Source organism: Falco punctatus (genome assembly GCF_963210335.1).
Source record: "Falco punctatus genome assembly, chromosome: 4".
Classification (NCBI taxonomy): Eukaryota; Metazoa; Chordata; class Aves; order Falconiformes; family Falconidae; genus Falco; species Falco punctatus.
In genome coordinates this window covers 32,108,434-32,396,791 of record NC_137583.1, presented here as the reverse complement: position 1 = coordinate 32,396,791, position 288,358 = coordinate 32,108,434, and the positions used below count along the sequence as shown (strand labels likewise).

General features: G+C 43.4%; 2 protein-coding genes across 2 annotated transcripts; both read left to right on the top strand.

Annotated features, from left to right (window-relative positions):
* Positions 1-46,242: 46,242 nt before the first annotated feature.
* FAM20C (FAM20C golgi associated secretory pathway kinase) lies at positions 46,243-119,528 on the top strand. The gene is made up of 10 exons (XM_080382427.1): positions 46,243-60,577; positions 62,300-62,472; positions 71,856-71,934; positions 104,773-104,865; positions 106,631-106,746; positions 114,818-114,998; positions 115,618-115,727; positions 117,308-117,389; positions 117,483-117,542; positions 118,363-119,528. The coding sequence occupies exons 1-10, from the start codon at positions 60,072-60,074 to the stop codon at positions 118,613-118,615; spliced, it is 1,653 nt and encodes a 550-aa protein (XP_080238553.1). The 5' UTR covers positions 46,243-60,071; the 3' UTR covers positions 118,616-119,528.
* A 110-nt stretch (positions 119,529-119,638) lies between these two features.
* FOXL3 (forkhead box L3) lies at positions 119,639-157,536 on the top strand. The gene is made up of 3 exons (XM_080382466.1): positions 119,639-151,833; positions 152,610-152,778; positions 153,129-157,536. The coding sequence occupies exons 1-3, from the start codon at positions 151,727-151,729 to the stop codon at positions 153,606-153,608; spliced, it is 756 nt and encodes a 251-aa protein (XP_080238592.1). The 5' UTR covers positions 119,639-151,726; the 3' UTR covers positions 153,609-157,536.
* The last annotated feature ends 130,822 nt before the right edge of the window (positions 157,537-288,358 follow it).

Here is a 288,358-nt window from a genome sequence, read left to right as displayed (position 1 = left end):
GCTCTATTTAAAAACAGTATTTTCATTTAGGACACACCATTGGAGAGGTCTGACATTTATTCCCCATCGTTTTAGCATTAACCTAATGTGTAGCCTGACCCAAACGTCACCCACGGGGATGTGAATATCTGCAAGAGAGCAGCCCCATTATCCCATGCATTTTATACAAGTGCATTATCATTGCAGGTGTGCTTCTGAGCGCCATTACCATCAGACTATCCCACTCTGGGCTATAACACTTGTGGCGGAGCTGGTGGCAGCCTTTAAGGACCCCTTGAGAGGAAAGGTATATACAGATGGACCAAGTCCACACAGTAGATTTTTCAAAATTGCAGACTGAAATATGTATGTAGGTAAAACAATCTTTTTTTGCTAGGGATCTTTTGAAAAAGTTCAAAGATGGCTTTAAATTACTAATTGGCAAATATCGAAGCACACTGCCATAGGACTCCAAAAGTTTATAAAAACACTCATAGTAGATAAATGCATGCTCTGCTGAGTTCAGATATAATTATCTTATATTTGTATGGCACCGTTCAGCAAAGCAAGCAGCAGGCTGTAAAATCATAGCTGTATGCATTAACTCTCAGGCTGTGCACAAGCAAAAGAGGATCCCATCACACCTGCAAGTTACTGAGTTATGGAAAGCTCTTCATTCAAGTCCAAGCAGGACAGGGAATTAGTGAAACCGGTTTTTACCTCTCGAGTTTGAACTTGTGTTTGACCACTCATCCAAGGAAGGTGTGAGTCACACAGTCTCACCCTTGCGAATGTAATAAACCCTGCGAATGTTACAAAACAGCGAAGCACACCTTGATGTAATGATCTGCCTTTGCTTAAAATTTCAAAGGAAGCTTTTGGTGAAAGAATAAGATGGCGTGCTGACTACGTCTCTGAGAGCTCAGTATGTCTCGGAGTCCACGGTAGCTTTGCAGCAAGTCTGAGGCTGTGATCTTCCAAGGGTATGGGCAGGGGTTACTGCAGGATTACCCTCAGCATGAACTTGGGGGCATTCAGTTATTTCACAGTAATTGCCTATTTCTAGCTGCTGCAGCATTTCCTGCATATAAGAAAGTTCACTTCCTAAAGAAGGTATTGGGCATTTGCTGGCTAGCTGGTAAGCAGCTCTTAGGGGTAGTCAAAGGGCTGCAACTTCAGTGCCTCATTTTCACTGCAGTGACTTGCTAAGCTACTGGTTCTGTATGAAAGTTACAGCTCCACCAACAATTTTTAATGGTAATGGTGCTCCTCTGAAATTCATAGCCAAAATGGGCATCTTCTTTGGCTATCAACTATTCTTTTCACTTACAACATAAGCCCAAAGGATGGAAACACTAAGAAAAGTCACTCCACTAGATTTTGGTGGGTTTTTTCCCCCAGTAAAATACTACATCTGTGCCTGCAGAGGTTCATTTCAGAGTTGTGACACCTGGCAAGCCCCCAGAAGTCCCAAGTGTTCGCTAACAGCACAAGCCCAATGCTCAGCAAGGACTAACAGTGTGACTCTAAACCCACCTCTTCAGGCTCATCTTTGCAAAGAGAGAAAAATGTGATAGCTCAGAAAAGATGCAGATAGAAACTCCATGCTCATTCTGCCCACTTAACTGAATATCTGCCTCTGGCCCTATTTCGACTCTTCTCCAGTTAATAGTTGCTTTTTAATGAATATTGTCTCTTAGGATGGGAAGTACTGTCAGCATGGAGTAAAGGTTGTGATTAAGCACACAGATTTGTTTCCAAATTATCTGTAAAAAATACTGGAGCATCATTACAACCCCCCAAGGGCTTTAAGTGATTCAATCGCCAACACCACTTATAGATGGTTTTGCTACAGCTACCCAAAGGGTGACAGTGACAGCAAGATGCGACGGCAAATTTTGCTTTGTGGATGCTCACGATGGGATTCTTTACCTCTACCTTTCACCTTCTAAGGAAGGTGAAATTATTGCTGCTGTGAATTCTATACAGTTGAGGGTGTAGCAGAAAGACTGAGTGAATCCAGCTTTGAAGGCAGAGAGAGAAGTTCGGGCCCGGGCACAATAAGGACTTGTTATCAGACACTTTGGAGTGGCAATTGGTGCGTGAAACCAACCTCTGCCGTGAGGCACAGCAACAGCTCTGTTGCCTTACAGGTACGTCTATTATTAACGCAATGCATATCTGTGATTCCAAAGAGTCACATGAATCGGAATTGTGTACGTTTTAGTGTTTTCCGTGTTCTACTTCCCTCTAAGAGAGTAATTATGGTCTTACTTCCTCTCATTCATTAAATCAAACCTTGTTCTCAGCACAATGAAGAATATTCCCCACTGGATACACTTGCTTTTGCGCTGAGACCTTGTCAGCTCAGTTTCAGCCTAAAGCAAAATTTTCTGGCTGGGTATATAAGCTCTTCAATATAAAGGGATTATAATGGAATTTTTTTTGCAATTTTGCCTCAACTCTTGAGAGCCTGCCTGCCCTGCAACGAGACATTCAGTACCCTACCAGACTAGCGCACATGCCCCCGGGCAGGATGAAATGACCGCTTTCCTGTGTGACAGCCAAACCTCATGACTCCATACAACCTTGCGGTACATTGCTCCACTGATTTGCCTTTATAGGAGAATAATTAATTCACAGTGAGTGACATTGTTTTATTTCCATCCCATCACTGACATCTTGTCTGAGTTACATCATATCCCACAAATTGCCTATCTTTTTTGGCTGCTGATGCTCTCTATTCCCTCTTCTTTAGTATGATACTCATTATAATCTGCTCTCTTATACTAAGGCCAAGACTCCTGCTGTGTTTCCAGGTAATGTATTCTTTCACTGAGTGATTCATTGGAAAGGAGGAAAAAGAAGGAAAAACCTTGAGAGGAAAAATATCCAAGTTTCTTGATTTCTGAGTCTCTGAATCAGCTCCAAAATTCCTTGGTGTTCTGGAGGTCTTTCCCTGCACGATGAAAGCACTGGGCTTTTGTATTGTTTGCTTTATTTTGCAATATTTTATGATTCTCATATATTCGGAGTTGTGTTGATTTGTGACTAGTTTTTCATTATTACCCTGGGAGGAATTTTCTCTGGAAACACAGGAAAGAAACAACGCCCTGAAGTGAGACACTGCAAATGAGCAACTGCCATCAGACAATGGATTCCGTTATTTACCCAGTTCTTGCAGAATACTTCAGCATCTGATCACCTCCCAGGATGATAAAGAGAAAATAAAACCATCTTTCTCCACACCCCCTCCCCTTCCCATTTACCTCCTGCATCAGCTCTGCAGGCTATTGCACAGTGAGGAAGAGCCACAGTCTTCCCCATCCAGGGACATAGGCTCTGTGATTAAAGAGGTAACCATGGATGCAAAACATGTCAGCTCTGTTCCACCCTCCAACACATATTTTCTGGATCAGACTACCTAGTACAGAGCATCTAAAGTCCCCATATTTGTAATGAAACCAATAGCAATTATAGATTTAAATCTTGTTAGGAAACAAGACTCTAGTCTCTCTCTCTGTCTCAGATGCAATCTGTAAAATGAGGATATTAGCATCTCCCCAGCTCACAGGCAATAATTGATCCATGTAGATATAGAAAACACTCGCTTTCTGAGGCCATGGGAGCAGTTGAAATATCTAAGAATGACGACTCCATCTCCTTGCTCTGAGGTTATTCCTGATTTATAGAAATATAAATAAGACCAATTTCTCATCATTCATATTTGAGAACACCTCCACAAAAACGGTGATTCCTTGAGCAGTAGAATTCAGGGGCTAATTTCCTATGGATTTGCATCGCTATGCTAGAAGTCCCTCTGGATCCTATAATAAGTACTGAATTCATGATACAGCCATTCTTTTAACTGGGCACTAATAGGATTTCTCTTCTTTACCCAGCTGCCTACATTCATGAAATGTGTTGAGCTTATTCTCCCTACCTGTCTATCTAACTGGCCACCAAGGCTCGTTTCCACTAAGAAATTGCCTTCACTAATTTAAAACATTCATATCCTCAGCTGCTGTAGCAGAAAGGGTATAAAGCTTAATACAATTAGTTTCAAGCCAGCTTTACTCACGTCGGGGGGGGGGGGGGGGGGGAGGCGGGGGGGGAATTACACTTTGCTTTCAGTTCTGATCTCCCAAAAGACTTTCATCATTTCAAATTCTGTGTGTATATCCCCTCAAACTATACTGACATCAATTCAGCATAAGTGAGAATCAGTTAATGGAAATTTAATCAATATCACTTAAAATTTTGTTTACCAAAATCTTGGTTTCAGTATACAGCATAAGAGGTAGATACAGAGCATTCTCACTAGTAGAAATACTCCCATGTGCTAGTGTAACTAAAAGCAAATCTGCAGATGTATCCATATCTAGGAAAAGTGGTTAAAATCCTGTTTTCCACTTTGTAGTTGAGTGTATAGGGCAATAATTTCACCATGACTTTTCTCTGGAGCAAGAAAGAGTGATTCTACCAACATAGAAGGGTGTTTTCATGTCCCATATTGTTCCACAAAGGAAAATAAAAGCAGCAAAAGCTGATTTTCAGTGGAATTGGCTTGACAGGGTTTATAAAGGCTTGTAATAAAGAAGCACCAACTTTGAAACACATATGCAAGGCCAGTTCTGAACAAGAAGCTTCTGGTGCAGTCTGCATTTTTTCCCCATTCTTTTGCTTCAAAAGAAAATGGACCTTTTTTGGAGTATATATAGAACAATGTCTTTTGGACAACTTTCACGTTAGGTGTCATTTTATGGAGCTGAGTTTCTTATTCTTGGCTATTCACACTAAAGCTGCAGTTCTTACGAGCGCATTTTAATGTACCAATTTATATTCAGAACAAAGAATCTAGGGTTATCCCATCATCAGAAATCCTTATGAGCCTGAGTTTTTACTGTTTCCATCATGTAGGATTACAGCTTCCATAGAAAAATAAAACAAGGTTTTCCTTTCTTTACTTTTTTTCTCCTCCTTTTCTTTCCTCCCACAGTTTATTTTTGGAACAGCAAATACTTGGTTTTGTTGTTTTTGTTTTTTTGTTTAAAAAAAAGAAAAACCAACAAGCATTTGTTAGATATTATAAATCTGAATGGAATGTGCCTTTTCCCACAAATGTGTTAACCTGCTAGCCAGATGTGTACTTTGGCACAGTGACTGAATGCTGGTTCTCTCATGTAAAGACCCACAAGACAGTCTGGGTCTGATCTGCGTTATCTAGTAGAGCAAAATTCTTGCAATATCAACCAGTACCAGATAAGGGATCCTTTCCTCTATGTTTTTCTCAAAGCATTGAGAAAACCCTATAAACTCTAAATGATTTATGTGGAAGTATTGAAGCACCAATTAAAGATGCTCAAGCAGGGAAATTTTCACTAGCATGAAGTAGCCAAAAAAGAATCATCTATTTCTTCTCACTGATATTCAGAGATCTGCTGCTTATTCACAAGACGATGACATGTCATGTCAGTATCATACCCTTTGCCAGAATGGATGTGTGTGTTTACCAAGTTAGCATGAATTTATAACTCTGAAGGCAATTTTTTTCCCAATTAAAACCTGAAAAAAGGCATCAATTCCACCACCTTCAGAGATTATATTTTCTTTTGAAAAAACATGTTTATGGAAAATCCCTACTCAGGTCTCCTTTGCCTGAATTCTTATAGGAGTAGGAAGAATAGTGTGAATTCTCTCATGTTTTTTGGTGGGTGACAGCATCCTTGAGGGCAGAACCTCCTTGTAGTATTTCTTGTACAGAGCTACACTGACCTCCAGGGACTGCGCACCAGCATATAGCTCCATGTGCATCATGATGCTTGCAGGATCAAGGTCTTACCTGGTGTTTTGGAGTTTTCATTTACCTAAGCATCTGTGAAGGACTATGCTCTAAGTATTTTGCTCCATTTAGGTCCATAACCACAACTGAATAAAGGAGACCAGAGGCAGAATTTACACCAAGATAGAAAGGAGCTGTGTTTTATAAATGTCTCTGTCCATCACCTTAAATTTGTTTGGCGTTTTGTTGCCTCCTATTCTGTAATCACTTTGCACAGCAAACTCCTTAGGCAACACCTCCAGATAATTAGCTATTTGGGTGTAGTGAGCACTCTACATTTTTAAAGGGTGCTCCACCTCTTTCCTGGAGTCTTGCCATGGCATTGCAAGTCAAAAGAGATGAGAATGGACCTGGGAATCAGTCCAGCTGTGTATTTTACATCAGATAATGCTGGAAAGATTTCACCCTGAGACTATGCGCCTCACTCACTATGCTCAGGGAAAGAGAATATAATGCTGTATCTATGGGGAGAAAATGCATTATACAGAAAGCTGGACACCAGAAAAAGATTCCTAAACCCCACCCATGACCATTTTAAGAGAAATAGCACTCCAGCTCTTAAAAAAAAATCCAAAACAACTACTCAAAAGCACCAAAGATCTTCAGTCTGCCAGAAGATATTTGTTTTGGTTGCTTTCAAATCCTAGGGCTTGCTTGCCCTGCTATGTCTCACTCTGGTACTCCTGTAGTCACTTAAATTGAAATAGAGTTTGTAAGAAGCTTCTTGAACGATGCCACCTAGAAAAATCCATGTGCTGTCTTGACGCAGTTCATTAGGAATTTATCCATCACTGGTAGCAGAAATAGATACTCGGCACTCAATCCAAACATATGACACGGCAGGAGAGATCAATGCACATTGAGTATTTGTATTTATGAGGAAATTAAAATGGAGAAAAGCTGGGGTTTTGGCTCCTGTCCACTTTCCTTCACTTTAAACGTTTGCCTAGGCTTCACTGTATCTCTGCATATTGTATTAGCCCTACACGTACATAGCTCTGTTTTCATTATTAACCTCCAGAGGAATTGCTAGAACTCTGGAGTGTTGTGTCACATAAACCCTCCCAGGGCTGCTATGGCAATAGGCTGGACACCAGCATTCATTTTTTAATGCTCTGGGGAATGGACTGATACTTCAGAGAGACTAAATAAGTTGTCCCAAACTAAGTTACTTAGAGCTCAATATAATTACGTTTTTCCCTGCAGAGGTGGTAACAAGAGACTAAACTGTATTTTGGGCTTCACATTCAGTAACATCCACTTTTCTGCAAAAAACAAGTCAACTTCATTGTTTATCCTCATTTAAGATTACAAAAGATGTTCAAGGTCCTGTGCAAGATGATTAATGCCTTCAGCTGCCAGTGAGGCAAACGGGAGTTGAAGATGCTCAGATTCTCACTGTAGTTAAATGGATTTCTGCCTGGACACAGCCGCTGGACTGCAATATCCACTCCTACGGGAGCACCAGTGGCTGTGGTTGCTTTGCAATAAGGAACAGGTCCTGAAAACAGCCAGGCTGCACCAGAACCACGTACCAGGGCTACCTGTTTTCAGCAACGCTCATCAGAAGATGCTCAGGAAAAGTGTCTAAAACTGAGGATCCGTATGGATCCACCTTTCCCAGGTCCACCCTCCCAGCTGCTCTCCAAAGCTTTATTTTTTCTTTGTAAAGGTGAGGCTGTTCCCTCAAAATTTCCAGTCCGTTCCATGTTCATAGGACAGTGGCACCTCCCTGATGACTAAGGACAAAATTCTCCATTTCAGTTTGACTCTCTAGCCTGCACTGCGCATTTGAATCTTGTCCCATGCACTCAAAAATCTGTCCCTGGCACCAACAGCACAGATAAATAATACTTTCAGCCTTCCAAGAAGAGAAAGGGAATGAAGGACAAAAATGTCCCTTCATTTGTCTTTTGCATGCTGGGTTTTACTGCAGATTTATTAACGTCTGGACAAAATCATTAGCATTCTTTAAAGTCTAACTCTCCAGCCAAAACTAAAATTAATTTGATAGATTCTCCTTGACTCTCAGTTATTAGGTGAGTGCAGAAAATGTTCATAAACATGAAGGACCTTGACACTCCAATCTGAAAATTGCCCTCATAATAAATTAAAGATTTTTTTATAATATAATTTCTCATTGCATGTTTTGCCCTGCTTCTTCTTCCAAAGAAGGTTTTTGTATATATTTCAAGCTCCTTCACTTTCTCGCAGTTGTGAGAACTTCTATGCGACTAAGCTGTGCATTTTGAAATATTACCTTTGCCAAATAGTTTGAACAGCCGACGTGAAATAAAAATATGAGCAGTACTGTTCAGCATCACTTCAAGACTTCATAGTGTACTACAGCTTGGTTCAGATGTTCACAATGATATTGTAATTAAAAATCCCAGTGGATTTGCTTTCTAAGAAAACTATCATTTACATGACAATGTTTTATGTCTCAGAGAGAAACTGCAAATAGGCACTGAAAAGCAAAAGAAAGAAAAAATGCCTGTGCTGCAAGGACATTTGTATATGAAAACTGGGTCAGAAATCAGTTACAAAGATTATAGCTATCAGAAATACTGTGTTTTCAGCTGGAAAATTGGGTTTATCAAACGGCTTTTTTAATTTTGATGATCTGGTTGGAAATATGACATGGTAACCTGTGTACAATATCCTTCAGTCCTCCCATTTCTGTGTAAATGAGAAGAGAATTTAGCCCAACAACTGTGGTGGGAGTTTGCCTTAGTAAGCAACGGAAGTTTGGGTCCAACACGAGACAGATCTGAGGGGAGAAAAGTAGTATCTTGCTGGGCATGGGTATGAGGTATTGTCACTAACAATTCTAAGATATATTTTTGTGAATTTAAAACTGTAGAATTAAGTTGTACTGTGTAGCTGCATACATTTTATTAGATTATTCCAAAGTCCCTGTAAGTGGAGTTTAATTCTTTTTCTCTTTCTCTTTATATTATCCTTGGTGATAGTATTCATATGTCTCAAATGCAAGATAATTTTGCAGACTCTATTTTGTCTTTTAATAAATATTTACATTTTCTTATAGTGCTGTTTCTTTTTATAAGCCATGCTGTCTCTGTCTCACTGTTGGTCACACACTTTCATTGCTTGTAAAATTGTACAACATTTTCACACATAGGGTGAAAGCGATAAAATTCCTCTTTTGCTGATGTCAAAAGCACATCAGATTAATTTACTTCAAGTTTTTAAAATTTTTTTTCCCAGATTCTAACAGTTAAATAATTGCTATTTTGCTTTAGAGAAACTAAACATTTCGCTTTCTCTGGCAGAGTGCTGGAGGCTCAGTGCCACACTTAATTACCACAAACCATCAGAGATCTATTGACTTAGGTGGAGCTACATCAATCTGTAACAACTGAAGACCTGGTCTTTAATGTGCTGTGAAAATCAAGTTTTCCTGGAAACACAGCACAATGAACTTACAAGCTAAGTAGGGAAAATGTGATCCTTCACCGCCTTTTTTACTGCACAGCCAATAAGGCACCCAGCATTACGGCAACCCACAGTCTTCATGTGGCTGGTTTAGAAGCTGAAAAAGATGCTCCAAGTATAGGCTTAAACTTTCAACTTGGTCATCTCTCAACCAGTTTCTCTACATTTTCAAGATATTTCCCCCCACCCCCCCCCCCACCCCAGCGAGGACTCATACTATGATGATTTTGTCTTGTGGCGTTGTAGCACAACCACTCTAAAACAAAACTGAAAAACCTGTATAGACAGAAGTTCAACCCGTGCATATAAATATATATATAGGTATGGGAAAGTTATTCTTTCTCCAAGCTCTGCAGTCTTCAAAGTGGCTGAACTAGTTTGGTTCAAGTTGCCAGAAATAGCCTTTTCAGGCACAGAGGATGCTCATTAAATGGTGGGTGACGTTTTGAGCGATGGCAGCAGGGGACTGGGACAAAAAGCTGTTAAAGCCACCTTGGCTGGTTTCTGTGCTCGTGGTCCCACTGTGATTAACCAGCCAGCTGTACCGAGCTGGGATCCCAAACCCCACATCATCTCGTTCGCTCCAGTAGTTCTTTTAAATCTGTGGAAGAACTCAGAAAAAAATGGGAAAGTGAGTCTGGTGACTCATTGTAGGTGGATGATTAATTGTTCTGAGATTGCAGTCATGATTACAGAGCTTTCATCTCAGGTGACGCTAATTAGGTTTTTCATTCTTCTGCACGCATACGTGATATCAGAGCAAATTCACTGCAATAGCACTGGGGAGGCCACATGCAAAGCCCCTCTGTTTATCATCACCAGCCAACCAGCCTTAAAAACTACTAATCAAATACCTGGTTCACTGAAATAAACCACTGTCTCAGTTTATGCAGTACCTAAAGCCCAAGGCCTCTGCTCAGAACAGTTTGTTTGCTACTTGGGTTCAGGAATATCGTTTTACCAATCACCTATGGTAAAGCTACGCCCGGGTATGCCAGCCCACCCTGCAGCCTCTCCTCCAGCTGCAGAGCAGGCAGGCAGGAGATAAACCCGGCATGCGTGCAGCCCAGACAGAGCACACACGAGCACTGTTCTTATCAGTATTTGGGTGAAGCTCAGGCAAAGCCAGAAACGCTGGAAGACATCCACTTGTCCCTGCTCCCACCGAAAGCTGAAGAGGACGCAGGGTAGGTTTGCAAGGGTTCCCGAGGAGCAGGCAGTTGATGCCATGCGAGCTGGGATCCACCAGCCTCAAAATGCCTGGCAGCGGGTGAGCGCGCAGTCCCTGCTCCGACTTGCAAATTCCAGTACAGTGAGAGGGAGCTGCCCAGGAGCCGCATGCTCTAATGGGGACTGGGATGGGGTTGCTCTCTGCTTGCACGCCCAGAGGTCTGGAGAGCACAGGGAGTTGAACTGGTTACGCCACTGATGTGGAATCAGGCTGCTAAGGCAGGAAAACAGGGAGGGAGGAGGGCAAAGCAAAGCATGGGAAAGCACGTGGGAAATCTGGGAGGAAAAAAAAATAAAACAGACTATAACTGCTTAGCAAACAATTTTTTCTCACCCTGGGAGAACCCTGTTTTTCTGAATGTATCCTACATCATAATGGCACATGGAACAAATTAACTTGCAGCCATGACCTACATTTGGATTAGAAAAAGACTGTTCTAGCTAAAGCAAAGTTGTGAGCTGATGTTGTCAAAATACTAGCTGTTGTTTTCTTACAGCCTTTAGGATGATCCCCTGCAGCAAAAGGCTTCAATGTATTCAACAGCAAAGCATGTCTGCTAATAGCTTTCAAGCATTGAAGTCCTCAAATCCCTGGGAAGCTGACTATCCCTCAGTCATTAGCCTCATTTGATCTAATGGGACAAGCACAAACAAGAACAAAAACAAAGAACTGCAAGGGTAGAAACAACATTTCCCAGAAATATCCAGTAGGTGTGAAATATCTGGAGTCCCCAGCACAACCACATCAAACCAGTGAGATATATATGTACTTGGCACATCTCTACTAGTTTTGAAATTACTTTAGCCCTTTTGGATCATATCCCAAGTAGGAGAAAGCCCATACAGTCTCCCCTTCTGCAGTAGCGGCAAAGCAATATTTGTTTGTTCAAGTGGCCCATGCACATCAACTAGTGATGCACACAAGACTAGCTAGCAGATTTTTGAAGCTATACTTTTTGCAACCTGAAGACACAAACCTAAGGCGGCAGAGATGGGTCTGGACCATGACCTTGAGTCTCAAGCCCAGAACGTTCCCCTTCCCTCGGGCTGGTTTTAGTCTCGGTATGTTTTCAGCAGTCTGGCTCCTGCGTTCATTTACACTCCCCACGTCCCAAAATCAGCCTACATCCTGTATGCGGAAATTATTGGAAAGGATTTGCAGCACTCTGCCCTAACAAAAAGCTCCAGCGTGCTCTCCTTGCCCTTCTGTTCTCTGTTGGAGTGGCTATACTAACCTATAAGCAAACAACCTTTGCCAACGAACTTAAATATCAAGTCGCAATTAGAAGGCTGAAGTTGACGCGTAACAGCAAACTATGACAAGACTGAAGGAGTGCCACAAAACTTCATCAGACATTCTCAGCCACCGCTGGGCCTGGAGCTTTCCTGGGGAAGCCTGCCAAGGAGGCAAGAGAGTATGATGCCTGCGACTCGGTGGCAAGTAGCCTCAGACAGCATAAGAGACCCAGAGTTGTCATACATATATATATAATATCTCTGAAGGCTGGTAAAAAACAACTAGTGAAAGCAAATGAAGCAGCAGGGAGAGAACTCTGGAGGCAAATGTTAGACCATCACCGAACCATATGCAACCCTGCAAAGATAATGGCCCTAAATTACCTCTCACTTGCACTGGTTCATTAAGAATTTGATAGAGCTCTACTGGTGCTACTGGAAGCCTGTTCAGAGAGCTAAGTGGACTCTGGATCAGGCCTTGGGACTGGAAAATATATTAGGTCATAAAGTACACTATTACATATTTTATAAGGGAACAGCTATCAATGTCTGCTCCACCCGGAGAACATACAAAAAACAGCTGGAAATAAGAACAGCTGTGCATATCCCAGCCTCTCTTTAGCTGCGGCTTCTTCCAGCTACTCCTGAGCTCATGCTAGAAAGATATTTCTATGGCTCCCTATCTGTAGGAGGAATCTTAAAACACTGAAAAAACAATTATGTTCAGTGACATATGTGAGTAAAATAATTATAGCATAAATAAGACACGCCTGACATTATTGTCAATTATTTGAGCTAACCTCTGGGTATGCAAATGTGGACAACGAGATATGTGTTTGCAGGCATCTGCAGTAAGTGCTTCTTACATCACAGCTTTTCAGCCAAGATTTTGGTATCTGCTAGCCAGATTTACAACTATGCTATGAATACAGTCCAAATTAGACCATTCATCGCTTACACATAGGATACTTCTGTTTAGGTCTTCACAGCAACAAGTAACTGGGATACATAGTGGTTAGAGGTATTGCTAATGAGACTATTACTTATTCCCAAAGCACAGATTTTTAGACCTGTAGTAAATTACCTGCCTCTTGGGCAAAATTCTCCACTCTGACTCACACAGCTGATGCTGGTCACACATTCTGTGCTAGACCCATTTGCCAGCCTACCAAAATGTCATCTGCCCTTCCACAGACGGGAAAATAGATACATTAATCTGTAGATGGATGGATCCGTGGTGCAATCTGGACAACTTTGCATCTAATTTCTCTTCCATCATGTCTGGGAGTTGGACCCAAATGGTGTTCTTTCATTGTGATTTTCCTTCTCCTTTAGTCATATAAACTGGAGTATGTGTTGCATTGAAATGGCTGCTTGATCATTGAATCTAAATATTCAACAATTGATACAGAAATTGGTTTACTTTTCTGGCATATAACCCTGGTTTCCTGGGAATAACAGGCAGGTATTTAATTGTTATAAGGTCTTCTATTTATTTTCCTAAAGAAAAATGATAAAAAATATAGAACGCTGTACTTCGCAGAGTGCCCTTATAAAATACTATGTATCTGAGTGGAAAACTTGCCCGGTTTAACATCACATGATGAATTAAATACAAGCTCTGTTTGGAAAAGACTTGCAGTGTGCCTAAGGCTGTTTTTAGTACTGCTCACATGGAAACGTCACACCATGCAAGTCTCCATTGTAACCCACGCAAAACTGATACTGCTCCCCAGGAATACAGTCTCACCGTCTCTGCTGGTGGAGTAATGGATGTCAGTCTGCACAGATAATTGGGAGATTCCTGGGTTTTTAGTTCTCTGTAGTAATGCCAGCCTCAAGCTGCACATAGGACAGATTCTAGTAATTCGCTGTCTCTTTGACTGCGGCAGAACTACAGAAGTCTATACACAAGAGATGACTTGGAGACCAGTGTTGCTAATGCATGTCTCTCACACACATCTGTCCTGAAGTTTTCAGTGAAATGGCTCAACCATCTGATTTCATCCATACAATAAGAACTAGAACTAAGCCAATTGCTCAATGATGACAGAAAAGCCCAAAGGTGGTAATATCTGACAATTGAACATGGAAGCTGCTATGATATAGAGGAATTCCTGGGTGACGTGACACGAGTTCCCCCTCCCAACACTTAATAGGAAAGCTATTGCCACTGAAGAGGAAGGGCACAGAGAATACGGTGATGTTAAGTGTCCCAGCCATGAAGATTGAGCCAGTTGAAATTAGTTTTTGACAAATACATTAACACAAAGGAAATTCCTGAACTCTGGATAACGGCTAGTATGGTGCCAAGAGTCAAAAGTGGATCTGAAATGTGAGCCAGCTGGCCAGCATTGATGCCAGGCAAGGCAATGAAAAGCTGATAAAGACTTAAATTAATAAAGAAAATTAATTAACATAAAGTATAGAAATATAATTAATGCCAGTAATCATGGTTTTATGGAAAACAGGCCTCATCGTATAAATCTGATGTCATTCTTTGATGAGATTACAAGTTTGGCTGATAAAGATAACTGCATGGATGCAATACACTTAGAGTTTGGTGAGTCATAGAACTCAGCAGAACACAACACGCTGATTATAAAAACATTATGAGACATCTGTAGAAGACAGTTGGTTTGTGGCACGATAGGGTTGCAGGTAAACCACAGTCCATGGTTGCAAAGCCTCAGCAATGTGACAGACAGGAGTCGACATCAGGTTAATCATGGAGAGCAATGTGCACCATGTAGCAATTTGGGGCGCTTAAAACAAGATGCATTTTAATCCAGCCAAATGCTAACTTTTACAGCTATCCGTGAGGAATGTAGGCCATACTTGCAGCAAGGACTACATGGGAAGCGGTGAGCTGGGAAAGAGTTAAGCAACTGAATATGAGCCCTCATTCTAGGAAAAGAAAAAAAAAAAAAACAAAAAAACCCAAAAAAACAAGCAAGCAAATTTGACCTTTGGATACAGTAAAAAAAAAGAATCGAAGAGTGAATTTTTACCTCTGCAAGCAGCACCAGCAAAACTACCCTGTTGTAATACTTGCAGGTTTTAAGGCTACTGAAAATTGGAGTAAAGAAGGAGTCTAAAATAATTAAAATCTTTTGCATATTATTTATGGAATTCAGTTTAATTAACCAGCAAGACAATGGAAAGGTGACTTGATTGCAGTGTGTTTGTACACACGAAAGAAGAAAACACTGGGTATCAAAGTACCCTTTCATCTAAAGGAGCAAAGCATAACAAGAAGAAAGGTCTGAAATGTGAAGACATGCAATTTTAAGTGAGCAATTAAGAACACAGTTTAATAGGGAAAGTTATAAATTGCTTATAGAAAATACTGACGAAACGGTGGATTCTGCAGTTCTCAGCATATACAAGTCAAAACTAGATGCTAGCTGCTTTTCTGGAAAAAATAAGCCAAATAGAAGTTTTTCTGGCTAAATATAGAGGTAACTAGCCTTCATTACACAAAATACCAAAGTAAACGATCTCATGGTCCTTTCTGGCCTTAAACTAAATCAATCTCTGAAGAAACAGAGAATGCTTTTTCTTTAAAAAAAATAATCACGTGATGACTTCTAGTTTTCAGCTAGTTTTAAACATGCTTTACATTTTTCAGAGTTTTGACTGGTTTTCCCCTTCTGCCTTGAGTATTTCAAGCAGATCAGCGTAAATATTGATAAAACATATTTCCACCAAAAAGGAGATTGTTCAGTCGATACTTTCCATTGGCATTCATATATTTTTATATGTTTATGACTGGCTTTACAAAGTGCTGGATTCCTCAGCATTTCCTGGTGAAAACCAGAACACTTTGTCATTGAAACATCCATACAATTTTGTTCTGTATTTTTTTCTTACCTGTATTTAACATTCTGTGAATAATCAATGAAGTGAATGAACTTGATGCATGAAGTTGTTGTTTATGCCTATCTTTGCAGCCAGAAAGAGTTACATTAGTGCCATCTGCTAAATTTTTTGATTTCTGTAGCACAAGACAGGATCATATGAATGTGGAGCAGTTTCTCACTGCAGCACTGTATGTGGTGCCACAATTTTGCATACCTCCGTTCCTATAGGATACAAGAACTCAACAGACAACTATCTGGATTTGCAGCACATGAAAGAAAATGGAGAAATTTAATTGACCTAATGGGATGGGACCTCCAGGACCAATTTTTCCCAGCATTGTTTATGGCATGTCTTAGTCCTTCCCATCATTTTCCCAACACGATGGGAAGGCTCTGCGCTGCTGGACCGCGTGGCTCTGATTCACGTGGCCTAAACCGCTGGACATAGCTCACATCTGCATAGCAAAGCCCTGAAGAAACAACACCCTTTGTCTCGCCAGCAAGGTCAAGGCTGGGTTTTTTTTTTCAGCAACGCAGCCAAATACGAGTTGGTTTATTTCACTAGGGAATTCCACTTTGGGAAAACAAAAGGATGAAGTGGTGTTTCTTAATGAAAAGCAGACACTGCTGCAACCTACAGGCCACGGCTGGTATCCGTCTGCCAAGAAATGATCTTGGGTTTGGGGTTTTTTTGGTGCTTGTCTTGGTTTTATTTGGTAAAAGAATTTTTCAGTCGGTTTTCCTCTCAGTGCTTTACCGATTGCAATAGTTATCGCTGAATTGTTTAGTATCAATGAAAGGAGAATTTTCCAATTCTGTTTCCAAAATTCTTCCCTAACTAGTACCAATATGTTGTCCTCCATGCATCTCCCACCCACACCAGGCATTTACAGCTATTGCCTTTATCCTTCTAGCACTATATTCACAAATTAAATAATAATAATAATAATCCTGCTCCATACATTTGCTTAAGGTATATTTGAAACAAGTACAGCTTAAGGTATATTTGAAACAATTGGCCAGTCAGAGCTGCACACCTCATACCAACCTTCCTCCAAATGAAGGACTCAGGGGGCCAAATCACATCCAAGGTGTTAGTTTGGAGTAACCTTGGGCACCTTCACTAGATTTTTCCCTGTCTACCACCTTTGAGAAGATAATCTGTCAAACAGCCAAGTCTGTATTTCAACTCCTTTACTACAGACATGTGAAGAAGCGCTTATAATGCTTGGAAAAATCTCCTCCTCCACCCACAGGGAGCTCACCGCCCCTTGATTTTGCTGATAACAGTCAAAACTCATTCCACATTCCTGGTCAAAGCATCAGTCATAATTACGAGAAAAATCAATCTGGGACCCCAAGGAGCAAGCCACAGGCTTTGCCTGGCTGGTAGCGGCCTGACTCACCATCTGTTCTTCCCTTCGCATCATTTCCCTGTTGGGGGATGGTTGCAACCATCAAATTACAAAGTAAAAAAAAAACATGTGGCTGATTAATGTCCACTAATAATAAATAACTAATCACCTAGAAGATGGCACATGTAGGACACAGAAGCTGGGCTTTTCTGGTCTTTCAATGTTTGTTTGGTGCTCCTTGTGCTTTTAAACCTCTCCCTTCGTACATGAACACTTCATATGCTGTCAATGATTTGCCCGAATCATACACATTTCCAAATAACTACATGGCCCAGCACCTAATGGTAAGCTCAGAAACCACAAGCAGTTTGTAAATCATTCACAGATCAACCAGAGAACAGAGTCTTGAAAAGTACTATTTGAACAGCTATAATATACTTAATATTGCAATAAAATGTTGATACTTGGAAATCAATAGGGTCTGACAGACTAAGTATAACTCTGTGGTCACAAACATGGGTTTAACGAACTTCAGAAATATTACCTAAGCTGGATGAAGATGAAAATTGCCCTTTTCCTTTATTGAGGGAGGAAAACAAGCATTTCCTGCACTGTGGTCATGTAGAGATTTGACCTCCCTGCTGCCGCCGCACTGCTCTCCTGATAAGAAACTGTTTAATCTCCCTGACCCAGGGAACACCGATTCTGCTGATTCTCCAGAGGAAGTCAGGACATGCAACATGCCTTCATCTCAGACGTGTCCAGAGCCCTGAACAAAGCAGCATGACAGGACGTGCACCAGAGCTGCAACGAGGCATGAGTCATCCTCCTCCGGCCGTAAATCTAAGTCATTGCTAAACTCCCTTCCATTTATTCCATCTGATCCTCTCCCCTGATTAATTTTGCAATGGTGTAATTTTAAAAGCACAGTTACGCTCTCTGAAGGCAGTACAGGATCTCTCAGGGAGTCTTGGAACAGTGTTGCCAACTCACATGATTTTTATCTCGAGTCTTATGATTTTTGAGTGTTTTTCAGCTTTCGCTGCCAGAAGCGTGCAATGACATGAGAAATTCAGCTAGCTCCTCTCTTAATTTTTATTAATAGCAATTTTCTAGACTTTATGCTTGTACCCTAAAGACCCAGAAATCAGAATGCAAAGGAAAAAGGGGCCAATTTAGCCATTTCAACTGTGATTTTTAAGATTACCGTGTAATTCATGAAAACCTGACTCAAGATATTTTTCTATTGAAGTTGGCAGCACCATTTCCTTTTCATCCTCACTAAACTGCCCCTTAATATTATTCTAATTTAACTGTCTAGGTTATTAAAGAAACAGGGAATACAAACTCTCTGTATCTGGAGGCAGAACAGCTATCTGAGTAATTTTTTTCAGGTGCTTGCAAAGGGCTTGTCAGTACTAGATGAGGAACAGGGCCATCGGGATGGTGGGGAGGAGAAGGAAAGGAGCAAGGTTCTAACTGGGAAGGCAGAGAAAGAGAAGAGGAGTTTGCCCTCCCTCAAGGAAATGCCCCTCCACAGAACCTCCTGGGGGCAGGACAGCCTCTTTGCCTGCTTCCTCCAGGATGGGGTGGGATGGTGAGCAGCAAAGGCACCGGCACCCTCTGCAAAGCAGGTGCCCCCTGCCCATGGCTGAGTCTGGTTTTCTTCTGGCTTCCAAGAAGTGCACAGGAGCCAGCTCAGAGTCAAGGAAATATTCCTGGAGCAAAGAGCAGTCCATATTTAACCCGCTCTGAATCCAGGGGGGCACAGTATACATATCCTTGCAGTTACCAAGCTTCCAAGCTGGGTTTCTCCTTTGTCTCTCCAGATGCCAGGGGCTGCGCACACAGAGGGTGCATCCAAAGTGGCACTGCTTTTCAAAACATAAAGGCTTGCAAATAAACGGGGGTGGGGGTGGGGTTAGTTCTCTTCTTGGGCATTCAGAAAGGGTTTTGCTGAAGTCTGTTGTGGCCAAACCCACGATGTTGACAGGGCCAGAATCTCTATGTCATTAACAGAGCAGCCAAGCTCCCATAAAGGGGAGCTTTGTTAAGGACAACCAGTTTTGACCCTGAAGAGACAAATGGCCATCAGAGACGCTGTGTTTTTCAAGGGTAGGCAGGAGGTTGTGCACAAAGTCACCTTTTCCTCTTTAAGAAGAGCTGCTTTGACACCAGTTAGGCAATGGGGATAGTTGCTCATAGAGGAAATGCCTCTGCCCAAAAACATCGTGGAAGAATATTCAGTGGGTGTATGTTCCCTTGCTGAGCTGTGGCAGTCACTAGCTAGTGGTCACAACACGACTCCTGTTATACTTGGCATCTCTCTGAAAGTGTTACCTACCAAAAGCAGTTAATTAACTGATAATTTTAACCTTCAGAACAAATAAAACAAAATGCAACTGTTTAGCTCTGATTAATTTGGCAAAAACCTCAAAAACATAACCTGGGCATCCCCTGTAGGCACCAAAGGCAAGGGAAAGATTGCCAGACTTTGTATTTTTGCTTTCAGATACTGTAGTCGTAAAGTCAACCTCCTACTTTTAGAGGACCTGACATAATTTTTGCATGGGAGGAGTTATTAACAGCTTATCTGGGCATTATCTTTGAGAGAAAAATCATTTAGCAGATATTAGCTATCTCTGGATAGTAATGGGCCAGTGAAGAAAAATGTGTTTTGCTGAAGTGTTCATTACCATTGCAAGTTTCACTTGCTTTAAAACAACTTGCATATTAAGTAGCTATAATGTAAGCCTCATTAGGGGCTGCCCATATGTCTGGCAGTGAAAGGATACATAGCTCTAGTACTGTGCAAAAAATAAAGACTTGTGATGGTAAGCTGTTCCCAACCTTTTCCACTGGCAATCCCACCCTGTCAAGCTCCTCATCCGGGTGGAGGCTCCCACTTCTGCTACTGGGTTGACCTGCAGTCATTCCTCCTATCCTCCATGAATAACTACTCTCATATCTTTCCGTCTGTCAAGTAGTATATTACTCTGTAAGTGCAAAATAGATTACTGGTATGTCCATTACTAGATTGGACTACTAGCGAAATAAAGTGATATTCAAGGAAGATGAGTAAATGTGTCAAAATGCAACACTAAGGAAGCATTCATCCCAGTACAAATGGAGAATTTGTACTCAGCCGTACTGAACTTTGCCCCAGCAAGGAGGAAGACCCAGAGAGCTAAGTCTTTAGCTGGATAATATATATAATGTTATTGGGAGAAGGGGTTTGACAAACTGAACATTTAAATATGCATATTTGCATTTGTAAATTTGCAAATTAAATGTGCACACAAAGACATAGACTTCTAAGTGTACTGAATATTCTGGGAATGTGAAGATTTGGCTCCAAGTGAAAAAAGTCAAGATTTAGTGTATTAATAGCCAGACCCAAATCAATAATGGAGGAATTTCACCCAAAAAAACTGTACTGTTTTGTATTTTTCATGCTTCAAAGCAATGAATATTATTATTTCCTGCAATCTATAATACAAAATAGCTTTAATTTCTTCCAAGCATGCATGTTTATGAAGTAAGAGGAATAAAAATTCTGACCTTGAAACACAGTCATACTAATAGTAATAAACTACGAAATATGTACGATGCAGTTTATCATTATGCCTCAGTTAGATGAGATTAGCTAATCATGCAGTTTATTTTCCAAACATCTATACGCTCCCACTGTTTGTTTGTTTGTAGTTCTGGCAGACAAGCCTCAAAAGGATGAAAAACATGATTAAGAATTTATTTACATTTTCTTTAAGTATCACCATCATTATATCATGAACTAATCACCTACCCAATTTTGTGTTTATAATGTTGCCCATAAATTCTGAGCAGTGATTTATTTTTTGACAGAGCATTGCTGGTTTTATGCGCAAACCTACAGAGCCCCATCTAACCTGCTTTAGAGTCAAGAATCAACAGCTCTTAGAATGATGAAATCATTTAGGTTGGAAAAGACCTTTGACATCATCAAGTCCAATCCTTAACCCAGCACCGCCAAGCCCACCGCTGAACCACGGCCTTGAGCACCGCATTTAAATGTATTTTAAACACTTTCAGTGACTGTGACTCCACCACCTCCCCGGGCAGCCCGTTCCAGTGCTTGACAGCTCCTTTGGGGAAGAAGTTTTTCCCAATTTCCAACCTAAACCTCCCCTGGCGCAGCCCGAGGCCGTTTGCTCTTGCCCTGTCGCTTGTTCCCTGGGCGCAGAGACCGACCCCCCCTGCCCACAGCCCCTGTCAGGCAGCTGGAGGGAGCGATCAGGTCCCCCCCGAGCCCCCTGCTCTCCAGGCTGACCCCCCCCAGCTCCCCCAGCCGCTCCACACAGGGCTTGTGCCCCAGCCCCTTCCCCAGCCCCTGCCCGGCTCTGGACACGCTCCAGCCCCTCCACGTCCCCCTGGCAGTGAGGGGCCACAGCTGAGCCCAGGGTTCGAGGGGCGGCCGCACCAGTGCCCAGTGCAGGGGGACGGGCACTGCCCTGGCCCTGCTGGCCACGCTGGTTCGGGCACCAGCCAGGATGCTGCTGGCCACCTTGGCCACCCAGGCACACGGCTCCTGCCCAGCGGCTGTTGGCCAGCCCCCCCAGGCCCTTTCCCTCTGGGCAGTTCCCAGCCCCCTGCCCCAGCCCACAGCGCTGCGGGGGCTGCTGTGACCCACGGGCAGGGCCCGGCACGGAGCCTGGTTGAACCTCATCCACTTGGCCTCAGCCCATCGGTCCAGCCTGCCCAGATCCCTCTGCAGAGCCCCTGCCCTCCAGCACATCAACACTCCCACCCAGCTTGGTGGTGTCTGCAACTTACTGAGGGTGCACTTGATCCCCTCATAAATATCATCAATAAAGGTATTAAACAGACATCTTACAGACATCTGGGCATTCAACCAGGTCCTGTTGGTATCTTTTCAATCACTAGCAACCACATAAGAGCAACAGAAAACTTGCAGCTTTGTGTCAAAATCTGTCATGTTAAATCTATAGTTATAAAGCCAGTCCTTGGAGAGGCAGTGGTGGATGCACTTGCTTTTACAAAGAGCAGACCTACTCTTGAGGGTGGCTTTTTAGGAGTAGCTCTGAAATCAGTGGGCAGAGGAAGCATCTTTATCCCTAAATTTCAGATAGGGAAACTAAGCATGAAGCTAGATGGCACACCTGAGCAGATCCATCAGTTTACGATTGCTGAATGTGGGAAATCCTGTTCCCTCTGCTCCTTCCTCCCCTCAGCCCCTGCTCTTGCCTCCAAGCCTCCTGTGCATCTCCAGCCTCCTTGCGCAGCAAGCCCCTTGTGGGACACCCCACTGAGCCAGTTCAACCCACTGATCTGGCAGAAAACTATCCACTTTTTCCACCTAGTCAGCACGTTTGCAGCAGTTACCTTAAATCCACGCTTTAGCACCTCCAAAGCCAACCTTTTGCAGAGGACAGACATGATATTATCACAACAGTATGTGAAATCATCAGCATCAAAAGCCTTGAGCCTGATTTTACCTCCACTCACACAAACCAAGAGGAACGACACTAGCACATAAAAGAGCCACAAGGGAGGGGACACTGAAGGCTTCAGGAACCCTGGGTACCTCAAACTGCTCCTGCCTTTATGGGCTGCACACAGGCTGCCCGCTCAGCACCTTGGATGCTGCCTCAGAGGGGAGGGGGAAAAAAATCAAAGGCTGAGAACAAAGAAGGTCATTCAGCAGCTGTTTCAATCCTATCTTTATTTTAACCATAGCCCCCAAGAACTAAGAGCTGAAAAGACTTATTAGGTCATCCTAGTCAACTGCCTGCCAAAGCACGAATATGCTCTGTAGTATTTTCTTGAGGGCTTTTATCCAGCTTATATTTAAATGATTCAAGTAATGGGGATTCCACGACTAACCAGACTTTGCTGTTTGGAAAAACACACTGACAGCCAGCTTACATTTCCTCCTGCTCATTTTCGTGCCATTCCTACTCGCCGTGCCTCCTTCTACCAACCAACACAATTTTTGCTGTGGTTTTGCAGCAGCTTTCCTGTCCCTGCCACGCTGCACTCGGGATGGAGTGAGGGGGAAGGCTGACTCATGTGAAATGCAGCCTTAAGCACATATTTATCACCAAGATCTTGGGAATATTTGCTCCTTGGCCGCTGGCATAAAGCACAGCAGTCTTGGGAATGTCCTGAGAGGTTTAAAGCACAAACCGGTGTTCTATAACAAACTAGATACCCTGCCCTGCTGGGTGTCTCCAATGTCACTATTGACAGCTGAATTATACCCCTCCCTCCAGCTTTTATTTAAGCATCCCTCCATTTACAGCCCTCCCACCCTAACTGACATCCTTCCAATCTGTCCAAGGGAGTCTTTGTTCCCCCGACCCACTCCAGAGAAACGAGGCCCTTTGCAAATTGCAGACCATCCTTTCAATTATATTTCTATAGTAATGCTGGCACATTAGTTCCACTTATCCTTGGTTAATAGTTCAGCTTATATTCAAACAGCCATTAACATAAAATCAACACAGCAATTTTGTATGAATTCTCATATCATTAATCCATTTAAAGTGGATACACAGTTCACACTCCAAATTCACTTAATTATTGACTTAATAACATTTAAAGAGGCCATGGTCTTTGGCTCCATTGGAATGCAATCTTTTTTTCCCCCCTCTCCCGACTTTTATAGGTTTTCTGCAGAAGTTAATTTTGCAAGGTTTGGGCAATGGTTGGAGGTATGTCACCTCTGTGAGAAACCTCCACATAATTATAGGTTCAATCTCACCAGGAGTAACCTTACAGAGCCCGTTGGCTGGTTGGTTGGCTCAGTTTGGAGAAAGAAGGGAAATATCCATGAGGAACTGCATAAAGCAGACCTTGTTTGCCCAAACCCCTCTGTGGGAGGCAGCCCCGAGCATCCCAGCCTGGAACATCCCTGGGGGGCTCCTTTCAGCCTCCTCCATTGCCGTGGGCTGCAAGAGGCCCTCACTGTGTCCTGCTCCGGTGGCAGCCACAAGCCCTGCCGAGGAAGGGGAGATAATTACATCTTCCTCTGTATCTGATATAATTAGCTCTCTAGCTCTGGCACGGACAGTGATAATTTCTAAGCACTACACACAAAATTAATAGTTTCATCAAAACTGTCTATAGAGAAGCTTGTTTCCTCCATAATGCCATGCAATACTTCTCTTTTCTCGCTCCTTCCCCATCCCTCTCTCCTTGTCATCATCCATAGCGAATGATGTTTGTGCTTCAGCTGCTCTTACAGGGCAAAAGCAATCAGCAAGCAGTAGGTCTTGCATTTCACTTTGAAAAATGTCAGGTTAGGACTTGTCTGAATCCTCGCATAATTTGTGCCGCTGTTGGAGGCCTTTTCTGGCGACTTGTCTTCCTCCAGTGGCTCCGGTGGGATTTGGGAGCATGAACAAAGATCTGGGGAGGATCAGGAAAACATCTGAGGGCTGTGGGGAAATGTGTCAGTGGCTGACTGACCGTTGTCCTTTCCAGCCTCCCCGTGTGGTCTGGACACTTCCCTGAGGGCCCGTGGCGACAGCAGAGGAGGGTGCCCAGCACCACGCAGAGCCCCAGGCTGGATTGCGCCTCATGTCATGTAAGGCACAGCTATCAGACTGAAGCAACAGGCAGGTCCATGCTGTTCACCAAAAGTCCTCCAAAACTACTTTGGGCCATCCCTGGGATGGTATGTTGTGGTAGCTCATTTCATTACCTTAAAGCCGCTTCTGTTCGCCCTGGCTGCATGGCAAGCTGCATCTCACAGTACAGACATAGGCCAAACACCCTTCCCCCTCTCCAGGGCAAGCCAGGCATCCTTGCTGACCATAGTACATTTGTAGCATGATATTAGCAGGAAAACGTCACTGTAATAGACATGAGTGGAGACTAATTGCATTAGGCTTTCTGCTGGAGCAGGGTCATTGGAGCCTTTGAGGCTACTCTGCTTTTCCCGTCTTTCGCAGAGAAGTAAATGCTTGGAGGATCTTATCAATGGAGAGGAGCCAAATTCTATTAATGCACTTTTGCCACAGACATCAGCAAAAGCAGAATCAGATGCACAGTGCTGCAGGTTATAAGCAAAGGTATTAATTCAGACTGTAGTAAAGAAAAGAGCAGAGCATTCCAGGACAGGCGATAAATGTAGTGTGCGGTTTCTTCTTCTCAATTGGGCCTTAGGGTGCTTCCCACAACTGCACTGCACTTAACACTGCTCCCACTTAATTCAGACACATGGAAATTCCCAGGTAGTGTTTCCTTGGGACTGCCTCTAAAAGAACAGGTAGGCATTTGATAAAACCAATTGTAACTTTCCACCCATTTTATTGCTTGCTTGCTTACTGCTTTGAGAATAAGTATTGTTTCCTATTTGAGACTTATCCGCACCAGTAAAAGCGGTCCCTTTTCATGTAATGCCTACTGATGCATCTACTTATTTTATAAGGTAACACTGTAAAATCCTGCTTTTACTATAAAACACAATAAAAACATTGAAAGGAGTCGTAAAACTGCCCCCAAACTCTGTGACATTTCACAAACACTGGCAAACATCTCCGTGTTCTTCCTAAATTTGCCAGAGATTTTCTAAACATTGTGTTTAGAAAACAGAATCCTCATAAAGAACAGCTGCTCTAAACAAGGTCCAGAGCCTGGTTTCAGGCATTATGCACATCAGCACTCTCACTGCAGGCATTTACATCTTCTTTGGGACCACGGCCCCTCTTGCAGTCGCTGAGGAAATGAAGCAGTTGAGCACTTGCCTGCCCCGACCTGTGCGTGCAGCAGCAATCACGAGTCGGTGATTTGAAGGGTACGACAGGACAGGAGAAAGTCTACTGGAAGGCATAGACTGCTCCTAAAGAGCCAGATTCACGTCAGGATATTCGCTGTATTGCCTAGGCAGCGCAGAGCACGCAGCACCCAGGGCAGTGTGGCTGCAGCAAGGGCTGGAGCCCGGGCAGCCCCACGGCTCAGCCCTGCCGCTGAGTTCATGGCCCCACAGCACGAGCATCGCAGGGGAGATGGAGGCAGCACATGGGAGACAGAGAACAACAGGCTTTGTAACCAAAGCACCTACATTTTCTGCTAGCCTGTTAGGAGGAAAATAAAACCCAACTCAGACCATTTGGGTACAGCACAGGAGCAGGTCGGGGTGCTGAGCACACCCGCGGTCTGCCCAGCGAAGCTGCACCAGCAGCACCCCCCGCAGCGACTCGGGCAACGTGCCCCCCGAGCTGCAGGCCCATGCATGCACCGCTGGCACAGCGTGCCCCCCGAGCTGCGGGCCAGCGCATGCACTGCTGGCACAGGCGAGCTTCCTGGGCAGGCAGCCCTGCCAGCCCCAAGGGTCTCACTGCACTGCTGCTCATCCTCAAACACCCAGCCTGGGATGTGTCTGGACAAACAGGGCTGCTGAGCTCTAGCCTCGAGCCAGAATGGACTCTGCAGCAGGAGTGGAAAAATCCCACGTGTATCCATTCACTCCTGCCGGCTGCTGCTCCTGCCTCCCCATTCCTCTCCACACTATACACAAGTTAATATAAACTAATTTGGAGGGCTGCCCTGCTTTGGAGATCCACATCATACTTCCTGTTGGACCCCTCGCCATCCTCATAAATATGTACTAAAATTACAGTTGCTGTTCCCAGAATAGATCACATCGTAATCAAATCTGCAACAACATGGTTAAATATTTTCTGCATCTTGCTGGGTCCAGGTATTTGCTGTGAAGAAACACCATTAGAGGGAATAACATAAGGTTAAGAGATCCCAAATTTAATACATACAGCTTTTCACGAAGACACTTAAAAGAAAGGAACTGAGTCACTGTTGGGTTCCCCTGGAGCATCTGCCAGCGACACTCATCTGGAGGGGTGTACCTGAGGATGCCCCAGCTCTAGTCAGCTCCTGCACACAGCTTCCCTGTTCCAAGGTGCTGCCCAAGAGGAGCACTGAGATTCTCAGAAATACCAGTCTCGGAAATAAAGATAACTTCCAGCAAGCCAGCTGTCTGCATTCCCAACAGCTTTGGTGGGATGAAGATCAGTCTAGCTGTAGGCCTGGAGACCACAAGAAGGTCCAGTGATGCACAGCTGCAAATCAGAGAACAAACATCAAGAACTCCCTTTATCTCTGGAAGGTGGAAGTTATGCAGACACTTTCATACACACCCTGATGGCATCTGGACGGAGCCAGTACCACAAGGAGGACACCACAGCACAATCTGCTTTGTCTGTCTTGCAGAAACAGAACGAAGAATAGCAACACTGTTTAATTTCCATGTTTGTATGAAAACAACATAATCCTGATTACTGTATACGCTTCGTGAAAGGTAGAAGGAACGCTTACTTTTTTTTTCAAAAAAGATGAAAGAGGAAAATGAGAAAACATGTTCATACCAATCAACAAGACAGATTAGGATTTCATCGTGTATGTTTTAGACAGATGGGCCTTTCTTAATGCCTTGGATTCTTCCTCTCCCCGCTTTACTGCAGTTAAGATAAAGATGCCCAGCCAGCTATTGAGTCTTTTTCTATCTGTGCTGAACCATGCCCACTCCCCAGAAAAAAACCACACACCTAAACCCCTATGTCCAGCCTTGTTTCCCAGAACTGAGAACTCACCCTACATTTACAGAATGATGTCTCTTAGGTAATACAGCTGCTTTACCCGAAATCTTTAGATCCTCTCAAGATTTTCATCTAGAGCTCTATGATCTATGTAGTCCTGATCATTTCTGCATAGATATGTGAGGTACAGAAAGATAGAACTACTTGAATATAATGTAAGAAAGTCTGTGTTGATGAAAAGACTTAAAGCCATATCCACAGAATCCTTGATGATGCTCAGACCACTGGAATTTTATCTACAAGAGCATACTATTGCAGCCCTGGGTCACAACTGAACACCTTGGTTCATGGAGGATACCTTCATATGAATTTCTCTTCCACATCAGAACAAAACACAAAATATTACCACCTTGCAATAGACATTTTTGAGGAAATAGTTGCTCTGGAATTACCAAAACATTGGTTTCTGCATGAATGAATTATTTTTTATTTTTGACAGTATCTATGATAGTAGGGAAAAGATAATCTGAAATTCCCCAAGGGGAAACTGAAGTTTGTTTTACTACTGCAGACATGGACCATCCTAATGATGCTATAATTTTCTTGTCTCTTATTTTTTTCCCTCCTCTACAACAAAAACAATTGGACTAAACAACAAATAATTGGACTAAACATTATTTCACAAACAGTTTTGATTCTGGTGGAATTCAGACCCTGACGGAAAGATCTCAATGACCAACCTGATGAACAGCTCTGTCTTGTTGTCAGAGGTACCAACCAACTGAACCTCTGCAGCTGAACAAGCAGATTTTGCTCTGCCTTTTTTACTTGCAAATGTGCATGTACTGCCCCAGCACAGGGTTGCTCTAGCCCACTGCCTCTCTCCCACAATATTTTAATTTTTTTCCTCTTCCTTTGCTCTACCAACACAGGTTTTCTGCAGTGGAATGGGATGTAAGGCTTGGGTCAGTCAAGCTGCAGTTCACAGCAGGATCCTAGGAGTGCTGGGGTTCCCAGACTGTGAACAAAGATTTCAGACAAGAGGCATTTGCTCTAACTTGAAGCAGATATAATTTAAATTGACTTTTTGGAGATGAGCAGGAATCTCAGCTGCTCTTTAGGAAGAGAGGCCCATCTAAGTCATTAAATCAGTTCTGCAACAGGGTTTTGCAGTGCTCATGAACTACCTTGAGGGTTTGAGTGGATTTTTTCCCCCCCACTGTGCATCATTGCTGTCCATGTGGGGTTCTGCTGTAGGCTGCCACATACTTTGCTATTGTTCTTCCTTCGCCCAAAGCCATTGAAAATTCCTCCGCCTCGTGTTGTATTTACAAGTTGTTGTGGTTTTATGTATTATCAGTTTGGGTGGGTGGGGGAAACTCAGTTTTATGGATATTTTTTTTTTTCTCCCCCTAGAAAAGTAGAGAAGAGCTTCCCTCAATCTCACAGTAATGGTTTGAAATTTGTCAGGGACTATCCTGCTTTCTGGAAAGTAGAATATACATTCCTCTGGTTTGGGTCCTGAACTGAAACCAACTTTCCCCTAAGCAGGCTGCAATGCCTAGTGCTCAAATCTGAACACCAGAGACAGAAGCCAGCGCTGCAGTTCCAGTCATGCAGTGATCTGTGACTGGCAGCTTGTTTTCCACAGCTGTTTTTGCTGCACTTACTGAATTAGGATAAAGTGCCTCCTGTGTTACTCAGGAGTCAAAGATGGGAGGCAGATTTCTGCCCTCAGAGTATCAGGATCCAAGGAAACAGCAAATGGAAAAAGACACCACCTACATAAAAAAATAAAATTTGTATATGAAGAGCTTAGAAAATAGCATTGTGCAGCACTGTTTCCTCCTTCTTGGGTGCAGATTATACCATGATTATTTCCTTTCCTGGTCCAATCTGTTTCAGCAGAGAGCACAGCTCCACCTCAGCAACTGGCACATCGGGTGGCAGGTTCTATCAACCCATCTCCGAGTGATTGTTCCAAGATCCACACATTGCACAGGCCTCCCCAGCCAACACGCAGGATAAAACAGCTGTCTGACCCCGCAGGGGCTGGGTACGAAATCAGAAAAACTCAGGACCAGAAAGGTTCACCTCTTGAAGCTAACAAAGGGAAGTCGCCTGCATGAAGCATTCTGTTTGTGCAGGTGAAAAGCAGCCTTGCTTTAGCTGAGAAGCCACCCATATTTTTATAGCTGCATACAGTACGATTTTATATTTGCATTTAAAACAGCACCCTTGGAACAGGGTGGAGTCCAGGTTTGAAAGCCAAGAGTCATTGAAAAACATCTTTGTGAGCCAAACTTCTCTTATTTGGTATGGTCAGAAAGATGGGAAGTGCTTTAATGGGGCCTTTGAGAGATGCTTACTGTGAAGCATCCTTGAAGCCTGCATTCAAACAACAGATATGTACTACTCACAGCACCCACTGACTGGTGTGGGTACCCTTACACCTAGTAGAAGAATGTCTGTCCCAGCACAGCTGACTCCTCCAAGCCTAGGACTGGCTTGCATTAGAAAGGATGTGCTGGTACAACTTGACCATGCACACCCTTAAGGGAAATACAGCTCACACCCATAAAAGAATTCATTTGTCTTGATAGCTTCAGCTGGTTTCTCTAAGCAAACAAGCTATTACAGCAAAAGGATGTTTTTGCTGTATAAGTATGTCTCCTTTAAGACTTTTCTCCAAAACTAAAACAAAGAAAATGTAGGAAAAATCATACTTCTGTGAAGCAGTCAAGTGAGAGTCAGCATCTGAGAATTTTATTTAATTTTTTTAAAAAAAGGAAATCATATATAAAGCTGATAGATTTTCACTTCTTTGAAAGAAATCATGGGTGGATACTGTTATGAAACAGTTTTGAAGAGAGGTCACAAAAAAGGTGGTTGAAATTGGCTATTTAGAATTAGAGAGAAAAATTCATGTTTAAGTACCGGACAATTTTACTCAAGCAGCTAAGAAAGATTGGTGGTAAACCTTAAATAACTCATAATACTATTATTTTATTTATAATACTTACTACAAACATGGGACGGATTTGAAATAGGAAATCGAGCCAATTTTTTAATTACTAGTGATAAAATGCTTTAAGCTCTGCATTAGCAGCAACCAATACAGTGCCTTTGATTCCACTGATCGATCTTAATTGATTAAATGAATGCACTCCGTCTTCAGATTTTATTGCCAGAACTTTCTGCCACTTTCTATTACAATCCATTTTGGAAGATACCTGATGATCATACCTGAATACATTTCATTCTCACTTTCATCCTTCCGTTAATTATCTGCTTTCAGCAAACCTGGAGTGCACTGTCCCATTTCTCCTGAAAAGATGGCCCTGCTGGCTGCCAGCCAGTTGCTGACAACCCAGCTTTCATGCAGCCAGGGACTCCAGCACACAGACACATCTAAAACGTGGCACATCCAGCCTGACCAAGAGTAAACACCTCTTCTGCTCGATTCTCTGCCTTGGCCAAGTGTTGCGCTGCATGGAAGACCCCTTCGGTTCATGTATTCCTTCCCATTAGAGGATCTTTGGGCATTTTTTAATGAGGTCTCGGTATACAGCCTTTTAATGAAGAGTTTTGTATGTGTTTCAATATTCCTAATATTAACTAGATTTAAACAGGTGTTTTTTCCTCTGAAGATTACTCTGTTTCAGGGTGCAATTCTTGTTCTCTAGAGAATCGGCACAGTGCTTGTATGAAGGGGCGGGTTGTGAAGAAAAGCCCAAGAATTTGGATAATGTGAAAATTGGAACTGCATTGTTCAAGTTAGAGACAAAAGAATTTATTCATCTAGAAAGGAAATATTCCTGAGATAGCAGACAGCGGAACACCCAAATTATATTTTGCATAACATTAATCATGAAAGTGCAGGTACCCAAGCACTCACATAGTGAGCAGTGCATTACAACCAAGTTACTAGAGGAATACAGCCCTGCATTTGGGTTATTTGTCCCTAGGAGACTTCAGTCAGAGCTCATCATGCAAGCTCGGAATACAATCTGACCCATATATGCTATTAGAGTATTGCACATTACACCGCCTGGATTTCTGAACGCAAGGGAAAATGTGTTAGCACAATCCCTAGAATCAATATTCATGAGAGCAAGCGAGGTAGATAATACACGGAGCCCAGCAGTGCAGGTAATTAAGAGGAAAAGAAAAAGAAGTTCTGCAAGGCAGAAAAATGGACAAACTCTCTTTGTCACTGTTTTGATGAGGGAGTGTTCCAGGAAAAGAAAACCCTCCTGCTTGGTTTTGAGTTATCCTAATGACTGGGGATGCTGTCATGACAGTAATTAGGTAAGGGTGAAGAATGATAAACCTGCAAAAGGTCTTTTTGTCCTTACCACAAGACAGAAAGTCAAGAAATACTCATCCGTATAAGACACAAGCTTCACAGCCTGCTAAGGTCAGCAGTTTTTGCAAATGATTGCCATGCATGTTAACATGGCATGAAGGCAATCTCAGAGCAAACAACTCCTCTTCCCTGGCCTCCAAAAGCTCTAGAGGGGAGAATTACAACGTGCAGATGATGCCTTTGTTACAATCCAGTGTCTCCGACAAAAAGTACATCTGGAGCCAACAACTGGGATTTGCTTTTACTACCAGAAACATAATTTCTCACATAATTTCTCTATAACACAGTGTAAATCAATGTCTATTTTCTTTTTCAAACTGATGCCTGCTAAGTTTTTTCTCCTAGAAAATGGCTCTTCCAAGTTCCTGCTGCACTTAAGTTTTTATCTTATACATAGATCTTTATCTTATCTACTGCATGAGTCAAGTAGGGGAGGAGGCTTTCTTATCTTTCTTAGCCAACAGGGAAGAGCTTAATGAAAAAAAAATCCTATTGTTCTTCTGTAAGAATCTGCTTGCAGCTCCCAGGAGGCTGTGATACCCGACCAAGATACACTGATACCCATCACACTGCTACAAACGTTTCTCCAGATTCCAATCACACATGTGAGCTATTCTACAAGAGCCTGGACAGCATTTCACTATATTTTCCCTGCATCTTCTGGACTTCTGAGCAGGCAGGCATTACTACATTGTAATCCATAGCTGAAAAGTTTCATTAATATTGAAGATTGTTAAGTGTGATAAAGTTAACCACGTTTACACATGAAAGCTGATTCAGATTAAAGGCAGCAGTCTTCCTACTGGCATGGCTGTTTCTCAATAACTCCTTGTGCAGACGGCTGCAATTTAAAAACACCCTCTCCAGAGCAGACCTTTATCTGGGCACTCGTTGAATTCAGAAGTTAGTGTCTGCTGCCATAGTTTCAGGAGAACTTGCAGACAATTTAATCTTTCTAAAGAAATGCATTAATAAGTTTAACACCTAAAGGAGAACCACCAAAAGACTATTTATTCCTGCTGAAGTGCTAGGAAGTATTTTGACTTTGCTAATTTATTCCTGCAAGAAAAGGCAAATAAGCTATCCCAGCATATGTTAGCTTTTATGTTTTTAAAAGTTTCACACAGGGATTCGTGAAGATGTAAATTTTTCTTGCTCTTTCTGAATTAGGGACACCAGAGAATCATCTCATCAGCTATATCAAGGGCCACAGCCCTGACTGGCTTTGTTTTCCTTTATCAAAATGCAATTAAAACACAAATTCCATCTTCTCCTTGCATCAAATTTGTGAAAAGGAGCCATTTTCTTGCAGTAAATTCCTAAAGATTTCATGACATGAGTAGCAGAGCGTAGTAGAAATGCATAATAAATCACTCCAAATTCTAGCTGTGTCTAAAGGGTTTATAGAAAGCTCTCTATCCGTTTTTCACACTCCAAAATCTGAATTATAATTAATTTCAGGAATCAACCAACCTACCCTTACTTTAAAAATGTCAAGCTGAGGAGTGCATTATGTGAGATTACAATTAATCAGAAGTGCAGGCGCATGCACACACGTCTTCCCACTTAAATTCTTTGGCCAAAAAAATATTACACCAGCCTTGACAGATACTAAATGATCTTTTGAAATAATACTCACTGGTGATAAATGTTACACTTTTGCTGCCTCCTGCCAACACAGAGCTTTTCGGCAGCAAACAGGCATCATTTGACAACTCCTGCGTTAACTCTAACGACATGCTGATGGCCGTGACAGCTTTCTTTCTCTCCCATTTGCTATCCCATCTGGAAAGAACTCCGGGGATGGAAGAGCCCAGCATGCTAAATTATATAAAAAGAATTATCAATATTCACAAAACATTAATGAAACATTAAACATAACTGTTTGAGACAATATTGTTATTTACTCATTTTCTCGCACAGATCAGATGAGTTATTGGTAACTGCTGCTGTCCTTGGCCCCAGCAGTGTCTTCTAGTCTTATATTGCCCTGATGAAAGGCAATAGGGCTTCCTCTGCCTGGGTCTAATGCTCTTTAAAATGTGACTGCAACCCAAGCTACCCAAATGTCCTCACAGAAAGCAACTCCACATTTTGAGCAGAGCACCCATTTGCTTTTACATACAGGACAGAAGCAAACACAAGGGACAGGGCTGTGCGGGCACCCGGCAGGCATTGCCCCTCTCTGGGCAGAGTCCTTTCCATGCCCTGTCTGCTCCCTGTCGCTGTCCTTCTGTGGCTAACCAGCCCTACATGCCAGGAGATCCAGGTCACAAACATCACCCATAGTTAAAGCAAACCAAAAATATTGGCGTTCATGAGCTTTCCCTCTCCTCTGCAGCAAAACCCGACCTTCCCTCTCCTCCTGCTCGGGCATCTCACCCAGATCTCCCTGCCTGGCAATCACTGCAAGGGAAGGCATCTCCTTTCCCCTGCCTCAGCTCCTGAGGTGCTAATGAAAAGGCTGGACACAGTCTGTACAAGGCAATAGTCCCATAAATATAATTTTGCTTAGCTGTCACCTGCAAGGGGCGAGGAACAAAAATAACTGCTCTCTAATTTAATACGGGCTTCAAATAAAAGCACCTTCTCTTCCATTTATCTACCCGTGGAGCTATTTTTGTTCTGTTCACTGGGAGAATTGTTACATTCTCTTGTGCCTAAAATATTTTGCTTCTTTAATCACTGCACAGAGCTCCTACCTGCAGTAAATGAACAGAGCCAACAAGAGAAATTTATTACAGCCACAAGCCAGAGATCAAATTCTTCTCTCATCGATTATTTGGGCCACTATTGTTTCTAGCAGTTTCTCCTCTTAATAAAAGTGATCACAGCTGAATGTTTGGCTGCTTCTGTAGGAAATGCCAAGACTTGTTATTTCATTATACATGTATTCTCCTTACTTGTATATTCTCTGGAAGGATTTTATATGTAAGTGATGAGCATTGTCTGGTTGACAAAGTATGACTAAAGTACAAGCTGAAGAGCTGGAAGATAAATTTGTCCTCACAGTGCTGCCACTTATTTTCTATGCAACAATTAATAAAAAGCACTTCTCTTTTGCCCCTCTATCAGAGGCAGAGTTGGCAGTTTGTTCTTTTGCTGGAGAGGAAAAAGAGTAAAGAAGAAAAAGTCTGGGCAAAGCCCATCCCCCTAGTCCAGCATTGAAAGGAGGACATGACTTCTGTCCAACCTCCAGGGAAGAGCTGAGAGGGGACAGGATGGTCTTGTCCCTAAAGAAGGAATTCCATGCACCAGGAACCAAATGTACGGATCAAGTGATACAGGCTTAGAATCTACATTACTTTTTCCCCTTTTCTTGTAAGGCACAGTTAGGATGCTCTTTAAAAAAAAAAAAAAATCCCTTTGCAATTCCCACTCTACCTCTAGAGCATCTCCAAGAGCCTGTGGATGTGAAAGCAGAGCCAGCCATAGCAGAGGCTCAGAGAAAACAGGGGGAGAGCCAAGAGTGATGCTGGCCTGGCAGGGAAGGTGCTACAGCACTAACCTGGGAAGGACTGGAGAGGAAACATGGGGGGAGCTTCTCTCGACCCAGGAGGGGTGGAAAACCACATCAGTGTCCCAGCTCCACAGCGAGGTGACCCCTGTGAGCTGGGGAACAGGAGGCTGAGGCAAGTGCACCCCCAGCCCCCGCGCAGGGCGCTCTGGCACAGGATGTTATGCGGAGAGGGACTCTGTCATGTCAAGGACCAGCCAGCTTGTTTTCGAGACCTGTCATTTGCTGGAAGGTGAAGCTGGATCACAGGATTTATCACTGGAAACACAGATGGTTCGCTGGGAGGAGCCATTTTGACAGCTCCACAGAAGCAGGAGATCACAGCGGCATGCGGGGAGATGAGCGAGGTCTCCCCGCCACTGCGAACTTGGCACCGGTGGAAAGGCAGCAGCGAGGGAGCTGCTGGGAACAGGCCTATTTCCATATGTTTCTTTTTGAGCACGGCATTGCCTCAGGAGGGATTAGAGTGAGAAGTCAGGGCTTTTCCCCAGGCTAACAGGAGCTCAGCATTTCATAAAAGGGATGCTGGCAGCTTTGGGGACCCTCGGCATGCCAGTCCGAGGCAACGTGCCGCAGGAAAGACACTCACTTGTCCTTGAATAAAGGGCTTTAGTACATTGTGTGCTGCGCATGCAGGCGGGATGCTCCTGTTGGAGGACTAAAAACCTTGCTCTCACCTCCCCAGAATGAGAAAAGAAGCCAATGAGAAGGAACTGAGAGCCCACAAAAGCTGAAATACAGAGCACGTTCCTAAGGGCTATAAGCCTTCGCTTGGCAGAGGTACCATGACATCCTTGCCAGGGATGGGCACAGAGCAAGCTAAAGTAGCACAGAAGTAGAAAGACCTGGTTTTATGTCCAGTACTTTCCTCATTCAGCTTAAAAGCTGTTATTACAGCAGTTTTCCTAACGGAATTAAGGCAAACATCAAGCAAGCTCACCTTGCCTGGCTGAGCACCTGCATGTACATGAGCAGTGTGAAGAGCAGCCAGATTAAGCCAGAGAGAAGGGCTTGTACACATCCTCCACACACACTGAAGATACATCCATGGAGTCTCATTTGACTTTATCACTTTGGAGAGCGAGAAGTATTCCTCTACTTGACTGAATTACCTTTGAGATCTCCCAGTTCACCTTTGAGGTCTCCCAGTGGAAATTGCCAATCTGTGTTATTACAGTTATATCAGTCTAAGATGAGCAATGGTAAAGCACGTCAGAAGACCTCAACCTTGGAGGTCTAATTAGAACTCCAGGTTCTAGGGGGAACAGAGTGCTTAACCTAGAATATGAAGAAATTGTCTTGAATCTACTATATAAGTTGATGTAAGAGATAGATGAAAAATTAAATGGTATAATTAAAGGTTAACAAACTCAAGGGAGTCATTAGACAAACTGTGAAAAGATCATCGGTTTTTAAAAAAGAGCAGAATAAAGGATAATGGAATTCAACCATTTCAACTCAGTTTTCCCTCATTTTCCACAGCTGAGAAAACATTGTAAGCCCATGTCAAACAAAAGCATTAAATGGTAATTTCTACGTTTATATTTGAGTATTAGGTTTAAATGAAGCTTTGTAAGGTAAAGGCTGGTGACTATTCAACCTGCTTTAGTGAAGAAGTATTTAAGATATTAAACATGATCTAAAATTATTGCTATAACCTATCATTTCCTAATCCCTTAACTCTTAGGGAGGATTTTAAATCGGTTAAATAAGCCTTAGTAAACAAATAAATATACCATATAGGAAACTAAAAATGAAGCAGACTACCTGAGAAGGAAACGTACATATTGCAAGTGAGGTTTAAGGGAGTTTTCCAAACTACCTCAATGAATTAAGAACCTAATTCCCATTTATGGGAACACTTAGGAGCTATGATAAAGGAAGTATTTTCTCTAAGAAAATTTTTAACTAAAATTACATGACAGAAGTACTTATTTTATGATTTTTATGACAACAAAAATACACAGTGCAAAAAGGCTCCTGGAGCTCCTGATTGCTTTCATTTCATTTCTCACCACAAAAGTGAAATGAGAATGAAGGGAGGATTATATTGCCAGGTTTCTCATTATTAATGGTAAAGGAAATAGTTGCCTTAATGCATTTGATTACATCTTAATAATCACAGTCCTTTTTAAACACGCCAAATTCTGTAACAGAAAAATATCTTTACACCGACTGCGAACTGTTCGGTCCTGACCACTGACAAGTTGTGACAACTGCACCGAGCCTTCTGGGAGAGTGTAAATATAACCGGCTTTGCACCCACGTGAGTATCATCTGTCAACACGAGAGCATTATCAAAGCTGCAAGGAAGGCAGGGCTGTGTGTTGCAGAAGTTTCCTGAGGTGCTTCAGGAATAACAAAAAGAGCAGTGCACATGCATATGTAGGAAAGGGTTGCTCAGCAAACACATGCAAGGCAGGAGCTGCCTTCTGAATTCCTGATGTTCCCAGGCTGTCCTCAGGGATAATCCTGGAAAAAAGTTTTTTTTAATACTGGTAGAGACGGTTGAGGAAAACTTTGCACCTAAAGTGTGCCCAAATGCTGAGATGGGGCTATCAAGTGTGCCAAGCTGTTAAAAAAATGATCTTTAACAGAAAAATAAAATCAATCACTGGAATGTAACTGGAACACCCCAAGCCTGAAAGAGGCTTTCCTGAATTTGAGCTAAAGCAGTTCAGAGGACTTTCAGGAGCTGCTTCCCTTCTCCTTTTCTGCTTTATACCTCTCCCAAGCTTTCGGGTCTCTGCTGAAGGGCTGACCAGCCAAAGGTCACAGAATCTGCAGCATGGCTTGTAAACTGCATCGGTCTTAGCCTTTTGTCTGCTGCCCGACAGAACCAAAATTCAGCACCAGAACTGAGACTCCTTTGTGAGGAGCAAGTCAGCAGTCACACGGAAAGAGCAAGAATGCAAATCCACCACCCGGTTTTCAGGAGAAAACACAGACCTTTCAGCAACAGCTGCGTCTGACCACAGCTTTGTCTCCTCTATCAGTTAGTGCCGAGTAAAAGAAAGCAGAAGGTTGAGAATTCGATGTTTCTTTAATAAAAAAGCCACACCAATAGTCGCATGCACAGTCTTATGCACTGGGACTTGGCACTCTGGTACCCCCTGATGAGATATGGCAAGGCAGAGATGCAGAATTTTCCTTCCCACCAGACTTTCTTGTTGCCTAACCCCCTAGGAGCATAGCCACAGCTCCCCTCACAGTCCCTTACAGGTGGCTGTCCAGAGCAAGATGCTAGAGGGATGGAAATGAGGGAAGTGTGAAAATTCACAAAAAATATACAGCAAGGGAGAGACACATGGCGAAAGAGTAGCTCAGGGCTGTCCTGAGGCTGCTGTGAAAGGATGCTGCAGATGGAAGGGAATAATCTATTCTTCATGTGCGTGGTAGGTTAGAGAAATAATGAGATAAAATTACAGCAAAGGAAATTCAATTCAGACATCAGGAAATACTTTCTAATGGTAAAGACTGTTATGCCCTGGAATAGATAGCTTAGGGAGACTGGGGAATATATGGTGCTGGTGGGTTAAAGAGACAGATGAACTAAATGATCTCCTGAGGTCCCTTCCAAGTCTATTTTCTTTAATTTAGGGTAAATCGTTTCAAATTCCTCAGTAGACTCTTGCACCTGTATGACCTCTAACTTTCCAGACTTGGTGGATGTGCTTACTTCTGAATTAACAGTACCTTTGGGTCTTAAGAACTGTATATAAACCAAGTAATACTAATTATAGTATTTTATGATATAGTTTCACCACAATTATACACAGCCTATAGGTCCATTTAATCTAAGAATGCCATTAGGCATCTGGCTATGCGGCCTTCATTCAGTCAAGAACACCAGCCATTTCAAATAATATTCTTCAGCTGCTCCCAAACAACATACCCAGGTTACAAGGCATCAGTTTCTGTATCTAACTGCCTCAAATACATTAGGGTTGTTGACTGGAATGGCTCGGTTTGGCATTACTCTGCCTGAACAGTTTCTGATAGCGCCCGTTGTAAAAATTCTGTGAGAGAAGCACTTTTTGGGGGTGATTTATTTAGTGTCATCACTTATTTTTATCAAAATCACAACTTGACGAGTGAGCCTAAAGAGGCAATAAGTGAAACGATACAGACCTCCTGCATGCAAAACCCAAAGCTACGAATCTGATCTTGCCACCCATTGCACAGACTGGCATCAACCCAGCAAAGCACTTCAGTGCCTGCTTAATTTTAAGCATACAGGTAGTGCCATTTAAGCTAATGGAGTCACTTAAGTGCTTTGTTGGATCAGGGCCAGTCTCCTCAGCATCTTGCAGTGTCAAGTATGCAGAGCAAGGGCTTCATCTAATTGCATCAGACTTTAATTGACAAAAATCAAAGTAATGCAGCATTCAGACTGAACCCATCTCTCTACGACAGCTATTATAATCACAGTGAGTAGGACAGGGTTTGCTTGTGTTGTCCCAGTGCCTGAAATGTCCTGTTGGATTTGATCCACCATGCCTCATCTCTGGTATAAGCCCTTTCTCAGCAACTCTTATCTAAGTTTCCCATCCAACACGCTCTCATCGAAACAATTGATTTGCTCACTCGCCCCAGATGATTACACTAGCTTCTCAGATAATTATGTTATCTTTCATACTGAGTATGTTCTATCATTTGCTGTTATCTCCTCTTGATGTACCCTCATGCTTAGGCTGTGGACTCTTTTAAGAAAGTGTTTTTACTTGTGCCTTGAAACTCTTTATGCACCTGTGGAACTAGAAAAAAAATTCATCAGGAGAAATGCTATTGATGCTGCAGCACCTGAAGAGAGCAGAACATGTAACGAACAAGCCCAACATCTCCATAACCTGAAGAACAGTAGTCCCTATATATATAACTTATTATTCAACTTCCAAGTCATTAGCTTAGGTAGTCTCACCTCTATGTCAGCTCCTACAACAGCAACATTGTAGTTCTGAAAGTCCATTCCATGGGGGGGGGACAATAATAAAAAAAGATAATTAATTCAGCATGGATGCAGAATAAACTTCTTACCACGGTGTATTCCTATAAACACAGTTATGAAAGGGAAAGAAAGGAGATAGTCTGACAAATTCCCAGACATGTAGTCTAGTTAATGCCATTACTGAAAAAGTGTTGCTGAGAGCTTTGTTGGTGGTGCCGTTAGAGCACAGTGACAGCAAAGCACAAGCGTTCCTGCAGCTGTACAACCCCACTCACAGGAGCAAGCCCTCTGCTTTAATTGCCTTTATCCAACCATGAAACAAGCGCAGGGCTGAGCCACAAGCCAGAATCAAGATATGGCAACCAAAACAGTAATTGGGGAAGAGGGGAAGAAGTTTCCAGAAATGCAAGGGGAGTTTGTAATACTTTTGGACATCGCATTTTCTCATGGTCAAGTTAGGAAAAAAAAATAATCGTATTTCATCTATAGCTGCCAAACAGAACTATGTCTGAAAGGCACATTTCCCTATCAAACAGGTAAATAATAAGAATGAGGTGGGGTGGGTCTTGTGTTTAGACCTTGCGATGGCAGTGTTCCTGTAGCAGCACTCTGAAATGTAACTATGCCTTCAGAAATGCAACCACATTGTCTTGTGCCTTCTGCAGGAAGCGAATTTCTGCAGTTAAGAGCTCAGGAAGCAGTTTTTCGCAACACCTAGAAATGAAATGCCACTGAACATTGACTGTCCCCACAGCAGCCGAGGGAAGTGAAATCCCCCAGATCTGTAACGTCTCCGCTCTTTGTGCTCGGGTAGAAACTGTGCTGCAACATCCCACAATACAGGCAGGGAGGCAGGAATACTTCAAATACAAAGGTAATATTTAACATAACACAGTTACGTCCGCATGCTTGCACACAGGATTCATCTTGCACAGTCTGAAGAAAAATAAGTGTCCTCTGTACTGGAGAATTTCTGTTGAATATCTAAGTTCTTACCCGCTGCAGACCCCTGTGAAACTAAGTGTCACGTGCAGCAACTTGGAAGACGTGAAATTTCAAAACCAACTTGAATCAGCACTTTCTGAAGAAAGACTTCACTTGTTATGAACTTTGTATAGAGCTTTAGTCTTTCCTAATGACCTTTCAGAACCTGAGCCCTTGTGAGCATTTATAAAGCAGGTAAAGATTAGTGATCATCAACGGACACACAAATGCACATGAATTTGGACACAGGAGCAATTTTGAAACTCCAGACTTCAGGTACACCTTCCCTGATGGTCTCACTGATGATACAAAAAGTCATCAGGACCCCTCTGCAACTTAGTCATGGGTTCAGACCCTGAATGAACGCATGAGCTTTCTGGGCACCCTTTGCAACTACCTTATATGCAAGGATCACTATCTAAAATTCATGGACAAGACAAATAAGAGGATACAAAAATAAAAATCAATTCAAGGAAAAACTAATTTTAAAACACCAACAAGACTAACTTTCAGCATTTACTCAGATCTCGTATCAAGTCTTACAACTCTACAGTGCCTCTCTCTCTGCCAGGGTGTTCTCAAAAAAAAAAAGTAAACCAAAACAAAACACAAAACCCCAAACCACATTCTAGCTGCAAAAACAATCCAAACTTTTTTTCTCTTTTGTGCCTGTCCCATAAAAAAGGGCTTTTAATTATTAACTCAAAATTTAGCTTTTAATCATATCTGCTCAGACCAGGGTTGAAGCTGTGATGCAATGCACAGATTTCCTGCAAAGCATATGGTATTTGAAAAGCAACTAGAAGGGAAAAATGACAGACAGGAAAAGGTTCAGACTTCTGTAGCCTTGGTTTTGCACTGCGTGGTAATTATACTGAAGAATTCATGACTCACTTTGGTGCACTACTGTGCGCTGCTAAATTAGAAGTTTGGCAAGGACACCAGACAAATGATGAAAGATATAATATTGGTTTCTCCAGCATAACTCATCACTATAGTCTCATGGCATTTCAAAGGTCTTTTTTTAGCACTCTAAGAAAACAAGTTCTTTTTTAAACAAGAGCAACATATTGAATCAAAAATGTACTGTATGAAAGTTGGCAGAAATAGGTAAAATTCCTATTAAAAAAAAAAATAAAATCAGCCTTTCAGGTAGTTCAGTTAAGTGTTCCCTAAAACTTATTTCTGAGTCCACACGGAGTATATTACACACAGACCATTTAAAACCGTTGTGCATTAAAGCATAAGTGTGAAATGGAGATGAAGCTCTTCCACTATGTAACATTCATAAAGGAAGAAAATGTTTTCTTTACACCAACTTAGAAATGTGTATTGTCAAAATGATTTACAGAAAGGCTCCCTAGTCATTTGACAGCTGCAATGAGGCCAAACACATTGGAAGATGCACACATTGGAACAGCACTTAAATTAACTCTTAAAAGAAAAATCCTTCTCTCACAAGGATTGCAGTCAGCCTGAAGTTATGCAGCACGTTGGAATTAATCCAGTCTTGCCAGATGCAGCCAATCCTCCATATAATGCTGAACCAGTTATTCTGGTTTGTAATGAGCAAGGATTGGTACCAGTCGCAAGAAAGAGGTACCAGCATTAAAAAAAAAAATTGCTGGGTGACCCAGAAATAACTTCTTGATTTACCCAGATACAAACCAAATAAAAATAGCGTGCTTCCCAGTGGGGCAGGGATGGGAACTAACTTCTGTTAGGCCATTGCACATCTTCTCACAAAAGTCACTGTAACATCCAAGTGGTCATAGAGACTTTCACAGCTCAGAGTAGTCAGGCAGTTTGAACATGGGGAGAGTGCTTAAAATGTTAGCAGAAATCCCATCTATGAAACTTGTAATCAGCTTCAAGGCCTCCCTGCACAAAACTTGCAAACTCCCAGAAACGGTGCAAGCAATTATTAATGTTAAAGTCTCCATATGCTAAACAACCGCTCCTCTGTGTATCATGCATTTTGTTTAAAGGCAAGCATAGAGATCACAAACAGTTATTTTTAACTCTTTTCAGTATACATCTGTTGCATTTTTGATTTCCATTAAAAAAAAAAAATCAGAGTAATTTACTGATCTGGCTGTCATCCAGATTTCTACATGAAACACATGGGCTAAGCACAGAATAATGCTTGTTTTTTGTGCATGGGTGCATACATTGCATTTATTATCTGTTACGATAATTGAAACACAGTTAAAAATGCTGGGGCGGGGGGGTGGGGTGTCAAGGAACAGACTATCATACTTATTTTCTCATTTCCTCAAAGTCCCTGAGCTTAAAAACATTAACAGCAAGGCCATGAAACCTTTCTTTATGTTTACATGCTGCTGCTGTGACATACCATCCGATAGGCTTCTCTTACTTGAGAAGGGAATCCTGAAGCCGGCTGCAAAAGGGACACAGATCAGGCTGTACCAGATACCTTGCACACAGCTTTAAAGAGCACACATTGAGAAAAGCCTCCAACAATAACGAGCTACCAAAATATCTGCCAACATGGACCTCAGCCAGTAAGTCAAGCAAATCAAAAGCTGCAATCAACTTCTCTGACAATTCTCTGGCAAAACTTGTCCTGAGTGTTGCTTCCCTGGTGAAAACCAAAAGATGCTCAGCGTACCCAAGACCAACATAGGGAGGAAATCAAAATACTGCAAGGGCACTGCAGAGTGCCTTACCAGAAGCCTTTCACAAGCTCTCTCTAAAGCTTGCTGAAGGACACTGGACCCTTTTTGTAGATGCCACCAGCTTCAGGTGCCATCCTGGCTCATTGCAGGGCTCCAGAGCCCTCCTCTCTGCCAATCTCAAAGGTGGCAACGCAGCATTGGAGAAAAGAGGGACCCTCAAATGAGCGCTGAATTAGAGCCAGAGAGGTCAGCACACCGTAGCACCACTCTTACTAAAACTCTGAGCCATGTAGAGAAAATATATTCACTTCAATTTGAAAATTAATTCCAAGGTCATTGTCTTGGCAAGCTTCCAGAATTTATTTTCCATGCCTGCATGTGCAAAGACCTATTTCTAACCGGGATCCTTGCAAAATCAGCAGGCCTAAACCACAAACAGCCAGATGTTCAGAAAAGGTGAAATCCAAATTGAATATTTGATTTCTGATGCGATTACATAACCTGTCCAGGAGAAGACAAGCCAATACCCCGCAGCTTATACAAGCAACCCAGATGGAGCTTTGCTCACAAGGCAATTCTTGTTATTATTAGCAAAGGCACATCTGGCTGCCCCTGCCACCCCAGCCACAGCCAGCCCCTAGCACACGTAGGTCCCAGCCCACTGCCATGAGGGGACAGTCCTCAACAGGGTGAGCTGGGAGGGTCACCTACTGCCTGTGGGAGGTCATGACACACAGATGCCATCAGGTTCCCTCACCCCAAGCAGGGCAAGTGCTCACCATGTGCCCACTCACCCACTGGGCAGATGAGAAAGTACAGTTGTTTCAGATGCACAGTCTCAGATTTTTCCCTCTTTAAGGACAATGTGATCTTCTCTCACTATGATTTATTCCCCTGGCCTTTATATGCTGGCTGCATATGGTATTAATTTCACACCCATTTTCCGATGATGCAATGCAATTAAATGACATGGCCATAGTCACACAGGAATGGCAGCATTAATGCAGACTCTGGGAAGAGCTCCTTGTCTTTTTTGCTCTAAATACGGGCGTACTGCTTCTTTCATATTGTGTTACCACTCTATGGCTATCAGGCTTGCCGGACTGACAATACCATCTTATGTTACAAAACCTACAGCTCCATTTAACTCTGGTGTCCTTCAGAGGTTAAACTTCCATGGGAAATTATTGTTGGAGAAATATGGCTTGCATATGTTTGTGCCAGAAAGCTGATTCTCTTGCTTTTCCCCACAACTGTGATTCCTGCATTTATTTATTTATTTGTAATCATGACTCAGAAAGGCCAAATAAAAGTTCAGCTTTGGTTTCAAGAATGCAAATGTGCATATTCAGCACCCAGGGCAACTTCTCCCACTACTGGTGTTAGCCTGCCCAAGTCAAAAGAATAGCGCTTCTGGAGGATCCAGCTGGCAGCAATCGGAGTCACCGCCTGCCCTTTGAACACTGGGGTCTGGAGAGCAAAGAAAAGGAGAAAATAATTTTCCACAGACCTTTCTATTAAAAGACTTCAGAAGCGATTGCCGCTTCTGTGTCTCTCACCTCTCTAAGCCTCAGTCCTTTTTTCCTCATTGCTCTCCTTTTCTGCCGTTTGTTTCTCAACCCTTCTGGCTGTCAGGTGCCAGTAAGTGAAGAACTGAATTACTTCAGATGGCACTAACTGTGCGGCACAAACAGGAAGGCGCTTGCAGCCTTCACCCCTTCCTTGCTGCCACAGCAATGAAATAGCAGATGAGCAGCTGCACCAGAACACAGCATCTATAAGTTTAATGGCACAAGAGGGGCTACAGGGGCATACAAACAGCCACTGTTTCCCTGTGGAGCAAGGTTATATATTGGGTTTGCATTACAAGGTTTTGCTAATGGGGGGTGGGGGCTACAGGGTCTTCTGTGAGAAGCTGCTGGAGGCTTCCCCTAAATCTGATGGAGCCAGTGCCATCCAGCTCCAAGGTAGACCCACCACTGGCCAAGGCCATCAGTAACTGCAGCAGCACCTCTGGGTTAATGTATTAAGAAGCGGGGAAAGAAACCTGCGCAGCAGCAACTGCAGCCAGAAGAGAATGTGTGAAAGCAGCGGCCCTGCGGCCCCCAGGGCAGCGCAGGAGGAGGCAGAGGGGCTCCAGGTGCCGGAGCAGGGACTCCCTGGCAGCCCGAGGGAAGCCCATGGAGAGGCAGGCTGTGCCTCCAGCCCATGGAGGTTAACGGGGGGGGGGGGGGGGGGGGGGGGCAGATCCCCACCTGCAGCCCATGGAGGACCCCATGCCGGAGCAGGTGGGTGCCCGAAGGAGGCTGTGACCCCATGGGAAGCCCACGCTGGAGCAGCTCCCGGCAGGACCCGTGGGCTCATGGAGAGAGGGGCCCAGGCTGGAGCAGGTTTGCTGGCCGGGCTTGTGACCCCGCGGGGGCCCAGGCTGGAGCAGCCTGTTCCTGAAGGGCTGCACCCCACGGATGGGACCCAGGCTGGGGCAGTGTGATGAGCTGACCACAACCCCCATTCCCCATCCCCTTGCACCACTGCCTGGGAGGAGGGAGAGAAAATGGGGAGTGAAGTTGAGCCAGAGAAGGAAGGGGTGGGAGGAAGATATTTTTAAGATTTGGTTTTATTTTTCATTATCCTACTCTGATTTGACTGGTAATAAACTGAACCAATTTCCCCAAGCTGAGTACGTTTTGCCCATGACAGTAATTAGCAAGTGATCTCTCCCTCTCCTTACTGACCCACAAGCTTTTTGTTAGATTTTCTCTACCCCATCCGCCAAGGAGGGGAGCGATAGAGCAGCTTTGGTGAGTTCCTGGCATCCAGCCAGGGTCAACCCACCCCAGGCTATTGGTACCTCAGTGACTTCCAGTGTCCTCACCCCTCCTGAACTGTTTTGCAGCAATACCAACACCTCCCTTCTGAGACTAAACCAAAATGCCAGACCAAGCGTGGAGTAGGAGGTTCAGCTGGCTTCTTTGAAGTCCTTTACAAAGAAAACAGTTTGGGTCTGGCTGGACTCATGAGATCCATTGGCCATTTCACTCCCATTTTGCCACAGGTTTATAACACAAAACCAGGTGGAAAACAGAGTGATTAAGCTCTGTGATTTCTGTGCTGCCTTTGGAATAGTCTCACCCTAGAGCGTGCTTGGGCATCTGTTACACACCATCCACCCGCCACAAGCCTCACCCCTTACCCCAGTGCTGCCATCACCATGCCCTGAGTATTGGTGCAGGGGGAGCACATCTGGAGCAGATGCACAGCAGGACTGTTTGGCCCAGATTTACACACTGACCTCCACATGAAGTTTAAGTAACAGCTACATGCCAAGAGTATGGGGAAGAGCATCTTCCTTAGGGCATATGTAACCCTTTGGACTTTATTGGCAGTGGTACTTCATGTGTTCTTCTGCACCAATCTGTACACAGCAGATGGGAGAAGTTGCACGTTGTCAGACCTCCACTGAAGACTCCCTAGGGAAAGCAGCCTCCTACCCATCCTCTCGCAGCCTTCACCCTACAGTTACACACACCCAAGTCCTACTCAAACTCAAGCACATACCAGTCCTCTGCCCTTTGCCATCTGCAACCCCCTGCCCGCTTCTGCCACAAAACAAAGCCTCCAAGCAGTTCTTGACAACCCATAGTGCTATTTCTGTGTTATTCCTAGAGACTAGAGGTGGAAGCCATACCCTACCTGTAATTATTATTAGAAAGAAACTATAATTATCTTCTGTGTTAAGGAACAATAAAGTAAATGAAATAAAATAGGAAGTACAACTTGTTCATATTGGACTGTTAGCACCTATGCAAATGATACTTAAAGCTGCATCTCATACTCTTTGTTAGTTATTCCCTTGTTTCATTATTTCTTCATGTCCTTCGTTTTCAGTCCTTCTGTATAAGACATTTGGTTCTTTTGCTTCATAATTTTGTTCTTCAATTTATTTGTCCTTAATTCCTTTTGTTCTTCCTTTGATGTTTATCCTTTTAATGTTTCTTTCCAAAAGCTTTTTTATTTTAAAAAAAAACACCCTACCAGTTTCAACATGCTGTCTTTGAAGCATTTTTGGATTTGCTGTTACTTTGCTCTTCATGCAATTTTTATTTTTCTTGCTGGCTTATTTGTTATCTGTGGCACAGAAGCAATCAGATACCAGAAACCTTATTTCATCACTCCACATCTTAACTAAATACAAATATTAGTTTAATTTTCACTTTATTACCCCTAGCACTTGACTTACCTACCTCATTTCCATTTGTAGACTGGAATTCTAAAGTGGACCTTATTGTTAACATGCACAAAAATCTTTGTGGACTTCCATTATATGAATGTCTCTAATACTAATGTGGGTCTTGCAGAACTTAGTCCAGCAAAGTGTTGACCAGGACCTCTGCTCACAATGATGGTGCTATGTAAAGGTCTCAGCCACAAGCTGAGCAGGACCTCTACTCCTGGTGATGGCATTACGTGGAAGGGCTTCACCAGCCTTTCAGTTCAATCTGTTCAGTCCTTGAATATCAGACTGCCAAGCTAGAAGATCCATATCACAGCTTCTGTTGACTTCAGCAAGCAAACAAGGAGGTCAGCCAGGTTTTACTGCCACCTTGGCCTAAGGGGAACTGATCCAGCTGCAACAGCCTCTTCCCCATCACATCAAGGCAAGGAGCTCCAGGAGCATGGCACACTGGGGATCTCAAGCATTAGCAATTTTCAGAGATTTCTGGCTACATCAGTGCTGAAAGGAGTAACACCTATGCAAAAAGCACAGAGAAGCCCAGTCCCTCTGCCCTGACCATCCTGCCAGAAGGGTACAACCTGTATTTGCAGACAGCTGGAAAGGAGAGGCATAACTTCACACAGCAAAATGTGAGCATAGCAGAGCTTTGCAGCCACTGTTACTACAAACTCCTTGTTCTCTTGAAACTATTAGCTCCAGGAGAAATAGCAGATAGGCCATTTGAAGAAGTATTCATATTTATGAGTCACCGTATTAGCATTTGCATGTATGGCAGTCATGTCTAAAGGGCCCCATCTGAAATCTGGGCCACACTAGCCCTGCTCTAGCTGGCTTTAGTTCAGGTTCTCAAATATTTTACAATACAACAGCCACTGTGCTGGCTTGTACCTATTCTGCATGTTTTCCTATGAGAAAGGACAGCAATCTGAGCAGCCAGCCACATAATAGGAAGAGCTTCACAAGGAGAGAATTCAATTCACTTTCTACCAAGAAAATGTTCATTTCTCAGCGAGACCCAGAATGGTCAATGCTTGGTTCCTGCAGGCTCAGCTCTGCATACAAAGGTCATGACATTTTGCCAGCAAAGAAAAAGGTGCTGAGATGGGCTAGTCAATAATTGATTGAGCCTTGTTACTCACTGCAATCTCTATCTTGTCACCATGACCCTGTCGCAAAGTTTCAGTTAAAACTAGTGAATCACTTCACTGAAAGACACTACTTACCTTTTTTTTTAAAAAAAAACAGAAATCACCACCACTACTGACAACAACAACAAAGGCTTCCTATCTGGTTTTGTTAAAGGTCACTCAGCAGTTCGGTCCGTTTACACTGTGACTTCTATCAGCTGTAGAAGAACACAGAACAAAGCACACACTAATGTTCGTTCCTTTGGTTTCAAAAATTTCCATGGAAACCTTTTTTTTTCTCCTTTTTAAAGTTACCTCAGCCTTCAAAGAACCAGAGAAGGAAAAAGCCTGCACTTGAAACTCCTTCCACTTCGCATGTCTGACATCCATGTTTGCAGCCCACCCGAGAGTTATAACCTTGACACATTTTTTGGCAACTGCCCAAAGTTTTTATCTTCCAGCAGAGAAGGCAAGTGAGCAACTGCTTTCACTACTGGATTAGAGGCACTGTGCATATATATTATCTCCATCCTTTTTCTAACCTGTATTCCACCCGAGGACACTGCTCTCTTGCTGTAGGCACTGTACAAACAGAGAATAAAGGATAGCCCCTGCCTCAAAGCATTCCCTCTCTGAAGAGATGGAGCAGATAAATCAAGTCTTATTACTCCAACTTATGCACGGAAACCTACAGTTGGTCTCTCTCCACTAAATGACAACCCCAAAGGCAATTAGGGCTGAGTAACAAGGGAGTCTATGGCAATTATGTTTCCAGCTCAGACACCTAAGCTGTCTCAGGTGTTCGAGCCCATCCCTTGGAGAAGCCCAAAACCTAACAAGAAATAAGAGCACCAGAAAACTAACCTGCCCCCAGCACCCCGACACACTCCCATACTCATAGATCATCCCTCCCTCATAACAGCACTGCTGCTTCACTGCGAGGGCTACACATATCCTCCCACCTCCAATGGCATATGCAAAATAACCGTATTTAATCCCTGGAGTTTACTACTGCAGCATATCAATAGAACAACCCAAGGAAGTTAGTGTGAAAAAACCCTTAGGGAAAGAAAGACAAATTTAGGACCAAAAGAGTGAAAAACACTTCAGAGTGGTTCCAGGAACCCCCATCCTGCTGATGGGGTGGAGGGAGGCAAACAGAGACCCTCACCACCTCCTTCAGCAAGCCAACAGCAGGCTCCCTGCACCTTCATCAAGGGAAAGGCCAAGCCAGTCCTGGGACCACCTTAAGTCAGGCTGGAATGGTTTAATTCAGATCTCAGGGTAGGAACTGTTCGGGCTGGGATCAGAGCTGCTGCCTCAGCAGGACCCAGACACCCCAGCAGAGCCAGGCAAGGAGAAGCCCGACCCACAGGGCGATTCTTTGGAAAGGAACCTCACACCAAGCTAATTAGACTTTAAAAAAAAAAAATTTTTAGGGACTAGGAACACTGAGAAGTTAGTTTCACACTTTTTTTTTTTTTTTTTACAAAATTATGTTTTCACTATCACCTAAGCAACCATTCATGAGGTGGGAAAGAAAAAGGGCTGTTGGAAACTCCAGCACCCTTTGCAGACACCTGCCTTTCACATGCCTTTCCCTAAGCTTGCAGAAAGTTTTATGGCAAGGCTCAATTAGACAACAAAAATATCATCAGCTGCTGGAGGAAAAAAAAGACAGATTTATTTTTAAGTGACAACTATTGCACAGGAATCCTCCATGGTCAATGTTTTCAGCATCTTTAATATCAAATCACCAGAGGCAGATCTGTGATTGTGTCTGAACAGTGTTTGGAAAAACATTTTAAGGACAGTACGCAACAAAACCACAGGAGAGTAGGGGAGAGTGAGGAAGAGTCGGTGCAAGGGTGCTCTCACAAACCCTGCTCAGAGACTGACTGTGCTTTGCATGTGCAGTCGCATCACGCTGTCCTTGGGGATACACGACTGCTCATATACATAAGGACACCACTGAGTTCAAGGCGTTTTCATGACTCAAGGACTCACCTGAAATCCTGATGTTTCAGACCCTCCTCTACAGAATATTCTTAAGAGTTATAGTTTCTTGTGGGATTGAAGTCAGGAGTATGCACTATTCTCCAAAGAACTGAGACCTAAAAGATCATCACTGTCTCTGTCCTGTGCTGGCTTTTATTAATAGATCTGAAATGCTCTAGGGTATCCCTCCCCATTGGATGAGGAAAGAGCACTGAAGCAACTTTTCAGCATCACATAGTCAGGGAACATCCAGGTTGGGAAGAGTCCTGGTGTCTCCTGGGGCAGCGTAATTCGCAGCCTGTTAGGTTACACTGCCTACTTGTAAGACTCTCCCACGAGGTTTTTTTTTTATTAGTATTTTAATTTCTATTTCAGGCTGTGGCATGCTTAAAATGTCTTTGTGGTTTGCTCTTACTTCCTCATTTTTTTTTTAAATTATCTGATTGAAAATTTAGCCAGTCAAGAGGAAAAAAGCTCAAGCTAAGTCGTCAAAACATCCATACAAATCAAAATTAGACAGCAACAAAAAAAGAATTCCCAGAAGAGCTTCTTCAGTGTACAATTAAACTGTTCATGTGTGCATGCGTTTATGTCTTTGTATGCAGTCAAATGGGTCCGTGTGTGACTGCACGCTGCAGCATGCAGAAGCTTCCTGTGTGTATGTGTAACTACATCTTGTTTTAGCACCAGGACACATTTTCTCCAGGCATAAATTGTGTAGCTCCATCAGTTTCAATGAATCTGCAAAAGGATTTTATGTGTAATTTAGCAAGCCGTGTTTTATACACTTGAAAAGGATTCATGTGCTATTACCTGAACTCAAAGTCCACAAGGAATACAGGTTATTTGATCACAGTTCTTTTTGAAGGAATCAGTTGTTATAGGGTGATGAAATTACGATAACTGAAGTAGTACATGCTCGCATGTCATGCACATCAAGATAATTTGTTTTGACTTAGTTTAAATAATCACTTTTATATAAGAACACAGCCTCCTAACAGCTAGTTTTCTTCATGACACCCTACTGCTTAATTTTCCAGCCCCTCTAATGTAGCTACATGCAAGATCACTACCTCACTTGAACAACTAGAGCAAATGCAGTCCCTCCCCAGGCAATCACATTGCTTTAGCAACAACAGTAACAGGTTTTGTCCTTGCATTGCCAGGCAGCTCTTTGTTCCAGCCAATGGAAGAATTAAGCATTGTAGACCAGATCCTCAGCTGATATAATTAGATGGCATTTCATTGAAATCAAGACCAGCTGAGGAACTAACCCTTGATCTGCAGCAGCAACAGCTGAGGAGCAATAAACAGGCAGGGAAAAGCCTTCTGTTTCATTGCCTTAATATAATGAGGAGTTCTCTGCTTTCAACAGGTTTATCAAGCAATCCCTGGATTTTGGGATCATCCAGAATACCATATCCCAAGTGAAAGAATGAGAATACTCAAAGCAAGAGGCTGGAGCTGGAAGCTTTGGCTTTCTGAAATCAGTTGAGGCTGGGGATACATTTCCAGGACAAGCTGCTCCTTTGCCCAGCTGTGTTGATTTGACAGTACCAGCCCGCTCTGCTGGTAACGGGGAAAGCCAATTACATGTCCCTCCTTTCATCACTACTTAGATCAAGCTTGTAGCTCAATGCCCCTCCAGTCAACCTCAGCAAAACCATTACAGGAAGGAATGGCTGGCCACACTGCCTGTTTCATTTGGAGGAGACTTGGTAAAAAAATTTCACATAGCTAACAAAATCCTGGGCTGACAGGCAACCAAGACAACATTAGCTTGCTTTATTTGTTCAAAAAAATATATTAGCACATCACCACAAACAGGTATCACTGATCCTTCACCCACCAACAAGAAGTTGACTCTGAAATAAAGCTTATGGAATTGCCTTCTGTTCAGTATCAAGCACAACCCTTAGCAATAAAGGGGATTTTCACAGTGTGGGAGGTTAATATGCAGTACCCATTAGACTGCCAGTGTGATCTGAGTTCATAAGGCAAAGCACCAATAAATTGGGTCAGCACATGAATCTTCAGAGGGAGGAAAGAGGGAGAGCAGAAAGAGCACCCTAGGCAGCAACACCACAGGGGCCAGGCAAGGCATGCGATGCCCTCAGGACTTCCAGCATCATAGACAGAGGTTTCCAGAAAGGAAAAATCCATTTTTCCACTAGAAGTAACAATAAAAATATTATGTTGATTGAAAATGTGCAATCAGGCCTGACTTACAGTTTTCCCAGCTACATTCAGGCTTTACATCAGAAGGCTGTAAACCGTTACACAGAAAAATAGCGGGGGATGTTTACTCACCCAAAACCATGCTTCATTTATTTACCTGAGTACATTAACACGTACACTGACCATTGTCGCTGCTCAGTGAGGCAGGCAGACAAAAATGGGGAAAATAAACATCTATACAGATTTCACCAGTAGATAAGCTATTAATTCATGCACAGAACAATGAAGAAATGCCAGGGTATACGACAATAACCACTCCTGAATTCTTAATTGTATTATTAAATAAAAGCAAAGGTAGAACATGCAAAAAAAGCACTTTGTGTTAATTTGTAATATCAAATTAAAAAGCCTGTTAGATCCAAAGCAATCTTGGCTTATGATTGCAGTAATTCAACATGAAGTTTCAGTTAACATTCAAATACTTCCAAGGAAACAGAGGAAAGATATTTTATATTCAATGGCCAAAAAAAATAAAAATAATAAAGAGTTGATGTAAGGGACTTGATTTCATTGAAATTACTGAAGTGAGCTCTATGCAATAACTTAATGTCATAATATTCCATTAACAACTTATTATTTCCTTGTTTACATAATACCAGCAATTATAGGGGTAATGCTGGTCCAACACATAGCACAGCAGAAATGAAAACCCTTTCTCATATACTGGAATTCCATATGAAGACACAGAAGTTTAGATAGGGAGAAATATTTACATTTTGCTTACTGAGCCCAAGGCCTTAGGAAGTAAAACAACAAGCAACTAACATCTGAGACTACAGAAATCAGGCATTATTACACAGACCCTCTGGCTCCACGCACACAAGTTCTGTGGTTAAAAGTTTGTTTGAAGAAAAGGTTGAACAACAGTCAGCAGTTACCAAGAGGTTTGGTTTCCCTACCAACTCCAAGTCTTGAAGACAAATGTTTGAAACCAGAGTAAGCTAACTGGCATGCAAATGCTGCGCTTGTGCTGGAAGAAAAGGGGCCAAATCATCAAGGTACACAGACAGGGAGGTAGAGCTGAACTCCAGCTGGCTGGATGCAAATCCCCATTTCTTCCCTAGCTGCAGGAAAAGGGAACCATTCCGTACTGGGGGTGGGTCACACACACTCCAGATGCCAGCACAAACACAAAAGCTCTCCTGTACCTAGATCACACTTGCCCAGAGTCAGCCATGGGGCTGTCCTGGAAAGCTGCACCCAGCTTGGTAGTCCTCAGACCTGGTCCCCGAGCCTCCCTGCTCCTTACCTCGTACCTGCTTCCCACTTTCCAAGCTATCCTGACTTGTAGCCCAGCTCCTGACTTATCTCAGTGGCTTCACGCATCTATAGTGTGTCACTTCCTGACCACAAGCCACCTCAGCCCTCCCAAGCCCGCAGACATTCAGGTTCCCATCTCCAGCCTGGCCCAAACACCAGGCTCCCTGCCAGATCCACAGGGCCACCACAGGAATGCGAACATGAGATTGTCACTTACTTGTGTTCCTAAACAGATGGTGGGAGGAGCCCCTTCACTCACACTGAAGGCACAGTGTCTCCAAAACAAGAACAGGGTTTATTCTTGCACCTCTTCATGGGAAAGATCAACGGGAAAGGAGGGAGGCTGGTATCCTCCTTGTGTGGAGATGTGCCAGAGATGGAGCCCACACAGGAGAGGGAAAAGCTAGATGTGTCTTGGCTTCATTCCCTTGCTTTACCAATCAGCACAGCTTGGAGACACAGAGGGGCTGTAACATACTACTGGTGCTGATCATTAACAGACAATCTCCAGGATGGAGGAAGGAAAGCTCAGGAAACAGAATTACACATTACTCCTTACTCCGAAGCAAAGCCACAAGCTCACTCCCTGCCAGTGTTTGCCAACTAGCCAGTACATCTTAGCTCACATATGACCACATCGATAGGTAAAGGTGTTTATAGATACTGAAGTTGAGAAACAAATAATTATCTGATGATATTTTCCTTTAAGGCTTGCTTTATGGCATTGACGAAGACAACAACAACAAAAAAAATCTGATTCAGGTAATAGCATCTGCTCAGCCCTGCTGGGAAAGACTGAAGCCTGAAAGGTATCAGGCAATTTAAGGAAAAAATATACCTGCAGACTGCCAACAGGAACAGAGGACTTCACACTGAAGGCAGCCCAAGTTAACCAATTGGTAAGACATTTCCCAAGACTTTGAGGAGGCTGGGACCAGAGCTGAGAGCCACCCCCTTGTCAACATAAGAGTTGCACCAGCCCAAGTGACCACAGGAGGTACAAGGGAGGATCACATCAGGAGCTGCCCACATCTTGGTTACCAGCACTTTCCATCCTAAATCACCAGAGGATGAGGGATAGCTGAGAACAATGCATTGAAAGACCCCGTTGGCCTTTTTAATCAGTCTTGTTAAAAGCAGGTGTTACTGCTTATCCAGTGGACAGGTGTGAGGTGGCCATTGGTGGGCAGGTCAAAACCATCAGCTGCAGGCCATTAGAGCCATAACGCCATTGCACGTCATCACAGATTTTTCCACCAGGCAACACTTGCTGTTTCAACATTTTCACTTTGGTAGCACATGGGTGCTACTTACACTATAAAAAAGCTCCCCCCAGAAGTAGTAAATAAAATCTTTCAGAAGTGGGACTCAGTTCTTCTGAATCCCACAAAATGGAGGAATGTGAGAGAAAGTGCAGAGAGATGAGACAGCTCTCCTTTAGCAGTACTCTAGGGAACTTTGGTCCTGGCAAAACTTGTCCACACTGGTACCTTATAGAGGGGAATAGGGTACATCCAATCTCCCATCTTCTAATGAAAAACTCAAATGTTTGAGAGGTTCAAGGAACAAAAAGCTTATGGAAGACAGGCAGATTCAGTTCACAGGCAGACACAATTTAGATGAAATCATACTTAACTAGATAGCCAATATGCCCCAGAGATCATACTGATAGGAACAAATACGCAGTTTCAAGGAATCAGTTATTTGTTCACAGTGCTGTTATTTCACCTTTTGAAAACCATGTAATTAATTACACTTAGTTGCTTACATTTCAAAGCTAATCTCACTTTTATAAGTCTTGCATGTGGAATTACAATGTTTGATACAATGTTCCGTTACCACAAAGTCATAGATGCATTCAAACAACTTTAATTTACACAACTCATCTAAGTAATTTACAGCTTTCTCTTCATCATACCTGTTAAGGCTCACTCCCCATGTAATACCATAGCCTTAAGCTTTGGTAGGCCAAATACTAAGGAAAAAAAAAATCCATGCAGCTACAACCTGTAACCCACAAACCCTACCATACCATGCTAAAGCAGATAATGTGCTCTTACCTATCCTTACACAAAATGCTACAAGCAACTCACACAGAACTCCTTAAAAAGCCACAGCAAAGGGAATACAAGTGATACACAGGGAACTGTGTACCCTGCACTCCTGGAACACCGGCTTTGACTGCTGCCCTCCACAGCTCCACCTCCCACCTGCCTCCTTTTGTCTCCTCGGGCTTGATTGATAATTCAGTTCACCTGACATCCCTAAGCAACAGCACCAGAAGCTCAGCAGGGTAAAGGTTGCAGCCACAGGCAGGCAAAAGGAAAAAAAAACCAGCAAACCAAACCCGACCAGATAGTCTTCCACATGCCATTCATGCTGTACCCCCATCACATATTGTACCCCTTTCCAGCAACAGCAGGCTTCCCCAGCGAACCAAAACTGCAGGGCTCTTCCTGAGGGACCAAAACCGCCAACTTGATAAACTAGGTTAAAACAAGCTGAACTTTAGCTCACTCCATAGAGTCATAGTTAACTTGTGAATCAAACTTGGTTTCCCAAGCAGAACCATACAGACTTGCTATTGAGGTGTGGTGGGAGGCAGTGGCACACAGGGAGACAGTGTTACTGTCCTCATAGTCAACTGATGAGATGCCCTTGGACTGAGGTATCTTGGTGAAACAGTGGGAAAAGATGGAAGGCTTTGCTCCTGGCTCCATAGCAAAATGTTTTGCTATGATTAAGTACACCGGTACTTGAAGGAGCCAGGGTGACATAATGGCTTCCATGGGAATCAAAGCGCTTGTGTCGACAGTGAGCTGTATGTCTGAACCCTGGTACTAAGAGGTCCCCCTAGAACAGCAAGTCTTGTTCCTCCATAAAGGTACAGAGCAGTCCACAGGATCATGGCCATGTCAGCTCTTTTTTTACCCCAATCTTCTTTTCCCATTGGAGAAAAGCAGTGACTCCCCTTGTGCAAAACATGGTGACACTGGAACAGTGCACAGGTGTGCTTCAAGGGAGTGCAAAGCACAAGGCTTTACCCAGTGAGGGAACAGTGCTGGATGGGGCCTGGGAGTGGGTGTATGTGGGGGGAGTATATAGGTTTTTTTGGGAAAAAAAAAAAACCTTCAGTGTCGCTTAATGCAGGGAAAAATGGGCCAGCGAGATCAGTGTTGAGATGATTTTGTGGAAAGGTGGTGGTGGGCAGGCAGAAGCACATTACCTTGCTCAGTCCTGCTGCAGCCCTGCTCGATAACTGAGCCCTGCTGAGGACTGTAACACCCAGGGGACCCTCCCACTTAAAAGCTGATTTTATCAGCAGCCCAGAGCGTCCCTGCCTGACCACCTGAAGACCATCACAGTGGCTTTCCCCTCCTCCAGACTGCCCTCAACCTCAGACAACCATCGACAGCGCTCCCTGGGCACCGGTGGCTGCCCTGGCCCTGCGACCACCAGCTCCATTAGCCACGAGGCCACCCAGCTACAGAGCTGATTGCGCAGCCAAGCGCAGCAGGGGAGAGGGCAGATTACCCCGCAGCATGCTCACGGATTATCTCAGCCCACAGGATCAGGGATTAAAAATAAAGGCTGTTCCTCCTCCAGAGGAAGCAGAGCACGCAGCTTTCCGAGTTGACCTTGCTCCGGCGAGGGTCTGGGGGCAAGGGGGACCGAGCGGCCGCCGCTCTCCAGCCCAGGCAATGACAGAGCAGAATCGCTGCTCCCAGCCTGGGCACACAGACCGCGCTTATACTTGGCAATGCTGTTAGTGCAGATTCCTCTCTCTGCTAGCACTACTTTTTTTTTTTTTTTTGGTTTGTATTTCTTTTTTTTTTTTTTTTTTTTTTTTGCAAACCTTTGTGTAACAGACGCCCTCTCCTTGCCCCAGTTGGAGCTGCAGTAGAATGAAAAGAGGGGTGGGAAGGAGGGAGGAGAGGAAGGGAAAAATCCCCCCCCCCCGCTTTTGGTTGAGGTTTTCCTGTTACTATCACTGTAGCGTTTATTTAGCCAATCTCCTAACTATGACGTGAGGAAGGCAGGAATCATGGCTCACTCATAATATTTAACACACCCACTGAAAGCTGGAGCTGCAGAGCTACTAGTCCAACCAGTCTCCAGAATTCAGTGTAGCTGAAAGAGGTTTTCACTCTGCACCTGCCAAAGATCTCTCCCCCCTCTTCCCTTCTCTCCCCCTTTCTCTCTTCCTTTCTCTCTCTCTCTAAAAGGCAGATCTGTAAGACCCAGCAGAGATCAAAGACACGACCTCTTTACTGAAAAGAACCTCTGCCGATTTATATTAGTTTCTTTCCTCTAATACTCCCCCCCCCTTTTTTTTTTTCTCTGTGCCATATTTAACCTTTATGTTGCAGTTGTGCCATCAGACAGTTTTGCAGCCAAAAAAAACCAAGCAAAGCCAAAGCAAAAGCCCAGCTCGGATACAGCAGCCACCCAGACTCGATCTCAGTTGAACGTATTAATCTCTCCCAAGCACTGGACGCGATGGATGAAGAAACTGGAACCACTCTAAGAAAATTATTTTCCAGCCAATGTTCTTAAACAGTCTCAGAGAAGAGAGGGAGCGAGAGCGAGTGGGAGAGCGCTTCTGCTGCATCACTGGTCAAATTCAAAGGAAGGGAGTCAGCGTTTCCAGCACAGCCAAATATTATGGATGATTTTTTTTCTTCTGTCGCCTTTCCGTACAGGTTTTCTTAATATTATTCTTCCCCCTTCCTCCTTCCCATCCTTTTGTTTTGCTTTGTTTTAAAATTTTATTTAACCAAAGCTAGTGTCTCATGCTGGTTTCTCTCCAAGAACCAGTTCTATTTGTTGTGATCCCTGTAATAAAAAAAGAGAGAAATCGTGAACAGATGGCTTTATATATCGCGATGCCGCTGGCATTGTTTTCCTATTGATTTTAAAGGCTCGGTCTGGTGCTTTTTTCTTTCGATATATTTTTTTTTTCCTTTTTTTTTTTTTCCCTCCCCCTCCTAAGTTCTTGATGATACTGAGAAATGAGGACCTATTGTTTTTAGCCTGTTTATTCCTCGGCGCCTATGGAGATAACTTTATTGACTTGATCGCTCGCTTCCCGATCCGAAAGGAGAAAGCTAAAGCCCCGGGGGGGGGCTGGAAGACCCGCGCCCGCCCGGGCTCTTTCCGCGAAAGCGCTCCCGACCGACCCCGCCGCCTCCCCTCCCTCCCCCTCCCCCGGTAATTTATTAGCCGCCCCGGCCATGAAAATGCTCCTGGTCCGCAAGTTCCGGGTGCTGATCCTCATGGTGTTCCTCGTCGCCTGCACCATGCACATCATGATCGACCTGCTGCCGCGGCTGGAGCGGCGGGGGACCGAGGGCCGCCCCGGCTGCTCCTGCCCGCCGCCCGCCGCCGCGCCGCCCCGCGCCGCGCCGCGCTGGCCCAGCAAGCACACGCTGCGGATCCTGCAGGACTTCAGCGCCGAGCCCGGCTCCAACCTCTCCTCGCAGTCGCGGGAAGCGGCGGAGCGGGCGGCGGGCGGCGGCGCGGGAGGCGGGGGAGCGGCGGCGGCGCGGACGCGGCGGCTGATCGCCCCCGGGGCTCCGCGCCCGCCGCCCCCCGCCGCCGCCGCCGCCGCCCCGCTGGCCGCCCTCTTCCAGCACCCGCTCTACCGCGCCGCCCTGCCCCCGCTCGCCGACGGCGACCTCCTCTTCAATGTCAACAGCGACATCAGGTTCAACCCGCGGGCGGCCGAGCAGCCCGAGTGGTGAGTACCGGCGGGGGGGCGCGGGGGGCCGGCGGCCGGCGCGGAGCGGGGCGCGGTGCCGGCGCGGAGCGGAGGCGGCGCGGGGGAGCAGCCGGGCCGCCGGGGCTGGGGCAGGCGGCGGGCAGCGCCGTGTCACCGGGGGAAGGGGAGGGCGTCCGCGGGCAAGACCGGCCGCGCTCCCTCCAAAAAGCCCGAAAAAGCCACGGAATAGGGGATGCAGCCAGGAGCGCGAGGAGGCCGGGGTGCCGAGGCCGAGGGGGCACCCCGACCCCCACCCCAGCTGCAGCCAGCCGGGAGAAGGGTGCGAGAGGGCGAGCGCCCGCCAGGCTCCCTCTCCACGCGGTCCTGGCCTCCCACCCCCAGGCGTGGTGGCCAAGCAGTGAGGCCAAGCAGCGATGCACTAACTTTTCCCAGAAAGCGAGGTCTAGTGTCACAAAGGCATTCATCTTAGCAGGTATTGCTGCCTTCGGGATCTGATCTGTGCGACAGTTTTCATCCTCAATTAATTCTTTGTGCCCTAGCACCTCTGCTGCTCTCCAGCCTTCAAAGCAGTTCATTGCCTCCGTGCATCGTATGCCCTGTTGGCTTGTAGGAAATGCTGAGAAATTTCAATGACTGAAAAATCAAAAGGCTTGTCTAATACAACAGCACCCTCTTCCAAACACACTGACATTGTCATGTTTAAACAGCTGCATTGTACCGTGCAAAAGCTCTGTCAAGCCTCAGAGCAGCCAGCATGATCTAAACCTTTAGAAAGAGAGGATAAATATTTCTGATTTCTGCCCCACAAGCATGTGGATTGTCCAGGCCCCTTCCATCTAATAATCAAAACTGACTGTGAAGTGAAATAACCTGGAAAAGTTCTGGTTACTCTGGGAGGGGGTGAAGGGGGGGTGGGGGGAAGAGTCACAAATGTGTGAACGTCTGGACGTGACTAAATCCACAAAAGACTTAAGGATCAAAGATATGTGATAGCATGTTCAGTAGGTGAAGAGTGAAATTATCACTGACATCCACAATGCAACTGCCTGTTGTACATATTTTCCTTAGTGGCTGCAGCCAAAGTTCGCAGGACTAACAAGAAATTGGGGAGTTAAAAGTAAGTTTAACAATTCTTTTCTGTAATAGTCTCCTCCTGCTAGGGAAGGGGCAAAATCTTCCAGTTATTCTTCAGCAACCAGTTCAGAATGATCCAGTTTCTTCTTATTCTCTCTTTTTAAAAAAGAGAAGAATTGTGAGTGGGAGCATTTGGTACGACAGGTCAGGTCACTGCTGCACTCATTCCCAGACCCAGGTCCCTGCTACGTAAAGGTGCAGGACGGTGCTGTCCTTGGGGTCAAACTTGGAAAAGATGTGTGCAGCATCATACCACCTGAACGCAATGCACAACCTGCAGCTCTCTGTTCCTGCTATGTAAGGGCCTCTGCTAACGCTCAGTGATGTCACCCTGAGTTTCGCTCCTGACTTTCATGGGCTTTAAATCAGGCATGGTGAGTGGAGGGGAAAATCCATCTCCTCCTTGACCCCAGGTGGGAGCAGGCTCCTGGCGTGCAGCCGGCGCAGGGGTGAGCTGGGGGCTTCTCCCACCTCTGTGGTGCTTTGCCTTTCCGAGTTGTCACATTTTGAAAGCCCTGTTTCTTGATGCCTGTTACAAACTGTAACATTATTTCTTTCTCCTCATTTTTGGGTTTTTGTTGTGTTGTTCTTTTTTTTTGGTGGTAGGCAAAATGAAGATAATGAAGAATTTTTGCCAACTGGAGAAACCTCCATAGACTCCTACCCAAACTGGTTAAAATTCCACATTGGCATTAATCGGTACGAGTTGTATTCCAGACATAATCCTGCAATTGAGGCTTTACTACAAGACCTGGTCTCCCAAAAGATAACCAGTGTTGGTATGTTTGGATATATATAATTTTTTATCATTATTGCTCATTGTTCAGGATCTCATTGCTGTTTGACTATTAATATTTTGCATGGCTTCCTCTGGCGTGCCTACAACATTGCTTCCCGACTTCTGTGCTCATTTTCCCTGTTAAACGTAAAGAGATATTGCCAGCTCTGTATTACCCAAATAATTGCAAAGTCTGCCAGCAAGGCGAACCTCATTCATTTCAGAGATCTTTTAGTCGTGATCAGGCTGAAAGTGCCCTATTTGGTTATTTAAAATAAATACGATGGCAAAAAGCAGATAGCATCTTGCATGAGCTAGATTTGTATTATAAGCTGATTATTTTTTAAAGGCTGTGTCTGGCAGTGCATCTTCCCAAGGAAGGAGAGAGGCGGCTGCCCTGCCTCCCTGCAGCCGCGGCTGTGGGAGCATCCAGCGCCGTGGGGCTCGGCAGAGCTGCAGCTTCCCTGGGCATTGCACAGGGAGCTCCAGGCGAGCCAGCTTCACACTGAGCAGAGTTCAGCTCTTTTTATTTGGCTTGTAAATCTACAATGGGGATGTGCCTATGTCAACCTTTTGCTCTGGTTAAACAAGGTGACACAGTTCAGGGCTTTTCTCCAGGGCTGTTTAATGACAACGTGTGTTTCCTTGAATTTAGCTGCATAGCTGCGCAGGGGAAAAAAGCCACAACCCCAAATGAAAGCCCAGGGATACTAAACAAATGCACACCCCTTGGTTTCCAGAGGTAGGTGCAGCACAACCCTCAGTTTCCGTCGGCCGTGCAGAAAATGAAGTTACTTGCGCTGACGACAAAGTTGCCAAGTCCGTTTCAGAGGGATGAAATAGCAGGAGCTCTGTAAAAGTGCTGATGGTGTGCTGGCACCCGGGATGAGGTCAGCAGGTCCTTAACTCTGCAAGGCAAAAATTCCCCTGGCTTCAGCAGGAAATGGCCGGGGCAAGCACAGCACAGCAGCCCTAGGGTTTACATTTTCCATTGTGTGAATCACAGTGGCTGCTGAGCAGCAAGAAGGGAGATCCTTGGTCATCAAGAGTGAGCTTATTTAGCTGATCCAGATGGAGTAGGTGTAAAATGCAGGAAGCCACAGGAGAGCTTCGCCCCCATGAGTCGAGGTGTGTGGTGGCTGTACCCAGCACCCAGCTCTGCTCTGAGCTCTGCTGGGGCAGGGTTTTGAATAAAGCAGTTTGGGGTATCCAGCTGCCATCCCACATGTTGAATTCAAGGGTCCAGTGGACACCTAGCTCATGAAAGGTGACAAACACAGGCTCATTTATTAACCTGTGATGGATTTTCTGTCCCCAAAACTCTGGCTCGGCATGATTCATCAAGGAGCTCAGGTTTGACAATTAAGCCATGTATTTTCCCTTCTCTAGCTCAGATGTGACCCTGCAGGCAGCAGCAGCAGACCCTGCCCATGCCTCTCTGGTCTGTGCTGGAGGGGGGCGAGGGCACGGCATGGACATGGCCTGGGTGTTTTCCCTCCTTGACACAGCTGTTGCCTTCCCTGACCTCTCTCCTCCGTACCAACTGATTTCTGGAATATTAGTGGCACGTACGAATGGGGGTTGAGCCATCACTTTATAACACATGTTAACGTTGTTCTTTGAGCACATCCACCAAGGAGGACAAGGCGCAGGCTGTGCTCTGCCCTGTCCCCGACCGAGAGCAGCAGTGCCCCCCGTCCTGCCCAGCTGCCCAAACCATCTCCTGGCTTGTCTCTTGAGGTTTACACAAAATGCATTGGCTGTAGCAGTGTTTTGTGCTGCATGGCTGCTGAGTGTATCAATCACTATTTACCTCTTCAACACTTTAGAGCTCAGCCGTGTTGCCTGTGCAGGAGGAGAGCAGTGTCTGCAGCAAACTCAGCAGCATTCAAGCCTTGGAGCCTGTCACTTCTGCAGAGCAGTGGGGTGGTTAAGGTTGATGTAGGGATGTACAAGCTGCTGGGAGAAAAAGGAATGTAGGAAGGAGAAGTAATAGTTTAGTACCCGCTCTTCACTTGATCTTCTGGGCATGTTGCTTAACCTCTCTATGCTTCAGTTACCCTAGCAGCAAAATGGTTATCGTAAAAAATAGGAGTGAAATCCTGATCTTGGTGACGTAAGTGGAAGTTTTGCCATTTACTTCCCTGGGGCCATGATTTCACCTAATGTGTCATATAGATGTGTTGTGAGGTTTTCCATTAATTATGCTCTTGATAGAGCTTTCAGATCAGTGGGGGGAAAGGGCCACGGGACCACAGAGGAAGATTTATGGTAGTTATTAGCAATTTCCTATGGGACTGTCTCTCTGTTAATGTTTGAACAAGGTTCTTGAGGGCACGGTAGGGCCTCATGCCCTTAACGAAAGCACAGAGCCATAGTTTCTGTCAATGATTCAGTATCATTTCTGTAAACTAAAAGATGAACTACATTTGGTATTTGTATCGGCTGCTGTGGGAACTGACAGGGAATGAGTCCTACGCATAAATCCCAGTCTAAAATCAAGCATATGGAAATGGAAGGGGCCTTTGCCAATGTAGGGATGCCAGGATCTGAATTTTGCTGGTAGCATCCACTGCCTGCCTCTGGGGATTCAGGAGCTTTGTCAGGTTGCAAAGAAAGAAAGAAAGAGCATATTGTTAATGTGCTTGCTTTTTTTTTCTTATTACACAGTGCAGCATCTCTTACTTTATGTTGCAAATTCTTTGGGAGCTTTAAAATGTATGTTTTAAAATAATACCTGCCAGCTTTGTGCTTTACTGCAGAGCAGCAGCAGGGATTCAGAAGCATGTAAGCTGATTAATAAAGAGTAATATATTTGACCAAAGGACATTTATAGGGCAGCTATATTCTTTTGCATATTCCAGCATAACTTCTAATTTGCCTGGGGTTTTTTCCTTATGGTCAGTTTTTGTTGGTTTGCTTTTTGTTTTCTTTTTTTTTTTTTAAGGAAGCTGCAAAGATGCCAGGTTAGAAGTATAAAATAAATGGAAACCTTCATAATGCACAATCTCCAGGCTTCTTTTTGCAAGCAGGACAATTAAATATACAGACTTACATGCATTAGATGAAATGGGATATTGCTTTATCCAGTTTCTTCCCAGTGTTCAGATTTGCTTTGGCTCTAATAGAATTAGGTAATTTGCTGTGTGAGTTCTTGATACCTACAGTAATTAGATCCAAATTGCAGCTTTCTTAGCCACACTGTAATTTCTCTGCTCAGCTTGCATTATTTATGGAGGCGAGTGGTGACCAGATTGATCCCCCACCATCTATCAGAACCGCTCACACGACTCTGTAATGTGCGGTGTTATTTTAAAATGAAAACGGTGACAGAAGCAATTCCCAAGAGCAGGGAGCACCAAGGTGACATTTTCTTGATGTTAAAGTTTAAATGGAACAAATCCGTGGATGGGAAGGAGCAGCACATTCACTCCCACAGTGACACCTACAGCTGGCCTCGGAAAGGACAGGGTTACCCGCAGCTTTCAAGCTGAGCAACTATTCTGTGCCCTGCATCAGTACATCTCTTTCCTATTCGTTTTGTTCAGCATGAAGGGATAGCTCTTAATTTGATTTAATTCACTGAAAATTTCCTCTTGCCATAAATAGGAGCCTAGAGAGAATTGTTTTTCCACTGAGCACTGAAACCCAGTTTTCAGAAGCAGCACATGCACAGGCAATTGCACATTTCCTTTGCCTTTCAAAACTGTTTATTGCATGCATAAATAACCATAGTTAGCTATTTTCTTGCATATTTACAAGATGTCTGTGCATAATTGTGGCAGCACTGTCAGCAGTTTAACAACAAATATGGCTTGGTGCATTGTAGAGGCAGTGTGGCCTTGATCTTGCTCGTACTGCTGTCTGGAGGAGCCGTGCTGTGGGATCCTGTGAGCAGAACAGGCTTTTTTGTATTTCCTGTGTTTACTTGGGGTTTATTTTTTGATTCTTTAAATTCTCTCGTTGGAAAGGTTTGGAAACATTACCTGATCGAGTTCATTTCTGAACCCGCAATGCCTTCAGTTTGTACAGGCAGTAATTAGAAAGCAAGCATGCAAGATTACTCACGCAGTGAATAGATGCTGCAATTAACTAAGGTGGACTCTGCTTCAAGTCAGGGGGAAAAAAAAAGAAAAAGACAAGACGCTAATTATTGAATATAAATTCTGGTGCTAAAGGAAATTATAAAACTCTCATCCAAAGGAAGGGAAAAAATGCTGTTGAGAATATGTGAAAAACATAATGAAATGTAGCACCATTGGTTTAGTGTATAAGAAAACAATGAATCTGCCAAGAGTCAACAGATTGATTTAATGTACAATTCCAGATGAAAGGAGGGGACTTAAAATGTACAACAAAGCCTCTGAATGATTTTACAGATCTTTTCCCCTCCAGAAGTCTTTTACCCTCTTGATTAAACCAAGAAAGGCCTTTAAAAACAAGTTAGCAGAATTGGCTGAACAAGAACAAATTAAGAGATGATGAGGGCTTGAATTTGTTTTGAAATATGTTCTTTACAGCTTTTACAGGGCCATGTCTCTAGCCTGGGGCAGAGTATTACTTGTTAAAACCAATCAACATGTTTATGTTAAATTTAAGCTTGATCTATTAATAGGAATCCAAAATGGATCTGAATGTCCTCTGTTTCAGATGTTAACTGCTTCCCAGGCTTTAACTGGATCTCACTTCTCAGACATTAGCGTTGCATATTGAATACATTTTAAAATGTTTGTTGGATTCTGACCAAAAGGCGGGTTCAGAGGTCCTGTTGGGACTCTCACTTTCCGTCGAATGACCATATGGTCTAGACAGGCCAGTAGGATGAGGGCTGTCATGCAGCAAAACAGAGGATTTGGAAAGTCAGACCAGTTCCAATTCCAAATCCTTTTGGGTCAGATCCTTTTGGGTGACATTGTGCCTCTACTAAGAGTTAGTACCAGATGCTAGCCAGAAACCCTGTAGCGTGCGGCTACAAAAAGATGATTGAGAGATGATAGATAGTGCATCTTTTGTGTTGGATGGTGTCTGTGGAGCAGAAAGGGAATTCAGGTTTTGTGTTGGTGAGGGGACAAGGTGGGGAAGTAGCAGACATGGCATGTGGCTGTGACAACAGGCTCATAGATGTAAATGGGGTGAGGACTTTTGGAGGCTTGATTCAAGTTCTATCAGAGAAAACAGAAGGAATCCCACCAGTTTCACTAGTTTTTGGACAAGACTCTAGTCCTACAGGCTCTCAAGCAGAGCCCTCTAAAGTCGGGAAGATTTCTGATCACACCTGAAGCCCTTGCACTGGGTTAACAGGAGAGGTTAATGCCGCGTTCCATTTCCTGCTACTTTGGGGGAAAAAGAGAGGCTTGGAGTCACCTGAAGACAAAAAGTAATGATGGTATTGGGATTTGTTTTTAACACTGTGCCAATACGTCCAGGAGCTGTATGAGACTTGATTGAAGGTACCTGCTGGGAGCTAGCAGGTTTATAAAGTCTTTTACAGAGCTGTTCATGACCTGTGATGTTACAGTATGTTCAGAAACCTTGAAAAAGAAAAGGTGAATTCAAGAGTGTGACTAGTGTTTCCCTCGCAGTCAGTACAGCCTGATGTCGCTAGGCCGCCCTAACAATACTAGGCCTGCTGATCGTAGACATGACAGCTTGCAATGGTATTGCATCCTCCGGTTTCTTGGAAAATTGTATGTGCTGCTTCTGGGTATTGTAAATTCTTTGCAAACGTTCCCGTGGGCAGTAGGTGAAGGCACAAGGGCATCTCCAGATAAGCAAGGGGTGTTTGTCTGGGGTAAGCTCCCGGAAGGTGACAGGGCTCCCGCTGTTGGGCCATAATGGCCAGAGGGACACATTTATCGGAGGGATGAGCAGGAGGGGGGCTTCCTGCAGGAATACTGCTCAGAAAATGAGGGGGAAGCCAGTACGCAGATGTAATGCTAGGTTAGGACAAGGAGAGTAATCTGTAGAGGAATTGTAGAGGAATGAAGGCAGGTTAATTAACATTGATAATATACAGCTGTGGGCTGTCTTCAGGGGCGGTGGGTTGGCTGACGTGGATAATGCACAGCTGTGGCTGGGTCCTGCTAAGTAGTTAAATAGCTTTAAGGACAATATGAAGAGGAATCCTGGATGAAGAGAGACATGGAAGAAGTAGGGAGAGGAGAGAAAGTACCCCAGATGTAGAGGAGACAAGGAGAGGCCCAGGAAGAAGCAGGGGCCTGGCTTAGGAGAGGCTGGCTGGAAGAGGAGCCTGGAGAAGGAAGACTCTGGATGCAGCAGAGGCAAGAAGCAGGGTGGACTGTCCTGAAGAGGATGAAGAAACAGCCCAGACAATAGATGAACTTTTGAAACCTCATGGGGGATTGGTGGCTATGCTGACGCAAGGTGCAGGAACTACTTCTTGAAGTTAACTTGGTATGTGATTGTAAAAGCCTTGTTGCAGCAGCCTAGTATAGATAGTGCTGTGACAGTAATCTTACCTAGAGATCTGACTGAATCATTTCCAATGAGATCTGCTCTTTTCTGGCATTGCCACCCCCAGGATTTGGGCACCCTGGAATGCCTCCAAGTCTGCTTAGAGTGCATGAAGAGTCTTGTTGAGGTCAAAAGGACAGTCTAAGCTCAGATGTTTCCCTTTCTGCAGGGTTTACAATGTTAGACTATAACTAGTCTGGACTTGGAAGGTGGCTTTGGATCACCTCCAGCCTGAATGAGCGGCAGAAGTTTAAGCATCTGCGTGCAAGTCAGGGTGATGTGGGGAGAAGCCAACACGGAGCTCGGTGTGGGTGGTTGTCCACATGCCCTGCCACAAGGCATGATAGGACACTGTTCCCACCAGTGTCACCCTCTGTTTTGGGGAGGTCCAAATTTTCCTCTGAGCAGCACATGCCTGAAAAACTTGTGTTCAGTCTAGGCTACTGTGGCAGCCGATTAAGGCTATACAGTGAGATGGATCTAAAAAGACCAGGGAGGTTCTTTTGTCTTACTTCAGCTCAATTCTTTCTGACAGGAAACCAGGCCTCTGTGTCTCGTGGAAGAATTATTCTGAATTGTTAATCTTCTTCATGCATTTCCTTGCTTGGTGATGACACGCCTGTTGTTGAGCTCGGCTGCTAACAAAATCATTATCTGTCAAGTGGCTTCAATTTGCTGAGAAACCAGTCATCTTGGTGCATCTGAGACTTTGTGCTTAGAAGAGGGCATGCTGGAGCATCCTTTTTATTTCTTCTTGGTGTTGCTGTGATCTCCCAAACACTTGGCTTCCCAGCGGTACCCCAGAACAGGCTCTACCCTTCCCTTTGCTCTGATGGGCTTACAGGATTTCTGGTATATTTTGGACATACCTGTCTCACAGAGGAGAGGGAGCCAATCTGTAAGCCCAGAGCTCCTCAGAACTGAATGAAAAAGCATAAATTACATCAATTTCGGAGAAAAAGCCACCCAGTTTTAGGTTGGTGGGAGCAGTCTGCAGGCAGCCGTGTTGAGACGGGCTGGGGAGAGTTGTTGGGTAGGCAGGATGCGCTTCTGCCCTTTGGTGCTGACCGGTATGAAGACAGCCCACACAGAGGGGTGCAAGTACAGGCTGCCCCTTAAAAAGTGGGGCAACCCCCATGCTCTCAGCAACGGCTGGGCAGGGATGGTGGTGGGGGCTGATCCGGGGTGTCCCTGTGGCAGGAGCCACGGGCAGCTCTAGCTGTCCAGACTAACTGGGAGTGTTTCCAGAGTGTATGGCTGGGCTGTGGTGGTCCTAGGGCAGCACATGTAGGTGTTTGGCTGGAGGGCTACTGCCTTCAGGCTCCAGGCTGGGTATGAAAAGGCCTGCTGCTCCTTCTCCCCTCAGGTGTGGCTCAACTGACCTGCTGCTTTCCTTGTTCAGTGCAAATTCTTTAATGCCCTTTAATTTCTAATTATTTATTTATTCCTTTGGGATAAACTGGAAATGTGAGAGAAGGCTGGGATCAGCAAAACAGCAAGGTGGGAGGGATTTTATTTGAGGAGAAGTATAATTACACTGACCAGGTCTGCACAGCATTTTGTTGCAAAAATACAGATTACAAGTGCTGAAAGAGAGCCGATGACCTATCGGTAATAAGGCACAGATGAGTAATTAAAAAGATGTGTAGCTAATGGCATTGATTAGAGAAAAAAAGAAATGTACAAGCTGTACAGGTGGAACAAGGGCAGCTCTAAGCCAAAATTTACAGAGCAAGGTAACTTGACATTTATGTAGTTCTACAGTTGACATGGGTTTTGTCAAAACTGTAAAGAAAGGGATTGATTATCTGATCATTCGTAGCAATCATTTTTAAATAACTGACTCATCCACACAAATATGACTGCCATGGCCTGCCTCTCCAAACAGAGGAGTGAATTAAAGAATCAGAGTATAGGTCATTTCATTTATTCAGAGCAGTTTTGATTGAGATGGTGAAAAAACAGCTGGTTTGCCAAAGTATGTATTTATCTTTTTTTAAGTAGCATTATCATCAAGTAAAATGCATTTTTATGAATTCATAAATTAAAAAAATACTGCTCTGACTCTAGAAACACTATAATCTGGCTGTTAATGTGATATCGTCCAAATTGTTCAGACTGGTGTGACTAAATGTCAGTCTTCAATTCCCATTAGCTCTCAGTTGGAAAGTGAGTCCATTTCATGTTTGAGCAAAGATGGCCCTCGGTGTGCAGTGCAGACCGCAGCCTTGGCTGCTCTGTGTGCCCTCTCCTACCCTCCCCGCAAAGCCAGCGACCCGCTCTGTGCAGCTTTGCTCTCGTGTACAAGCCGTCTTGGGATCCCTTGAAGTTAATGGATGGGCTTGGATACATATCCATTGTGCATAGAGAAGATTAATTTACATATCTGTACTGCTCAGCAACAATTATTAAAATCGCAGCAGAGATCAGAGATTGCTATAATATCTGTTCATACTTTTAATTAAGGAGATGTCTGCTGTGCATTGGACTGTACATCCTAGCGGCAGCTGTCTTTGAAGGCACCCCATCTCCTTTCCCAGAGTGTGTCACTTGCTAAAAGGAGCTCCAAAAGCAATTGAAGATGGAGGAAACAAGACTCCAATGGTCTGTTCCTATACATGCCATTCAGTTAGGGTGCTTATGGAGCCCATATTGACCATTTGGAGAAGACAAAGGCATGTCAGGGAGTACAACCCATTTTTAGTCCCAATCAGCAGCTCAAAGCCCTTCCCTATACTCTGCAACTGCTGAATAATCTGTTATCCAGTTAGGATTGCCCTGCTTGGTGCTCGGATACTGCAGTGCTGAACCTAGTACAGAGCAAAAGAGATATGATTTTGTTTCAAGGAAGCTGAATGTAAGTAGATCCATATGTAGTGTTTTAAAGTGGTTTTGTTTTTTTTCCCGCAGCGATGAAATCAGGAGGCACCCAGCTGAAGCTTATCATGACGTTCCAGAACTATGGACAAGCATTGTTTAAACCAATGAAGTAAGTAAAAAAAGTCTGTGAAATTGTGGTTGAATATCCCGTTGCTATGTTCTAAGCCTTTAAAAATTTGCTGTAGTGTCTCTCAAGGTTAATGTGTCTGGTTTCCTAGGCTTGCTGCTGACTATAGAGCTTCAGGTCTGTTGAAACCTTGCCCTGCTAGACTGGTCTTTGGAAGAGATAGTGAGGAGGCTTCAGATACATTACAGTCTTCTCGGGAATGCTATTCACTCTGATCTCTGTGAAATACCCCATCATAAATACAGGATGTTTGCAGCATCTCCTTCCTATGGAAACTTACTCCATAGGTCTGAGCTCTGTCTAGTGTCAGTGCTCCTCTGGAATATGGCCAGACAAGGGAGCTGGTTCAGAACATCTTTGGGAAGAGCTAAATAGTATTTGTCTGATAGATTATAATTTAATCCACTGATTTACTGTTGTTTGTATTAAAGAGTTCTATTAGTCATTTAGCTATGACTATGCTGACTCTGTGAAAATTTGAGAGTGGTGCAGCAAGGTAATGAATCTAGACAGAAAAGGAAGGAGTAGGATGATGCAGCCTTGATTTGTGCCTGTCCAGATCCCATTGAGATGAGGGAAGTTGTTCAGATGCAAAGCAGATGTAGATGAGTTCTGAATCCTGACCTGTGTGTTTGTATTGTAATAAGGAAAATGACTCTGTGCTTATTGTAGAGGGTTTAGCCAAGACACTTGGTGCTGCAACATGTGTAATGAAGCCACTCAGTATCTGTGTCAAAGGTACCACTGCAATAATAAATCCATTTTCTTCTTTTGTTCCCACTGTAGGGAAGTTCAGTTAATTTCCTCTAAGACGGTCCATAAAAGACTAAAGTACCGAGAACGAGTGTCTTGGAGTGTGTGTTGGCGTTGTGTTACAGCTGTAGCAGGGAGCACAGCTCAGGGCACAAAGACTGAGCTGGAGACTGACAAATTCCCTGTTTTGGTATAGATTTTGCTGTAGATTGACTTCAAACAGGTACAGATTTGGCTTGATCTTATTTGTCTGCCAGAAGGGCCAAATAATTGGCCCCACTTTCCTTCAACCCAAGTTTGAATAGGAACCCTCCTTATGTGCGTTCATCCTGGGAATTACAAGGAAATCCTGTGAACTTCCAGGCAGCACAAGGCATTTGAGAAGGCCAAATGCCTCTGTGTCACTGCCCAAATTGCACACAAATTTCTCTGTGTTTCTGGTGGATCAGTGGTTGCCTGGGAGAGGTCAGAGGAAGCACAGGTAATACTGCCAAGTTAGAGGCAAGGCAGAGTGTCAGAGAGCATCTACTGCAACATCATCCCTTCCTCTCCCTGAATGCTGGGATCATCAGATCAGCAATGCATGGGTCTGTCCCCTATATCTGCAAGTTTGATGCATATAGGCACAATTCTTAATTGTGTCTTGTCCAAATCAAGCTTTGAGCAGCCTGTAAGTATTTGGCAGAACTGTGGTTGTGCTGTTGGCTTTTTATGTAGTGTGTGATCTGTTTCTTCTCCATTTGCTCAGATGTAGATAATCTCAGTCTTTATCATTGTATGACATTGTAATTCTGGGAATGCTAATGAGATCGAATTGAAAGTTTACAGTTTCTACTGTACTGTATGCAGCCTCAGCAAGATGATGGATGACAATAGAGGTACAGCCACGTTCCTGTGTAGAAGCAATTACTACCATACACTAGAACAATAACAGAAAATTATATCTTAATCATTCAGTTTGCTTGATTTGAAGGGCAGCAACACCCTATTTTCTCACTGCTCTTTGCATTACATACACCACTGGAAAAAGCAGCGTTAGAGCATTCAGCAGCTGTGTTCCCAGGCACCACACCTTACAGCAGCAATGCTGCTGTGTTTGTGCTGAGCATCACTGAACACGTTAGTGATTTTGAATAAGGTTGTTTGCAAGCATTTGTCTTCATTCTGATAACAGTGAACAGGGAGCTAGATGCTCAGCTAGCGTAAATCTTGCTAGCTCCTTTGGCATCTGGTCCCATTGGCCTCTTTCACCAGCTTATGGACTGTTGTTGATGAAGTTCTTGGAGAGGTTTGCAGCATCATTTTTTATACAGAAATAAGCAGCCTAGAACAACAAAAAATAAAAATGAAAATCAGGCTTTGAAGCTATGAGACTCCTTCTTGTAGGACCCTCTTCAGGCCCTAGATGCTTTCCAGGCTGTTTCTGGTGTTCTTTCTTTTCTGCAGGGTGCCCTTCTGATCCAGGCTTCACAAAGCTGGCTTTGCCTTCCCAGGACAGAGGGCTATAGATCAGGGCCAGACATCTGTGGTGATCAGAACTGGCAATGTAAAGGATGTTTTTTTTCTAAATGGTTTCATCAGAGAGCTGCAAGATATTGTCCTGGTGGCTGCTTCTTAGATCAGCTCCTTGGAAGGAAGCCCTTGGTGGCTAGTCAGGCCATCTCCACGTGGTGCATCCCATGAGTTTCAGTAGTTACTGTGTTACTGGCTCCACAGCTTTTCAGAGCAGCAGAAATTAGGCTTTCCTTTCTCCCAAGCTGGTAAGCGTCTTCATACAAGCAACCTTCTTCATGAACTCCAGGTAACCCAACCATTAAATAGTACCGAGTGTCCAGCTGCAAATGAAAACTGGGGCCTCAGTTTATCGCTTACCGCTGGAGGGGGCAATATGAGTTGCATGTCTATGTTAAACTGAACCGAGCCACTGTTTTTTGGAGAAGAGTTTACATCAGTAGGATTTCAGGCCTGATCCCAAGGAAAATTGATAATACTGAGTGTCTTGCCCTGTCTGGGATCTGAAGTACTGAAAGCTGAATGGTGTGAGGCACATATAGGGTAATATGTACACATGAGGCCAGTCTCTACCTGGATTTGATTCATTTGAAGTACCTGGAAAGCTGGTTTTGCTATACGTAGCTGTATCAGTACCTTCCACATTGAATTGATACCTGTCTGAGCAGGATTGCAGCAGACGGGAGAGCATACAAACCCTTCCCAGACACGGCTGGGCATCTGCTAGCCAAAGGAGAGGTCTCCAAACCTTTGGCAGTGACTTCTGCAGGGGAGTCATAGCAAAATGCACTCCTGGCAGATTGCTTGAAACCCTGCAGAACACATCTGACTTGCTGTGCCCTTTCCCAGCCTCCCAGTTCCATGATGAATTTATCCAGGGAGCAAGCCAGCTCTAGAAAGGCCCAGGCAGGATTTAGAAATGGGGAAAACAGAATCTGCCTTTGCCACCTTTTGTGTGCAGTGTTTGATATTAACTGACAACTTTTCATTTGGTCATTGATTCAAGCTAGTGGAGCAAATGAGAGGAGGGAAGCTTAACAGTCAGGGAAATGTGATAGTGGTAAATAAAGCCTGATCATCTGCAATTATTTTATTTATTTGTGGCTCTGCATCTTTATTTCTGAAATAATTGCTCATAAAGTATTGCAGAGGAAGCCAAATCTATTTATAAATCCTATGGCCCAGTGTAGATTCCTTTGCTAATTCCAAATGCATCATAGAAAAAGCAAGTATTTGCTAAAACTCCAGGGAAGATTTAATGTATTTGCAATGTATCTTACAGTTAATGTGTAGTTTTATTTAGCTCCTAACAGTTCAATCATACAAAATTATTACCATATGGGACAGGAAAGAAATAGCAGCCTCCCCTTCTCCCATGATTAGTGTGTCTAACTTTACTAGTATTGTACAGCATCATATTTATTTACATGATCACTGATCTCTGCAGCTGCAGCCTTCTGTATGACTTATCAGGTAGGGGTGGTGTAGAGCCATAAATTTCAAAGGATTTTGGCTTATTTGTCCAAAAGGAACATGTACTTCATAGTTTTATTTGGTTTCCCTTTGTTTCTGCTAGCTGGTGGAGTTAAATAGCTGGCTCAGCAGCAAAACCAACACACTGTTTGATTTTTTTTCTCCCAAGGCTTTATTCTGGAAGTGGGAGATTCTCCTCCAGTGGAGTCAGTGTTAGGATTCCTGTTGCATACACTGGTGCTGGGATCTTGAGAGAGATTTTCACAGTTCCTTATGGAAAAGCCAAGTAGGAATGAATAGAAAATGACACCTTGTTACTGGAGTTGTGAGAAAAGTGTCCTGTGGTATGTGTTTAAGAATGACATCTCTCACTCCCAGTTTTATAGACTGCTTTGTAGAAATGTGTAGAAAGGGTATTCATTATAAAATCTTTGTGGTTTGTTTGTTCCATTCAAAGAAATACTACTGTATCTAGTGAACTCTCTTTTGACTGAAACAGATAAAAACCAGTTCTGTTCCAACTTCAGATTTTGCTTGATATTTTTAACATCCTTTTTCTTCTGTTTTTACACATCAGTGCAGGATTGGTAAGAGCCATGTGCCTTTCTCTCAGTAGCTGAAGCTTGCAGTTAAAGTCTTTAGTACAGTAGAATCAATTAGCATCAGAGTGGTATCAGGCCAGAAGAGACTTTTGGGGTTGTGAAACCGGTCTCCTTGAATCATAGGTGTTCATCTCATGAAGTCCCATTCACTAACTGACCAAACACTGTTAACCATGTTGTTTGTAACTCTTGCCCTCACTATCCCTCCTGAAACTCATCACTGTAGAAATAATGCCACCCACTGGTTCCTGCAACCTTCAGTCGTGCTCCATCCTAGTGCCAGCCACAGAATAAGCTGGTAGCCACTGTCTAGTGCAAAGCTAGTGCTCTACAGAAATAAACCAAGTGCACTCACCTTTCAGCTTCTGTAATGTTCTTCTAGCATATCTTTTGGCTCAAAGATGTAGGCACTGTTAGCTGGGCTGAAATCTAGCAGCAAAGGTCATGGGGAAGATAATATTTTTGTTTCGATTGGCAAAGCACAGCTTTATACTGGCATTTAGATGTCATAGGGACAAAGGATTAGCAACGTTCTTTAAGATTCTCTTTGATTTCCTTTTAGGATTGCTCAGCAAATAATGCATCTTTTGATAGGGATATTAAATAGGCCAAACAATCCCCACAATACAAACAACTAGTAATCGCTTTCATTTCCTACAGATATATTCCCTTTCCGAAGCTGCAGCATGACTGTTGTACCTGTGAAATGCAGCCTCCAGGCCTGATTATCATATCAATTAGGCTGGTGTAATTCTTCCAAATTGGTAGCATTGCTTCCAAGTCAGAGGAGTTGAAATGAACTTCAGAATCGGGGCCACTGAAAGATTGCTTTCCTTATTACATTGCATATCATGCTGTTTTGAGGAAATACATTTTGCAAACCTGTTGCATTTCAGCTGGCAGGCATCCAGTATAAACATACTGTTATAAGTCAACATAGCAATTAAATCAAATTGCAATGTTTTCTCTGAGCAGCTAGAGAAGTGAGATATGCATCCAGTAGCTGCTATGCTAGAAGCCTTCCAGGATTAACACTTCAGCACACTGGAATGTGCTGTGTGAAACCTGACTGAGCAGTCGCTGGTCAAAGTACAAACCCAGCCACTGTGTTTTCATCCCTTGACTGAAGCCATATTACTGTTCCAGTCACTGGAGAATGCTGGTGTTGCGCAAGGTTTGTTAGTGGAGACCTAAGGTTGAATAAACTGGTTGGAAAGCTTGAAGCTGGTTATCCCAGGATTCAGTTTATTTAGGTGTATTTCAAAATTGTGTCTCATTACATCATGAAGAAGAAATGTTTTCTTTGCTGCTGGCAGTAATAAACAGTAATCAGATATTCTGTGGACCTCATCCATGAGACTTTGGGCTTTTTAAGGGCATTCAAATCCTTACCTACCAAATCCCTGCTGAAATGTTTACTTGAGTGAGACTGACAGGCAGATTTACATCAGGAATAAACCTGGAGTAAATGGATGAATTAGATCACTTGATATTTAAAGTACACAAGATCTGAATGTGGTCCTCAATAAGGACAGTAATGGTTGCTGTGCAGTATTTTAGTTCTTTATCTTTTGGTATATTATGTGTGACCTGTTTTCTCTTTTATAACTAATCCTGTTCATCAGATCAGACTTCTTCTGTATTTCAATGCAAATTGTGTTCCAGCACTCAGCAGTGCCTCTGGTCCAAATCTCATTTATGCAGATTGGAAAATCTGCGGTAACTTCAAGGGGAGCTGGACCAGGATTGAGGCTGACTGATGGCCCTGGACAGCAATGAAATCCAGCCTTCTGTCTGTCACTGTGCACTGCATTTCCTCTTGCTAGAGCTCAGCAACGGCTGGCTGAAAGATTGATCAATCCCATCCAGACCAGGAGCAATTTGTTCTCAAATTTTGCAAGCATGTTTATGAAATGACCCCAGAGTCAACGTCCAGGTAGCTCAAAGGTTGTCTGTTCAGGTTAGGATCTGTAGGGATCTGAGACAGCAGCGTTTCACCATGCTGGCAGCCAGGAAGGGGAAAACAAACCTCTTTCCCTCTCTTTCGGCACCAGCTCTGTTGTGCTGTCCCAAGCCAAGCTGCCCTGGGTAATCCCCTCCTGGAGCCAGGCAGGAGCTGCTCTGAGCCAGGATGGGACAATGTGAGTCCCAATGGTGGGGGGGAGCAGACCCTCCTCCCACAGACCAGGGCTGTTTTGCTAGATATCATCGTGTCCATGGGGTTCAGCTCTATCCCACTTCCTGGCACTGGGCACTGCCATCCACCACTGCTGGTGGCTTCTCCCCAAAATCCCTCTCCCCTGACTGCCCCATGGCATCTTCAGCTCCTGACAGGAGAAGACTTCACTCTGCAGCTCGCAGAAATGTCAGCCCCATGGTCTCTGTGACTGGGGCTTTTTGCACAAATAATTCAAGCCTTGCATTTTAGTTCATTTAGTTGACTCGTTTGTTGGGGTTTCTCCACGGTGCTTAACATCTATTTGTGTTCTTGTCTTACGCAGACACAAATGGCCGCAGGTACTGACTGTACCTGCAACTTATTGTGGTTTTAAGGGAGTGCTGAGTGGGCAGTCCTGTTTTACAGTAGTGAAGTGTCTCTGCCTGATTAGCTGCCATCTATCTAAGTGCTTCTAGAATCTTGCTAATTAGTCTTTAGGAACAAAGATACACTGGTGTTTATTTTTTCTTTAAAAGCCAGCCACTGCAGCAGCTAACTTTTTTTTTACCATAGTGTATTAGGGAAGAAGCATCTTCACTGACTGATCTTAATCAAGCTGCTACTTCATTTTAATTTTCTACATCCCAAGAAATGCAGTCCTGTGGCTTTGCCTTTTAATAGGAGACCTGCTTTCAGTTCCTCAGTTTCTTATTCCACACCTTTTACCCTGTATCAGCTGTGCAGAAAAGCAGCAAATGTTATTGAGGGAAGAGCTAGTGTGGAATGCATAACCTGTAATTTACTGCTAAGTAACAGGGCTTGGTACGCAGGGGACTCGTCAGTATAGCAGTGAGGTAAGATGTCCTTAGTAAATCTAAGCAAAAAAATGTGTCCAAAATGTTTTCAGTGGGATATGCAGATATCACTACCCTGAAATATTTCATGGGAATTTGTCTCCATTTCTTTACAGTTTATAACCCTTAAACCAGGCTCAAGAGACTGAAATTCAGGGAAGGAAAATGATTTGTGCAAGACTTGTGGTGTAAACCAGAGGCTGAAGCTGTTTTCTGTCTGGAGCAGCGTGTATGCTTTATCCTGGAGATGAGTTGCACTGTGCTCATCTCCCCCTTTGAAAGGAGTTATTTTTGGATTTTTATGGAGCTAAATTCCTGCCCTTCTGCCGCTGACCCTTATCTCACACAGGGATAGATAGCTCTGGGGATCCCCACCACTTTGAAGGATGCAGATGGGCATTTGGCCACTTGCACCGAGATTTGTTTCAAACTTGTTTGCTTTTCTAACAACCATCTCATTGAAGTCCCCAACATTTCTGTAGGGTTCTTGAGTTTGGGCTGCTGGCTGTCAGAAGGGGCAGGAGATAAGCAGCAGTGAAATGCATATGATGAAACAGCGTGTCTGGTAGCTGAGGACCTGCATCCAACTTTGCCAGAGGTCACCGGTTCAGGCAAGACAGTCCTGCACTCAGTGGTGATGAAAAAACTGGGTGGCATTTGGGAGAGACCCACAACCGAAGTAAGTGTCTTGCAGGTCGAGACAGGAAAGTTTGGGCAAAGCTGAGAGGCTTAGAGTGCACAACGCATGTCCAAATTACGCCCTTGGTGTGGTGCAGTTGGTGACTCACGGCTGTAAACAAACACGCTGGACACTTTTTTGTTTTTTCATTTTCAGTGTCTGGTTCATCAGTGTTAGTGCTTTTCTTGTTAACTTACAATTTCCACCCTGCTGTAACATTCTGCATGTGTGTAAATAAGTGAGAAATCCTGGAAGACTCATTTGCATGTGAAGAAGTAGCAGAAACCCAGAGTAAGTAGCATCTGCAAATGTGTGGGAGCTGGAGAGTAGGGGGGGGACAGGAAAACTGTTGTAAATAGAAGCAGTTTAAAGTGCTGGATTATGTGCTACGGATAATAAAATACCCCAAGCCAGCATGTAAACCAGATACTGTTCTCAGCAGCAGCATCCAACTGATCCTGTTAGCACTTCAAGCCCCTTTTGTAAACCTTGCTAATCGGTGGTCCAAATTCTTTAGGCAGGGGTGGTCACCCAGCCAGAGGACGAATAACGCCATAGCTGTGCGTGGAGACCTGCAGTAGCTGGCAGAAATATTGCACGCAGACTTCAGATACACACAGTCTGCATATGGATTTTTAAACAGCTTTGGTTAGCTGGCATAAAGCAGGAAAAAAAAAGAAGATTCTGTAGACTTAAGGGGAAATCTAGCAAAGATTGCTATTATTTTCTTTAATTTTTAGTAGGACTGATTGATGTTGGTTGATTCTATCTCATGGTATGCAAGAAGAGAATCTTGACCCAGCGTATTTGTGCTTCCCTGTATTTTGTGCTTGTTTGAATCACTGAAACAAGATAATCTGGCCAAAACTTTCAAACAAACATTTTGCATCTGATTCTTTAGGGGTTTATTAAGCAGAAAATCTGATTCCTGGGGCATAAAACCCAGAGGTTTTTCAGCCTTTCATGCTGCAAGCCCAGGTTTTGTGTCAGGGCTCTGAGTGAGCCTCAGGGAGGAGGAGGGGAGAGCGATGCTGTGCTGCGAATGCCAGCTCTGCCTCCTGGGGCTGATGATGGCAGCGACAACTTAAAGCAAAATCCTGTTTTTCTCCATAAGATTGAGATGTGGGGCTGGGGGTTGTTGACAGCAGAAGGATGGGGGTGCAGTGAGGAGGGTTCATGCCAGCCCTGGGCAATGTGGGGATGGCAGCTGTCCCCTTTGGCATGGACCTAGTGCCACTGTGAGCCTCCGTGTCTCCCCCCAGTCACAGCAGCAGCCAACCTGACGTCTCAGGGCTCTGACACCAGCAAAACAGGGTGCCCAAGGAGGGCACAGGCTGCTTTCCTCATTGCCTGCCTCATTTTCCTATTCCCAGAGCCAGCTCAGAGTTAAACCATCTTTTTTTTTTTTTTTTTCAGCCTTTTGACCCTAGGTACAAGAGCCGGGTAGCTGGGAATTTAGCCCAAAACATGCCCTTTTTTTTCTCTGCCTGACCTAGTTTGTTGCTGCCCGTGGGGAGCCGCAGGGGTTTCTGCTCCTCTTGTGCTTTTGCTTTGGAGAGTCGGGCTTTTGTGCTGCCGATTGTATCACGGTGCCTTGAAGTTATCTCGGCGTGCACTGGATATTTTGGTACAGAAGCTGCTTTTCATGTGCTTTTGTAGCACTCGGGGCACTAATGCTTTGCCTGAAGCAGCAGTGAAGCCTCCGCTTTCGTGCTGGGGTATCATGGGGCAGTGCCAGTCCTCAGTGAGTCGGTGGCTCGGGGCGGTGTGAGGCACAGCCTGGTCCTGCTCTGTTAGCAGCCGGCGAGGCCGTGCGGAAGAGATGGGGTTTGCAGCATATCCAGGCCACCTATTCAAATCCAGGCTCTTTTGGCACCTGTGAAATTGTCTGACAACTTGTGAGCGGGCATTGTGCCATGTGAGCAGATGGGCATGAATGTCCTGGCAGCCAAGAGCCTGGGATGCTCATCTGGCAGAGAGGAGCGAGAGCAGAGCTCCTCCATGCTCATGCCCAAATGCCCGTCCCTCCTGAAGTTACCATGGGAAGGGTGGGCACAGTGATGGGGTGTCTGGTTTGGGCATGGGGTGTTTCACAACAGAGGTGATACCCCCCACGTTCTTCTCCCTGGTTCCTGCTGCTCCATCGCCCAGGACAAGGTGGTTTCTGAGGTGCTTTCAGCCTGAGTTCAGCTGGGGACAGCCAGCACCTGGCACTGTCCTGCCACCTCCAGAGCCTCACCTTGAAGGCAACAGCACAGCAATTTTTAACTACCTCTGCTAGGTGGTTTCCTGTGGGAGGCTGGCTCTTGCCAGGAGTGAATCCTGAGATAAAAGGATTAAAAAGTCCTTTTCAAGGCTTCACAGAAATTGTCACAGGGGCTTTCTTTAAAACATAACTGCGGGGCCTTAATGCTTACTGCCCTGAGGGGCAGCTTTTCTCACACAGGCATGCATTTCATGATGATTGACACATCATTAATTAACTGTTATTAATTAACCCCATAATCTGAAGGGATGGGAGGAAGAATTCCTTGCAGGCCTGGATCCTGTCATTTCTTTGAACGCGCAAGTCCCCTGTTCTGCTGTACTCCCAAACCCATCTGTCTTTGGGACTGAAGAAGCTCATAAAGAAGGCAGGGCTAATGAACAACCTTTTATAGCCCCCCCCTTCAACCACCTTCATTTCCTGCCAGCCGCAGTTCAAACATGATTTGCAGGAGCAAGGCTATTTGTATCTATTACTCTGAGTTTAAAGGAAGAGAAATGTGGAGAAAAAAAAATCTGTTGTTTGCCTTTCAAGCTCCCCTTGTTCCCTGCTGTGTAGGATATGATGCTGTAAAGGATGCAGGATTCGTCTGTAATATAACACTAGCTCTGCGTGTGGATGGTCACATACCTTCTTTTAGGCTGGCTGTGCTATGAAAGCCCCAAGTTAAGACAGAAAACCCTTCTTGCTTCTCCATTTTGGCCCCGGCGTGATGACCTCTCTGTTGCACTCCATAGCCCGAGCTGTGCTGAAGTGCCCGGCTGCACCCAGAGCAGTAGCAGAAGGGACAAATTCTTCCCATGCTGACTTCAGCTGGGCTTTGCTGGTGTCCTTGAAGACTTAATTTTGCTCCAATTGTTTTGAGCCAGCCCATATCTTCTGCCAGTTCTGCCTGGTGGCCTCTAATGATCTTGTATGTCAGACAGCAGCATGATTATAGCTTTATTTAACTTACTTTGTCTACATTTGCCTTTCAAGGAGCAACAATGCAGCAATTCTGTAGACTAAATGTGGCCTAAGAAAAGAAATTGTCCTGTTTATCCACAAACAACAGTTTCTTGGGGTGATGCCAATCTCAATAAGACATCCGCGGTGCCGAGAAGCCAATAGTCATAATCACTGATCAGTGTTTTGCTGGTGTTTTGGCAAGGTTTTGCATCCAGTGTTGTTGACTCTGTGCTTTTTCTATTATGTGCTGCATCCTTTGGCAGGAGAAGGACCTTCTTGGGGATTAGAATGGTACCTATATTGCAGGAGGTGCCTAAAGCTCTTTGGCACAGCTTGTCCCTTTTATTCAGGGCTGCATATCAGGGTTCATCCCTCCCATGCAATTTCAGGCGCAACAGTGTTAATCCTGCCATTTTGCATCTCTGCAACTGGGAATGGCCTCACATTGCTGACATCTGAATTACATTTTTAACAACAATTTCCTTTGTTATATAAAACGAAGCCAAAACAAACACTGGTATTGGAGGCTCACTTTCTGGCTTAATTAACACAGACCTTTAAATGGATGAGGACTATGAATCATTTTTGTGTAGATACTGGTTTTGGATTTTTTACTTGCTCGCTTGTGAAGGATTTTGTGTGTGTGTGTGTGTGTGTCCCCCGCAACGTAAGTCTATGACTTCTGATGCAGTAGGACAATTTGGAAAAGCTTTCTGGTCCCTCTTACCTAACTGTACCATTATTAGATAATTGGATTCTCTTTTCTCCCTTCCCCTAAAAATTCACACTAAAAGGGTGAAATTGCAGTGTATTGAATTGCCTGATACTGCACTGATTCTTTATTGCAGTATCTTCTGGATTTTAATAGCAACAGGCCTTGAAACTATTTTGGTGTTACCAAAGGCATTTAATATCTGTGAACATAGGGAAGGTATTTTCTGGCACTCCGCAATGACATCGAAGCCCCAAAGAATTACACTCAGCAGCCCTGAATTTCAAAGCCTGACATCACTGCAAGCAAGGAATACAAATCCATCAACAGTAGCAGGATTTTAATTGCTTTTGAATGATTCTATAGAAATCTAAAATTGCTTTGTAGGATGAAAAAAAAAATCCCCACTTTTATCTGTGAAGAGGTTTTAATTCTGGTGAATAAAATAAGTGGCTGCTGTAATAATACAAGATTTTTTCCCACTGACTGTGTAGCTGTTCCTTCAGCCCCTGCCTGCTGGGATTTTATCCTTGAGCAGTGAGACATCAGAGTTCATCAGATATTATACGTGGCAATTGCCAAACCAGGAGAGGCTCTTTGGTGACTGGAAGATTTGTGCTTCTGTTGCGTTAGCTGTTAAAAAAGGAGACCACCTGCTTTCTTCTGCAATGTGACCTTCTCTAGCTGGTCATATGCTGTGTTTTCTCTGTGATCGGATCTGATTTTAAGGGTAATCAAATGACCAACATTGCTTGAAAACCCAGTAGTACCTTGACTCTTGCTTTACAGTTTTCTTGTCGTCTTTTTTTTTTTTTCTTCTTTCTTCTCCCTTTTTATGAAAGGAACAAAAACCTCTGCAGACGTTTCTACATCTGGCTTAGCTTCTGGTTAAATGCATCCTCAGGGAGTGCTGGAAAATATTACTTCTCCTGTTTAGAAGAGAAGTAAATGAGTCATATTTTCCAAAATAGTTTTCAAGGAAAGGAATATCAGAAGTTGTTTGTATTTTCCTGTTTAATAGATCTGGTGAATACTTACAAATGATCAGCATCACAAGAGAAGCACTACCAGAATGTGAATATTTCTATCATCTTGGCAAATGCCTTTACGGCTGGCACGAGCCAAGGAAGAGTATGTGGCTGAGCCTGCCCAGGTCCCTTCCCTGTCCCAGCCCTCTGTTATGGGGGGGTCACTTGACTCTGCCTTGGACTGATGTGGGGATGGAGTCAGCATCCTCCTGGTGTGAAGGGTGGTAGAGAGCAGCGTGTCCCCTGCCCTTGCAAGTTTGCAGGCAGAGCAGAAAGCTTTCCCCCAGTTGTTCACACCCTGGGTGGACTGTAAGAGGGATCACATTGATCTTTGGGGGTCTGGGGCTGTCAGATCTCTGCGGGTGCAGTGGAAGGACTCTCCTTGGTTTCAGGGGGAACCAGATCTCACCTCTCGTCTTACCTCAGCATTTCTGTTTGTGAATCAGCTGGACCTAAAATATTGAGGATGCCCAAGGCAGGAATCACAGAAAAGACATTCAGGGCTTCTAAACTGGAGACCACAGTGGAGATGGGGAGCCTGTCCCATCTTCTGCCTCTCCACATGGCTCCTCGATGGACAAAACCTTTCTGAAACCTGAAAAAAACTCAGGCCAGGGCATGAAAAAGTCCCTGTATCCCCCATCTCTACCCAAACCAACGTTACTGATGTGGCTAAACCTTTCCAAGGCTCTCAAGGACATTACCAGACATCTCTCAAGTGGAGCCATAATAGCATTTAATACTGGTCAGTAACGACGTTTATTTAACCAGGTATTAAAATTATTGTTGAGCTTGTTTTAGGGAGGAAAAAAAAGGCAATATAGAATTTTATATTTCACTTAGCATTAAACTTGCAAAAAGATGGCTGGTTGCAGCATCTGAAATTCTGCACTGGTATTTTTCCTCTCATTTCAAGCATGTTGATACTAACATGTATTAAAGTAGAGAAACCCTTCCTATTGAAGGCTTTAAAATATTTTTAATTGTTTCCAGAAATAAGCCTAGCCATTGTATTTTTGAAGGACAATTATTTTATCCTTTCTTGCATAGCTACACATTTTAAAATATACTTTAAAATAATTAACTTTAGATGGTTTTTCTTCAAATTGACCATAACATACCGGACAAATCTCTTCAGGATTAATTTTCCACCTAGCTGAAGAAATTAGCTATTGCTTTCTCCCTCCCACCTCAAATCCATGCTAGAATGGTTACCTGGATACCCTGCCTGTAAAGGATGTATGTGCTGAAGCAATTTAAATAGCCTGATTTGTCATCTAACTGCAGACATCATTATCAAAGCATTATTTGGCTGGAACATTGTAGGCTGAACATGGGTAATTCCTCTGTGTTAGGAGAGATTTAGTTTAACCACCTTGTGACCAAATATTGCCTGTCTCGAGTGTGGAGCCGCAGCGGGTCTAGTGTGAGGAATAGGAGCTGTATCTGGGTAGGACGTTATTTTCCTGTGGTGCATAGCTAGTGGAAATGTATTCTGCATCAGGTTGAAAACAGGCTCTTTCAAATATGTTGCTTCAGAATCTACTGATTCATTTATTTTGGGGCAAGGAGATAATTTTCCTATGATGGGGAAGAGGGAAAGGAAGGAAAAACAAGCCTGGTTTTTGCTTTTTTTTCTGTGTAGCTTTTCTCCTTGTTGCAGTTCCAGTTTCAATTTCTTCCTCTGGTTACCATCTCTGTTTTTTAAATGGCAATTCCATCAGGATGGAAAGACCCTTATAAACAGTTTTTTAAAAACAAGCTGGTGACATTACAATGATGACTTAGAATAAATTTTACTGCATGTGATCGTGTGTAAAGCAGAAAATAGCGGCTGCCTCTGATAAATCCTGCATGTCAGAAGGCAGAAATAGTTGTTTCCCTGGAGTCCAGCTGTTGAGTGTGGTCAGGGAGGTAGTCTGTGCATAACAGTAAGGAACACGTGAAAACAAATCTGAGCTTTACTAAGAGGATTCTGTTAGTTTTCAGATCGCTTTTTCGTTCCGGATTGAACCTAACACACCATTTTAAGGCTTTAACCAAAATCAAGGGGCGTTTATTATTGATAACAATACGATTTGGAAAACTTAGCCTGAGTCTGGAGATTTGTCAGGTAGGTTCAATAGACTCGCATCCTCCCATCTAAGCTAATTCTGCAGCTGAATTGCAGGAGCACAACAGTTGCATAGCTGCCAATTACATATTCCTGAACATCCTTCTTGGCAAATCAACTTCCAAATCATGTTCAGGAATCATAGTCTTAAATGAAGCACGGCTGCAAAATATTGTGCTGATCTATGGTGCAAGTCCTCTTCCTTTAGTTGTAATTGATGTTACAAAATATTTTATGGCTTTTGTCATTAGTATTCCCAATTGGCTCAATCTACAATTTATTTCATGCTGTAAAAATGCTAAGAATTTTTTACTGATTAGCAGCAACAGTAGGGCACGTTTCTAGATCTATCAACAGAATATTTTTGGGTGGGAAAGGAGTCTTTTGTCTTTGAATTAAAATGTGCCTAGACAGTCTTTTTTGTTACAAATCTAGCAAAATAAAGATACTTTTGAGGTAGTAATTAAATTCTTTTGGTGACATACAGTCTACTCTGCACAAGGCTTCAGTATAAAGAATATATTTATTTCCAGGAAATCTACAGTATTTTCCTTGCCATTTGTAGGATTCAGCATATAAATAATGCAGGCCATGCTGTGCTGCTTTTCAGTTCATCCCAGGAAATTATGCCATTAAAAATGCCACGGTTCTATCAGGCACACAGAAACACAGCAGGTAAAGAGAATATTCATGTGATGAATGGTGACAAGAAGCAGCATCAGATAATACATAACCCTGCAAAGCACACCTCAGATGATGAAATTGTTTGCAGTAATTACAGTGTGGAATAAGACTGTTTAACATCGTGGCAGTCAAACTATGATCCATCAAAGTGGGCTCTGAATTTGTAACCCACAGTTAGGATTTGGTGGTGCCAAATAAAGTGAAGTGAAATGAAGAGTTCTGGCGCATCCCCTGCCATCCCAAATTCGCAGTCGATAAGTGTAACAAAAATGAAACTTCGTTTGAGCAGTTTTGGAAGTAAAAGGTCCCTGTAACTTCCCACAGACTTGCTTTTGTATGTGAGCACATTTTGCTATTTGAAATCTGTGATTCAGATGTTAAAATATCTCCTCTGCAAAAACAGCAATCACTTTTGCGGTGTTCAGACAGCAAAAAAATCATCCGGTGTCTGAACTCACTGTGTCCCTTTGCTCAGTAAGGTAAGACTATTCTGTATGTTTAAGATAGAAAATTTACCATTTACTATTTGTAGGCATTACTTATGCACAAGCAGAGCTTTAGTACGTGTTGCAAATGAAAATTAAGTACATGATGTGCGTGGAAGGAGTTTTTCTAACTATTTATGGGCTGATCATATTTTGAGCTAGAACTCACTTGGTTATTTTTAGTTGATTTCTTGCTTTTTTATAAACATAACTACTACTGTAATGGTAAATTCTCCTGCAGTTCACAGACCTTTCTTGCTGGGTCTTTGCCTTTCTTGCAGAGTTGCAGTTCAGAGAGACTTGCAACTCCCCCAAAGCAGCTTTGTGTGTCTTTGTGCCTTTCCTTCCAGCCTCCCAGCTGCGTGCAGAGCACTCAAGTGGGTTCTGCCAACTTGGAGCCACCTGCTCTGGTTTGGAAGTGGACCATGTCTGCTCTTTGGCAACCCAGGTTAGGTTTTCCCATCCCTCAAAGGCGGTACCCACGTGGAGTGCATGTGTTTGCCTGGTAAGCTTGGAAGAGATTAGTTTTCGGAGTTAGAGTTAGGTGTTACTGGTACAAAGGGACTTTGTGCAGGACTGAATTCAGCTGAGCATGAGGCTCGTGTGTGAAAAGTTTTTGCTGGATCTCTCAGAATAGTTCAAAAAGTCAAAAAATCTCAGTCTTTGAAGAAAAAGCCTCAATCCAATTTCTTGTCTTTATTTTCATGATAGACATCAACAATTTCTGGCATTTGCTCTTTGATATGCCTTTGGAAAGAAGTTCCAATAACTTTAAAAGTGCAGATGTAAAACATAGCTACAGCACATCATTAGCATGAGTGACTGTTCCTTCTTTCTAATAAAAAAGTAATGGAAAACTATTAAAACTCATGAAATAATAAGGCAAAAGCATATGATTTAATGTGGTCGTCTATCTGGAAATGCACATCGTGCATAAATAATCAGATGTATCAGCAGGGAATCTGCAGCCATGTAACAAGTAAGTTGTTTTGCAATTGCCATCTGACCTGTAGATAAGTGGAAACAATGTCTTCATTAAACTTAGAAAACTGAATATTAATCATTAGCAAAACCAGACTGCAAAATGCAAGGGAAGCTTTGCTATGTCCCCAGGAGCTGTGTGCATGTACCTAATAGCAGGATTTAACTATTAAGGTCATATCAAAAATAGATCTGCTATTTGGCAACAGTGCTTACTGGCCAGCTACAAGGGCAATCTGATTTAGGATGCAGTTTAAAGACTTATTGTATGTTGGCGGAGGAAAAGGTGTATCTGGAAATACTTCCTAAAAGACTTGACTTCGCAGGCAGTATCAAATAAAGAGACTTTAGTGGGGATGAACTGGGTTTTTAGTGAGGATGAATGTTGTACTGAATGCACTTTCTTAGAGACTGACTCGCTCCATCGCTCCCCCATCCTTTCCAGCAAGCTATGAAGCAACTTGTACCAGTGCAGAGCTTTTTCCAGCCCTGCCTGAGACAGCTTTAGCCAGGTCTACTCTGTACAGGTTTTTCCAGTGCCTTCCAATAACACTGAGCCAGGAGGCTTACCTGCCAGGTGTGGCTTGTTCTCTTTTCCTCTTATTTTCTCCTCTGGGTACAAAAGATTAAGAACGATTGAGTGCTTAATTTTTACAGGACTTTACGGAAGGGGGTTTTGTTTGGTTTTTGATGTTTACACTGCTCTGTTCTCTGCTCCCTGTTAGCAGAGCTGGAACAGAGGTGGGAGGTGGTGATACCCCCAGATCCCTGAGGCATCACCACCTCACGCTCTCGGACTGTGCAGTAGTTATGTAGGTGAAATCCCTAATTTAAGGAATGCGATTGATGTGATGGCGTTGCAGCAGTGTATGCAATGCTGGAAATCAAAAGGTGAAGCTGGTATTTTAAAAGGTGTGACTAAAAAGATCTAAATATGTGTAGAAAATAGAATGGCAAATTTAATCCTGCTTAGCATCTTTGGGTCATTTTGCAGGTATTCCTGCAGGCAAGCAATGAACTCACTATTTTGTTTCATTTGTTTTCCTCTTCTACCTGTTCCAACCAATAAGCTGACTGAGTCAGAAAGTAGTCTGCCTGTCTGTAACTAAGCCTGTAATACTTTCTTGACGTTCATATTGCTGTTGAGCACTTGTGTCAATACAATCATTGCCTGTGAGCTGCATGGAAAACAGTGGATGGGGGAAGGGGCGGGGGGGGAGGGAGGGGGTGCAGAAAGCAACCAACAAACAAAACAGGTTTCATCTTATCAATATTTGTGATAAAATGAAGATCTTCGCTCAGCTTTGTTGGACTTTACTCAGACATTTGATCATAGCAGCCTACTGGTGATTGCTAAGGAGGGAACTCGAAGGACCAGTAATAAAACACAAGATGTCTTGTGTGTTCTTTTTCATCCAACATCTTAGTTCTGAAAGTGTGAGGCAGACAATGTGCTTGGACAGAGCTGGAATTCCAATGTTAATTTACGACTCTTCTACTCTTGATACTAGCAAGAGCTGTGGAAGATGTCATGGGCATATTCAAACTAAACACTAAAAACAGAGGTCATGTCTCCTGTCCCCCACATACAGGTGTGGACAAGAATGGGGTGTTTGCTGGCACAGACAGCTTGTCTAGCTATTCATGTTAATCAGCATCTGCTCTGCGCTCCACTGAAGTCACTGGGAGGCTTTTCCCATGACTTTGCTGGCCTTTACATTCAAGTATGGGCACATCGGGTCCCAGTCTGTGAACTGGTTCTGCCCATCCTGATCCAGTTCACCTTGAACGCAGTGGGAGACCTTTCACTGAGTCAAAGGAAAGTTGGATGAGACCCAGAAACAAACAGTAAGTGCTAAAGGAATGAGATGGTGAAGTCAAATGATTAAACCATGCAATCGCTTTGCTTATACTTATCCTCACAGTTCATATTAAAAGGTAGGAAAACTGAAACACAAGCATCCTTGGCTTTAGGAAAAACATAGGCCTTTCTTTGAAACCAGACTCTCACAAAACTCCCGTGGGCTAAGCACACATGTATCTATTGTGCTATACGGTAGATAAGCTTCATATTTTGTAGACATTTAAATGCAGTTAAAAATTCAAGGAGAGGTAACCAGACATGCACTGTTAGAGAAAAGCAGCTGCATGTCATAAATCAGCTCCATAAAAAAAATAATTTGGCAACAATGTCATTTCACTAAAGGTTTTACTGCACATCTTTTGCACATTTTTCCTCTTTTGTCCTCTACTCTCGTCTCTTTTTTTTTTTCTTGTGCTGTTTTTTTGAAGCTCTGCTTTTATTATCAGCCCTCTCACGCTTTGTTGTAATCTCCCCTTATCTTACCAAGCAACCTCAACATAGACAGGCTTTTAAGTTTAAATTAGCCAAAACTAATTCCTGTTTTGTGAAGAGGAGCCCACTGTTTCACATTGAACACTAACTCAGCTGAATCTTGCTGGTGGAAAGCGTTCCCCTCTGTTTGCCTAAATGCACACACACATGCAAAAACACACACATACACACACCCTTCTTTCTCTCCCCCACACGTTTGAGTGGATGCGCTTTTATGATCCACCAAGCGTGAATATTTCTCTGCACCTTGAGCATGGGAGTTCACTGAATGCATTGCTCTTGATGGGAGATGTCTCTGTAAAACAGTAATTGCCCTGAGCAGCCATGCCAGCGAGAGTTTCTTCCCTTGTAGTGCTGCGGAGCAGCTCCCCTAACACCCTTCTGCTCTTTGGTTTTTCATTTGGGGCATATTTCAGTAGGTCTTTTTTTTTACTTAAGATGGAGTGGGTTAGGCCAATGCTGAGCCCTTCTCTACTGGTCTTTTAAGTGACGCTCCTCAAAGCCTCCAGATCAGTTTTCTTCCTAAAATGCTGTGTCTCTGACGAGGATTAAAGGCGGAGAGGGATAATGCTGTGTGGAGAGTGGGGACTGCGCTTGCAGCCCCAGCAGCAGGGCTCACGTGGATACTGCGAGGTTAGAATCCTCCTCTCGGTGGAGATGCAGAAGAAGGAGGAGATGCTAATATGGCTTGATTTTCTCCTGGGAGTAACCAAAGTGACTCCCTGTGGGCTGCGGAGCGTTAACCCACCCTTTATCCAGCCGACTGCAAGCTAAAAGGACCCTGATGTGTAATTCCCAATGTAATTTGTGACTCATGTGGTGCCCTTAATATAAAGCGCAGATTATCAGTGGGGGTTTCCAGTCTGGAAGAGAAGTTTAGAGAGAAAGTAAAGGTTTTTATAGGATTGTAAAGCCGCACAATTAATCTGTGAAATGGCTACAGAAAAGGGCTCCGAGCCCAGTGCACTGTTACTCATGCAATAAATGAAAAAGAAAGAAAATGGATAAATAGATAAAAACTGTTGAGAAAGATACAGCGAGTTAATTCAAACTGAGCCAAGGAGTGAAACATGTGGGTTAATACTAAGATGGTCCGTGGATTCTTTTTTCCTGAAAAGTTGGGGCATCCTCTGACCAAGGCTGAGAAACGCTGTTCCTGAGCACTCATGAGGTTTAGGAGCACCCTGGAGTATTTGTACTTGTAGATCATCTTGGCAGCCACAGGTCAGAAAGTGACTACCTCAGAAATGCTCACAGTGGCAAAGAGGTGATGTCAGCATGTTCCCAAACAGGTAGCAAATAACCCAGGTGGGACACGTGTCTGTCAGCGGAGATCAGCCTCTGAGGTGTGTTGATCAGCTGCTGGTTTTTGCAGTGGGATGGGGCCAGTGCCTGTGCACAGCTGGGGAATGGCAAGAGCAAATGCTGTTTGGTGTTCCTTGCTTAGGCAAAATTCTGATTGGGAAGTAAACACATTAAAAAAAGGAAGTTTACCGACAAACTCCAGAACCAGCTTAGGGCAAAGAGTAAGTTAGACACATTCAGGGAGATCGTGTTTGCTGACAGGAGGAGTAGTAACAAGATAGGAGTAAAAATAAAATAAATTAAAAAAGAGCGAAGCTGCATAGTTCACGTTATTAGAGCCATGAAATACCACAGCATATCAAAGCAATCCCCATTTCTTTTGTAACCACAAAGTAGTCTGAAACAGGCAATTACACCTTCTTTCCAGCTCAGAGAGGCACGTAACCCTTTGCCACACATTAAGGAATGTTAATAGCAGCGGTAAGGCGAGTTCAGGGGTGCGTGCGCTTTGCTGGGAAATCACACCTCCGAGGAATTAGAAACACTCGGCCCTGGGGAGCGATTATCTTGCAGTAACCACATGCCTGCTGTCCTCAGTGGCATAATTATGGAAGAGTCTCAGGATTTGGGATCGAAACAAGCTTGAAAAGCCAAACTTGCCGTTCTCCTGGCGAATGCCCTCCCGTGACCAGCAGGACTGGGCACCAGCACATCCTCTGGACCCTTACGCAGGGCACTCCCTGGGGGGACTGATGTGTACTGGCTTGAGCTGAGCTCCGCTGGCACTCGGTGGATCTCGGGTTTGCTGGAGGAAATGGCACAAGATGCTTTGCTGTTCTGGTCCCCTGTTTCTTATTTTATACTGGATGTGGGTACAGTATCCAGACTTAGAGATCCATAACTGGTACAAACAGCTTACTGCACAAATGAGAATTTCATGCTCTTTTTTTATGTATTGGTCTGCACATGCACACCATGTAGGCTCTGTGCCATTAATGCTTTTGACAGTAATTATCTATCTGCAAAATCTTGGGCACTTAACTCAGTGCAATTCAGTATCCAGTAGCTCTTGAATAGTGAACTGTAAATAGAAAGCCAAAAGTGTTTGACTTCTGCATGGTTAGGTGGGAAGGGAGAAGGAAGCAAGCCATAAGTTTGCGTTGTTACTCCTTTGGGGTCCTTGGGAAAGTGGAGCTCCCCTATACAAGTGCAGATGTATGGGTCACCCATGTGACACAAAACAGTGAAATTTCAAAGGATTTTTCACTTTTTTTAGCTGGAGCCTGAGCATAAGCCACAATAAAATGACAATCTCATTGTATGGGCAATAGAGAGGTGTGATTGCATTAGGTTTTATCCCTATTATACAATCTTAAGATCTGCAAACGTGTTATTTGAGAGCAAGAGAGAGGAGAAATTCAAACCCTGAACTACAGACTGAGAGAAGGAGCCTGTTACCAAATGGGCTGAAGGCAGAGTGCAAACACCGTGGTTCTTCTATTTGTGTCAATATTCAGTTGAAGCGACTTGTGCCACTTGGGCTGGAGAGGAAAACCTTGGGCCTGCATTGCTCACACATAGTGTCTGTGGCCTTCCAGCCCGTTCCTGTGCTTGCACAGCTCAAACTTTGCTGAACATGAGAGCTCATAGAAGTTGTCTGAGCTTTTCTAAATCCATTTGTATTTCCCTGTGCGGGGCAGGAGACACATTGAAAGCCAATATTTGAGTTTTATTTCTGGTTAGCCTGGCAATATAAGTAAGAAAAGTAATTTTTTTTTTTGTTGTTTAGAGCTGCAGTGCTTTGCGTGGTGCAGCTACTGGGGTACAAGGAGTCCTGAGCACATCTAGGAGGTGCAAACCTCAGAGTCGACCTGAAAGGTGACATCTGGGTTTGGTGACACCAAAGCCCATGGGCAAACTGACTTGTACTTTTGGCAGAATTACACATTTTTTCCCAAAGTGGTTGCTGTCGAGGGTGGAAGAAGAAAAAAAAAAACAACTGCGAGTCTGGAAGTGGATGGGGTGAGTGGCCAGAGCTGCTGTGGGGATCTGGTGCTTATCACTGGCTTGTTCTTGCCAAGTGCTGAGCACAAAAGAGCTCCAAGGAAGTACTAAGTCTCTGCTTGACTGTCAAGGACACACATAGTTCACTGGCTATATGTGTGCCCAAAGTTAAGCATGTGCTTAATGAGGCTAGAGTGCTTCGCTTAGGGCAGAGCTGAATCCTTAATAGCTCCATGTTTTGCAGCTTTTGCTGAAAAACGGGGCTAATATTTTCCTGCTTCCTCGGAGATTTTTGAGGACAAGCTTACTAGTGTGCATGGTTCTTGCAATGATGGCAAGGAAACTCATGAATAAAAAGGAAGAAGTGATGTATCAATATATCAGATTCACAGTAATTACTGTTTCCAACCTATTTTGAACCGGAGCCTATTGTGAACCCTAGAATTTCAATAGCACATACATCACGTACAGTGAAAAGAAAAAATCCAACAAGCTGGAAGAAATTTGAGCCCTGCTAGGCTTCTAATATGTTTAATGTTATTGTTCCGTTAAATCCCTACCCTTAATGACCCCAGACATATTAAATAACATTCTCAGGGCTGAAGAAATGCTTCAGACTTCTAATTTTACACATACTTTTCCTCTCATGCTCTCAGAGCTCTATATATTGAAAAACCGCTGTAGAAAATACTCTGCAGCCTTTTTCCCGAAGAAAGGCTGAAGGTACCTGGGCTCACATGGAGCTCTGTTTGCACTGCCTGTTTTTCAAAAATAGTGTTTGCAGCTGTATCATTTTTCATGTTTGCAATTTATGGCTAGCAGACAACGTACAACAGAGCCTCAAAGGGATAAATCAAGGGGAAAGATGACAGATATCACGGGCTTGGCATAGCAAAAATGCTTACACCATTTAAGAGCACAAAGGAATCCAAGCAATACACAGGGGCAGAAAATATTGATAGTGATACAATTTCTTAATGAAGATACCTTAAAGAAAGGCACAAAATATCATTGTAGCACCTCATTAATGTTGTCTCCTGCTTATTTAATTGCTGTGAGGCTTTTTTCTCCCTGCTGTGGCACGGCATTGACCATGTTAACATTGGCACTGGGAACTTTTTTGTTGTGCTGTCAAGTACTTAATCTTTCAATTCCTGTATGTCAGGTCAGGTTTCTATCTCAGAGATGAACCAAACCTTATTTCTGAGTTAAGAATTTTTTTATCTGCCAAGTAAATTAGTGACAGGAGCTTCCCAGAGTTTGCCTTTCTCTTCATACTGTGACTCATTTGTTTTTCTGTACAAGCCCTGCTTTTTTCTGGATGATAGAAAAACATAGCTAGCCAACAGGCACTGCCATTTAGCCACCACAGCATCAGTGCTCATCTATTCTCTGTCCAACATCCCACCAGCATCCCAAAAGAGGGAGATGAAGATTAATTTGCAGCAAGACCCACACCTCTGCACACTTGCAATTTCTGCATGCGTGTGCCACCTCTTGTGCAATCACCACAGCAGTATGGGTTATATAGCTCCCACTGAGCAGCCTGCGCAGAGGGTAGGCTTCTTTCAATCAAGTTATGAAGACCTGAGCTTCTAATTTTGGGAATACACACTTCAATCCCCGCTACTGGCCAAAAAGCAGCCATGCGTGTCATTACAACAGAAGCAGCCCTGTACACAGCTCACAAAAGCGGTCGTGAAAAGCATATTTATTTCACTTGCCCCAGCATTCAGTGGTGCTGCTCTTCAGTAACAACTGAGATCTGCCACTATTCCATAATGTTGGAAAACCTCATCTTACCTCAAGTATTTTAAACTTGCATGCTTTCTAACGCTGTGCCTGCCTCTTAAATTTGAGATGTTTGCGGGGTGCAGGGGAAATACAGGCATATATTTAAAGAATGATCGTACTTGTCTGGTCATAACATGTTCAGTACCACAGCAGGCAGCGTTAGATGTTGTGTGTGTTGGATTATACATCAGGTGCAGCTGCGTACAGCCATCCAGAGTTGGGTAGCTCTGGAGCTTACCCCTCTGGTTTTGTATAGCTTACCTGCTTTGGAACAGCATTGCGTTTTGCTTTCTTTTCAGCCATCTTCTAAACAATAACAACAACAACGTAGCAATGATAATAATAAAACCAACAGTAACAATAATAACAATAATAAAAAACAACCTGTGAATCTGAGATCTGACCAGGCTGGGAGTGCAGCCCCCAGCACAGGGACCCTCTCTCTTTAGCCGCGTTCCCTGCGAGCAGGAAGAGGACCGCTGCCTGTCACCCAAAAAGTGCAAGTGGGCAAAGCATCCTGACAAATGTGCTTACGCTGATATTTTTTTTCCACTTGCTTTTCGCATGGTGACAGGCAGCTACTTACTGGGCAGAGCTGGAAGTAATATTCTGAATTGCTGAAGGAAATTTTCCCAGTTGATCAAACTCGTTTGTGTTCTGTGCTGATCAAAGATTCTCTTCTTCTCTTATGTATCTGAAAGCACAAAAGAATGAATGAAAAAAAAAAATATTCTTATTTGCTGGTAGACAATGAAATGATGATTGGTGAGAATATGCCTTGACTTTACTGTCAGCACAATGTCAGTGAAGGCACCAGTACAGGGAGGGTACGTTTTGAGATAGATACCAAATCCAGATTACTAGAAGGAACAGAAAAGCCCCAAAGAAGAGGAAAATGTCTGGATTAATTATTATTTTTATATTTTAGTGGAAAATAAAGTGAGTCTTTCATATTCTCGGGTCATATTACTTACCCTGATTATTCATCCCTTCATATCACATCTACTTGTGTAGTCAGGAGGGGTAACTCCTGTTTTGCTCAGGTGAAAATCTGCTTTATCTATGTATGTATGTATCTGTCTATATGTCTGTCTATCTATCTATCTATCGATCTATATCTCGTACATGGAACAGCACTGGTGCTGGGGAGCAGGGCACTCGTTTTGCACAATTTTTTCACAAACACGCTGATCTACGTAGAGGAATCAGAGGTTGCTTCATTGTCTTCTAGAAACAGTGCTGGTTTTAATGGGAAGGCCTAAAGTAGGCTTTCAAGGCTTTGGGTGTGTTGGGTTTTTAATGAAATAAAAATCAATTAATTGTGCTTGGTAAAGAAGGGGCCTCTGCGCTGAGGGATCTGCAATCTAAAGGCGTTAAGGCTTAATTCCCAGGTCTTGCCTTGGGAATGCTCTTTTCAGGAATGGGAGCCAGTTGTTCTGGCACATCTAACACACGTATTCCTTCCTTAGCAAGGCACTCAGGTTAGCTGCAGCAAGTTGTACTGTGATGGTTTTGCCTTGATCATGGAGCGAGGGGGAAAAGCAAGACTGGAAATTAGCAGAAGAGAAAGGACAAGGAGGAGCGGGCTGTAGCCATGGGATTGTGAAAGGACATTTTGAAGATCACGTTATAGCGACGTCTGTCAAGAATGGTTTAGGTCTAGCTGATCCCGCCCTGGGGCCAGGAGATAGCTTAGGTGACCTCCTGAGCCTTTTTTTCTTTGACTCTGCAACTGGAAATGGAAAGAAAACCCACTTTTAATATACTGTTGCCCTGTGGATTTTCTCCCCCTCTTTCCCCCACCATCCTTCTGTGCCAGGTAACAAGATATTTATATATACAAATGCTCTTTGGGAAGCTTATTGTGATTCTCTGCATCAGAAGTTTATGATTTATATTAAGCTAGCTGGTCCTTGAGCATGTGCTGTTGTCAAGCTCTTTTCATCTGCTCGGGAGAAAAGCACTCCGGGGCTGGCATGCAATAGCATGATCTCGGTATTTATCCTTTTGGCAGTTTGCTAATTATTCCTATTTCTATCACACCCCTGTGCGAATTTCTGTCTTTCTGCCACAGTAAATATTCTCTCATTTTTTCTAGCTGCAGAACTGCTACTTAAACGGGAGAAGCCTGAATATCCTGCAGAGGCCCATATTGTTATTTGGATGATAGTGATGAAATGGGCCAAACATCCTTTCTGTACCACTTAAATTGCATGTCTTTGCATTCCTGGATTGGCTGCTCATTTTCTGGACAGTATTCTGCTCTTGTAAACAGCTCGTATCATTCCTGGGAGTGCTTTTTGTAGCAGAATGCTTCAATAAAGCCAAAGCCATCAGCTGCCAAGACTCCATAAGGAGTCAGAAATAAGCACCAGATATCTTCACTACTGTAGGTGTAGCTGCATTAGCAATATCATTTGTCTTCCTAAGGACTTCCTAAACCACTAAAATGTATTATAAAATTAAGTGACATTTTTTCCACCTGTTCGAACTGGTGCCAAATACACAGAAAGCCCTCTCGGATGATATGACTTGGTATGCAAAATCTAAGTACCCTCTTAAGGACTGCAGCTGCCTCAGAGACATCATTTTTTTTCCACGGGCTGCCTCCTTCACTTAGAATAATAAGCTTTAGATTATCTCAGGGCACTCTAGATCCCCCTGCTGCACAATCCAATTTGACATAAGTGTTGCAGGGGTGGTGGTGGGGGAAATCTTTCAAGCAGGCACCGGACTTTCAGTCTGAGTTTTCCACTAGTACAAAGAAGAAGATCACAGGCAAGGGTTGGGGAGATTTCATGCCTGCCTCTGTTGGAAGAAAGGCTCTCCAGACCTGATGGAGCATCTGTGTTTCGGTTGCATGCTGGAGCAAGGGGCTGCCTGCAAAGCCCTGCCATGGTGCTTCCAAATGCAAGAAGTCCCCAAGTCCCTCCCAGGCTACAGAGTAATTGAAACAGCACCGACCTACTAAGTGGCAGCCTTTTAGTCTTGTATCAACTATATTTTGTCATTTTGGTAACACTGTGTATTAACTACTGAGCCTGCAAGTGGGCTCCAGGACAGGTATTAAACACCTTAAATACTCCACAGGAAGAGAGGAAAGCTGCTTTCCAAAGGAGAATGGTGACCTATAGCATTGGGTAGACCCAGATAATCTCCAGTTATCTGTTCCAATAGCCAAATTATGCTCTTAGCAATGTTCGTCATGTCCCTGCCAATGCAATTACCATGCCTTGTTGGCCTGTTACATGTCTTTGTGATTTTGCTGCTGCCAAATTTCCCTGGCCGGAGAGGGTCAGGGTCTTTGTCTGCAGAATGGTCTAACCTAAGCAAACCCGCTCCCTGCTGCGGCAAAGCTCGTTGTGATCTGTAATCATCCCTAATCCCTGTGGCTGATTCTCCTGATTATGTGTCAGAACAGCAGTGCAACCTATTTAAAAGGAGCTCTTTTCAAATCAGTGCCACGTCCTTTCATTAGTTAAGGTACGTGGGTTTGACACAAAAGGTGTCTCTGAAATGTCTCTGGACTGCAGCATAGGAAGACAGCATGTGTCTGTCAGGATAACACTTGACTCAGATTGGGCTGTTTGCCCCATTTTCTAGCTTTTTGGCTGCGGTACAGATAATAGGACCCCTCCAGAGCAGAGGAAGTCTGGCACCGAGGCAGGATTCTTTCGAGTAATACACAGCCCTGGTGGGTATTAATCCTGGTAATTTAGGCAGGTGAATGTGAGTGATCCTGGAAACTAAATACACATTTCTATGTTAAAGTTTTAGTTTCTCTAACGGTGTTTTCTGAAATGCCAGAGAGTCTGCAGAGCTTGCAGTCTCACTGTGGTGATGATGTTCACGAACGACAGGAAAAAACCCCCAAGAGATTACAAATGTTGGGTTTGGGGCATCAAGTAATTGGCCAAAAATATTTACAGAAACATTTAAGAAAAGCTTGAGGCTTTGCAATTATTTCTGCGCACAAATCAGTATGTTGGTTTATCCAAATACCACTGAACACCAAAACAGGTCCCAACCGTAGCTAGAATGGAGCTGACTCACCAGATTTATTCATGACTGTTCATTTATTAGAGTAGCTTTATTGCTGCTATTTGTAGGCATGGCTCACTTTCTAGCTACAAGGTCAGATGACAGTTGCATCTCATCTTGTGTCAACACAAACAAGTCCCTGTCCTGTTTAAAATCATTCTTTACAGCCCATGTTTGCTCTGAGTTACGCCATGGTGGGGAAATTTTCATGGGCTTTGACTTCCTTTAGTTCTTATTTCTCCTCTACTAGTGTTACCATGCTGATTTGGCTTTTTCTCATGCTGTAATTGGTCTGGTGCCACCGTGTAATTTTTAACTGTGTGCAGTATCAACAGACCTCCATCTGTCTCTCCTCCAGAGCTTCCCAGCCTGCTGTTATAAATATCTGCCAAATCCTTCTTCAAAGAGAGGATCACTAGATTCCAACTGTTTGCAAAATAAGAGCCGCCACCAGAAGTCCTCTTCCATCATCTGCAACCTGTGCAGAACCTGTGTCCTGCACGTTATGAGATGGTGCTGCTGGCACTGAGGAGCTCCAACCACTGCTTTAATTTATTGCCCCTAGGAAGTGTACACTTCTGCAGAGGGTTCAGCATATTGCTCTGTTTGCTCAAATATCTCATTGCGTGTGTCGTGTTATTAGAAAATAACCTTCAATAGCCAGCAGGTAATAAAACCAAAATAACTTGTGGGTTGGGTTTTTTTTTCCCCTTTAAAATGCAATTCTGATTTAAAACATGCTGTGGGATGGATAGGTTCCAGTGTTGATTTATAAGATACTTGACTTGACCTGGAGGTGACTCAGAGTGCATGCCCCTTTCCCAGCCCATCACTTGGAGGTGGAGGGCCAGTTACCACGATCTGAAGCTGGAGTAACTGCTGACTGTGCATCCACGTTGCTGAGAGCAGAGTTTCGTCTTCCGCCTCTTTATACATGTACATCAGAATAGATCATCAGAGGAATTAGCACCAAACCCAGAAATGCATTGATTAGATTGTGCGCACTGAAAAAATAGCAACTTTTTTAACATGGATAAAATAAAATGTGTATAAACACGTTTGGGTAAAGTAGAAAATATAGATTATGATGCAGGAGTCCTTTTAACAATGTTAAAGCCATTCTTATAACAGCCCATTGATTCCATTGATTCAAACCTGTGTTCGGCTCATGTGGCTTTTTAAATTGTTGCGTACCTTAGGCTATGATCATCACACATATTAGCATTTGCTGGTGGTACAGCAGCTTACTGTGTCAGAGAAATTGCCAGCAAATCTCTTCAGGTGCTGCTGCAGACATCAAATTAACAATAAATGTATGTTTGAATAAAATCTTGCCAACTGAAGTCAGGTCTGAGGAACCAGATTCCTGTTCTATCTATGGGATATCGGAATAAGTCAGCAGGAAGGATTTTTCAAGGTCATGTTGGGAGAGGGTTTCACATTTGAATCTGCTACACCTTGGTTCTGCAGAACTTTGCAAAGGAACATAACTGTAAAGCAGCTTGGGAGTGTGATGAATACTCCTTCCAGTCTACATTCAAAAGAACCCAGTATCTCCAAGAGACAGGAAAGTGGGCACCAAACGCTTGTTTGACGTGGGGACTGTGGCTGGAGAGTGGTTGTCTGTGGATAAGTACGAAGCACCTGAAGCACCAAAGGAACTTGGGAGTTTGTTTCATGATGTATAGTCAGGTTCAAGAAATATCGGTATTTCCATTGTCTGGATTGCACTGTAGATATGGTGTCTGAAGGTTTTAGGACAATCAAGTTCATGATTTTCTAGGAGGGTGTGCTACCACTTAATAATACATTATGACAGGAGAGAAATATGTACAAAACAAGCTTAAGCCTGCAGGACAGCTGTACTTACTCCCAAATGAATAATATCCCCAGCCGTTGCCGGGGGTGGCAGGGAGCAACTAGACAAGTGAAATTAGAGAGACCAGACTGTCCCGGCGGTGACGGACTGACTGCCCGGCGTGTCAGGCAGGCAGCGCAAGGGAGCAGGGCCAGGGGTAGTGCTGTGCTTGCAAGATTGTGATCTAGCTCTTGTTTAACTCTGATTTTCTGGAGCAAGATTTTCTTGTAAAGGAACAGCCGTGATTTGTTTAAAGTCTTTGGGAGATAAAAAGCAGATGGCATTGATTAGCTAATTAGTAACATTTTTTGCAACTTATCAGCTGTGCTGATATGTGTAAAGTTTGCAAAAGCTTGGGATGAATCTTCCTGTCTTTGATTTGTTGAAGAAATTGACTATTTTAAAGTCTGGAGGGGAGGGAAAGTTATATACAAATGTCTAATTTTCTGCCCAACAGAAATATGTTAATCTTTTCTTTTTAATTTATATTCAGGGCTCATTTCCTCATTTTTGAGGGGAACGTGCACAGCAGGGTTGCAGCTCTCCTGGCCCTTGCCTGGATAGCATGCTGTATTGAGTGACATGCCATAGGTTCTGGCTGTCCTGTGTTCCTCTTTGTGGGCATGCTCCCTCCCCTTTTGCGCATTGATTATGGAGACAAAACAAACTATTAATTTTATTTTATGCCAGGCTCACTTTTAGCTTGTCTCCATGTGAACCCTTTGCAACCACAGCAGCACCCTAGCAGGACTCCTGCAAAGTGTTGGCCGCCTTTGTGACCACCACTGTGACAGTGGTCAGTGCTGTTTTGGCCAGAGCATCACTGGGATGTTGGAGGCCCCTCTGACCTTGAGTTATATTGGACACAAGTCAAATATCGTGATGCTGTCTCTATGATGGCAATTGTTTGTCATGTAGGGCGAGATAGAGTACCTTACCAACATATTCGTATGAACAAGAATGTTGGAGAAAGGATATCAGCTTTTCAAACCCTGCTGGTTGCATAGCAAAGTCTTCGTATAGCCCAAACCCATGAGACTCAGCTGGTTTCTCCAGCAATGGAGATACAGGAGGGCTTGTGGGCAGATACCAGTCCCAGTAGTCATGGTGGTGGGTGGACACAGCTTCAGGCTCCCAGCAAGCCCGCTAATTAGGACTTACCGCAAATTCTCTGGAGGTTTGAGCTCTGCACCAGCACCACCCAAAGCCTTTCATGTGACAAGGTGCTGGTGCAGAAGCTGTACTTTAATTGCCAGTGTGTAGCATGGGTGACGCACGAGCTGTCAGCTGGCCACCTGTGACAGCAGGGAATGAGGAAAAGCTTTGTTTTCCTCTTCTGGGGAAGTGTCCTCCCTTGCAGATGCTCTGAAGAACAACAGCTTTGTAGTGCTTATCTCTTATTTAAGACTTCAAAATAGGACATGATGCAGGTTGAGGTGGGGCCCAGACATCGCACTGTTCAACTGCTTGAGTTGTGCTCCACTCAAAAGCCATCGGGACTGGAAATGGCCTAAAGCCAGACAGAGATTTGCTCCTGTGTTATATTGAGCTTTGTATTTTCCGTGGAGTTCAGTGTTGAAGCTTTAGCCTTTCTATTTCCATCAGAATGACATTTTTTATTGGTTCTTAAACCGAAGAGAAAACAAATTCTGCATCCTCTCAGGAGCACGGTCTTGTTAATGTTCTTTGAAACGTGACATGTGTCGTGGCCGTCAAACTGCAATGATCCCATTTCTTCTGAAGTGAGAAAAACATGTCACTTTTGGCTCTAAGTAATACAAAGGGAGAGTCATATTTTAGATAGGAGCTGCATGGCTGCCAAAGATGAAAGAAAAATGTTATTACTTTTGGAAATTTCATAATTATAGTTAATGATAATTTAATGAAATGACATTGTCTTCACTGCTATCACTAATGAAATGTTTGAGAGTGATAAAACAGATCTTGTTAAATAGAACAAGAGTCTTGAGTGGAATAGCTTTCTGACAGCAGCCTGCATGCACAAGTCTTGAATTCCTATTTTTTGTTACAGTAGTTTAAAAAAGAAGATAAAATGAAGGCTACATGGCAAATAATGCACATGTAAAGTGTCTAAAGGCCTTCCATTAAGCAAACAATACCGAACTCCTGAATAAGGTGCTGATGGCTGAGTACTTACTGCGCCTTAGAAATGTTAACCCTTCATTAAAACATTCTCCTTGTTTTTCTTTGCAGGCAAACCAGAGAACAAGAAACCCCACCTGATTTTTTTTATTTCTCAGACTATGAAAGACATAATGCAGAAATAGCAGCATTTCATTTGGACAGGCAAGTAAAATGGATTTACATTAAAAAAGTGGAAATATTGTGATAGGTTTCTTCACTTGGCCAGCTCCGTAACTGAATTACTTTTTTAAAAGAGGGAAACGGAACAAAGGTGGGCAAACCCCATGAATAAATGAAATGGCAGGTGATGAAAGGGTAGATTAATAATTAGGAAATACAACCTGCTCTGGGAATGAGAAACTTGGCAATAAGTAATTCTCAAAAAGAAAGAGGCATTATATTGAAGAGATGCTGAGAAATGAATTTCCCCTGTGATCTTGAAGTCCAGGTGGAGAGGACCCATCTCCTGGGGAATATGTTGTGTAAGTGTGACAGGAGCCTGGCTCACCCCAGCAAGCTCCAGGGCACGTGGGCAGCAGTGCGAGGATGCAGAGAGGAACAGTGGAGATGGGCAGGGAGTTCTGGTTTCTCAGCAAAAATCTGGGGCGCTCCCACATCAGGAGCGGATTTAGGCCCCAAGTTGGTGGGAGGGAGAAGGCAGTGGTGGTCCTGCTGTGCGCCGGTTAGCTGAAAACGTCCCCCTGGGCAGAGTAAGTGCAAGGTACTGTGGATACCTGAGACTGGCAAGGGACTGCAGCCCTTTCAGCCTGCCCAGATGAGGAGTGGGAATTAATAATCAGTGACAAATTATACACAGTATGGTTAGAAACATTTCACAGGCTGTTAGAACTGAAGCATCTTTTGCACCCCAAAGTGCCAGGAAACATCCTTCCAAAAGCCTGAAGCTTTGGGACCGCACATTTTCTGGGGATACATGTAGTATTGCTGCCTCCTGGTCTGATGGTTAGGAGAAGGGAACCGATCAGCGAATGGCACAGGGTGGATTTGCCATGAAGAGCCATCTTGCTCAGATCCTTCAAGGATCTCCTATATTTTATTGTTGTTGACCTAGGTGTTGGTCCCTTCTGCTTTATATTTTATATTGCCGTTTTAAGCAGATGATGCTGTAGGAAAAAAACATGAATGGAGTTCCTACAGGGAGGTATGTTACATATCACACACTAAGCAGAAAAAGCAATTACTACCCAGTGTAGACAATCTTACCAGCAGACAGTGGACATAAAAATCCCACCTATGGCGAGGCTTTGTATGGGGACTTTGCTCTTTTACTGCACCTAATAGCCATACTTTGTATGGAATTTTTAATGATCTAGTAAAGTGGGGGAGTTCTAGGTAGAGACAGGCTCTTCACCCAGCCGTTGCCCATGGGAAAATTTTTAGTCTCAGGGAGATTGCTTAGGTTGGTATAAGGGTATCAAAGCAGAGAGGAGCAGAAGCAAATAAATCAAACAAGTACTTGGGCTGTCAGAAAAAAAATTACTATTAGATGGTGTTTATGGAAGAAAGAGGCTGAAATCCCATTCCTCAAGTCACTTCTTAAAAAACTTGTGAGCTACATGCATATTTTAACAATCCTGAAGTAGCACAAAGTAAAAAATTGGTTTCTACTGTTTCTTATTTCTTGAATTCTACATATCTTAATTTTTTCTTGGAACAATTTATCCCCATACTCTTCTGTACTTTATATCTGCTTCATACGATGTAGGCAAGACAGAGCTGATCATATTCGGGACATACTTTGTGATGTGTTACATGAAGGACTATCCAGTTTAAAGTTTCTGGTCTTTTTACTCCTTAAAGACCACAGATAGATGTGCCTTCAGAGCAGAATGAACCTTCCTAAAACCTATCACTATCATTATATTTTAATCCTTTACATAAACTATCTGTTTTCATTCTCTTCCAGGATCCTGGATTTCCGTCGTGTGCCACCGGTTGCAGGTAGACTGGTTAACATGACAAGAGAAATACGAGATGTTACTCGTGACAAAAAGCTGTGGAGAACGTTTTTCATCTCACCAGGTAGTCTTGGAAATAACACTATACTCTTTCTATCCCGCCGAACACGTACTTAAGGGAACAATGTGTAGATTGCTTAATTGCTCAGATATTTCTAATAGAACTGTCTTCTAGACCTTTGAATAAAAATAAATGTGGAGACACAGCCTACAAAGAAGACTTTATTGTTTTGAATTGAGTGCCTTTTCCCCTTGACAAATTATCTGCAGAGACAGGCTTTTATGTTAACAAAAGCAATGTATTCAACAAATGCTTTATGTAGAGCAATTTCAAAAGCAATTTCTTCTGTTGCTCTCAGTTTACCCAAAACCTTATTACTTAGCCCATTAGTTATTTAGACTTTTTTTTTCCTACTGCAATGGGATCCATCACTTCTGTTGGTCTCTCCATTTGTTTCTTGGTTTTGACTGGAGGACCAAAACCTAATTTTCTCAGAGTCATGTACTTCAGTTTTTATTACAACAGGAGTTTGAAAAAAATCAAGCAAATAGATGTGTAACGTATCCTGCTTCCAGCTCAAATTCTCCGCTGGGCAGAGGCCAGAGTAGAAGTGACCTGAATTGTTCCCAGTCCTCGTTCTTGCTTTGAGGGCTGACCCTAGGAACAGATACCACTCTCTATTACTCTTCACTCTTTCACATCTGGTGGCCTCAGCCAAAGATTGAGTTCCACAGGGTGGGAATTTTACAAACACAGGGTAAAGCCATGCCCTGCTCACCAGAATGTATAGCTGGGATAGGTAAAGATGGGCAAAGGGTGGAAGAAAGTGGTATCATCTATGTTTAGTATCTGGGATGCAGAGATGGAGAAATTAAGGCTCTGATTTAAGGCACAAAAATACCTGCATAACCACGTTCTTAGAGAAATAATATATAGGGAAACGTTCAATCCAAAACATGTAGCTACGTTCCAGTGAGCTTAACTCGTATTATTTCAGCTGCATGCAAATGTGCTTTGCTCAACTCAGGCTGTGACTTGTGTAACAGGCAATCTGGAGCAGAAATCTGCAGAGATCTCTCCCTTGCTCAGTGTGTGATTGGCCAGAAGCTGTGTATCCCAGATCCCCAAAGCCAAGATCCAAAGACTTAATTACAGTTTCTCCTGCTGGAACCGTAATTTGTTGCTGTTAGCTAAAAACCAGAACCCTGTCATTGCCAAGCTTTCTGTCTTAAAATGTTTATCACACTTTCATGATCACCAATGAAGTCATTGTTACGGCTGTTACTTTGAGCTTCATATTTATGTTCAGCTCTGCAGGACACAGTTGAGCAGACACTTATTTATTCCAGTAACTTCACTTGTAAAATACATTACATAATTACAAAAGGTTTCATCCTACCCTGTGTTATGAGCGCTCCAATTCTACATGTACAATCACAGTGACAGTGGTGACAGTGCATGGTGACAGTACATGGCCACAGTGTTCACCAAACCTGATGTGCAGACACTTCTGTATGCTCCAGCTAGGCACTTGTGCCTCAGTCGCTTTCTCTCCCCCTTCCTTGTCTGTCTTTCCTGGTCTACTTTTCTTTTTTTTTTTTTTTTTTTTTTTTTGCTTGAGTTTATGTGGGCAAACAATCACAAAAGACGGCAAAAAAATCTTGTGACTGTTTATGTTCACAAGGTTCTTTGGCTCATTTGAAATATAAACCATTCTATTCCCATTTTAGCAAGTAAGACACGGATTAGTAGGTTTGCTTGCTTTTTAGCTTCCCAGTTTATGTATCAAGGCTTAGGGGTGAACTTGAGTGATTTCTGAGAATTACCAAACTGTACTCAAGTACCGAGCAGCTTACAGCAGCCACAGCACGGCAATGCAGAGTTAAAGCTGCCGGTTTGGATGAAGATCTTTATCTTGTCATTATGAAATTCTAGACATCCAAGGGATGATCCAAACGTAATCCTTTATTCAAATTTATTTAGAGGCCACTGATAAATTCAATTAAAATATTTGATTAACTATGAATCAGGCTTTTCTGGAGAATAAAACGCTTAAGCAATTAATTTTTCTTTCAATTTTACATTCATAAATCAATATACTTTGCTTAAATCATGTTGGTTACTTGTCAGAGTTCTTCCCTACAAGTCCCCAGTTTAATTAGTCAGATTCTCATTAACATATGCCCAACCTCCGTCTTGTATTTCATACTGACCTTAAAAGGCAGGCATTAATTAATGCTTAATGAAAAAGTAATAAAGGTCCTAAATTAAGCATTTAGAAACAAATTCAGAAACCTAGCAGGCAGCTCAAGCAGCAGATTGAGGGCAGAGAAGGGAAAAGAGAAGGGTGCTGAGATGAACCCCGTGGCCTGGGGAGGTGAGGATGGAGAGGGAATGGGAAGCCTGGGGAAGGCTGGAAGAGGCTGACTTGGCCACTCTGGCAGATGAGGTGTGGCAAAGTCGGTTGGTTTTGAGGGAGAACTGGTCACAAACCCAAGAAATTGGGGCATTACGCATAGATACTTGCAAGAAGCAGCCTGTGCAGCCACACTGAGCTATTGAGGCCTCTCTGGGACAGCATTTCAGGTGGCTGTGTCTCTGCATCTCCATCCCTACGGGTGCTCAGAGATAATTAGTGGTCATGGGGACATGTGCTGTCTGCTGGCAATGTATCCCTCTCCATGCACCCACATACATCTCTTAAAATGAAATGAGTGCTAAATGTAATTGATTTTATGGAAAGCTCTTCCCCTCTGGCTAGGAGACCACTGTTTGCAGTGGAAACGCTCAGAGGGTAAATATTGATGACGCTCATCAGTATACTGTGTTATTCCCTGGACCAGTGCAGAGATGTTTTGGAAGAAACCTCACTGCATTTCCACGCCTGGGCCATCTCACTTGTCCCATCAGGCATGGAAATCAGGGCCAGGAAGCTGCAGGCAGTTGTAGTTTTGGAGCGCGCTGCGGAGCAGCATCCCTTCTTCCATCGGAAAGTGGAAATGGCTGCGAGCAGACAGGTCAGTCGATGCATTAGGCTGCATTCAGAGAGAAAGCAGATTGCGGAAAAGTGCACTTCCAGGCAGTTTGGACTAAACATGTGAAATGGAATTAGGTCAGTAATTATTTAAATTAATTTTACATCCTTTGCAGTAGGGTAGACTGCAGTAGCCTGCTAGTCTTACAAATGAATGGTAATTTGCTAGGAAAAAAGAGGCATATTAATGATGTCAGCCTTCGTTTTGGAAGTAATTGAGGCAGCAGCTTAAAGAAATCAATGTTACACAGCTAGTAAGCACTATGGTTTTGTTCATATTAACCAATTCCAAGGGATTATGGATTTTTTTTCTCCCTCTCAGCAAACAATAGAAATTCTGAATTACTTATTATTTTGAGCAGGTGAAAGAAAGATCTTTTCATGCATTGCTTTAGTAAATATTCAGAATTCTTTCCAGTACTCCAATTGCACGGGCTTGCTAAATGTCCTCTATTAATGGTCATGCAAATCTCAATAAAAGAATTGCTCTGCCAAACAATTTGCTTCAAGGTATCTCCACTTGTTCCTTTTCTTCCTGAGAAAAATCATTGTCCGGCTATCAGGATGACACACAGGAAATGTGCAGATGAGTACACAGACACTCTGGTTCTTAATTGTTATAATTAGCTGGAGTTTCGGTCACCAGACAATGATTTGTGCGTGGATTTCATTATGTATTGTATCCATTCCTCCTCAGATAATGAAAGTCAGACATTTGTGGCGCTGCTTGAGATTCTTTTGCCTCTCTAGTGCTTTGGGGAAACAATTTTGGTTTTTTAACAAAGGAGTTTGCATGTAGCAAATTCTTAGCATTTTAACATTTCAGCATGTATAAGCATCCCTTCCTTTCTGGTTTGCCAGTGCTGCTGCTGTTGCCATTTCTACCCACTCTGCAGGAGCATAAATTCCTGGTGGTTTTTTACCTGTGACAGGGGTTTGTACAGAAACACCTGTATGGAATGACTGAGGAACGTATGGGCTGGGCGAATTTAATGGGAGGAGGACTGCAATCCAATAGACCTCATCTCCCCTTCCCTCTTAGCCTTGGCCTTCGAAAGGCCAAACCCTGCTCTTAGCACGGGATTGCTGGTGAACACTGGGCTTGTGTCTCTAGCTGGAATTTTACCCTCAGTCTGCTGTGCAGAATGTGGGTCACCTACTTAGGTTTCAAAGAGGCTTGCTACTGCACCTTGAAGTCTTAAATGAGAACTGCGCTTTTCTATATTTGGTACCTCTTTTTTTCCCTACATTTTTAAGAAACCTTAAAAATTAATGTTTCCCTAGATAATTCAGGCTGCTTCATCTCGCCGCTTGTATATAAGAACTAGGGTAGACATTCCAAGATGTCTATTCTGTATCAATCAAAGCACTTAATTTCATTAATAGTAACTTGAGATACAGCATCTTTTCACCTCCACTACCCCCAGAAATCAGACAGGAGCTGTGGAGAGTAAGTACCACTGGTCTGAGCCAACAGGGAGAGTAACAGCTGGCAAAAAAAAAGCTTTGCCATCGAAAGTAACATCTCACCAAGAAGTACTTATGTAGTTTTACTGCAAGTTTGGTGTCTTAATGACCGGACACATCCTTTGCTGGGAGGACTGGACTCCCATTGCAGGTGGTGGGGGTCTATGGGAAGATCGATAGCTGAAGGAGCCCAGCCAGTGTGGGGATGGGCAGACCAGCACAGCACAGGCAGCACACGTGCTAGCTGTGTCACTCTGCAGCAGTGAATGCCATTGCTGCCGTAGCCCCCAAGCTTTCCTGAAGATTTATCTGGATACGAATGTGTGATTACTGTCAAATGATTAGTCCCGGTTGCTTTCGTTGACAATACGGAGCAGGGTTTCATTGTTCCCAAAGTTAAAGTCAGAAGCAAACTATTAAACACAGCATTTATCTTCCCACTGTGCAAAATGCTGTGTTTAATATAATTCCTTCTTTGAAAGGTCAGATTTACATAGTGAGCAGCAGAGGCTGCAATAGCACGGGAGGGGCATTGCTGGGCCTTTTGCTCTTTACAAAACAGTTACGGCAGCAGATAACTGAGCATCGGCTTCCCGCTTCCAGGTGGAAGTCAGGTCATAGAAACCCTGGAAGGTAAATTGTCTCAGGCGATCAAGATAAATCTGCATGGGATCCCTCCCTCCATAGACAAGCAGGTGATGCTGACACAGCTGAACTGAAGCACAAGCCCTGCTGCAGCTTCAGATCGGTACAAACGTAAACCTTCGCTGCAGCGCAGCCGAGAGCCACCATCCCACCGAGGCAGCAGGTGCCCAGGAATGAGGGATCGCTTTCTATCTCCTAGCTCTTCTGTGCTGGCCTGCAGAGAGCAGCATCTGTCTGTGATTTCTTGCAAATCATCCCTTGTGGCGGCCTGGAACCCCTTGAAATGTTTTGTCTGCAATAATTTCTTTTAAGGGTATAAATCACAGATGTTTTTCCCTGGTTTTTCTTGGCTGAGCATATCCCACCCTTCCTAAGGGCCCAGCATGATCCTGCTGTTTGCAGGCCATCTGCAGCTGGCAGTGCTGCCCACAGGTGCTTGGACAACTGTTGACTTCCATCCTGAATTATGGACGAGGTTCGCAGGGAGGCATGAAGCCCTCCTGGTTTTGCCAGGATGATCAAAGGCAAAGTTGAGGCACCTGCGTCAACCGTGTAAAAGCTACGCCAAGTCCATGATGCCACAGCATTTTTGAGAAGGAAACCCATGAGAGGTTAGAGACTGCAGGGCAGCACGCCCCGGGCTGCATTCGGTTGGTCTTGGCTAGATGTTGACTTTACACTTAATTTAGACTAATGAAGAGAGTGAGTCTGAAGGAGATGGTGCTGGAGACCACTGAGATGGTCCTGGAGCTGGTGCATCTGGTGTACAAGGAGAAGCTGAGGGTTTCGGAGGGTTTTAACCTGGAGAAGCTGGTTCAAAGCTGTAGCTTGGCCCAGAGGCCTCCGGAGTCCGTTCCAACCCAAGTTTCCCTAACTGCGACCGCTCTTTTCCCATACATTTTGTAAAAAGGTTTTCAAAACTTCACTCTCAGAGATAGGAGTTATGATAGTGACTTGCTTACAAGGAAAAATAGGCGTATTGTGTGATGAGCAGCACCGAGACTTGTGCTGTGGTTTATAGCAAATAGCAGAGTGGCCTGTTGGCCAGGGACACGGGCACTTCATAGCCCATTGGAAGTCCCAAACTACTGTTCCTTTAACTAAAATGTTAAGGGACTAAGTATGACTTAGGTGTAAGGAAAAATTCTTAGAATAATTTTTAAGAAAGGATATTCTACATGGTAAAACACTTTAAGTTACTAAATTCAAAGTATAGACATGTTGAGTGCTCCCTTGCTTCCTTTTTTAATTTCTGTTCTTCATTTTCCTTTCCCTGAAGTACTTCTCTTTTAGTAATTGTCAACAAGGTTTTTGACCACAGGGTAAATATTTCTGGACTCAGTCAGGATATATTTAACTGGTATGAGCCAACCCTGTGAAAGTAAATACACAGGTTTGGGTTGGAGTTGTTCCTGAGCACAGGTAGATGAGTGGTCCTTAGGCATCAGTCACAACAGAGGGATGCGAAAAGGCTGTCTCCAGAGTAAAGCACTTACAACTTAACAGACAAATCTGATGGCCATGCACAGAGACCTGGAAATGAAGAGCTGAGACACTGTCAAATAGTAACACATCAGCCTTATCATCCAATTATTTGGTGTCATTCCATGGTTAGCAGTCAGTCCCAGGTAATGCAGCTAATTAATACAATGGAAAACATCACGAGACCTTATTGTTCTTCCATGTTCTCCTACTGATTCTTCCCCAACTGCAGCTCCTTGCTCTGTTTGTCCCTCCTCCTTCTCTCTCCATAGCAGTGGGGTGAGTATTGCTGCCTGTCTGCTTGGCTCATTGTCTCCCTGGCACTGCCCACCGGCGGTGTACCATCTCTGCCAGGCTCTTTGCCGGCCATGGGTTATGTCTGGACCAGGGGGACATCACGGTGATGTGTGAGACGGTGTGCTGCAGGGCATCGCTGCGATGAAACCCCACCAGCTTACCTTTCCGAGCCACGGGGTCTTCTGTGGCAAGCAGAAAACCACCTCCCTCTGTTGACCAGCTCTTCCTGCTGCCTTTATACCGAGCTTGGCCAAAGGGAGAGTAGCTCAGAAGTCATATTTGAATTTAGAGACCTTGTGGGGAATTAGGAAGCAATGTGACTTCTCAGCTTCATGCATTACCATAAGGAAAGGGCACAGTCTTCCTCTAATGTCATTTTATGTGCATAAGGCATCGTCAGAAGAGTTGTAGCACACCGACAAGATCAGCAGTGTTCTGTTCATAGTCCGATGTTGGTGCAGTTTGGGGGTGAGCAGCTCTCTCCCACCTCCAGTGAGTTCATGTGGGAAGGGAGTTTTTGTAAACAGGTGGGTGTTCCTGTTGTACAGAAATATGTGGTGGCAGCTTCGGGGACGTTTTAAGATAACACATGCTCCAAAAGCTGCTGCAGGTTCTTTTTCTGTGGTTGTTGGAGTAACATGATGTGTGGAGGAAGACATTTGTGTTTGGGATGTGTGCTGGCAGAGTTACATCTGTGCTATCTCCACCTTCCATACACACCCCCACATGAGTCTTCGTGGTAAATAATTCTCCTTAGTAAAACTGCCAGTTCTTCTCCTACCAGCAAGTAAATGAATGAGACAGTGATGTCTGTTCTTAAACGAGCCAAGATTTTGAAAGGTGACTTAATTTTGGACATGTGCTACTTGTTCAGCTCTGGGATTTCAGGTTCCAGCCTGGGGTAACAAATATATCCCAAAGGATGTATCAGTCTGCGAAAATGAAAGGAGAAGGGAAAGGATTAAAATATATATATTTTATTTTTTTAAATATAAATAGACTGGAAATATTCACAGAGAGCTCAGCATAGGGCGTGATCCCAGTCACTGAAATGAATGTCTTTCTGGTGGTTTCAGTAGAAGAAAACTGTGTGGTAACGGGGTTTTGGGTCTGAGGTTTATTTCCGCTCATACATGCATCAGTGCTTTTTTGAATTCTTGAATGCTAATTGAAGGGTAGGTTTTAAAACTCTTTTCCTTTATTTGCCAGCCAACAACATCTGCTTCTATGGGGAATGCTCCTACTACTGCTCAACAGAGCACGCCCTGTGTGGAAAACCAGATCAGATTGAAGGTTCTCTGGCTGCTTTCCTACCAGATTTGTCTTTAGCGAAAAGGAAAACCTGGAGAAACCCTTGGAGACGTTCCTACCACAAGCGAAAGAAAGCAGAGTGAGTAGTGGTGAGCAAAGGGTTTGCCAGCTGCCAAGGGCAATAGGAAAATAAAACGGTACTGCAATTACTGCCCTCGGCTGATCTAAAGCATTAAGGCTTAGGAGAACACCTGCATTTCTCCAGTGGGTCCAGCTCCTGGGAAGGGACAGAGTTCTTACACTTGCAAGGAGCTCCAGCTTATGGTCCTGAACCTTAAAGGACCTTCAATGGCGTAATTCCCTCGTGGGACAGATACCTCCAGTGGCTTTGACAGGCTGCAACAGGACCTGTCTTAAGTCCTATCAGAGGGAGAAAGATTCACTGCTATCAGCAGCCCTGAACGAGTCTCAGATGTTTTCATCATATGACTGATGGTGCAGCTGGTCTCCTAAATCGTGAAGTTATTAACCAGATAGTTTTCAGTCTTGTGGTCTTCTTCCTTTTTCCTCATTCACAATCTTTATCAGTTGCCTGCATTACTGGAAGCAGCCTGAAGAATTTGCTGTCTCTGCCTGACCCTGCCCTCAGTTGAACGTGATGCAACTAGAGATCTTTGCAAAATAACTTTTTTTTTTTTTTTGCAATACTCAGTAAGTTTTGTATGTCACATAAAATATCAAAATGTTGGCTTTTCCAGATGGGAAGTTGATCCAGATTATTGTGAAGAGGTTAAACAAACACCCCCGTATGACAGTGGGACCAGAATTCTGGATGTAATGGATATGACAGTTTTTGATTTCCTAATGGGTATGTTTCATCTTTTTCAAAAATTAAATGCAACATTTAATTAGAATAAGAACCATTTCTTTCTACACTGCTATGCATAGCTCAGCAGTTTGCTAAAGCATGGTTGAAGCTGCATTTACTGTATGTGCAGTGCTAGATGATGATGAGAAAATGCAGATTTAAATGGTTGTGTATTCCCATCAGTGCAGATTAAAGGAACAAAGATGTTCAAAAATGCAGAGTGAAGATGAACACAGGTCAGGCTAGTCTCCTTCACAACAGTTAAGGGCTTCACACTTTGCTTTAGTGAGTGCTTTAGCATTGTAACATACGGCTCCTGGATGCACATGCAAAGACGATTCATTATTGGCACATTGTTTTCAGCCTGCAGTAGTATTCACTGCTGCTTGCTCTATAAACTGCCAGAGAGGGGGAAAAAAAAAAAAGAAAAGTTGCTTTGTCACAAAGACAACTGTGATATGTATCAGGAAGGGGTTTTTTTCTGTTCATGTAACCTTATTGGAATAAAACAGTTATTAACAAGCAGGTAACAGCAACCTATTCCAAGTGTACTCAGTGGTTAACACTGAGACATTCTCATGTCAAACCTGTTCTGCTGCAGCTAATGTACCTGTAAGGTGCCAACATACATGCTTGATCCTTGGACACAAGCCAGCATGGAAATATCCTCTGCCATTGCCACTGCTGAGATTTCTGCAATGGGCTGCAGCAGGAGAGGCCAAATCACAGCTCTGGGGCCATATGTGGCATCTATAAGTGGCTCAAGACCCCTGCCATGAAGACAAAATTCATAGCTTGACACCGGTACTCTGCACCTTGACCTTAAAAAGCAGAACATGCGTCTGCCTGCCATGGGTGCCCAAAGAGATCTGCTCAGCTGTACCACTGCAGGAGCATCCTGCTCTATATGTTAGAGCCATAATATTGTTTTTGTTTCCAGGCATCTAGAAATTTAGACAAAGTTCTTATTAGAGGAAAACCAGGATGTTTGGTCATGGTTCACAAAGTTTAATACAATATTAGCAAAGTTAGATGGATTAACTTCCCTGCTTGACGGATGCATTTTCCCCTCCCTTAACTAAGCCTCACACCTGGCACATGTGCCCATGGCTGCTTTACATACGGTAGTGACCCAGGGTAGAGCAGCCAGGCTCATTTTCATTGATGGAGCTCTGCTGGCTTAAGACATAGCTACCTCACAGGTGACAAGGCTCCCCAAACAGCTGAGATGTCATCATACTTGAGAGGTATTTCCTTGGTGTACCCCAGGAGGGGTTGCTGGAGGGTGGGAAGGTTGGCTTTGTCTCCTGCTGAGTCTGCTAGAGCTTAAGTATAAAAGTTACACAGAGCTTGAAAACTGCCCTGAGGCATAACAGTCCATTTTCCAGTATGGCACACTGGGGTTTCCAGCAGTAGAAGCAAATGAGTTCAGTAGGCCCACTGGTTTCTCTGCCCTACACAGCTGTCGTGTTTGGGGAGCACTGGGCTTCTCACTGAACCATGGATTTTGTACTGCCCTGACCTGCAGGCTCAGCAGCAGCCAGAGCAAGAACAGTCTTTTTTTCTTCCTTATCCTGTAGGTAACATGGATCGACATCACTACGAGACCTTTGAGAAGTTCGGAAATGAAACATTTATTATCCACTTAGATAATGGAAGAGGGTAAATACCTTTAATAATCTTTCTAGGGAAAAAAAAGAAAAAAGTTAGTCCTCAAAACAGCCTTTGTGATGTTGTTGCTCTATCTTTAAATAGGTTTGGAAAATATTCCCATGATGAACTTTCCATATTGGTGCCTTTAAACCAGTGCTGCAGGTATGTTTCACTTCTGGAGCTGTTTCCCATTTTATACAGTTGTTTCCACTAACAGGACTGAAATGTTCAAGTGAATCTTTTATTGCATACCACGGAGGGGAGGAGATGTTACGATCCTGCCGAGGGAGCCTGTCCTGAGCTAGCCCTGAGCGTTGGCACGAACGCATTAAGTGCTTTGTTGAGATCAGGACCTTGCAGGCACGTGACTGCAAGCTGTTGTGGGAGGCTTTATTAAGACAAAATACATGTCCCATGGAACTCAAGTGGCAAAACATAGCCCAGCTTGTTAAAGAGCTTCTCAACGGCTTTCCTCGGCGCCCGTGGCCAGGATTGTCAGAGAGGGCAGGTGACATTTAGAGTTTCAGCTTCGCATGGCTGGGACGCAGGGTGAGCTGTGTGTCTGTGGTGGTGCTGGGTGTCCCTGCAGGGTGAGCTGCCAGGAGCCCCCACTGCCATTGCCCATGCCCAGCTCAGTGCCACGTGCGTCACGCTTGTCATTGCCAAGATGGACATGACCCTAGGAATGCTGCACCAGATCCAGCTGGTGCCTTACCCAGCCGAAGAGCACGAAGGCTGTCTGCACTTGACTGCAGAGCTGTGCTCCAAAACCTCTCCATGTCTAAGGGCTCCCAGAGATCGCTGGCCAGGGGACCATGCCAGCGGCTCGTTAGGACTGTGGCACTGCCTCGTTCTCATCGTTTCACATCACATCAGGTTTTGACACTATTATTGCTATGCTGACTATAAGCCTTTTAGCCCTCTCAGGATCAATAGTGATGAAAACACTGATTTGCATTTTTTTCTCTCCTTTTTCTTTTAGAATAAGGAAGTCTACCTATCTGCGATTACAGCTGTTAGCCAAGGAGGAGTACAAACTCAGTCTCTTGATGAAGGAATCTTTACTAAAAGATAAAATAGCTCCCATTCTTTACCAGCCTCACTTGGAGGCGATGGACAGGCGGCTGCGGATTGTCCTCAAGGCTGTTAGTGACTGTATAGAAAAGGATGGTTATGACAATGTGGTTGAAAATGACTTTAACACTGATGTTAACACTGTTACGACCGAGAGGTAGTGAAATCGCAAGACTACGTTTTTACCAGCCAAGTAAAGAAGATTCAAAGAGGAAAAAGAAAAAAAAAAAAAAAAAAGTCTTGCAAAAGACTGTGTATGCCACTTTGTGAATTCAGTGAATTCAGAAATGAGATATAATTGTTCCCAAAGTAGGTAAAGTGTAGACTCTGCAAAGGATTAGTTCATTAAGAATTAAGAAAAATAAGCCTAATGTGATGCTTTTCATTAGTTCCTAAAGAGAGATTATGAAAAGATTCAGAAAATACTCAGATCATTGACAGACAACAGTCTGATAGCAAAACACCTCCTGTCCTTTTTGTATAGAAAGGAGGCCTTTACTTAATATTTTGTATTTATATATGGTATATCTATGAAACCCCAGACCTACCTACCAAATTTAACTAAGAGGGGCGACATAGTTTTGTGACTCACACTTTATTTGTGGTGACAGTCCACTTAGTATTGTGTTAACCCTTTAAGTGCTCTAATCCACTGTATCTTATTTAAATTGAATGCTTTTTTTCCCCTGGCTACTCAGCATTTAAAGGGTTAAGGCATTATGAACTTTTAAAGGCAAAAATAATAATAATAATAATAATAATAATAAATACAGTGGTTACCAGAAGGGAATTTCACTAATTGTGCATTGACAGGAATACTTGAATGTTGGTTTTACAAAGTGATGTAAAATGACAAGTTGTACTATTTGTCCATAAGGAGGTGGCAGCTCTTATCTTTCTAGACTATCATAGCTGAGCTGCTACTTTTCAACTTCGCTTTTGATAGTTTTGTGTAAATATATACATATATGGGTAAAAAGCTGCTTTCAGCAGCTCTAGGCTTACTTTTGCAGCATTTTTGTGGAATTGTTTGCAACGTGGTAAAAGTGCAATAAAGATATGGCAAAATGTGTAGCCATCGTGTCTAAATGGATTCGTTTTTCACTGGAAGTCTCGTTCAGTGCAGAGCTGTACACAGCAGCTGAGTATTCCAGAAGTAGGTGTTTTAGTTGTCATCCCTATTGTAGCAACTGCAAATTGAGTTTAAGTAGGGAACTGATGATTAATATACATTACAACTCGATAAGGACCATGGTGTTGAAAATGGCTAATCTTTATATGGAAGCATTGACTAGTATTTCAGCATCCCTTCCTCTTGCAGTTACAGCTGTAGAAACAAGCTGTAGAGCAACACCTCTAAAAGATTATGGCTTGACACACTGCTCAGAGGATTTAGGTACAGCCGTGCCTCTGATGTAGGTAGCATAACCCCTTGCACAACCCCTAAAATCTCACCCTACATTACCTAGAAGCATGGTTTTCTTAACCAAATAGTTTTGAATCACATTCAGCCGAGTTCACGTAATAGGTGTGCAGACTTTCAGCCCAAAAGCAAGCTATTGTACAAGTGGCTGTATTTGACTTGTGAAAACATGGTGTGGTACAGAAGGAATCCCTCATTGCTCTTTTGGATGAGGAAAGAATTTATTATGACAATGTTCATCGCAACTATAATTCAAAGCTGTCATTTATTTTATGTCTTTCTTCTCAGGGATTTGTAAGCATGTACTTTAAAAGGTTGTAGCCAGATACACAAAAATGTAGGCATTTCAGCATATTAAAATTATGAATGCAAGAAAGAGCTACAATATAGTCTCATTCACTTCTTAGGTTGGTATATTATCAGTAAGAAAAAAAAAAAGTATTTTACTATATTACTGCCCATTTCAAATTCTCATGACCCTCACATACATAGCATACAAAGAGAACAGAACATCTCAGATTATATAACTGTCTACAAACTTAGAAAATTTCTCTTACTCCATAGCTTTTTTTTTTCCACTTTCCAAAACCCACCTACAGTAGCAAAGATGTTCTCTGTAGCATAGCACTTGCACTACAATCTCACTGTCCCCATTAGCCAAAAAGACCCCAGACATAGGTTTATCAAAAAGACAAAACAAGGGATATTATCCTTCCTTTATCCTCAATGCCTGGCTGTGGTTTTCATGCAGGTGCAGCTTTTTATCACTGTGAGATTGTGCCAGGACAGCAGACGGGGATGTAAAATTGCCTTCCCATTCCAGCCCTGCTTTCTGCTTCTAGGGTCAGGTCAGCCAAGGGCTCTGGGGCTGCAGACCTGGTCTTCTTTTGGGAAGCAGTACTTGGCAGCCTCTTAGCTCAGAGAAGAGCAGATGTAGCAAAGGTCTTTGTTCTTTAGAAGCTGGGTTGTAGGTCAGGTGCTCCTGGCTGGGTGGTTCAAGCTGAAGGTCTTTGCAGAAGACTGCCTGGTGCTGTCAGGGATATAAATGTACTGTTATGAACCTGGTTCTGAATTTCTATAAGCAGAATTAGTAATGTTTCTGTAGAATAGTTAACTAAAGGTCACTCATCCTTGCTGTATTGTAACCGGCTCTGTAGAGCCTCCAGTTTCTTTCTTTTCCTGCACTTTGATGCTTCCCCTTGCAAGCTCTGTGCTAAAGCTTTCTAGTCCTCTAAAGGTTCTTCTTGTTTCCACTCCTAAATTAGACATACAGAAAAGCTGAAGGGGAGGCTTTTCTTTGGCATGACATATGTAAGCATCTTGGAAGAAGGGAGATAAATAACTAAGGTACAGGGAGAGTTTTCCTTTCCTCTGTGCCTCCAATGGGAAATTGGGGTGAATTAACCACACCTGAGCCGTGCAAGCCTAAATACACTGCAGGGTGCTCAGGCAGTGAGTAGCAAGAGCTGAGTTCAGGCCCTTTGTGTGGCCAGGGAGCTGAGCACATGAGACTGATCTGGAGGATATTGCAAGAAGTAGAAGGGCTGATTAATTAAAACAAGCTGTGGAGTTGCTTCTCAGTATCTACCAGGAAGCTCTGGAGTGTTTGCATTCATGCTGCCAGGTAACGAGAGTTTTGACTCATATTAATTCTTCAGGTATTTGGGAAGGGAAAAGAATTATTGCCTTGTTCTGTTATTTCTTTCCTGCGTGGGCAGGGGTGAGTGGGCATGAGAGATGGGAAACTGGATCCGGGGAGTGACCTTGTGGCTCTGCCTTTGAGCTCTCAGCTCTTGGGGCTAATGCAGGCTGGAGAATAGCTCTGTACAGCCCAGGGAGGGGCAAACCACTCTTTTGGGGTGCATCTCCACTGCCCCAAGGCAGAGCTAGCAGCTGGCCTGAATTTCTTCTCCTGAAAGCCTCCTGGGGTTTTGAGAGCCTTTAAGCAAAGGGATTTGCTCTCCTGTCCTGGGGTGAAACGCATCCCTCTACGGGCGGTGATAGCTCTCCCAGCTCTCTCAGCAGTGGGTACAATCTGAGGTACCTTTGCACAGGGACAGCTCGTTCTTGGGGGTTCCCATGCGGAGGGGTCAGTGGGTTTGGTGCGCAGGGGTTGTGCGCTTCAGCAGGCACGTGTGACAGCAGATTACTGCGGTGCAAGACAGTGGCTCTGAAAGGGCTGTCATTGTGCATTAGGTCAGTAATCCATGAACTAAGCAGGATTAGCCTGACGTGGTGTAACGTCTCTTTAGGAGTCCTACATATTTACCAGAAAAAAAGATTCACTCTGAGAAGATAAATAAATGTCAGAATCCAATTGGTTTGTCTCCAGATCTCAAAAACTGGTGTAGCAACAGCACTTAGACAATAATGTACCAAGAAGGGCTCAGTAAATATAGTATGCACAATAAATAACAGCTAAAAATAGATAATGTACTTCTAAATGCACCTAATTACAACTGTATCTGACAGCCTAGAATAGCTTACTGTATTCTCCTGAGTAATTCGATGAGAGCCTCGTTTTGTTTTGCTGTTTTTCTGTTATTTCAGCATCAAAGGAAATTCACACAAACCAAAGAAAAAAGCTCTCATTATTTGAATAAGATACCACTGTTGTGATCAGCAGTACCAGGCAGAGCCCGTGAGGTATAGGCAGGCTGAAAGCCTGAAGGAGAAGGCAATGTAAGCCACAGCAAGGAGCGTTATGTAGGAGGAGAGAACCTGGAATTTCAGCCTGACTGTTGCCTGTGCGTGCTGAACTGAAAATGAACTTGTCCTATGTGGGCGAGAAAGGGGGGAGTGTCCAAGGAGTATTCTAGTTCCTGAGAGTGGGTCTGTGTGTGGTACCTGTCCGAGGGGGAATTCCTGCTCTATTCCATTGCAGCTACAGCACTGTCCCGTTAACACATCCAAAGCCCACCTGACGGCTGCCCCTGCCCCAAGGCTTTAGTGGCCCCAGCCTACAAGTGCTGAGTTTCCAGCTTGGAGCTGGGCATATAGGAAAGCCTTGATAATCGGTACCCTGATGGAACAAACTTTCATCTAGTACTGAATGTATGACCGCAAAATTAATTTTCCAGAAATTATTCCAGATATTGGTTGTTTCTATGGTCTTTCTTGCCAGTAGTTGTTTATTAAAGTATTTGGGCTCAACATACAGAAATCAGCATGCACAAGGAAGTTTCTTTGTAAATGGAGTGTTTAAGGGAAACACTGAGTTGCCTGGGACAAGTTTTCACATGGAATTTCAAGTTATTACCAGTTAGAAGCTGCTGGATTTCTTAAGAATACATTTTTTTATGTTAAAAGTGATTCATAGGTAGCCTCGAGCCATAACTCAGTCTGTGACCAGATCAAACTGAATTATCTGCTAGCTTCTACATTTGCATCAGTAAAGTACTAATCCAATGCTTTTGGGGGCTGTCTAGGAAAAAAATTGAAAGCAATTCAATTTGGTGGGGCAAAAGACCTGAGAACTGAGGTCATACCAGCTTTGGTCATGGGTAAAAATGAAGCATAAGCAAGAAGGAGGCTATCGATTTGGCAGTACCAGTACCTCTGCCTCTAATGCAAGGTCAGAGCAAAAGTGTGTGTCTAGAGATCGTCTTCCAGGGCTGCTGGAATACGTGCTGTCTGCTGCTCTATATTTTTAGAGATATTAAACACTTTCTGAGGTTTTCCATTTATGCAACTTTGATGTAGTTAACATGAAATAAGGGGATTTTGAGCAGGACAGGAGGACTGCCACTATATAAAGACTTACTTATTTGCTGGGAGATCAGCTCCTCTCTTTCAAATGACCTTCATACACCATCAGCCCCTTTCCCCTGTCACAGGTAGCATGTGTTATGCCTTGAATCTTGCTCAGATACAGGCCAAACCCAGCAGCTTGCAGATGGAATTGGCAGCTTGAACTAAAGCAGACTATCTCAGAGTTGGAGGTGTCAGATCAGAGTACTCTCCACTTCTATGAATATGGGAATCTGGGTCACATCGTGCCTTGGCCACAGTAATGAATGGCGTTGGGATCCCTGCTGTGGTGGGTTGAGGTTGGCTGGACGCCAGGTGCCCACCAAGCTGCTCTGTCACTCCCCTTCTCGGCAAGGTGGGGGGTGGGGGGAATAAGATGAAAAAACTTGGAGGTCAAGATAAAGGCAGTTTAATGAAGCAAAAGTAAAAGTTGGATGTGTGGAAGGATGTTATTCCCTACTTCCCATCAGCAGGCGATGTTTGGCCATTTCCCGGGCAGCCGGGCTTCAGTGTGCGTAGCAGTTGCTTCAGAAGGCAAATGTCATAAATAACGAACACCCCTCCCTCCTCCTTTCTCTTAGTTTTTATATCTGAGACATATGCCATGGAATATCCCTTTGGTCAGTGTGGGTCAGCTGTCCCGGCTGTGTCCCCTCACCAGATCTTGCCCACCCCCAGCCTGCTGGCGAGGCGGAATGTGGCAGAGCCAGCCCTGGTGCTGTGCCAGCCCTGGTGCTGTGCCAGCCCTGGTCAGCAGGAGCCGGAGCACCGGTGTGTTATCAGCACCTCTCTGGCTGTGGGTACGGAGCACAGCACCGTGAGGGCTGCCACGGGGCTCAGCCAGACCCACTGTGCCTCCCTAAATTCCTTGCCACTTCTTCTAGAAAGGTGCTGACCGATTGATAGACATATGTACAAAGCTACCTACGTGCTTTAGTTGACCATGTCATAACTTCAAAATACATCCCAGGGCGACTTAAGATAGATCCTACCCAGAAGACAGACAATTTAAAATCTCATCCCTCCTGCTGCTGGTGCTGTTCTTGTGCCAGCCATGTGTCACTCCAGAGGTGGTTGTTGGAGTCTGCTGAAATATAGTGATCCCTGTACGTCCGCGTTGCTCACTGGAGCACCTGGATGCTTGCAGAAGGTGCCATAAATCAAGTGAGGAGTACAATCTGCATGCATCTTCTGAATCCTCATGCACAGCTAAATGACAAATGAAAGTTAAAGCTGTCAGCAAAATGTAAGCAATGCAGCGGAGGAAGCCCAGGGAGGAGGGGACAGGACACGAACAGACGACGGGGTGACAAACCCCAAATGACAAAGGCAAGTTGACAGTCAAATCCTTTCTTGCAGACACTGATACATAAGCCAGGAGCAACACTTACTGCTCTGCTCTCAGGCTGAGCTTTGGAAATGGAGGACAAATCCTCTTCTGACTTGTAAACTAAGCAAATCAGGCTGTCCAAAATTGCAAGCAGCTTTCCTTCTAGCATATCCTCCTTAGTCCTTCACCATAAGAATTCGTGCAACCTCTTAGAGCAGCACCAGGAATCTTTGCCACAGGCAGCACTTTATAAATAGTGACGATAAAAGGCTTTTCTGGTTAGTCCATTGAGCGAAGTTCACATTGTTTTCCAGATGAAATCAGAACCCTTTCTCCTGATTTTTAAGCAACTCCTTCTTAATCAGTGAAGTCAGTGAGAGCTTTGCAGCAGCAGAATTTAGGCCCGTTATCTTCTTCCACTGCTCCATTTACAGATGAATAGTCTCTCTGACTTTCTCATGGCTTTCTTAGCGATAAGCTTAAATAATTTATTATTATTACTTATCTTTTTTTGTATTTCTAGCTGTCTGCTTCACTGATTTGCACTGGATTTCCATTTTTAATGGATGCTTTTTTAGCCTGAGTAAACTCCAAAATTCATTATTTATAAATAGAAGCATCTATAGCCAAGTCTTTGCATTGTAATTGGAGCTTCATTTTAATGCTGGCAGTGGTCTTCAGACTCAACAGTTTGCAGTAGGGTTCCTTATGTTGGTCTTGCCTACAGAGCCCTCTCTTTGTGATGCATCCAGTAGGCTTCTATAGGAGCTTGTGTGATCATTCCTGTGAAATTCTTTATTCCTCCAGACCCCATTCATAAGAGCCTGACCAAGTGCTTTACCCTCATTGTCCATCTGAGGGCTATCTTTGAGGACATCTTCTGCACTATCTGTACCTGTGCAGATGAAGACCCTGCCTCTGTAGGTGTAGAAAAGCCTGGCTGAACTTTGCTCCTGAAGTTCAGTACAGCAAACCCCTTCTTTTCTTCATCAGGAGGGACTGCAAGTGGTGTTGGCTCAAGCAACCCACTTGTCTGATGTAAGAAAAAAACAATTATTGATTCAGTACCTACAGATCCTCCTGGCTCCAGCTGTTACCCTAAAGCTGCACTGAAACTGGTGTTTTGGTCCTTCAGCATTGCTCTAACACTGAAGTGTTTGGAGGGGGTGGTTCTGCCACGTTAGCTCTTATGCCCTTTTTCCTCTGTGTGTTGGCGGCAAACAAAGTAAAAAAAACAAAACCAAAATAATTAGAAGTTCAGCTGTCTGACTCCCCCCAGTTCCTTGCTGCCCTAAAGGCTCTTAACAGCTGTTAAGAGCCAGGTAAGCAAAAGGACCACAGTGGCTATCTTCAGGTTTGGTGGGGGAAGTAGAACGAAGCTCTTCCCTAAAGAAGCCCAGATAAGGTAAGAAAACCTGTGTCATGACTCATATTGGAATGATAACTCCAGCAGAAAAATGGGGTTTGTCATGTTCAGGATGTGTGCTCCTCACAGCTGATTTTTTTTAACCTTTGAAATAGGCAGCAGTAGAGCCATCCCACGGAGCCTGAAATGACAAGTATTTTCCTGCCAGAGGATCTAACCTAGCGAAGTTAATGGAAACCTTCCCAGTGGTTTCGCGTTCCTTTGGATGCAGCCCAAGCTGCTGCAGAGGGCCAGCGGTACAGAGCTGCCTGCCTGAGCTTCTGAGAGGCACCCTGGAAATAAGGATGTTAAAAATTAAAAGAGCTTAATGGTTTTGCCAGTGTTTTATTTGACCTGGCGGTGGTGTACGTGGTTCCTGGTTAAAGAGTAACCCCTTAGCTGCTTACATGGGACTCAGTTTTGCAACAGATGAAAGTAAATGTTACCTACCAAGGGGGCAGGCTAAGAAATCAGAAGAAATAGATATAAACTATACAGTCCTGTGCAGTCTGCAAAGAGGGGACAAACCAGCTGGCAGACTGCTGCATATTTATGAGAACATCTCACGCATCCTCACCTTTATTAGAGCATCCTACCTCAAGCCTGCCGTGCTTGATTAGCATGTTGACAGTTTCAGACACTTACTTACCCGGTCCCCACACTTTGCACCCGAGACTCAGATTCAGGTGTTGAGTGCCAGTGACTTGCAGGTATGTTGCCTGTCTAAGAGCATCCCACAGCAGCCTGAGAGCCCATTCCTCCTGCATTCCCTTGTGTCGCTGGGAATTGTGGTGAACTGGCTGCTTAGGCACTGCTTTGGCCAGGCATCAAGCTGCTGCTTCATTCGTCAGCCTTCAAACCCCTTTGTAGCGATTCACCTGAACCAGCGCAACACAGGGTTGTGGGTTGTCCATGCTCTTTGGTTTCTTTGCTCTGACAACTCATTGCTCAGTTTTCAGCCTTCGGTGCAAAGCTGCAGAGATACCAGGAGCAGCATTTTCTCACTGCAACAGAAACCACTGCAGTTGTCCAGATTGAGTCAGAACCCAAGTAAATTTAAAAAGCTATCTAAAACAAGGAAACATGGCTAAATAGGACCACTATTTAAACACAGTAAAGGCGTTAAGAGGTCAGCAATGCACCAATTCCAGTTAGTTTTCAAGAAACAGCTACTTCCACAGCTCTTGTGCTGCATGGGCACAACCTGCACACCCTGGTCCCCTGCTACCAGGTGCACGTGGGTATCTGGTTTTTGCTGCAAATGAAGTCATTAAGAGGACTACAACAATCACTCTGGTTATGAATCACATTTGCTTACAAACATCACCTGAAGGATGGGAAGAAGAGGATGCTCACTGGGGATCTTGCTGCTCCCTGCACCTACCTGACAGGGGGCTGTAGGCAGGGGGGTCGGTCTCTTCTCCCAGACGAATGACATGACAAGAAGGAATAGCCTCAAGTTGTGCCAGGGAGGTTTAGACTGAGTATTAGGAAACCTTTCTTCACTGAAAGGGTTGTCAAGCATTGGAAGAGGCTTCCCAGGGCAGTGGTAGAGTTGTCATACCTGGAGGTGTTTGAAAAACATGTAGATGTGCTGCTTAGGGACATGGTTTAGTGGTGGGTTTGGCAGTGTCAGTTTAACGGTTGGACTTGGTGATCTTAAGGGTCTTTTCCAGCCTAAATCATTCTATGAAAATACTGGCTATATCAATCTGTTAGCAACTGGGGAGTCTTCATTGCAGTGTTCAGGGATGTTGGTGCACATCGTGCAGTTTTGGAGCCAGTTTTGGCAGCCTGTGGAAGTGATGCATGTCACTTGCAACAGATCTAAGTCATTCTGCAGGGATACACCCTATAGATGCTCTCCTGATGGCTTTCTGGCATGTGAATTACTTTGGAAAATAATGTATTATTTTAGATCATATTTATTTTTAAAACTATCCTCTGAGTCATTGAGGGGGAAAATAAAAGCCCATGATTTGGTTCGCTCAAGCAAGAAAAGTTGCTTTCCTTTCACAGAAGGATCATGTCTGAGTTCCAGATACTTGAGTCAAGGCTGATGCGTGTTGTCCACGTTTATTGCTGCTGCTTTGGACTTTGCTCAGTGTATGAAACCATGATGTGGCAAAACGTATTTGGAAGTACAGCTAGCAGCCCCTTTCCTCCTGCAGCATGGATCTGGGGGAGGCTGGAAAATCTCCCTTCCCTGCATTTCTCAAGGCAACTGTCCAAAAGCATTTTTTTCTCTCTCTCTTTCAGGGAATGTACGATGGGGAGCTGCATTTTCTTCTTTCTCTGCAACATGTTCTAATTTATAGAATGAAATTTGTTATAATTGAGTTCAGAGCTGAATGCTGAGCCTTCTCCATATCCCCCGGGGTTTTCCTGGGAACAAGATGGATTGCCCAGTATGCTTCAGGCAAAAAAATAATGAATGAATAAATAAATACATGAATAACAGCATGCCTCATTTTGCCTATCTCTTAGAGAGAGAGGAAACTAATTCTTTAAGTATCAGGAATGTGCTCATTATGCAAAAATGGCAGAGCAGATGCACATATTCATAATAAGTATATTAAAAATCTCATTTTAGCTCCTAGAGGACAAGTGCAAGTGCAAAATTGGGTGCAATTATATTTATCTTCCCACCTATGGTGCACTCTCATTTTAATATGTATTTGTTCGAGCTGGTTGTATCTAGAATCATGGAGTTTCCTGTGATTGAAAAAGCAAATTATTATGACTACCAGCCTATGATACTTTGTGTCAGAGACTGGATCCAAGGTTCCCTGAAGTCATTAAAAAGGTCTTTTTTGAGTCCAGCTGGCTTTGCATTCAGGCAAGGGCTGGTTTCTTGCATAGCCTGTGTTAATAGCAACACAAAAGTGCAGAGGACACAATGCAAGTGGGGCTGTCCATCATAACTATCATTTAATCAAACTAAAATGCTGAACTGGTAATTGGATGTCCTTGCAACGACTGCACAGAGCCAGAGCCCTGGGTAGAGTACCCTCCACATGCAGAAATAAAGCAGACAAGAAGTCTGCAGTGGGCAAAGAAATTAATCTTTGGCATGAGCATGAACAATAGTGGAAATAATTGTTGCGCATGAGACCATCATTTGGTGCCTGACTGCAGTAATATGCTTGGTGCTTGTGAATGAAAGAAGCTGCTCTTTCCTACCCTTAGAGTAACACTAAAGAGTGTTGGAGCTCTGCATGCCAGGTTTATTAAAAGGCTGTGATGATGAAAACCTGACTAGGTCTCAGGAAACTACTTCAATAGAGGATTTATATGCTTTCACTTTAGCACATAAGATAGAGGTGGAGATAGAAGACTAAACCCAAACAAGGACAGGGACATTGGGAAGAGACCTGGAGAATGGTCCCACCCGGGCAAAGAAGGTGGACAAAGTCTTGCACTGGAAATTCAGCAGCAACAGTATCCTACAATATATTCAAAACTATTTAATTTTTTTTTAATTAACAGGAAGAGTAGGATTTGTGTTCTCCCAAAATCCCATTCCCTGCACCATCTGGGAAAGCGCAACCATTTTTTGAAAAATTAAACAAAGTAGTTATGAGAAACAGCACTCCAAAGACCAAAAGTCAAATGAATAGTAAGGAAAAGAGTTTTCTTTCACAGGGGAAAAATTAACAAGAAGAAAATGACAAAAATATTCATAAATACAATTATTTCCTAAAAAGCGGCCTTGCAACATTTTAACCGAAGACCGTTATTCATCAGTTCTTGTGTATTCCTGCTCAGCAGTGAGGCTGTAGTAGTGATACTACTACCACTGGTAGGGGACCTGGGTGCTCCGCAGCACTGCCCTGCACGGCTGACGCTTGCACGGGCGGCTTGGCTCAGCCGATGCAGCACACACATGGCAAACTGCGTATTTTGTCTGGGGATTATTTTTCCCATCTTCTAACTGATCCTGTTACTCTGATTCCACAGGTGAAGGCAAAGCAGTTCCACTTCAGGATCCAAGCAGCCAGCGGCCACGTTTCTCCAGCGCCTGCCTCCTGCAGGAGCATGGTGCATCACCTCGAACGCTCCGGCTCTGGCCAATTCTTCTCTTACAGCCATTGTGCCAGAGGATTGGAGCCGCTGCCTGCCTGTTCCAGAGTGCTATGTAATATATATCAGCTGCAAATCTGCTTTTCAAGCTTTGGTGAGCTGGGATTAATTGCAGTTTGGCACTGCAGGTTCCCACTTGGCTCTTTTTTTTTTCAATCACGCATTACACGTAAACCTGAAGCCAGCACTTTTTCCATATTTCTTCTGCAGTACTAACAATAATTTTTTTACTTTTTTCCTCTCTTTCAAGCAAACAAGTTCATAACTACATTTTCTGTTCCATTATCCCTAAGATAAGTGCAACTCCATAATTTGAGAGTTAAAATGTCTTTACTTTTATAAGAAGGGTAAAGGTAAATGATAAAAGCAGACAAAACAAAATTTAGCATTGTGAATAATGCAAAAATCAGCATCTGTCTCTCTAATTTTATTTCTGAAATGAGTGTTAAAACCAGGGTGATGGGTACCAATAAGTCACTGCAGCAGGCATGGCAGTTAATTATACGAAGAGAAGAATCTCTGTGAAATTATTCTGGGTTTATTGTAAATATATCCAGAAATAACATAAGACAATATTAGGGGCAATTGTTAGCAGAGTAACTTGTGTGAAATTGGAAAGAAAAACTCACTGTCTTCTGGGACTATTTTTATTCCTATAAAGACGACTTTTGCAAGTGCTTTTATCCTCTCCAACATACAAGAGGAAAGGTTGTCTGCTTTCCAAGATTTAATGAGCAGCACTTTTGAATATGGCTGTGGACTTAGAGGCAGTTTAATGAATATGGTGCCAGTGGAAAGTTGCTGTCATCCAAACTGAAAGAAAATATGGCTTAAATAGCAGAAAATCTAATCTTCACGATTGTGACTGAGGAATGCAAGAGCAGAGTCTTGTCACAGGACTACGAGGCTGACCCAGAATGGCACCTTCAAGGTTTTTAATTGGGTCTGGTTCTGCCCCATAAGGTGCCTAATGATTTGAGTCAAGCCCTCTGTACGGTTCCTGTTGGGTCTGCTGGGTCAAATCCTGATCCCCCTCGATTTGCACACTGGCATAAACCCAGGTGGGATTTGTCAGAAGGGAGAGGCTATGGTGGCAGACATCTGAAGCAGTCTGCCATCCTTTGCACAAGGTGAAAGGAGGAGAGGAGAGTGGCTCTGAAAGCAGTTTTCTAAAAGAAAATGAAATAAGATACATTTATTTCTGCAATCTATTCTTGGTTTCCCTACTTGGATGGAAAAAAAAGGCAACACCACAAACAGAGCGTGTGACATTTAGCTGAACAAAAAGCAAGATGAACTAAACCCCTAATTACACCTCCTATATGAAGACAAAAGACATTTTCCAAAACTAAATGTTGTACATTTATCCATAATTAGGCCAGAATATTGCCAAAGAGGAACATGAAGGTAAGGAGACAAAGACAGGGAGAAAGGGTTTTTTATAGCTGGGTTTTTTGGTTTTTGTTTTTTTTTTTAAATCGTTAAAATTGCCGCCAGAAATATGCTGGAAAAGAGATGTTTGTGGGCAGAAGCACCACAGAATGAGGAAGAAAGGCTACAGGAAGGAAGAAGGGTAATTCTAGGAGTAAACACCTACTTTTAGAAAATACCACCTGTCCTGAATATGAGTTTGCCATACATTGTGACTTAAAAGTCTTTTTCCACTGAATTCCTGGCTCGGGCTTTGTTAAAAGTCAAAACCCTTAACCTGACCCAGATAAGGTCACATCCTGTGATTAATGTGTACCGTCATCTGAAGCCAAAAGTTACCGGGTAGGAGAATCTCCAGTTCCAGAATTAATCTCTATTCCTCCTGTGATCTCATGACATCCCTGCATTTTATTTTTTTTTTGCCTCAGTTTGTCCATCTATGGAAATTTGCAGGACCTGCCTTGGGAAGCGTGTGGGTTAATCTGCTCTCACTTGCTAATGCATGCGGATGATCAAGTAGTATGTAAACACCAGGAGTCATCATTGCAGTAGATGCTAAAAATTTGATATTGCTTAAATCAGAGTTGGCAGGACAAGGACAACAGGCATAGAGGTGGTCATCTCTGTCTTTTGCATGGAAAACAGCCTGGGATGTTTAAAATACACAGAGAAATTAACTATTTTAGGTAATGGAAGGAAAAAATTAATAAACAGCTTTGCAAGCCATTTATATTCTATGTTCTAATTATCCACAAATATTGGAGATGGGAAGTTGTCTTCTGAAACATGTTATTCTCCATCAAACATTGTTTTCCTCAGGGCTTTCCATGATATCAGTAGGAAATCAGAAAACAAGAGGGGGAACAATTAATACATATAAACATCAATCGGGCTGGAAAACAGGCCAAATGGATTTGATCCTTTGAGGGAATGAGGCAGGCTTTCTTCGCTAAGTCCTAGGCAACTCCTAAAGGACGAAGAACTGAGCAGCAAAGGGGAAAAAAGCCAGATCCAGTTGAGGATTACATGGGAATAAGCTTAGGCAGAGACAGAGGGAGGCTTTTTTGCTTACTTTTTCCCCAGCAAGACTTCCCTTTGGATAAACTGTGCTGGGAACAGAGCCAAGCAGGAACACCCCACACAAAGACTTGTCTTGGGTCCAACCAGCAACGATTCCCTACCCCCACCCCCCAAGACACATCGTGGGGGACTGCCACTGTCCCACCACCTTTGGCCAAGGGAGCCCCAACTGCTGCTGCCTCTCTTCACCCACCTGAGCCCACAGCAGAGAGGAAGGACAGGAGCACCTAAGGTGGCTATGCCATGTCAGAAGTCTCTCACAGTTAATTGCAATTTAGTGCACTTTTTAATAGCACCCGTTGCGCATCATCATGATGGGAAAAAAAGCATCTATTGGCAGAAAATTAAAGTGAGGATGAAAATGCTGATTTTGGCTAGAAAATAAAGCAGCAGGTGCTGATTTGCAGTGTTCAAGGTAGCAGCGACCTTGTCCGGAGGTTGCTGAGTGTGATGTAGCACATCTGGGATATGGAGCCTCACTGATTCTTTTTATGCTGGTTTCACTGTCCTGCAACTCCAGTATTTTCCATTAATTTACCACCTGATTTACCCAGCCATACATGAGATAACAATTTTTTCTTAATTTCTCTAGTCCTTCATTTCACAGCTAGTCCTGCTCTGGAGCTCTGCTGGTGGGTGGCACTTTCACCCACAAGTCGCTTTCTGGCTTTAAGAGGATTACTACTGCAAGGAAAGTCTTCCTTATGTTGAAGTGCTGGATATTGCAACACAATCTTGCATTAAGAGAATGAGCATGCTGAATTTTCCAACACCAGCTGGAAACACTCTACATACTGGTGCTGCTTTGGTGAGCTGGTGACCACTGATTTGGACATTCAAAATCAGATGTCCATGGAAATTCTCCAGTTGCTTCCTACCAGCCACCTACTCTTACCTATTCCCGCAGAACTGGAATATGAACTCACAGCATCCCCACGATTGCCGAGATGCGGACAGAGGCATGCAGCACACACACACTTTATTGCTGTATAAACACAGCTTATCCCTTCCTCCAGTCCCCAGCACAGCAGAAGAGTAAAACCACAACCTGCCACAACCTGCTCTTGAACACCAGCGTACAGAACAAATTATATATTTCAGCATGAGTAGAAAGAGGGAGGGAAGCTTCAGGGAGTCAGACTACTCTCAATTAGCAGTTATCTCCAGCAGCTTGTCTGATTAATGGCTACACCTCACACTGTGCCTATATAATAGGTGCAGAGAAGGTGCTTTAAAAGTGCTTTGCTCCTAATTATTGTGGAGACTGAAACGCTGGGTATCTCTTGTTAGAGTAAACATCTTCTCCATCCTTCCTCCAGCTCACATCTATGCAAGTGCCAGCACTGGGCCTGGGCGAGCAGACCGCATCCAGGTGGGAGCAGAGCACGTACCAGTTGGCTGCTGCCAGCAGGAGCCTGAGCATGCTGGACTTGAGTAAAGTTATGTGCTTCTATCAGCACTAAGCATCCCTACTTCAGGGGACTTCACGCCCTGCACCAGTCTTTCTGCCTTCATGGACCAGAGTCCAGCTCTTCTGGAGCTGATCCTCAAGGTACAACAGCTTTGACCTGTCATGCCAGCACAAACCTTCCCAGAGACAGAGCTGCTACGTGTGGGTGCTTAGGCATCAGCACTTACAACATAGTAACACACCAGACCCAGCTTGTGGCTGAACTGTAGTCCCATTCTCTTTTCTGCCACAGACAGTGACTTTGGACAAATTAATTTATAGTGCCTTTGCAACAGCTAAATCAAGTATGTACATACCTGTGTCTTGGGGTAGCTTAGCTGAGTGTGAACAGCACAACTGTTGCACAACTGGACCTAAACTGCTGCACCTTGACGTCTGCCCCGACTTCTCAAAAGGTTGTCCCCTGAACTTCTGGCTTACCTGCAATGTGCTATAACTCTTCCCCAGGGAGTAATAGGAAGACCTTGTCTCTCCTTCCAAGGGAACGTATTGGAAGATCATTGAAATCTTGAACAACTTCAGCCTGCATCCTTGCTCCATGGGAGGAACGCGAGTGACACAAGTGAACCTCTCATAGCCTGCAAGAATCAGCAAGCTCAGGCTCAGCACACCACCAGGGCTGAGCAAAGTGCGACCTGGTGGTTGTGGGCAGGAGGCAGGGACCTGGAGTCACCTTTTTGTTTGGTCTGCTGAGAAAATTGTCTTCTGTTCAGTGGACAATTTGCTCCATGCCAAGTCTAGTTTAACATCTACAGAGCTGTCTGTTGTACCTACATATCAAGAGGTCTTTAGGGTTGGTTTAGGTATTAGGACATGCTGATGCAACTTCCAGGCCAGAACCAGTCTGCTGAACTGGTTTCAGCAATGACTCTGGCACGTCAGGGAGAGATGAGAATGAGGTCCTCTCCACCAAGCAGCTTCTTTGCTTCAGGCATAAAGGTGCAGAAAATAATAGTCACCAGCCAAGAATCTGGAGAACCTTTCAGAAAAGTTGCTCTACCAGCACCAAACCCATGGCTGTGCTATGAACAGGAATGCAACAACATTTCCCAATCACAGCTGAATTACACGAATATTACAATCAATTCAAGGCAATGTGGGCAACCCTATTCTAAACCTTGCTTCCTTCCCTCTCCTCCTTTTCAGTAAGTTCACTTAATCACACATTCACTGCAAAGAAAAGAAAGGTTTTAAAGTACATTTACCTTGTAAAAATATCAAATCTTCTTTAGAAATGAGCGCTGGTGAATTATGAATGAAGGCATGCAGTGCTGAAAGTCCCTGCTTATACATTTTTAAATGTAGCCTTTCACTTCTGACAATACTTTTAAAAACCCACTGGACTAGAGCTTACAGTCTGTTGCAAAAACCAGCCATATTCTTTGCCACCACGTTCCCTGATCTGAAGAAGTCCCAGCTGCTCCAGTCCTACTGTCTGCCTTGCAACCTGGAGAAGAGGCCAGCAGGTCTGAGCAAAGGTCACTTCAAAGGGCAGGAGAGGAAGAATTCATTGTAAATAGCAATTACACACTGCAAAAAAAAAAAAAAAAAAAGTAAAAATTAAAGAATAAAATAATAAAACCCCAGAACAATTCACTCAGACAAATTCCCAGCAGAGGAGCTCTTGTTTTGATGTTCTGCTGGGCAGGATGATCGCTGGTGTGGAGGTGTCCCAGCCCCACTATGGGACACCCACAGGCAGTTGGTTTCTCCAGCTCTCCAGATCTGACGGCTCCATCCCCAGCAGCAGCACACTGACCTGCTAGGTGTTGCAGGGGACATGTTACCTTGGAGGACACAATGAGTTGCTAAAACATGTGTGAACCAGCCCTCCAGCATGGCCACTGAGCTCAGGTGTAAGGCTGTATCCACCCGCATGGCAGCTGGGGCAGAGCCACGCTGGGTGTCCTCAAACACTCACAGGTGCTGAGTGTCCTTAAAACCCTCTCAAGGCTCTCCTTTGCCAACATTATTTTCTTCTGCAGAGTGAGAGGCCTACCAGGCTTGAGAGAAGCAGCAACTAAATTCAAGTTACACGAGCAAGGCAGGGAGAACAAAATCCCCAGCTTATCCCCTCTTCTCACACATTGTCTCTATCCATCTTTCTTCAGAGACAGTTTTCATTACTGTGGAGTTAGAGGCCAGGAGGGGACCTCAGACCTGATCTAAACCTGATCTTCCTTACATCAGCATTTCACCAGGTATCCCCAGACCAAGCCCAGAATTATCTGACCAAAGCAGTTACCTGAAAGGCACCTACAGCTGTTTTGAAGCCACAAGGGAACAGCAAAGGGACTTGCTTCCCTTGGCAGCTTCTGACACCCTCCGTTCAACATAGGTGCCTTCTCTCCAGTCTGAGTGTGTCATCTTTTTGCTATGTGCTTTTTCCATTATATATATCCAGCAGTCACGTTCCCTTGCAACCTTCCTTTCAGCTAAGCTTTTAATTTGACAGTGCCAGTCTCTTCTGAGCTCCTATTAGCACTCCCCAAACCCTTCAACACTTAACAGTCCCATCACTGTTTTCACAGGTGCTTGGTCAGAAGCAAAATGACCCCTACCTATCTACCTACTCTCCAGTCCAGCAATCAGACCACATCTAGGCAATTACCAACTCTGTGAACTTATGCCTTATCTAGAAAAATCTGTTTTCTCTTTGTTTAGCATTGATTATAGTCCTGTCCATGGATTTTATCGTCATGTGATTCACTATCAACCTCTTGGATGACAAGATGCCCTACCAGTGGGAATGACTGGCCCCATTCAAGTACTGATGTAGCAGTAACATCCTTCTTGTCCCGGACGTTACTGCATTCAAGCTACCCAAAAATGAATTCTCATGTGGCAGAGACTTCCTTGGCCAATTCCTCTAAGTTTAGTAGCAACAATAATAAAGTCTGATTTTTTCACTAGTAGATGATGCCTAACATTTTCCTAGCTGGATGGACCAGGAAGTACCAGCCAAGATCATGTGGGAAGAGAGCTGCTTTCCAAATACAGAAGGTATCCGTTGGATACCTCACCCTTTCCCATGGCTGTGTCAGCTTCAGTACCTCCACCTAATATTAGGACTGTGATGTTGCTAAGATATGCTTTTGCTGAAAAACAAACCTCTCTTTTATTTTCCTTAACCTTTCCTGGTCTGAATTTTTGGATGTCTGTCTCCCCTTCGCATTCATTGTCCGGACCAGATGATCTCCGGTTTGTCTGGGCTGCTGCCCATTCATACACACACTCTTTCTCATATGGTGTATGCTGCTTTTTTCACTCTAGCTGGTGCATTTATTTCATCAGCAAATTGAAAGCGAGCCTTCACCTCAAATTGCTGTCTCCTGTCTCAAGTGGATTTTTTGCATGAGTTTTTTCATTTGAAGAATTTACTCTGTTTTATTCCCATTTTCTTTCCTTCTTTTTTTTTTCAATCAGTTCCACTTGATAGTGATCAGCTTTTTGAAATACCCCCTTTGCAGCACAGCATATACACTACTGGATTTGTTCACTAAAAATTTGCAGTCAGCAACCTGTGGTTCTGAGCTATAAATACCTAAAACCATTAAACCAGGTCACTTACTCTAGCTCTGTATTTCCCAGTCTGACGTCTGAAACACTGTATTTCATGACACAGACTCCCCGATTAAAAGAAAAATAATAACAAATAAAATAGAATGTTCAGGTAGAAACAATGTGCAAAATATATCGATACAATCCAGCACCAGCAGGTTTTAGGCGATACGCAGATACCATATGGATCTGGCTCTCATCTCAACACTTAAGGGAGTTACCAGCAGTGCAGCGTTCCAGTTCCCAGTCATTGGCAGTATGCCCTCCTGTAAATGCAATTAAAAAAATCTCTGCCCAGAAAAAGAGGGAGAGACCCCAACCAAAGCAAATTAGTCTTTTCTCAAATTTTTTATCAGACTGCACCATCTAGAGGGCGGCGGCAGCAGCATCACTCGGCTCCAGCTCAGACCTGGGGGGGCACCAGGGCTGCAAAGGTATTGCTCTATCCCCCTGTACAGAAAATACTTTTGTATCCCCACGGCCTCCTTGCCGCGGTCGGTGCAGCTCTGCAGGAACGGATGCTATTGAAAAGATTTTCCTGGCTCTGTGGGAATTGCTGTCAAGGTGTGCGAAGTCAGGGGGCTGTGTGTACCTGACCCTGGCCCACCTCGCCACCATCAGGCTCTTCCTTTGACCCTTTCTGCTTATGGTCAGCCTCTAACCAGTAAGAAGCCTTTATACAATGTGATGTACACAGACCTCTTTCACTTCTTCTCCTTACATCTTTTAAATACCCATTGTCACCATCTCAGCTCGAAAGTCCGGTGTGCTCGAGCATGCCCTGCAGACAAAGGCCACCACCCAGAGCCACCAGCTGTATGTGTGCTCTTATTAAAATCACACTAAGCTTGATAGTCACCTCTTCTTTGGCAAGAGAAGTATTACCATTAATCAGCTGATTATTAGGTTATTAGCACATACTACTACAGCCAAGTACCAGCTCCTGCCCGTGGGTCACAGCAGCCCCCGCAGCGCTGCGGGCTGGGGCAGGGGGCTGGGAACTGCCCAGAGGGAAAGGGCCTGGGGGGGCTGGCCAACAGCCGCTGGGCAGGAGCCATGTGCCCGGGTGGCCAAGGTGGCCAGCAGCATCCTGGCTGGTACCCGAACCAGCGTGGCCAGCAGGGCCAGGGCAGTGCCCGTCCCCCTGCACTGGGCACTGGTGCGGCCGCCCCTCGAACCCTGGGCTCAGCTGTGGCCCCTCACTGCCAGGGGGACGTGGAGGGGCTGGAGCGTGTCCAGAGCCGGGCAGGGGCTGGGGAAGGGGCTGGGGCACAAGCCCTGTGTGGAGCGGCTGGGGGAGCTGGGGGGGGTCAGCCTGGAGAGCAGGGGGCTGGGGGGGGACCTGATCGCTCCCTCCAGCTGCCTGACAGGGGCTGTGGGCAGGGGGGGTCGGTCTCTGCGCCCAGAGAACAAGCGACAGGGCAAGAGCAAACGGCCTCGGGCTGCGCCAGGGGAGTTTTAGGTTGGAAATTGGGAAAAACTTCTTCCCCAAAGGAGCTGTCAAGCACTGGAACAGGCTGCCCGGGGAGGTGGTGGAGTCACCGTCCCTGGAGGATTTAAAAGAACTGTAGATGTGACACTGTTCAGAGGAGGGTGAATGTTTTTGCCAGGTTACATAGCCATACATGGAATCTTAGCTAGAACCGAGGTCATCTGTGAAGCAAAAAACGCACTCTTGACCGCTAGAGAATATCTGTCTTTGAAAGAGGAAAAACCTGTTTCCAGTACCTGGACCACTTAGCTAGAAAGGTGGGCATCTAGTGGTGCAGAAGGAAAATATTTTTCTTATTGCTTGTTGCATTATCAGTCAATGGCCTTTAGATGCTACACAGCCGGGGGAGGATTGGAACACTGCTACAAATGGCAGGGATGATTCAGGGAGCAGCAAAGCTTGGTGGAGCCACCAGTTTCTGCCTCCAGAGTGCAAGTCCACAGGACGTCTCAGGCATCCAGCAAGAGATGTCTCCAGGCTCAGCTTCCCCACCAGATGATAAATAAATCATTAATAAAATTAACTAAAAAAATTTCCGAACTACTACAAAAGCTGTTTGAAATAGACCTAGAGACTGACGCAAGAAACCACCTGATCCACAAATCAAATTGTACATAGACAATACCTTCACATAATTCTCATTTCCAATGCAACCAGCCTAACAGCAAGAGTTTGGTGGAATAGGAAAAAAATGTACAAACTAAATGGCCAGGACAGTGATGGTCACCCTCATTTTGCACTTTAACAATTTTTAGCCTCACCCTGATTTCTGCAGGACCTTGACCTTCCTCCTCTCCTCAGGGAGCACAGCACAAAAGCTGAGTTAAATCTTTACACGAGTTTTGCACAAAAAGTCCTTGCTGCTCGCCTGCCTGGGGGGGGAAAGGCATGAAAACGCACCATGAAGTTTTTTAGGCAGCTGTGTTTGGACATGGTCTCTCTAATGGTTTCAGCTCTGCCCCTGTGTAATGAAACCAAGCAGGCAGCATCTGGGGTCTTTCCCTCCAACGGATTAAGGGGGATTTGATCCTGAGCAGTGAACAGCAGCTGACCCTGAAGAAATATACAGCGAGGGAGCCTCCGCTCTTGCTCAGCCTGGACTACCCTGTGCTCTACCCTTAGTCAAACCCACAGAAGCCTGGTTGGGTCACCCAGATAGGCACCGAGTGTCCAAGCTGGTGGGCAGCCCTGCCCTGCATGGGGGGCAGCAGGCTCTGCGCTCCCTTGTTGGGTCCCCACATCCTGCCAGATCCTGGTGCTCCACTGAGAGCATCCTGATGCCATGGGCCAGGGCACTGCTGAACATTTTCTGGGGACGTTTTTGTGGTGACAATCTGCTCCAGCATCACCATACTGCCGGTTTCTGAATGCACTTTGACAACTTGAAGCCAAACTGCTGTTGACAACCTATGTAATGCAGGTCCTACCATGATTTCACTATGATCTATTTCACTTAATTAGTTTCTCAGAATGGATAAGTTAGTTATTTATCCTGAATAGCGAGCATTTTCAGCAGTTCAGCCCCTTTGAATCATGTCTAATAAGCCCTGAAAGGATAATCACTCAGACGTCACATTTTGCCTTCTGCGGGATCTGTGGATTGCCCTTCTCATTGCAGATGGAGGGGAGCAGGAGCTTCTTGATGTGGAGCTGCTGGATCTGTCCCCACGATCCCTGGTTCCTATTCCAACAGGTCACCATTTCCCCTTCCATCACTTCTCCCACCATAGCACAGCTGATGCTGTTGACCACCATCGCCCGAGGGAGCCAATGCCAGGGTGGGGCAATGGGATGAGAAAATTTTTAAGCCAAGTACCTCTATACAAAGGCGTCCTTTCCTTAAACACCCCAAGGGCATTCAGAGGTTTCTCAATCTGCCCCTCGCCTGGTAACAACATACACTGACAAGCTGCGAGATGGATGCTTTCCTAAGACTCACGTTGCTCCAACAGCTTTATGCCGTCCTAAGGAAAACTAGGGACATCCCTTGAAATCTGTGAACAGTTGCTCTTCATTGCTTCCAAATGAAGATTAAGTTTGAAATTGCCCAGATCAGATATGAATGCATTGGGGTTGGGGCCAGGCAACAAGCTTCAGATCCAGGCTCCAGCAACCAAAAATAACCTTGGGAAACAATCTTCTAAACTCCAAGTTTTAATTAAGAACATGTCCATCCCCACCCGTATGCCAGGGGTATGAATCTAAATACATCTCTGGCTCTCTGCTTGATGCTGTTCAACCCCATACCAAACAAACAAACATAAATACTTGTGATGCCTTTTTTTAGAAGTTTTCCCCACAAAAGCTAGCAAGAGATATATAGGCCATTAACCACTAAAAGACTGAGATGAATTGTGTGAGCTCCAAATTTGGAGTTACTGGGATCCGTGATTTCTGTTTAGTTCTATTTCAAAATGCAAATAACAGCGCATGATTCAGACAGTCTTTCTACGACCTTCTCATCCTGGTGTCTGATTTTTACTTAGCAAAAATAATGAACAAAAGTGTTCTCTCCCAAGTTTAGTTCTTGCAGGGTAGCTCAAAAGTGCGTTGCATGACCTGTAAAACTTGTCTGCTCCAGTTTTCTCAACCGCCAGTGCACAGTGATGCACTGCCAGCAGATAGCTCTGCAGTATGTGCCAGAATAGGATTCTCTGATTATTTTAAGCAATAATTTGGCTGCTTTGCATCTGGTTTCCTAGAAATCCTAATTCTACCCCAATGTCCTTTGTCAATACCAATGCATCTCTCCACATCTGAGCAATTTGCACCATTGTTTGTGCATAAACTGCTTCTGCAAGTATAAATCACCTTTAGCAGCCCACAGCCCCACATCAGGTAAGAGGTTGCTTCAAGTCCTTCCCAAATGTGCTGAATAACTAACACCGAGCTCCACCGAGCCCAGCTAAGTCAGCAAAGAGCCACACTTACTCTCCTGCTGTCAGACACCGAAAGGCAGCTCACATAGAGGGGTGACTTCTACCACAGATCATTGCTGCTTATTTTAGCACCATCGCAGTGCTGTTTGGTTGGGATAAAACTAGAGACATGAAGCAAAACATCCAGGATTGTCTTGTATCATTGCTTCCTTACAGACCAACGCTGTGTGCTGGGCAGTGGCAGGACGTGTTTTGAAGGGTCAGCTCATTCCTCATTAGTCTCAGAACATTTAAACTTCCTTTTTGTGATTATGCCTATCTTTTTTTCCAAATTGACTGGTGTTGAAGAAAAAATAAAAGAAAAAAAGAAAAGCCATTTGTCAAGACTCCCAGGCAGCTATAAAGACAGAATGGCCAAAGTCATCCCTGCATGCCACCTCCACCCACCGATCACCCCTTGATGGATCAGTCTACAAACAATAACACTGAAGTTCCTACTTAAGGCTATCATTAACGACGGGATCTGCAATTAAATATAGACACATTCCTTGTTGTTTCCTGGGTCATGTCACTACCTTTGTCACCACCCACATAACTCCTTCTCTGCTCCCATTCACCCCAAGCAGCTGCTGTGGTGTCAATTGATCCAAGTCCTTTGCTTGTGGCTCTGTTTCACAAGTACAATGCTGGGTTATTTGGGCGCCCTTGGAGTTGCAGACTGTTGTGTGGGCAGCAAACAGAGCTCAAGCCTAGCTCTGTTGCTTGGGAAGCTTCAAGCTGCACAATACCTTGTACAATACCATTTTCACTGTACGGCTCGGTTGCAGCTCTAAGGAGAGATGTGCTTTGTTCGCTTTAGGGACTCTTCACCAGTATTAGAGCAGATGAGTACATAGACAGTTGGATTTAGAAATAGCCTATGCACAGTTAAAGCACTGCCTTTGCTCCCCTGTGATTTTCAAGATCCTATTTGTTAGCTTTTGAGCAAATACAGAGTCCCTGAATCCTTGAAGTTTCATAAATTGCTGTTTGCCTAGGAAGTCACACCAGTAGTTAAATACATGTAAGGTATCTTCTAGTATTTCCCTAAAAGTGTTCTATCCAGAGCTCAAGAATTAGGACCAATATTACTAAATTCTGAAGTCCTGAAAATTATTTGCAGGACTTTATGACCAGCTTGGAAACCGAGGAAGATACATAGAAAATAAACTACTCTCAGAAATGCTCATTAACTGAGATGTATGCTTGTAAATATCCACCCCTTGGCTTACACACCCAGTCTAACAAGCCACTGCAAAAATCATTTAGCTGAAAAATACACAGAATTTGATTCTCAAACAAGGGAATCTTCAATTCTTAATCAAGATACATGGTTTACTGAGAACTTACCTCTATATACGTGAAAGCACCGCATACCAGATGAATGGAAAGAAGCAGAGCTTCCATTAGAATACTCAGCTTCTGAAACGTTTCATTTTATTAAATTCAGCTGTCTAAAGGCAGGCAGCTACATGCTGAGCATAAGGACAGTGAAAAACTTTTAGCACTACAAGTTGGTTTCAGATACTTCTAAATCCCAAAGATATTTCAAACTGATCAAACTGAAATGCTAACAAAGAAAAGTAATCTAAGGTCAAAACTTAATGAGAAGAAGCAGAAGCAAAGCTGGTTCGTATTTACATATATATTCTTTTTATCACACTTACCCAGTTCAAACATAAAGTGTGACTTCACAGAGACATGCAGCAAAGCTCCCAGCCTTCGTGAAAACAGCAAAACCGAGGACTAACGTTATGCTACAAATACTTTCACCTGAAACTACTAATGGTGAGAATGCACTTCAGGTGGCAGAGATCAAAGCTGATTTCACTTTAGACTCAGCTGTGTGCGCTGGAAAGCCTCTCTTAAGATGAAAAGGAAGGAAAAGCAAGAAGGGAGCTTACACCTCTTTAAGGAGCTATCAGCAGAAACCTCAAAACACAATGTTAGCTGACAAGTTGTCTGCTGAGAGTTGCTTTCATGTGATAGATAGCCAAATACTTGAAAGATGATAAATAATGAATTGTGAATGATTATTCTAATTCAGAAGAAGAGAAGAAGGCTTATGTCTGGCATTGAGGAAAATGTAATCAGATGTCCCTGGCGCGTTAACCATCAAGTGTTTATCCTGGGATGAAGTCAGGTAGTTTAACTGGTATTATCAAAACATGAATTTTTTTTTTCAGAATCAAGAAAAGCCTTGACAATTGAACTTAGTTATGGGGAGAAATTCATCAGATCAGACCTATGAGTCAGAAGAGGTGGGTTATATAAAAAAGAAACCATAGTGGTAATGGGGAAATATTATTACCACTTGGTAACTAAGAGGTGAGAAATATTTTACAGAGTGTGATCCTATTTAAAAAATGGGTATTGTGGAAAACTGGAATATCTTAGGAGGTTTATGCAGCCACAAGTTGCACCTTACTGATAAATCAGAAGGTATTATGTCTGAAGGGAAACTGGTAGATAGAAAACCCAGAGAGAGGTAATCTTGCAGCTCAGTTACGAATGAGGTTGGAGTCCCTGCTACCATCGCCTTCTTCAGTAACAGCCCTGGCGTAGGGGCCAGCTTCCAGTCCCCTCTGTCCTGCCGGGTTCATCTGCGTTGGTCTGGAATTGTTCAGGCGGCTTTCAGAAATCTTCTGTGTGGGTGAGAGTTATGAGTAAGTGAACTGGAATGAATTACTACTTTCAAATGAAAATAAAATCAGCAAAACATAACAGCACTGCCTCTCCCTATCCCTTCTGTTCCCCAGCGTGCAGGATTTGTAATGCTAAAGGTGCCAATGGTGCAGAAAGAGGCAGTAAATGACCATGAGCTGCTCAGCCTGCCTGTGCCCTACAGCTAAGGGTCCTGGCTCAAAACACCCCACCAATCCTCCCAGCCTTGTCCAAGGGAGGCATCAGGAGTTGGGATTCTTGATTCAAATGGCCCCTGGATTCAGACTTGATTCCAACAGTCCCTGGATGGTCACAGCTTTTCACAGTGACCACCTCTAGCAGCTGGAAACACAGACAAGCCGTGCACGTGCTCCCACAGCTCAGAATCCTCCCCATCCATCAAGCAGCTGGTGACCTGCATCGCCATGGGACAGTTACCTTTGCACTTACTTGACCACGTGCCTTCAGTCACCTTGGGGAAAGCTCGCCTGCACCTTGTATCTGCTTGCCTTGTGTTGGTCCATTTTGCAATATCAGATAATAAAATGTCCCTTGATTCACTAGCATTGAGCTGTGTGCAAGGCAGATGGGAGAGACAGGTTTGGATTAGTTCACATCTGCTGCGTTGTGGATCTGTCAAGTGCTTGTGTGACCCCCTCCCCCCGCACCACCACCCTCCCCCCAGAAATATCTCTTAAACCAAGGAACGTGTGGTAGAGAGCAGACAAAGCACCACAGGCGCTGGCCAGGCCCTCCAGCCCCCGAGTACCTACCAAACTCCTTAAACATCACAATTTGTGACTGGGTGACATGAGGCTGCTCTGTCATTAGCTCTGTGGCAGCGGAGGAGCCACATTGCCTATGGGATATTTGATAGGCATCTCTGAGGCCTGCTGGTGCCACAACAGTAGGACTTAGCCTGGCTGGGAATTAGCTTCTTTGCTTCAGCCTTGCTCCTCCATGCCGGGCTGACTGTTGTCCTTCCTCCTCTGGAATAATAATGACAGCTGAAAATAAATGTGTGGGATGACTTGTGCCAGTTTCCACAATTTAACAGCACACGGACATTTGTGTGAAAGTGTGAGCCAGGATGTTTGTGTTCATTCTCCTAATCCTCTTGACAAAACGGTTTTATAAATAATCAGGCCTTAATTGTGTGATTCCAGTTAATGCAGAGGGAGTTAATTAACATCTGGAACAAGTTTTCTGGCTGGAGTTATTAGCTGTCTGGTGCAGAATTCAGACAATGTATGAAGTGAGGCCTATAGCCAAATGATTTTTTACATAGCTGAAATGAGAAATGACCAAAGATGGATGAGGCATGGCAGCTGCGCCAAGATAATGTCCGTTTTTGGTAAACAAGTGTAGACTGAGTCAAGGCATGATTGTTGTGTTCGTCCAAGAGGTGCACTACGTGGCAAAGAATAGGCATCACCTCTTGATTTACCCTCTCTTCAAATCCTCCAACCCTTCCCACTTGTCTCCAAAAGCCTCACAGATCAGTGGTTCTGGTGACTTTCACAGCTGGGGGAGGAACAATCCCACCAACATAAAGGACAGGTCTCCTGTGCAACCTTGCACATCCCTGCTGTGTTTTATCCCATCTATCTGCGATGTCCAAGAGGAGGTTTTAATTTTGTGCCACTGAGAAGACGAAGAATACCAAACCACAATAAGGCAAACTCTGAACCTCTGCCTCATGCATCCATATTAAATAACGAAACGGGGATGTGTCCTTCCAACCACCAGTATCCTTCTGGTAGAAAGGTGCTGTGCAAACCAGAGACACAATGTGAAAATTTGAAAATGCTTTTAGGTGAACCCAAGCCATTTTGTCCAACCTGAACTGATATTTTTTTTTTCTTAATTCTTTGTAAAGCTTCCAAAATCTTTTTCCATCACTTTTGGTTTTATAGCAAAAGAGTAAAAACAAATTCAAAAATTTCACTTAATAAATGGCTAAAAGCTAGAGATCTATCCATGTTCTCCTTCCACTGCCTTTGAAGCCATGACCTCACGGGAACAAAGGAGAAATAATATATCAGAGTGATAATTTGGGTGATATTACTCGCAGTCAAACCTGAAACCAGCTTGAACATTTCCACCAGCAAACCCAGCACTGCCCAGAGCTGGTCCTACAGACCTGCAAGATCTCTCCACGGCTTTTAGCTTCTTGCCCACTCAGTGGTTGTCACCTCACTTGTTTGAGAGCTTCTCACTAGAAAAGGATTTGCTTTTCTCTTGGAAAGGTAGATAATGTTAGAAAAAGAACAGTCCATTGCATTGAGGAGTGATGGAGTGGAGTACCGGGTGTGCACACCAAGCAGGTAAGAAAGTGCCATCTAAACTCCCTGGCCCAAAGGGCGATACAGTCCTTCCTGGTGACAGCGTGGTCACAGGGCTTTACAAGACTGTGGAAAACCCTCAGCTTGGCCTGCTGGAATTTCTGAAAAAAGTTTCCCTTGACCGATAGTCACAACCCAAGAGTAGGTAGGAGAAATGGCTTTTAACACTGAAAACCCTTTTTCCTGTTTTTCACTAACAAAGCACACTGAACACCTCCAGAAATGGATTGTCACATATGCCTTGTGACTCTACGTATCTAGCTAGGGCAGGGAGAATATGTTGGAGCTAGTTTATATAGTTGCTTTATTATTTACCACCTCTAATGTGATGAACTGTTATTGAAGTTTTCTTATCCATGTTCCTGCTTTGTAGAAACCCATGCTGTGTTTTATGCATGAGTTTTACACTGCTACAGCTAGAAGGCATGCAGATGAGGAAAGCCTCTCCAAATTACCCCCTACCTAGGAAATATAAACAATGCTCACTAAGCTCCAGCAGAAAACCACAAATTGTGGTACAAATTGTGTTTCTATGAAGTTCTACATATAAACACACAAAAAAAAGAAGCAAAAGGGGAAGAAATTCAACCGATGGACATGGGTGATGCAGAGACTCATCACTCTCCTGCAACTGAGGGTCACTGAGTTGAATGTCAGAAGATCCGTGATACAGGGTCTCGGGTGCCACCACCGCCACGTACCCATCCAAGTCTGGGGAACTCTCCTTCTTATCCCATAGCAAAGCAACTAGGAAAGTAAGTACCACCACCTCCATTTCCCCACTCCTTTGTCTGCCAGAGCTACAGACTTTGTACTACAAAGCAAGCAGTTTACTGGTGGTATAGACTACTGCTGAGTGATCCAATGCCTGCTGAAGGCCACCACTTGTTTCCACTGATTTAAGCCAGAAGAGGGTAGATTTAGGTTGAATATAAGGAAGGAATTTTTTACTGTGAAGGTGGTGAGGTACTGGGACAGGTTGCCCAGAAGCTCTGGATGCCCGGTCACTGGAAATGTTCAAGGCCAGGTTGGATGCGGCTGTGAGCAGCCTGATCTAGTGAAACATGTCCCTGTCTGTGGCAGGGGCTTGGACTACATGGTCTTTAAGAGGTCCCCTCCAACTCAAATAATTCTATGATTCTATGATAAATTTTCAAGGTTTGGGTTAAAGTCCTATACCACAACCAGCTCCTGCTCCCAGTCAGTGGAGAGCAGGAGAAGCCATGCTGCTGAGACACCTGTCTGCACCAGTAAGATGGACTGGGGTGTCAGCATGCAGTCCCAGACAGCAATATTCACTGTTATTCCAAGGAGCTATAATGATCAGTAATTCAGCCCTGTTTGGATTTATGACCAGTCTGAATTTCATGTACAATTTTCATAATCTGTGTCATAATTACAAAAATCGCAAATAAGTTTTTAATATCAATGTTAAAAAAGATAGGCAGATCCTTCACAGCATTTTTATTGCCTATTTACAATCTCAAATCAAATGGTTTACAACTTTGTGTTCTGAAAATATACAGCGTAAGAAAACACTAGCCTGGCAAAATTATGCTTTTATGATAATGACAGGGATGAGTTATAGTTACTCTAGTTAAACTATAATGGCTGCACAGATGCTAGGAAAAAGCTATTGTACAACATGTTTTGCTACCATAAGCATGGCACCTGCTAGCTCCACCATGGTACATATAGAGCACGATAACATTTCTCTATGAATATTATCCTCAAAGAATATAATCGGACCATAAACATTCACCTGGGGATAAAATATGGGTATTCAGGCTTTAAAAAATACCTTGAGCAATACTCATCCAGTTTTGCATACCTGGATTTCAGAAGCAAGTTTATGAGAGGTAATACGTAATGTGTTTCTGATCTTGCAGGACTTAGGAATGGTCTGTGTTCTTATTATAGTTTATATGAATTTGCCGGAGGTGAATTTATTGATATTTACAGAGCCAGAAACCAAATCCTCCAGCCCACTGCTGGCTATGAGGAAATAATATTTATCCACAGATTATGTGTTACACAAACAGGGACGGCAGGGGTTTGCTACGTGTCATGCCAAGCTGCCCCAGCACCCACCTATGGTCCCACTCACTCCTGAGATGCTGCTCAAGGACACCAGCACTGGGTATTACGACCTACCTCCCTTTGCTGAATTTAGTCTCACAAACTAGCCACTGAGGCAGAAATTTAATCTCAGCGTTATTTTCCAATGACATGGGTGAGGAGAACAGTGACCATGAGCTCTTGCACCGATAGTAGACCCAGCCACCAGTGGTAATGCACATCACAGATATGCTGGACATGGGTGAGCTGATTGCACTCACCACAGCAAGAAAATACAGGAATTGAGGTAAATAACGTTGCTAAATGGTATTTTACATTTACAATCATTTGTTCTAATTCCCGTTACAGAAAACTTTACCTATCATGTACTGTCAGTAAATATGTGAGGATTTTGGTGAAAGTGTATCGTCTGACTTCCTTAGCAGGGCAATTTTCATAAATAGAATATGAAAAACTGAAAAAAGGGCACCAACAGGTGGTGTAAAATCAGAGTCAACTAACGCAGGTCTGCTTTTAAAAATTTGTTATAAAGCAGAAGCGAGACTGTTTGAACTATTGGAATTTCAGTGAGGTCAAACACCTCCAAAGGGAAGGACCACTGCTAAAAGCCAAAGTGGACATTTAGTTGTGCCTCAAGGATCGTGGGTTTAGCAAGGGAAAATCTTCCCAAGTCTGCAGCCCAGCTTCTCCTTTGCTTTCAACCTTCTAGTCCAGCTGGACAGAGTATGAAGATCAGACATTACATATTTCATTCTCCACCACTGAATCTGCTCTATCTTACCCAGTATTAAAGCCCTGCTAATGCCTTAGGCAGCAGTAGCTGACCCTTTGTATTAAGACCTCCTCTGCAGTGGATTCCTCATATATATGTCTATTGATGTATTTTAGAGTGGAGATAATTTTTATTTTGGGTACTGGCTTTGGCTTCATATTTTCAAGAAAACACCTCTTATATCTATCTCTTCATGACGTATATTTCCCCCTACTCCTTACTATAATGTACTGTTATATTCCACAGAAAAATCTCTCTTCTGTCCATCTTTGTTAAAACTCCAGAACCACTTAAGCATCACTTTAAAGGGCTCTTTATCACTTGGATGCATTTTCCCTTAATTGTATCCTTTAACTCCAAGAGGGGTTTGGGGACATACTTTGTATGAAAGATGCTAACTCTCTGCACACCAATTTGCTTTCTCTTTTCCAATACTCATTTTCTCCTGGGGCTAGTTCCTGGGACAGAGCTGTCTTCAAATAATTTAATTATCATGTGGCACACACCTTTTTAGTCCCCCCCATGAAATGGTGTGTGATGCCTTTGGTTTACATCACTTGTTGGAAAACACTCCAAAGCATTGAAAAACTATTAAATTGTTACAGTATTGGATGCCAACACACAGGGCTATTAGTCTAATTCATCCTTCAGATCAAAGCCCACACAGGCAGCTCTCCTGCCTACAGCTATTTTCCTTTTACTTTCCTGCTTGACAGTAGTCCCTCATATCCCTCTGTTCTACTTTCTTTGAACATACACATTTTCCTTTAGTCATGGAAATATAATTTATGTCTATTATACTGTATTATAGATTGCAGATCAGGACAAGCATGCATTACTGCCTGGAACGTCTGTTTATTGTACGTAGGGTTTCTAAAAATAAATAAATAAGAAAGCCACCCTGCTTCGTTGGGGAGAGAAAAATACGAAGGGGGAGGACTCGGGGGCTGAGGGGAACTACACTCCGTTCTCAAAGTTTAATTTCCAAGTAGAGACCTTGAAGCATGATTTATTAACATCATGCTGTTTGCTTTTGTCACGTTGTGGATGCGGTGGGGGGAGCGCTGGCCCCTCTCCAGCCTGGACCACCCAGCGAGTTGAGCGCAGCTACCGGCACTGCACACCCCGGTTCAAAGGTTCACCCCCAATTCACCAGCTCCATCAGTCACCAGCCGCCTGGCTCCACCACCCCATTGGAGGCAACAGCAATAACAACAATAACACCACCCCCCCCTCCAAAAAAAAAAAAAAATCCTAACGGACAGGCTGTCTGGGATGCAAGAATTGCAAAAACAATCCCCACCCCATCACGGAGAGTATGTGAGCACAGAGGAGAGGGAGCGTGAGGAGGGGGGAGAGAGGGAATGAGACAGACAGAGGGGAGGGAAGAAGGGAGGAGGGAGTCCAAGCTCTGAGAAACATCACTCCATCTCTCTCACTACACAGGAGCTGAGCAAGGAGCAGGACGATGTTTGACAACACGCAGTACCCCTATAACTGCTTTAATTATGACGGGGATGATTATCCTACCTGTAGTTCTGACGAAGAGAAAAAATTCACCAGACCAGCATACAGGTAAGATGAAGTTTTTCCAAGTCCCCCCGTCTCTGGGGAGGTTTCTGAGCTCTGGGACAGTGGGATCACAGCTCCTGGGGGAGCCTGGGACCTCTCCCCAGGTGTGCACGGTGGGTCTGGCCCTGGCGCAGGCACCCCAGCCGGCAGATTTCCCCCCCTCCCCGTGTTTGAGGTGCTCATGATTTATTTCTTCCCATGCGGGGTCACAGCAACTCTGGCATGCCGTTGAGCCACCAGATCTCAGGTGGTCTCCTCTGACCCCCAGGAGCTCTGGGAGAAGGGGAATTAGATGTGCGGTGTGCCCATGGGCAAATGGGGTGCAGATGGTCCCCGGTGCGGTGGGAGGACGCGCGGTGTAGGTGCTCACAGGGCACTTGAGCTCCTTCCCACAAGCAGGCAAGGTCTCCACTGGCACTGGCGCTGAGCCTGGGCTGTCTCACTGCAGCCTGCCAGCTCAGGGAAACTTTTCTGATGGGATTGGAGAGGTGGGTAATCTTGCTGTAACCCTCCTGCATCCAAGCACTTTGCACAGAGTGCCAGGGCAGACATCCCCGTCGGGACTCAATTGCCTGGAAGTAACGCCTGCATTTGTCCCGGGGTCTGGGGGCGTAGGGGCAGTGGCCCCACACGGGGCTTGTCTCTGGGACATCTCTGGCCAGGGTGCAGATCCACTGGGTGAACTTTTGGAAGCAAGATATAAGCACACATGTATCCATGTGTTCCTAAAAACTGAGTATGTAAGGCGAAGGTGTAACAGCAAATTTTCCTTTTTTCAGCTACATTGCCTTAATTGCAATGGCCATCCAGCAAAGTCCTTCAAATAAAGTCACCCTCTCTGGCATTTATGACTTTATAATGAAGAAATTTCCTTACTACAGATCAAATCAAAGAGCCTGGCAGAACTCCATCCGACATAACTTATCACTTAACAGTTGTTTTGTAAAGGTAAGATCAGTAACTGTGTATTTACATACACACTGTGCATGGCTAAAAATTATGTGCAGAAATAATCTCATCACTAGAAAAGAAGAGAAACAAACAGCTGAGCTGCGAATCACTTAAAATCTCTCTGAGTTGTCGATTATAGAGATGAAGAGTATATCTGTGTCTGATGCATGCTAATAGATAACAAATTGAAGAGGATGGAGTTTACATCCTATTCATGTAATGAAAAAGAATAGGCTTAAAAGTCTTGTCATATGTGTTTACACCATCTTGAATGTAAACGAATGCAGATGTTAAGCAGCAGCATCTGTAACACATACAAATACTGAACTGCCTTTAAATAAATACAGGTTCCCAGAACAGAAGGGAATGAGAAGGGGAAAGGAAACTATTGGAGCTTTGCAACGGGATGCGAATCCATGCTGGATCTCTTTGAAAATGGGAATTACAGGCGAAGGCGAAGGAGGAGGAACGTGAAGAGGGAACATAAGGAGCAGAGGTCAAGCAGAGGGAAAAGTCCTTCATCCCCCAATATGCCTTCTACGGACTCTGCTTTAAACATTTCCTCTTCTGAAAGTAAACATGAAAGAATTGAATCGGGCCCAAGGCTACTGGAGCCTCGTGGGTTTGCCCCAAACAGCGTGACCAACAGGCAGAGCCTAAGCAATTCCACCTTAGCAAAATCGGATTCTGAAATTAAGTTCAGCATTGATTACATCCTTTCAGCCCCCGACCCTTTGCCTGCCCTGAGATCTCAGTATAACATGCATGAAAACAAGTATCATCTACTGGAGGCGCAGCAAATTAATCTCCAGTTCTGGACAATGTGATGTTATTTATTCGTGGTGACAAAGTCTGAGTTGCAGCGTATCCAGTAGCCTTGTGTCACTGAAAATCAGCCACCTGCCTCCTCGTTTTCTTCCCGAGCAGCACTCAGAAAGGGTTACCGGTTCAACAGCTGATACTCTCTCTGTGCCCAAAGAACTTTGCTGAGGTTAAAGCACGAATGACGGTTACCAATACCAGTTTTCACTGTGCTGAAATTCATGAAATTCTAGCTTTGTTTTCTAAACTGTCGTGGACATCATTGAACATCACAAAGAATTTCCTTTCTCAAGCAGAATCCGACAGAAGAGACTTGCTTATCACCCTTGGCTTTATTAAAGACAAAGTGAATTTGATTCCACTTTCATTGGTGGAAATTGGGATTAATTCCACTGAAGTATATAGGTCAGAAGTTAAGCTGATCTAAAACAGTGTAATTCTGTCAATTTACACTGGCTGAGAATGTAAGGGGCAGGGGGGTGGGGTGGGGGTGGGTGGGCTTTGTTTGCTTAAAACTAATCAAAGAAAATCACTCTGTCTTCCCTTTTTTTTTAACATCATGTTTCAAACTGTTTTGCAGCTTTAATTCATCATTAATTAGAAAATGCAGTTATCAGTAAGTGTTAAAAGTATATTTTTTATTGATATTCAGGGCAGAGTTGTTTAAACTGTTGAAGTAAAGTTGTGTCCAGAATAATTTTAAGCGAGCTAATTGCAGGGCTGTTGAAGTCTGGTAGACTTTGACGGGTAGTGTGACAGAGGCACAGGGCCACTTAATGCCTTGTTTTTTTAAAAAAAATTAACAACTTCTCCCCTTGTACTATCAGAAAGCTTCCTGAGATACTGCAGGAAAGTCCTTGAACATATTTCATTTAACAAGCATGGAGGGAGACCCAGCTTTGCAAGAAGCTGTATCCAGTGTTGACCAAAGCTGGAATTCCACCTACCTGCTTTGAGACAAGTTGCATAATCCAATTAAATAGATTTTTATTGATCCTTCTTGCAAGCAATTACCAAAGTGGTACTTGATACAATTTCAGCAAAGCTGGCGAGATTTATAATTTCCAGATAGCAATGTTAGAACATCAGCTCCATTTCTAAAGCAAGCCATTTCACTACCATTTACATGCGGTGGGATATTTCAGAACAAAACCTGATGGACAATGATGAACTGTAATGAGCATTTAAGAACTTGCTTTTATGCAGCTTGTTCCCAATGAATTGCTTCCCAGTACCTAACGGCAGCATTAGTAAAGACTCCACAAAATCTTGGTTTTGGCTTGGCTACTACAGTCTTCACCTACTGCAGATAAAAAAGACAAGGATTCTGGTGGTTTTAAGCAATTATATACGGAGAGATAAAATTATCTTTGCAACATGAACTAAAGGTAAATGAAGGTATATGAGATAAGATTAAGCAAAATTGTGCTAGAGGTATGCTCAGGCATGACTTGAATTTTTATGCAGAAGCTTTGACATTTCACTAAGTTATTTTACATTGTGTCTAATATATACTGTACATTTATACTATATATTCTTATATATTGTTATTGAGAAAGGGAGCAATATCACTGCACTTATATGTTGTAAAAATGCGTGATGTATGTTGTCATGATGCTGAAACTCCTGCCATATACTTAAAATTTACCATCAGTGGTATTTCACACTGATTGGTAATAAATGCCCATTTTTTGGAAAACTATAAAACTTTCTATCTTCAGGCATTTCCACAGCATGCAAAAGTCTTTGCTTCTTCTTCAGAAGAGACAAAATGGAAAATTATGTCAGTTATATCACCGCATGTCTTCCAAACTTTGAAGAGATGATTTCTTGTGACCAAATTCTGCCTTCAAATGGGAGCGTTCAATTCTCTGTGAATCGATGGTTATTCTCGGTGATTATCTGAAAGCAAAATTTGACTTATTAAACCTGATTGATCTGCTGTTTACATTGACGTTAGAAAAAGAAGAAAATCTCTGGGGTCACTGGACAGATGGATTCTCATTTGAAGAGAGACAAGAATTTGCTCCTTTAGTATTTATGCTCGGTAGTAAATAGGTATGGGAAGAGCATGTCCTCATTTAGTGCTTCAATGTATGCATGCACTCACGTGTGGGTTGGTATGTGTGCACCTCTAGGATCCTACCTGCATTTATATATTCCTGCCTTATATGCAGATTTTTTTCTTGATTGTTTTAAACATGGCAATGCTGCTGTTAGCCCAATAGTTATAGTACACATCTGCAGTATATTTGAAATATATATTTTTTGCTGTGAAATGCATGAACATCATTATTACTATGTGTTCTTTGTTAATGGTGTTAGCAAACGGTAACTCAGTGACAGCCAAAGTTCCTACTAAGCAACACCCCTCCCAGGTGAACACAGTGGGCTGCTGACACCACTGGAGATACAGTTGTGGCTACTAAGCAATATAGGATTAATGCATTAGTAAAGGCAGAAATACACCCAGGTGGATTTACAGCAGAGATTCAAAACCATTTTCAGTAAGATGAATTAATATTCACAAATAGCCATGTCCTTTGCTCACAGTAAAGTGCCTGCTAGGAGAGACTGTCATACTTGAGTTTCCCTAACATATAATCAAAGAAATTTGTGTACAAATAGGTGTTAACATTTGTTTTGCAAAGGATATCAATCATATTTCAAAAAATGAAGGGACATATTTCAATTTACCCAGTATATTATATTCTGACGACTCCAGAAAGGTTTCCAGCAGTTAAAGTGAATGGCATTTAATATAGAACAACATAACAGGGGTGAGGGCTAGACGTGACCTTATTCAAATGTCGTAGCCATTACAAAGCCATTCCCAATGTAATTATAATTAAATACTTTATGCCTTTCTTGCAAATCCTCTGATCGATCATTGATATTAACATTAATATTGTATTACCCCCGAGCAAATGTCTCCCACACAAGCGTTATGGATCACCAGGTTTCCATTAACAAAGTTGTGAGCTATTGCCGTATGCTGGTCGTGGATAAATTTACGTAAATTACCTTTTCTCAGGGAAGGGGGAGAAAAATCTAGGGTTTTTTTTCTCTTTTTATCCCTGCACTCTGAGTCTAGAGCTATTTCTTCAGCTCCATCACAGCCTGTCAGCCACTTACATAAAGCCATAATGAAAGAAAAAAGAAAATCTCACAGGAACGTCCCTCCTTGCCCTGTGTTGAAGCAGGTGAATATTCTCCAGACATAGCTGGTTTGGTACATGGGTTAAAAGCTGAGCTGAAGCCAGGGCTGAGCCGGGCAGGGCAGGGGTCTGCGTGCCACTACGGCCATCACCGGGCTGGTTAGGCAGTGCGCAGCAGCCAAAGTGAGAAAAAGTCTTGATGTTTGGCTCAGTCCCTCCTCTCAAGGGGTCTTTCTGACTTCAAAGAGAGACCCAGAATGAGCCATGGAGTTCCTAACCCCAAAAGAGGTGCTTCCCCTGGGGGGCTGACACTGCCTGTCCCAAGCCTGGGGTGAGGCAGGCGCCGGGAGCAGCTCCTCCCTGCCAGGCTGGTGGACAAGGCGGGGGGAGAACAAGCCTTTTGTCCTCTCCCGTTCAGGATCATAAATACCTTTGCAAAGGAAAGATGAAAGGTTCCTTTCTGGGGAGAAGCTAGGCTCGGCCTCACTAAGGGATCCTGAGGTGTTTTGTTTATTTACCCTTTAAAGGAAGGCTTCCCATGATGAAACAAAGATTTTGATGGAGCTACGCCAGGTTATTCTGCAGTGATTTGACTTCTAATGATTTATTTTCTTAGGCTTTTGTCATTGGTGTCGTGGAAGTGTTTTTTTGCACAGCAAGGTGATACTCAGCCTTAGAATGAAATTCAAAGTACTTGGGCTACAATGCAGCAAATTTTTTCCCCACCACCAGCAAAGAGAGGTCAGATAACATCCAACACAGGCCAGTGGTTGACCTCTCCCTCAGCTGAACCTCCTCATCATCATGGGAGTGTTCATGCAAATCAGGAGAGCTGAAAACAACCTTTTCTTTGTCAGGAAATCCAAGTTCCCCTATTTTTCTGCCAATCAGATAGAACTTATTAGGTGAGACCCATTAACTCCCCTTATAAACAGAAGCTGTGTTCAAGGAGCATTTGAAGGTCGCACCATGCTGGGGAGCTGACTCTCCCCTTGCCTTTGCCTTTTGTGCTCCATCTTGTTTGGACTGCAACAGCCTTCCTCAGCCACACAGCAGGTTGCTCCTCAGCTACCTTGCAGAGTGATCTGCATGCTCCCTTGAAGCTAAATCAAGATTTTTGCACCATTTTCTGGTCACAGGGGGGGTTCCATTTGGGTAGCAATTGCCTGTTCAAGTCCAAATCTTGTGTGTCTCTTCCAAGGGGGCTGGAGGGACAAGCCTTGGGGGACAATCTCTGCGGCTTCCAGTAGTAGAGAGCTGGCTGGGACTGTGTGAATGGTACAGTGCAAGGGCCCCTGGGGTTGTGTGTCAGGTCTGTGTACTCTAAATTGAAGGCGGCATCTTCCCAGCATCCCACCACGCTCAGGCAAAAGAGGGAACCTAGCCCACATGCCCCTAAGCAAACAGGGCTTTGATCTTCACCTCTGGCAGCGTAACAGAAATCCCTGTCCGTGATCAGCATTTCAGACCCCAAACCCCAGACATGGTAATGCTGTGCTGCTCATTCCAGCTGGCCTCTCCCCTCTCCGTCTCCTCTGGGGCATGTTCTCCTTCCTACTGTGCGGGTGTAAATCCTTGCAAATCCATTAAATTTGGTACAATTACTTTTGGAAATGAAATACCACGTGTGAAACTGAACTTTGCATATTATACCCAATGCCTCTACTCACATATTCTAGCAAACTGTGCCAGCAGCTCATCTCCTAGATAGCATTCTCAGAGCAACAAATTGTCCTGCCTCTTTTTTGTGCCTTGGCATCCAGCTTGTAATTCCTTTCTCCAGAACATGGGCACCATATGCACTGCAATGCACAAAGAACCTAGTACATACCCTCTGTCTGTCTCTGGGAATGTCTTGCTTATTGCACTTAGGGTCATTAAATTAAAGAACAGGGTAGGTCCAAGTCCTATGGAACTTGCACTGGAATTTTTTTACCCAGAGAGCTAACATAAAATAACAAAGTAAATTGTGCTCCCTCCCACCCTAGCTGCAATGGTTGGAGGCAAATCCAACTGTGAGAATTTTGCCTGAGAAAGAACTGCCGGATTTCTCCCACTGTGAAATCCAGCTGTTAATTCAAACAGAAGGGATGGACCTGACCAGATAGGCCAACTGGCTTGTTTCCATCCTGAAGTCCATTGTGTTCCACAAGTTCCTAAATTTATGGTCGTGAAGGTCTTCCAAGCCCTGTACCGAAGTATGGCATGCAATGTTTTTGTTACGGAATGTGGGCTGCAAAGGAAAAACAAGGTTTGCATTTATCTTTCAAATGAAGATCCTGGAATCTCTCAGGATAAACAGGCTAAATTAGGAATCAAAATAGACCATGTTTCTCACCATAACTATGAAACTGAAAATAGCACTTGCAGAGTACTGTCAGAGAAGAAAACGAAAAGTTGCAGTAAGCCCAGCCAACTTTCCTTTTGTCATGAGTGTTTCTCTGTGTGTTCATCATAGCAGGGCTCGGCAGTGGTCAGCAGCAGGAGCAACCTTTCATCTTTCAGGGGCTGTTGTTCTGCTGGGGTATTTCAGAAAGAAGTTTTTGTGCTTCAGAACTGACCTCCTGATCTCCACCATCAGCATTTACATTAGGCACATACTGTCTTGTCTTGCTCTGAGCAGGTTGGAAATGAGACACTGAAATGCTCTTTGACTTGTCAGCCTGGACGGTGCAGCTCGGTGCAGATTCCTTGTTGCTGCAGCTCCACAAACTAAAAACTGTTCTGCACTGAAGCTGCTGCCTCTTTGGTCTTTGTTGAAGACATGGTGAAGACTCAATAGGCTTGGAAGCTTGCTCAATTTTCATAGTGATATCAGTGGTTCTAATTAAAAAAAATTAGGCTTCCTGAAATTTCCACAGCTACAAGAATGCTACTCTTACCCTCAGTGATTAAAACCTTTCATTAGTAGTAGCACTTGGCCTTACAGCCCCGTATATGCGGGTCTAATTGCCCCCCTGAAGCTGCAGTTTCCATAGCTGCTAACGGTGAAACACTGCCATGTTTTCCTTTGTCCAGGAAAAAAATTAGGATGGAATCAACTTTCCCTTTGAGCCCAAAGGCTCTGCTGACCATTAGCCATCTGTCCCAAGCAAGATCTGCTCTAGCTGAAAATTCTTTTTTGCGGTTTCATGCCACAGATATTTATTCCTACAACAAAATTGCTCCCTGTCTTCCCCACTCTGCCTTGAGGCGCTACACTGTACTAGTATTGACTGCAAGCAGCATCCTCTGCTGCCATCCTCTCCTTCCAGCACAGCCTCTCCGACACTGGGAAAAAGAAGCAGCACTTCCCCTAAAAGTGAATGTGGAAAATAACAGGTGCAATGAGATGTGTTTTGTGATTAATCTGTCTCGAGTTTTTCTGAGGCTGAGGGCTATACGAGCAATTACCAGGCACTGGGAGGCATTTCAGTACTAATCAGCCCATAACTGGCTCCATGGGTTGAATCCTGACTCTCATGAAATGAATGGGAATTTTGCCATTGGGTTCAAGGGACCAAAACTTCATCTTCTGTTGCCAGGACCAGAGCTTAATCAGATTAAAGGACATGTGGACTGCAGAGAAAATTAAATACCTTCTAGCAGTTACTTGCTGTATCCTCAAGACAAAATAGCAGCTTGTTTCCACAGGTTTCTTTGGTTCTGTCTTTCAGCCAGACAAAATACTTCCTGAATTCAGTGGGAAACATGTCCAAATAGGGAAGAAGTTCCCCAAAGCCCAAGGGCTGTACACAGCAGAACCAGATGTTGGCATCTGGGGTGAGATTCCTGGTGCAAAGATGTCTGTATGTTCTTTGAGAGCACCTCTGTTCTGGGGCTGGTGTACACACTCGAATAAACAAGTTACACTAAGTGAATACCCAGACTTGGGATCTCAAATTTTCTTTCAACAGGAATCAGTCCCGAGATCTGCTGCAGTTTGGCAAAGGGATGACACTGCATTACTTCCTATTTTGTTTTGCTGTTGTTGAAATTACAGGAAAATAAATATTTTCAAGATGATACATTGTGTATCCCTAATAAATACCAAGGGCATTTAATATAAACTATGGACACATGGTTTGCTTTGTTGTTCTAAGTAACCATTTCCTTTTAACCAAATGAAAAGCTGGTGGTGCTGTGATGCTGCAGATTATAAATTAGCAGCTCTCATATGGTTTTGTGCAATTGTTTCTTGAAGAGCTTTAGGCTACCTCAGACAAAAAATTTCAAATAAAATGTGAATTCATTGAACTGTAACTTGTGGTATTAGATTTATAATAAACAAAGGTGGGTCACATAATCATGTCATGGAAAACAACATTTTAAAATTCAAGCAGCAACATTTTAATCCAGTTTAGGTTCTGATCCTGAAGTCAAGAGGCAGCTTGGCTCTTTCTGCTTCCCAATGCATGAAACCAAACAAACCTAGACCGGGTGGAAAGCACACAGCCAGGCATGGACTTCCAAGCAGGTTTGCTGAGGTGGGAGAAGAGAAGACAGATTTCTTGTCAGCCAGAGAAGAACTGACCCAAAGGCAGTAGCAGCCTGCTCCCGTGCCGGACCAGGATGGGTGGGTCAGGCGAAGAGAGGAGGGGGCCCAGTTCAGTCCTTCCAGAGCTTCCTCACTGCTGGTCCTCACCCAAGCTTGGGTGACCAGCTGGGGTAGAGCTGAGATGCCCCCCAGGGCAGCAGATTGCTTGGGGAACCTGCCTGATTTCCAGCTTCAGCTACTTGAAGGACAGATGTCAAAGTACCTCTATCCTCTGCCGATGCACACTTATCTTGACATGGCAGAGGTGGAGCTATTTTCTAGAAAAGATCCCCCTTGCCTTTAAGGCAACCTTATATCTGGGGTGGGAAACATACATTTTCGACAGGTGTGGTCTCCTGTCTTGTTTCAGAAGGACACTTAGGACAAACTTCGCCACCCAAGGCACGTATACCCTGAAGACCATCCCTTAGCCCAGTCTCACCTGACTTCTCTCCCAGTAGTGGATGGAGGGGACAAGCCCCCTGAATGAAAACATGATGAAAACATGAAACAAGACCTAGGCAATCCCCACTACCAGCAGCCTGCTTTCTCCCATGTCCCCTCCCATCAGGTGACAGCAGAAGGGACGCAGGGCAGCTGGGGAAGCCATGTGAGGAGCAGACCACTCCATCTCTGGAGAACACTGCCTAATTCATGCCTGGGTCTGAGTGCCTCGGGGAAAAATAGCAACACATTTTGCATGGTTGAAAACAGCACAGGATCTTCTCCTCGGGAGACATTTGCTGCCCACGTGCTGTGCAGTCCACACACCATCGCCACCCGTGATGGGGACAGGCAGTAGTGCTGGATGTGGGTACCACCAGGATGTCCACCGACACTGGCAGAGGAGGTTCTGTAGCAAAGCACTCTCACCTGAAACACTCCTTGTTTGATGGATGCGTGTTTGAGAGGAGGCTTAGTTCTTTTAGAGGATGTTTTGTAAGGCAAAATGAATAACCATGGCAGGTCTGTACTACAGCATCATAAAGCTGTAGCTTGCTACTTAACACCAGACATCCATTTCAGAAAGAAGAAATGAATATACCTTGATGTATAGGAACCTTTTTCTTTACCCCTAAGCCTGACTGAATCTGTATCATTTATACCATGACAACAGCATAAGCTGAATTTGGAGAGCAAAGACTATACTTAAGCTGCAAACCCAACTGCAATTTATTCCTGTAAGGAATACTCCTATTAGCAAGTGAGTTTTCTGTGTACTAGGCTCTACAGGCACGTGGGCATGTGTACAGCACATATGAAATTGATATCTCTGTCTTAATTCTGGGTTGCTATTACTGGAGCTGAAGTTTAAAATTTTTCCAACTGCCAAACTCACAAGCTAAATGACTGTATAGCTATCAAAATTGATTATCAGGCTTCCTGTTTCCTTGCTTGTGATCCAGTAATATTGACACTCAGTACAAGGAAATTGCAATCTGAAATACTAGTAGCAATAGCTGGAGGCAATTACAAAAGGAGTATTGCTGGTGGTGGCACATGGACTTCTATATTAGATTTAACCATACTGCGCTTATAATGCACTCGTTCAAGATAGCAGGAAATTCTATATTTCTTTTTTAAACTACAGCCAAGAAAACATTTTTGTTTGCTTCTGTATTTCAGCCTTTTCTCTGGAACAGCCTAAGAAGAAAAACCTTCTGGCTCTAGAGATTCAGGTTTATTTTGTCTCCAGCATTGGCAATGCCTTGGGGCAAGTAATTTTATGTCTCTGTGTCTCCACAGCCCCATTTGCAAGGCAGTGCAGAGAGTTCACCTTTGCAAAGCATTGTGTCAGAAACACGCTATATCAGCAAGTTTATGTTATTGACCTTCTACATTCTCTTCATTTGCTGTCACCTTTCCTGTCTCTGGTTTAATGTTCTCTAGTGCTTGAACATTTCATCCATCCTGACACTGACCAGTTGCCACAGATCACTTTTGCAGAGGACTGAGTCGTGCATAAATGTATAAAAACTACCATCTCTCCCACTTTCACATGACTCCAGAAGTGGGAATTTTAAGAAAAACAAAAAAATACAAAGAGAACTGGGATCAGGTTACAAGAGTTGGAAATTTTGTTACCTTTTTAAAATAATCTTCTTGTTCCTCATTTTCAAGATGAGGCGAAGCATACCCTTGTCTCCAGCTACATGCCAGAAACTTTCCATCTTGCACCACATACTAACTCATGCTGCCACTTGCATTAGCAAACGTGTGCCACTATAGCAAGCAAAAGCATTTTACAGCCAGTTCTTTTCAAAAACCTTCCCCAAAACCCCACTTCTACTGGCAATAAAAACAAGAAGAGAACCCCTGTAACTTCAAGCGGAATCTCTAGCATCAGTGATAATGATATTGCAAAGGGTTGTTGAACTTCTCTCTTCAAAGGATCTCTATAATGGCAGGATATTCATTCAAATCCAAGGAGTCCATGCAGGAGCTTAAAATGATTTTGACACAGTGGATCCTCCCTGGATGCAAAATCTCCTGGAAAACCCAGCTTGTCTCTTTTTGTGATATTCCGAACCTTATTCAGGGCAGTGAGGGTAGTATACCATATCCCAATTATACAGGCTCGACAAGAAGAACGCTTTGATTTTGCCTTCAGAGAAATTTCCCAGGCTGAAACCAGCTCATTATTTAGCATTTGCTACAAACCTAGTCTTGGTGCCATCCTGAAGTAATGATCCATGGCCGTCCGTTATGCAGAGGCTGAGAAAAAGTGGATTGTCATGGATCGTGGTTTCTCGACAGGCCAACCTTTTCAGAAGAGAAGTTCAGCAGAAGTGGAAAAGTTGTTTGGGTGTGTTTGTTGGGTTTTTTTTTTTAACTTGCCTGTGTGACTTGTGAGAAAAGAGCTTTTATTAATGAGCTCTGCCCTCCTCTGTCCTTCAGAAGTCCCCAGGGCTTTGCATGTATGACTAAGCCGCACCAAAAACTGGCTGTGAGTGTGAATAAAACAGATAAAACTGAACCGTAATTACAGAGATCTTCCACCTGCAAGCACTGCTGAAGGTGTAAGGTAGCATCTGTTGGGGCTACCATAAGCCGTGATAAGGCTGCAGCACAGGACTGGGTCTCTGCAATGCCAGATGTTTGCAATTCAAACAAAAGCTTTGCTATAATGAACGCTGACTTTTAAGGCTTGGAAACCTTCTGTGAACCTTAAAAAAAATGAATATTTAAGAGAGTGAGGAAGCAAGCATGACAAAATAGGATGACAGTGACGTTTCTTAGTTAACTTTTCCTTCCTCCAAGTGGGACAGAGTGGAAATCCCACTGCTACCATGAGGTTTCTAGGGCAAAAATAAGAGACATTCAGAAAAGTTGAACAAATGTAACCAAATCTGTCAGTTTTCTCAAAGCTCTCCATCTCAGTCTGTCTTTGATCATGACAAAGTGGAAGGCAAGTGTATCAGGCAATCCAGCAGGGCTGTCATACCTTCTCCGTGGCTTACGTGGAGCCAGACTGTGTTATAGTCAGCCAGGTGCTAATCCCCTTTTGCTTGCAATACAAAAGTTAATGGGAATTTCATGTTGATTAAATATGTGTAAAATGATGCTTGAAATGAAAACTCCCCAGTTAACTGACTTTTCATCACTAAAATCAGTTTTAAGTTGCATAATGTTTTTCTTGTTAAAATAATTAGTCCTCAGTCAGGGTAATTTGGAGGACTAGCTGGGTTATTTTAAATCAGCGTTATGCTTTATTCAAGAAGGCTCTTTTGTGTTTGTAATACTTCCAAAAAGTGATGCAGATAATTGCTTAATGCTTTGTCATTCTAATAGATAATCCCTCGGCATCTGAACAGTATTAATGGGAATAGAACTTGGCAAAACTACCTGTAATTTCCCCTCCCCCCCCAATCTTTTCCATGCCAAAGAGAGAACATCTCAGACAATGAGGTATGCAAACTTTCTTCTTTTTTTGCCTGCAAATTGATCCTGAAATAAAATGCATTCCTCTGGCTGCCACTTTGATACTGCTTTTATGTCACTTTGGTTTTAATACATTACATTTTAGCTAGGTTTAACCTCAGTCAATAGCTGCACCTTGGTTTCCTGAGATAAATAACTTTACTGAGCAGAATCAGGACCCAAGACTCATTTGTCCTTCATAAAGGTTTGTTTTGTTTGTTTAAATATTAGCATCCACAGCTGTGCAAAACAGACCTTTTTCATTAGTTGTTTGATCATGGTGGGAAAAGCTATTAATTTAGTCAGTTCCCTGCAATGAGCTCTGGGGTTGCTACCAAACCACGACCTGATGAAAACAATAAATGCTAGACTGTATTAACTGTAAAGGTTAATCCATAAATCAAAGGGAAATGTCAGATGCCTTTTAACATTGATTGAGATGTAATTTGGTGTTGGTAGTGATATGTTTGTTACATAAATTCACAAATGCACTCAATTCCTGTTAGGAGTCCAGGTCTTTGAAACTTAAACAAATTAAGTAGGTTGTTTTATTTATATAACCATATAAAGATTGATTACCTCTTTCTGTTTAGGTTATGATATATCACCAATTTTAAAACAAGTGAATATTAATATCCAGATCTTCTTCCAGGGTACATTTGACTTGCTATGAAATTGAATACACTGATCCTTTTCCTGAAACTATACCATTACCTTAAGTGTATTTAAGGCAGTTGTTCCTTTTAATTTTTGGTTTTGATTCATGTTTTTCAAATTACAGCATAAGAATTAGCCTTTGTATAAATGTACTCTGAAGTATAGAACATATTTTCTATATTATGGGTACATCATATTTGAATATATAATACAAAACAACAAATATGAGGAAGAAATGCCACAAATTAGATCAGAATGGAATACAGTAACTGACGCTAAAGCAGCAAGGAAAAGAACAGTACTGTCATTCATAGAAATGCTTTTTTCCACCATTCTACATGAAAAAAACGTGAGGCCAGGGGATTCTTCACTCGGCACAAATGAGAATCAGGTCACCAGACTTCAGAATGTAAAATACCTTTCTAGCTTTATCTATCCAAGGAAATTGCAAAAGAAAGTCCTCAAGGACAGAAGCATCACTCCCGGGTGGCTGTTAGCCACAAATAGAAGCTGCTGAGCTTTTTCCCTAGCTGCTGCTGGGGCGGGCGGTGTGCTGAAGGGAGCCAGAGCTGGGAGCTCTCTGCGCTTCCCAAAACCGCCAAGTCTCCCATCCTGCTTCTTTCTTAGAGAGAATCACAAATGGTACAGTTTAACAGGGTAATCACTGCAAGAAGTCCGTGGGAGCAGCACTTTAAAGGCAGTCAGGTAGAAGTTCACAGTCATTTTCTTCTGATTAATTCAGCAGAGCCAACAGTGGGAATGTTTTCTCCCAAATTCCTGAAGGGCATCGATCCAAACAGGTATCCAGATCACTGCCAGTGAGATTAAGATGTGTAAGGACACAATAGTCGGTCAATTTAAAAATGCCCCAAAAGTTCCTCATTCTGCAGTAACAGGGTGCTGTGGAGCCCGGCAGTGGCAGCCGAGTGCTTCAGCAGTGGGGGTGGGCTGGGCAGCACCTTCCCACGTGGATGCACCAAGTACCTTGATACAGCTTTGAGCTCCGAGCCACTGCCTGGTCAACATTAAAAAGGAGATCTGGTCTGTCCCCTCTGTGCACACAAGTGACAATGAGAGAAAACACGTTCCTTCCTTACCTAGTTTTCGTATTTGCTTTCAAATGCTTCATGAATGTAATGAGATGTTCACTAAAATGTCCCTTACTTCCAGCAGATCTTGGCCTATATATAACATTTTAGGTGGGAAATTCCAGGACACATGTGAATCCCCCTTTGCAACTCCCGCTGCCCTTTGCAGCGGTGCATAGGCTGTGATGGGCACGGATCAGACGCCTGGGTTAAAGGGCAGCAAATAAAGGCGAAATCCTCAGGCTCCCCTGGCTGCATCTTCTGCTTCTGCCCTTCCATGGCAGCTTCCTGTGGAGGCTGAAAGAGCTGGGGGAACAGCAGAAAGCATGGGGATGGAGGGTGGTGTGCTCCGACATCGTGCTGGGGCTCTGCAGGCGGGTGGGAGATCTGCAGGCTGCTCAGCCCTGGGGACAGCCTGCTGTGCCTGTCTACATCGGGTCCTCAGGAGAGGGCAGAGAAGGAAAGATGCGGAAGGAGATTAAGACCACCCTGACCTCCAACCAACTCCCATGGCTCTGCGTTTGGTCCTCAGAAGGAAGCAGCAAATGTCTTTGTAATGTGAAGCGATGCAGCCAAACAGGTACCACAGATCCCGGTGCAGGAATTCTGATAAACATTGCCCTGCATTTTGCTGGGAAGAGCAAATCTCCACGCTAACATAAATCCGTCTCTCTGTCCACGCTCTGTCTGGAGCTTTCTTTTATTACTGGCTTTTTCACTTAATATAAAGTTACAATTCGCAGAATTTTCAGCTACATTTGTCCTATTTATATGCAGCACTCTAATCAAATGTTCAATGCTCCTCACCTTCAAGGATGGAATCGTAATGAGTGTATAATGAGCTACTCCACAGCCACTAGTTCCCATGCCTTTTAAACTAGCGTCGACAACTCTAAAATCTTCTGTGTAGATTAGTGGAGCCCTGCTGATTCACATGGCTATTGTCTCTGGAAATAAATGAAAATCATATTAATATTCACAATGTCATTCACTCCTATGCTAATTGGGGAAATTGCAAAATAAACTACAAAGACAAACACAGAAAGACATGTGGCTAGGGGAAATCTCAAAGACATGAATATTAAAGTGTTGGGTGGAGAAGGACCTCTGAAAACACCAACTTCTGAGAAATCTTCCTACAATCCAACTGCCACACAGATGAAATGCAGTGGTCAGCATTCTCACTAGTTATCACGGCCATGTTCTTGTTTTGTGGGCTAGTGCAAGTGGCAAGAATAACATGAACAGGGCAAGGAGGTCCGCAGAAGCTGAAGTCCCTTTATAGGTGGGAAGCAGAGCGGCCCATGGGAACTGCGCTGCATCCCTACCCCATCGCCATGGGTTTGACAGGCCACAGGCAGGTGTTATCAGACTTTCATAGCAGTCAGTTCAAGATAATGAAAAATTCTGTCCGTCTTGATCTTCAGGCCTGGATTACCGCAGGTGAAGCATTTTGATCACTACAATGTTTTGCTGAGGTTTTCCAAGTTAAATGTCACTGGGTGTTTTCTTTTCTTTGTTTTCTTTTTTTTGTTTTGGGGAAACTGTTTCCTTGATTTCTCTGTCACTGATTCAAAGTTGGATTTTCTAGCTCAGGACTAAAAGAAAGTAGATTCCTTCTGTAAGGAGATATATCTATGTGCGTGTATATATACACACCCTATACATTGCTTACATTTGGCCACTCAAAAAGGAACTGTACCACAGACTACACAGTCATCCATGAACTAGTCCTGCTATCAATCTCACGCCAGACACCAAGAGTGATACCGCCTAGTTTGCTGAACCTGGTCTGCTGTGACCTCGTTTAATTTTGTGCAGAACTCCCCATCCAAAGTTTTATGTGGTGTGGCAACATCAGCATCAGCGGTGTGTGAAGATAAAGCACTGGCTTTTGCCCTACTGCTGTCATCTTGGGATGCTTGAATACAACTATCCAGAACATCTTCCCTTTAGAGCAAACCATGCATTCCTCTGTCTAGCTGAATTATTTTCTGTATTAAATAAATAAATGAGCAAAGAAAAAAAGCCACAAAAACCCCACACAGGAAAGAGAACAGAACACACAGATACAGAAGCTAGGAGCGGGAGGACCACTGATTTCTCATTTCTTTTTTATACCCTGATTACAGAAGGGTTGAACTGGATCTAAATAATTATTAGGAGTTAAAAACAACTTGGATTTTTTTTTTTCTTTCTGTTTGCTAATTCTTTTCTCTGAGCTACTGTTTCCCGTCCACTACTGATGCCATCTGCAGCACCAAAGGCCAAAGCCAGACCAGGTGTGAGAGGGCACCAAAACGCTGAGGTCCAGCCCCTTTCTCCATGTCCAAATTCCATGCAGGGAGCAGGGTCCCTTCCCGCTTTCATATGTCACAGCTACCACATGAAGCCCAAGGAATACTCAATAAATATGTGGAACGACTTCAAGGGAGGGGCTGAGCAGGTACTCAGTCCTTTAGCCTTATAGATGTTTTAGTTTTCATTTTAAACTAATCCCCATATACTAATAGATAGGGTCACATCCTGGCAGAGGTGCTTGTCTTTGCTGTGAGCAGAGCTTACTGGAGCCTTCCCACACCTCAGGTTCACTCTTTTCCCATATGCAAGCCTAAAGCACTGAAGACCTTTCTTTCCTTGCCAGCCAAGAAGTCCTCATAGAAGCCTGTCTTCACTCCTTGGGCGAAATGCTGTTTTCCAGCTAAGGGAAGCTATCTGAACTGAGATATTTAAGATACAATTCAATTAAATGAGTTTTAAAGTTCATCTGTATCTTAACCCATCCAAGGTCACGTCCCTTAACCCCTGGCTAGCCTCACAGAGAACTTCCAAAATCATCTGCTTAGTGGGGAAAAAATTCTGACTCAGTTTGATCTTGGTCGTCTCCTTGGCAGGAGACATATCCAGTCTCATCTGTTGTAATGTGCTCATCACTTGCCAGCACCGCAACCTGGTTAAGGCAGCAGCGCTGCAATCCCTGAGCAGAGCTGACACATATAAATAAGGGACAGTTGTCACATGTGGTTACAGGAGGGCAGCAGAGAGGAGTTGCCTGCAGCAAGAACAGCCAGGCTGAGACAAACTCTCCCATTGTTTGGGGTCATCTGGTCTACAAACTGTTTCACATGAGAAAATTAGATTATGCCAAACCAACTTCTCTGGAGTATTGGGTTGTTGGGTTTTTTTTTTTTGTTTTTTTTTTTTTAATCCAGCATTAAAAAGATGGAAGTAATCGTAAATCTGGAAGCAATCACACACACATCACTTAGAAATGCTCTGCCTCAGCGCAAGAGAAACGGAATGCATCAGTGCTGATTGGCTTAGGGTATCTCTCCCCCCCACAAGCCCATGTCCCAGACAAATTAAATGTTTCATTAATTAGGCGCTAACTATGGTTAAAATTAGGAGAGCTGCAAGGATCTGTCCTCCTCCTTCAGACTACTTCTCGGATTAAAAGCAGGGCTCCCAGTTTGGGCTCTCAGGGTCACTCCACATAGTTTGCATCTGCTGGGTTTGGGGTTTGAGCCAGCCTGGTGGGGGGTGTGGGGCAGAATGGGGTGCCAGAGCAGGGGGCAACTGGTGGGAGCAGGCTGGAGGAAGGGGACACTGCTGTTAGCGTGCTCTGTGTGATGGATGAGCACAGCCAACTGCTCTCATGAGCCTGTGATAAATCCCAAACTTGAATGAACAGAAACTGGACAAACCCCATCACAGTCCTCAAAGGAGCCTGTCTCCAGAGAGGGCCACTTGGGACATCCACTAGGTCCATTACTCACACGTGGAGAAGTGGCAAAAGCCACATGCCCCACCTGAAGCCCCCACAGAGCCAGGGATGCATCACGGGCACCCATGTCCTCCACAATCCTCCTGGATCTGGGACACCATTTCCAGCTCCTCCACAGCTCTGCAAAGCAAAAAGCAAAGGCAACACTCCAGACAGGAAAAATTTAGGTTTGAGGTGTTATCTTTTTCCCTTGGAGAGGCTGAAAACTCTTTACTCCTCCCAGGCTTTTGGGTTCGATTTTGACTGGGTGCAAAGCGGCTGCTCTGCAGCCCCGTTCACCTAAAAGGAATCAGCGTGGGGGTTTCAGGGCCGTTTTCTTTTTAAGAAGCAGAGAGAAGATCTCCATCTATCCATCCAAAGCACTGTCAGACTGTGGTATTAATCAGAAAACAATGGTTTTAGCAAGCCATTCTGTCAAGAAACAAAAGCAAACCTGGCCATTGAAGGCAAGGGGTGGGGGAAGCACACCAGAAAAGAAAACAATGGGGACATTCCGTAGTAACGGCAAAACCTCAAGTTTTCTGCCATATTCTGTTTTCCATAAATATTGGCCTCGCTTTAATGTAGAGCAGCCAAGGGCTGCTTGCATGAATTCAGCCTCCCTAACCAAGAGCTTTAACCAGCTATAAATAAAGTTACCATGACAGACAGCAACAATTATAAATTAACTGCGCTCAGGTACATCCTAGCACCTTTCAACGAACTAGAAAACCAGGAAAGGCTGCTGAAAGGCACTTGCTTCCAGGCAAGCAACCAGCCCCTCGTTAAGTGTAGTGAGCAACATTCAGGGAACAGCCAGGGGAAGGATGGAGCGTTGCCTGCCTTACAGTATCCAACACTTCAGGAATCAAACCCAAAAACTAGTTACAACACCTGCAATTTTGTTCAAACCCTTGAGCTTGCCCAGGTCGACAGCTTCTCTGCATTTCGGGTTTTCTTCATTTGACATCTGGCTTTTGAGAATGAGGGGTGGCTTGGGATGTGTGTTAACACGTTTTGTCCCCCGTAAATCCAGAGGGTTGAAGATGATGTTCTTATAATGAAAAGCTGAAACTGTCATATGATGACTCACCTGCTGGAGCTGGGGTGTTTTTATACATCAAATACAATGAGATTGGCATTGAGATCCAAGAGCTGGAAGGTCTGAGGATGCCACAGCCAAGTGGGATACTGGACATATATCCCCATGCACTGCTCCTTGGCTAGCAACCGTGCTATCTCAAAGAGTACCAGGGGATGAACATCTACAAGTGAAGAACACCTCATTTTTAGCTTTGAACAGCAGGTATCAAGCAGTGACTTCCCAAAGCAGTGACTCAACATCATTAAGAGAAAGCGTTCACCCACCAGACCTCCAGGACTATTCCATCTGGGCAGTATGGCTGCCATACAAAGCTATAGGAAGGGACATCAGGGTTTGACCAGTCTTGCAACCTGTTATTCCACCCGATTTTTTAACATATGTAATCAGGAGCTGAAAAAAAAACCCCTTACATTTCACTCAAATGAAATATCCAAGTAAAAATCAACCATGAAATATTTAATTTCCATTATTCCTTGCTCCTTGAAGCACAAGCATGCTTAGTTCCATCTCTACATGAGAGTTCCAACCAAAATGTTGGAAACAAAGCAAAGCAAAATTTCATCTTGAGAATGTTGCAAAGCAAAGACTAGAGCATTATGAATTATTATTTTGAATTACTGTGAGCTATGATCTTCTCTTGGCTGAAGCACCTGAGACATTTGGTTTAATTTACAAGCCTGTCAGAGGGGCTCACATCCATATTTTTTTCTTTCTTGCTAATAAAATATTTGGCCACAAACATGCACCCAGTTCACATCCCAACACCTCACCAGCTTTGACCCTGTTTACCTCATGTGAGCTGATTCCTTCCTATCTGAAGTGGGGATGGCTGGAGGCAGGAGAGATACCAAATAAGCAGAGTTTGTCATATTACCCCACAGCAAAAGGAACTACGATACATTATTTTAACTCTCCCACTGTGCCAGGGAACTTCAAAGTGCGTGACCTTGGTAATCATATGCTTTGGCACCCTGCCAGAAACAAGCGGAGTTTAAAGTCAAGTAATTGTTTCAATGCCTTTTTTTTCCTTTTTTTTTTTTTTTTTTTTTTGTGTTTTGTTTTGTTTCATTACTGGCATTGAACTCCTAATGTTGGTTTAACATACTTTTTGTCTCTAATATTAATATGTACAGATATTTACAGAAAAAACAGGGCAAATTACGCTGGAAGGGAAGATGCTGGAATCACACTGCTGAAGTTCAGCTCATAAAGAGGAAAAAGCAGATCCTAATGTTATTTCAGCTGGATTAGCTGCTAAATTCACTACTAGCAGCTTTCTTTGCTGAGAACAGTAATGTTAGCCTGGTTGATACTTCTGAGATCCTGGGATAACACTGTCATTGCAAGAAACTTTTTTCCAACTGGAAATCCGGACCAGAGTTTCCATCATGAACATCAAGGACTGTCATTGCAACCTACCTGACATCTAGCCTGAAGAAGAGTGATGCCCAGAGAAAGCAACAGCTCCTCTTGTTACCATGTATAGAAAGGGAAATATGTTTATTAATTGACTGCTCGCTAAGCTCATGCACAGTTTGGTATCTGGCAACCAAAAAAAAATAATAAAACCAACTTGTAGTAAAAATCTCATCAGACTGACAGAGGAAGAGCTCAGGCTCGCGCTCAGGAGGCCAAGCCGTGGAGCACTCTGAAGTTTTTCCATGTAGATGTGCCAAGGACTGTGTTTGCCTCATACTTTTTTGCTGAAGAGCACAGTTCAAAAGGGTGAGTCTTGCTGTGATTAAAGCCCTATTATCGTTTGGCGAGACTTGTGGCAGCCTTTCTTAGTAAATTGATGGGGTTTTGTGGTTGTTATAAGTACTCAGAGGGTTCCATGGATACATATGATAAAATAAAAGGAAAAACATTCAGCTTCCACCCCAAGCTTTGGCGGTGGGGAGCTGATTCAGGCAGAAGCGCAACTGCTGGTTGGCAGAAGCAGTAACATGTGTCATAAAAAAAGACACCACTGGAGTCATCAGGCAAGAGGAAGGGGAGGGCAGTAACGCACGGTTTTGGCCGAATGGCTGTGCCTTCGGGTGTGGGTGGCCACCTGCTTTGGCTGAGCACTGGCCAGCAGCTCTGACACAGAGGAACAAGCCAGCACAGCACAAGGTTGTTAGGGCGGCAATGATGCTTGGACGACAGCACACATCTGTAGACAGGTAAACACAGGTTGGTGGAGAGGTTTTATTTTCCCAACCTATCCTTTTGCTCATCTGCACTTATAACTGGCTATAACACAGACATCTGCCTGCTTGAGAGATGGGAGGGTTTAGACAAACCCCATCTGGTCATTTTTCAAACAAGTCATTTACTATTTTTTCAACAAGTAAAAAATAAATTATGGGACAAAAACTGTTCTGAAGTTTTTTCAATAAAAAAAAAGTGGTAATAGAGGCAAGGGAATAATTCTGATGAATTTCAGAACAGATTGTTTTAATGTTTCTTATATGAAAAGTTTTATTCTGAAAACTTTTGCAGTTTGTATTTTGATGCTTCCCCAAGCTAAACTCTTTGACTTCTTGTTTTGCAAGCAGTGGTTTTCTTTTCATAAAAATCACTTCACAAGCTTTGAGAAGGATAAACAGCCTGAAAATTAAAGACAACACTGTGTTTTCAGTCAAACAAAACCATGCCTGGCTAACTAAAATGAAAAATTGGGGTGGGGTGGAGGGTATTCTGCTTCGTTTCATTCAAAAATTTCCACAAGCCTCTTTCACTTCAACCAACTTCTCCCCTAGCTTTGCTGGGTTTTTTTCCCAGTTTGGCCTCAGAACCACCACAGGTCCTTCATGCCCCACGTCTGTCAATGTGGGGCTCTTCTCCCACATGTGGAACTTTTGAAGAGGGAGGAGGGCAGCCACTGAAGCTGTCTGGCAACGAGGGGACAGGCTGTTCCCACGGTGGGCAGGAACGTGGCAGCCCAGGAGCCATCCTTGGCTGATGCCTGGAGGAGCTCTTTGTTCAGGAGAGGGACAGGCAGCTTCAGCATGGTCTGGTCTGAGTTAAGCCAAAATTGAAGCAGCCAAGATTTCCACTGACATCCCTTGCAAAGGAGGGGAGCAGAAGGCTGGCTGAAGATGGGGCTCATTGCAGTGTGCTGCGTGCAGGTAGACAAATAGGGAATGATACCTGCATCTGTACGGTGCCTACATACAAGATTGCCCTTTGGGTTTTCTTTACTACCACCAAGATGTAATCCAGATACTCATTGCTGTCTAACCATGACTTGTGTCTGTTGATGCAGCTTTCTCAACTGGGTCAGCTTAACGGTGCTGTAAGTAGACCGTGACAGGAGACGTAGGCTGACTAACAGTAGGCATTAAATGGATGAACTCAGCTCCACAAAAAAAACCAAAACCAAAAAAAAAAAAAACAACAACAAAACACAACCCTAAGGAACCGTTGAACAGAGCCTGAATCAGAAGCAGGCTTCAATAAATCTGCCTGGGTTTTTTTGTCCCTTGTCCCTTGTCACTAGTCCCTTGCGACTGGGACAAACAGTAGAGACAGTGCACTTGGAGGGGCAGGGGCATCAGACATGTTAGGTGACTGTATTATTCTCAGACCTAACCCAGAGCACAGGAAAATACTGACACTGGCCACAAGCCCAGCTCTCCCCCTTGCTCTCAGGACAAGCCCTCAGCCCCACAAAGGGAGAAAGGCAAAACGTGGACCCCAGTTTTAATGTTGGAAACCAGTCTGGTTTAAATGACTATGGGGGAAAAAAAGCCAGGAGAGAGGCCAGGATTAACTGGAAGGAAAATGGCATGGGGATAGGTATGGAACAAATGCTTGGTAGCTGCTTTATCTGCTAAAATGGACTTAATAGCAGAGGAGGAGCAAGATCTGAGGGGAAATGGGCATGATAGTCCAACTGGAACATATTGTAGGATGATTCCCTAACCCACTGGCTAAAAAAATAGGCAAACTGCTGAAATAACCAAAATACAGGCTTTGTGACCTTAGGAAAAAAAAAAAAAAAAGGGGGGGCTTGTAGTTTTGCATTAGTAGTAAGGCATCTGGCTGTCTGAAAAATCTGTTAGACATATTTTAAGGGGAAGTGCAGTAGAGCTCCGCAGACAGCTCCTACAATTGCCCTGTGGTTTCAGTCCCATCAGGTTACCTTTCATCCAGTATCTTTTCATCCAAGCAGCACAACACGGCGTTGCTTGCGATGGGGTTATTGCATCAACTGAAACTCTCCAGGCTGGTTACGATCCCCACAGGGTGTGAGGGGCTCGCAGGGGAACTGCGTCCATCTGCGTCTTCAGGGCAAGAGGTTAGGGGAGTTCTCCCGCATGGAAATGCATCCTTTTCTTGCATTACCCATGACATTGCTGGTTAGAGGGGGGTTGCTGACAGCCTGAGAACTGAGGAAGAGGCTGGGAATGTTGCAGGAAAGCTGGAGGGTCCCTTGTCCCCAGATATATATCCCCAGAGCTCAGGTCCGGCTGAAAATGCCAACTCCTTTTGGGGCATTTTACTACAGATGCTGTGAATTAAAACACAGCACAGCTTGCTGCATCCAGTGCAAGGCTTTCCCTGAGAGGGCAAAATAAAGATTGCAATTCCTGTCATTATTGAAACGAATAGTGGTCTCTAAATCTCTCTTGAATACCGTTGATATGGGACAAATCATAATGAGCAAATAAATTTTGTGGCAGCTAAAAGAGCTTTCTGTCGGATTTCACCACATGGTGGCAATAGTAGTAAAGGTTTGCTGCAAAAGATTTTTCTGGAAGCTCCCAAGCCATTTAAACTATAAACTGAGCTGCTGATCAGTCTACCTTTTGCATAATATAGCTCTATTTTTCCATGTGGAGCAATCAACTGTCACAGCTCCCTTATTAGAAATTGTGTACACTTCTCATTCTCACACGTCTGGTGAGGACTACAGACAATTCCGAGATTTCTTTGAATATCTTCTTCACTTCTTTTTTTCCCTCCCACCTGTTCCTCCTCCAAAACACATAATTGCAGCTTCTGTGAAATGTTAATTCACAGAAGGTTGTATTCTCAGAATTGGGAAAATTGCAACATTCAAGTTTTCTTTAGCAAATGAGGGAGACTTCAAAACACAGAAGTTGCCTAAATCTTCCAGTAAGATCAGATATTTGTCTAACAGTTTAATTGCCAGCAGAAGAAAAAGAAAAAAGAAGAAAAAAAAAACCAAAACCAAACGACCCAGAAAAACACAACACAAACCAAACAAAAAAAACCCAACAAAACAAAACCAAACACCAAACCCAACGACCAAACAGTATGAAGAAACCAGCACTGCCAAGATGAAGTATGACTTCATCTCTAGTGCTGCTTTGCCATCCATTCCTCCCAAAAGAAGAAAGAAGAATAAATCCGAGTCAGTTGCTAGTGGTGACTGACCAATGTTGCAACATCATTTCTAGAGGTAATAATAAACTCCTATCATCTTTCATTCTGCAGAAATACAAATTCAGTGCTGACGTTCACCTGCCTCCAGGGTGGAGCAGGGGAGCTGGTTTGCCCCAGGCACCATGTGCACCTTTTGCAGGAGGAGAAACAAGCCATGAAGAACAACAGGGTGCCGGTCGTATTTTAGGTAGTCAAACAATTATGCATATTTTGGTTCACCTGGGAAACTTGTGCCCCTTAAAACCACCCTACAACCATGATGAAGGGCTTCTGGAGTGCTGGTCGCAGCTGCACTGGCATGTCATTTGTTGCATGAGAAGAAGCACAGAGCAGGAGCTCTCTCATGCAGGAATTACAACAAGACAGCATGCACACAAGAGTTAACACCCCATTCCCATGAGAAGTGCCAGGCATTTATGGCTTTCCCAGGGGATTTGCTGCTGTTGCAGCCATGCTCCAGAAGCCCCATGCAGTGTTGTCTGCGGTGGCGTTTCCTGGAGCACCTGTGTTTTTCTTGGAGGTCTCTCATCTCCTTACTGACCAGACCTGATGTTGCTTATCTTCAGTGATTAGATCAGCTCATATCTCCAGGACTGGAAGAAATGATATAAAAACATACCATCCTACACCATCTCGAATGACCTGCCAGGAAGCAGTTTTTTTATATGTCCCAGGCACTCAATCTACTGCGTAGATATGTGCAAGTAGGCAGGTGCAGTTTTAGCAGGAAAACCCCCAGTAAAGTACTTTAACCCTGCTGGCACCCATTCATGTTAACAGGGAGGGTCACACACTCCACCGTGTCACTCAGGACCACCTGGCAGCTGCCCAGTCTCTTTTGCCACTGATTTGGTGGTGGCCACTTGCATCCTGGCTGGCATAATATTGTTCTCACACCTCTTATGGCCATCACCTTCAGGGGGTAACCGAGATGCTTGGGTGTAATGAGATGTCACCTGAGCCAGGCTTTTAAAAGTGGCCCTTGAATAAAAACTGGCACCAGTGCAAGACAGTCTATCAGTGCTAGTGCTGCCTGCGTTAGAGGCAAACACAGGAACCACCAGTCCGGACTGCACCATCTGGGGCAACAGAGCACATCACCCTGACCATCCACCTGTCCCCAGCTGTGTGACTGCTCTTCCTTCTCCTGGCAGCCCTGAAGGTATCAAACAGCCACTGAAAACTGTGATAATATGACTGAAGCGAGTAGAACTGTGTCAGTCTACCTCGACTGAGCACTTAGTCCGAGCATCCACAGCTGCGTCATGCACAAGGCAGAGCCTTCCTTGCAGTAGCTGTTCCTGTGTCTGCTGCTCAGGCCATGCCGTGGATCTGTTATAGAAACAAAATTGTTTGCAATTCAGATGTTTGATGCAACATGATTCCAAGAAAGAAGCCACCAGTAAAATTGATCTCTCTGTCTGAGGAGGAATCTTGGCTGAAATCTTTCCCTGTGAGTCCAACAACAACAGCACATCAGTTACTCCAGTGGATTTCATTTCTCAACCCTTTAACATGTAATTCCTGGACAGATGCCCTAAACTGAAGAAGTAAAATACTCCACTCCCCGCCACTTGAATTGCATAAGAGTGCATGCCCACTGCTAAGCCATATACAACTAGTCATTTGTACTCTGCTTGAGACTGCCACAAAGCCTGCAGCCTCAAGGGACCAGTATTTTTATATTGGTTTTCCTGAACAATTAATATAAATCACTCAGGAAGGAGCAGAAAGAAACAGTGCTGGAATCTCTTACTGAAACTCTTTCATCTAACCAGGTTAACAGTTATCACACATGAAAATAATATGTAAGAACTGTAACTCTGGGGTATGACTTCAGGATTTTATAGTTGCTTTTTGAATAAGGAGAGGCAGGATCCTACTGGGCTTGGGCATCCCTGGAGACATCCTTTGTTCCAGCGTTTTGGAATCTTTCCTCCTTGCTCAGGGCACAACAAATCCCTCAGGCACATCTTTTCTGTGTGCCCTTGGTCTAGTATTTGTGCTTTTAAATGAACCCTTTCTTTCTTCATGGGCTGTGAATATCCTGGATAGGCTACATGGATGTTGTTCAATTAGCAGAAGAAATTGGTAAGGCAATTTAGTGGGGTAGTGCTTTAGATCACATTTTAACAGGTGCCTTTGCCATTTAGCTAACTGAACAACACATCCAAAGATGTCATAGACCTCATCATCATTTCCTCCTTAAACACCTTAATCATTACTGTAGGAGCCTATATACATCCATCAAGGAGAAAACTAGTCAACAGTTGCAACCCAAACCACATAAGGAGTAGCTTACTAGGCAGACATGGACATGGTAGGAGCTGCCTCACCCTTTCCCAGGGAGGGTGAGCTCCCAAAAACTGGATAGCAAGGAGGAAGCGAGGGTTCAGCTGCTGTGCTTACCTTTTTTTTTTTTTTTTTTTTTTTTCTCTTTTTTATGCATTGAAGTATATTATGTCTCAAATGGATGCTTGTAGGAGCAGCAGTGCCTTTATATGTCTGGAATATTTACCTTACAGTCCTTCCAGCACCCACCAGTGCTGTGAGTCAGCAATGTGCACCCAGTTTCTGCATCCTGACAGAAAGACAATGGGGGTCACACAACTTCACGCTGCCCACATCTGGGCTGTCCTAAGCAGCACTGTTGAGTGTTATTTAAATCAGGCCCATCATATGATTTGTTCGTGTATGTATATCATTAGCTGTGCTGTTAGCCTACTTTAAAAATGTTACTGATGGTCTTTTGGTAGGCAGAAGTGGTCCTTTCCAAAAGATTTCCCTTGTCATACATCAGTGTTGTCCAGTCTTCAGTGTTACATCCCTTCCAGCATGCAAGACCTTAACGAACACCTCTGCCTGGCCATCACATAGGGCATTAGGAATCCCTCATTCCTTTGGGCATTTCTCTAGGTTTTGCTCTCGGCCCAGCTGTGTTTGCCAGAAAGTATTTCAGGCAGCAGGAAATGTTTAGATGTATTAGAACTTCCTTACAGTAAATATGTTTGGTTAACGCAGTGATAAAAGAGTGACGGTGTGTCAGGCTGCACCAGGAGCGCACGGTGCCCAGTTACTCCCATTGTTAGTAGCTGGTGTCTCAGCCAGTTCCTGCAGGGACAAGGAACATGGCTGTGAAACCTAAACAGGGATAGCGTGCAGATAAACCTGACTGCAGTGTTTCCCCTGAACAACATCCGCTTGTTCACACCGCTGTAGCTGAGTGTGTGCCAGCGCGTACTGTTCCCTCCAGCACTGCGATTCCTTCTACCCCATGCCTTGCTCGGCTGCAGAGCCCGGCTTCTCCAGCTGACCCTCCTTGCTCCAAAGGGAGGTAGAAGCTGCTGAACCAAGCCAAGCACAGCCCATAGGTCTGCTTTTTATCTTGCCTCTGAAGACCTGCTTCTTAATCTCTTTCTGAACAGGAGCCAGTTCCAAGAAAGCAAGACAGCAAGGTCCTCAGGACAAGATGATGGATGGAGCCATGGAGTTCAGAGCACTTTGTTCAGCCACTCAAGTGCTCGCTTTAAATAATGATAAAACTAACTAGATCAATTTTAGAGCTTTGTAACAGCAGAATAACTATGGATTGTCAAGTCATGAAGTGTGTAACCTACTCAGATGTCATCAGGCTGAGATAACACAGACTGTACCTGGAATACCCAGTTCTAATATGTTTTTAATAAACTAATTATCTAGCATATTACATGTCTTGAATAATACTAAAATCATGGCTTACCTGTTCAATGTTATCTGGTTTCATTTTTAATATCACCACCTACTAACAGGGACAATACTCTGACTTGCCTAAGCCCATGCCAAAGTGCCCATTAACTACTGTGAGCTGCTGCTTCTGAGAACAGGAGCAAATCCCCATGGAAGTGAATTAGCGTAACTCCATTAACTTGGATGGAGTTTTATTTTCTCACAGCAAGCAAGTAGCTCCCTCCCTTGGCTTCTGCATTAGTCCCACACATAAATAAGCAGCTTTTCAATGAATTAAACTGACTCATTTTGTTCTGATGCAAAACTGACCATAGAGAAATGGTAGAGCTACGTCAACTTACATTGGACTATGGACTCCAAAGATGCTTTCTCTTTGCCATGGTCTTCTAGTGAATGTGAAACTAGGAAACCCCAGAAGAAGCTGCCATGGGAGTGTGTTGTCCTTCCAACTTGACTGATATTTTACCTGCCCAACTGGAAACCCAGGTGTTCTTCTAAAAGCAGATGGCAGCCCATCATTTTACAGACTAATGGTATTTTCAGCCCTTGTACTTTCATTTTCAACCCAAAATACATAGGGCTAGGGTGCCTTTTCATCTACACTATTTTTATAATGGTTTAATTTCAATGGATGGAGGGTCTTGCCTCTCAGCAATGTAAACATGATCAGATTTGTGTCCACATAATTTTTGCAGGTCAAGGTACACTTGTTAATTTATGCTGGAAAGGGGCTGGGATATTTTTTGAAGAGGGCAGAGCTGCATAAAGGACATGCAGTGATAGCAGGTTTGATGTCTGGCAGTGAGCCAGTGTTCCCCTTCAGATCTGTACCGTGCTTCTCTCCAGATCTTTCCACTTTTCCCCTTTTCTTGGTGTTCGGAGTCTCCTGAAATAATCCACCGAAGGTGACCATGTAACACAAGTTGACATTTGCAACAGAGCAGTTTGTGAACATGAGATGTCAAAAGATATGCAGGTATGAAAAAAAAAAAAAAGAAAAGAAAAGAAAAGTCTTGTGATCCACCAGCTGAAAATCTTGAAAATTCCTCACAGTCGAGGTATACTGGTGGGAATGGCCAAGGATATGGTGCAAAGGAGACATGCTAAAGGAGCCCTGGTGCAAGGCAGAGGGGAAATCCTTGGTTTTGAACAAAAGCATTGTACATTGTGCTGTAAATTGTGTTGTTGGTACAAGTTTGTACAACTTTTCATCCTCAAGTAGTCGGTTCATTGCTTCCGGAAGAAGAAGCAATAGAGTGAAACTTTGACATTGTTTAACAAAGCAACCTGTGTGTGAGGCAGGGTGAGGTCTTGGCTTTCAACTCGGTTCCTGGCATGCAAGGAAATCCAAGAAAAAAGCAGCCTTTCCCAAATCAGGGTATTGCTGCTGAATTTCCAGCCTTGATTTTGGAAGAGAGATGACTGCCCCAGGGTGATTTTATGTAGCTACCCCGACTACAGCAATCAGCTTACCATTCAGGCTGGTAAAAGTGAGATGAGACCAAGGCTTGCTGAAACACCGTACCGACCAATCTCTGTTTGTGGCTTATGCTGAAAAGAAACGACACAGCAGATTGGATGCAACCTTCACGAACTGAGAAGATGTAAAATCAATATATTGAAATAGCACAGGTGAATTCTGATCCCTGTCACATCCGGGAAATTCTGAAAGCTGAAGCAGCATCCTGAAGGCAGCCTGTTGCTGAAGGTCTTTGGACCACATGGTCTCATCTTCCCATCTCATTTGTGCAGTCTGTAGCGGTGTAAGTCAACACCTCGACACAGTTTACTTGTTCATGCTCTTTCCTTGTAGCCTTCCTTGTTAAGCCAGATGAGATCACTGTTTGTTTGCTTATTATTATTTCTTGGTTTGTGCCTCTGACAATGTTATAAAACAATATTGAAATTAATGGATCAACCCAGAAAACAAAGATTTACATATTTTAGCAAGCTGAAAAAGCAAATAATTTTTACAGTTAACTCTGAGGCCAACAGAATAGCTTGTCTGGGATAAAATATCACGTATCCCTTCAAGTTTGAGAAATTTTATTAAAATTTTATTTTTTTAATTAGCATTAAGGATGGTGGCAAGTGTTAAGATATTTGTTCTGAGTGGAAAATCAAAACATTCTGTTTTGAAGGGTGCTTTTTCTGAATGTTTGTTTGTTTGCCTCAGCAGGAACAATTCAGCAGAAATGAGGCGAATACACAAAACGTTTTTCATGTTGCTGAATTCACCGTTTTGCCAAAAAAAAAAAAAAAAAGAAAAAAAAAAAAAAGAGGGAAAAAAAAAAAGCAGCTAACGCTTTTCCCAGAGCTACTTCCAAACTATTACAGAAATTAGAGTGAAATGGTACTGATTAAGGGGGGTGGGGGTGGGGGGTGTGCAGCATCACCCTTGCAGTAACCCTATCCAAGGCAATAGATTTACACAAGAGCTGACTCTTGGCTCTTGGTATTTATAAAGCCTATAGTCTTCAGTGGTTCATTTTCAGAACATTCTTCTTCAATGACATGAGGGTAGAACATGGTAGATAATAGCCCTGATGTTTATAAAAGACAAAATAAGCAGGATTTATTCAGACAACACCACGCAGCCCAGGCGACACTGAGGTGTGGAGGCAGATGGGTGGTAGGTTCACTGCACTCCACAGCCAGCTGGTCAGGAGAGCAACGTCATCACATGCCTGATAAAGACCTGTCTTTTTCTTCCTCTGCCTCCTCTCACTTCTTTTCTTATTTTTGTGCGTTTGGTATGTCAGATCCTTCAACTATTAATTGCAATGTGTCATTAACCCATGTCTTAGAGGTTTCACCCTTCCGTTTTGCCAACTAGTGGCAGCTCTGCTTCCCCTGCAACCCAGTTAGGTTACCCAGGAGCCATGCTTCATACATGGGAGTGAGTGAGAGGACACCCATGCGAAATCTATCAGACAGGGCCATGTGTCCTTCCAAAGAATGCACATGGTTCCAAGGGGTATGCAGAGGAATTAGCATTAAAATAATGTGTTGGTTATGGGAGTTAAAAAAATACGCATAGCTGGAAAACACTCTCCCCCATAAACTGGAAAAATATCAGCTATTGTGGGCTGTTTGCCAAGGATTCAAATTCTCATGAACAAGCTCCTCTGAGCTCATTTGAAAATCCTCATGAACTCTGCTGCCATTCACCCATTAGGTTCAGGATGAAAAGAAAGCCTGGAAGCTGCTGAGAAACCAGAGGGCTGCCAGCCCTCCCAAATCTGAGCGTGGGACTCAGCTGAGCTCTCCCCACCCCATGGAAAGCAGATGACATAACACTTGGGCTCATTCTGTCCATCCCCCAAGTCCTAGAAGCAGAGGCAGGAATCAGCTTGCTTTTGTTTGCAAGCTTTCACAATATGGAAGAGGTCAGGAGAAAACTAGGTGTCTGCATCCCTATTTGTGACTAAGCCAGGCCCAGGGCTGCTTTCCAGTTCCAACTTGACAGCCATCCACACCACGGGCACGCAAACACACAGCTCATCTGGAAGGTCTGCTCACGTGGTGGGTTCAGTCCATCTTCAGGCCATTGCACCCTTTTCTTCCCGTGGCAGGCTTTTGAGAGAAGCTAAATTTGGTAACGTGCTGTAGAAGCACATGGGTCATGAGGCTGGATGAATCAAAACCCCTTCCCAGGTCCTCACAGGTCCTCAGAGTTGTGAGAGCCAAGTTTGCTGTTCCGCAGAGCTTGCCTTTGTGTCAATCAGGAGGAGGGGGTCCTGCTTGTGTCCTGCCGTGTGCCACACCAGGGTCATTAAACACATGCTTTGAGTTTTACACGCATTTCACTTTGCTTGTGTATGTGTACATGAGCCTAACTGCCCCCCAGCCATCCTTACCTGTACCCGGAGGTCGGGAAGACCGCTCTGGTGTAAACTGACGAGCACGAATACCGTGTGTTAGCAGCCGTACACCCATGTGGCACTACACGTAGGTAGATGTGTATGTGTGTCAACTTCAGCGAACTGATCCAAGCGTGCAGCGGCGGGGCAAACGCTAAACATTGCACAAGCTCCCTTAGGTAAGGAGGGAGTGTAGGACCCCCTGCCACAAAGTTCTTATTTGATTTCATTTTAGATAAGGACATTCCAAAGTTAAAATCCAAACCTTGATAATGGTGATGAAAAATGAAGCTGGCGTTGAGTGCTCACTGCCATTCCCTTTTTTTATTTTCTTTTTTTTTTCACAAAGACGTGAGCAAGATCTCTCTAAATTATAAATAAAATATGATACCTAGGAAAGAAGGAAAATGCAGAGGTGAGGCTTAGCCTCGTGACCTCTTTGCTGTGCAGCTGAGTTGCCAGCACCAGGACATGATTCAGAGACAGTCTGTGGGCACGTCCATAGGTGTGCACAGCTGAGAAAATAAAAAGACCCTCATCTAGGGCAACAACCCAGCTAAAGCATCACCTTTCCCCTCCCCCCCCCCCCCCCCCAGCAGCCAGCGGTGTCACTGATTTCCCCAAAGCCGCAGACCGGAGTCCAATGTCACCCCTCAGTCACGGCAGTGGGATATGCAGGTGGCGATAGCACATGCCTCTGAGATGTGCTCATGAAGTCAGCCACCTCCTGATTTTCTGTTGAGATTTTTCACAACCCTGGCTGCAAAAGCCAAATGGACTGTGTGTTTTCCTCTGGTGCAGGATGAGACTCGGGGCTGGGGGCATGGCTGAGGCTGCCTGGGCTGTTGCTGTTTCCAGGGGAAAGCTGCTGAGGAAGATTTTGTAACATCTAGCATTCATTTTTTGGATGTCAGTGCCCAGGAAGGCAGAGGTAGTTTGGGGAATTTGATTTGTTTTGATTTGTTTTGTTTTATTTAAGAGAAACATTCCTTTAAGTGATTTTTCGAAAGGCTGCTGATAAACCTCAACGCTGAAATCCAGGTTAATGGAGGAGGGGAGGTCTGCAGGGGGGGGTCTGAGTTTTGGAAGAAAACCAATAAAGATCAACCTGTTTTAGCCACAAATCTCACACAGGCTCACAGAGGACTGTTTCAGGCTGCTGCCTGCACAAAGCAGGTTTGATCTTTCAGAACCTGCTTTGTCAAAATCCCTTTTGCCGTTTGCAAAGGAAAAGCAGTGATTATTTTTGATGCAGATTGCTGGGAAGGCCACAAACATCTGCCACTGCTTTCCTCCCACCATCCCAAGGCACAGGGGAGGGTAACTCAGAGAGAGGGATATCATGCTGTTTTCTTTGCTGTATTTCAGTGTATGGTTTGCAAATTTTAATTCTAGCAATGGCCTGATGGTGTTGTCCAGTGATGTGCGACCAGACCTGTGTCATCTGCGGCAGGGAGGCAAGAGCCACGTGTGAGGTACCTCTCGAGATGTCCCACGTTAGAAGTCCACAAAGTCACCGTGCCTTTCTGAACGTGAAAAAGTTTAAAAGAGTGTTTTAAAGGTAAGGGGCAGACACTGGCTCATTCAGGGAGAACCAGGGCCCCCTCCCTGAGCCTGCCTTTAATATCTAATTATCAGGACTAATGACTGATTATTTGTCTCCAGTCTTTTCAACCTTTAATAATTTCTGTACCAACACGCTTTACCGCTTTCCAGGGGAAATGTTATCTGAAGTGTGAAATTAACCATTCTTTTGTTATGAACTCACCACTTGGCCATAGCTGCTAAATAGTTTCAAACCTGAAACATATTTGAACTGTTTCCAAGTTCATCTAGAGCGTGACCTTGTGTGTTTTAATAATTATAATTTCTTCGGTAAAGTACAACTCTAGAACCAGAGTTAAAAAAAAATGTACAGACAGCTGCAGGGGTAGGGATGGCTGACTGTAATGATGAGCTTTACAAATATAGCAGGAGGAAAGCAATAAATCTCCAAAACCAAAGTACCTTCTGGTTTTAACCCCTAGTATGCATCAGTGCCCTGATGGCACAGACCTTCCTGCAGGCTGCCCCAGTGGCAGTGGAGATGGGTGTGTGGAAGGAGAATATGGAAGAGGAGGAGGAATAGGTATCAGGTTGATCTTTCTTTTCCCAGCAAGCCCAGCTGCTCCTGTTTCAGATTTTTATCTCCGGCATACTGGTGTAAATCAGCTGAAAGCAGCAGGATTTACCCCTGCTTTGCAGAGATGTGAGCTGCGATCAGGCGCACAGTCGCGGTATGCATGCACATGTGAGTAATCCCATTGGAATCAAGGACTTGAAAGAGGAGCACGCACATGAGTAATGTTTTGTAGATACAAGGGCTGGAATCTGGGCCACATGGCTCAGGACAAAGAGACGTGTCAGTTCTGCATAAATAACACAGGCATTCAGCTTCGAAACTTCAACCTACTTAGCTGGGGTGAAAGTCACTCTTTCCATCTCATGGTCTAGGAAAGCAGGGACGGACGGGGTGACCTTCGCAGCCCTGTGGTGAGAGCTGGGATGAGCCTGGTGAGAGCTGGGATGAGCTCGGGGGCTGGGTGCTCCCGGTGCCCGGGGAGGTGCGTGCACAGCAGCCCTTTTGCCCAACACCTGCGTGCTCTGGTGGGGCAGGGAATGGCATCCTCACTGTGCAAGTAAGAAAGCTCCGTGATCTTGTTGGGAGGAAAAGCCTGCTGAAGCCTGCTGTAGGTACCATCTCTGCTGCAGGGGAATTTAGACCACAGCAAGAGGAAATAGCCTCTGCTTCTCCTCCAAGCATTTTCCCTCTGTACAGCAAACACCTCCTAAAGCCTCAGTGAAACAGGGTTAAAAAACAATAAAGGGAGAGAGCCAGCATGACAGACCACCCAGGTCAGGGTGCCTTTATCAGGCATGCATCACTCCATGCAGTGTAAGGCTTCTCTTAGCCACTTCTGGGAGATTTTAACAGGAATATGACTAACACAACACTTGGCAAAGCAAAGACTAATAGTGTGATTGTTCTGCCGGCTTCTCCCCTTCTTGAGTAATATCGTGCTGAGCAGTGTTCGAGTTAGCGATCTGAAAGGCCTTTTCATTATTGTATCGAAAACTCCTCTGACTGCAGATCTCTTAATCAAAGGACTTTTATGTAAAGTCACATTTTTTCCAAAACCAGAAAAGTTCAGGCTCAGAGCATAAACATTAGACTCATTATTTAGAAATAGCAAGTAAGTCCTTTGGGTTCTGGTATCAGATCAAAGCTAAGAAATTAAATTGCTTCAGAAAAAAAAAATTAGTTCGTTTTGGGAATCAGCATATTTCTTGTTTGCTTTTGTAGCTAAAAAAAGGAATAGTGAGATTCTGTCGGTGGTTTTCAAGTGTTTTCCAAAACTGGATGGATGCTGCATGCTAAGTAATTCCACAGTCTGTGGAGGCAGAAAATATTTTGTTGACATGACAATAAAAACATTCTGCAGACTTATCGAATTATTCTCTCCTTCACCATCCGTAGCCACAAGAAAGCAGTACAATCACCACAGTCCTGCGGAATAGAAACCTGCGCTCGGCTGACATTGCCTTTGAACGGCAGCACTGGAGCGTGCCCTGACACTCGGAGGAAGAGATTTGCACCCAGGTTGTGGGTGACACCTGGGAAGTGGCCCCAGTTCAGCAATGTCCCCTGCCAGCACGTGGCCTGGACATGCTGTCCCAAAGAAGTCGCCCCCTCCTTTTGGGGCTCTGCAGCAGTAACTGGTTTGCTAATGGTTTGGGCAAAGATAATTAGTTTATTATTGCTAAAGAGTTTAGCCCCACTGCTTAGGTCACCAGTTGTCGTGGTTTAACCCCAGCTGGCAACTCAGACCTGCACAGCCGCTCGCTCACTGCCCTCCAGTGGGATGGGGGAGAGAACCGGAAGGTTAAAAGTGAGAGAACTCGTGGGTTGAGATAAACAGTTCAACAGGTAAAGCAAAAACTAAGCACACACACAAGCAAACTGAGGAATTCGTTCACCACTTCCCACGGGCAGACGGGTGTTCAGACATCCCCAGGAAAGCTGGGCTCTATCACACATAAGGGTGACTTGGGAAGGCAAACGCCATCACTTCAAATGTCTTCCCCTTCCTTCTTCTTCCCCCAGCTTTATATGCTGAGCACGACGTCATATGGTCTGGGATATCCCTTGGGTCAGCTGGGGTCAGCTGCCCCAGCTGTGTCCCCTCCCAGCTCCTTGTGTTCCCCCAGCCTACTCACTGGTGGGGTGGTGTGAGAAGGTGAGCAGGCCCTGGTTCTGTGTAAGCACTGCTCGACAACAATAAAACTTCCTTCTGTGACCAACACTGTTTCCAGCACAAATCCAGAACACAGCCCCACACTAGCTACTATGAAGAAAATTAACTCTATCCCACTAAACCCACCCTGATGCTATCCTATCTCCCACCAGTCTTATCTATCCTCTTATCTTCTCTGGGCTTGTGGCCTTCACCTGCTTTTTTAGGCTATGGACACACAAGTGGTGGAATTGGTGTGCGGTACAGCAGCAGGATAGAAATGTGGGGCTGGGGAAGAGCCATGTCATATCGCTCAGCCACTGCTAAGACACATGCTTTCTCCATCAAAGAGAAATCCCACCCTGAAAGCTTCTGCTGCCAACAGCAGTTCCCACTCTTCTGGCGGTGGTGAATGCTGAGACCATGGTGCTGACTGCCATGCTGGTCATGGGGCTTCTCAGGAGATGGGGCAGCAAGGGTAGAGGCAGGACTGACATTTGGGATTGCTTCTTCCTTACCATTTCCTTCCTGATTATTCCCCCTCCCCCCAACATCTATTACCTGTTGTGCTCACCAGGCAAACGTGACCAACCTTAATTCCTGCTGATTTTTGTGAACTTTGCAAGTGCCTCAGAAAGAGGTGGGACTCTTGAGAAGTACCGAAGAGAGCTGGCTGCCAAGGGCTGAGGAATGGCAGAAATGCCCACATGCTTTTTGTTTGTGACACTGCCGCTGATGGGAATCGTTCAATCGCACAACCAGACCGGTTCATGTTACCTTTACACCAGTCCTTCAGATGTTTCCCTTATCTCTGGCTTTCTGCGGTCTGCTAGGGTTTTCCCTGCCCAGTTCCTCTGTCACCTAGGAATGGGTTTGAGTGCTTATTCCTCGGGAAATGTGAGTTGTCTCTGCGACTCGGCCACGGTTTCCGTACTTGGCTGTCAGATGGCATTTCGTCTTCTCACTTCTCAGGTCCCCATCTGTACAAAGAGGTTAATAATGAGAGGAAAACAAGCGTAGCAGGGCCAGCTACACACAGATCCCCAAGTGCTGAGGGGCCATATAATTTCTTAAATGAATCGGTCACATGATACTCTTTTTTTTTTCTTTTTTTTCCCTCCTTTACTGAGTAATTGAAACTTCATAGACATTAGGAATCTGAAACATGCGTAGCAGTTATTTATGTACAAATAGCCTTTTCACTGCAAACTGAGGTTCTTGTAGGGAAAAGAGACATTCAGTGAACGCTGGAGAGAACAAGCACCTGTTTCCACACGTGTTACGATTCCCACAACTGGCACAAACAGTTGATATTCAGGGTATAAACGCAAAATTTCCATCTCTGCCTTGCAACATTAGCTGGGTTGTCCCCAAACAAGCCTCCTTAACCAACAAATAAAGCTTTCCAAATGACCACCACCTGCTCCCTGTAATAAGGTCTGCCTTCATCTGGCCTAACGTCTGCCCGGGCCTTTGCAATGAGCATTTCCTATGGGATCAGCACTTGAAGACCTGCAGCCAGTCTTCTAGGCTTGAAGGTCTCCAGCCAGCAGGAGATGGGAGGCCCAGGATCACAGGTGGATGAGCTTGGTCCTCCAGGTCTTACGGAACGGGAGAGGCATGACTGTCAGCTCGACACCCTGCCGACGGAAAGGTGCCTTGCCAAGGCGAGGGGATGTAATTTGACCTTGTAAGTTCAGTAACATGGGAACCGGTCACACAGAAACCCAAGCGCCGGCAGGCAAGGCTGCGCCCCGGGGCTGCTGCCTCCCGGTAAACGGCTGCTCAACGTACACTGAAGGTTCAGCCTGAGCTGATGCTGAGTTGGCAGCAATACTGAACCCTCTGGAATTCATGTTCTGCCTTAAGGAAGAACAATATATACAAATGTCTTCTGGCAGCCCCCTTCCATGCTCCCATTCAGCCCCTGACCCGTTATTTGGGAAACTGCTACTTGAGAAAGCAAAAGATAAATCAGCGTACAGTAAAAAAATAACCCAAAGCTCTGGCTGAAGGCAGGGAGGGAATCAAGGACAACAGAGTCAAAGCTTATCTGCTAAATTAGTAAATTGTTGTGATATTGTATATTAAGCAGGGGAAAGGAGAAAGACAAGCTTTTCTGCAGGCGTTGCTGGGCAAGGTGAAGAGACAGGCTGGGGGAAAGAACGTCAAGGAGGTAGAAGTGGTTCTCTTACATGTCCTTTCCTTAACTACATGCAATGTGGTCCGATGGATCTCACCAGTCATGCCATCAGATGGCTCTCCACTGCAGGGAGACTGTGTGTTAAAGACACCCGAACACGGCAGGCTGGTGCGGGAAGCCAAGCAAGCAGCTGGCAAAATGCACCGTAGCTCCATCCTCCTCCTGCGTGGGTCCAGCCACAAAGCCCCACCTCCAACAGCGCCTGCTCCCCACCCCAGTGGTGGTCAGCATCACCGCTGTGCCACTGCCTTCGTAACACCACAGGAAAATGTTTCTGAGGAAATGGCAATAACACCAACACAAATCACTCCCAGCTGAATTGTTCATGGACCTTCAGACACCACCAAAGTCAGAAGCACAGTGTGATCACAGCCAGAATCATTATTTCCATTCTTACCATTGGAGAGGGAAGGGTCAGCTGCAAAGAGATATTATATAGAGTTTGAAGGAAACACTCAACCAGTGACATAATTTTCTTTCTGTAATGGAATAAATTTGCCATAGCTGCAAATGACCTGCAGCAATCCACTTAAGACCAGGACAAAGATCTCATTTTGTTTCATTGTAATCAGAAATTTCAGAATTTACGGGGTAGAAGCCATTGATTTAAGAAAGTCAACACTAAGATTTTATAACCGTATACTTTGAAGTGTCTGTCTATAAAGATAGAAAAAAAGGACATTATGAGCTTTTGGCAAGCATATAGGAGACTAAGACCCAGGGAGACTTCTGGTTCTCTGAAACACTTAAGTGGTCACCTAAATATCTTTTAAACTCTGGCCTGCCTGCATTTTCGCAGGTGGCAGAGATGCTCGGCTTGCTCTTCCAGCCCAGGCTTCACCCTTCAGCCCTCCACTTCTTCCCTGCACCCCTAAGTCCTGGATGTCATTCCTTGCCTCTGTCTCCTGAGCCCCTTTGAGCAGTTTTCATGTGTCTCTGGGCTATAGTCTCTCTCTCTCTCATATCTGAACCTATCCTTTCCCTTCCATATCTACACTTTTAGAGTATCTCTTCTTTTCTGGTATTACTTACTCCTAATAACTCTAATTATATTGTGGAGCCCTGTCAAGCTTTTAGGAACAAAGCTTGTATGAAGGATGCTATACAAAATGGACTTCTAACAGAGGGGAATTTGCGCTATGGCAGAGACGAGGAAGTTGTTTGATCATTACTCTTATCTAGAACAAATTGCACATAATAACCTTTAATATTTTCAATCAGATTTTGTTCCTCAGACAGACACATTTTTTTGAAAATTAATCTGTATTTAACTGAATCTTCTAAGTATATCTGAGTCCCAAAATAAGATACTTAAATGTGCATTAAAAAATAAACAAATGACTAGTTCACTGAATGCGGCGCTTGTTTCACTGCCCTTGACATAGGCTTAGGAGCTCAAAACTTTTGTATTGGCTTAAGATAAATGCTGCAAGAGCATAAGCAATCCATTGTTCTTATGGTACATAATAATCTAGTCTTTTTATTTAAATATGATAGTAAGTAATCCCAGAGCCAATGAAAGCATGGAACCGACTAGGTGCTACGTTCCACAAATACTATATTGCATAGAAGAGTTTAACCCCTTATCTGAAAAACAGTTGGCTGTGACCCTATTAACAATTATATTATCAGTTTTACTTGGCAACAGTTATGTGTCAAAATGTATCATGGGTTTCACAGCTTAGCTCCAGAAATAGGCTGTGATCTGGGTGACATCATACCTCCCCGTAAAACCCTTCTTTTGCTTTGCTTCCTTCCATAACCAGTCCTAGTCCCAGCCCTACGCCGGATCCACTCGGGCTGTTCAGGTGTAGCGAGCTCTTCCCACCCTTCAGCTCTACGGCGTGTCGGGAGGGTTGAAAAGTTAACAAAACAGCATGATTTGCCGCTGGAGGACAGGAGCTTTTGTGGCTCTGCTGCAGCACAGCAGGAAAAAAGCAGAGTCTGTATCAAAACCCTAACGATTGCGCAATGAAGAGACACCAAAGGCTGTCGATGACTGAATCGGGCTGTTGGTTTGCTGCGTGATGTAAAGGGAGAAGAATGTGTTATGGCTGGGAGGTGTAACTCCCTTACTCAAACAACATCCCTGGATGAGCTGTGCAGATATCTTCGCCTGGGGCAGGGAGGAGAGGTAGCACAGTGAAAGATTATGAAAAGCCAGGAGCAGGCAGAGCTGAAAGCCGCCTCTCAGAAGCCGAACTGGGGTTTTTAAAGAGTAATCAACTGGCTTCTTAGAGACGAAGCAATAGAAAGTGGCGTTGTGAACCTACATTGCCGGATTCATTTAGCTGAAGTTGCAAACAGCTGTGCAACTGTCTGTTGTGTTGGAGCTGGGAGTCCGGGTGCCATTTTGATGATTCATTATCAAATATTACACCGCCTTGTCAATTTTTTCACAAGTTTATATTAGGAAAAAAAAAATAAATTCTACCATTATTTTATAACATTTGAAGAAGAAAGGATATAAAGCATTCTGCTCTCTCTGTGTTAATCATTGCCTTGAAACAAATAAGGAAGGATGGAGTATAATTAAAAATATATAATAAGTTGCCACGGCCAACTCAGTCTCTTCATGAACTAAGCCACAGACCATAACACCTGCATTTATTTTGAAGGACCAGTTTCCCAGATCTCAACATAACTGGGTTTTACCTTCAAAATCTAGAAGAACATCCTGGAAGTTACAAGTTGAGGCAAACAAAACAAAAAATTCACCACTGAATTGAGAAGTTGTCTCAGGAACCTCTCAGAAAAACTAAAACAACTAACTTATATTTTGCAATTGAGTGTTTGGACCACATTAAACTCTGGGACAGCGTTACTGAAGTGTTAGCCATTCCAGCTCTGATTTAATTTACTTTGGAAAAGAGTTAAGCAACAGTGAAGTTAAGGCACTTCTGTCATAAGCTGAAGAGAAGATTTATAACGTACCTTAAGGTCTCTAGGGTTTTTGGAAGCTCCTGTGAGCTTCCTCATGTAAACTGCTCTTCACCAGACAAATAACATTTGAGTATTCCTATCAACTAGGATGTTCCTATCAATTCCTACAGAAGTTTGGAAGTGACATAAAGCCCCAAATAAATATATATTTAAGAATTTCTTGGGTGGTTTGGTTTTGTGTTTGTTGTTTTTTTTTTTTTTTTTCTTTTCCATTTCCTTTATTTTCCCCAAAAAAGCCAGAGGCAAAATTAAAAGAGGAGAGGGGAAAAAACACGGTGGAATTGCAGAACAAACAAGATGGCAAAATAACAGAACTATTTTTTAATAAGCTGGGAATTTGCCTCAGTATGCAGTTCTTGGAGAGGAGACAGTTTCTGTAAGCTGGCCAGATTCCCTGTTGCAGACATATGGACACCTGGAAGAAAAGACAAAAGGAAGTTTTATTCTTGTATAGTCCTAAAGTTACATTTTTGTGACAAGCATAAGTACTCCTTATTAAGGAAAGCTTGAAGGATTGCAGAACCTGTAAACTGCAGCTTTTCCTGGTTCAGTGATAAAAAGGTATAAAACTGGGAACTTTATTCTCCCTACGAATGTAGGATAACTCGGTTAACATTGATGGAGCCACAGGCAGAAAGTTGTTTTTGAGAAGACGGTCCAACTAGTGAACATAAAATATACTGAGAAAAATGCAGTAGAGAAGGGAAGGGAAATGCTATAAATAAAACCTATATTTGAATTAAACTCTTCTTGATCTTTAATGAATTATGTTTCCTAAGGGAAGAGAGGAATAACAACTGTGACGAGGGAGACAAATACCAGCTGAAGATTCAGAAGGTATTTTCCAGGGTCCCAACCCTGAGGCTGGATGGGAGCAGAGCTGGACTCACCTGAGGAAAAATACAAGATTAATGAGGAGAACTGCAACATACAAAAGAGAAGAGAGATGTAAAGGTCTGCTGCTCTCACTGAGGCTGAGCAGGTGGTCGAGGAGGATTAGAAGCTAAATATTGTTCACGTGTGAACTTTTTTTCAAACCTAAGCTATGGAAATCTTCTTAGCTCTGTGATGATTTTGCTGGTCTTTCTAAACCTCAATTAGTCAGTTATTAATTTTCTATCATGACTATTTATTTTGATCTATTAAATGGAGTCTAGGACTATCTGGGAAGCTGATGAGAAGGAGCTCTGGAGCATCACAGCCTCTCCTGGAGAGGTGATACAGAGCATGTTCCAGTGGCACAATGTTGTGGGGCTCCAGCAGAGGCTGGGCAAAGGGAAGAGAGGTAGCACTTGGTGCAGTTTACCCTGGGCTCTTTTTTAGCATGACTTGACCTGAGTTATGCCTAAATATTGGCAATTGGCCTCAGCTGCTTTACAGGGTTCTCTGGTAGCTCTGGACACTCTTGCTGGGGACATCTGTGGTGAATAAGCAACAGCAAAAGAGCTGACCTGCTTCATCAAATGTTCTCTGGGCTCTGTGTGCTATTAAATGCATTTATTTTTTTAGTCATTTTTTGTTGTTGGGATCTAATGGGGCACTGAACAGAAATCTCCCTTTATACAGGAGGTCTGGAAATGGACATTCAGTGCTGCCTGTGACATTAAAGGAGCTGAATTTCTAGAAACAAGTGGGAGAGTGGGGAAATCTCAAGCCTTCTTAATGCACCAAAAAGGAAGGAGGGTCTTTCCTTCCCTTGCCTTGCAGAGTTTTTCTTAGAAATGTAGTTCTATTCTGGGCTAAGTATGTGCTAACGTGTATGGAAGTGCGTCACTCGACTAGATTTCATCCACCACTTGCGACATTCATTTTTAAAGGGAAATGTGTTTTGCCATCAGGATTTATAGCAGTAATATCACCAGTATTCATTTTTGTACTCTATAAGCTGCAAATACATCAACTTAAACAGCAAGGCAGCTATTACAAGGCAGTATGTGATTATCTAAAAGTGATATAAAACAGTCATACAGGTTGCAGGTGTCTTCTTGGAGTGCTTCAGAGGCACATTCTCATTAGGGATTGACACAGTTGTGTTTGTACATTTTAGAATTCATATTGGGTTACCAAACCTCTTAGTGTGTGCTTGCCGGGAGGCATTAAAAGTACTACCACCCCCCTCGTGGAGCACTTGGATAGGCTGTGTGTATGTCTCAGGGTAAGTATAGTTCCTCAAGTGATGTTTGTGTGCTCCTGCTTCAGGATTTAGGCTGCCTGTACCCTTTTAAAAAGACCTGTGGAGCATGTTTCTGAAGTCACCACCAGCTTGTGTCACAAGTTTGTCAGAGCACTGCTTAGCCTCTGGGATGGCCCTGGTCCCTGGCACTGGTAAAGGTGGGAAATGCAGCCACCTAAACAGCATCTTTAAACACTGGGCTTTGTTTCTCACACATGGCCTGAGAAAAACACAAAAACTATGAGGAAAAGGCATTTCTCTTTGCAGTTAGAAAGAAATACTTTTATGATCTCTCCCAAGTATTTTGTGAAGACAAAAATACCGAATAATCTACAACACTGAATAATGGGCCTTTTGAAGGCATTTTCTTTGCCCTGGCACACTGGAAACAAGCACTGTGGGAACTAGTGTGTCTTTAGTTCCATGGATCTAGTAATCACTTGGCCACAAAATAAAGGTAGAGCTGAACCTTTTCATACTCTGATTTTAGTGAAAAAGAAGGAAATGAACTAAAGTCAGATGTTTTCCCTCTCAGAAGGACCTGCCACACTCAGCTAAACTTGATGAAAGATCCAGTCTTACTAAATCACTAAAATGAATAGAAACGTGATAGTGGACATTGATGCAGAAGAGCAAAAAAGATGTTTCTGCCCACCTGGTCACCAAGGTTTGCTTCACTCTGCATCAGTAACATGGTAGGGCACCTCTGGCCCATAGATGACTTGATGGCTTCTTCATGCCAGAAGTGGAGCTGTAGGGGACAGTTAGCAGTACTCACGATCTGTCATGAGCATTGGATTTATGTGGTCACATACATCCTGTCCTTGGATGTCGCAAGAAAACATGTGTCAAGAAAATGCATTTGTCAAAGATATCTGTTGACTTTTCTGAACAAGTAGCACAGATGCTCACCTCTCCTTTCTAAAAAAAGGATTGTGTTGCAGCCAGCATTGCCATCCGAGCTCAGGAACAAATAAATGTGTGGCTCACCTCCAGGGGTTTTTCCCCCTTGTTTCCTCACAATTGACAAAGAAGCCAATGTTGTTTAAGAGTAAGGCAGGATGACAAATCCATGCATGTGCTCTACTTTGTAGCTGTCTGAGCCTGCTGCTGCAGAGTTTTCTTAAGAATGACAGCATTATTATATGTTTTCTGGCAGAGGCAATCTAAACTGATGCCCATTTTTTTCCTTCTGCCCTGGGAACTGCAAGGAGAAAAAAACAACAATGGTACCCCGGATGGATTAAAACAGGAAATATCATCTAAAATGTTGGAAAAACTGGTTGACAAGCAAAAAAATAAATTAAAATAATAATTCAAATATTACCAGTGGACAGATTCCTGTTGTGGTTTCATAAGTGGATATTAAAACTGGAATAATCTCAGCAGAGCAATTGTGTTCTGTTATGCCAAGTTATATCCCAAATTACTTCAGTTCCTTCAATGACATTCTTTGGGATGTCTACCAGCATGAAGTAGTTGAGTGGGGATTGATTTTATAGCAGTTTGAAATACGTATCCAGCAGAGGAAATCTTAGCCAATTAGAAAAAACGAAGACAGGTGCCCATCAAACATTCGCAGCATGGTCTTGATCTTTGTCAGGATTTTCTTAATAACAAATGACAAATTAACCTAGTACATCTCATCAGGGAACCTGTAGGACTTGTATGCAGAGGAAACCAAGTTGTGTCATAGAGGAATCCCGTCAGTTCACTGCAGCCAGAAGGAGCTGCTCCTCTGCCTCATTAGCTGCTCCCGAGCATCTGAAATATCCCATCTCCAGGGAGTCAGGCTTGACAGTTCATCTGGAAGGGCTGCGAGGAGTTTGCTGTGGAAGCTGCTACTGTGAAGTTACGATCCGATAAAAGGGAGAGAGAAACCAGAGCCAGCTAACAGCAATCTTCCTCCTCCTGGTTCTGCCACTTACCTCTGGCTGCCCTTCTCCCAGATTGTGTGTTAGGACGGAGAAATATGGATCTGTAATTGCACAGAAACTCCTCGTAACCTCTGACATGACTGCTGGCTTCTCCTATCTTAGAAGCCTACTTATATTACAATAAAACACTCTGAAAGTCCACTCTTATTCCTCCTGTTTCCTGTAATTAGAATTATGCTCTGCCCTGACTCCAATAACAACTGTGGGTTTATTAGCTACCCGCATGCTGAGCAATTCCTGCTGGAAGATCCTTGGGTGAATGAGAAACAGCAGTATTGAGAGAGCTGGAGGAGAGTTTGCACCAACAAGAAAAGGTCTGATGGCATCAGTATTGAATTTTCAGGGTGAAGAGGGAAGTATGTCCTTGGATGTTTTTGTGGAATGGAACCATCTGGACATAACCCTGGGCAACCTGCTTCAGGTGACCCTGCTTGTGCAGGTGGGCTGGGCACGATGACCTCCAGAGGTCCCTTCCAACCTCAACCATTCTGTGATGTTGTGAACCCCCTGATGAACTTTGTTTTGTCCAGCCCGTGAAATTTCTCACTCACTTAGTTACCCGCTTTATGTATTAGAAGAAAAAAGACCTTTCTGCCTTGTGCGTGTCCTGCTGGGACTCGCCTCACACAGATCTCATGCTGAGACAGACCAGTAAATCTGATGTCACCCTCCATTTGGCCCATATCATCGGTTTGAGGGGGAGGCTTTGCAGGGAGATGGGGGGCTAAGAACTGGAATAATTTTTCTATTCTGCTTCCTGAGGTTAAATATCTCATATTGTTTTCTCTCGTTTGAAACTGGCAATTTTCCCATTGACACACTGGGTGGTAACATGGCCCCACTGCATTCAAACTCCCACTTGGGCTTCAGTGGAGCCAGAATTTCAGCCAGTGACTTCTGTCACATTGTCCTAGGTCAGCTCTAACATTTAGGTCATTTAGAAATGGCATGTAGGTCCCCTGAAGCCCGTCTTTCCACTGAAATAACTGATTTAGGAAGATCTGGTCTTTAGTTGTCGGAAAATTATTATCTGTATTCAGAGGGATGCAAATTCTAACAACTGAAGATTTCATTAGATTATGTGGTCTGATCTACTGTATGACTCACTCAATGTCATCTCAGCTACAAGAGTTCTCTAACTTCTTGATTAAAAAATGTCTTATCTGTAGGCATCTAGTCACCATCTGAAGACTGCAGGAGACAGACAGACAGAAAACACTCCTTCATCCCTCTGCTGTCATTTTTTCTTAGCCTTCATTCTGTTATATCCTCTTTACAACCTGTCAGTGCACACAGGAATGGGAGAATATGAAATACAGGGAGAGTTCAGTAGCTTAGAATCAAAATGAATTATACCCCTCAAAATTAGGGGCATGTGAAACTTACCAGTGTATATTAGAATGTTTTTAATTTGGCAGAGAATTTCAGTAGGGTCATGTAGGAAAATAAACAACGTGTTTGTTTTCACATTGCTGAGATTTTGACTTTGTTTTTCAGTTATCAAAATATGTCAGCCAGCTCAGAGCCTAATGAGAATTCCACCCACCGAAACTATATTATGTTAATAATGAGTAGAAAAGGGTGAAAATTCTGAATTTTGAGTGCTTGATGAAAGTGTGTTGATCACCTCATTTTTCAAAAGGGAAAGAACAGATTCTGATGTAAATATTGTCAAAGGCTCTTTTCCATATCCATTTTTTGTGTAATTAACAACGTGCTGGCTGGTTTTGTTCATTTTTTAAGTACATTTTTTAAGAGGTCTTCACAGAAGTTGTGGTTCATCCTGAAGTAGAATATGGTTTAGACACATATAACACCCGGAGCATGAAAGCCATAAATCAGTCTAGTTTATGACTAAGGAAGAGGTTACCTTTGCACTAAGGCTTTGTCTTCACTAGAGAAAAAAAATGAACCTAACTTATAAACCGAGCTAGTCATTGAAATAAGAAATCCATGGAGACAATAAAAAATCCCTACTTCAAAATGAGTTAGTAGCAACTAGTAACCTATCCAATCTCTGCTAGCAGTTGACTATTTTGGTGTAAAAACATACAATTCTTTTCCTCCTGCTAAGACATCCACTAAGATCAGGAGGAAGATAGTGAGAAAGGTCAGCAAGGATCAGTCTTTAAGAGGGACGGATTGCTCATTAGTGCATGCAACAGACATCACCACAGAAAGAATAAAATTTAGTGATTGTATCTAAGAAGTATGAATGTTTTCCTTGTCAAATGTCATTCCCTTTAGAATTTGGCAATAGTAATTTAATGTAATTTTCTTTCATGTGGAATTCAGCTGGGCTGCGACTCTGTGTGTAATCTTTTTCTCATGGTGGTAGTATAATTTGACATATCAACTGTATATTTATAATGGAAATAAACTTCATTATGACTCCCCAAAGGGTTCTGATCTAAATCTCATTGAAAGAAATATGGAAAGACTCCCATCGACTTCTCTGATCTTTGGTCAAACTATTGGAGCTGTAGAGTTCTCTCGCTTTCCGCCTTTATGCTTTGCATCCGGAAACCACACTTATTGTGAATCTATTTGGGGCATCTCTTGTTTTGTTCCCGTTGTTTCACAGTGTTACTTGCAATGTAGAACTGAACCACCACCTTGTTTCAGTGTTATCATCTTGGCAGCAGAGTGTACAAGCATGACAATGCTAAAATCTCAACTCTACATTAGGTTGCATGGAGAAAATGTTGCAGGAAGGTAACTGCTGACCTGTTCAGCACTGCAGTCAGTACAGGGGAGCAGAATTTGGCCCCATTTCTGCAAAATAGCTGTGGCTTTCCTTAGCAGTCTGATCATGTCATAATTCACTTTAATGCTCATGTATACTAGCCCAAGGGCTTCTATAATTGTTACGCCTGTCTCGTCATGAAAGACAGATAAATCACACCTGAATACAAGAGTAGGAACTTGTTGTTTTGTTTAGATTTTAAACATTTTAAAATCATTATTAAATGAGCAAATTGCCTGTGCCCTGCAGTAGAGGGTACAAGTTAGAGCTATCTGGATACTTTTTGCTACTACTGTTATGGATTTTGAAGACTGTGATCTCATTAGAAGGAAACATCAATTAACAGGGTTGTGATGAATTTATCTGAATCTCATGCAAGGAGTGAAAACAAAGATAAACTCATTGGACACAAACTACAGTTCAGTTGCATTTTAGAATATTTTATAGACCAATTAATACTTTATCCTAAGCCACAAGATAGCATATTCATGAGGCACTGTAATTATGCAGACATCTGTCAGGAGTGTTATTTACAGAAAGGTTTCTGAATAACCCAGACGAACATTTCTAGTTAATATAAAGTCCCAGAAGGTGGGTCTCCCCTGACTGGGGAAGCAGAAATTTCCACATTAGCTGGGTCTGCAACACACATGGAAGTAACAAAAAATCCAGTATTACATGAAAGGAAATGTCAGGGAGATGAAGATATCTAGGGCCTGATTTAAACCCTGGGGAAGTGAGTAAAAAGGATCGCTTTAACTTCCATAGCTACATATCAAGGTCTTCTGCGGTAGGCAAATGGAAGTGTTAAAACTCTGGAGCGTGGTAGAACGAGGAAGATCCTGCAGACATGGGATGGTACAAGGTTTCTTATTAAGGAAACATGCCATGCTGCTGGAAAAGCACTCAGAAGCAGTACGCAAGCTGTTTCCAATCACTCCACAGTCGGAGTAAATTGCATAGTTCCCTCCCTGCATCACTCGTGGGTACATTCAGACCTTCGCGGTCAGCAGGTGCATGTTGAACTTTGTGATTTTTTCTGATTCACTTCATACTTGTGCAGACAACACTTATAAACACCGTCAGCATAGGTTGTTGTAGGAACTGTAAGGAGTAGGAGTACAGGGCTGTGAAAGTCAGTTTATTTAGTTTCTTTTACTTATATTTCATGTTAATGATCATAATTTTCTTTCTTCTACAGCCAAATCAGCAGCATTTGTATAAAGATTGATACTAAGTGACTCCATTATTCAGGGCCAGTTCCGCTCCTCGGGTCACTGTTACGGCTGACTAACGGTGTGCTTATAACATTCTCCTTCATATCAAGCACGTGATACTCAGATTAGCTTTCCCTCCCGTGAGGAAGAGGACGAGACAAGGGCTGAATATTAACATCCTGTCTCCTCCCTCTCAGGAAAAACCAAGTTCTGAGCTGCTATGTCCACTCACGCAACTTCTGCTACTCGCTTGCTTTGACGCCAGCTACCACTGGCACCGTTTCAGATAATACTGAGATCCACAGCTTCTCTTTTTCACTCACCATGATGATAGATGCCACGTGCAAAAGGCTTGGGGAGTTACAGATATTTTAAAAATTCAAAGTCCTCCTCCGTTGCAAGACTTGTGCAAGCAAAAATAGATAAAAGCTCAGGAGGCCACAAACTCTTCACTACTTACTGTGCTGATTCAGTTACTCATGTCAGCCAGGCTCTTGTATTTGTCTTTTCCCATGCTAGGGAAGACCTTTCCTTGTGGTGGAATGGCAGTGTGAGGAACTGGTACCTCCATTCTGAGGCCCCTACTAATTTTTTTCCACACGCTGAAGCAATGCAGGAGGCAGCCTGGAGAAGGGGAGATGAAAGAGGTTTAGCCATCTCAGGAGTGAGTTCCTATTTTCTTGTCAGAAAAGGCGTTTATTTACAGTGCAGTTAGGTTTTGTTTGTTGATAATTTAATTGTGAGGGACCCTAATTCAGATAACACGACTGGTACAAAGTGGGGCTTAAAGCAGGTCTTGCAGCATCAGGGAGAGAAGGGGCAGAGCTGAGCATCAGCAGCACTAAAGCTCCAGCCCACAGGGCAGCTATTCAGGTAAAACAAGTACAAATGTGGAGAGGAGGGACCACATGGAGCCAGGCAGAGGGATTTGTTCAGCACAGTGACAAGGTTGCTACCACCCCGTGTTAACCCTGACTCAAACGTCAGGTCCAAAACTTTCACATGGCTTTGGATGTGGTGTCTAAGGCTCTGCCTGTTGTTTTAGCTGGCAGATACTTGTGTTGATGCTAAATGACCCATCCTGGATGCAAGACTTGTTATCCTTGTTGCATAGCTAATCCTAAACCAGTATCATGAGTTTGGCATTTACTTGCACCGCAGTCCAAACGGAAGCCTCAGATTTAGGCAAGGTTGTGCTGTGCCGCACACTGTGTTACAGTGTTCAGGTAGGCTACAGCGATGTCCCTCAACCCAGTGCTCTATCAGCCCCTCTGACCTGCATAATTCCAAGTCAATGACACCTGTGGCATCTGCTACAGTATTTTAGAAAAAAGTAAAACTCCATAAACTGAGTTCATATCCTTTATTCCCTACAGTATTCCTCTTGACCATTATTTTGCATTTTTTCTGAATGCTACCCACCACACCTCCCTGCCCCCCGTAGTCCAATGGGAGCAAAGCACAGGTCAGTCCCATCATCTCCTTAATCTTCTCCTGTCATTATGGTCACCTGCCATGGCTGACTGACCTTAATCTTTACCTTTTGTCAGGAGTTGGCTCTTTTGGTGTGAAATCTCTTAGGAGTATCTTATGAAATAAGTCCAAGATCATTAGGATTTGTAGCAAAACAGAAGGAAATTTCAGGCTGAAAGCAACAGAGGTTCTGAATGTAACCTTGTGAGGATGGCAGGGAGTGAATGGGGTGATCTGTCCCACTGAAATGTTTCAAGCAAGTTTGCAAAATCATGGTTGGCAACTGTGGAGCATGCAAGTATCAAAGGGAAGCGTGGGTTAATGGGAGAAATGTAGTAAAAGACCGTTCCCTTTGTGCAGGGAGGTTATGCATTTAACAGGTCTCTGCTGAGTTACTTAATAACATACCAGGTGCCAGAGACTTTACAGAAAAATGGAATTACTTAGAACTTCAATGCTAAAATGTCAGCAGGCATTCCTCCTGACTGATCATACATTGCGAGTGTACGAGGTGTTACTTCTGCCACGATAGCTCAAGTCTTGTGTTCTCTCTTTTCAGTTTGTTATGGATCTATGTACTTGTCCTGGCTTTGTCTGCATGCAACAAACGGATGTTCACATTCCATGGAATCACAAGATGAGGACAGAGCCCTGTCACTTTGCCACAGCTATAAATAGGGGAGCTTTTAGTAAACCCTCCCTTCTCCATCATCATGTCTGGTGCTCTACTAGGGGCTGTGAGTGAAGTTGAGGAGGATGAAAACTGTTTCCTCAGCATTAATTGTATTAAGAATTTCAAGCCAGGATGCCAGGAGGGTGATGAACAAGAGCTAAACCACCTTGATGGATCTTGAAGTTTCACTGGGATTTCCCTTGCTTTGAAAATGGAGCCTGGCCACGATAAGAAATACCACAGCTTTCCTCACTGATGGACCTTCAAAGAGATTCCTCCTTCAAGGTATATCAGATGTGAGACTCCAAGGAGAAGAGGGATATTAGGGCTTTATTGAGGTAGTGGTCAAAATTTTAGTTTTGTCTTTCATCATTAAGACAACAACAGTTAATAGCTGCACTGTTAATACAGCGCTGCCAGGCCATCTCAGAGAAAGGCTGGTCTGGAGCCACCCACTCCACCTCCTGAAGTCCTCCCTCTAAAAGACTCTGGACCAAAACGGTTTGTGAAGCAGCTGCCCCAGGTTCTCCATCAGCACCTGGCCATTTTTTCCCTTAGAAGAAAGGAAAGCCTTTTGGGAGATTTTCGGAAAACATTTAGGATTTAGAGCCTTTAGAAATCTTAATGCAGGACTAAACGTCTGCTATGATCATATTGGAAAACTGAATTTTGGGGAAAGTTGGAATTTGTTTGCAATTTTTAAAATGCCTTTTGTAAAATTTTTATATTTCTTCATGAACATTTTAATTGATTAGGTGTTTTCTTGATGAGCTGAAGTGACTCAGAAATGGTTGGGGGAAAAGAAAGCAGCAGCCTTTCTGCCCTTTTGAAGTCTGCTTTGTTGATGAATTGGCTTTTCTTTGGTCACGTGATGCTAATTTTCCAGCACGCTTATTTCCACCAGCCCTTTCAGTGCTTACAAATATTTTGCAAACCAACCAGTATCCCACGTGTGCAATGCCTGCTGGACTACCTGAGAGAAAAGGATGGTTCCATAGTTAAATTCACTGGACAGGGACCAGAAAATTCAAAACCTGCAGGGATTTCATGCATGAGCCTTCACAAACCACTCAATCCCTTCTCACCTCAGGCTACAGTTATGCCAAACCCCCAGCACACTGAAGGTATTCTCTGGCCGGTCTGTAACATCTTCACAGTCACGTCTCCAAGAGATTTCCAGTCCAGTCTGCGGACATGTGATGAATCCAAGGCATAAATCCAGATTTGCCACCACTCACCACCCAACCCCTGCCCTTCCTGGGGAGTGATTAGGGTTTATCCACAGGAGCTGGTCCCAATTCATCCAGCAAGCCCAGCAACAGCAATAGCTCCATCCTCCGCTCTCAGCTACAGAGACCTTTTAATCCTCACTCAGGTCCTTCCTCGGGACTTTGCTGAAACAAATTACTCTTCAATTATGGTTTGAGCTAAACAGGATTTCATGTGTATTTGTTTCTTATTTTGCAACTTGCAGGCCACATTGGTTTTCTGATTTAAAATGTGATCTAAATGTAGGACCATTCTTATTCTTGCATGGGTTGACCACCAGATTATGAAAGCTACTAATGGAATAGAAATGGTGTTAAACAAAAAATGAGGACCCATCTAATCCCATGTCAGCAAAATCTTTTAAAGAGGGCTTAAGAAAAGGCAGTTGGCTTTTAAATGGATTGGTGCATTTACTAAAAGGAAAATTAAACAAAATATGCATGCTCTTCAAAACAAATGACCTTTGAGCACATCACCCTGTGGTCACATACGTGAAAGCAGGGAAAGATATTATCTTCACTGACTTGCCTGAGATGTAAATAGGTACCTGCCTAACAAATCAGCACACTTTCACCGGTACTTCAAGCTCATCAGGGCTGGATTCTGTTCAGTAAGCAGAGGCCAGTGGGAGCAGAAAGATTCCCAGATTTGTCTAGCTTTTTCCAAGAGCATTCATGTTTCTCTTTAGGTTTTAGAGGCTACCTCAGTTTTCAGAAAGTTTTCAGAAAGATCAAATGGAAACAATATTTTTTCTAGCTGAGAGGAATTCCAAATTAGACAGTTCCCATCCACCCTACATGCTTTAACTCTTTCTTACCTGGTTGAGTAAGAACTCTGCTATAAGTAGATCCCTTGCTTGTGTTTTAGGTGCACACTCATTGCGAAGGAACAGCATGACTTGCATGAGTCATCAGCTTAAGTACCTTAGTGGTTTAATACTTCCAAGTTGTTTTGGACCAGAGGTGTGAGGATCTAATTAGGTCTTAAATTTCAGTGACGGAGTCTACTGGCTGGAAGAGCCATCTACTTCTTGTCTCCTAAGCAATCAAAAGGAGTGGAACAATAGGAGTGGAACAGTAGGAGTGGTCATTAGCTTTCCCCAGGAACGCTGGCAGGGATATTATCTACCTAATGGGATTAGTATGACCAACACCTTCATAGTGTAAAGCTAAATAAGAAGATGCTGACACCATGAAATAAATAAATACATTTTAAAACAGTCAGTGTGATTGGAGTAGGAATCTCCCTGGCTGTCTGCACATTTGATCTTAAATGGCCAAGTGGTTCATGGCCCCGTGTAAAAGAAGGGGGTTTATTAGCTTTTGTACATTCATTCTACCTCCTTCTCAGCTTCTCACCTCAGCTGACTTATGACAAGCACCATCTACCCTATCTGGAAGAAGAATAAACAATTCTTGAGCCTTCATGGTACAAAAGCAAGTTTAGCTGGTGCTCAAAAGTCCTGAACTGGGAGCAATAGATTGATTTACACTATGTGGAGTCTCACAATGAGTCTCTTACGTCAGTAAGTTGTAGATTTAATTCTATTGAAAATAACTTTCTCAACCCAGAAGCATAAATTAGTGAATCGGTAATTTACTGAGTCAGTTGAATGCTAAGTCTTTCAATAGAAGGGGAGAGGTGAAAAAGAAGTATGCTTCAGAGGAGCATTAATGTGTTACCCTCTTTACTTGGTACAATAATCACACTAATTAGGGAAACTTTTTAATTAAACTATTTTCACCTAGATTGACTCACAAAATTGCAGTTATTAACAATAAGAAAGCTAATGGCTCGTATGTGCTGTAGTGGATTTTAGTAACAGCCATGCTAACTACAAGAACTTGCACCCCCCCAAGTTTTTCAGACCGAGCAAGTGGGTGTCTTGCGCCCACTGGGCTGCCAGAAATGTCACCGTTGTCCCCATTGGGTTTATTCCTTTTCTTCCTCCACAATAGCCTAACTCACTGTATACTTGCCTTCTTTGTCTAGCTTGACATTTGGTCCCACACGACCAAATAGTGTCTGGTCTGGGGTAACCATGTAGGAGCTGGTTGTACTTTAGGGGTTGTTTGTTTTTTATTTTCTTTCCTAAACAGGTTTACTTGATAACAGAGCGGTGAGGCATTTCTGAATGCCACAGAGGCACCCGCTGTGGAAAAGAAGCCCCTACCTACATTTTTATGGTCTGTCCACACATGAAAAGGTGCCTTTACAAGATGTCCTTCTTCGTACCCTAAACATGAAACCTGTAATTAAATAGGAAAAACGAAGTTACCAAGCAGTAAGCACTAAAAAGGCTCATGCTTCAATAGCGTTCTGTTCCTAGAAGCTCAGGTTAACCTGAAAGGATAGCAATGGTGCAAAAAAGCAGGTCACAGCTATTTCTAGAAATTGTGGAAGTGATTGGAGCCCCTTGACGCCAGGAACTGGAATTTCCAGACGCTGAAGTAGCACTAAGGTAGAATACATCTGCTGCCAAAGAGCTCACAATTATCATTAATGCAACCACAAGTAAGTGCATTTCAGATAGTATTAAAAGGTTGGATTAAGACTACAATAGCAAGGACAGTCAGTTAAGGATGAAAGTCCACACTGACAACCCAAGCTCTGCCCATCAGAGCAGCTTGTGGAAAAGAGGCGCAATGACAGAAACGGATCAGAATGGTTTAGCTCTTAAAAGTCTTGTTTTCCTCCATTTTGCAAATGAAGACACTTAAACATGTAGAAGTTCTTGTGATTAGATGAGATTAGGTTTTTAATTACTTCTGCAATCTTCCTTTTGAAAAGCCCTGAAACAGACCAGTAACTATTACTTACATATAATAGACATTTTATGGTCTTCCTAATTACATATATTTCACCAATAGCTATTATGTATAGTCAATTAAATGTGCAGTTAAAACACCTTAAATTGCATACCATGGACTATACTGAGTAAATAAATAATTAAGGAGTTATTAAAATGCAAATTTCTAACACAAAGGAGCAATTATGGAGGAAAAAAGTATTTTAGTTCATGACTTATTGACCATATCAGCTTTTCTGGTGGGTCCTTCTGCATTAATGTGAATGTTGCTGACACAATAGACAGCAGCAAAATGGTTTGTTTTGGTCAATGCCTAATTACTTACAGCTTTTAGATCCTGAGGTCTTGACTTAATGGCTTGTAATGGCTCAGAAGGGAAAAAGAAGCTCTCTGCACACTCAGACTTTATAACGTTCTGGAAAATAGGTTTTTCTTTATATATTTTCTCTCTATCTGTCTTTATCTTTGCTCATCATTCAAAATTAATCGATTTTTTTTCTTTTTTTCAAATTTAGCTAATAGAAAAGGAACCATTCTGTTTGCCAGACTCATATCAGTGAAATCGAGATCAAATAGAGCTTGGTTATCAGAAACTGGCATGGATCCCATCAGGAGTGTGATCTTTCAAGCTACAGATGAGTCCTAGCTGATGCTTGGACTCCTACTTTGGATTCATGGGGCTGCCTTTCACCTCCAGCTTCAGACACGCCTCCTGGCTTTTGAACACGAAGCTCAGCAGTTTGACTACCCTGCCCAAGAGCCTATCCGAAGCAACATCAGGGCTTATCTCTTACAGGCACACAAATTTTAATCTCTTCAAACATAAGATGGTCACAGCTGGAGGTATCTTAAAAATGCTGTCCAGGGAAGTCTTTGCAGTGTTGTGTTTCAGAGCCATTTGTGTCCCGTTTAAACCATGAAGAGACAAATTACAGCTCAGGAGCTGTTTCCCTTGGATCAGCGAAAAAGTTTGTTATATGCATAGTTTCTCTGCACTAATAATCAAGTACAGAAACAAGTCCCTAGTGCCACACAAAGCAATGAAGGCTACGGATCCTGAAAATAATTTAGTAAGCTAACGGAGGATCTGTCCGCTGGTGGCTGTTAACCACAAAGGTTTGCATGCTGCCTGCAGTTCAGAGGTCCCAAAGCTGCAGCTCAGCCAAAACCTGAAGGAGAACTGAGGACAGGCAATGCCATGCTCTGCCCTTGCGACGTGAGGGCTGGCAGGACACAACGGTGGGCAAGGGGGTCCTTTTAGAATGACCCATGGCAAGTCTTCCTCTACCTTGTGGGTCCGGGCGATCCAAGGCTGGCCTGGGCTCTGCAGACGGGGTGTCCCACCAGGCAGTGCTCACGCATCTCACAGCTTTCTGCTAAGTGGGGTTAGCAGCTGCTTTTCTATCCTGGTCTATGAGATCTGTGTTATTTCTGAAACACAGCACGTTTTGTTTGTTTTCTTGTCCCTACAGAGACCAGACCAGTGAACTTGCTGCATAAATCAGAGAAATTGTTGCCTTTAGAGTATGTACAGTGGAGCTGTGTGTCTGCATTACTACAATATATATGCTTTGCCATCAACTTCTTTTGTCTCTTTCCAAATGAAAACTAACATGTAATGTATTCAGGATCATTTTCCTTTGCAGTAAGGCATGCTGTGTATGCTGAATGAATTTTATTCATATAAGGAATTGACTCAGATTTCTTAAACTGATAGTGTTTTCAGTATTACCCTAAAAGTCCTCTATAAAAAGGTTTAAAATTAATTTTGAGTCCTCTGGTTTCTTACAAATACTTTTTTTTCAAGATTTAGGAGGAAATTCCTATGCATTTCTGCTCCTAACAAATTATATTGGCATTATTTTATTGACATCGATTCCAGCTTTGTTGCAATAACTTTCTTCTGATGCTATGTTCTTTGCTATGACTTGGCTAGACTTGCCTAGAAAATCAAAATTAGAGGAAGAGTTACAGTTCAGAAAATATTCATTGCTATACTAATTACATATAAAAGTAGTTTTTACAAATCACATATTGCAAAATTCCTCCAGGAAAAAAAAAACAACCCAAAACCCAAAAAAACCCACAACACGTAGTGGTTGGAATAAAACAGCTGGTTACCTTTCAGTTTTATTGGCATGTACAACGTGATTGCATCGAGCCAGATCTTCAGCTAGTGAAAGCTAGCAAAGCTGTATTGCCTCCAGTATCCACTGCCTTAACCAGAAATGAATAAATCTTTCTCTGTTTTATTGTAGGTGCAAGGCAAATAAAATTAAGGGTATTTTTTTAAAGATCATTGCTTAGTGAGGGGGGAAAAGACAAAAAATACTGACTGAAAATGTTCCCATGTAGGGAAGTAATGCACTGCAGGGCAGGCATCTCACCGAGTGCATTCAGCAGATGCGTAGCATGGGGGTTGAATTAAAAATGTGGGGATATGGGACAGAAACCATGCCATGAGTAGGAGATGGCCGCACACCTTGTAGACTGCAGTCTGTGCAAAGCTTCAGAATGTTACCACAGCGTACTGAGTATTTCTAAGCTTTTCTTTTCTAATTGATCATGGCTATAGAGGATCCCATTTTTAGTCAGCAGACCTTCCCCTAAGTAAAACCAATGCTGCTTCTCAAAGACCCTGGAGGTTCAGGCTTAAGCAAGGCAGAATGAAGAGGAAAATTAATGAAAAAGGAGAAAACATGGCCTCGTACATGTACTGTTGCCTCTCCAACAACTTCACAATTTTCAAGAGGAAACTCATCTAGTCATTGTACATTTTTCCTATTAAAAAAAAAATAGTTCCTCACAAAACCATGAGAATTAATTTTCTGGTATGCAATGTAACTAGTTTCAGTAAATTAAGGAAATCATGTGTGGCATTCTTTTGTGAAAAAGAAAATCCCTATTCGCCCCTCTGCTTTTCCTTACTCCATTTTCAGCTCTAGACTTTGAAAAAACACATGGGTCATATGTAATTAAATGTGGACTCCTCTGATAAAGTATCTTTGCCTTGTTTTAGATATCAGCAGCAGTAAGTGACTCTGATGTGATCAATTCCTCCAGAGCTACAGTAGACATAACGTGTTCTGTGAGGCGCAGAGGGCTGGAGCTATGGGACCTTGCATTCAGCTGCTATCAGAGCCGCTTGCACCCTGTGTGGTTCTTGTCTGCCCAGGCTGGGTTTTCCCCATCTATGAAATAACTTCCCCGTCTCATAGTACCACTGGCTGGTTGAAATCTGTTAGTGAATGGTGCTTAGATGACTATATGGATAGATAAGTGAAAGGAGGATTAAAACTCTCTGTTCCATTAGTGTCCCGGTCTTTAACTGCCACTCCACACTAAAAAAATGTTAGAAGTATATAATGTACTCATGTCATGTTATCTTGCAAGCAAATGTTAAAAGAACCACAGTAACCAATGTAAAATATGCGTGAATACATATTGTATGTTTACATTGGTAAACCCAGTCTGTTTGTACCAGGAAACATTTTTAGCAAATAGTTTTATTTATAACTTCTGTGCAAGCATTCCAGGCATAGGTGGTCTGTGAATTCCAGAAGACACTATTTTAAAAGGAATTCTTTAACCAAAAAATAGAAGTAATAATATCCTCTTGAGGTGGTAGATACTGCTCCAGCTGGTACCAAGTGTTAATCTTTGGAGAAGTGAGCTCATTTTTTGTTTTGACACTAAGATAATGCTCTATGATTTCACAGTGAAAACATTATCTATCCCTGTTCTTTCTACCTCCAATAAAGTTTTACAAGCAATAAAATGGCCTTGAGATCAGCTATCTTCCTGTTGGTGCCTTTGAATGCTTCCTTTTGATGCTTACCACACAGAAACCTCCCCGGTGAATTATTGCGAGGAACACTTCAATACCACTTCTCAATTTAGGTATTTAGTCTGAGCTGCAGAGTCTGGAGGACAGACAGACACTGGGAATGGCACAGTTTCTAAAGGCAAGAATACTCCCAGATAGGAGGAAATCTAGGTTAAATCTGCAGTAAAAGCAACTCTTGCTTTCCGAGTTCTGGATGTTTCCTCCTTGTCTTCTCCTGGCTCGCTCTCTTCTGAGGCCTTACCCCCATGCCCAGAGGCTGGTGCCTTCCCAGGGGGCGAAGGAGGAGAGGAGGATCAGTTCGCTCTGCGGTGGTTTGTAATAGGTTTCGCTCTAAACATATAATGACACTGGAGACGGGGGAACTCCCACTTCCTACCCTAAATAACTCTCTGGGGATGATCCAGTTTGTTCTTAGCCAAGCACCGTGTCCTTTCTAACTGGTATAGCTTTCTTACTAAAGTAGCAATTAGGAGAAACATTGCCAATTAGCTAATTGCGTTTCTCACAGCTGCCTCAGTACAGATTGCCTTATATGTCATAAACTTCTCTACACTTCACAAATGACTTATCTCGGAAGTATTTTTTATAAGCTATGTGTTCATTTATATTTTAATTCCAGGAAAGCTGCTGCCCTTTCTGTTCCAGCCCACGTAGAACAATGACCCCATCCAGATTTCCTCATGGGATTTGCTAGCCCTACACTCATGGAGACCTGAACAAGAGTCTCAGCACCCTCCAGCTCAGGAAATCCCAGTTGCTGCTGCACACACAGGAATATCCACAGGGACACACCTCCATAAAGCCACTCTGATTCTAGTCACCTTTGAGCATCCGCCTGTGCTCACCATCAGGAACAGGATATGGCTCTACGTATGGCCTGTGAGAGCTGGAACTACCCAAAATGACAATTCTTGGCTTATTATGCTCTTAAGCTTTTAGCTGGAGTGCACTAGCCGTGTTAGTCACTTCCTTCCCTTCCCCCTGGAGCCCATTGCAGGAAAGGAGGAACAATGCGCCTTTGTGCCATGCAACCCTTGCCCGGTAGGCAAAATGGGGCAGTGGTGGCACATGGCACTGGGATGCTCACCAAGCATGGCTGCCTGGAGATGGAGCAGGAGCAATGGTGGAAGAGCTAGATCTGAGGGGATGTTCAAGATGATGTCATTTGGACTTTCTAAGATTGACTTGAATTCTTAGGCATCCTTGTATCTTCTTGACCTAGTGTAACAAAAGCTGTGGTTGCACTGCTGTAGTGTTCACAAACTGGAACTAGAAGAATGTGGCATATTTTTAAACTGCTGTTCTCCTTCTGCTCATGTTAATTCACACCGTTGTCCAGAAGGACGCTTCTCCAGAGAAGTACTCCCATCCCATGACCCCCTGTGGGCATAAACCAGACCTCTGCAGTTCTGATTAGCTCAAGCCAGTGATCGAAGCAGAGGAATGGAACTAAACTGCCAAAAAATAACACTTCAGCTGGAATACTATGATCTAAGTTCTGTGCACAAGGTCCAGTTTGTGCTGCAAAGGCATTTTTCAGTGTCTCTACAAGTAGAGATTTTTTTCAGGCTGGACCAACGTTCACTGCAAAGATTTGAAGTTTCATCAAGCCCAGGCCAGGCTGTAATGAAATGCAAACTCAACAGGATTTTTTAGAGGGTGGTGATGTACGGGCTGGTGACATGGAGCTGCAGGGAACTAGGGAAATGAGACCTCCCTTCAGATAGATGGAAAGCATCTACTCTGGCTTGACAAATTCTACTGCTGCCTCCCATGGAAAAAATAGACCTCCCCATGGCTTGTCCTTCTTTATACGCTACATAAAATGAGTTACTATGAGGGCAGCTCAAGAACCTCACATGAGGAATCATGGGGCAATTTATACATATAAACCCAGTGCCAGATATTGTTGCTTCTCACCACAACCGATCACAAATATCCTGTGAGAAATGGAGGAGTTAAACTCAAGAATGAGCATAAATGATCTTCTTTAGCTAAACTGTCTGCAGATATTATTTAATTCCAGGAAGAATTCCCATGTTTTCTGGAATTGTGCTGCCTAACCTTTTTTACCTCCTTGCACTGTATCTTTTTAAATTGCTTTTTAGTGGCAAAGATATTTTTGTTATATTGTGTGAGTTCAGTTCCTGCCAATGTTTCAGTGCAATTGCAAGTCCTGCACATACTTAAAATGATAGGCCCATGCAGTCTTTCATCTGAAGCCAAATGGGTTTTAATATAATTATCTCTTTAAAAGCAGTGTTCCCCCCTCCTCCTTTGCTGCTTCACCAACATGAGGCAGGCAGGAAATTCTTCATCCAACTCTCATTCATGAGCTGGTTTGTAGTAGCTGTTGCAGATGACCAGATTTAAAGCCCATTGAAAGCAATACAGAAAAAAAAAAAAATCTCATTGGCCTGAATAAGTCTTGGATCAGGCCCAAATAGCTTTTTGGACCTTTATCTAAATTTTGGGCTTTTCCAAAATATTTATAAAGTAATACTACTCCTTGGATAGCTGAAATGTAACCTTTCACATTTGTGGAGACTGTGTTCTTTACGTAGCTGGATAAGAAGTACTGGAGGCCATACTAAGGTTTCTAAAGATGGAACAGAGGACCTTAATTTCAACCTGCTAATTAACAGGTAGGGTTTGGCATGTGCCTACCCCTCCTGAAGGAGGGTCACTTGCTGCTGGAGCTCCCCACGCCAAGTGGGCAGCCTGGGCCGGGCAGTGCTGCTACCTCTCCAGATCCACTCGTTGGCCTCTTGTGCAAATATTTACCCTGTACCAAGATGATACGAAAGGTCATGTCCCAAACCATCCTTTCTGCAATAAGGCCACACGGGGGACACAGGAGAACCAGCGCTGGATCCGATATATTTGTACCCATCGTTTTACTCCATCCAAACTGGAGGGAGGGAAGAGAAGGCTCAAGTGATGGAGACAGGGGTGAGAAACTGTCCTGTTTACCAAAGGGAAACTGGGATAAACTACTCACTTCTTGCATAAGCCAACCACAAAGGAACCTTGTTTGCAGTGCTGTGCTAGTGCAGAGTCTCAGTAGCACATACCCCAGAAGAAAGGGTCAGAGCAGTAAAAAACAAGAAGACTGTCCTGTATTTGGGGGTTTTACCGAACTGGGAGAGATTTGAAGTGTCATTGTCAGGAAACAGAAGACACCAACATCTCCTTATAGAATGAAAAGGAAAGGATGCCAAAGGAATGGTTTACAGAATGGGAGGGAAGGGAAATGTCCTTAAGACCATGGTGTCTTAAGACCTGCTGTTTGCACTCCCTCACCCCATCAGAGCCCAGATCCTGCTCTTTGCTCATCCATGCCCAGTTTTCCAGGCTCACAAAGGCTAGAGTTACTCACATTTTGATTTTCAGTTCAGATGACAAATTCTACTGTGTTCCTGGGGTATATTACTAAATCACTTTGTGCCACATTCAGAGTGAGTTGGCCTTTTCAAACACCCTGCGCTCCAAGGAGAGAGCCATTTGTACGAAAGCCTGTGCAGTGTGTATAGACATTTAGTAGGGAGATTAATATTGAAATACTCAGCTATCCAATGAACTTATTAGGATAATGCAATGACTTGTGTCTAGATGTTAGAGTTCACTTAAAGTTCACTGACTATTATGGGACTGATGGTATATAGAATAGCTTAATCTTACCGTGGGAAAACTAAAATCATGTAGGGGAAAATTAGGCAAGACATGGAGGATAAACTTCCATTCCTATGAGAGATACCACGGGACATGCCAAAAAAGGCAGAAAAGGAACCATTTACTTCCAGTGCAGTGAGAAAGGCTATGCTGTTACCAACACACACAGTAGCCATTTGCAATCACGATCTGTTTTGTAGACATTTTGCAAAAGCAGGGAGGGGAAAAAGAGCTGCTTTATGTTTCTTTTTCAGGCCCACAATGCAGAGGGGAAACCAGAGATTCAAAAGACAGCTCTGTTTTGCAGGCTAAAGATTCCTGCTTCGTTTACTGACAGGACCTTTCTATGCATAAGAGGAGACCTCCCACACCTTAAATTGCTGCACTGAATGGATTTACATTCTGCTTTATCCTCTGCATTCCAGCTCCTGCCCTTAGCCTTGTGACTGCGTGCATGCTGCTCCGCCGGCTGCACAACCCAGAGAGCTTGGGTCCTCCCCACCAGCAAAACCCAGAACCAAACCCACAGGCAAAAACGGATCCGCATTTAGATACACCCTTTCCAAGTGCCACTGCTTCCCCAAGCAAAATTAAACTTACAGGAGAAAACATTTGAGAGAAAGTTGCAGCTAATGAAAGCTGCACAAGGTTCTTTGGCTTCACTCATCAGGAGAAGTATAGCTCTAGGCAAGCAGGAGCTTGTTGAGCTTGAAGAAATGTTACCTGCTTAAAGGCAGGTAAAATCTGGCATAAGCTGTTAATCCATCATTCAGGTTTTTACATGCCAAACTTCTGTAAATGTTTTTCTACCACATCCTGTCTCCTCCTTTCCCAGCTGAAAAATAATAATTTTGGAAGGGCATGAATTAGGCCTGTCATTCTTTTTTCTTTTCTTTTTTTTTTTTTTTTTTTTTTATCCTTAAAATACATCATACAAACTCCCTGTCTCTCAGAGGACTTGATCCTGCACTCCTAGTCAGGGAGCAAAATTTGCCATAACTTTAATTTGAAGTGAAACTCTGAGTTTTCTTCCAAGAGAGAAAACACAAGCGTTCCTCCTGCCCATCACATATTCCTGGCCATCAACAGAATGCCACTCGGGTCAGCTACCAGTGACCCAGACAAGGATTTCCAGCAAGAGATCCTGAACATGTTCACCCCAGGCAGCAGCAGGAGGGAAAGGGGAAGGGTTGATAATGATATGAAAAATGGGGCAAGGCCAGATCTGAGTAACCTCAGCCTCAGCAAGGAGAAGTGTTGACAGTCAGCCCACTGCCAAGGCATTATTCTGGATGAACAATCCCTGACAGCGGGTTCCCGCACAGCCGGCAGCATGATGGATCTCTTGTGCTGATGCTCACTTGGGCAGCACTGATGCTGCCTCCTTTGGACCTTCCCATCTCCTCTGCATGTGTGTACAAGCACATTCAGTCTCCTCTGAGTAAGAGGGAAGATGAGTCTTTTTTTACTATAAATAAGAGGGATTTTTTGAAGGGTTTAGAACCCTGTGTTTGCACAGACATTAGTGGCTATGGGGATGGGATCCACTGCTCATCGCTCTAAATCTATTTCAGGGCCAGTCTCACTTTCTAAAGGTGGGATGGATCACTGTCTGATGTTTTCTGCATTGAGACAGGCAACCCAGCAACTCTAGAAACATCTCCATTTGATCTCTCTAGCACTACCTCTGCAGCTGGCTCCATCGCCCTTTGCAGAAGTTGAGTCTTACAGCAGAGGTGCCACACCAAGCCTGGTGACAACCTCCTCCTTCCTGGGCACCCCCACATGCTGGTTACCGTCTGTTCGCAGGTCTAGGCTATTGCAGGCTCCCTGGTTCACAGCTCACCTCTCCAGATGCAGGTAACAGTTGACGCACGTAACACCTGGACTTTGTAACACAATTCTGCTGCGAGCCAGACACCAGAAGAAATATGCAGATCTAACAAAACATCCAAACTCCCCAGTGCACCTGCAAGCCCCAAGTTTCTTTATCGCTCCCTAGCATTCCTTGGTCAGAGTCCTCAAGCGTGCTTGCAGTCTCTCCACCTGCACAGGGCTTTCCCTCAACCCAGCCCTCCCTTCTCTTTGCTTAAGGTCTTCTCTGTCAGACAGCTCATAAGATTAGGTTCCTTTCTGCTCTCATCCTAAGCAGCATCACTAATTTTGCCCAGTTTCCAGGGATGTGATCTGATATTTAGTGCTGCGTTTGCCAAGCAGGCTGGTTTCCCTGGGGGACTCTCCAGCCAGTAGCACTTCCAAGTATCACTGCATCAACCATGTGCAAGTCCTTCTGCTACTATGAGGAGATGAAGACTGCAGAGAAAGTCAAAGACTCCCACATGGAAAACACAGTTGGCAGAGTTGTGTAAAACACACAACCTCTATCTAGATTCTTTGGCTTGTCAAACTATGCTTCTTTTCCATGAGTTTTATTTTCCCCAGAAGCAACAAAGTTATGTATAACACCTTTTACAAGGCATTTGACATTTACCATATCTATGGAAATAGGAGTTGCCTCCCTGATTTCCTGTTTACAGTGTCACCTCTCTGTGGAATGCATAATCTCACAGGGGCTTTGGTCTGTGGCAGAATATTTTTCTTTTAAGATTTGTGCACACAGAAGAGAGCATTGACACATTCTAACTTTAGGTCTTACTTAAGGCCAAGCTCCCTATGGTGTCAATGCAGCCTCTAGAGAGAAATTTGGGATACCTAAGTTAAAAGTCCTAAATTAAGCCACGTGAATACTTCCCAAAGTGTCAAGGACTCAGCGTAAGGAGAGATCCCAGTATGAATGAACCAAGAGGAGTCATTGACCTTAAGACGACCAGGATTTTCATTCACAGATTTAATGACCTTTTGTTAAAGTCAATTCTGGGTTTTTTAAGCCACTTATGAACTTCCTTCAGAGCTTTATGAAGCTGCATGGAATAATTAAGCAAACAAATCTAGTCCCATGCTAAGTTAATTACATGCCTTGTGGTTTCATGTATATTTTCCTCCTTTTCATAGTTACATTTTAATATGTCCCCATATTTCTTTCTGACTTTTCTATATTACTCTCTTTAGTCTTCAGGAAACCCATTACTACTCATGGGACCAAGTAATCAAATAAGTCTTACTGAGTGCAATTAATCTCTTCAGCTAGGAGGTTGGCTCTGAGATGGCTTTCACCTATATATTTTTCAGTTGCTATGGATCAGCAGACCTTCCCGCTAAACTCATGTGTCCGTGTCCCTCTGGACCCTGGGATCTGTAGTACTTCATGCCAGGAAGAGTTTCCAGTGCTCCTGGACAACCATGAATTGACCCCTTACATTTGACCGTGTTGAGGAAGGAGGGAAGGAAGGGCTTATTGCAGTATTTCAATGATACCCTTAATGAGGTAAATGATTTCTCTTCAAGAAGGGCAGATTAATGATAGTCGTATTAAATGTGTGGATTTAAAATGTTAATATTGTAGCAGAATTAGAGCTAAGTGCATTTTTATGCACCTTGGCAGAGTCATCACCCTGGGGACAGGGCTTTCGGTCTGAGCTCAGAAGACCAGTTCTGGGGCCAAAAAATGATCGTGTCATACAGAAACACTAGAAATAAGAGACTTAAGTCTTCCAGACTGTTTGGAGATGTACCTTGACTCTAGTGAAATTTTGACAGTGTCTCGTGGTATTCTTATCAGCAAGTTTGAGAAACAGATTGAAAATAAACTTATGCAAGATGGTAACACAAAGTGTGAAAAACTGTTCTCGGGGAGGCCTTTCTACAAGATTACTCTTGGAAGAGAAGTGTAAGGGTTAGGATATTCTAAAAGCCTGTTACTGGTCTGGTACTTTAAATAACTCATACAATTGACAAGATAATATGCTTATTAAATTTGGAGATGGCATCAAGCTGGAAGTTCTGCAACATGCTGGAAATTCATAAAGATTTTACAGATTGGGGAAATGGCCAAGAAAGGATGAATGTCAGTAAGAACAAATAGAATTTTCTGCAATTAGATCTAAATAATTCATTGCACAAGGGCAGGGTGCAACTGACCGTTAACATACCAGTTCTGCATGCAAGGACCTGAGGTTTATAGTGGATCACAAGTTAAGCATGGGTCAGGAATGTCCATGTTGTTGCAACAAATGCACTCGTGAGACGTAATACCCAGGAGTCTTGTCTCTAGCATGTACACACACACACACAAAATCATTTCCATCCATATCATGCTGGGAAGGCCTCAGCTGGGAGAGTTCATCTTATTTTAGCACTACAGAAAGATGTGGGCCATTGGCGAGAGTCCAGAGGACAGCAGGGATGACCAAAGGTCTTGAAAACAAGGACCACTGAAGTTCGAGGATTGTTTAGTCTGGAGGAGACAGAAACTCTTCAAGTATGTGAGAGCTATAGGGAGGGAAGACACACATTCTTCTCCTTTTCCATTACTAATGGGATGTTCATGAGGTGCAGCAAGGGACATCCTGCATAGGCATTAGGGAAACTTTCCAGTGGCAAGGACAACTGGCCCTAGAAGAATTTGCCTAGGGAAGCTGTGAAGTTCCCATTTATTTGGGGGGGGGGGGGGGGGGGGGGGGCGGGCGTTTCAACCGTTAGCAGACGACTAATCCTCCCCTGGGGCACAGAGATGAACTAGGTGACTCTTGAGGTCCCTTCCAGCCAGTTTTCTGTGCCTCTATATAAGTAAGACAAGAACAAAATGAGCACGGGAAAATATCCTGTAGCAAAATACTATAGACGCAGCTCACATAGCTTTGAAGGCTAAATCAGAAATTAATTGATCTTTCCTGAATTTTAGGCAAAAATTATGCTATTGCTCTCCTAAAGGTGTTACATAGATTTTTCATAGCAGTGTAGTACTTGTAAATTATTCCACTATACTGTTGAAGCAAGTGGGAGGACAGCGGCAATATAGAGCTACTCAGTGGTGTGGATCTAGCCTGGGAATTTTAGTATAAAGGAAAGAATCAACTTCTTCCCCATTTAATTCCACAGAGCAAAACGAGCCCATGCATTTGCAGAGGGGTCACCTGGGTACGAGGCACTCCCAAACTGCCCTCCGTGAGCCCAAAGCACAGCGTATTTTGGCAGGGGGTGGCATCATCTGCTGTGCAGCTTGTTTCCCTGCCTTGGTGGGAAGCCGTGCAGTGCTACGAGGGACCTGCTCACCAGGCAGGGATCTGCCGGGGCAGAGGGACCAGGAAAACCACTGCCCTGGGCCAGCTGCAGCCCTAGCAAAGGAGCTGCAGACAGTGTGGTTTACTGCTGGGATGGAGAATCATTTGCAATCTTTGCTTGGAAGAGTATTTCCTACCACCTGTTGGTGTACGTACCACCGGTATTTGGGCCAGTATCGAGTATTTGAGTACTTAGACAACTATTCAAAATAACTTCACCTGGGAGGCATTTCCAGGCAGAATCAGCAGGAAAACTGGTCAGACAAACAGCAAATTTAGAGATTTACAAGACGTGACCATGAGTAGTTAAGTTCTGAAGATGTAACCTTTTGTCTGTTTCACATGTGAGATATTTAGCTGCACAAAAATTGAATAAAACATGATTTTTTTTTGACTGCACAATCTAACATTCATCTTACTCTGTGGGAAGGATAGGCTTGCAGCCCTTCCTGAGTGGAGCTCATGACAATTAAATTGTCATTAAGATAAATATTAAAGTAACAACTCAGAGGCAAAAGTTAAGCTAGGCGGTTTACAGATGGCAGCACACTGACTAATCATTTTTTGTAATGTTCCCACCACTCCTATTGGACTAAATAACTCTGGAAAGCTCTTATTCATGCAAACTCATGCATTTTACAGAGCTTTCTTGATTTAATGAGATATACATTCTGATAGCCATATAGGAAAACATAACAAAGACAGAAGGAAAGGGAATATAATACAATTACAGGGATATTCTGAAACTGAAAAAAAAGGGGAATAAAAGGGGAATAAAATTAGTCTTCAGAATTACCCACTGCGAAGATGATGCTCATTGTGTAATTGAAAAGCTTGCTGCATTTCAGACATTTAAATTTTATTTTCGTTTCTTTCTGCAGCCAATATTTATAGCCTTCTCTTTCACTTGCAAGAACATCCAGTGGTATTTTGAAAGGATTTAAATAAGCAGTGTGTCCCTGTTAATATCCACTTTGCAATCAGTTTGACTCAGTTTTCTGGGAGTTATTTTTTCTCAGGGATGGCAAATGAAAACTTCTGCCAGACTGAGATGGGATCTGTCAGATGGGAGTAAACAAAGCATCACGTTGACAAGCCAAATGCACTTACCCGTATTTTAATAAATTTTCAGTTCAAGTCATATCGATATACAAGGGGAAGGGCGGAATTGTTTTAGGCGCATTTTGCATTTCTTAGCTGTGGACCTACAGTCATGTTTTGATGTTGTTCTTCCCTATTCTGCTACTGAAGGCTACATGCAGAAAATAAACATGCCTTCTTTTTTTTTCATTCATTTCATTCATTCATTTCATTTGTTTTTTTCATTCAGGGTGTTAGTTCCCTGAATACGCACCAGGCATCACCAGAAAATTAGAGAAGTGCAACCAGCTTCCCTGGAGAGCGGACCTCTGAAACCTGAACATATTTTTTTTTTATTTTTATTTTTTTTGCATCTGGGGAGTACCTACCAGTCCACACTGGGTTTTTTTTACATCTTCTGGAAATCAGACCTCTGGAGAGCATTCAGGGTGCTCCAGATTACTCAGTGTTTGTGAGCACATGGGTCTAGGTGACTGGCCAAGGTCATGGGCAAAGCTACAGTTAAAAAACAGACCTCTGTGCCCATTGCCCTCATCAATCACTGCCTGATGGAAAGCAATACTGAGATAATGCAACTACTGTCTGAAGCTCACTCATTATACCCTTAGAGGACTGGATGTGCTAACCCAGACCTTTCCACAACCCATTTGCATCCCTGCATCGGGGCCAAGTGCCCATTTCAGAGACGTGCATGATAAATGGCAGTGATAGATCACATTTCATTTCAGCATCAGGTCAGGTATTGTACAATAGGCAAGTTAAATAACATCAAGCTATCATAATTGTTATAGGAAGGTTGTTCTGTTTTGGAAATACGGTAAAACATTTGCAGCATTCTAGGGAGGGTTCATTCCATTGAGTTTTACCACATAGAACTGGATAAATAATTTAAACAAACATTTTGAACAGTTTTGCAAAATGCACTTAATGAATTATTCAATGAGCTCTATTTGATCATCCTTAGACACAATACTGCTGTCAACAGCAATGCAGAACTTTCTAAGTAGGTCTTAAATATTCATTTTTCCCCATTTGAGAAATAATGTGTACTCTGTCCTGTCACCCGTGTTAGCATGTCTTAGAGAGAAATAGTTTCACAAGTTGTCATCTCTCCCTGTATTTGTGTTAAACTTTAAATTTAAGATTAGATTATCTCTTACATATATTTTTTTAAAGATAAGTGTAAGAAAATGTTTGCTGTGCCAGTTAAAACCATGTCTACAATGTAAAAGTGAGTGCATCTCTGGATTCGAATAGTTACATAAAAACACAAGAGAAACAATGGAGAAGGAATGGCATCCCTGGAATGCAGTCCAGATGTATATGGGCTGGGTAAGGCTAGATAAAGTTTTAGAATAAACTCTGCAGTAATAATCACTAAAGACAAAGGTCTCTAAAGCTCTAATTGCTGATGTAATCCTTGGGTCTTAAGGCGAGCTGTCTGAAATTCAGATCAGAAATGAGTGCTATGTGATTTTGTTGACAGGTAGTGAAAAAAATTGTGGTTATTGAAAGGGGAAGCATGAAAATGAATATTCCCAAAATTCTGCTTTAGGGGTGAGAAGCTGCTAGAAAGGAAACAAAGTTCCCGCTGGGCTCCTCAGGGATCAGGATTGCTCCAGATTTACATTCAATGTCTGTCTGATGAAGGCAGGTTGACGCAGTATCCAGCAGCAAGGACAGAAATGAGAATAAAGACATAAAGTGGAGAAAAACTATGGCCCTACACTTTACCGTTCACTACAATCTGTTTTTCTTTACCTGTATGATAAAGCTCACAACCAAGGTATTTCCTCTCAACCCATTGCTGATAGGGGCAAGGCAGAAAGAGAGGGAAAATACCTGAATGTGCCAGCTCTGATTTTCTGGGTCTTGGGCTGGTTTCATGCTGGATCTGGTTTTTGCTGACTTTGCAACAGCACAAGAGCTCCACTGGGGTGGATCAACTTGAAAAAACAACGCACCACCACTGACAGAAGTGGTGGCACATGTTAATGCAGGGCCTTCCCATTAAAGCCAGAATGTGCACCGACCCAGCCAACAGCCCCGGAGTCACGGCATCTGTAAGCATGAAGGGTCTCTAGTTCTGTTGCAATAAAATCATGGTATTCTACAACCTTGTAAATTTGGGTAAAATCAGACCTAACACACAACCTCCAAACACCTCCGGAAACAACTGACATTCATTTAACATCACACTGCTGGCCCTGACTGCATCATATCCCATTTTCAGTATTTCCTCTCCCCACAACATCCCATGAATATCAGATGGAGAGATCTGCTGGATATTTGGCTTCTACCTGCTGCTCGAAAGCCAGAAAGGAACTAGAGCAGGCAACAGAAATCTGACTCAGAGTCATGTAAGGAGAACACGCTTCCTCACAGGAGGGCAAACAATGACGATAGCCTTGAAGAGACATTCTAGTAACTGGAGATCTTTGGAGAAAAAAGTGTATATATACAAATCCAAATTATACATGGAACAACGGGGATGTTAACTATTACAGAAAGGACAAACTCATTCATGTGAGGGCCCATATGCACTTCTTCAAAAAAAAAACCCAAACTTGTCTTTTTCTGGCTTGAATCTTTCTGACACCTGTTAGCGTTTCTTTCTTAAGAAGGATCTCCTCTAAACACAACCAAGTTAAAAAAGAAGAAAAACTTTGCAGCTTTTAACAAAAACTCTCAAGCCTGTATGTGATGTGGGTTTTTTTAAGATGGGGTGAAACTTTAAAGCTTCTGAAAGGAAGTTAGTTTAACCTCAGCATCAGAAAGGTTTGTTTGCAAGTTAATGTGCTGGTATTATTTGAATTGCAAGATCACTATAGCTCCTACAGTCTAATGACTTAAAAGAGCTGGAGGATGCCTGACCCCTGAAAGCCTTTCTTCTCCATCTCAGCTGGGTTTTTTTCAAAGTCATCCAAGACTACTGTAGAGCCAGGAAAGGACCCCAAATCTCCCACATCACCTTTGTCTTGCTACCAGCTGAAACATCATGCCCGGTGTTGTAACGCTCGCTGGATGTAACAAACACTGAGTCTGCAGCAGGCAGAGAAACTGAAGATCCCCCCTATGCAATGCTGCCCATGTTTTTTCCTAGCTGGGTACGCAGCTTCTCATTTTTTTTTTTATTTTTGCACCTTAACAGAATCTGGATTAACAGCATCCAGACCATGTAAAGGCCACCAGATGCCCAGACCGTTTGCAGGAGTTTTTTGTTGCCTTTTTTAGGGAGCAAGCGCACGATTCACTCTGTTCATTTCCAGTGTGTGTTAACTCTAGATTTAAATACATGTGTCTAGAAGGTAAAGGCTGGAATGCTTTTCCAGAGCTCTCACATTAACAATCTTGCTATAAAACTCATAGGGGTGATTATTTATTAATTTTAAACTCAATCCTTTAGCAATGAATACAAAGTTGACTGGTGCAGATGTAGCAGTTATTTGTTAGTGCTTCAACAGTTCACTAGTTAATCCAGTGAGGATTTCTTTTTCCCCTAGAAATAATGACCTTTCTTGCTACTTTTACATATGTTTCTTTTTACTGTACATGATCCTCAATTCTTCATCCATACAGAGACGTGTCAGACAAACCCTTGCTGTTGGGAGACGTTGGCTACATTGTGGAGGGATTGTACTAATTAAGTTTGTGTGCATGAGTGAACATACGTAGAAGCTACATGTTACACTAAGTGTCCCCTTAATATTTTCATTGGAATGCTCTGCAGCAGCTCATTACCCTGTTCAAAGACAAAATGTGTAACTTAACAATTTACTCGTAACGGGTATGCTCGACATCCCCCTCCACTTAACCCTGAATCACAGGAACCACAGTCTAAGGTAAGAGGGCAATTCAGTCCTGGTCCTCAACAAGTCTTAATAGGGTTTTTTTGCAGCCAGCACTGCCAAGTGTGGTCAAATGCATACCTGGGCAGCGGTTTGGAAGTGCAGTTGGCTGCCTGCAAAGCACTAAGTTGGGATCACTGAACTTTTTTTAATTTTTTGAATGCTGCAGAAAGAACCCAGGGGACAAGAAAAAAATAAGTGGGGGAGAGGGAGAAAGTTAAAAGGCATCTGTGGAATAAACTTCAGGACCATCTGGGCAAATCCTGTCGGATGGGGTTGGTAGTGAGATGTGGAAGCACTCTCACTTGACTGAGGAAGGACCCAGGGATTTGGCCCTGTTAGATTACATTTCCAGGAAAGATTTTAAAGCAAGCATTAAACTAGAGAAGTCAGGAAACGTAACATCTGGTACAGGACTAGGGAGTATTTTAAAGAAATGGAATGTCAAAATAAATGTCTTTGTATCTCTATCTTCCTTAAGCATAAACTACTGAAAAGCTCTGTCTTAAAAGCTCACACAGCACAAGTTACAGCTCGGTAAATTTAAAAGTCTGCTGCTTTTGCTGTCTTTATACACTATCAGTCCAACTCCAGCTGATTCTGGACTGAGATTAGATACAGTCCTGCTTTCCATCTGTGCTGATAAAATGAGAGAAAATGAAATGATTTCTGCAGTCTTGTAAATCCGTTTCACTTGCTGTTTATCAAGAGCCGGCGAAGGCAATGACAGAGGTAAAATCCCCAAGGTCACTCCAGCACACGCTCTGCCTCTTTCTCCTGAAGGACTTCTGTTGCTCTCTCCTGAATTAGCTCATGTGGAAAAATGAAAAAAAGGAATACAGACATGTCCAATGTTCCAAAAGAAAATAACAAGACTGTGTCAAATTGCTTTATGCTCCCTTCTGTAAAAACATGCATGTTCAAACAGGCTCTGCAAAAGTATTTGCCTTGCTCACTCTGAACAATGGGGAAGAAGCTCCTGTGTGCAAGGGGAAACATCGCTTGGATTTGGATCACATACTTCTCTTTTAAAGCAGGAGGAATTCGGGGAGAGGGGGTGGTTAAGATCCTGCAGGATTTTGTGAGGGATCACACCTATTGTTTACAAGCAAACTAGATCTCCTGATGAGAACTACTACATGGGACCTGGATCCACCAGAGTACATGCCCTGTGACATACCTCTATGACAGTTACTGTAATCTTTCTGCAAAGCACATTGCTTTCCCGGTATCCTAACCTCCACAGAAACTGGACAATTCAGGATACTGGGATGCAGTTATCCAAACCTCTACTGCTACAGACTCCCATCTATTTAAAACTCTGTTTCATATTCCATGAGATTTGTTTTCAGTTCCCGGTGACAACAAACTTTCTTGTGAAGTCTATCTGGGTCAAGTTTTCAATCTGTTTTTATGAACAAAATTTACTTGGGAATGGTGTGATGTGATGAATGTGAGCTTAAGAATCTGTAAATAAAAGCCAATTCATTCTTCATTATCGATATGGATTCAGTTTTGCTTGCAAGTGGTACTAAAAGCTGAATCATACTGAATCTTCAAGCTATATGTACAGAAAAAAAGCAAGTTTGCAGAAACTTGGCACTAAAGTGCTTAAATCTTCAGAGTTTGTGAAGTCGGAGAGGCAAAGCCAGAGCTGGAGCTTTGTAGTCTCTCAAGCCAATCAATACAAAAGATAAGCACAGAAGACACGCACAGATAAATGCAAAAGAGAAATGGAGGTACCCAGGCCATCAGCTTTGAAAACACAGCTGTATAGTACGATGGATTTCGATTGCTTCCTTGGTCACATGCCTTTGTTAAAGCAGATGCCTTCAGGGTCAGGAATGTAGTCAATAAATAGGTTGAAAAGCGTGAACTTCTACTGTAACAGCCTGCAGGGTTTTCTGGCCAGCCAGCACCACCGTTAAATAAGCAAAACGCTGCAGGCAACAGGTTTTGCCGTCTTGACCACCAGAAAAGTTGTGGCAGCAGCAGCTTTCCCTGCTTGCCGGAGCTCTGCGGTGTTTGCTTGCTCCCAGCCTGGCGGAGAGGAAGCACACACATTTCCTAACTTGGCCCCCAAAGCAAGCTCATACCTGTGGCTTGGCCAGCAGAAGAGGACCATGAGGGTGATAGCTGGTAGCTGGAGAAATCAACTCTGCTTGATGTTCTCTGTACATTGACACAAAAGGTTTGAACAGGGCGAGGACAACGATAAGGATAATAGGACAGCTCCCTCTATGTGTGGTTGAAGACCATCCCAGAGAAACGCGAAGTGATCCATATGCAGGCAGATAAATAGCAGCTGCAAACTCTGCAGACACCATCACAGATGGAGGTTAGCAACCTACGGGTGTCTCTTTCAGTTCTGCAAGAAGAAAAAAAAACAACAAAAAACCAACCACCCTGTAAACCGGAGGAATCACAGTGAAAAAAGAGAAAATAAACACCAAGGATGGAAACATAATTATAAAAGTATGTTGCACACATTCACAGCAGTGAAGCTTTCTCATCTGTTAAAGAACACAAAGGAAATGTTCACTTCAGAAAACCACATGGGAAATGCCAACAAAGGCTGGTATAACACCACGTCCTTCCTTTATTTGCAGTAGCATAAAGACCTTTTTAATCAGACATTCTAATCTTGCTTAGCATTTAATAGGACAGTGTGCTGGGATATCCACTCTGCTATTTACTATTTAATTAATTTGACAGAAGTCCAAAAATACTGAAGGCAAAACAGTGTATCAATATTTACTGTACTGATTCACTGGAATTAAAATACTGTAAAAACATAACTGTGCACAGACACCGTTTGTCTTGGCCAATAAAATCTTTTGAAGGTTCATGTTCAAAACACACATTTGGAGTAAAATTATCACTGAAAGGTATTGATGAAGCTGTTATGTTCCTCGTTTTGTCTGACACCACAAAATATTTTGAACAATTTCATTAACTATGGGATGCTAATGATCAAGACAAGGTTAGAAAAACAAAGTCTAACATTGATAACTAAATAAATATTGCCACTAACACACTGGAATTTGGAATTCCCATTGGCCAAAGCTGGATATTTCATTAGGAGCATGAAGGGAAAGGTGGAAACGCAACACTGATCTTTAATATAGCACAATCTTCCCAAATTATTTCTGTGCAGTCCCTTCTCTCCTTTAAATGAGTAGAAAAATATTAGACCTGGTGAGTGAGAGACCACTACCAGGGTCTCGCAAAACGCAAGCAACGTGTCTAAGCGATAGGGGATTGGATCTGGAGGATGCAGGCAATCTGAGGAAACTGTTGAGGATCTGCATGCAAAATGCTTTTGCTTAGCAAGCCGCTGAAAAACTCCTCCTTTAATCCAAGTTTTTTGTCAAGAGCACTTCAGTCTGAATTTCATTCTCAAGCAAGTATTACTCATTAACTGCATAACCAGAGTTCTGTATTGACAGCCTGTCCCCAAACTGAAATGCCTGAGTAAAAAAAAAAAAAAAAAAAGCCAAACAAGTGAATGCAGTATAATATTATAGTGCATTATACTGGCTCCATTAAAAGCCTGGGGAAGGGAGGGTGTGCTTTAAGGAAACAAGTTTGGTTTAGGAGTGACCCTTACAGAAAAGATTATTGGAAGAATCTGTCGAGAAAGTCCTTAACTAAAGTTTTTATGTACATGAATGGCCATGATCCTTCTCTAGTATGGTGTAAGTCCATCCAGTCCCCAATGTATTAGTGAAAGCATGACACCACAGTGTTGCTCTTTCTCTACCTTTTCCATGTGCTCACTGGTCCAAAGTGACACACACAGTCCCAGCACTTGAGCAGAGAAGCCTCCTGCATGAGTTGGAAGGTGTCCTTAACCAGGATGGCCAAAACTCAGAGCAGCCTGTGAGAAAAATCAACTTAACTCAAGATGGGGTGTTGCCGCAGCACTATCCAAACCAGGCTGCTGCAACAAGGCTTTTACCATCCCATCCCAGGTTAACTTCAATAAGTAGTTCCTGCACCTTGCCCCAGCACAGTAATCAGCCCCCCACAAGGTTTCAAAAGTTCATCTACTGTCTGGGCTGTTTCTTCACCCTCTTCAGGCTCATCCACCCTGCTTCTTGCCTCTCCTACATCTGGAGCCTTCCTTCTCCAGGCTCCTCTTCCAGCCAGCCTCTCCTCATCCAAGCCCCCTTCTTCTTCCAGGGCCTCTCCTTGTCTCTCCTACACCCAGGGCATGCTCTCTGCTTCTTCTGGGTCTCTCTTCATCTAGCACTCCCCTTCTATACCCCTTAGAGCTATTTAACTACTTAGCAGGACCCAGCCACAGCTGCACATTATCCACGTCAGCCAACCCACCGCCCCTGAAGACAGCCCACAGCTGTATATTATCAATGTTAATTAACCTGCCTTCATTCCTCTACAATTCCTCTACAGAGTGTCACTGGTGAGTGCTAGAAGAGAAGTCCATGAGCTTGAGAAGCAAATGTGTGAAGAAAGAAGCTGATGAGCACAGGGGTATATCACTGCTAATCCACCTTCCTTAGGCGGGCAGGTAACAGGGCTACACCTCAGATGTGTTTCCTTTAAAAAACAAACAAACAAAAAAAAAAAAGATAAGAAAGATATATGGTATCTCTAAAAAAAAAAGATGACAAGGTTTCTGCTTGCCCACAGCAGGGGTGAGCCATCAGACATGGGTCCACACATCTGGGATGGCCTGGTTTTGACTGTCAGTCTCTGCCTTTGTGGCGAGTGCACATCAATGTTTTGCTTGGTTCGTGTCAGTAAATTTGGGCAGTTAGGCAGGATCTAAATCAGGTCAAGGGAGCTACAGTTCCCCACTGCCCTGGCTGGAAACCAGGATCTCCAGACAGGCAGCTGTGGAGAGCAGGAGAGAGCGCTTGTTTAGCACATTCCTGAAGGGCACTGACTATCTACAGCCATTTTCAAGTGGTTCTCCTCAAGTCGACCCAGGAATGTACTGATGGGCTCCACAGGTAGGGCCAGCCTCGCCGAGAGGATGCAGGACCTCCAGTACACTGCAGGGAATGTAGCGTGACCCTCCAGTCCCCTGGGGAACTGCAAGGAGCACTGGTCTGCAGCAGGAAGCATTGCAGACCACTGCTCCCCTGCAAATAATTTGTTATTATCTCCTAAATTAAACACACTTAATTGCTTAGCCCCCTTCTATGTGGTGTCAGGAATAAATCTTGTGCAATCATATGAAATAAAAGGAGGTGACAGAGGAAGAGAGGGATGCCGGAGTGCCATCCAGAAACCAGCGTTCACGCCAGCTGGGGAGGTTGTGCCTTTGGTCTTCCAGAGCCCCTGGCCTGAGCTGAAGCAAGCAGCACTTCACTCTTGTGCCCGATCACTGAGTCTGAGGGAGGAAATAGGTTGGTTGAGAAACTGCTTTTCACAGAAGAGCCAACATCCTCCAGGATGGAGCACTTAGAAAAAACTTTGCATGAATTAGCAAGCAAATGCAAGGCTGGAACAAGTAAAGAAGGACAAAACTTGTCAGTTTGTCATTCATGCAATGATCCTGTCAAATGTGAAATTTACTGAATCAGTGAGTTTTGGCTTTGTTTTTGGAAGAGAGGAAGGAAGAGCGATACTTTACTTTGTGCTGCTTTTGTATTTTTCCTAACTGGAGAAGCAACCCTGTTACTTACGATCATTTTTCGTCTTTAGAACATGATGTGGCAATTTTAGGTTCCTCTATGAGTGCCACACTGATGTGCAGCACCTGAACATCCCGGCTGGCTATTTGCTTCACTAATGGGGAGAATAGATAAAGTCAATGCTCGTTACATATTCAGAACAACACCGATGCCAGTTTCAATTCTTCATGAATTTAAAACCTGGCTGGAATACAAATCAAATCATAACCCTATCTTTTGTGAAACAGTCCACATTTTTTGCCATCAATCTCCACCCTGTTCCAGTTCTGGGTCTCTTACAAAAAACTTGATTCCAAAAAGTCCATTAGAGTCTCAAGATCTAGTATTATGAAAGGATAAAGAACAGCTCAATTTACCAAAAATGCTCTAAAAAAAGACTAGTCCATCTTCTGATTCCTTGAGAAGGGAAAACTAAATCCACCCTGATTACATACACATATGTTACTACAAGAAACACTGAAAAACTCATGACGGGTTGGTCTAGGTGCCAGTCATCTTATAGCATGACGAGGAAAATGCAGATAGTTAAGAGCATAAGTTATTTCATTTATGGTGGTGGAATGAGGACCTAAATCAAGAACTGGAGCTCTACAGCGCATAGGAAATGGCACCTTGATTGTCACCCAACAAAGCACCTTTGTTTGAGGGTTAGATCTCACGGGCAGGGCTCAGAAATGAGTCCAAGTTTTCAGATTTAAAACTGACACAGAAAAGCACATAGTTTCTGATCTGTGAAGTCAGACGGAGGAGCTGTTATCTGAAATAGTGCACAGCGTCTGAATAATCTGCCAGACTTAACACATTCTGCCTCAGGAGTCCAGGTGGGAAACTTTACTATAAGGAACAAAATGAAATGCAAAAATACCTGCTAATAGTTCAACTAGTGCGTCATCAGCACTCCACAAATAAAGCCGTTAAACTACACATATCTCCACCAGCATAACTGTTATGCCAGCTGGAAAAAGTCTGTAAGGATAGGTTTAGGGAAATAAGGCATCCATCACCTGTCCTAATTAGGGGCAGATCAAAGGGTGAAATTATTTTTCTCCATTGAACAAAGCATGAGACTAGAGTGGGTCACTGGCTGTAGAGTTATAGAAGAAATACCTGAGCCTTTGCTGGGTGCAGTACACTTACACAAAGACCATCTTACGCAGGAGGAGCAACTGACATCCAGGCACTGATCTGGAATAGATAAGGAAGCAATTCGGGGAGAAAAACACATCCCATCTCCCCAGGAGAACGTTGTTCCAAGATCAGAAGGATCCAAGTTCTCTCCTCTTTAGACACTCTAAAGCTTTTCTGGCAGATTGTCTCTCTCGCTGGCTGTGCCAGGTTCAACCACTTATCACAAGCTGGAGGGGGATGTTTCCCCACATTTATATTTGGCATGAGAATTTTCAGCTCGAAATGATGGAGCTGTTACAGAGGTAGTGCTTATGAGAGCAACATCCTCCCAGATGGCCTCATAAAAGAGGGAGAGGATGAGCTTGTCTCACTGACTTGGAATTGCCAAGTCGGCAGAGCTAAAGATCAAGTTTTGAAAAGAAAAGGTCACGTTGCATCATATAAGTGCCGCCCTCCCCGGGACAATAGGCAGCCTTAATCCAGCATCACTCAAATCAACAAGAGTTTTTCCGATGACTTGAACAGCAGCAAGATCAAACTTTGAGGACACCATCTAAAGCCAGGGGACATAATAGGAATCTTTCTAATCACTGGGTTGGGCTTTACATCAGTCCCTAAATGACTAAGACATGGATCTATGCCTGGAGAGAATAAATCTTAAAAGGAATGAAAGCATGGTGTTGCCGGTAGATGATTTTACTTTAGTTTAATTTCAGATTTCCTAGGTACACAAGCAGTGATGTTCTTCCGCAAAGACTTTGAAAGCAATCAACAACCGGGTGAAATTTTGGCTTGCACAGATGCCTCTTTGCAAAGATTTATAGATACCAAAGCCAGCCCAAAAACTGCCAGTAGCCAGCAGCAGAACATCGTACTAAACCACACAGGGTTTCCTGGTAGGACTAATACTAATAACCTGCCACACAGCAGACAGACAGAAGCCGAGCTCCTGGCAGAGTGAGCATTGATGCTGGGAAACCAGCACGTATCTTCTGCTGGGGCAGCTGGGCAGGATGGGCAACGCACGGTGTGGAGTGCTGCCTCCCAGCCGGCTGCTAGGACAAACCAGGTACCTCTCGCTGCTGCAGCAGCTCTTGTCAGGCTGATGCTGAGCAGCCCCTTGCACTACACAGCTGCATAAATCTTTGCTTTTAGTGACAAGGTTGTGGTAGTTTTTGCCAAACTTAAAAAAAACCCCAACATCCAGACAACCTCCTCCCTCTCTCCTTGCTTCCCTTCCCAGCTGAAAAGCAAGATCCATTGGTATGTGATAAGGGTTCAGCTTCCTGTCAGTTAAAAATCGCCACTTGGGAATCAAACCCAGAGAAATCTCATATAAAAATAAGACTCTTCTTTTAACTGATGCTGGTTAACCCATTGGAACATCTCGCTTGGGCCCAGTGAGTATCAGAAGACTTGTAATACGCATTCCTCTGGCAACCTGCAAATATCTGAGTTGGGAAAGGTCTAGGATGAAGTTGGGAAAAAACCCCGCAACAATGCATTGATGATGGACCCAGATGCACAGAAATGTATTTTCAGAAGTGAAGCTGGTCTTCCAGCCAGGGCTAGATTTCAACCTTCAGCTGTTTCATACAGTCCTTGTGGCAAAATGCTGGTCCACGAAATTCAGCCTAATTTTCTCTTGGGCAAAGATCCCCTGAAATCACAGCCCTTGTGGCTGACATTTCATCTTGTAGTGGGGTATTTCAAACCACAAGGATGCCAATTTCACATGTTACTAGATTTATATGCATTTACTACTAAGTGTCTCTGATGAAAGATTTATAGCTTGATTTTGTGGGGTTTATTCTGGTGAATTTGTTGGAAATATCTTAATAAATAGGGCATTCATTGAAATATCCTCTATGAGCTATAAACTACTTCAAAACTGAAGATGGCTGTTGTCAAAGAAAGATATTTCTCAACTGTACTTTATACACAGAAGTTACTTCTTCTACTTGCATAGGAGCCTCCCTACACTGAGACAGATGCAACATGACTAATAGGTTTATCATGACTAATAAGTTCACCCCAGTTACAGCACATCAGTCAAATCAAGTATTGCTTTTCACCAGACATGACACATCATGATGTGTAAGGCTGGGAATTTTGAAAGATAATGGTAGTGATAGACTGCACCCTGATGCAACATTTCAAAATGCAATTTTAACTATCTCCAGGGTAACCATGTGGAATTTCTGCTGGGAAGCCTTGGGCCAGGATCTCTGCTGACTCCCCTGAGTAAGCATCAAGTGTTCATAAGGATATTGATCTGCAGTGTCCATGTCATCTTGTTACACATGGGATGTTTTTAGAAGGTCAGCTTGGTCTCCAAGATTATTGGGATTAAGGTTGAGATGGAATCATGCCTTAGGTAAAATGCTCACGAAGATCAAACCTTTGAATGGCTTTTAAATAGGATTAAGAGGTGAATAAAACAGGAAAGAGCAAAAGTAAGCACTCAGCAAGGAGGTCAGTCAGTATGGGTCTGGATCAGGGAGTTCCTCAGTGGCTGTCCCAGCAAGGCAGGCCAGTGAGCACTGATAACTGAGGGTACCTGCCTGGTGTCATGAGGGGTGGGTACATCTAGCTGGATTTTACAGCAATACTTCAACTACTGCCATAAAAAGGGGATTTGGAAGAAATATTAAAAAAAAAAAAAAAAAAAAAACAAAACACAAAAAAACCCAACCAAAAAACAAACAACAACCAAACAACAACCAACCAAAAAACCACGACTCAGGGGTCTGGTAACTTTCTGCCATAGCCATGACTCCATTCCCCTACTTCTCTCATCTCCCACCCCAAAATCTGTCATCCCAGGTACAGAAATAACACCTTCTCATTAACTATTCCAGCCCAAGCAATGGGAATTGCCTTTGAGTTTCAACACAGGGCTCTGCAAAGCAGCTGTAGAATGAGGATCTAAAGCTTTAACCTGAGAGCATCAATATCCCTTAACTTCAGGACTCCCAAGCTTTATGTGAAAACCTCAGCTCTTTGGCATTTCTAGATACTAAACCCCAAACCACAGCACTTTCACTGGCACCAGCAGGCAGTCACTGGTTTGCTGCTAATTGCAACCCGGAGGTGTCCATGAAGATCACTCTAGCTTGTGGTATTCATGAAATGTGCAGAGTGAGAAATATGTAGGCTGAAGGGAACATTTTCTTCTGACCTTTGAAAATTCAAATGGTGATGTGGTGGTCGCACTGATGGTCAATTTGGTTTGGGGATTCTTTCTTCAGTATTTCTGCTGCTTGATGCCGTAAGGCTAACTGGAGTAGCAGTCAATGGCAAAAAACCCTCCTAAGCTGCAGTTAAGTACAACATAATAAGGGCATCAATTAACTTAACGGCAAGCATTTATAATTAACTATGAAAATCAGTAGCATTCAGTGGTGCATAACAGCAAAGGGAAGACAGTCTTCCAGACCATTATTTGACCACAAGGTCATAATCTCACAGCAATTTCTTAAGTGTCCTGACAGAGAAAACATACATTTTCAGTAGAGCTTTTCATTTGGGTGCTACTGCACTCATAATATCAGAAAAGGAATTACCTTTTCATGTAACTCTCTATAGATGTGGCTCTGCTTTCTAAACCTTTATTGAAGCAGCAGAAGGGAAGTTACATACTGCACACTGCGACTGCTAGCTGATATTACTACACAGTCTGGATATAAATATGCACTCTATTCTGATATTTACCAAGAGGAGTAGAAAAATTATCTACTGATGCGTGTATTTATAAACCCTCTCATGATCTTAGAAAGGGGGTCGAGGGAGAAATCTTGATAGGAAGAAGAGATTTATGGATAGCTATGTTTCACCCTGGATAAGAACTTGCAAGATGATGAGGTAGCAGAAAAGGCAATTCTGTTTTCCTTCAGCGGAGCCCTTGCAGGCATGAGGCAGAGAAAAACCAGGCTGTTTGTGCGTGACTCTGATGTGGCCTCACATGGCCAAGAGGCCAGTCCACGAATGATGGAGGCTGGTGGACTTTCGGTGTCCAGCCCAGGCTGTCAGCTCTGGGTACCTAATGAAGAGAAAAACAACAACAAGCCAGAGGGTGTTCAACCGAGAGCAGCAAGAGTATTACAAGGTGAGAAAAACTGAACTATAGGGAGAGTTTATAACGAAAATGAAATATTGCTCTAGGCCAAGCCTATGCCCAGGGAAAAGCTTTGGACATATAGAGTCACAGTGATTTATATTAACACAGGTTTAACTTCTGATGTCCTTATTCACTTTGCACAGAACATTTTGGTTCTTGGATGGTTATGTGGAAGTCAAAGGGAATGTTTTGCCTCTTATCAGAGCAGAATCTTAACAGATTATCAGCAGAAGGAAGTCAGTTTGGGTTTCGAAGTACAAAATGCCAGTAGCAGAGAGTTCTGCAGAAATTAAGAGGAAAAAAAAATCACGCAAAATGTCAGTTAAGGTCCCAAACACTGGGATTTATCTAAGGCCTAAAACTGAGGAATGCTGTTCTCCTGCCAAAAGGTTCACTGCCCTGAGTGAGAGCTGGTCGTGCTAAAGGCTGAGCAAGGTATCCCACTTAGACCTAATTTGTGTAACACAAGTGTCAACCCAGCAGCAGAAACAGCTAAACACCACGGTAATGACAAAAGCAAGAAAAAGCCACAGCAGAACAGAAGAGAATACCAAAGTGAGAGGGAAGATGAGGTCTGCAGCATGCACAGATATTTATAGTTCCCCCTCCAACCCTTAGCAGATTGTTTGTTATGGAGCTAACAGGTCAATAGACTGTGTATAACAATAGCTTATCTCTGTAGCCTCTGCAGTCTACTGCTGAGCTTCTGATCAAACACTGCTCACACTTACAGTGCCTAATAACCATTTCAGAGCTCATTTCTAAACCCGCACAGAACATTTTACAAATGGAAGCATACCATAGCATGCCATTGCAGAAGGTGTCTCAGTTGCTCTGAGAAAAGGTCCACCACGAAGGAAACAAGTGCAGCACAACATCTAAATAGCCCAGACAAGCAGTAACAGCCAGAAAAATGCATAAAATTCCACTTGCAGCAGCTGCCAAAAAAATAAAATAAATAAGAGCAGAATTACTTCACCCACTAAATCCATCAACCCCTAAGAGATCCATTAACAAAACTACTCTCAACCCCCCAAGGGTCCCACTCCCCGGGATGTTACATGCTGTGGCCAGAATTGCCCTACCCAGCGGACGGCAGCGTGCAGAGGTGCCTCCCCTCGCTCATTCTGCAGGAACAGACTCTCTCCACAATGATTTTTTTTTTCCCTCCCTGTATTCTGGCCAAACGTCCTGCACGCTGTGTCTTTTCTGCACACCTTATCAGAAGGGGGACAGCCGCGGTGGTGTCATCCCTCCCTTGACGCTCGCACCCAGGGCTTGCAAGCCACCGGGAGGTTGAGCACAAGGTGTCAGACCTGGCGGGGCAGCTGTGCTGGCAGCCTGCTCTGCTCCGCTTGGCTGGCAGGAGAGAAAAGCTCCATCAGTTTGTAGCCCATTTACAGGAATTATACGGGCTATACCCCCCTGGGAGATAGGAGCATTAGAAGTACCTGTGAAATGAGTCCCATGCTGCCTGGTGGGACTGGTGTAGGGCTTGCTGTGAACATGTTTTTCCACAATTCTGGGACATTTTGGGGTAGGATAACCCGTAATGAGCTGATGCTGACAGACAAGGTGCCAGGCACTGTTGCGCCCGGGCAAAGTCCCCGTCCTTTGCTACTCTGAAGGACAGTGCCCTGTGTGACCCCTCCAGCCCAATGTAACACCACCACATAATGAATTTCCTTAAACCTATGCCATGTGGTGGTCTCCAGTTTAAGGAGAATACCTTCTTGTTGCGCGCGTGACCTCCTGATGTTAATCAAAAGACACTGCATTACATGGGGAAAATAGTTATGAGCCTGCCTCTTCACATTTTTCATTATGTTCCATATAAGAATGGTTGATTCCTGGTTGATATCATATTTCCACTAGGTATCTAGAGACAGATACATAAATCAAAGCAATGTTTCCCATGGAACAGGCAAATCAAACCAGCAATTATTTTCTCATTTCATTTTTAACCACTGAACTCTTGTTTTATCTCCAGATAATGACGAATATGGTTCTGACAGCAGAGGTCCACATGCTCCTGCTTTACTCATTCAGCACAGAGCACAAATAAGTTACTTGTTAATATATGAACTGTCATGTAAGAAGCCACAATTATGCATGATTTACCCCTACAAGCTATGTAAATCTGTGGTGTGTATATATGATAACAAATGAGTGTTACTTGATGGGAAAACACAGGTGCCAAGAACTAGGACTCTCTGTACTGCGATGTCAGATATGGCATCAGTGTTAACACCTCCACTAACCCTTACCTTCAGGTAGACGCATTTCCAAAGGCTTATCAAGCATCCTCTATCGCTCCGCTCTGTCAATGTGCTGGCAGCGAGCCAGACCAGATCCCGACCATGCAGCATTTTTTAGTGGGAAGGTATGAGAGCAGAGAAAGCACATACCTCCTTCCGCAGACAAAAATGCACGCCACATACAGCCTCCCTGCTCTCAGTTTTATATGGTCAAAATGTGGACCCATGCCTGTTCTTGCCATAGCAAGTATTAGATGGTGGTGACAAGCCCTAAAGGGTTTGCACCGTTTGCTTGCTCGTGGGAGCAGCGGGCTCGTGAGTCTGGCTGGAGACAGCCATCGGCAGGGATGGTGGGAAACGGAGCACGTAATGAGACATCTCAACCAACACATTGCCTGATGAAGCTGTTGGCAAAGCTTTGGGTTGCTGTTTCACCCATGGAGGGCATCCGCATGGATATCAGATAAAGGTACACAAAGGGAATGATTATTTTTTCTTAACAGTTCTGTCCTCCTCTAAGCAAGCATCAGGCCATTTACTTGCTCTGTCCATAATCCTGAAAACTTTTATTTTGGTGCATGTAAGCGTGACTGCACACTCTGAGTGACACAAGGAACGCAGGACTTCACCACATGCAGACCTTTGTGAAGGTACGTCATTACAAGAACCGAGAGCAGAAGCACAACACAGAAAGGTTTCAGGCACACCCACTCACCTCCCATTTCAGCTCCCATCCTGACATACAATTCAGTATGATTTGTGTAAAACTAGGTAATTCCTAAAATCTTCCAGCATACAAATAGTTCATTATACCCGACAGCACTTTCCTCTTGTTCATCTTCAGCAGAAATGATCATCGGACTGACCTTGGCCACCGATTCCGTCTTTGGCTAAGCAGGCGGGGGGTGCTGGGGTGGGGTAGTGTGCGTCTGCCGTATCCACTTCCATTTCAGCCCAAAGTGCCGAGTGTCCAGGCACATTTTCAGCATCAGCCCTGCAGCCCTGGGAGAAGCCAGGCTGATGTCTCCAGCAGCGTCCCTCCTGCCTGTGCCCAGCCTGCTTTCTGTCTCACCGTGCCTGTGCAAGACCCCACAGGTGAGTCTGGACTATGGACAGGGCCAGATGGCAAAATCGTACTCCTCATTCCAGGGAATAAACATACAAACCCACCGGCTTCAGGACACCACCTGAACACCTTCAAAGAAAAATTAAAGGTTACAGGAGAGCACAATTTTTAACGTTTTAGATCCTTGATGAAACAGCTATTAAAAGGAGAGGTTTGTACTATTTGGCTCTGATTTATTCATGTTATAAATCATAGTGTAGACCACCCTGTAATTAAGTGCTTGTGAACCCTGTGTGTAACACCTTGAAAACAAGCAAGTTGGTAGGTAACAGAAGCAGTTTGCTTCTTTAGATAAAAATGTAGACGCTTGAAACACAAGCTGGAGCAGTCCAAGGGTCAGAGTGAAAAAACTGCTTTTGCTCACAGGTTTTGAATTCTTCTTCATGCCATTCTGTTAGTTATGGTATTGGATAACATCTTTGGTGTTTTCTTAGCCCCCAGTGGACAGTAACACACAAACCCAAGCTCCACACACAATTGGAATAATCTTGGAAACAAAGGGCTCCATTGAGTCACCGTTAACATGTGTCAATAGGAGCGGGCAGAGCGCCACTTTGGACAGGGGATGCGTTTTGATTTGTGTCCTTGATTCTCACCCACACAAAGAAAAAACGACCACTTCATTTTTCCTGCTCCTTGCTACGATGCTTCGCGCTGTAAAGGCTAAAAAAATTGACTAATTTCTTTCCTTTGAAAGGAAAAAAATGCTTCTAATTTGTACTCTGGGAGAAGAAACTGGTGGGCAGCATGAGCTGACTAGGCTGACAGTGCAAAGGTACAGCAAAGAACTGGATATAATTGTGCCAGACACATCACGTTCATTATAAGGTGCTGTTCTCGGGGCTTCCTACCTTCTGAAAACTTTAATTGTCTAAAAATGACTTAGTGTGTATCCAGGTAATACCCTGACAGGTCCAGTACCTTTCTCAGGGATTTCTGTCTTGTCAGTCACCATAACAGGCAGACACCATTGCATGCCACCACTCAGTTTGATCTTCTTCTCTCCCCCTCTCACCCTGCGTGACCAGGTGTGCAGGGCTGCTGAAGCAGGTTTCCCTCTGACTGCTCCTGGTGCACTTCCTTGGCACTTGATTTACAGATGAAAGCTGAATATATATGGCCACATCCACACAAAGGAAGAGCAGATCTTTTGCTTTCTTTCTGCTGTAATACTTTTGCAGGGCAATCACTTGTCAATCACGCTCCATTCCTGTTCATGTCCCTGAGGTGCAGTTTTGATACAGGGAAACACAATGTACTTTGCTCTGTACCCTGGGGAATAAATAGCACGTGCACCAAGGAACTATCTCTTCATCTCTGTATTCATATTGCCTCCACTTCCAGTTTCAGAATTGCTCTCAAATTCTTTGAGATGTTTCTTCCTGCAGTACATGCTTAGTTATTACCAGCATCTTAGATTTACAGATTTGCAATTAAACTCAAAAAAAGAACAGAGTTTCAAAGACCTCTATGTTTCTACATTGCATTATCTACTTGGGTTTTTTTAAACACTGAAGACCCAGATCTCAGTGACCTGCCTGGAGCTTCTGAAAACTTCAGAGGAGAGGACTGTCAACCCTTCCATAACGTGTGCCTGAGCTGTCTAACCAAATGGGCTGAGGAGCTCTGAACGCTCCAGGCTGCAGAAACCAGGGCACCGAGGCCCAGGTAAACCCTTCCCAAAGTGGCTTCAGGGAGTCCCTCAAGAGGTTAACCCATATATGCTGTACATTGGCTCTTCCACTGCATGTCCCTTAAACAGAGGCTGGCTGAAGGAGTTTTCTTCAGCTGGTTGGGGAACAGTCCTAACAAGACAGCTGCGTTTGACATGCAGCTCCCACTCATGCCCATGGTGAACGTGCATGGGGAAAGCCTTTGTTCTTCAAGAACCAAGTGGGAGTGAGGTGGTACTTTACTCCTGGAGACAGAAAAAATAGGAAGAGCATAGCAATGCACAACTGTCATTGCAATGACCTGGTTATGAACAACAGCCAGGTCCTCTAAAAGCAGCACCCCCGAAATGGGGAGACCTGCTATCTATCTCCCCCCAAAAAAGGCAGCAAAGGCCATTTGTTTCAAAGACTGCGGTCCACAGGGACTGTGAAGCCAGCAGCACAGAGCAGTATGGCATCATCACCCGAAAAAAGAAACAGCTGTCGGAGGCACAGCTAGCACTTAAGCCCAGTGGGCCAGAAAAAAAGAGACCTAAAAGATGTCCAAAGTCCTGACCTCCTTTCTGAACTGATGAAGATGTTTTTCTTTTTGTTTTTCACGGCAGGGTGGAAATGTGGTAGAAAACTCACTGGGGTTATTGCCTCTTCCTTGCCTGTTTTTCCTCTCAAGCCTGGATTAATGTTTTTGTTTGGAGCGCTTGTTAACAAGCTGAGGTTTTCATCTTAGTAGGTCTGCTAATAGCACAGGACGTTCCCCTGGATTTGTGATTTCAATGCAGGGTTTTCTTTAGAGAGTGAGGAATTTTTTTATTAGAACCAGCCAGCCTACAGAACTGAACTGTACCTAAAAATAGAAGGGATTACTTTTTTTCAGATGTTAAAAATAGAGATGTATAGAAATGGTCATGTGTAGGCTGCTTTTTACAAGAAAGCAGAGGTGCTCTGAATGGAAACATTTGCTATCTGCCATCTAGCCGAGAAATGCAGCATTTACAGTGCCATGAGCTGCTGCTTGTGAAGAACAAAGAAGAATATAGTAACCCTGGATGGGCTGAAAATTGAAGTGATACCATGCTAAAAAGCACATATGTTTCCAGGGAAAGAAGAAGACATTTGGTCTTGTGAAGCATAAACACACACAGCTCTTCTAAGATGGGGAGGTGCAATGGGATGGATGAAGCAGGATCATCCCATGTTGCTGTTGAGTTCATGTAATGCTCTGAGCACCAGATTCCTTCTTGTTTTGCTGACAAAAATTGCCAAGCCTCCTTTTTTTACCATGCAGAATCCCTCAGTGCCCACCCATACCACTCAGGCCAAGCACTGAGCAAAAAACTCAGGTCTTAGTGGGGAGAAAAGCTCGCAGGATGCTTTCAGAAGCAAACAAAACTCTCAACCATTTAGAAAGCTGCATCCTCTGCTAAAGCCCATCTTTTTGGGTGATCTGGTAGGGTAAGGCTCATATAAAGACAGATGGGTTTTGTTTACTGTATTCTTCTTATTCCGTGTTCCTCACAGTTAGTTCGTGGTCATATTAATTTGCCATATTATAGCTGAGATGCTCAAAGCTGTTAAAGTGATTTGGATAAAAAGTTACCAATAACTGGAATTTGAATTTGGCATCTAGATCTGTTAAAAGGGGGAAAAAAACTCAGCCTAGAGGTCTACATGCCATTTGAAATCAGCTGCATTCATACATAGTTCTGTTAAGTATTAATAGGTTATTTCAAATGCAAAAAAACTCTACCTTTATTTTAAAAGGATATTTGCACTAACTGCCCCATAAAGACTCAAGGCAGATTTCATATGACATGGCTCAGACAGTAAGAAATGCTATAACAGGCTACCCTAACTCATCTAAATGAGTAACTGCTTTTTTTGCTTCTCTCTTTTAAAAAAAAAAATATCTTTTTTTTTTATTTCCTGAGCATTATAAATGATTCACCAAGTTCTTAAGATACGTTAACCATCACCTCCCCAAACTCTCACCACCACATAAATGCCACCCTGGAGAACCAGCTGTGTCTCAAAAATCTCAGGTCAAGCATTCATGACATTTTATGAGATGTTAGTACCATGTGTGTCAAATTCAGTCCTCGATTACCTCCAGTTTAGAGACACTCATATTTCCATCAAAGGATCTGATACTCCTTGATTTAATGGCTGGGGCAGTTAAGTTTTTATTGCTGTATAGATGTCCTTTCAGCTACAGTTATGTGAAGCAGCCACAGCTCAGTTCAATCCTCTCTAATGCCAGGGGAAGAAAGTGGCCAACAACCACTTGATGTCAGTGGCCGTGTGGAGCTCAGCATGCTGCTTGACCTCCTGGTCCATGAGGACTGAGATGCAGAATAAGAGCTCCCTTCCAAGAGAAAGCAGAAAAGAAGCTTAAAAAAAACACCATCAGACTTAGAAAACAGGGAATGCCTTCAGTCTGGTTTCATTCTCTTTCTCTTGCAAGGCTGTTCCCTGCAGAGATGAAAGGAGGGATAGATGCACCAACAAAAAAATGGATCTGGACTGAAGATTTACCAAGCAAATGTAGTAGTTTTCCATATGTTTATCAGTTATGCAAAGTAAAGATTTTGACTAGGACCTCTGAGGTACAAGTCAGCATGAAGCTCATCAGGAGCTGGACCAGACAACCGTGGATGGATTTGCTCAAGCAGGAGGTCCCATCCTTCGGGTTCCTACTCACTTAACTAATTGCAAGCCCTTTTAGTAGCCATGCTGAAATGCATGTCTGAACAAATGCTTGTGGTGTCCATGCTATGTGGAGATAGTCTCTTCCTTTTTGTGAAGGAAAATGTAAAACTCTTGATAATTTCCAGGAAAATATAGTTCATTACACTGTTTATGCATAGATGCACCCTGTATTTATAGCCTCATACATATTCCAAAAGCAAAGCTGAGGCTATGGTTTGTTTTACGTAACTATAGATAGATTTGAAAGTGAATCATTACATGAATTATGTTCCCTTTGAAATGGCAGTGGTGCTCTGAAAAGAGTAAATAATAAACAACACTAAACAATACATTTGTGAAGCAAAGTTTTTATTCACATCGTGGGACATAGCTCCAGACTGTATACCTCCCTCTTAACTCTGAAATGACAAGCCAAAGGGCCTTTCCTGGACTTTATGGCCCTGAATTAGCATCTTCAGGTACCTAAAACTTCAGCTCCTGAGTCAGTAGAAGATGAAGTGCTGTAAGAGAAGGCATGGGAAGGTGGGAACTCCGTGACTGAGTCCTCTGACATAAAGTGTTTGTCCCTGACAATTTAGAAGCTGAAGGAAAAGCTTCCCCCGTCCCCTAAACGGTGCCTTTGTGCCTACCACATGCGTAATTGATTGTAAGCAAACCATTCCTGCTGGACTCAAAGCTGCTTTGTACACACAACCACATTAAGAAGTTGCTGGCCATGGAAAGACCAGAGCTGATTTAGGCATCACTTATGGATAAGAAATATCTTCAGTATAAATAAACTTGCTGGTTCACAACTGTACACAGAAACCTCTAAATAAAATTGATTATTCAGAGGCAGAATTCTTGCAGTTCATCTAAAGGATGTATTTTCTGTTTGGGTACATGCCCAACACACGTGACCATGAACACACACTTGGTGAAACCCCCAAACCTCAACCAAACAGAAAACATACCTTAATCTATTGATAAACTCCTCTTTCTTGAATGGATCTAATCCTAGAGAGCAGTTCATCTGGGTTCCCTCTGAAGCCTCCTGCCATATTTGCAACCCTGGATGCCCAGCTAAGCCCACCAACCCTTCAGGAATTTTCATGAGGGTTAAAACTGGAATTCTCCCTTGAATGTAACTTTCGGCTTATTTGTTCAGCTTCAGGCCGTATCCACACACACTCAGACACGCAGATGTATATATAAATATATAGCTTTGAAGGTGACCTATTTTCCAGCTGCAAAATACTGTCGCTATCAGAGGTTTTTGCCAGCTAGGAAAGGATATGAACCAGCGAGGTGCAGAGCAAACTGCAGTGTCTGCATTATTTAGAGGCTCAGCATGCCAGGTTCACAGGTGTTCAAACTACCCAGGAACCATTTGGCCCACTGTGATGGAAAACATCATTTTACAGATTGAAGTCAGCCGGCAAGTAAAGGTGTTTAACCAACTAGCTACTGCAGGACAAAGCAAAAAGTTGAGGTTTTCTTTACATTTCGTTTTATTGTTTCTGTCATTTTTTTCCCCCCAGCACCTGCAACGCTGCTTGCCTGACGTCCTTGGGAACTGCTGGCAGTGGAGGAATTTATTAGCTAGAAAATTCCCAAAGTATCTGTAGGAAATATTATTCACAGTTGCAACATTTCAGACAGAAAAGAACTTGCAGGATGGAAAAGGACTAAAAATCAGATTCTGGGTCTGGACTGACTCTCCGACAGAGACCACGTGTTATAACACAACAGAACACACTTCCTACGTGTGGTTTTGCCAAGGCAGGCACAGCCCAGTATCGCTGGGGAAGGAGGGCAGGAGAAAATGGGCAGGGGACCTTGTTACCTTCCAATGTCCTTCCTGAAAATTGTAGATCAAATTGGTGGAGCAGCAGCATCTGCCCAAAGCACGATGTCCACTATATCTCCATGCTGGGCTGGGTTTAGGAGGAGAGCAGAATTATTCTTCCACAGAGGCTGAAGCTCACAGAGCATCAGCCCTCGCCAGGATCACACCTGCATCTGGGTGGCCAGAGAACGTGCAATGGCCAAGCAGCATTTATTTCCTAAATATATGGGACCTGTCTGACCTGCCTGGGAGGTACCAGGATTACTCAAGTGCACTCTGTCTTCCTCACTGCTTCCCAGCAGCTAAAAATAAAGCAAATAGCTCTCCTGAGGTAGAATTCATGGCCACCATGCAAAACTGCTCTCAGCTACCTCTTTCTGCCCTTACAAGTCTATTATTGCCAAGCAAAGAGAAGAATATTATTGTAAATATCTTTCTGAATATGCAGGGGGGGTCTGGAAAAAAAACCAACCAAATCTTCTTTTTTTTTTTTTTTCTCTGTTCCTTTCGTTCCAACTCACTGCTAAATATATGCCCAGAAGTATAGTACAAAAGTGTATAAAATTGCCTCACTGGCTCTGAATTCAAAATCCAATTTCTAAAGGAAGCTGGGACCTGACTGCCAAAGAAATGTAGGTACCTGAAGATGCACTTAAAAATATTCCCAGATATTCAGACATGGTCAAGCCCTATAATCTACTGATTTAAAAAGACTTCAGGCTCCTGCGTCACCTTTGAGAACTGCAAGTCTGTTTCTGCATTACTTAGCCATTGCAAAATACAGCCATATATTTTTGCCCACATTTCCTACCATGCAGAAACCAAATTATTTTCTTTCCTCTAAATATATATTTACAAATACACATGAACACACACTGTAGTTCTGCACTAATTGGTATTTACAGTGTAAGCACTGGCCTTTCCTTCCTTTTTGTCAACGAAAGTAAACATGATCAAAGCCTGCCAGTATTTAATGATGAAAATGTACCGTGTCTCTACAGTATTAATGTCATTGGAATGAACTTGAAGATAGGTTTACAACAAAAATAATTTACAAAAATTTCATAACAAATTCTGGGGGAAAGAAGCCATATTTAGCTTTTCTTTCCTTAGCATTTTTACTTTGTTTAAGGGGAAAAAGGAATCAACAGACATGTTTTAAAATGACTGAGCAAGGAGCAAAATAAATGCATAGAGATTTTATCCAGCACTTCTAAGGATCTTGGAAGTGCTACAACTACACTGTAGTTTCTTTGTTACAGCTCTGTATACATTTATACAAAAGAAAGATGAAAGGGGGGAGAGAGTGGTTGATATGGGTTGTGAGAAGTCGGTGGAATTAGATGGCAAGGGGTCAGGTTACAGACAATGTAAGCTAAAATGCATCAAAGGGTATGAAGCAAAGGACTAGATCAAAGTCTAAGAAGCCAAGTACAAGAATAAAAGAGTGATAATTGTAGGCAGCGAGAGAAAGCACTGGAATAGAAATGTGATAATGGTATGACCTCATGACTCAGTCTTCTTTTTTTTTTTTTTCCAAGTCACCAGTTTCCTCGCACGGGGCACACGGGCTGGAGAGGGCAGGAGCGTTGTGGCAGGAGGAAGCAGTGAGGGGGAGAAGGGAGAGGAATTCTGGGGTTGATAACCTTCCTGGGATTTAGGGGGAAATTCACTGGGTTTTGCAATGTGTTTCATTCATCAGTTTTCCATAGGATCATGGGGCTGTCCTCACAGGCACTGGTGTGAGACAAGGAGCATAAAGCTGGAGAGGGGTGCCGGGGAGGTTAGATCCTGCTCTCCTGTAGCTCAGCAGAACATAGCAGACACCAGTGGATCTGTTTAAAAGCCACGGTTGGGCCCTATATTAGAGAAATTATTGGGCACTTGGTGCCTCTGTTCTGTAGCTGAGCCATCATGGCTGGGAAAGCTGTCGTCAGCCGGAGAGCTCCTAAATTATGCTCATCTTCAGCTGTAGGTTTGTCCTGAGGAAGATATTTGCATTAGATGCTCACTTTGATAAGAACAAATGCATTTTATTGCCAAGAAGAAACTTCCCCTTCATATCTAACAAGGTCCCTCAGTCCTGACTGCTGTGCAGCATGGAGTGCAAGTCCCTGTACAGCCCAAACGGTCTGGCAGACCAAGGGATCTCTCACACTGGCTTGCTGGACCAATGATGAACCTTCCCAGCTCCCACCACGCCCCAGTATCAATCAGTGGCATCACTTCAACTGACTGCATCAAGGCTAAGGTTTGTTCCATGATCCCTGAAAGGACACATTTCCCCATTCACACAGGTTTTAGTTTGAGACTTGGTAATGGCCATCATCATCTGTCATGACCAGCTCATACTGATGTATTTCCTCATGTCTTTGAAGGCTGAGACCAAGACTGCACAGGGTAAAAGCTCCTCTTGTGAACTTGTTACTGCACTTTGCTCCATGCTTCATCTATGGGAGTGGGTAAGAAATGAGGATAGTCATCACAGGCAAGTCTCCTTCCATTGACTGCAGGGCTGAATTGGTGCCAAGACCCTACCCGGCTCCAGCAGCTCTGGAAAAAACAAACGGCTGATGCCAGAGAATAGCAGCTTCTCTGTGGCCTCTTTCACCAATACAGACACCTAATTTCTGTTTTATCTGGAAGGCAAAGGAGGCACCACTGTCTTGCCTCCCACCAGCCCTTTTGCTTGCAGGCTGCCTTCCCTTCTCCAGTGAAGCCTCAAGACATCCTCCTTCTCTTAACTGAGTGAGCAAATCAAAGTAAACTGCTTGCTGGTCTCTCAGATCCATTTATTGCTTGAGGTGTGTGTACCATTTATGTCTTCAGCTCCTTCCTTTCAATGCAGCCCACTCAGAGTCATTTGGTAATGTATTTGTTTATTTTTCCCACTTAGTGGTGAGCTCAATCTTGGGACAATGGCATGAGACAGAGGAATCCATCAGAGGGTCCTGGATTACTGCATCCTGAAAAATCAAAATATCTTCAGGAATTCCAGTGAACGTTAAAGTCTTTCCTTGCTGGGCCACAGGTTCATGTTCAAGTCTTTCTTCCTTGAAAAAATAAGCTGTTGAGACACAAAAGAAGCAGAGAGGCAGACAGCTCTTTCTCTGCCCCACTGAACTGTCTCTGAACAGACTCCTTATCCCATCTTGGGTAACATTGCTTTCCTGATGAGTGCTCACACAACTATCAGTCTTTCATTGAAATGTCTGCATCTGTTTCATAGAAATGCTTAACCAGAATTATTCATGAATCTGTTTAATGATCCTTTAGTTTATACCTGAGTAGAACAGCTTAGGAAACCTTCCAAAGATCTATACCTTCTCCATGTTTGAGTCAAAAATCTCTGGATGCCCTGGGCTGGATTTGAGAGACACTGAAGGCAATTAGCATGTTGGCTGACTTGAATCAGAAGGGTCCTTGCTTTCCAAAGCAGTTTCATTTCTCCATGTATTTCATTTCTTGAGTTTTCAGCTTATATAGAATACAAAATCTGTGTGACACATCTGTGAAATGTTGCTCTTGAGCTGAGACGCAAATCAATGTTTCCAATGTTTAGAGGTCCCTATGTGCTGTCCCCAGGAGCTGGGCTGGCAGAGTTACTGGAGGAAAAACTCGGGTGTTTTGAGGACATGGGAGGGTGTGGGAGAACAGATAGAAGTGTGACAGTTTCAGGTTCAATGTGAGGGGGAGTGTTTGTCACTAAACGTGTGAGAAATTTACAGGAGAGTGGAAATTCTCAGTGTTGTTTCTTCTCTGGCTCCCTATAGGCTCTGGTGTTCAGGTCGATGGGTGATACCCCTGAAGAGCAGGTCATATTTGGAGTCTGGTTTTGCCGTCATCTGACCCCAGAATACCTGTGGAGCAGGAGCAGCAGGTTTTTGACCAGAACTCCAGTGGGCCAGAGCTGCTGACTAGCAGTCGTGGCTGAAAGCCAGGCTGCCTTGTAGATACACTGACAGGGACAAGAGGCAGCTGTGAAGTGTGGCGTGCTATGTGCTGCTCTCTGCCCTCACTAAACCCTCCTGCCCTGTGCTGATAAAACAGCTCAGGAAACACTGCCAGGGCTGATCATGGTTCAGTTGTGTCAGGCCTGGTACAGCTGATGTGAGTCATGGAAGATAAAAAGAGTAAACATGTAGGAACTTTTGCCTTGAAACTTGCTTAATCCCATCAACCATTCAAAATTCAATATAGAGAAGCTGCAATCACAAGGTCTAAAATGTCTTCTAAAGCTTGAAAGGGACATTGGCCACTGCTCTGCCTACTCTTAGGTAGGCACATTGGCATCACCATGACTCAGATCCACCAAAGATTCATCGTGTTGTGCACTGTCCCTCCTATGGTCCCACTCCGAGGCCTTGGGACCATGCAAGAGTCTGGAGGAAACTATATGGGGGATAGAAAGAAGTGTGGCCTGCACAATGACATGGAAATTGGCTTGCACAGTGACAGAAAACTAGGCAGCAGGAAGAACAGAGTAAAACGCACTTACATTGGTTTTGGTTTAGGTAAATTTGTGCTGTGAATTCTGACCTTTATAGATGTATTAGAAACACAGAAGTTCACTCTCAGTGGTCTTCATAAACCATTGTCTTGATAGCGTGTACGTGCCAATTCCAAGACCCAAAGGATGTGGAAGGCTTAAGGAATAGTGGTTCAGGGATATTTAAAGAAATCTGAAGGTATGCACGAGTAGCTTGTCTGAAAGGTTGTGTTTTATTAGGCAACTACTTGTTGTGTAGATACCTGTAGCAGCCCTGCATGCAAAGCTGATGTCATACAGCGTCTTGTGGTTGTCTACCCCGGAAATGTGCATAAAAGAAACTTCCCTAAAACCATTTCCTGTTTTTCTTTTCCATCTCCATTCTTTTTAGGGTTCTGCAAAACATGTGACTTGCAGTGACTCACATCTTGATGAAACGGCGAATTCAGACAGGAATTTTCCAGAGCACTGTTGCTTGGCATGGATTTGACCATGTCAGTTACATTCCAAAATATCAATAGTTATCAATCCCTGACCCTAGGAGACACCAGAGGAGCACAGGATGACCCAGCAGCCATTGTGCAAGTGCCACCCTACATCTGGCCAGGGCACATAACACACAAAGGCATTGACATTTCTTGTTACTCAAAACGATGAAGCAAGCAAGGCTCACAGCTGTAAGAGTGGGGTCAAAAGGACAAGGAAGCCTTATGGTCTTTCACAGAAGAGCCATGGACTCTCCAAAAAAGCAGAAGGTGAAGATTCCTCGAGCCTAAACCAGCTTGGACAGTTTCCTCAACCAGGAAGCCCCTATATTTTGTTGCATCCCACAGTTTTGACATGAATCTGAAAATTTCGTACTCCTTTTTGCCCAGTTGTTTTCCCATTTACACATTTAGCCTTGTATAAGAAACTGCAAGAGACATCTTCAGTGTTTCTTACTCAAGGGTGCAAAGGGAGGAGGGCAGTCAGTAATGGGTGCTGGGTGTGCATGAGAGTGTGAAGCATTTGTAAGATCTTCCAAAGACACCAAAGAGGAAAAATGCCTCATACGTAAATCACAAGTGTTGTCTCTTTAAGGGGTAACTACAAAAATTTTCTAATTTGTACCCTGTAGGTTCACTAGGCAAGAGTGCTCAAACTCATGAGGTAGTTTGGCCAAAGTCTTCAATGAAATCTCTGTTGCAAGCAAATCATCAGGTAATTATGATCAGTCCAGGAGTCAGATAAGACAGTGATGGGGAAAGTTTCTCTGACTGAAGTGGAGTTGCAGGAACAAACATGTCATTAAATTCCTGTTTGTCAAAGTTGATATTTTTTTTTCTGTATAATTTCAGTGACTTAAGTAATTTTATGATTTGATATTTCTTCAGTGGTTTTGTTCACTTGGATTTTTTTACCTTAGTTAGAAAGCAGAACCACGTTTACCTGGCTTTGGGGTTACCGTAGTCCTCTCAGCACCAAGCCTTTTCAGGTCAGAACTGCATACAGCTTCTTTCCAGGTATCTGGTCAGTCCTACACAGCTTTTGGGAAGCTTGGCAATAAATAATTTACCTCAAAAGGCCCCCATTCTTCAGAATATTCTAACCCCTCTTAATAGAAGACATTTCATTCACAGAACAAAACCCAACAAAAATGGCTATCTCTTCTGTGATACCATTGGGTTAGAGATAACTCCGGGTAATGGGGAAAGTTGATAACAAAATCAGAGACTCATGTTTTGTGACTGATTATCTAACCCCATTGACTTCTCTGTTAAAGGACATTACTGCTCCCTTTGAAAATGCTAATATTTTTAAATTAATTCTTATAGTTATACAACTGGTTTAGTCCAGAAGAAAGATCCACAACCTGTAAATAGTTCAGATTTTCAACTGCATAAGGAAAGCATTGTTAAGAAGACAAATTGGGATCTTCTATGACCCAAATAATTGGAGTCTTCTATGACCCCAAGAAGATGTGGAGAACAAACCCGCGCATATTTAACTTCTGGTCTTTCATGAAGAATTCACAGGTATTAATGAAGCCCATGATTTTTAAGAGGAACCAGCAGTTCTGAGCAAAATATTCTAAAAACTGAGTACTCTGAAGAGTTTCTGAAACATGTTATTTAAGCTAGTTGAAGCTTTTCCCAATGCTTCCATTGCTCTAAGAGCCTTATCCAGCATGCTTTTCTGTGTGGCTGCTGGTATGTTAAAGAAAATACAGGAATGCAAAGTGCAATGGGGCTCCCACCTCTGTCTATTTGGAAATGAACTGTCCCCTTCTCTTGTCTACACAAGTATCTGTGGTTTGTTCCCAAGGAGCAAAACTACTTTTTGGGCTGATCCATCTTTATGAGTTAGCTAAATCCACAGCAACTGAAGGTGTCCAAACTCATCCTAAACTCTGTGAAATTACTGGCTTGATTCAGATAGAAAGAAAATAATAATAGCATTATTTTGAATTATTATATGAATCCTTAATCTCTCCTCACCTGTTCCCACAAGCCCTCCTTAAAAACTGCCCATCCCTGATGTGTTTTTGCCTGCGAGGAGAAGACACAGGACATGAGCCATGGAGATGCTCATGGGCCAAGCCAGGGTGGGCACCTGCTGTGAGGACAGTCCTCTAGGCCCCTGAGACAGCCTGGCAGGTCACGAGTGGATGAGGCAAAAGTGCTTCCCGGGAAGTCTTTGGAGGAGGGATGTGAGCAAACCTCTGACAGCCCAGACACCCACTGGCAACACCCTGGGGGCTGTGACCGAGAGACTTATAACCTTTCTTTTTATACATTCATTCCTTCTAATGCATCTGCTGCAGTGACACATACCCTGTGCTTGGAGACACTGTCTCTTCCCCATCAGCAGGTGTGTTTTCATCACACACCCCATAAAGCTTTTCAGATGCTGCTTTTATGCTTTAGGGTCTTCTCCCCACTCACTCTTTTTGCACCTGAGCATCCCCTCCAGCTGGGAACCCCCTCACAGTGAGGAGACACACTGGGAAACAGCAATCACCTACTTTGCAGATTGATTCAAGATATTCTTCACCTCCTCCTCCTTCCTTCCTTTATCTTTCAGGTTTGGGGAAGATTCATTCCCTTACAGGCATGTCATATTCCAAGAATGAATCTCTCCCACTCAGGCTGCATGAATGGCTCATCCTTGTGACACTGAATTTTAAACCTGAGCTTAGTCCAAGGTCATGATTTCTACCATTTTGCAAAACAGTAGAAAGCACAAATTCCATAATGGCTTGTGACTATGAGTTAAGTTCAATATAGCTGGCAGCGTCTCTTAGGCAGATCTGCAGCAGAACTGACCTCATTGACTGAATGAATCACTTGTCCCCCAAGGGCAGGAATGTTTCTTCCAGGACAGGATTGGAGCTGCTTTCTTACAAAAGCACTATCAGTCCCAAGCCGGGAGTTGGAAGCTGCCTGAGCCACACACCTGTCTAGTAGATAGTTCCTAGGCCTGCCAGGCATTTACCATTCAAAAAATATACATTCTTCATCAACTTGAGATGAACTTTGGCAAATGGTTTAGGGGGAAGAAAGGAGAGGAAAGGAGAGGGGGAGGGGATGCAAGGGGTTCAACTGGAAGTTTTTCTTCAACCCTTGACAGAAATAAATATCCAAATCTCTCCATTTTGGCTCTAGTGCATTTGTTAAATGTGCTAAGGCTAGAATTGTTATCCCAAACCAGTTTTCCAGTTATTGGTTTCAAATATAATAATTGGTTTCTTGCTAACAAGATTATCCCAGAAGCTTCAAGTGGAAGGAGGAAGAAATACCCTGGAGGGAGAAAAATGTGGAATGAACCGGTCTGGTCCCAAAAATAGTCTCCATCCTGCCCCAAATAATCCCATAGGTGTCACAGAGGAGAACCTGTTCCCACTGGGTTTGTGATGGGGTACATGCTCTCATCACCTGAGAAGTATTTGCCCACCACGTCAGGTTAGGAATAACCAGGGAGTGAGCTGGACATTTAGATCTGACAGCAAAGCAAGCGTGCATGCAAGCCCAGTCAGTATATTCAGACTTAAAATGGTCAAGCTCACACTCCAAAGTGGGGTCGTGACGTACTCCCCAAACTGACACTGGACACATCAGACCAGACACATGGTGGGGCCCTTGGTCTGTGCTGATCACCGAAATATCACTGGGACTAGGGACAGGTGAGAGGCGCAGAAAGATGAGAGCTTGGGAGAGCTTGGTACGCCCCAGCACTTCAGCATGTTTTCAGCTGCAGACGTACACAGGAACTCCACATACTTCTAGCTAGAAATGGGCTTTATTTAGATATTTATGCGTTGATTATGCTGAATAAAGGCATAAAGAAGAGTTACATATTCCTGTGGCTATGGCTAAGAGATGCTGCATCCAAGACTTAAACGTTTTTGCATGCCTGATCCATACCTCCCATGTGCTAAGAAGCCTTTAAGCTCTTTTTTAGCTGATGAGACATGAGCAGGTGGTCCAATTGTGAACAAAATGTCAGAATCCCTTCCCAGGTACACTTAGAGAGACAGTCAAGCTATGCTGATAAACGTCAACTAGCCCCAGGCACCACCAACCCCCAAATCTCTGCTTTCAGTGCTAACATTAACTCTAATTATGTTCATCCTAAATCTGCTTCCAGTCTGTTTTCATTACCTTCATTCACGTTACTTTACCATCTCTTGTCCCTGCTTGCTGGTCTGATCTATGATCAGATCTATTAGCAGATCTGATGCAGTGTATTTATATTCCTCATCAGCTGGCATGTGGCACTTCTGCTTTCCTTGCCCTGCAGTGTAGCTGGTACACTTCAGATGCAAATTTCTTATACTGGAAACCAGCTTCATGACTGTTTTCAGAGTATTACCAAAACCCTGTTCCTCTTTCACTGAGGTCAGCAGTGAGAATAAACGTAAACCCTGATGTGTCATTAGTGGGAAGCTGTCCTTTACACCGCACAAATAGCGTGCATGTTAGACAAGGCACATAAATGAGGTACCTTTGTTGGATTTCCAGAAGCTCTGGTGGCCTAGAGGTCTGCATAAAAGCAAGCTTGTTTTGACGAAGATGCTCGCTCTCCAGCTAACTGATCTTTCTATCACCTAGAGAGAACAGTGATGTAAACATACTTGGGAGTGGCAACTCTACTTTCTGCAGCGTGGTCACACTCAAAGCAATAGGATAGCAAAGGCTTTTCCTGATTGCCCTGTGTCAGGTGTTGTATGTTGGATGGCAGTGCTGTCTGCAGGTTACATCAGGGAGCACTGCACCCCAAGGGCCTGGATTTTCAGATGTACTGAGCACCCAAGGCTCCCACTGTCCACAGCGGGATGTGTAGGTGCTCTGTTTCTGAAAACAACATTTACAATTTATATCAATTTATATCTGCATGAATAAATACCCTGAAGATTATCTCAGTATTTCTGCAAGGTCCTAGGTACTTCCAGCTTCCCTTGTACCCACTGAGTATTGCAGGCTTGCCTCTGAAAGCAGACAGGAGGTCAATGCCATCCCTAGGGTAGGTGCACCATTCCCGGTGTAGCTGCCAAAAGGACATACCTGGATCAGAGAAATGTACTCTCTGCTTCAGAGAGTTGTAAGATACTGCAAATTATTGTAATAAGTTGTGAAACCTTGAATGGAAGGTGCTACTGAACAGTAGATCATTATGTCTGGGTGGATTTTATAGGCATTTCTACAGTACTCACGACAGAGATAAGGAAAATAAATTTTGAACACATTCTCAAATGTATGTGTCATTTCTGAGTGCTCCCACCCAGCTGGCAATAGAGATTTTTAAAGGATACTTCATGAGGTGTTACTGCCCCAACGTAACACACAAGTTTGTTTATTGATTTGTATATAGAGCGTTTACTGATACACAATAATTCCCAAGCATTTATATATTTAATAAATGCATTTCCAGTATTTACCAATTGCTCTCATCCTTTTAGCTATTTGGTCCCTATTCCACCCGTTCAGTAAGACCAAAGGTTAGCCACCCTTCATAAGGGTTTGTTTTCTTCAATTTCTCAACTTTGATACTGTCATTTAAGCAAAATATTACCATAACCTTTCAGAAGAAAGGCTACTACCCGTGGTACTGGGCAATGAGGCAGGCTTTCACCACGTTCTTTGCTTTATAATGTCAGTAGAAGGATTGCCAGCATCACGGGAAAAAGCATATTTCAACTGACAAAGCAGAAAAGAGGAAAGTCCCTGAAAAACTAGAGAAGACTCAGTAACTCCCATCCTTTGCGTCAGAACAGAAATTAAATCAAGGCCCTCCTTGACCTGTGCACCTGAAAAAAAAAAAGGGAAGAATTGCACTCCAGGTTCCTTGCAAAGTAGTAATTCCTTAAATCTCTGGTGAGGAATGGAATAATTGCAAAATCCCCTTTTGAACATGGCGTAGGAAGATGTTTCTCACATAAAGTGTGTCTTTCCTGGAACAAACACAGGTGACTACCTCCTTTACAGCCAAGCACACAAGATACTGTCCATGTGAGCAGCACTTATTCAGAGAGGTGCACAATATAAACTGTGGATAGTATTCGAATAGTCTATTAGCATGCCAAGGTTTCTTCTTCAGTGTTCAAACCCTCTACAGAGATTAATAACCTTTGGATGTTTGAGCAGCAGGTCAAGTAACTACTGTATTTAACTCTATGTGTGTTACATTATTTGTGGTATGTATTGCCTATCCATCTAAATTAAGGAGTTTGGGGTTTTTTTAAAAACTTTTCCATAGAAATAGGAACATGTCCTTTAATAATGTTAAGTCAAGTCAATGCTTGTTGGGATGAGGGAGGCAACCATTTAGGTGAAAGAAGCATTTTAAATTCCTGCCTTCTTCAGTCACTTTCTGAGCTTCACACAAGCATTCTCCTCCTGCTGTTTTACTGTTTAACACTTGGGCAAGGAGTAAACGCAAGAAAAATGTCCCGGACCCAACCCTGGCTGGCTGCACATTGCCACTGATGTGTGGAATCCCCCGTTCTGTGAAGCTTAGCACTTTTCTGGGCTGGACCCTCAGAAAGTCAGTAAAGAGGAGTGTCATTCAGGGTTACTTTTGTGAGAGGATTAATGCCTTAATCAAATGACTTGCTCGGAAGAAAAATTAGCAGATGCTACGGCATTTCAAGTGTCCTTCAAAACACCGGTAAAAATTCTTTATGCTCGCTAAGATCAGATATGTGTGTGACGGTTCCTATTCAGCCCGTGTTTGCAGTTTGCATATTTCTGTGTAAATGTGTGTCTTACAATTAGCTTGAGGATGTGCTTACAGTTGCTTTTACAAGTCCTCATTCTTGACAGTTTTACGGATGTTTGCACTAAGTAGCTTTTAGTGGCATACTGGTGAAACTAGGCACCTTGTTTTCCTTTCTTAAAGGCCCTTGGTTCTAATACCTACAAAGACTAATCCATTTGCCTCAGCTAATCCAGTCTAAAAGTACTCCAGTGCACTTGAAAGGATGTCCTGTGAGCAAAACATCTCACCTTGAGAATGGGGAAAAACTTGTTTTGGAGGTTGCTTCCCTCTGTAGCAGCCACTCCAATTGGCTAATCTATTTAGCAAAATTAATGAGAGGGCCATGGATTGAGTTTCATGGCAGACTAAAGCCCAGCTTTCTCAAAGAAAGGAATTCATTGTTGAACCTTTGATGGTCTAAAGGAGGAGAGGTGCATTCATATGTTTTGGGTAACTCCCTCATCATTACGAAGATAAAATAAAAAGGCTTTAAGGTTTCTTTCACCAATCACCCCACAAGTTGGCAATTATATAGGATTACTACTATCCCATAGACCTGAGCTACCAACAGCTATTTTATTCACTTGTGCAGTGCATTTTATGGTAATAACAAAAGAGCCCTTCAGGCTATTTTGTGGTCCATACAGATTTTGAAGGAGGGGGAGCTCTTATTTTTGTTTGTGTTTTGAGTGGGGGTGACAGGCAAAAGGGGGGTTGTTCTGCCAAGAGATTAGCGTGAAAGAATGAAATGAAATGTTTCGGTCTTGTTCAGTTCTAGTCTAATCAAGCCTACTCTCAAATTAATGAGCTCTTACCGGGGGGAACATCTCTCGATGCTGGAAGGCAGCAGTAAAGCTATGCAATTCTATTTCGAAAAAATGTAAAGCAATATCCTTTTTGGCTTAAGATAAAACAGTGAAAGAAGCATTTTTCATCTTTTAAGGTTTGATTTAATGCTACACTGACTCACAGGGTTTGTGTTTATTGGAGGCATTTTTCTAGAGAGCTGAACAAATTGCCAATAATTTGAGGGTTAGTATTCTGGTCTATTTTGGCTCATGGTGAATGAAAAGTGTAGGATAAGGAAATGTAGCAAGGGAAAATAAATTCCATTTATTTTGTGAAAAGGGCTTCCTAAACCCTCTTCCGATCATACCAGTCCTTCTAAGTGCCATTCTATCCTGAAGTTGTTCTGCACTGCTCTGGCTAGTTACAGAAGAGTCATTCAGCTCTGGAGTGATGGTTCTTCCATAGAGGGAGAAAACTTTCCTTCAAATGTAACATGCATCAATGGCTCACAAGACTACAGTGTGAGGAGCTCCTCCTGGGCTGGGATAAAGCACAGGCACAAGTTTGTAGTGCCTAAGGGTTGTAGATTCTGGTGTTGTGGAATGACACCACATGGGAGAGTCCTCTGTGTGCCAACAGATTCATGTCACCTTGAGGTATTCCACACTGCTTGGAGCGAAATGCATACATTTTCTACAGTAACACCCACACACAGTTTTACACTACCAAAAGCTAAGGCTGGCAGATCTCAGGCTTGCACAGTAGGAAATGCCCATTGAAGTCTCATGTGTAACTGCCATTTGCCCTTCTGTGTGCCCATTATACAGTTTTTATGAATTATCTCAACACATGTTATTTTTCACACTTTATTTAGCACAAAGGGTGGCTGGGTCTCACTGAAACCATGTGCGATTTGTATTCTCTTGAAACTTTGTAATTTCGTCAGTGTTTTCAGGTCTTATCTATTGTTCAGTATTGTACTTAACCAGCATGTGTTCATATATTCTGAGTTTCCAATTATATTACTACCATAGTTAAAGAATATTCCACAAGAATCAGTTAATCTTTACAACACCCCTGTGAGATAAGGCCTAGAAAGATTAAGCCCAAACTTGTCATATTTTCTAATGCGACTCGCGTGGGGTCTGACAAGCTAAATATACTGCACTTGGATAGGCAAAAATAGAAATGTAGAAATACAAGCCTCATTGTTCCAGGTCTAGGTGAAACCCTCTTTTTTGTGTGTGTGGTTTTTTTTGTTTGTTTGTTTTGTTGTTGTTGTGGTGGGGGTTTTTGTTGGTTTTTTTTTTAAAAAGGTTGGTTCCTTCTGTGTACAAGGGGAATTTAGGAAAGGAGGAATTCACCATGGATGAAGTCATATGGATATTTTCCTCTAAGTTATTTATCCAGCATTACATTAGAGCTCCCTGGAAGGTTCCAGGAGAAAATAAATTATTCTGATCAGGGATTCAGGTCCCTCAATGGCACCATAACCTGTGTTCTTCACCAAGGTCCCCGCTTTACTCGCTGTCTGTGTTCCCACTCCTGGGATGTGTGAGGCAATGGCCTGGCTAACAACAGCATCCTTCAGCACAGACCAGGATTCATTTCCTCGATACCGCTCTCAAATAGTGCTAGAAATCAAAATGCCAGACACTACAATTCATTTTTTCTAACGTTTGCTAACAGAATACCCTTGGGTTATTTTTTTCAAGAGGAAATATGGCAAGAGACAGGGTTTTCCCACCAGTGGATACCTACCGAGTTTCACCTGCCCAACCATCAAGGCTGGACTTTGAGAAATAAAGAATACCTCTACCATTCAGGCTCAGAGAGAAACTGATATCAGTATACATGCAGTATTTTCCTCTGTGGGCAAGCCTTGATGTGGGATGAGTTTTCAACAGCCTGCGAGGTGCAGACAGAAGTGGAAAACCTGGCCTTCAAATTTGGGAAGGGATATAATGGCATCCCAAAGGCCTGTTCACCCATCCAGTATTTATCCTCTGCTGCTGCTGCACCCTAGCCTGCCTCTTGCATCTTCACTTTGTCTTCTGTGCTGTGGGGTAAGCTGAGAGAGTGCTATAAAGACTCCTTTTTCCTTACCCCATAATGAATGGTCTTGACCAAAGAGCGCTTGCAAACAAGTTCAGCATAGTGTCCTCAAGGGTTTAAAAGCTTGAGAATGTGCAGCCAGCAATTCCAAAAGTTCTCCTTTAAAAAGCTATATCCTGGTCCCCAGGTGAGCTCCCCAGCTCATTTTCAAGCTCCTACGCTAAAGCAAAGCAGCACCGCAAAATTCTGGATGAAATAGTTTACAAAAAATGTTTTGAAGTTGTTCAAATTGTCTTTTTGTTGTGTTTCATCCCTTCAAAATAATAAAACTATTTTTGCTAGAACATTCCCCAGAATATTCAGCCAGAGGAATATACCCAGCATGGAAAATTCCAGTAAAGACCATTACAAGGCCTTGTTACCAACTCGTTGTAGTTTTGCCAAACACTAACAGGAAGAGACGGGTTGCTGGTGTCAGCTCCATGTGGAATGACACAAGGAGCCGATACTGTTGAGTGGTGCTGCACATTGCTTGTGATAGTGCTCAGAAAACAGACATTTTTCTTAGTAAATCATAACACCGCAGGCCACAGCTGCATTTTAAATAAGTGGGTTTACACTTGTAATGAGCAGTAAAGATGGATCTAAAGAAAGAAGTCTGTACAACAAAGTCACAGAGGTTTTCTTCCCAGAAAGGATTGCTGTGCTTAAGCAGCCTGGCTTCTTGCAGAACAAGGTCAACAAACTAGAGCCTGAAAGCTCAAGGTGAGCTGTCTTCACCGTGGGCTGCAGAGCAGGGACTGATTACAGGCAAGACATGCTGGTGCAAACTGGAATTTACATTTATAAGACATAAATAGGAGTGCAGCAAGCCAGATCCAATGTCAGAAAGGGCTGGGAATGGGAACTGGTGCAGCCTGTCTGCAGGCCAGGATGAAGGTGCAAACATCTGTGGGATGTGGCAAATCAAAATCAAAATGTCTTTCACCTAAAGGCCTTGCCAAAATGCAGCAAGTGCTCTTTTCAAATAAAACCTCCCCTCATTTATCTACCTTAGCCACATAAGCTTTTAATTAGACCATATGCATAGCTTCATAGACAGCTCCCTGAAACTGGAAAACTCCAAGAAAGCTTTTCCAAGTGAAAGCCATATCAAGTTGCCCTTGTTCACAGCATGCCCTTCTCCAGAGAAAGCAGCAAAATTAGGAGTTCAAAGCAGATGACAAACACCAACACACCTGAACTAGCTTAAGGGATTATTATTATTATACTATGTCTTATGGCAGTCAAACGCATTTCAGCTCAGAGACTCCAAAGTCCGAAAAAGAAAATCCAGCTGGAAGCACTGTCACATCTTTCTTGGTATCTACCTTCTCTTCAGATGCCAACTGACATTTTCTCGCTTGTTTTCACGACAAACGTGAATCACTCATACATAACAGTGTCACTCAGACTAGCCAAACATCCCTGGCTCAGCTCACCCTGTAGCCTTTTTATGAGGCTGTCTATCACCCCACATAGTTGGCAAGACGCGCGGACTACCACAGATCTGTTTCTGATCATATCTTCCAGTTATACTGCAAATGAGAACTCCTAATATGGGGCTATCAGCAGACAAATTGCTTAAGCCTAACAATGCCACACGAAGAAGTGTAAACAACTGGAATCTGCTCCATTTAAGCAACGCACAATGCTAGCATTGTGTGCCCAAAAACAACAACTGGAAGGATCATTTCTGGAGTTTTAAGCCGGTCTGTTGCCAAAGCAGAATGGGAAAGCACACAAAAAAGGGAATGTTTTAATGCATCCACTGACACCACTTCAAACTGGAGCAGGATCACAGAAAACTCCAGTACTTGGAAAAATCAAATGTTTTGCCCTTGAAATTCTCCCCATGAAGTAGTTATAGGAAGACTGGGAGGACTGAGACCAAACAATAAACAGAAAAACATGTCACCCATCAGATTCTGGGTTTATTGGCACAACCAAATGAAGGTGCAGCTGGAAAACCCGTCACCCTGTGAATGTTAGCTTCCCTCCAGCCACCACAGCCAAGAGCAGCAGAGGGCTGCAGTGCCTATAGGCAGTCACAGCTTCAGCGTCTTTGCTCGTTGCTCTCTCATGGCACTGACTGACACTTCCCTGGCTGTTCTATTTTTGGTGGATTACACGTGTAGACTTTTCTATTCTTTTTCTTCTGTCCCCATTCATCTCAAAACATGGGCAAAGAAAACTGGCTCACCTTCAGGTGCCAAGCTGTGGCGTTTCATCCACTCTCCTGTCCAAAGTGTTTAGGAGATCACCGAAGGTAGAAAGAAGGGCACATGATTGAAGGCACCTGTTGTAAGCTGCTGATAGCCAGCTCCAAGGACCAAGAAAGGCATCCGAACTTTAAGGCACCTAGATGGCACTAGCAGAAACCTCATTTGGTGCAAGCTGGCCATGATATCTGGACTTCTATCCCATGACAGGGCCCTCGTGTATGCTGTCTTTCCCTGTGTTGTTCTTTTCTCTGCTACAGATGAGGGGAAAACTGAAGGTGTGGAGAGGACTATTCCACACCTACCTGCAGGGGAGAATTGAAGGTCAAGATACTTTCAAGACAAGGTCACCTTTTTTCACTCCACAAGGAGACTACCTGTTTGTTTACAGTATCATTCAACAAGCATCACACTCTAAAACAGGGAGACATCCACAGTCACAGGATTCAGAGCCAGAAGAACCTGGCAACAGCCCAAAGAAATGCACCTTTGAGGGATAAAAACATCCTTGGTTAACAAGGCTGTTTATTTGGGCCTCTCTTGCTTGGTTTGCTTTTTTTTATGACAACAGAATGAAAGTCTTCAGTCACATCAACTTAGAAGCAAATCTAGGTCTTCAGTTCATAAGCCCTTCCTGCTACAAGGTAGTTTGTACAATCTCAGCTAAAAAAAAATAAAAAATAAAAAAAAAAATCAAGCACCACACCTTTCTCCAAAAGCCTTTGTAATCCTTGGATGAACATGTCCCACTTTTGCTCTTTGTAAGATATCAGTCCCCAAAAGAGAGGAAAAAAATAAGCCTTTACCCTCATGTACTGGCTGATGTTTACTGCTTCTTCCTAATGGAGGAACCTTTGGAGCTTCCACACTAGTGTGGTCACACCAGTCTTCTGTACACAGAAGAAGGATATTGGCTTGGAGCAAGATCTCAGAGGAATCACCAGTTATTTATTCCCCATATTCAATCAAAACTAACATAGGTCTCCCCAGGAAACAGAAGCCAGAAGACAGTGATCAACCAGGTGACACCTGATCTGGTGTCCTACTGTGGCTCTCCATAAGTATGCTGCTCCTGACAGGGTTCACCTGGGGACAATTTGCTTGTGCTCTGCCATTCCTTACCTGTTATATAGCATAGAGCAAACCTGTGTAAAGAAATGTGAACAAAAGAGCGTTCTTAATTGTGATTAGGAATCACGGATTGTGACCCCAGGAGGAAATGTCACAGCTTGAATGAGATTTTTCAGTTTTGTAAAATTTAGGAAGTTTTGTGGCTTTATCTATCAACAGGGCAATTCCTTGCTTGTTGATTATACACACAATTTTCACCCAGCAAACCTGAAGAGAAAAGGTGTTGAAGTCAGTAGAAGGAATGGAAAAACATATTCTCTGAAATTTCAGCCACCAGATCTTGACTCTGGAAGAGGAAAGCTTTCAATAAAATATAAACTGTGGCATTTGAAATAAAATTAAGCAAGTCGGAACCCAAAAGACTGCAGGACTCGGGGAAATAAATGCTTTGCTTGATGAATCAACACAACATTTTCTTTTTGGGGATCTTTTTCACCACTGATAATTTTGCTCCTGAACAAAATGAAGCGGGGAATTGAAATTTCTTTGCACAGAGATTTGGGGATTCCAGAAATTATATCATTCCCTCTCAGAGTAAAATTTATTTTCTTTCAAACGGAAAACTTTTGCTTTGATGGAAATTAAAAGTTGTGTTTCACTCATGGCTATTTTCTAATTTAAAGTAATATATAATGTAGTATTGAATTTTGAAAACAAATGACACAATTTCAAAAGAAAATAAGATATCTGTGGGGTTTTTTTCAAGTATGGAGCTAAGTTAGGATGTTTCAACATTATTGGAACTTTTTCATCACTTTTTTTTTTAAATGAAATTTCCCCAAAAGCAACATGAGCTCACAAACTGCTTTTTTAGTATTATTATTATTTTAGTGCTACTGCATTTCACTGATGGGAAAAAAAAAACCTTCTCCATCAAAGTTCTTTTCCAATGAATACTACTCCTGAGTCAAGTAGGAGCGTGTCTGAAAATCCTTCAGATGGAAGATTTATTATGTATCATTGGGGAAAAAAAGCTATCTAGGGCCAAATTCTGATACAAGCTGGTTTGTGCAAATATACTGAGCTCCAGCCAGTGGGAATGAGGCCTTTCCAGTGTTCTTCGTGCTCCAAAAAAGAGAGGTAGCCAGTAAAAGGGGCCAAAAATGTTAATAAGTGTATGTGCATGTGCACACACATATGTGTACAAGCACAGCCACTCTGTCACTGCTCCTGGCGCTCGAGGAAAGCTTTCTCAATCATTTTAGAAATATATATGTTCAATGTGATGGCCCATAGCCCTATGAATCCCAGGTGTTTTTATTGGCTTCCACTTCTTCAATTTTATTTTAAAATGGCTTTTTTTTTTTAATCTTGTGACAGAATTTTATAATCCTGTGACCAGATATATCAATTAAGTTTTTATACTAATGAGCAAGACCACATTTGCCAAGAAAATCAGCGTGTAACTCATCTGTCACTAAGAGCTTCTCTGCAGGACTGTTATTGGATATTAAAAAATATATTTTATGGAAGCACAACAATTTGTGGATTACAGAAGTGCCCAAGCCAGCGAAAGGGTTAAGGAAGTTGCGGTAGAAGTAAACCAGCACATTTCTTGAGCACAATTAATTATCCTCACTACAACTTTTTATTTTTAGGAAGATGGTAAACAGAAAGATGTCTGTGTTGCCAAGCTTCAGGAACCCACTCAGCCCAAAGGCTGTCTGAGAAGGTTAGTCTGATAATACGGTTTTACAGACAAAAACATCATGATGTGTATCAGAATACTGCAAAGGGGTAACTGCTCTGCCAGAAGGAAAGCCAGCCCTAACAGATGTGAAGCACAACAAGCTGGGGTGATTCAGTCTGTTCCTATAAACAAGATGCAATGGAAAGAGGTTGCATAATTAACCCGCTGCCCTAATAAACAGTATTTTATATGCCATCTATTTAAAATTAAACTGCTGTCAAAAGCAGCGTTTTTATTTCTCATTTTAATTTTGTTCAAAGCAAATAAAGTCCTGTCTGTGGTATTGCCCCAGGCAATTACATTAACTGTTCCAAATGTGGGGGTTTGCGACCTGATTTACAACATTATGGAGTGACCAGCATCATATTGCTGCTGGAGTGAGCTGGATACAGTGAGGAGCACCCAGCGCTCATCTGGAGCAGGGAGCAGCGCTGGCTTCACACTCTCCTTGGGCCACCTGGGTCCTGTCAAGTGCAGGCATAAATCAAAACAACCTTCATGTGATAGAGGCTTGCCCACCAGGCTGAGACTACGTCAGATCCAGTCCTTCAAGCAAATTAAAACCGATCAGTAAATAGTTGTGGTATTATTTGCTTTATAGCAGCTCGTGGAGTCATTTCGCCACGCGAGCTGAGGAAGTCACGGTCCAGAAGGGGCAAACTTGTCTTCTGTCCTGTGCTTCGGACTCACCTGCACCTGCACCTGGATTTCTTGGATTAGTTTGGCCTGGAGCACAGGCTTGGCACGCACTTCAGGTGTCATGTTGACACCACCACACACGGTTTGCCCATTTTCACACCACAGACGGGCAGCAAAGGCCAGGCCAGGACTCAGGGCTGCGGAGGAATCACTTACAAGGCTCTGCCCAGGACCCCGCGCCTGCAGGGGTAACCACACCGCCAGTTAGGGACATCTGAGCTTTTCAGATGGGACTGAGTTTAACCGAGAGGAAGATCTCTGCAAGTGGTAGAACTTCAAAGTAGCAGCTCTCTACGTGGAGGAAAGCCTCTAGTTCAAGAACCACTTGACAATTACACAATTTTTAGTCTTTCCTAACCTATCCAAGGCAGACAGTAATAAACACTCATCTGACATATATATATCATTTAGACTAGTAAATATTTATTCTTCTAGAGGTCCAGAGCTGAGCAGCACTGGATAATGGAAGTTATTCCTGTACGTACTGGCAGTCTTTGCTTACCCCAATGTTACCACATGTTTACTTCAGCTCTGACATGCAAGACCACCCTTTCATATTTATCCTCCATCGTGGCCATCATGTGAGAGGAGGATGCCAATCACTCCCGAGTGTGCACAGCTTGTGGTAGGGCTTGTGTTGTGGGGACAGCTGTCCTCTGCAGTCAAGGAAAAGATTCTCTATAGGTGGTCTCTAAAAAAGGTAGTTTTTGTGGTAGGTGGAAGTATGCTTGGCATTCTTAATATTCAAATGGACAGAATTGTGGTTGAGTTTATGTATAAAAATGGTCAAGTGAAAGGTAGGAGCAACAGGTAAAACTACTGAAAATAAAGAATATGTAACTTCCCATTAACACATTTTCTCTCTGCTGTTGGTGGAAAAGGTTAAGAATTATCTGTAAAAACCCATAAAAATATCCATTCCCTGCTGTGGAATTCAGCTTCATTTTTTATTGTCTCCTATGCAGTCCTTATCACCAAAGTATAAACCATTTCACTTCTGAAACACCATAAAATCACTTCCATTAAAGCCCTGATAATTAAAACTTGTTTGAGATGGAACAGCCACAGAGTTTGTAAGCTGCATGAGAAAATTCCTAAAGCTGTCTCACACGGAGTTTTGATCAGAAACTCTTTCTAGATATGGGCAGCTGAAATGTTATAGACAATCTCAAGGCAATCTTAATTCATGTAACACTGATTTACTTAGGAGCTCATAGCTCAAAATAGGCTTTGATGGCAATAGCTTATCTCCTCGAATCTGATAAACTCTGAGGACAGATGTATTGCTACAATTAACATGAAGCGTATACTGCAGAAAGCAAGGAGGAAAACAAATAGGCTGAGAACACAGGCGCTCCGTAACGCCACCTCTGTGCCACGGTACACTTCATAGCCACGCTCCACGCTAACTGCAGGACTCCCAAGTAAGCTCCAAGGAAAGAAATATATACTAGGAGGCTCCCCATCATGTCTGAGCTCTTTCCAGAGGTGATTTTTACAGACTAATTAACATCTGTCACCAGTCTCTTCCCTCCTCTCCTCTTGGCAAAGAAAGCTCTGCTGTGGCCTTGTGTTTTGTGAGGCCAGGGGCAAACCTGGATCGTTAGATCGGATTTCTGAATTGCTGTCTCTGTGTGATTTTGCTGTATTTTAAAAGTCTAGGCATTTGGAGAAGAAACTGAGGGCATCTATGATGAGATTGTGTTCCTGCAGAGATTCATCCCACCCTTTCAAACCCTCCTGAATAAAGCTCCCTGCTGTCCTGCAGACAGGTCAGGTAGAGGAGGTGTCCCGTGGTGTGGGAGCTGTCACTCTTCTTTTTCATGTATGGAGTATCCCAGACACAGGCTGTTGGTCTAGGGTTGGGATTCGAGGGGAAGATGAAGGAAAAGTGAGGCTGGGAACTACACCAAGACCTAACAAGAACCTTACCAATGCAAAGCCATGCAAGGAAGGTGGTCCCATCTGTGTGAGTCTTCCATAAGATAGCATGAAATGCTGTCGAAAACTGAATGCTAATGTCTTTTCTAACACCAAAATTCTTTAAAAACTCTTCTTGGAGCAATGGTCAGAAATTGTTTCTTGGAGCTATCCCTCAAAACCACACAAGTACAATCAAACTGCAAGTAACTACTCTGTCTAGCTAGCTTGATGAACATAACATGAGAATGAAAAGCAAAGTATTTCCAAGTGACCAGGCAAAGTTTGCTTTTTTTTTTTTTTTTTTTTTTCCCATGGGGAAGGACACAGCAAGGCAAGGGGTGTTACTTCTCAGGCATTTTTCTCATCACCCACTAAAACAGGCCCAACAAAATGGGTATTATTTCCAAGGAAGTGTCTACTCAAAGAAAGAAGGTGGGAGAAAGGAACATGAAATAACATGGTAATTCCATAAAATTTCTCTGATATCTACTTTGGCACTGGCCTAGTGCCAGTCAACAGTTGGGGGATGTTTAGAAACCTGGAATTTCCCTTTGAAGCCAGGGATATTAGAATCTTCCAATTTTGTTTTTTCTTCTTTTTTAATAGCTTACCAGGTAAACAACTTGAAAATTTGAAATGTCCTATGAAATGGAAATCCTGAGTGATTTTGCTCTGGTAGCATCAAAACATCCTATTGCAAAGACTTGTTTCAACATGCCTGCAATCTTCACAAGGTCACAGCACTTCACTTCCATAGAATTTTTTAGAGATTTACAAAAACACAGATTCAACAGGAATTTTTCAGTGAAAATACATTCTTTTGTTTTCACCAGAATGGTGGTTTTCAATAACTTCCTAGTGAAAAAAAAAAAAAAAAAAAAAAAACAAAAAAAAAAAAAAAACAATCTGTTTGGCCATAGCTTTGCTTCATTGAATAAGTATTCTGTTGGAAAATTTCCACAATCTCAGGTCCATTGCCAGTTAAACCTGTGCAGAGAAGTTTTGCAAGTGCTTACATGTTTGCAGGAGCCGCGCCATGGACATATCATTACAGTTCCAAGTTGTTTAATCTTTTGTCTAAATATAAATAGATGAGTGAATATCAGTAATTTCCTCTGTCCCTCTAGCTGCAGGGAGTTTATCTGTGCAAGGGAAGGCTTTAGGATTAGGGCCAGTCACTGGGGCTGTTTCCAGGCTATCTGTTCAGGAAGGCTCATGAGCTGTTTGAAGATAACTCCCTGTTCATATTTGGCCTGATCAGCCATGCTCCAAAGGGCATCCCACATCAAATCGCAGCACCGATTTAAAGAAACAACAGCTCAGCTCTTCTGTGCCTTTCTGCCTTTGGTAAGAAATGGGAATTTTCCCACAAGGCTGAACTGACTAAAAGGGCTCACTTTCTCCCATTTGGCTGCCTGGGCCAACCTTCCATTTCTTTCATTCCCGGCTGATTTGGGACCTGCTGGTGAGCTGAAATCACCTTTTCTCCATTGACTTGTCTAGCCCATTAAAACTGGAAGCTGTGGTTGTCTTTCTTCAGGACAGATATCCTGGAGTTTCATGCCAGTTGACAGGAGGTCTTGCTCCTATTGGCCACGGTCACTGATCTTATCTTTTCCCATAAGTGTTATCAGTGTTTTTCTTTTCATTAGAAATTTCTTCTTCTCCCTCTTGACCTCTGGTGGGTCACTTGCCTACCAAATATTCGGCGAAAGGGTGAGCATTCACCCTGATGAACTTGGATCCACATTTCTTCCCAGTCCCACTACTCTCCTCATATGACCCCACTTTCTGCTTTCCCTGTCCAAGTCCTATAGCTAAAAAAAACACACCCCTCACAGTGGCAAGCTGACATAACCAGATAAAGACGTCACAGCTCATAAGGAAAACTTGGGAAGGGAAGCCCTGCAGTTTGGATTGCACTACACAGGGAGTTAAACATTATCAAAATAAAATGCACCCCTTCTGAAAAAAAAAAAAAAAAAAAAGTTCCAATGGGATCTCCTTACCCCATAAGGATTAAAACTTGCGCTTAAGCTGGGCAACTCTCCCACTTGGTAATGCCATAATTTAGAAGTTTGCTGAGCTACAGCTATTTGCCGTTGTTAGACTGAAACGTCCTTTCATCTCTGCAATCTCATTCAGTCCCCCAGCATTGTGGGGACAGAGGCAAAACACTATAAATAACTGAGCCTTTTCATGTCAGCTGGTACAAATACCAGCCACTTCGAACAATCTGACCTTTCTTGGGGATTCTGACCAATCTGCAGTGGAAGACGGCTAATATCTTTCAGGATTTTCCATGGTTAAGGTATATATAAAAATTGCTGGCTGTTTGTGTGCACTCCAAATGCTTTCTGGCTTGTTTAATCTGGCTGTGACACTTTGTTCTGTGGTTAAAAAATGAAAGTAACATCTCAGTTAATGATTTTTGATGAAACCCATTATTCTCACAGCTATTTTTAAACACCACAGAAGGCAAATCAATCTAACACACCTACAAGACTAATATTTTAATAAACTAACAGAGACAGTGGTCTAAAGCCATGGTATTTTCCCTCTGAAGTCTTGTTTTTAAATGAAACCCTGTGAGGTTACCTTGGCATTCCTTTGCATGAAGAAAGCAAAACCTAGAAAATAAATGGCTGCTGCTGTCTCCTGAAGTTCATCTTCAGCTTTAAATGGAAAACAAAATAGAAAATAGCTGAAGCTTCATAATTAGCTGATGAAGAATGTTACTGGAGAAGGTATTAAATGATTGTGAGATTTCCCTTTCTTCCACACACCTGTTAAATGGAATGTGATAATGCCTCTCATTAATATCTTATGAGACAAGTCAGAGGGGATATATCCTTGATCAGGAGATATCCTTTTAATACTTACTGCTATAGTTCATTCTATATGAATATAGGACAAATCTTGCCTCTGTGAGAAACTGAAGATACTGACCCTGTTATTAGTCATTGTAACCAGAAAGCTAAAGTTTATCAGGTATGGAAAATAATCCAGACTATGGCTTGCTTCCTAGCTTTGCTAGAAGCTGTACTGAAATTTCCAGAGGATTTTTCATGTCTGGCATCACCCTATTCATTCACATTGTAGCTGAGAGGTTCATCCCCAGCTGCCCCATTTATACGATGCATAGCAAAAAAGATCACAGATTTCACCCACTGGGAGAAAGAGCCTAGGGAAGTAAACCCTGGGAAAAAATTAGGCTGTTCACTGAGCAAGGCACTACCTGACAGGAGCAGGAGTGGCTGTATCCAGCTCACCAGATCTGTTAGGTTCCATAAGCCACTTTGCAATCCCTCAGGAGCACAGTGCTCATTTGTTTCCAGACAGATGTTCATTTGTTTCAGGATAACAAATTTCAAAAATATATACATAGATCAGAAAGGTATTTTGGTCTAAAGTACATTTTAGACTTTTACCATGCACTTTTTGGGGGGGTTGCTTTCTTCCATTTTGCCCTTTTGCAGCTTAAAGACAAGCTCCCTGTTACAATTAGTTGTGAAGCTGTTACCTAATAGAAGATGCTCAAGAGCACAGAGCACAGGTCCTCATTCTGTAGGGTGAATATCTCTGGGCTGGGACTGCAGAATGAATTCCCTATCATGATATCCTTGTGTCAGCTCTTAAGTTGCCTATGAATAAGCAAAGCAGTGTGATGGTGAAAGAGTATTTGCCTCCTTGCTGTTGCAGAGTAAAGCTGGAGATAATGACATTATGAAAGTGCATGCAAAAACATCTTGTCTTCAAACAAGTAGAGGCTGATGTGAAATTAGAGGAGTGCTAAACTGTTTTAAAATGCAATAGATTTGAAGAACATCAATGAGGAAAGGTGAGGAAGGACCAGAGGGAAGGGGGTCAGCTAGAACACTTCCCCATCTCCCTGCATTGCTTTCCCTGCTTCCCAAAAAGAGCAGGCAAGTTCTCCTACAGCTTCTGGGCAAACCTCACAGAGAGCCTCAACCCTCGACTGTGCTGGGCAGCCCGCAGCCAATGCAGCCACTTACTTCTTAGCCCAGCTCTCCCTGTCAAAGCTGAATTTGCTCTCAGCTCTGTGTTGTGCTCAAGCGAGTGGCTGTGCTTTTATGTTTGCCCCTTCACAGTGAATTGACAAGATTTTCAGACACGTTTCTCAGGGACTGTGCTGTGGCTGTAGCTCAGGCCAGGAGTTGTGGCAGGGAGAACAGAGTGACCCCATGACCGGCATTAGCGGCACTCACTCTATTAAAGGCAGCCCTCAGAAAAGGAGAGAGTTACTTGAATGTCAATTAAAATGCTTCAGTGATTTAAGTGGGCAACTTCCATGCACTGCTTTGTAACGCTACACCCCTCCGTCTCCAGTTCACAGCACTGCTCGTACAGCAGCCCCTAGTAGGTGCCTTTATGCAACAGCATTGACAGTGACCTTAATCAGGGATCGTTCAACTATTCTCCTCTCCTGAAATTCGTAACTCTATCTGATTTCTCTGCGGGAGAAGATGAGACAAGGAGGGGAGGGAAGGAGCAGCTCATTGACCACCCAGCACGAAGGAAGAACCTGAAATTACTTTGTTAGCCTTGAATCTTCTTGGTGCACATCCCAGGAGAAAAGCGAGGGACAAAGTTTAAAAAAGCAGGAGATGTGACACCTGCCGTGGATAAGAGTTTACTAGCGTCTAACAGCAGAACCAGAGGGATCTTGCTCCCTGCCGGAGCGGGAAGCACACTGTAGCCTAGAGCAGGTGCAAGCGATGCTCCTCCGCAGCCACTGCCGGGGAGGACAACAGGGCCCTTGTTACCGGAGCCACTGCTGTCCTGGGGCTCTGTGGGCCACCACCACTCCGCTTGCAAACACTGTCCCAGCAGCCCACGGCCGGAGGCACCACCAGCACCCAGCACACGCAGCGAAAGGCTGGGAGGTGACGTCCTGGCAGCCAGCACCACGCCAGCGGACGTTTCGGCAGCTGTGCCTGCTAACTTATGGGAAAGGATGACTTTTGTCACTTGCCTCATCTCAGACACGCTGCAAAGATCAGCTGAAAGCTTTTAATGGTCCCTTGATGCTGAGCCTGCAGATACAGGGAGATAGCGAGTATAATAAACTTTCAAAATATGATCTAACCCTGTAACACATCAAATGTGTATCTTAAGTGTAGCCAGTGGAGCTGAATGGAAACAAACACACCATTTCAAACCAGACCACACACAGCAAGATAATGCACATGACTAATTTTGATGACTGATTTCATATAAATAATGCACCAAGATGAGCAGATGTACTGTAATATCCCTTCATTCCACCCCTTTAATTAACTTTACATTGAGACTCCAACTGGAAGTGGCTAATAAAGTGTTTGCTTTTTACTACTTAGATTAAAAGTACATCCTGTCCTTACCGAAAACAGTGAGAAACTGCATGAAACCTAGGGAACAGCCTGCTTAATGCCATTCGAAATAGTGTCAGCATTATAGCGCTTAGCTGGGTGGCAAAGAAGAAATAACAGGTGTAGATAAGGAGTGGGAAGAGTACGGTATTATGGTTGCTCCACGTTGTAAATTGCTATGGGAACCAAACAGTTTTGTTCTAGATCAGTTTTGCCACCTACACAAAAGGGGAATAAGACACAGATAACCCTACAGCTGAGTTCTGTTCTTCTGATGTCTGGCAATGTTTAAATGAACTCATGAAGGAAGTGTTGAGTAGCGAAAGACAAATGACCTTTTCCATCTGGGAAACGTCTTAAAATCTTAAAGCTGCAACGCTTGTGTTTATCAGAAGAGAATGAAGGGAAAATGCAGGTGAGGAAGAGAGAAGCCAAATCCACGCTATCTGAATTCAAAGAGGATGGCAGGATTTAAATGAGCTAGTGACCTTCGGGAAACTGATCCCAGTGTTGATGGATCACTATATATAGAGTGCAAACTAATAGGTCAGCTGTTGCCTCTTCACTGTACAAAAAGTAAGATTTCCTACTGCTCCAAAGACAGAAACTTTAAATGGCTTGAGTGAAGCAATTTGAACACTTACTACACCATCCCCAGGGATTTTCAAACTCTTTTGCAAATAAGGCAGGCAGGTAGGGCAGACAAGTTCTCCCATGTTGTCATTACTGATGGAAAAACTGATACACAAAGATGTGACATAACTTGTCCCAGAAAACCTCCCTAAGAGGGACTCTCATCACTTGCTTCTAAGGTATGTGGTTAACCACCAGCCACCTTTCCCTTTTAACAAGTTCCATTGGCTTTCACGTTGGAACTGTGTGGAACCACAGATTTCATGTATTTTTTTTTAATACTAAGCTATCAATTAGTTCACATTTACTCAAAACAGTGCCCAGGGTCTCTTTATAGGTCTATAAACCTGAGAAGACCTATTTGTGACTTTGGGCTGAGATTCAAGTTTTGAAGGAACAGTGAATGTGGGGTAATTTTTATCAGTACTTCAACTTTCATACTTAATTCTCATATTCTGCATTTGAAAGTGCCTGAAGGGCTTGCATGGAAGGCAACTTGCAGATTTCCAAGGCCTTTTTCTGTTCCAGCCTTGATCCCAAATTTTGACTCTACCAAGGTTGTCAGCCCCTCCATGCAGCATTCTTAATACCAACATCTCAGCTATTAGTTGGGCTGGACCTTCCAAGACTCATTAACAATCAAAGGTACATTTACAAGATCCATCTGTAATGGATATTGCCCCTCTGTCACACCATGGTGTAGCAGAGCAAAACACTACAACAGTATCAAAGCTGGATAGAGAAAGCTAGTAACAGCAAACAGAACAAGAAAAAATAAATAATAAAAGGATTACCCACTGCATGGAAAGCTTCCCAAGGTTCAGTATGACTGTGGGAAAGAATTCATAATCCCAGGTTTCATTCAGATCATTTCTGGGAACAAAGGCACCTGTATTTAAATCAGCGTTGTTGATTTTGGCAAACCATGATCAAATAGAACAGAAAAGAACAGAAAAGACGGTACGAATCTGATTATCCCTCGGCATATAATTTTTGGTGCTTCACACATCCTCTCTACCCTCCCAGCATATATCTTGGCATGACCTGGCATCCTTTGTTTTGCACCACATCTTTTTTGATTAAGTGAAAGCTGAGATCTGAAAATATCCTTAAGATGGTAATAGGGTGAGTATGAGAGAGAGCTCTGTAGCTGGAGTGAGCAGTCTTCACAGGGGCAGCCCTCCCACCTGCCAAGTCTCACCACAGTCTCCTGTCCCCTGGATCCTTTTGGAACCCACTCTGAGAAAAACTCAGTCATATGTTTAGTTAATTTTAAACTAAAAACCAACCAGAAGACAACCAGAGTTAATAGTACCCATTTAAATTAGAAGTTCTCCCGTAGATGGAAAAAGTCCTTGGCTGGATTTCTCAGCAGCTGGAAACGCACATAACTCTTCTCAGCCCAGAGGCTGTTTCACAGTAGCTGAGCACCTTCCCCAGTGCTTCTTTCCAAAGGTATCGAGAAAACCAAGATGGGAAGATTAATAAATACTGCAATCATTCAATAAAATGTTAGCAAGATAAGAATAGCTAGAGAAAGCAATAGTTAGTGAGGAGAAATGGGGGGCTGGCACAGGATCCCTCCACAAGGAGGAACTGGGGACTGTTGCATGGGCACTGCTCCTGAAAATAAAAATGTAGCACCTCAGCATGCCCCCGAAGACCTAAAGCATTTTGCAAGCAGAAAGAAGTGCTACGAGCTTAAAAGTGTCATTCAGTACTGAACTGTAGCATGAGTGAAAAACAGCATCTATTCAATAGCTGTTTGGGACAGAAAGTGAAAAACAACATGACCATTGAAACGGCAGGAGGAATTTCTGGTAGGCAGCGCATAATTAGCCAAGTTGGCCTGTGGCCAGGACATGGAGGTTAGTCATCTCCTTTTGTGAAAAGTACCATCATATCTTCAGTGACTAAGAGCATTCAGGACCTTGGGTATATGTCTAATCCAGAAGATGGATAACGATGCTAAAGAGGAAACATCAGAGGCGAGTATGATCATAAACAGGGAGGGTATGGAAGATATCTTCCAGATAGAGGGGGGAAAATGGAGCTCTAGGCACTGGCCAAAACAAACAGGAGTCACCATGAGTGGATGGGGGTCATTCCAGGCTACTATGCGAATTACATCAGGAACCGGCATTGCCCTCCGCGTGGCTGCGCAACGTTTTGCTTTAACACTTGAATGTCACTGGCAGAACAAGACAAAAATGCTGCATCCACAGTCAAAGAAAGCCAAGAAGGAAACTCAGGGAGATAGAAATTACGGGTCTGACTTCACTTGGGAAAACAATTAAGAATTATTTATCGAGGATGAACTAATGGATCTTTATTTTTAGAGGAGAGCTTTGGGGAATTTTAAGAGTTTCCCGCTCTTAGCTTATATTTAAATAATAAATAAGTATCTATCTAAGTTCTGGGGAAAGCTCAAGACAGCAGTTCATCCAGTTGCAGCCAGGCCACAAGAAATTGTTTTCAAAATTGAAACAATGAGAATAACTAGCGTTCCTGGAGTCAGTTCAGATGTTCTGCCATCTTTTCAGAAAACATACAAGTAAATAATTTCACTTACTGTTGTTGTGGGGGTCTGCCCTGCTAAGGCAGGGGAGTACCCCAAAACAAACATTTCTGAAACTATAGGATTGATCAGTAACACATCATTCAGCAGGAGAGTCTGCAACTGTGAAAAATAACTCCTGCAAAAATAATCCTGATGGATCGTCAGCCATCGACAGACTGAACAAGCCTGGATACAAATGCACTTGTATGGAAGTTTCTCTATGGCTAGTATTTGATCCCAAAGAAGGGCTGAAAATTAAACCCGATGCTTTTCATCTGCTTCAAACTCCAACTAAAATGCAGACCCGCAAAGCTAGCCCTGATTATTTACTTTAAAAACAATATGTGCTTTGTTTTAACTACAGGCTTTAACTCTCTCTGCAAGCTATTTATAGGGATTGTGTCTTTCTCTAGCATTTCGCACACACACTGCAGCAAAAGGTCATTCATAAGTATATATCAAAAGTGGGAGACAGTGAAGAGGCATGCTAATCAGACTTGCTCCTAACCACTTGCTGTTCAAAGAGCAGAGTGGGGCGAGATACTAATGTATTTGACCCTTCAAAAGCTTAGTAGCCAATTAGCTTTCTAAAGGCTATGATGAACTGCACTCATTTACTGTGCATCCACACATTCAACTGTCATGTTTAACAAGCAGCAGGACCACCTACAGCTGCCCAGCAAGGCCCTTTGCATACTTAACGCCGAGGCTGCGTATGTAGTCAGCAGAGAGGAAAAAAGATGTAAAAAGCACAGCTTGGGATGACTTCCGCAAACAACACAATGTCATTTGCAAAACTGTAAGATTCCAGTCAGTCCCATAATTCTCCAAAGCCTTTCTTGAATTCCCAGGGATGGCTCTAGAACATCAGTTCTCTTCGCTGCGTCAAAGGCAGGTCTTAGATTTCCTTCCAGAGCACCACAGTCATAACCCCCAGAAAACTCAAGGTGATGCTTGACATCTTTGTTGGGAAGATCATTCCTAAAATGCCAGGCAACATCTGAAGCTGTTCCAGGTTTGTTTGACATGTCTAGCTCATGTTTCCCCGGGCCGTGTCACTGCATGCTTGGCCAGTACTGGAGCCCATCGTGTCAGACGCTTCATTCCCATCCAGAACTCAGGAACTAGCAGTGCAGATTGGCTGGTTTTCTTCTTAGATATCAAAGTAAGCAGCCAGGGCTCACAAAGCAATGTCCAGGTAGGTAAATGCAGAGAAATATCAGAGACTCCTTCTAGCCCTCAGCATCCTTCAGGCAATGCATCACTGGATGATGAGCAGGGCTGACAGCACGGCAGCCAAATGGGACAGTCATGAACCCCCTTTGTCTGAGAAATAACTGCACATACTTAGTCAGCTACTAGTGAAGGGCATTTAATTGGGCTGGTACCAAGTCACTGAAGCACTTAACGTATTCTGAAGTCACATATGTCCCACACAAGTGAAGCATGTCCTTGGCAGGCAGCTGAATCGGAACAGACTTAAACACACGCTTAAATATAAGCACATACGTAAGTGTCTCACTGAACTGTGGCTGTGGTGACATTCATACTACTAGCCAAGGTGTCAAGCAGAATCATTTATTAGTTCCTTCTCTCTCCCCATTTACTTTATTTTATTTATATTTTTTTTTATCGGAGTCCCATCAAGAGAAGTTGAGCTTCATACCAAGTAAGCACAAGTAATCAGTCTTATTTAATAAACAGAAAAATTAGGTGAGAAGGACAATGGTGACTGGGAAATTGGAGAAAGATGTTGACGTCTTATTTTTAAAGCCCCTGATTTTTTAAAAAGTGCTGTATTTCAGCCCTTGGCACCCGTGATTACGCAAAGATAAGGCATTGCATTCAGCCACTTTCAGCTAAAATTTTCTTTAAAAATTTCCAGTAAGCTAAACTTAAGGGAAAGTCAGGGATGTTTGTTTCATGAAATAAAAGGAAAGTCTCCCCTTTTAAGTAGCAAAGCAAGAGATGGGGAATGTTGCGTTTTTCTCAATATAGACCAGTTATGCTGCTGAGCTCTCAAAACTTCATACGCTTTTTACGTCTCTCGGTTGAGCTGCTGTGATCTGCCTAACATCATTTCAGTCCCATGTCAATTGGAGGGCTACATCTAAGACTCAGCCATAATTCATCAGGATCAGATGGCAGCCAGTCCTGAATGCATCTCCTGAGAGCTGGGACACTTCTCACCCGTCATGGAGCAAAAACAGTTATCTGAAGCTACCCACCTGCTCCAGGGCCACTTTGTCAAATATGATACTTCAGGGGGTGATACCTACCTGTCATACTAATTTTTTGGATGTTGACACAGTGGTTGGAGTGAACATCTGTTGCTGCTACTCTGCTGTGATCTCGTTTAGACTCACCAGAAGCAAGGATGAAAACACATTTCAGTGCCTCCCTTCTGGCTGCTCCACCTGAGAAACCCTCTGCGTCCCTTCTGAGCAGCTGAGCAGCTGTGACCAGATGACACCTTATCCCCTTCTCTCTTTGAAATGTCAGTTGAATTCCCAGCTACTCACTCACTAAATCCTCACTGCTAGTGGCCTTCCCCTGGCTATCTAGCTGTGCCCATGACCATTTTCCCATCCTTTCATATAAATATCTCGACACCCAAATCAAGAGGAAATTAGACCATTTGCTTTGTAGCTGATAGAAACTGTGGAGTTAAGGTTTGGGTATATAGGAATTGTCACACAGTCCAGAAGGGGAACACCTGCCTTTAAGCAGTGAGAGGCAGCAATAGGAGAGGAGCCTGAGCTGTGCCCAAGCTTTAAAGCGGGTAACTTCAAAGAAGTTTCTGTTGGAAATTTTTTTCCTATATCCCATCTACCAGATATTTGCATAATTTACAATGCAACGGCTTTGGCTTTCAATCTTTTTTCAATTTTTCCTTTCAAATGTTTGGAAGGTGGTTGTTAGAAGGGTTCTTTGTTTCTTTCTTTTTTTTGCTCACATTAATAGTCCCTATGCAAGGATGATCTCTCCTGCCCTGAAATTCAGCTCATTACACTGATTGCCATATATGTCAAGGTACTTTTTTTGTTTCATATAAATATCTCAACACCCAAATCAAGAGGAAATTAGACCATTTGCTTTGTAGTTGATAGAAACCGTGGAGACGGCAAAAAAAAAATGGCTGTAAATCACAGAGTGAAGCTCCAAGGTTGGGTGTCCCACTGAACAGGAGTGTGCTGAGATACTAGGACATAAGATAACTAGTCTGTTAAAGCAACATACTGGAAGCAGTGGGCTGCAGCTGTCCTTCCTGCTATGGCTGCGTGCCTCCTGCAAACCATTTAGAGCGATGCATACTGCTCCTTATCTCTAGGATTTGCTCATTATTTGGGTTTTGGGGCTTTTGGGTCCTTTTTGTACTCTGCATACCTTGTTCCAGTTGTGCAAGCAAAAGAGAGTTCCCTTAGTAAGCAGCTTCAGTGCCTCAGGTAAGTTGAAAAATAGCACAGAAGAGCAGGCTCCACCACCGTGCGATGCTACTGTGAAAGAGGCACAGGCAGGGGAGGGAGGAGAGTTCGGCTGGGTAATGAAGAAAGGACAGTCTATATGGGTACCTGCTCACAGTTAAGCTGTAGGAAGCTGCCAGGCTCAGTTCTCACCCTGGATCTCAGCCTCAATGTCGGTTTTGGGTTGCAGGAGTGAAAACTCCAACCCAAACAGAAGCCCTGTCGGGCTTCAGGCTTAGATAGGGTATCAACCCCTCTTTCCCAAAGCTGACAGCCACTATGGGAGAGTGACAGATGCTTTCTCCCAACAGCCTCTTGCTTTAACAAACACCTTCTCCGCATCTAAGATGTAGCTGCCCCTCTGGACCGGAGACCCTCCATGTCATGCACAAAGCTTACATACAATGTAAATAATAAAGACATCAACATTATCACAGCTACCTATGGAACAGACATTTTCTCAGTGCAACAGCTTACAGAAGTTCAAAGCTTTGCAGGAACAGAATACACAAAATGTGTGTGTTTTAACTAATCAGTGTTTCCATCTCTATGTGATCGTTTTCTAAATTGCCATAAAAGTGGCACCAAGAGCACAGAAGATGACACCCTTCCGTCTGGGTGCTGTAATCACTCTGAGTGCCTCTGAGCCGACTGCATAGCAAATGGGCACTGGAGATCTTAAATATCTCACTTTTCATCATCAAACATCACAAGCTAGTTCCTGTTTCCTTCTCAGTCACCTCTCCTGACTCTATCGGGCTATTGATGCAACGCTGAGTGATATGTGGCAGCACATTACTCTCAGTGGAGATTAATTATTTCTTTTTTAAGGCTCCTACAACCCCCATCCCCTCTGGGTCTCTCAGTTGGTAAAGCAGCATGTCAAAAACTAATGGGAAGGTGTGAGACATGACATGACTTTACGAGAAAAGAAAATTTGGGCCAAGGGAGATGGAGTTTGGATTTTGACAACGGACTCTGTTTTTCTGTTTGTTTCTTCCCCTGAATAGTATTTTTCTAGTTTTTAAATCTGAATGCATTGCTGTGATTCATACTGTAATTGCTACAGGAAATCAGGAGGGACCGCACCTGTGTTGGACCATGAGGGAGCACAAAGTGATGCTGGTTCCTCCCCATACTGACTAATTCCCTTTGTCTGCTGTGCACAAACACCACTACCTGCCCGAAAGCCCTTCAGCCCCCAGATTTCCATTTACAGCTGTCTCCAGAGTGTTGCAAGAAAATATGATGGATGGGCAGAATTTTATTTCCATTAGAATGAAACCGACTGAATATTTCCATCTGCTTTATTAAAAATACTAGTTCTCGCTTTGCTTAATCTTAAAAAATGTGACGTGTTTCTGCAGCTGAGTTTGCATTTTGTCTAGGAGATGGATGCCTGAGGTGGAATGATTTTCTGTGGGAACAGAGCAAGGTGCAATCCAGCTTGGGAAAGAGAAGCTGATAGCCCCCCAGATACCATCTCCCCAAAGGGCTCGTACCTCAGGCTTTTGGCAAGGTGACCTCTGAAGTCCAACAACCAAGGCAGTCAGGGCAGTAACTGACACTGGAGACCTCCCTGTCATCCAAGCCTTGCTGTGAGGCTCCGCTCTGCTCCCTGGCCACGTCCAAACCCTGCAGAGCATCAGAGCATCGCTCTCCCACCTTGATGGGTTTCTCTAATTCCTGCTGTTGACACACTGCTCATGATTTGTAGTTTTCATCTGTTTATAGAAGATTTCTGGAAGAGAGCACCGAAGTGTTCAGATTTGATGGGCTGGGGCGGGGGGGGGGAGGGGGCGGGGGGGGAGCGGAATGGGGGCAACACATGAGAAGCACAGGAGCTTGGCATCTAACATAGGGGCCTGAGGGTGTAAAATCTGGGTGAACAACTGCTCCATCACAGTGCCTGTATAACTAAAATTCTGTCAAAGAATGGAGTTTCTTCAAGGTTTTTCTTCTTTTGCAGTGCTTTCCCTATTTCCCTCTTGTTTTCCCAGAAATAGAACATGACATTTATTTTATGGACAGCATGATCTTATGGCTATTCCCCTGTGATGGGGTAATCTGAACACAATTATGTTCTGTTGACAAAAAGTGATAAAAGTGTATTGTGTCAACACTCTGAACTAACAGATTTGTCATCTGCTCTACTCTCAGATAATAGAAACAGAATTAGAAAATACTCTGACAGACTTTATCCTCTTCTATGGTTAGCTAAGCCCCAGAGCCGTGCTTGGTTACTGAACCCCAGTGTTCCTCTTCCAGCAAAATCTGCCTGGCTGTGTTTTAAATTTAAGTGTAAATTTTGTTTTGATGGACTTCTTTTGGCAGCTTATAGTTTATATGCTTATATTTGACCTAAGTTCTCCATTTCACTTCACTTCTCTTACTCCCATTTTTCTCCTTGGCTTTGGAAAATCCAACTTTTTTGTGTATCATTTTTTGCCATGCAAATTTCCTTCTAGAAAATATCTTTGACAATAATACCTGCATTACATCCTCCCGCCAGCTGACTCCTTCATGAGTTCATGGACAGCAATCTACCTGGACTGTTGTTTTCCCGAGACAGGCACCCACATTTGCCCATTATGTACATCCAGCCCTAAGCACACATAATTTTCTGTGGAAATATGTGCATACATTGTAACATAAAACACCATCCCATGCTACATCTGAAGACAAGTTTGCAATTCCAACTCTTCGTTAGCTGGATGACAATTACTGCCTAAGTGCTAAAAAAATGATTATATCATTCAAGCAAAACAGAAAAAGCTTTTTCATGGCCAAAAAAAAGTGAATTCCAAGATTTCTGAAAAACATTTTGTTTTGCAACTGTGACTTCTGCACTGTTGAATGTCATTAAACACTGTTTTCATTCAAAAGGGGCATCTGCAATGTATATTAAGGCTTTCCAAAAATAGGAATCAATAGCCACCAGGTGCAAGTATTAAATGAGTCAAGCACGATAACATCTGGGCACCTGGCTAATGCCTGTCTGAAAAGATCGTGAACATTAGCCTCCTCATCAGAAGAGATGACAGGTACCATGAAGATGCTCTTAGCTTGCATGTCAGGTCCTTCCTCAGCTCATTCTCCCAGCTTCTAGGTTAAACACTATGTCAGACTGGGACTTCTAAAACTCAGCTCTTGTAAGACCACATACATCAGAAGTTATCAGAAGTCTACACTAATTTGAGGTGCATGCCTCTCTCCTCCAGCCACTACAGCCCACTTTGCTCCTCAGCTTCTGCAGGGCACCAAGAAGCTTGTCCCCATGTAAGCAGCATTCTGCCCAGGCATCTCCTTTGGTCTGATACACTTGTTTGAACAGAAAAATGCAATCATTTTTGACAGCAGGGTGAAACAAACAGAGTATGTGCACACGAAGCGCTAGTGTTTATTCCCCTGATCCAGCTCCTGCCAGTGGGATTTTTTTACTGTGGGGGTGGAATCAAGGCATTTACATCCTGAAATGAGAATAATGGTCTGGAATACTGGTTTAAGGTATTTTGGCACCGTATTCTGATACCCATAGCAACCTTTAAAAAAAACTGAGCTGGACATTGCAATGGAAACTTAGCACCACCTACAATTTAATTCACAACCCAAATTTCCCAGAAGAAGCCACAGCTCGTTACCACACCTACAGAACCACTTTTGAAAGAGAGCACAGATCCGACTCGTGTTCTTCCTCCTTCTCTCTGACTGACAGCCAGAGTTGGTGCTCAACAAAAGGATGCTGCTGGGAGAAAACAGCTAAGATAAAAAAGGTGCTAAAGTTCTTTTCAGAATTCCCTTAAAGCAGTAAATATATTGTGTAGCAAACAAGACTGGACAAAATGAAGCAATATCACTGCGGATAAGATTTTGGCTTACCCACCAGGTTGACCCTCTCTGTGCTACTGTGCCTTATCAAGTAAATCTCCTTGATTAAATTAATATTTGTCTTGTTTTATAAGTAGCTGTCTTTCTATCCAAATGTACTTGACCATATCAAAACAAGCTGCGTACACCTAATGCGATTTATTTTACCAAAACCACTTAGTCCTAACTATAATAATTGTGTAAGGTTACACTCAATTTTTTTGGTACAACTTGCTCATGATTTTAACACTAATCCGAAGTATCTTAGAATCCAAGCTACTCAGCTTGTAGCACTTGAATTTTCCACTGGAGTCAATGAGGCCATTATTCACATGCTTAAAATTAGGCATATGCTTAAGTGCTTCGCCTTTGGGATAAAGAGCCCATTTGGGACTCTTTGGTACTTAGCTCTGATAAAATCCATCAATCTTGCTTAGATGATTAAAACAAAAGCATCTTTCTCAGAACTTCCAACAGATGTTTTCATAAATTTTAACATACTTCTTTTCCCTCTCTCATTCATTTCCAGTACAAGTATTCCCTTAAAAGCTGAATGAGGAAATCTGTAAACTTAATGGAGGAGATTTATTTGGATAGAAAGACATCTAAAGAAGTATAACAGCACTTGCAATGATCACTGGCCAAATTCTGCACCCATTAACTTTCTTTATGCCTTTCCCCACTGCCAGATGCATCTGAGCAAATGAGATTTTCCAAAGTAACTATTGTCTTCTCTGAATCCCACAAAATCCTTCCTAATAGTCTCTGAGCAGTTTTTTAACAAACCAAGCGAGTGTGTAACTGCTCACTCCATATGTCTGAAGAGTATTCTTCCTTCCACCCGCCCCATTTCATTCTGTCGACAACATGCATTTTGTCGATCCTCTTACTGCAAATCATTCAGTCAATGAAACTGAAAGACATTTCAGCACATTTTTATCAACAGAATGTAATTTTGTGCAAATCATGCTGTCAACAGGAAAGAATGCCAAAAGAAAAGTGGAAGAACCCAAACTCATTTTGTCCACAAAAAATAAATTACAGTTTGCTTTTATTTTGTGCGTGTAGACAAAATGGAAATAGCAAAACTTCCCCATCTGTGGACAAAATTAAGATTGATCTCTTAATTCAGGAGACCAAATGGTGTTCAGTAGAAATAACCAACGCTATGGAGCACAGCTAGGATGCTGAGTCAGAATTTTTCCAGCACTGTACAACTTTCACTGTTTTCATTGTATCAGTGAAATGCCACCTGAGATATTTAATCCATTGTAGCAATATGTTCAGTGATGGGCTTGGATACAGGAAAGCAGGCTGAGCTAAATTAAAAGGCAGATGTTATTTTATTTTCCATTTGATTAATATCTCGGGTTGCTCCGCAGGTGCACATCCAGTGCTGTCTGGACAGTGCTCTCTGGTCACTGATGCTCATCGCAGCTTTGTGCCATAGCTGCGGCCACCTATTTATCTCTGTTGTGATGCTTTCATCCTTTTGTTGCTTCCAGTTTAGCTCTCGTTATTACAAAGCTTGTTCTTTCAGCAGTCATCTCTGTGCCTCAGGGTCCCAGACTATGTGGCCCACTGATGACTGGCACCATGCGACACAGTCCTGTGGCCACTAGAGCTCTGCAAGTCAAAGCCAAGACTGGTTTCAGTGACTGCCTTGCAATTGCTTTCCATCACAGGACTGAAGCCAGCTTCTACCTCCCAACAGCTACAGGTCCACACCAGGGACAGAACTCCTGCCTGGCCCTCTGTCAATGCCCAGCAAAACCCACCTAGACAGAGCAATTGGCTTCTCTAAAGATGCGGTGGAAATTGGCCCCTGGGAGAAGATGGTACAGGAGGATATTAAACAATTTGCTTTCCTACACCTGCTCAGGTTTCACTTCAAGGAGTGCTTGATCAGCTGATGATGATTATGAACTTGTTGTTTAAAAGGATGGCTCTTCAATGCTCTTCAATATTTTGATACTATTATTCTATGAACTAGAGTTATTTCTTAATATGGTAAAAAGCAACAATAACCTTCCTGTTTTTTGGGAGAATTTCACTGCGGTTTTTAGAACACCTTACTCCTTCCAGTTCTTCAGTGAATTGCTCAAATAAGGCCTTGGAGAAGTGAGAGTCCCAGAGCTTGTATGGGGCTGGAGGAGCAGAGGCGGTGGCTGTTATCCAGCATTTTAGAAATCAGAATAAGACTTACCACATGCCATTTTGGTACACACTGTGGGGGATAACAGATCATTTTCTCTATCAGTCCCCACTCTTTACTGGGGAAAGCGATGATCCAGCCAAATTCCCTGAATCCAGCTCATCCACAAGAGAAGGACACACGGCGAGAAGGTACGCATTGTGCAGCATTAAAAATGTAACTGCTTTGAGACACGGGCCAGCACACTGACACCAAAAGCTGGCAGCAAATATGTCAGAGGGATCACGAAGTTGGCATGAGAGGGTTTCAGCTAATACAAGAGATTATTTTCAGGGCCTCGCTGCGTGCCAAGCACAACACAAAGCTGGCCACAGAGAGCAGCACTTCTGCTGGAGCCGTAGGGGGTGGCAGCAGAGCGGAGCAGGCGCTTGGGGAGAAACCTGGCTTGGGTTTTTCCCTCAGACAGCACCAGGGCTCTGCGGGGACCAGCTACTTTTTGGCTGTGTGGCACTGCTGTGTGTCCTAGCTCGTCTCTATTTGCTGGGGTTTGCCCAACGTGCCTATGGGATGGGTCACCTTCCTGACCTATATGCTGACATTGACACAGTTAGGAGGGGGCCTTGGTGCCTCCCTTTGCCTGCACCAGGCTGCTCCAGTGGATTTTGGACTTGAAAGCCTTCATTTTAGTTGACGTCAAGGACCTCTTCCTGTTTAACGCTTACCTGCCTTTCTATCCAGAGCAGTTCCAAAGGCGAGGAATCATTCATTAAAAGCATAGCATCACTTTAAAATGGCAGAGAGATTCAGTGGGAAGAGGTATCCTGAGGAATGAAAAAAATAATTTCAGACCATTTTGCTGTGCATCTCGTGGTACCTTCTCAGAATTATGGTTGTGCTGACAGTGCTGCACATTGAAAGAAGGATTTGTATCTGTGAGGCATAGGCAGCAAGCACCACAAAGCATTTGCTTGGTCTGGATCAACACAAATGTTCCTTTTTTTAAAAGCTATTACACCAAAGCCTTTCTGAATAAGTGGACGAGTGCAACTGTACTTTCAGCCTGTACCTTCAGCCTGGCCATCCTTGTCCACTGGCATTAAATGCCCTCACCCTGACCAGTTCTGCTTGTGTGTGGTGCAGGGCTTATACAAACGCGGTGGACAGAGAGGAACTGAAACCTGTGCATCCATGTTTCCCCAACACTTTGTGTTGTGGCAGTCAGAATCAAGGTCTTGCTAACTAACCTGGGGTTTTGTTTATATGTTAACTTCAGCTTGCACAAAATCCTCAGTCCTGTCCTATCTGTGTCCACCCAACCCCACCTTTTCAACACAATTTTGAACAAAAGAGAGCAAATGAAGAGCTGG

What these genes read in the sequence shown, in the direction of transcription:
- FAM20C (XM_080382427.1), top strand. Translation starts at nt 60,072, where the DNA reads ATGAAAATGCTCCTGGTCCGCAAGTTCCGGGTGCTGATCCTCATGGTG. An exon ending in GCAGCATTTCATTTGGACAG is followed by an intron (nt 104,866 to 106,630) that starts GCAAGTAAAATG and finishes ATTCTCTTCCAG; the next exon opens with GATCCTGGATTTCCGTCGTG. An exon ending in CACAAGCGAAAGAAAGCAGA is followed by an intron (nt 114,999 to 115,617) that starts GTGAGTAGTGGT and finishes TGGCTTTTCCAG; the next exon opens with ATGGGAAGTTGATCCAGATT.
- FOXL3 (XM_080382466.1), top strand. Translation starts at nt 151,727, where the DNA reads ATGTTTGACAACACGCAGTACCCCTATAACTGCTTTAATTATGACGGG. An exon ending in TTCACCAGACCAGCATACAG is followed by an intron (nt 151,834 to 152,609) that starts GTAAGATGAAGT and finishes TCCTTTTTTCAG; the next exon opens with CTACATTGCCTTAATTGCAA. An exon ending in TTAACAGTTGTTTTGTAAAG is followed by an intron (nt 152,779 to 153,128) that starts GTAAGATCAGTA and finishes AAATAAATACAG; the next exon opens with GTTCCCAGAACAGAAGGGAA.